General features: G+C 41.6%; 1 protein-coding gene, 1 long non-coding RNA gene, 1 other non-coding gene and 1 pseudogene across 6 annotated transcripts; 2 read left to right on the forward strand and 2 right to left on the reverse strand.

The window, feature by feature from the left end:
* The first annotated feature begins 11,128 nt into the window (after positions 1–11,128).
* SPTBN1 (spectrin beta, non-erythrocytic 1) lies at positions 11,129–211,090 on the forward strand. Of its 4 annotated transcripts, none has more exons than XM_043603387.1 (36): positions 11,129–11,619; positions 66,226–66,420; positions 137,380–137,531; positions 148,478–148,651; positions 152,444–152,535; positions 153,752–153,832; positions 154,225–154,340; positions 157,615–157,727; positions 158,482–158,669; positions 159,664–159,781; positions 161,171–161,329; positions 161,995–162,297; positions 164,044–164,197; positions 164,876–165,746; positions 165,846–165,983; positions 166,788–167,544; positions 168,392–168,594; positions 173,576–173,666; positions 178,868–179,014; positions 179,860–180,123; positions 181,490–181,714; positions 182,187–182,276; positions 182,444–182,725; positions 183,374–183,504; positions 184,776–184,980; positions 185,363–185,737; positions 189,739–189,983; positions 191,379–191,517; positions 192,315–192,399; positions 193,950–194,146; positions 195,476–195,588; positions 196,274–196,337; positions 200,718–200,956; positions 202,176–202,349; positions 208,859–208,901; positions 209,765–211,090. In XM_043603387.1, the coding sequence occupies exons 2-36, from the start codon at positions 66,273–66,275 to the stop codon at positions 209,981–209,983; spliced, it is 7,095 nt and encodes a 2,364-aa protein (XP_043459322.1). In that variant the 5' UTR covers positions 11,129–11,619; positions 66,226–66,272; the 3' UTR covers positions 209,984–211,090. The 4 variants fall into 4 exon arrangements, with proteins under 4 accessions (XP_043459322.1, XP_043459323.1, XP_043459324.1 ...); XM_043603388.1 differs by lacking the exon at positions 11,129–11,619 and adding an exon at positions 11,680–12,330; XM_043603389.1 differs by lacking the exons at positions 11,129–11,619; positions 66,226–66,420 and adding an exon at positions 97,655–98,221.
* LOC122467468 lies at positions 42,405–42,511 on the reverse strand. Its single transcript, XR_006292977.1, has one exon. It is a non-coding gene; the product is annotated as a U6 spliceosomal RNA (small nuclear RNA).
* A 38,980-nt stretch (positions 211,091–250,070) lies between the features above and the next one.
* On the reverse strand, positions 250,071–250,176 carry LOC122467424 (annotated as a pseudogene).
* Positions 250,177–255,038: 4,862 nt separating this feature from the next.
* LOC122496851 lies at positions 255,039–257,918 on the forward strand. Its single transcript, XR_006300965.1, has 2 exons — positions 255,039–255,287; positions 256,080–257,918. It is a non-coding gene; the product is annotated as an uncharacterized LOC122496851 (long non-coding RNA).
* Positions 257,919–288,358: the final 30,440 nt, after the last annotated feature.

Genomic DNA, 288,358 nt, shown 5'->3' on the forward strand with positions numbered 1-288,358 from the left:
TTACCATAAGGAAAGCTACTAAGGAAAGATCTCTAGGACGCATGAAGTGAAAAAAAAAAAAAAAAAGCAAGGTGCAAACAGTGTTTGTAGAATGCTCCTTGTTTTACGGAAAAGGGAGAGAAGTTATAAGAATATATATTTGATTTTGGTTATGTATGCCTAAACGGACACTGGGCAGGTGCCCTGGAAGAGTACATAGAAAAAATTTTTAAATGGTTACCTATAGGGGCACCTGGGTGGGTCAGTCGTTTGAGCGTCCGACTTTAGCTCAGGTCATGATCTCACGGGTCAGAGCTCAAGCCTTGTGTTGGGCTCTGTGCTGACAGCTCAGAGCCTGGAGCCTGCTTTGGATTCTGTGTCTCCCTCTCTCTGTCTCTCCCCCCACTCATGCTCTGTCTCTGTCTCTCTCTCTCTTTCTCAAAAATAAATAAAAACATTTAAAAAAATAAAATGGTTACCTATAGGAAATGGGCTGGGGTTTGGGACTGGTGGGAACAGGGTGAGAATGAGAATTTCAATGCATTCCTTTTAAAACCATTTGATCATTTATTTATTTATTTATTTATTTATTTATTTATAATCTCTACACCAATGTGGGGTTTGAACTCATGACCCCCAAATCAAGAGTCACATACTTTTCTGATTGAGCCAACCAGGAGCCCCTACCATTTTTATTTTTTAATTATGCAAATGCATTGCCTATTTGAAGAAAAAGTTAAGAGAAACCTCTGATTGTGACAATGTTTAACAAAAACAGATGTTTATCCTATTTGCTTATCTTCAGTTTTCAGTGAGGCTAGGGTCGAACTAAGGAATTATGTACTAATTTATTGCTGTACCTTTGTACTGAGATATGAATCCCTGTGGCATACTTGCCATTTGAAAGGTGAAATTTTGCCCATTTGGATATTCTTGAAGGTTTCTTCTCAAGCCAGCCACCTTGATTCCCCAGTTCATGCCACCTGATGCAGATAGATGCTCCGCAGCCAGAGGCCTCCACCCACCTGGGAGGTAGCTGGTAGTTAAAGGAAAGGCCTTGGGCTGCAATATCAGCACCCCTATTCTTCCTGGAGGATCTGGGAGAATTCAATTGAGGAGGAAGGGAGGGGGCAACCTATCAAATTCTCAAATCCTCATGGAGGGCAAATGAACAGAGGATCAGAGGACTCAGAGAAGGCTTTGATTCTCCTTTTAGGAATGGTTAAAGATGGGGTGCCTGGTGGGCTCAGTCAGTGAAACATGCAACTCTTAATCTCAGGGTTGCAGGGTTCAAGCCCCATGTTGGGTGTAGAGATTACTTTAAACGATTAGACAAGTCCTTTAAAAAAAATTTTTTTTTAATGTTTATTTATTTTTGAGAGAGAGACAGAGACAGAGCATGAGCAGGGGAGAGGTAGAGAGAGAGGGAGACACAGAATCCAAAGCAGGCCCTATGCAGCACAGACCCTGATGCAGGACTTGAACTCACAAGCTGTGAGAGCATGACCTTAGCCAAAGTCAGATGCTTAACCGACTGAGCTACCCAGGCACCCCAAGATGAGATAAATTCTTTTAAAAAAGTGGGGGGAATGGTTAAAGTGATCACATCTACACTCCAACAGCTATGACACAGTTCAGGGAATGTTTTCAGATAACTTTTCCAGCTTTCCCAAAAAATCTATCTATCAGATGGTGCAAACCGTCCTCCCCAATGGGTGAAATCCCACGTTCTTCTCAAATTTAGGTAACCCACCACCTTAAGAAACTTAGACCTATAAATATTTTTGTTTCTACCACAGAGTCCTGCAGCAATTAGAAATCCAATGTACGACATTCTCAGATTGCTGTGGTCCAGGGTCCCATTTGGAGAGAATCCTGAGATTAAATTACTTGCAGCTGAGGCAGGCCCACGTTTAGCCAGTATATATTGCATCAAACCCCAGCACTCCTGCTTGGTTACTCCTGGGAAGGCTTCAGAAGAGCTTTTCAAAGCAGACCTCATAAAAACAAACACCCCCACTACGACCCCCATCTTCTGTCCCCTTAAAAAAACAAACAACAATACCGCTCTGTTCACCAAACACAGGGGGATTTTCTGTTTAAAGTATCTTTTCTTATTTCATATTGGCAGGACTTGTTAAGGAACCGATGGCTTTCAAGTTGCATGAACTCTGAAACAAAAACATATAAGAATCCAGGTGCTTAAAACTTCCTCAAACTTAGATACCTCCTTACAACCTTCATCTAAAAAAAGTCTTTTTAAAGTTTTATTAAAGCAATTTCAGTTAAAAAAAAAAAAGGTGCTTTTGGCCCCATATTTTGACTCATTATGTTTGAGTGTAAAGCTAGTAAGTAAAATGTCATAAGATCCTATTTCCCTTTTCAGACTTAGAAACAAACTTAGAAACTTGGTGTCAGATCTGAGTTTGAATTCTGTTTTCATCACTTACTAGCTGTAAGACCTCAGACAAGTAACCCAACCTCTTTGTGCCTCAATTTCCTCATTGGTAAGATAGAGTAATAAAAGTACAAATACATGTAATAAACGAACAAGTAATAAATAAAATGAGTATGTGTACTTAGCGGAGTGCCTAGAGATATATGTGAGTGACAAAAATAACAGTGTTAAAACAATAACAAAAAATTATTATACTTCATATCTCATGTAGGGGAAATACTAACTGAAATCGAGCAAATACAGTATTTCTTCATTTTTGTGATTCTTTACAGGCTCCAGTTTCAGTCTTAAATAAATGCTTACCATTAAAATTGAACTCTTGTTTACTCTAGCCTGCGTATAAAAGAAAAAACCCAAGAGAAGAAAACAGCCTGCCAACCATGAGAAGCGAGCAAGGAAGGAATTTCATTGCCTCCACAGCAAATGTTCAGATAGTCTGAGTGTTTTATTGTCATGCCCTGAGACACGGCATTTATGCTGCGGCTGGGCATCCCCACCTACTGAGAATCTGAGGGCCCAGGATGGGAAATGAGGACACTCCAACATCAAAAGTATGATTGGGGGGCAAAGTGGATAAGATCTAATCACTCAATCCAGACAGAAGAACTTCTCCTCAAACCAGTGGCATGTTAAACTTTTCTGACCTCTGTGGGGAAGTGATTTTTCTTCTCTTTGTTCCTCACCCATCAGCCTATGAATTTCTGCAATTTCTCAAATGAATTCTAGGCATGAATCTAGCCCACTTCTGGAATCCTTTACATAGGCTGGCAAACTATGTCACGTTGGGGGGTGGGGTTATCTTGAGGCAATGCCTCTCTGTCATTGCCAAGGTCATCTTTGGACTTCTGAAAGAATGACACCAGTCATGAAAATATTAGCCATGCCTGCCTTCTGCTCACAAGGGAGCACCAAGGCTTGCCACCCACACATACCAAGGCCATTGTGATGGAGGCACTATGGAAAGCCTGGAAGTTGGAGATTAGGCCTCACTTTGGATTCTCACTTGGTAGCATATTCCAAACTCTAGTTGCTTTTCTTCAGTTTTTCTCAGCCTAAATAGGGAGGATGCCAATAACTGGAGTCCCCATTGACAATACCTAGAACAAAGTTATCCAATAGAAACATAATGTGAACCACATATGCAATTTAAAAATTTTGGGGGGATGCCTGGGTAGCTCAGTTGGTTGAGCATCCGACTTCAGCTCAGGTCATGATCTCACGGTTCCTAGGTTCGAGCCTTACATTGGACTCTGTGCTGACAGCTCAAAGCCTGGAGCCTGCTTCAGATTCTGTGTCTCCATCTCTCTGTGCCCCTCCCCGGTTCATGTTCTCTCTCTCTCTCAAAAATAAATGAACATTAAAAATATTTTTAAATAGCCATATTTGAACAAATAAAAATAAATGGTAAAATTAATTTTAAAAATAGGTTTTAATGGGGCGCCTGGGTGGCGCAGTCGGTTGAGCGTCCGACTTCAGCCAGGTCACGATCTTGCGGTGCGTGAGTTCGAGCCCCGCGTCAGGCTCTGGGCTGATGGCTCGGAGCCTGGAGCCTGTTTCTGATTCTGTGTCTCCCTCTCTCTCTGCCCCTCCCCCGTTCATGCTCTGTCTCTCTCTGTCCCAAAAATAAATAAACGTTGAAAAAAAATTAAAAAAAAATAGGTTTTATTTAATCCTTCATAGCCAAGATAATTTCATAGCAACATAAAACAGATATTTAAAAAATTGAGATATTTTATATCCTTTTTTTTTTAACTAAGCCTGAACCTGGTGTGTATGTAGACGTCACAAAATTTACAGTTAAAGCAAGTACATTCGAATATCCAAGTTGTTCCAAATACAGTTAACATTTTTCTGATAACTCAAACCAAGAACTGATTTTTAAATTTAAATCTCAATTCATTAAAATTAGGTAAAATTGATGAGCACTGGATATTGTATGTAAGTGACAAATCACTAGATTCTACTTTTGAAACTAATATTACACTGTATATCAACTAACTAAACTTGAAATTAAAACTTCAAATATTAAAAATTAAGTAAGTAAGTAAGTAAGTAAAATTAGAAATTCAGTTCTCTGTCACTCCAGCTACATTTCTTTTTTTTTTTTTTTTTTTAATTTTTTTTTCAATGTTTATTTATTTTTGGGACAGAGAGAGACAGAGCATGAACGGGGGAGGGGCAGAGAGAGAGGGAGACACAGAATCGGAAGCAGGCTCCAGGCTCCGAGCCATCAGCCCAGAGCCTGACGCGGGGCTCGAACTCACGCACCACGAGATCGTGACCTGGCTGAAGTCGGACGCCCAACCGACTGCGCCACCCAGCCGCCCCACTCCAGCTACATTTCTAGCGGCTATTATTGTATGAGACACTGCAGGCTGAGAAAATAAAGAAAAAGTGCATGATGTTTTATGGAGAGGTCTTCTGCTGCTACATCCTCAAGTGCTATATGCCAAAGGGAGGGTCCGATAACTTTTTCTAGTTTGTTCCCAAAACAATACGGACTCAGAATCCCTTTAACATTTCTGTGGTGGGATAATTAGAATCAAGCTGTCTGAAAATAAGCAAGTGGAATAATCAACTTACATATATGAGAGATACATGGTGACAAACCCTTTCTCAAGTCATGCATTGTAGGAAAGTTTTAAAGAATATGCAGAAGCCTATTCACCAGATGGGACAAGTGGTTGGTTGGTTATTGAAAAATAATGTTAAATGAGAAATAAAAAAGATTTTCACTTTTGAATTATATTTTTTTTAATTGGGGTGAAATCCAGATAACCTAAAACTAACCATTTTAAAGCAGACATTTCAGTAGCATTTACTATAGTCATTATGTTGTGTAACTACCACCTCTACATAATTCTAAAACACTTTCATCGCCCAAAATAAAATTTCATACCAATTAGGTATGAAATTAAGTATACCCCATTCACTCCCCTGCTCCTCTCCCAGTCCCTGGCAACCACCAATCTGTGTTCTATCTCTGTGGATTTACCTATTCTGGATATTTCATATAAATGGAATCATATAATATTGACTTTTTGTGTCTTTTTTTCCCACATTATAGCATGTATCAGTGCTTTATTCCTTTTATGGCCAAATACTCTTCCATTGTATGTATATACCATATTTTGATTCATCCATTGTTGGACATTTGGGTTGTTTCTACCTTTTGACTATTGTGAATAGTGCTATTATGAACATCTGTGTACAAGTGTTTGCGTGATACCTGTTTTCTGGACTTTGGGGCATATAGTTGGGAATGGAACCGCTGGATCATGTGGTGATCCTGTTTAACTATTTGAGGAACTGCCAAACTCTTTTCCACAACATCTGCACCATTTTACATTCCCACCAGCAATATATGAGGCTTCCATTCCTCTACATCTTGCTGAATTTTCTTTTCATTCATACTTGTTATTTTCTTTTTCTTTTTCTTTTTTTTTTTTTAAAGTAAAGCTATGGCCTAAATGGGTGATGAGCATTAAAGACGGCACTTGTTGGGATGAGCACTGGGTGTTATATGTAAGTGATGAATCACCAAATTCTACTCCTGAAATTATTATTACACAACATGTTATCTAACTGGGACTTAAATAAAATAAAAAAAAATTAAAGCTATCCTTGTGGGTGTAAAATACTGTTTCATAGTGGTTTTGATTTGCATTTCTCTAATGACTAATGATGTTGAACATATTTTCATGTGCTCATAGGCAATTTGTATTATCTTCTTTGGAGAAAATTCTGTTTGAGTCCTTTGCCCATTTTTTAATTGAGTTGTCTTTTTGTTGTTGAGTTGTAAGAGTTCTCTATGTATTTTGGATACTAGACCCTTATTAGATGTGTAATTTGCAAATCTTTTCTCTTATTTTCTAGATTGCTTTTTCATTTTCTTGGTAATACCCTTCGATGCACAAAAGTTTACAATTTCGATAAGTCCAACTTGTCTGTATTTATTGTTGTTTGTCATGCTTTTGGTGTCACATCTAACAATTCATTGCCTAATCCATGAGGCACATTTTGAAAAAATAACAATAGATTTATATCTGGAAAAAGACATAAAATTTTACTTTACTTGAAACATGAATTTAAATTTACCTGCTAATCAGTTGATAGTCAAAAGGTTTCTTCCAACATGTTTACTGAGTGAAAGACCACTTATTTTTGCATAAGCCACAACTATCTGATAGTTTGATTTAAGTTGACTAAGAATTTAGAGACGCTTGCAAAGCAACCTGACTCCAGACATTTCAAAGTTTTTATGATTTCCATTCTTCCCTAAATTTTAGTGTTATCTTGCCCACATATAATTTGATGCAGTATTTTTAGCCTTTAACAGACATTTAAATAATATGCAACTTAGGGGCACATGGGTGGCTCATTTGGTTAAGTGTCTGACTTTTGATTTCAGCTTAGGTCATGATCTCAGGCTTCATGAGATCAAGCCCTGCACTGGGCTCTGAGTTAATAACATGGAGTCTGCTTGGTATTCTCGCTCTCCCTTTCTCTCTGCCCTCCCTTCATGTGCATGTGCACACTCTCTTCTCCCCCATCCCTCTGCTCAAAATAAGTAAATAAACTTTAAAATATGCAAATTAGTTATCGCTGAAATAAGTCTCTTTGCACACTCATATTTATTTGGCTTATGTGATGCTTAATTACAATAAGAATAATTACTAAATAAAATAGGTATAACTATAACAAGTATAACTGGCATAAATAAATTTGGGAATAAACCCAACTGACTTGGTAAGTACATAGCACGATGGCAGGAACTGAAAAATACAGTTGTAGCAGAATACAGCCCACTGTCAAAGTGTGCTTGGTGTGCTATGGACATCAATCTGCCCACAATACAGAGGGAATGAATTGTGTAATCCAAATGTGTTAACTGAAGAAGAGTTAAGAGAGCAGTTATTCTATTATTCTAGAGGTCTCAATTTAAAATTATTTAAAACATTTTTTAAACATTTTTAAACCTTGTGGTAACAAATACATAAAATTTACCATTTTAACCCTTTCAAGTGTACAGTTCAATGGCATAAAGTACATTCACATTGTTGTGCAAACATTACAACCATCAATCTCAAGAAGTTTTTCATCTTGCAAAACAAAACTGCTTCTTAATAATAATGCAATGTCAAGCACACAGCTCTGCTATGCTATCTTCTAAGCAGATACCAGTGGCTCTTCATAGCAGTGTGACCTTGGGCAACTTATTTAACCTACTGTTGTCTTCAGTTTTCTAATCTATAAGATGGGATTAATATCTACCCCACAGGACTAACAAAAAGGACAAAAAATATATTTTTTAAAGCATTTTAAAAACTGAAAGCATTTTACAATTGCTACTTACATTTATTTTTATTAATAGAAAATTTGAGGAGACTTTCATAGAAAGCTAGGCTTCTTATTCTCATCACTTTATAAATATTATTTCTACATATTTAGATTATTCAGATTTATTATCCCACATATATCTTACTTGTTTATTGATTGATTGTATCCCCTACTAGAAAGGAAAATCCATGAAGGCAGTGATTTTTTTCTATTTTGCCCATTGCTCTATTTCATGGTCTAGAACAGATCAAAGTATATATATTTCCTGAATAAATGAGAGAATGAATTATTTCATACATCAGTAAATGTGTTATTAGTGCTTTAATATTAGTGCTTTAATATTAAAAACTATTAATTCATGATATTGATAGTTCAAACATGTAAGTCTTTACATCTTCCCAGTGCTAAATTAATATGTCTGAAGAAGCCCCAAATAGAACATTTCTACTATGAGGAAACTTCCAGACTAGTTCAGAGTTGAAAGGAAGTCAAGTAGTAGGAGTAAATAGAAATGTAGGAGTAAATAGGAGTAATAGGAGTAAATAGAAATGAAAAACATTTATTCAAATGTTCAAAATGTGTTCTCAATTTCAAATTTTAGGGTATTATCAATAGAATAAAAGATGGGTTTTAATTGGGTTGATTTAATGTAACCAAGGAAATACTTTAAGCACCAGTCTCTCTTTTCTAAATAAAACAGGCAGACAATACTATTGTTTGTCAATATCCGGTTTCAAGTGTAGCTATGGGACTTGCTTTGGCAAATGAAATGTGAGTGGAGGTAACCTTACGTCATTTCTGGGTGGAAGTATTTAGTTGCTGGTACTTAACCCTCCATCATAGTCTTTCCTTACAATGGAGATTGTGCAAGTACCCACTGACATGGAGGTACCATAATATTAACATATTCTATAATGCTGAGCTGACACATAGAAGACAGCTTCGCCCAAGAGACAGTCTCTTGGAACCACAGTTGATTTGATATCAGCAATAAATTAACTCGTTGATTTGGAACTCGTGTGCTATACTGAGATTTGGGAACTGTGTATTATAACATCATAATTTAGTCTGTAGTGACATATATATATAGACAATCTTTTCGTCTACATTTTGAATGGGAAGTTAAAATAACAATTTGTATCTGCAAAAGTTTTGTAATAAAGTACTATTTCTATGGGAGACAAAGACATATATAATCACGTGGCTTCAAAAATGGAGAGTAATAGTATAGTATGTTACAGACATGATTATCAATGAGTTCTAGGTTCCTTTAAATCATCTTGATTTCTATTGTGAGGAAGAACTCAACAAAGCAGCTTCTGACATATTTGAGAATAATCCTTTTGAGTTACCATCATTACTAAGGCTTTTTATCCTTTTCTAGATTATTGCCTTTCACAGAGATATAGGTCTTCACCAATAATCTCTCCATATTTAGACTCTTTTATTTGTCCTGTTACTTTTTTTTGGTCAGTGGTACACTGGGCTCTTCTAGATGATTTTTTTTCCACCAAAAAAATTCAAAATTGTGAGGTATTTATAGTGAAAGTCTGATGAAAACTCAGGTATTTGTAGTGAAACTTTGAATCCTTGCCTTTCACATTTTTGAAATACTTATTGGCACTTTACTAGAGTACCTTGCTAGGGTTGTGTGTGGCCTCCCTTTTTGAAAGAAATTTTTAAAAATTAAGTGGGAGTGGAATGGGGTAGGGGAGGTGACTCATCCATTAAATGGAGATTTATTCAAGTACTGTTATCTGTGATAAAGGAAGCTGTTAAGAGTCACCATTTCAGAGTAACACTGCAAGAATTTAAACAGGCATTTTCCACAATTGCCATTGTTTTCTTTGGTATTTCATTAACATTGTGGGTAGGGACTGCTGAGGGCTATGGAGCAAAATAAGTGAAAGGGAAACAACTTTCATTCCTGGTGGATTTCCTGTATTACCTAATGAGGGCAGCCACTTACGTGTTGATTCTGTACAATTCAATTCAACAAATATTTTTGAGCACCTCCTAAGCGCCTGCTATGTGCAAAACAGTGAACAAACAGCCAAAAGAACCCCGTCTTTGGAGAGTTCACCTTCTGGCGGTGTTGATCAACCCTCTGGGAAAAATATTAAATTACTTGCCTTTCTCAATTTTTTTTTCATATATATCAAAAGTAAACATTGATCCAAACATCCAAACTGATGGTGAAGCGCTAAAAGGAAGAATCATCTTCACTCTGCTGGAACAATTTCATTTACATTTACTTAAAAATATATTCATTTAAAAAATACATGCAAAAATATAAACCCACCAGGCCTCGGGTCTATTGATTTGAGATAGAAGCATGATCTAAATTGTCTTTTTTTTTTGTCTTTATTCAGCGGTTGAGGTCAGATCTTTAGGGAGAGAAGCCTTTGGGCGTAGTCAAAGGAGAAGGGCCCTCTTGAAAGCTTGCAGTGCAGCCGTTGGCTACCTACAAGGCAGGCAGAACGTCAGTTTCCCCCGACTCTGCTCTCTAAAGAGCGTTTCTATTCGTGGACATGGTGATGACACCATCCTTTCTCCCCAACAGTGGCGGTTCCATAATTTCTACATAGCCTGGGGACTGACTGGGTGGGCAAGCTGGTTGGGAAGAGGCGTTAGCACTTGACAAAAACTCGAGTTAACGGCCGGTATCCGTCTCAGGGTTTTTGGGTAGGGGAAGAAAACAAATCCTAAAACCATCGCGGGGCTTGCCCTGCTGCCTGAACGACCCCACTCCGCACGGGTGGCTCGGGAAAAGAACTCGGTTTTAGGTTGAAGTGAGCCAGAACGCCCAGAGGCAGGAGTTGGACAAACCACTTGTAGGGACTGTCCGCCCTGAGGGACACGGTGAAGAAGCACTCACAAATCGGGGGAAGATCGTGATTTCACCGAGGAACAACCCTCTGCCCCCACCGCCCAACGTTTCCCACGGAGAGGTCACTGTGGCTCTTCATGAGGCTGGGCGGAACCTATAAAGCATCACCAACTATATCTAAAACCAAAACAGCCAAAGGACGCTCTAAAACCTCTCTCAACAATCTCCAGCGCGTTCCAAACGCCAACATCGCGGGCGAAAAGAGGCTGCACAAATCACGTAGAAAATTAGGCTGCCCCTTTCTAAAGCGATAATCAAATTAGCCTCAAATTAAACGTGAAATTGGCCCTCGCCGGCTGTGGGGGACAAAGCCCCCATTGTCCCTTCGCCCGGGTAACGGCGGCGGCGGCGGTGCCCACCCAGGCCAGGCCAGCCTGGCGGGTCCCCGCGGCATATGACGAGGTAGGCGCCAGCCCGGAGGAGAGCCTCAGCTGGGGAGTGCGTGGACGCGCCGGAGGTTCGGCTGGCGCGCGCTGCAGGCGCTGGGTGGGCGGCTGCGGGGCTCCCGACAGGCGCCGAGGGTAGGAGAGGGAGGAACTGAAGGAGGGAGGAGCGGTGAGCGGAGAGGAGTGTGGAGGGTGTGCGGGAGAGATCGTGTGCGCGCGCGTGTGTGTGCGCGCTCCCGGCGCCCGCGCGCTCTCTCTCCCCGCCCCTAGCCCCCTCCCGGCCTGCTCCCTCCCCTCCTCCCCCCGCCCCGCGCTCCCGCCCAGCCCCCGGAATCAGTGCAGCTGTTGCCGTGCAGGCTGCGGATTCCTCCAGTCCCTCCCTCGGCCGCCTCTCCGCCCGGAGCGAGCGCGCAGCCCCGCGCAGCAGCGCCCACCGGTCCCGTCCTGTGAGCCCCGGCCCCAGCCGCGGACAGCCCCGCGGAGTCGCCTCCCGGCCCACCCGCCCGGCCGCCGAGGAGCGGGAGGAGGACGGGACCCCGGCGCCCCCACCCCCTTATCCTCGGGAGGTAGGTGGGGGGCCTAGGCTGGAAGATGCCAACTCACTGGGGCTGCCTCCCGGGCGGGCTCCTGGGCGGCGGGAGGACAGGGGGAGGGGCGCGGGCCCAGGTCCGGAGGACGCCGCTGCCCCGCCAATGCCCTGCGCCTGGGGAGCGGCGTGGGGGCAGGGAGGCTGCGGAGCAGGGGCGGGGGCGGCGCGAGGAGCCTTGATCTCCAGTGCTTATTAGTACGCGGGCTATGCGGACAGGGGCGGCAGGCTCCGCAGTGAGGCGAACGCAGCTCCCCCGTGCGCACCGCGGCCGCCCAGCCCCATCTTCGGACGCAGCGGCGCGGATTCCTCCCTGCCTCCGCCGCCTACTCCCTCCAGCGGGGCGCAGCGGCCCCTGGTGCGGGGGTGGGTGCGGAGTGGGCAGCACGCTGGGCGTATTTTCGGGTGCCCTCCCTGCGGCCGGGGCTGGTGGGGAGCGGGGGCGGCGTTGACAGGGCCGGGCTGTGCGCGTAACGGTACGGGGGATGCGGCCAGGCGTGGTCCCCGCTGCGCTGCGCTGCAGCTGAACCGGAGGCGGCGGCCGGGCGCCCCCCCCCCCCCCCGCCCTTCCCGGCGCCCGCCCCCCGCCCTCCCTGCCGTCCCCACTCTCCCAGGGCTGGGCGTGAGCCGCCTCGGGCGCGGAGCGGCGGTGGCGCCCGCCCTTCAGCTCCAGCCACCGGCTCTTCAACAGGTTTGTATCAGCGCGGTGACCCTCCGGGCTGGCCTTTGGGGTGGTGGGCTGGAAGCCCCTCTCGTCTTCATCTCTCACACCACGCCCGCGGCCCTCCTTTTTGGGGGGAGCCTTCTCTTTGTTTTTGTGAGAGGAGAGATGCCAAGTGTCTGCCGTCAGATGGGGAGGGGAGTGTTGTGGATGTCAGTATACGAAACCAAGTCCATTATTTTTCAAGTCAAAAGCAGGGCCACAGAGCGAGGAGAGGGCGAGTGTGACGGTGCTTCAGCAGAGGAGAAAAATGGATTCGGTGGGGTTTATTTGGGCGGGGATGTGCTTTTTTGGCAAGATGGATGGCTCCCAGTGCCCTCGCCGTGATGCAGCACAATGCAGCAGTATCGCAGCCTCCCCTGGTTCTCGCTGCCGGGGCTTGGCACGGCCACTCGGCGCCTGCGGCCCCCGCCCGGCCCCACCCAGGCCCGGGGCTGCCCTTGGCCGAGGCTGGGAGCTGCTTCTACCTTGTCATGCTGCTTCAGCTGGATGTGGCGTCAGGAGGACCAGGTCACCTAGCAGTGAGGGGGGGAGTCTGCTGTTTGGGGTGAGACCTCCCGCCCCGCCTGTCGGGCTGTGCTGGGAAGAAGGGGCGTCCTGCAGCGCCAATGCAGGCTGAGGGAGCCGGCCTGCGGTTGCGGACGGGAATCTGATCTTCGACCTAGGGACCTGAGCCGTAGGGAGGGGCTGCAGGGAGGACAGGCCCGGGGGTGTGCAGAGGCAGTGGTGCAGTCAGTATTGGGAGTCGCAGTGTTTTCTGTGCATTACCCATAATCTGTGACTGCAACCCAGCTATCCATCGATTTCTTCATATGTGAAAAGTTGATTAATTGTAGCTTCACAGCGATGACATTACAGTACCTCTGTCTTTGGTTAATACTAAGAATATGAATCTTTCCTATAGGAAACCATTTTTTTGAAATGAAATGATTGGTGTGTTTTAGTTCTTATGTCTCTGAGACATTTCTAAAAATACTAACATTCAGTAAGTTGTTTTAAAAAGGAACGTATTTTTTGATGGATTAAAAATTGTTTCTTTAACCTGTATTTGCTGTACTAACATCATTTGCTTTTTTCTGTAAATCAAGTACAGTTGCATATTTGGATTCTTTACTGAGGATTATTAGGTAAGTTAGTGTCATGATTGTCGGTCAGTTGGTATTCAGATTGATTTAGATAGCCAAGTGTCCAGTCATGACTAATGGAATTATCATGGTAACTGACTGCACTTGTGTTTGTTTATATGTATTTTTTGCATACATATTTTTTGCAGATGTGGCTGGGGAGGGAGACCAAGAGAAAGGGGAGACCACCAAGGCCTCGGTGTCTGGTATTTGGTCAGAGGAGATGATTCCCAGTGTCCTCATCTGTTTAGTCTGGGAACATTGGGAATTTCTCTTCTAAATGCTGCTTCCACAATTCATTTATTCAGTGTGCGATGGCAAATAGGATACATCTAAATGTCACCTCAGGCTCTTCTAAAATGTTTAAGTGAAAAAGAGAATTTCCGTATGCTAACTGGAAGGGAAGGTCAGTGTTTCAATGCAAGGGCGTATCTACTTTTATTTTTAAAAACTCTCTAATGAATCCAGCTTAGTCGCATTTGATTTTATGGGGCTCTTCAGAGGAGAACTGAATTTAAATTGTGTGGTTTATGTGCATTATTTTGAATTTCTCTAATAGATGGCCATTAAGATACAGAATTGTTTTTAAATTTGGATTTCATCGTTGCTCTGGTTGTATAAAATTGTGATGCCTACGGATGGTTGGGAGTATTGTTTCCATGGATTATCCAGACATTTTGGATTTATTATGTTGTAAAAAAATATCCTGTGTTGATGGTACAGGGGGTTTAGCTGTTCTGACGTACACACCAGGTGCAGAATTCTGTTAGGTTATGCTGTTTGTAACTCTGTCATCTCTGGACTAACCAAACCCTTCATCTGAGAGTAGCATTGGGGCCATGAGGAAACTGCTGTCATTTGGCCGTCTCCTTCTGTGCAGGCTTTCTGTGCAGAGCATCTCTGGGGTGAGACTAGTAACAACAGTCTGTGATGTTGTAGGAGCAAGTGAGAAGACTTCACTCTCTACTTGTGACACATCCTTAGCAGAGACTTGGCACTGGCGTTTCCTTGGAAGAGTCTGTTTGAGTGGTTATTGAGTGCTGTATGAAAGCATGACTCTACATGTAGAAGTACTATTTTGAGATGGAAGGATTTTACTACTACTAAACAAACAGACATGATGAGTGAATATTATTTGATGTGGTTTTTGTTAAAAAAATAAGCTTTTCATTTTAAGAGTATATTCTTAGGAGTCTAAAGCTATACACACACATGTATATATACAGTGATGTGATGCTCCTTTAATTATTCTGGGCCCTGACCAATATCTGCATTATAATCAGTCTTTAACTAATGTTCTGTGGCTTTCCTTAGGGTAGTCCTGGTTTCCTCAATACTATTGGGAAACCATTTTTCCATTAGGAAGGGACTAATATGTCTTCTGGAAAGACTACTTCTGTTGGTTTGTGGAAGTGAGTAAAACCCCTCATGGTTTCTCTTTTAAATTTTCAGTCCTTGCTGTCTCCCAAAGCACCTTTTCTTTGCAAAAGACCTAGTTTAGTATTCTTGATTTTTCTTTTTTTTTTTTTTAATGTTTTGTTTTATGGGGGGGGCGGGGCAGAAAGAGAGGGAAACAGATCATCCCAAAAAGGCTCCCTGCTGTCAGTGCAGAGCCCATGTGAGGCTCAAACTCACAAACTGTGAGTTCATGACCTGAGCCGCAATCAAGAGTCAGATGCTTAACCCACTGAGCCACCCAGGCACCCCTTCTTGATTTTTCTGATAACAGTAATCCTGTACCCAAGTTTATATAGTGTAGGAGTAGTATCGTCAATTTCTGTATCTTAGTGGGTAAAATGAAACTATCCCAGTTAGAGGCACCCATACTTCTGTTTTTAGACATTACCCCAAAATGCGTTTTCATAATGTATTGATATGGTATGGTAGTAAGGTTTGTGGAACAGTAACATCAGGAGTTATAAATACAGATTCTTAGAGGTCTCATTCCAGATCCACCCCATCAGAATTTGCATTTTAACTAGACCCCTAAGTGACTTATATGCATGTTAAATGGAGAAACTGCTCTACTTCTTCAGCTAAGGGATCTCTGTATCAGAAGGTTCCTTCTGGTATCTTTCTTTTGTCTTTTGCTAAAGTATCAGCACGTTTTTCCCTTTTTGTTATTAAGTGGTATTGAGGAAAGGGATGCACTGACTGTAAATCACTTAATACAGGAGTACATTGTAAAGTTCTTTAATCTTTAGGTGGAAGACCCTTACTTTTTGTAGTTTATTTAGATTAGTCAAGTTTTTTAGTTCTTTTCTAGAACACTTCTAAAGCTGGTAAACAATATGCCCTCCCTGCCTAGAGAAAAAGGCCTTGGCTTTGAGACAGCAGAACTGGAGTCTGGAAAGCTTGCCTGACTGAGTGCAAGGTGTCCCCTCTGGTCCCTTTGCTCTCCTCTGACTGACATCTTGTTCTCTGTTGTCAGTTACTTCTGGTATGTTCGGTGTCCTGCCCCTCTGGTCCATTGCTTTCTTGAAGTTTTTTATTAAATGATTTGTACATACAAAATAATGCTCATAAAAGATATGTTACAGAATCATAAACCAGTGGACACTCAGACAAGCACCACCTAGTAGAGGAAAAACCTTATCATTGTACATTCATAATCCCTTGAGTGATTCTCTGTCATCCCATCTGAAGCAACCACTGTCCTGAGTTTTAGGCTTATCCTTCCCTTGTTCTTCTTTATGGGTTACCCTTTAAAGTTTTTTAATTTAGTATGTTTTTGAAGTTTATGTAAAAGGAATGATACTTCATGTATTTTTCTGTGTCTGGTGAACTTTTATTTATTTATTTATTTTTAATTTTTTTAATGTTTATTTATTTCTGAGACAGAGAGAGACAGAGCATGAGCGGGGGAGGGGCAGAGAGAGAGGTAGACACAGAATCTGAAGCAGGCTCCAGGCTCTGAGCTGTTAGCACAGAGCCTGATGCGGGTCTCGAACTCACAGACTGTGAGATCATGACCTGAGCCGAAGTGGGACGCTTAACTGACTGAGCCACCCAGGTGCCCCTCTGTGTCTTGAACTTTTAGATTAACATTTTATTCCTGGGATTCATTCATTTTGTGGCTGTGGTTCATTCATTTTTACTGCTGTATAGTATTCCACTACAGTTTATTTATTCCTTTTACTGTAGATAGAGATTTGGATTGATCCCAGTTTTTTGCTCTTACAAAAAGGCTGCTGTGAATGGGTCTTCTACATGTCTCTTAATACATATGAGGAGATAGATTTAAACATACATACACATATTATCTGCCTCTCTGAGGAGTGAAATTTGCTGGATGATAGAGTATGTGGATTGTCAACCTTACTAGATATGCCAAACTATTTTTCCCAAGTGGTTGTACTGTTTGTGTTCCTACTAGTAATGTATGTGTTATGATTAGTCCACAACTTTGCAACTACTTCATTTAACAGACTTTAAACTGTTGTCTAGTTGATATTTATGAAATGTCTCGTAGCGCTTTTTATTTGCCATTTCCCTGATTACTGAGGTTAAGTATCTATTTATATTATTGGCCATTTGGGTTCCTTCTTTTGTGAAGTCCCTGTTAAGTCTTTTGCCTGTTTATCTTTTAAATTTGTTTCTTACTGTTTTGTAGGAGTTCTTTATGTAGATTGCTTCCTAATCCCTGTGGATTATATGTGTTGCAAAAATTGCCTCCCAGTTTGTGTTTGTTTTTAAAAACTCTTCTTAGTTTCTTTTGATGAACAGTCGTTCATAATTTCAGTAGCGTCATAATCAGTTTTTGTCCTTTAAGGTTTATGAGGATAATTTTGTTATTGCAGAAAAATTTTTTTCAGTTGGGAAAGAGCATGAGTTTTGGAGTCAAACAGATCTGGGCTCAGATCCTAATGCTATTCTGTATTGTTCATGTGGCCATAGCTAGGTTCTAGCCTTGGGCTAGTTCGTTACTCTTGAAACCAGTTTCCTCATCAGTAAAATTGAAATGTTAATACTTCCTTATACAGTCGTGAGACCACAGTGTATGGTGCTAGGCACTTAGTAGGTGTTCAGTTAATAACAGTTCCTTTACTTTCTCTTCAAACTGCCTAAGCCATATGAGCCACTAACTTCTTTTAAATGCTTTCCCCAAACTACCTTAATATTTTTATGTCAAAAGAGGTATTAAAGCTTATTCTTTTATTTTTTAAAAGGCTGTTTTACCAATGGAATTTATATATTGATAAGCACAGGTTGTACGAGACCACTTGCTAGAAACTCTTTGTCAGCTCAGGTTCCCGTTCTTGAAAGTAGTATGATAGTTCTTTTTACCAAGAAGCATTTATACTACACTTCTCCCTTTGCTGCATCTCTAAGATTACTCTTCAGTATTAGTTTTTGATACACTTATTGGATACTGGATAATAATTACTGGATACCTTCTCTTGCTAGGGCTTGAAATTGGGTTGCAGTGATGGTGGTATGGGCTGGTTTAATGTTAAATAAGATTTAGTTCCTGAATCTAAGGACTGTATACTCTACTGAATAGAATATACTCTCTGTACATCCACAGAAGATAAAAAACCTCTTAATGATCTGGTGTGTGACTTTGGCAAGCCATTTACCCTTCTGTTCTGAGTTCTAAATTTGTAAAATGAAAAACTTAGATGAAATTATAGTGGGGGATAAAACCTGGCACATGAGTATCATTCCCTCTGTCCCTGGCAGATGTAGAAAATCAGCCCTGATACTTTTTCTGCGAAGTTGAGATAGAGCCTCAGTAACTTTCTCAATGCAGTGCTTCAGGCAGTGACTACCGGTTGATCAGATCTAATGCTTAATTTTTAAGATCCCATATACCCCTAATATTCTGTGATGGTAAGATATTGGAGTGACACAGCACTCTGGAAGAGTTGAGAATAGAGTGGAACAGGAAGAAACCAAAAGCAGGGAGACAAGAAATAGGTGATTGTGGGGGTCTGAAGGTTAAGGGAGCAGGTTATGGTGATAGCCAAGGATATGAGAAGGAGGGGAGAAAAGGGAGAAAGGCTGTGAAGGCCCAGTCCTGTGCCAGCTGTTTGTAGGGTACATGGATGGGAAGTGGAGCTAAGTGGATGAGGAGCTCAGGTGATAAAAGATTTCAAATTTGGATGATGACAAAGAGCATGGTTGGTGATGATGAGAGAAATAGACCCAGGAAAGAGTGGAAATCTGGTTGGTAAGAGAATCAGTTTTGTCTTTAAACATGTTGAATTTGAGATTCCAGTAGAACCCTGAGTGGAGATAATGGAGAAGTTGAGACACATCAGGGCTAGTGTGGCTCATGGGAGGCTGTTGGATGCAAGGGTCCCAAGTTTCAGGCTCTGGAGTTACACAACCTAGTGACTCCTTCTACAGGCTAAGTGACCTTGGACAAACTGCCTTAACCTGTCTGTGTGCCTCAGTATCTCCATCTGCATGGTGGTGGTATTGACAGTACTTGTCACAAAGGATCGTTAAAGTTAAGTGAGATAATCCACTGCCCATTACAGTACCTTTGATTAGCATGAGACGTGGACATTTTGTCTCAATTTTATGCTTTCTTTCAAATAAATATTTTGATTTATTCAAAAAAGATATATCCCGGTAAACAATACCATCATTCAGATAAATAATGCTAAGTTCAGTCTACATTAAACTTGTCCTTATGTCTGAATTATAGGTAAGGCAAACCTAACTAATACTTACTTTTAACAAACAAGGAAACACTAAAATCCTACTACCCAGGGGAAAGGATATGAACAGATAGTTCAATAACTATAACTATATTGAATTATTCAAACTCACCAATAACACAAAACACAAAACAATCAGATTAATTTTTCCACTTTAATTAGTAGATAGATAATACTCTCTGGGATGCCATGAATTAGAAGCTCTGCATTACCTGTCAGGAGAATGTTTGGGTTAATACAAACTTAGTAGAAAACACTGGGTTATATATATAACAGAAACCTTAAATGTTTATAACTTTTTGGAGTGAAATCCCACTTGCAGTTCTGTAACCTAAAGAAAGAAATAAAAATAAGGACAGAGTTTTTTTTTTTTAAGTTCTTTAAAAGAATTTTTTTTAATGTTTATTTTTTGAGAGAGAGAGACAGAGTGTGAGAGGGGGCGAGGGAGGGCAGAGAGAGAGAGAGAGAGAGAGAGGGACACCGAATCCAAACCAGGCTCCAGGCTTTGAGCTGTCAGCACAGAGCCTGACATGCGTGGGACTGGAACTCACGAACCATGAGATCATGACCTGAGCCAGACTCTTAACCACCTGAGCCACCCAGGCACCCCAAGCACAGAGGGTTGGTTTTTTTTTAAAATTTTTTTTAATGTTTATTTATTTTTGAGGGTGGGGAGGGGCAGGGAGAGGAGACAACAGAATCTGAAGCAGGCTCCAGGCTCTGAGTTGTCAGCACAGAGCCGGACATGGGGCTGGAACCCATGAACCAAGAGATCAAGTCTCAAGTCAGACTCTTAACCTACTGACTTTTAACCCAGGCACTCCCACCCAAGGACAGAGGTTTCTAAACAAGGATTTTCTTATCAGTATTTATAGTGAAAAAGCAAATGGGACATACTCAAATAAATTATGGCACAGGATTGGCTGGAATTCAATATAGTACTGGTTTGTTAAAATATTACTGAAATGGGAAAATGCTAACAATATCATATCCAGTGGAAATATCTTTATGCAAGGGTATATAATAGGGCTTGACTCCAGTTTTGTTTTATTAAATAAAAGACTGGAAGGAAATACATTAAAATATTAATGGTTTGCTTTGGATGGTAGGTTGATGGGTGATTTCCTTTCTTACAAGAAAGGAAATTCCAATGATGTAATGTTTCTCATTTTGAGTTTTGAAATATTTTATAAATAGAGAAGAGTACAGTAAATATAATAGACTATCATGAGGGCTGTTTTTAAATGATCAAAAAAGCAAGCAGCTTTTCATTTTAAGAAAGGAAAGAAAAAAAGCAAATGTGGCCACCTATAGATCATTATTAAAGAATCGTTTAAACTTCCAAAGGATTGCCTCATCTGTCCTTCTGTACACTTTCCTGAGGGCAGAGGAAAAATGCGTAAATCGGTATCTTCAGGGTATAGAGCTGAGAGGAAGTAGAGCATTCAGATGTGATGGCATGCTAATGTGACTCTATACTAACCTGGGTCAGGTAGAAAGGTGGGGAAGACCAGGATTCTTTAGTGTTTCCAAAATGCACACTTGGGAAGAGAGGGCCCTGGAATTCTGTGACATACTTTCCTCACTTGTAGAAACCCAGCTACTGCTGGGATGTAACCATTAGGCCATCATGTTTCCTTGGAATTGGTCAGAAATATGGATAAAATTCCAAGTGAAAATTTTAAAATAAAAATAACTCCAGATGTATATTACTTCCAATTAATGGTTTCTCACCATTTGGGCGTAGTGTAGGCTAAGAGTGAGAGGAATGAATTTTAGTAATATCCTTCCTTCTTTGTATGAAAGGAAGTTCTTAGGTATGCATATGATTTATTGCATCTGTCTGTCACATAGGTGAAAAAGAGATGTATGTGTGATTGAGTAATCTCCACCATGAACGGAAGCAGAAGGCTATTTTAAGGCTTTGAAAGTGGGGAATTTTGTGGGGATAACATTTTGAAGGTGAATCTTAGGTATGAATCACATTGCCCTTCATCTTTGGTGGAAATGTTTGGAAGGAAATAGTACTTTTTGTTTCATGGCGCAAATCCCAACAGTATTGGTACTTTGTAAAATGTAGCTTGTAGAAATGAACTGATTCACTTCCACGAGTTTTGTGTTTTTTTCCGCCATCGATTTTAAGTGGTTGATTGGGGAGGGTTTCAGATTAAATGTGCTTTGAGATGTGAAAGTAAGATGTTATAATTTCAAGATTGCTTAGAAATTGACCCTTGTTTATAGGTGTCATAATTCCATTCTTAATAAACTCTAAACTATGAAAGTAAACACCTGAGCGATTTTTAAAGCCATTTGACATCTCTGATGTGGAATATGGAGCATCCTTGTTTTTGATGTTAACATATAAACTTGAAGCCATTGGCTACGCAGTAAAGTCTGTATTAGAACATTATTACAAATTTTTATCCAACAGATGAACTAGGATGAAATGCAGAATGCTATATGTTAGCAGAATTTATTCTTTGGAGGTATATATGTATAATTAAATATATCTGTGCTTAGAACGTGGTTATCGCTGGTGATGGGATTGTGGAAGAGTTCTGATGTCATCTCCACATTTCCCAAATTTTTAGAAGTACCTAACGATAAACTCTTGCTCTTTATCAAAAGTATCCTAACACCACCAATAAGCCTCATTTTAGATGGATAACAACTAATAAGTAAAATGACTGATCAGCCAAATATACCCTTTGCTATTCAACTTTTTTCTGCCAGAACTTACAGGAAAGCAGTATTAATACTAAAGATGTAAAGAGCACTGAAATTTTGAAAAGATTTTTCCATTCCATATTTAAATATGCAGTTTATTAGAGCCTTGGCGTTTTAGTACTTCTGTAGAGTGTGGGAAAAATGTAGGAACTGGGCCACAAGGGAGCGGGTAAAAAACATCCTCCAGGAGATCAGCGTCTATGGCTACTGTCTCTGGCTCTGAGTTTCTTGTTGTTTCCTTACCCTCTTGGGTAGCAGTTTCAGGGACAACTTTTGTTCTAGTGTGTTTGCTTCAAGGCTAAATCTAAACATTCAAGGGCTGTTCATTTTTCTGAAATGTTTTTCACCAGCTTACAGTCTTTGGGGTGGGTTAATGCATGTTCTTATCATGGTTTACTCCCCCGCCCCCTTTTAGCCTTTTTATCTTACTTATTTAAAGGGGAAGGAAAACTTGGGTTCTTCCCTAAAACAACGCTTATTTATTTTGTTCTCTGACGTTTAAACATTTTCTATTGTATTTTTAAATCTGTGGCATGGGAGTGTTTTTAAAGTGAGTAGAATAGTCAGTAAGAGTTAAAATATTCACTTTTTTTTACCTTCTTGGAATCCCTGAATATTTGACAGTGTCTGCCACTATATATATAGTATGTGTAATTTTTTTTCTGAGTGGCTTCTGAGGAATATATACTTTCATAAGGTTATAAATTAGCATAAAATCACCTAACATAAAGATTTTTTAACATTTTATTACCAAAATAATAAATGTTTATTGTAGATCATGGAAAATAAAAGTGAATGCAGAGAAGAAAAAGTCACTAGATATTCAGTGACTCTAGCAACACGCAGTTAACATTTAGGTGTTTATCCTTTAAACCTCTTTTCCCTGTGTATATATTTGTTCATCTCACAAATAAGGGCCAAATTCTCAGATCTCAGGCTAAAGATGTCAAGTTTTGACAGTTTAAATAATCACTTGATACATGTAGCATGGCAAAACATAAAATCCTATTACTGGTCGTATTTAAAGCTGTGGCATGGACACTGTCTGTTGCCTAAGCTGTTTTTAATGGTGGGGGTAGTAAAGAAAAATGGTGAAGAAACAGAAAATCCAAATTTTATTATACTTTTCTTCTTTCAAGAAAAAAATACAGTGAAAAAAAAAGAAAAAGAAAAAAAATATAGTGGAAAAATACCAGAAATTAAGTTCTCATTAGATAATGTGTGTTTTCTGTTTTGTTTTGGAAAGAATTCTCATCAGAGTTGCATTAATTCCCTCAAGGGACATCTCTATATGCTTTGGACAACATCTGATTTTACTTTTATCTTCAGATTTCAGAGAATCTTTAAAACAGCTACCCCATAACATGTTACAAATGGAATGGATATAGTTATTAGCATCTTGGTTTTAGAGGTAATAAATTTTACTGGGCTGGGTTTGGCTGTAACTGTTGAAAGCGTATACTAGAGCTCGACCTTCTTAGGGTCTTTGTATTGGCTGAATTCTTTAAAGTACTGTCTCTGGCTCTAAGATCTGTTTCAACGAGAAAAAGCAACGTGCTTACTGGATTGTGCAAGCCAGTTATTTAAGCCCTGGGACATTGGATGGATGGAGGTGACTTGTTAGTGCTTCTTTGTTACTGTAATTCTGGTATTGGCCTTTTCCTTAAAAAGGTACTAAAAGAGTTTTTTTCATGTGCTTAGGGAAATGAGTGGAATACCCTTTCATTGGAAAAGAAAGTCCTTTCTAGCAGTTTCCATGAGGTACTTTGTGGTTGTTACTGGTCTTGTTTGGAGTGGTGGGCCCTGAGGAAAAGTGGCAATTGTCCTTCTTCCTGGGTTTAAATACTGAAGGCCAGTGGTAGTTCCTTTTACAGTGTAGAGGAAAACTCAGCTGGGCTTGGTGATGGATGGACCGAGATTGGGGTTTGGAACTTAACTGTGCTACATGGACTTCTTCTCTCCAAATAAGGGATTCTTCAGAAACTCCCAACCTGATAGGAATCATTCTTTTTGAGGGTGGCCACAACTCATCAGGGGAAATGCTTGATGGTTATAGTGCCTGGGCTGTCCGAAACCTGTAGTAGGTACTTCAGCTTAACCTCCAGACACCTGCACATGTTGGGTCTAGCACTTGGGGAGACACTGAGATGAGACAGTGCTCAACGTGGTCCCTGCACCCCAGGTTACGGGGAGATGGGGGACTAGGATGTGGCCTTATGCGGACCTCTGAATGGATAAGTACACCTGTCACTTTTTAAGGAAGCGAGTGGTGGTCAGAGGTATCAGTTGGGTAATTTTTCTGAGAGGGGCCTGGTCCTTCTCACAGCAAGGTTGACAGCTCTGTGTTGCCAGCTGTCCTTAAATACCCAACTTATCTCCTGGGACGGAGTCAAGGATGTACTATGATCCTTGGAGCAAAGACATTCGTGTGCTGTGCTATTGAGCAGGAAAGAAGCCAGTGCACACCTAGTGGTTTATTCTTTGTTTTAAAGGTAAGTTTTGTTTTGGTTTGTTTTTGTCTGTTTTTAAATCAACACCCACTGCTAAAGGAATTTCTGAGTTTCCCTGATAATCAGGATGATTTCTCATTTTGAAAAGCTTATTTTGCTTTTGAAATGTGTGTTCCTGACTTTAAGAATACCAGCTTTCATTTAGTTCTAAGAATCTTGTTCAATTCATAAAGGGTGAAAGTTTAATTAGAGAGCAGGTTAATTTGGGGCACCCGGGTGGCTCAGTCGGTTAAGTGTCCGACTTCGGCTCTGGTCATGATCTCGCGGTTTGTGAGTTTGAGCCCTGTGTGGGGTTCTGCACTGACAGCTCAGAGCCTGGAGCCTGCCTTGGATTCTGTGTCTCCCTCTCTCTCTGTCCTCCCCTGCTCACGCTCTGTATTTCTCTCTCTGAAAAGTAAATAAACATTTAAAAAAAAAATTAGAGAGCAGGTTAATTTATTGTTTTATTCCTGCGTAAGACTATTCTTATCTGTCAGTTTAGTATTTATTTATATATATATTTCCAGCTCTGAGGAATTATTTTGTTAGTGTATATTTACATGAATATTTTATTCCTAATTATAGTGTGCATTTTTGTTGGGCTACGCTCTTGTTAAAGAAAACTTTTGTCCAGGTGCAATAAATATATCTTTAGTGGGTCATATTTGAAAACTGGTTCTCAGTCTTCTCAACTTTTAAAGTAAGTAGATATTTAATGTAAAGAGTACCTTGATGGCTGGTCTATCTCTGGAATGTTGTGCAGCTGTGCAGAGTATGAGGCTCAAATGTGTTAATTAAATATATTTTTTTTAAGCAAGAATGGAATGTAGCAGCATGTGGTTAACCATTCCGGTTTGTTTTTGAAGAGGACTTTTTTTTTTTTTTTTTTTTTTGGCCAAATATTAACAATTAGAGAGTATGTTGACTGAGAGGATGTATTACTAGGTTACACTGTTTTTTTTAAAGGAAGTAATGGGACTTATTAAATACTGATATCATCCTTTAAAATATATCCTGATTAATAATCTGCTTCAAAATGTAGACAGTGAGAACATTACTAGGGTTTTAGCATCTGTAATTAAGGTGTTTGTTTTTTAAGATTTAATCTTGCTTTTCCCTCTCTATATCTGTTCTCCTTCGTTAGTTGAGGAGTACTCAGCCTTCTTTTGGGCAGTGAAGTACAGCATTTCCCCTCCCCCCCCCCCAGTTTGATCAGTATTCTAATATTTATTTTGGGAACCAACTGTACATTGGATCATTTGGACTAAATGGTGTCCACACAGATGGTGGTCTGATTTTTTTTTTTTTTTTTTTTTTTTTTTAGTCAGACATTGTGCAAAGTGATCTGATGGGAATAAATGGCAGGTTGGTTGTGTAATGTGGCCACATCTTACTTAGTGTATCTTTAGAGATAAGTGGGATGTGATTCCAGCAAGGCTGTGCATCAGAAGTTGGAATGTGTTGGAGAACTGCCAGGAGATTGGGAGCAAGTTGTATGACAAGCACTAATGCGGCCTTGGCCTGCCTTAAAATAGCGACCGTTCACAAAATATCTTGAAACTTGTCATTTCACTTGAGCAAAATCACTCCTGTAAACATATTCCCAAGAAATAGAAATGGTTGCTATCCTCTTTAGTAAGGTTTACTATTATTTATCTTTTTGTTCCAACAGTCTTAAAAAAATCTTGTGCCTGTATATAGGAAAATTCTTCTGTGTAACATATTATCTTGGGTAGTTTTATCTGGACTAATTAGTAATGCCTTATCCCAAACTTCACATTGAGGTTCCTCTGCCCCACTCATCCCTCTCACTGCAAAATATGTAGTTTCCATGGTTTGAATAGAAATTTGGGCCCTAAAGGATAAAAACTAAAGCCCTATATTTTATGTCATAAAATATATGTGGATATGAATTGTTGATGTGTGAACACTAAAACATTGTAGAAGGATAGTAAAGGGCATTGGTTACTGTCCTGCAGAATGTTTTTTTCTTTGTTTATTGCTTTTTTGGGTTTGTATTAAGTTTTTGCCATTTATCTGCAGCTCTTGATTCTTGTTTGTAATTGATTTACTTTCTAATTCTGGTCTCTCAATTTAAAAAAAAAATAGGCTTGTTTTTCAAAGTCAGGATGGTAAACTAAGGAGGACTGGGGTGTGCAGTCTTTCGGAGGAGTCCTGTACAGGTTTGAGCCCGATGGTGACATGATCATCACCTGCAGAGGATGAGGCTTGGTGGAGGTGGGGGCTGCCTGTGGGGATAATACGGTCAACTTACTTACTAGCTTGGGTACTGTGAAGATGACATTTTAAAAAAAGGAACATTTAGATTATTGAGAGGAAATAAAATAAGAACAGAGAGGACTTGGATGTTAAATATAATATGAAAACAGTGAGGGGCACCTGAGTGGCTCAGTCGGGTAAGCGTCCCACTCTGAATTTCGGCTCAGGTCATGATCCCAGGGTCATGAAATCAAACCCCATGTCGAGCTCAAGCTGGCTTGGGATTTTTCTCTCTTCCTCTGTTTTTGCCCCTCCCCTGCTTGTGCTCTCTCTCCCTCAAAATAAACAAACATTAAAAACAAACAAACAGACAAAAAAACAGTGAACTTCATCTTGAAGGGCTTAAATACAAACCAAATTTCTGTTAAGAATTTCTTGAAAGATGTTACTAACAGATATTTTAATTATCCTCTAAAGTCCATTAGAAATTTGGACTTAGACTAATTGCAGTAATTTTAGAGCTTTTTAGAGTACTTTGCACCATGGCTTTGTTTCTTATGTATTGCTGTGGTTAGATTTAGAAGTCATGAATTTTGCTTTGTCATTTTCAGTATCGTACACATATTTCAGAGGGCCTCTTCTCGTATAGAAGCATTATTTCTGGCTCTTATGTAAGTGCCTTTATACAGAGATTTTTATTTTATACTTACCAGGGCTTTGGTCAATAGAATTGAGGTTATCTTTCTATGTATGTTTTTAGAATATGTAAAAAAAAAAAAAACATTTTGCGTTTTTACCACATGGAAAAATGTTCTGTGGAAAATGCATGGATACATCTTCTTTAGCTGTGCTGATCTTTTCATTTTTAGATGGCAAATGAGTTCTCTGTATGTTATTGTTGATATGTTGGAAAATGTATTTATTGAGCCTGTGATTTCTAAGTTGTTTTATGTTTTTGTCTTTCCTTTTACACATTCCTTGTTTTTTAAACATACTCTTGGATAAGCAGATTGGTAAATCGAGTTCAGAAGATGTGAACTATGAGCTAGAGCCACCAGTTTTCTTTTTACTTAACACACCATTATCTGATCTGCTTGCAAAACTATTTTGGATAGTTTTCAACTCAGATCATTTAATCTTGCAAGAGCCTTCAATCATTCACTATAAGAAGACAAAAAGTAAAATATTTGATATCCTTTTCCTAGGTTATTGTCTCAATTAGAAAATTCTTCATTTTAATTTTACACTTGCGTACTGGATGTCATCTCTCTGGGTTTCTATTCCTTGTATTGGCACAAGCTCATAAGACTGGGAACAAATATTTAGCATTCAGAATATTCCAGGCAAAAATTTACGGAATTTGCTTATAAATGTTAGGGGATGCACAGAACAGACACAGGGTTTTAGCTGGCTCTTTGTGCAGTGTGAAGGCAGATGGAAACATTACAGAAATCTGCTGCAGATGGCAGTGGAGTGGACAGGTGAGGACCACATGGAAGTTCATACCAGGCGTAGATGGAGTAGTGAGTTGGTTTATGAAATGCTAGCCATCTTAGATGTTTCTACAGCTGTTGTCAGCTAGCTGAAAATAAATTCAGCTTGCTGGAATGGTAAGAGTTGCTGTCTGAATAGGCTTAGATAAAATAGTGCTTTAAATGCCCATGACAATGTCTGTTGTAACATTATTATTATAGGGAAAAAATGGTAATAAACCAAATACTCATCATTGGTAAGTTAGTGGAAGAAGTATTATGAAGGCACTACAATGTAGTGGTTAAAAGTGCCAACCCAGGGGCTGCCTGGGTCTGAATCCCAGATCTACCATGGACTCACTTTGTGACGTTGGGCATGTCATTAACCCTACTGTACTTGTGTTTCCTCATCTGTAAGATGGGGGCAATGATGATACAGACCTTGAGGGTTCTTGTGAGGATTAAGTAAGTGGATATAAATAATGAGATTAGTCTAATAGTGGCAAATATATAATTATTAGTTATTATTATATTGATAAAAATATTATTGAAGACATTCTAATAACAAAGCTTTTTAATATAAAGGAATAAAAGCAAAACACAAGTTTATATAAATGATATGACCTCTTGCCATTTGCAACTACGTGGATGGAACCGGAGGGTATTATGCTAAGTGAAATTAGAGAAAGACAAAAATCGTATGATTTCACTCATATGAGGACTTTAGGAGACAAAACAGATGAACATAAGAGAAAGGAAAAAAAATAATATAAAAACAGGGAGGGGGACAAAACAGAAGAGACTCATAAATATGGAGAACAAACTGAGGGTTGCTGGAGGGGTTGTGGGAAGGGGGATGGGCTAAATGGGTAAGGGGCATTAAGGAATCTACTGAAATCATTGCTTCACTATATACTAACTAATTTGGATGTAAATTTTAAAAAATAAAAAATAAAGTTAAATAAAAAAACAAAAAAATGATATGATCTCAACTATGTAGAACAACACACACACACACACACACACACACACACATACACACACACAAAGAAGAAGGAAATACTCCACATTTTAAGTTTTTGTAAAGTGTGGTGGGATTGTGACTTTTGTTTTCATTTCAGTGCTTTTCTGTATTTTCCAATGTTCACCAACAAGCATGTCTTACTTTTATAATTTGAAAAAATAAACTTTTTTTCAAAAGTGCATGTCATGCCTTGTAAACAGTTAGTATGTTAATTATAAGAACATCCTGTTTATTCTTTGAAAGCTCAGGACATACCATTTGGCCAGAGTTTGATTCTACAGTACTTTCACATTCTTATAAAGTGCCTCGGCAATAAAACTCCAAACTTTTTTTTTTTTAATCTCATGACTTACATTTTTCTGCTTATTCAGATGAATGGTATAGTAAAAAGAATGGAACATGTAGTTACATGAGTTCCATTTGTTAGCAATATGATCTTAGACAAATTATGTAATAGAGTTTTGGTTGTATCATGTGAAGGGGAGATGATGCCAAGGATGATGCCAGATGATGGTAGTTATCATCTACCAACTACCACTGTGTCAGTCTGTACACATTTCTGGCATTCAGTAAGTGATTCTGTGTCCACCTTACTGCCCACCTTCACTCCCCACCCTTGTCAACAAACAAACTAAATTTGGTCACTTCAAATTCGTCCGTACCATGTTGTTTAGTTTTAACTCCCTCATCTTCATTGCTTAATGTAAGATTCAGTAGACCAAAGTGGCTTTCATAAAGATTCATTTTTATAAGCTTATTCTGCTGTCTATCCGCCCGTTCTTCTCATACATCTGTGTATTTATTTTGTCACTTCTAGTCAATTTATATAGCTCTATTTAAGACATTTCCCTTCCATAGTGTATCAAGCAGTTCAGGCGTGGTGTGTAGTAACAAACATCTCCAAAATCTCAGTGGCTCAAAGCCATAAAAGTGTATTTCTGATTCATGTTACATGTCCATCATAAGATGGCAGGGGGCTCTGCCTCACATTTTTTAGCTCAAGAACCCTGGCTGATAGGTCATAGAAAAGCCCTTGGCCAGAACTAGTCACATGACCTTGCCCAACTGCAAGGGGAGCAGGCAAATGTAATCCATCCATATGACCAGAAAGAGAAGAGACTGGGTATGTGTGATCATTAGAAGTTTTTGACCAAACCTAGATAACGGTGTAGGTCCTTTACATTGTCCATCAAGTTCTTTGAAGCACTAGCTTTGCAGTATGTTAACATGTATTATTTATGAAGAGAATGCTAGGCTAAGTAAAATGTAATAGGTTAGAACTTTTATAAGCTAATAGGTATTCTGAGGGAGAGGGAGAGAAATAAATATATGGTGTTTCCCAAATTTACCTGACCTTGGAATTCTTTTTTTTTTTTATAGTCTCTCTTAGGCTTAAGGTTTCATAAAATGTACTTGGGGTACACTAGTCTAGTATGAAACACAGAACAAAAACTAGAGTTTCATTTTAATTATTACATAGACTAGGAAGAAGCTTTCTTTTTATTGTTAGAAGAGTTGCTTACTTGAAGAGTCTGATTTCTATTATGAATCAAATTGCAGGCCCTCAGTTTTTTAAAACAGTCTTTTTAAAAATTTCATCATTATTGGTTATATGCCTGTGTTGAATCCATATGATTTTTTCTTCATTTAGTTGCTGTTGTGTTCCAAGCCTACCATTGGAAAGAGAAAGGTAAACAAACCGTGACCACACATCTTAGTTGTTAGAAAAGATTAAGTTGGTTTGAACAAATGACCCAAACGCATAGAATTTTTTTTATTGGCTTCAACATTTTTTGTGGGTTCCCTCTGAATTTCCATAATAAATTTTCTAGAAGTTTTGACACTACTGAAATGAGAGCTCTGGTAAACAGAGAGACAACTTTTTTTGAGAGGTATTCCATATTTCTCTACCAAAAGGCTTTGGATTTAAACACGATATTTGTTGCCAGGGATTTTATGCCTGCATATGTAACAAATCTCAGTACATGGAAGCTTTCACTTAAATGTGGCTGTAAACTTCATGTAATAAAACTTTAGGTAAGGAGGTGCTCTTCCTGTTTCATGACTATGCATGAGTAAAACTTAATAATGACCAACTCTCCAGACCTTTGAGTTTATGGCTTTTTTGTTTTCTTTCTGTCTTTTTTTTTAATTGATGAATTCAGTTTTTATTAGAAATTGTATGAAATCCAGGCTGAGAATTGAGTTTTCATTTTGTCTTTTCTTTGTTTTTTTCCTTTGTGAGTGAAAAATTGCCCAGGGCAATTGTTTCCTGATGGGAAACATGCTTCTAAATCTTTCAGCTAACTCGGTAGCACCCTGCTGCCCGTCCAGCCCCTTTACCACTGCCATTATAATCAGGACCTGGCCAGTAGTAAACCTGCCTTTTGAAGGTGACTGGGGACGATTTGAGGCAGGGAAAATCTTTAGAGCCATGGTTCCATTATCCTTTTTGTTGATTTTAGTATCACTGTCGAAAAAGCATTCATGACCCATCACAAAAACATTAAAAAGCATTTTTCACATGGCCTAGGGCTGACAGAAGTCAAACTTAATATATCCGAGGAGTGTCACAAACATGAGAGCCATCCCTCTTTACCACAGGGCTGCTCCCAAGCCTACTCACGGGACCCTTGCCTGTGGCAGGTCTTCCCTGTGTTTGAAGACCTCAGATCTTATGTTAAATTTCAGTAAAGGTAGCCTTGGTGTAGGTCTGCTTTGGAGGGAGGATTGTTCATTTCCTTCAGGGAATAGTAATGTGGCCCCATCGTGGATCTTGTGGACCTGCTAGGAAGCCAGCTGTTAGGAAATTTTGTGGTAGAGTAATGTTTTCCCATTGCAGGCTGCAGCTCATGGTCAGAAAGATTGTAGAGAATACATAGAATTAGAAGCTTTAGAGCTGGGCAGGACCCTATGGATCTTAGTAGTCCATGCCTTTTGGGGAAAGAAGGAGACCAGCTCAGAGAGGCCAGGTAAAGCCACACAACCTGTTGGTAAGGGCTGAAATTGCCACCACTGCTTACTTGGGCCATTTTAAAACTATACATACATGGTGAGGCTACAAGTTAATGCTCATGTTTGCTGTTTTCACTCTGTCAAACTAGCATTAATGTTTAATGGGAAATATTTATTGGGAAAATAGATAGTGTTTTACCATAGATTAAAAAAAAAAAATGAGAGAGTTGTTTGCTTTTGAATTAGGGAAAAAAAGCCCATTGTGTCTGAAACTAAAAGTCGGCACATACAGCATACCCACCTTTGTCTTAATAGAAATAGCAAACACCTGTGTCCTGGCAGCTCAGGCTAGTCTGGAAGAAGGTGAAGGTCATTGTAAAGTAGAAAAGGATTTGGTTAAATATTGCTCGGATAAGCTGAATACGCTTAAAAATTTTCAGACCCAGGGATGTTAATAGAGGCTGACAGGAATTCTCTGTGCCCACAGTGGGTTTGTGTTGTATTTTATCAATGATTTAAAGGGGGATAAAGGACAGTTCTGAAAAACATGGTCTTACCAGTTCTACCCACATGGATTTGTCAGCATGCAGGAAATCTGGGGTATGATGGGGTGAAAGTAAAAAGAATAAATCCCATCATCCCAGTCTTCTGTGGAAGGTAAGACTTGGGAGGGTATCTTACAGTAGTTGAGTTCTGTTTCTGGAGCTACACTACCTGATGGAAGCCTGCCTCTGCTGGTTATTGAGTGTGGGTCTTTGGTAAGTGACCAGGTAATTTATTGTCTAAAGTGGGTAGTTTATGAGAGTGAAAGGGGGCCCTCTTAACAACTGTGTCAGGACAGCATGCATAAACTCGGATTGTCTGAGGCAAACCAGGTAATATGGTCATCCTAGGCTTATCAAATTATTCCATCTTTGTGTCTCAGTTTCTTCATGCTGTAAAATGGGAGTGATGATAGTTCTCACTTCTTGGGGGAATCAGATTAAGTCCAATAGAACATGTGAAGTGTTTTGAATGTTGCTTGGCACATAATAACTGTTCACTAAAGTCATCTATTAAAAAAACTATTATTTGGGATACTTAATTCACATGACAACCACTTACATATTCAGTTTACTTTCTGATATCTTCATATTATTTCTCCATAGAAAATTTTGCTTTTAATTTTATTGATGGAATAATAACATTTACTAATGACTACTTCTATTTATGGCACCATCTCAAACTTAATTTACTTGATTTATCTGAGGCCTTTCTTCAGATAAAGGCCCTGAAACTAAAATTTACTGTTACTGTGCCAAATACCCAGGTATATGCACTTAGTTATATAATTAGCATCTGTGGTCCAGAGAAGGAAAGGCATTGGGACAAATGTTTATCAGGTGGTGGCAAATTAGTGTTCACACTAGGGACACAGTTTTTATAGTTGGCCCTGAGAAATAGGAATGGTTGGATAGTTGATGGGGGGGCGGGGATGCCAAAACTAGGTCTCTTCCTTGACTCTCTCAAGCTGGATTTTCCCAGCACAGTGATATGTCGGGTTGATAGATTTGGGAAAAACAAAGAAACCAGAATGCCCAGTTAAGTTTGAATTCCGGATAAACAGCACATCTTTTTTAGTATAAATACGCCTTATGCAATATTTGGGGGTTACTTATACCAAAAATTAATTTTTTATCTGAAATTCATCTTCAGTTTGTCTTTCTTTGTTTATCTGGCCATCTAGTTATATAAAGAGCCTTTTTACCCTATTCAGTCTACCTCACATTCAGATATATATACAAAAGTATAGTCCAGTTGCTACTGTAAACTTTGTGTGAACTATAATATAAAAACGCCCATGTGTTTTACTCTCCATTGGAATGGACAGTTGAGAAGTTGTTATAAGGAGCTGCTGCTGGGTACCCACCAACGCTAAGATGAAAAGGAATATCATCTGGTTTGCCACAGCAGCAGGGATTACATTTGCTCTGTGAGAACTTCTTGGCTGTGAATGTGGATGGACTTAAGCCAGCCCTTTCTCCTTGGAGGGGAGGCCGTTGGTTAAGGTGAATTGTTGAAGCCTTGGTCAACTCAAGTTCTCAGTTTTATGACTGAATTATGTTAGTAGTAATCACGGAAAGTGGTGGAAGATGTAATTTTGGATCATTTATATTTCACCTCTCAGTAGAGGGAACAACTTACTGTCATTAAGAGTGACCTTCAAATATTCTTCCCATTAAAATCGCCTCTTCCTGTTTTTGACTTTCAGTACTGCTGCCTAGAAAATGCTGGTGAATTTTTTGCATCAGCCTTGGAACTCTGCCAGCATTCCACCTGAAGGGCACTGTGTGCCTTTGGGAAATGCTGATTGGAAGATTAGAGGCTGTGGGAACTTGAGTGACTGTTTGCATTTTTTTATACTCTGGGTATAATGCCTCTGTTAAGTCAAGCCTCAGAAACAGAGCTGTACCAGGTTAATGATACTTGATGAAATTAGTAATGGCAGGTGAAGGTTGACATTGTGCCCACCCGAGAAGAGCGAGCCAGAAGACATGGGTTTTGGAGTGATACTGGCTTTTTAATTACTGCCATTTAAAAAGTTTCATGTGCTCCATGAAAAGGCACAAGTGTCAGGTTACTCTTTGAAGAAAAACCAACAGTGGCAAGAGCTTGCTGTCAGACGCAGATAGTATGTGGGTGAGTTAGCCAAGGAAAAATAATCCACTTAGAGCTGTTTATTCAAAGTGCTAGATTTGGAGGTGCATTTTGTTGCTAATTGGTGCCTTTCCAGAAAACAAATTACTTGTATGTAAAGACACAGGCTAGCCAGGCTCTGGATGCTGATAGTTATTTTGAAAAACTCTTTTCCTTCCTTGTTTTACTTTCCTTTTTGAGCTCTTTCCTTTTCTACTCCTTGCTTTCTTTAGCGGCCCATTCCTTTTGGACATGGTTTTGCTCTTGAAGGAATTCTTCTAAATTTGTCCTCGTGTCTTGGGATTGATTTGCATGATGGGGAGAATATTTGACCCAATTGTTTACATAGCTTAGTGTTTGTCAGTGTTTTGTTGGATGAGGATTGGCTATTAATGGTAGAAATTTTCGCATTTTAGAGCAGTGATACTCCTTCTTGTCAGCACATTGACATCACCTGAGGAGTCTTTAAAAATGCAGATGTCTGGGTCCCACCCCAACAAAATTTGCTTTAATCATCTGGTGGTAAAATGAGCACTGGGACTTTTAAGAGCTCTCCAGGTGATTGAAACATACAGCCCAGTTTGCATATTACTCTTTGCTCTCAAAATTACGACTCTAGTGTATGCTGTCCAGCAGGGTAGCCATGAGCCTTATGTGGCAACTTACATTTACGTTAATTAAAGGTAACTAAAACTAAAAATTCAGTTCCTCAGTCACACTGGCCACATTTCAAGTGCTCAATAGCCACATAAGTCTCATGGCTACTGTTTTGGACAGTGAAGATATAGAATGTTTCCAACATGGCAGAAAGTTTAGATTCAGGCTCTCTCTGTAGGATGTCAGCAAAACAGGGAGAAGCCATGAACATTGGAGAGTTCTGACACAGGAAAGACAGACTTGGAATAGAGCTAATCCAGCAGGACCTGCCAGTACCGAATTACCACATACGTTTTTAGCAGCCTTTTTCTCAATGGCCTTTTGGCACCAGAAGTCTTGCAGCAGTTGGTGAGATGGATTATGTGTCGCATCTTGCTGAAAGGCCCTGTTTAAAGGCTGGCCTGCCGGGGTGTGGTAAGGGTGAAGGGCAGGAAAAGTGAACTCTGAGGAGTCCAGGGCCAGGAAGGAGAGAATTAAGCTTTATTTTCTGCAGAGCTGAAGAATGCCCTTTAAGGGACTAAAGCCTGAGAATTTGGGGTAAAACTAGGTGAGAGGCAAAAAATCCCTTCTGTTGAAGAAATACCTTCCCCAGTTGTTTGCCGTCTCAGCTGAACTCTCAGATGTGGGAGAGAAGGGTGGTGCTAGCTCATATTTCCAGTGAAATTTCCATTGTGGATTCCCATGTTCTGGAGGGAGGGCAGATGGAGGTTAAGAGAATGGGATCAGACTAGATCATTTTTATTCAGACATGTCACATAAAATCCAAGTACGGTAGGGTTAAGGAAAAGAGAAAACGGTAGAGGCAAAATGTAGTATGCCGAAGGATGTAGATTTTCTAAATGATGCTTTCTTCAGGCAAACCCTCTTTCTAGAGTCTGCCTTCTTTCCGAAATCTACTTCTTTTCATTTTATTGTTTATTTTTGGCAATGTGTTGAATTCTGTTCCTCTTCTCATCCCAGAGTGCTGTTTCTTGCTTCATTATAAAAGGTGGCATGTCACATGTCCTGCATGGTTACACAAGCTGAGTGTGAGTGTGTGGATGATCTCTTGGGACCCTCTTCCTCAGATTTCAGTGTTGTGCATTATCTCATCCTAGCGGCTTCTTTGTGATTTATAGTTTCCTCCTTCCCCTCACCATTAAAAAAAAAAGTCCTATCTCTTGTTATATTTTTGGCTACAGAATAACTCCAGATGGTACATTTTGTATAGGGGGAAAATAACAGAATTTTTCACACTTTCTGTGAATTATTTTCCTACTTTCAATTTTAATGAAGTTATTAATCTTACAAAGGACTCATTTGTAAAGACACTAATCATGAACAAACACACTTGTGTACAGTATTTAATTCCACTGGCAAAAATTAAGAATATTATTACCCTTACGCCTTTGTATTATTTGTTACCGTCTTACATCTTTAGCATCAGATGCTAAGGTAATAATCCATTTTTCTAGAAATGGAATGAGTGCCAAAAGTGCGATCAAATAAAATGATGTAATCGAAAGTACTTGGAAAAATACATGGCAATATAGAGATGTAAGTTACTGATTTTTACAGTTATAATTCTGAGTTGAGAGCTGATAAGTTTCAAATGATGAAGAGCTTTTGCAAAGAGCATGCATACAGAAATCCCTAAGTGGGCATGTTTTGCAAAATATTACTGAGTATGTGGATTATTTATAGAAAATGTTCTTTACTTTGAAATGATCTTTTCTCTGTGGTTTTGAATCAGTTGGATTTTTCTGGATCAAAGAGAGGACCTATGATCTATTCTTTGAGCCTGAAATAGTTTTAATCCTCACTGTGTTTCTATATGAATACAAGGAACGCTTTAGCATTCATCATCCATTCTGATCTCACAGAGCCATCCCAAGAATCTGTTTAACTTTTCTGGTTGATGATGCAGAGAACAGAAAACAACTTTCAGACATTTTCTAAACAGATCTTTTAATTCCCAAAATATTTAAAGGGTCTTCTCTGGTCGTGCTCTTAATTCAGGTAGCGCCACGTAAAAGGGAAACTAGGTAGGACATCTGAACAATCTTGAAATTACTGAAGTGGTGGCAAGAAACTTCTTTCAAAAGTCAGTTTTCCAGAAATTTCTGATTGGGAATAAGCACTTTAAAATAACTGAATTCTCTCATTAATCTGCTACATCTTAGTTTTCCCTCAGTAGTGGATATGTTTATAAGGTTGCTTCCGCAGCCTAGATGGGCGTGGAGGTTCAGTTGGAATGTTGAATACTTCCCATTGCTGGGCTCTGTGCTGGCACCAGTTCTGCTCTCATGGGACAAGTGTTCAGAGGAGGAAATAGGGAACCAGCGACGAGTCCTTGTCCTTGGTGTAACTGTGGACATAGAATTGACATATCTTATTTAGGTAGGTGACAGATATGAGGGGATAGGGACAGCTTTCTGAAGGATGATGACCTGAGATGATTCTGGAAGAATGAATGGTGTTAGCTGGAAATATTAGGGGGTGGAGAAGTCCCACCTGAGGGAACAGCATGCACACAGCCATGGAGAAAGAAGATAGTGTGCTTTGGGGAAGTGTTCTGCTATGGCTGGCGTGGAGGGACTGTGTTGAATGTGGTTGAAGCAAGATGAAAGAGGTCTTACATACATTGAAATGAGGTTTTACCTCAAAGATGAAGCGGGAGGCTTTGAAAGATTTTAGGCAAGTCTGTGTATTTTTCAAAGCTCACTTGAATTCCAGGATGGAAGAGAATAAATTTTTGTAGGGCACAATGGCAGAGTAGGCCATAATTCTGTCAAGAAACACTGAGGGACTTTACCAAAGTCAGGGTGATAGCTCATAATATTTAGGGGGGTCCAGAGAAACTGTTAATAATAAACCTGACTGACAGCAAAAACTGAATCCCCAAGGCATCGTGTCTGTCACTGTGAGGTTTTACCTTCACGTAGTCATACATTATGAAGAGTCTCCAAATCTATATTCAGTGGTTAAAGATTGTCCACATTATTAACAATTCTTTATAGTTTTCAAATATTTTCTGATGACAATTAGAAAATTGTAGATATTATGATTTGAACTATTGTGGTGGTCAACATTCTTTTTTTTTTTAATTGTTTTTTTTTAATGTTTATTTATTTTTGAGACAGAGAGAGACAGAGCATAGTGGGGGAGGAGCAGAGAGAGAGAGGGAGACACAGAATCCGAAGCAGGCTCCAGGCTCTGAGCTGTCAGCACAGAGCCCAACGTGGGGCTCAAACTCACAAACCGTGAGATCATGACCCGAGCCAAAGTCAGACGCTTATCCAACTGAGCCACCCAGGCGCTCCTGTGGTGGTTAACATTCTTGATGAAGAACTGATCGGAAATTGTTGATCATATTATGTAAGAATAATTTTTAACTTTTTAATTTTTTAAAATTTACTGAGAGAGTAAAAGAGCATGTTAGTGGGGGAGGAGCAAAAGGAGAGAATCTTAAGGAGGTTCCATGCTTAGTGCTGAGACCAACTCTGAGCTCAGTCTCAAAGTCGTGAGATCATGACCTGAACCAAAATCAGCAGACACTTAACTGACCGAGTCACCCATGTGCCCCTGTGAGAATAGTCTTTTAGAGTAAATATGTACCTGAGGAATCTCATGGAAAGTAAAATTTTAAACATCATATTTTAAGTGTCTTATAGCCATGTACCATTTAAAGTAATTTTCTTGAAACTTCTCTGGTTTGAAGAATCATTTTTAAGTAGCTGACTTCTGATTTTTCTCTTTTCTAAATCCAAATTGTCTTATTAGAGTCTTTGCTTATAGACCCTTAAAGAAACAGGCATTACATATTGCTGGTGACCATAGTTAAGTTCTTAGATTCTGTTTCCAGAGAAATAATGTGGTACTTTAAGGGCTTAAAAAAAAACCCAACAACCCTGTAAAATATTTGTTTTGAGAAATACATAATTAAAGAAAAAATTTATGATTAGGAAAGTAATACATTTAAGAATTTTCCTGTGATCCTGATGCTATTCTATCCCCTGTTAACATTTTGATAAATGTCCTTCTTCCTGGTCTTGTTTATTCATACTTGCTCACATACATACAACCACATAATTATACTTTTGTTTTTATATAATTATGTTCCCTTTGTTATGTCATGAGTTGTGTCCATTTAAAAAATTTTTTTTGAACATTTTTTTTCATGGCTATGTAAAGTACCCATGGCTATGTAAAGTACTCTTATTACTGGGCATTTAGGTTGTCTTCACCTTTTTTGCTGCTATAAAAAGCCCTGTGATGAGCATTACTGAATTCAAACTTTTATCTGAATTCTCGTTTTTCTGAAGATTTCTAAGAGGGGAATACCTAGATCTAAGGAGTTTTATTTAACACCTGTTCTAAGGTTATGTGTTCCCAGGACCTCCTTGCAGGTGTCTGTTTGACTTCCTCCTTCCTATGACAGATAGCTTCAAGCTTAAGCAAGCTTGATTTGGGTTTTGTTACTTGAACGGTTTGTTTCCCTAACATTAAAAAAAATGTTCATTTATTTATTTTGAGAGGGAGGGAGGGAGGGAGAGAAAGAGAAAATCCCAAGCAGTGCAGACCCTGACACAGGGCTTGAGAGAGAGAGAGAAAGAGAGAGAGAAAATCCCAAGCAGCACAGAGCCTGACACAGGGCTTGATCTCACCAACCACAAGATCATGACCTGAGCGAAATCAAGAGTAGGATGCTTAACTGACTGAGCCACCCAGGCTCTCCCCTGCTTCTGTAACATTTATGTAAAATCATAGTGGTCTTTGTGCTGAGGAATCATGGGCATGCGTGTTAGGTCTCAAGCAAAGATACTCCCAGCCTGCAATAGAAATGTACTTGACTGCTGTGTAGAATTTCCTTTCTTTTCATCTGGAATGAGAATGAGATTTATTGGTTTGTATAAACTAGAGCAGAAGGGTTAATAGAAATAATAAAAGTTGTCAGACTATTTAGCTCTATTATGCTTTTATACTTAGAGTCCTTTAAATCTGTTTAGAAAATTGTTGTGTAGTGTAAAACATCCACAGAATATTGAATACAGTGTTTACCAGTGAAAACCCAATCTTTTGAAGTTTGGATAGAACCAAGGAGCAGTTTTCTTACAATTTCCTCTGTGTTCCAGATTACTCTTATTTTTGTATTCTACAAATGTATGCTTCTATCTGTTCTGAATTTAAATAGGTTTAAGTTGGGGGAGGGTCCTAGACTAAGAATGTTTCCATGTAGAATTGCTTTTTCTATTTTTAGCTCAAGTTGTATTTACTGCAGAATAGTCGTTTAAACAAGAGGCCCTTAACTCTCACATCTAATTTTGAATGCCAGTAGAATAGGGTGACTATCAAAGGCACAGAAAGTTAGCATAACTTCCCCAAAGTCACATGAGTGGGTTACTGTCTTTTCTCGGAACATATAAAAAGAAAGGGTCCTTCTTCAAGACTGATAGAATCACAGTGTCATGCTCTTTCTCGCAACACCACTGTAGAGAATTACAGAGAAAGAAGCAATTAAATGGTGCCATCCAGATCCTGAAAAGAATGAGGCTCAATGTAGGGGAATTGGGCAGTGGATAGAGTGTGAATTTTTGTATAACTGTAATTGATATAGGCATGACTCATTTGAAGTTAAAAAAAATACTTCAAATGTGAAGACTGAATTTTAAAAGCTACAGAGAATGATTATTCACATTATAAAATGACTCATCCCTTATAAAAGGGATTTATTATCTTTCTTTTAAAAGGATATTCCCCTAGTGCATTTGGGTACTTGTCTGCTCATTGTCTTTTGTTTTATTTTTTTAATTAAATTAGAATACTCCATGATTCAGTTTCTTAAAAAACTTACACTATGACCTATGATATGACCCAGGTGTTCCACTCCTAAGACATTTACCCAAGAGACATGAAAGCACGTATCGACACAAAAACTTGTATACAAATGTTCGTAGCAGCTTTATTTGTAGTAGCCCCAAACCAGAAACAGCTCAAATATCCATCACAGGTGAATGTGTAAATGAACTGTGTTGTATCTGTACAATGGAATACTACCCAGCTATAAAAAAAAAAAAAAAAAAAAGTATTGCTGTGTATAACAACAGGGCTGAATCTCAAAGTAATTATGAAGAAGACAGATAGAAAAATTTCATACTGTGTGATCCCATTATTAGAGAATATGTAAACTAATCTGTAGTGACAGAAAGCAGATGTGTGGTTGTCTGGGGGGTGGGGGGGTGTGAATACATGGAGGTGGGACAAGAGGATGGACTACAGCGGGATATGAGGAAACTTTTTGGAGCGATGGATGTGCTCATTGATTGTGGTGATGGCTTCACAGGTGTATACATATGCCAAAACTTCTCAAACTGTGTAATTTATATATGTGCCATTCATTGTATTTCTTTTTTTTTTCAATATATGAAATTTATTGTCAAATTGGTTTCCATACAACACCCAGTGCTCATCCCAAAAGGTGCCCTCCTCAATACCCATCACCCACCCTCCCCTCCCTCCCACCCCCCATCAACCCTCAGTTTGTTCTCAGTTTTTAAGAGTCTCTTATGCTTTGGCTCTCTCCCACTCTAACCTCTTTTTTTTTTCCTTCCCCTCCCCCATGGGTTTCTGTTAAGTTTCTCAGGATCCACATAAGAGTGAAACTATATGGTATCTGTCTTTCTCTGTATGGCTTATTTCACTTAGCATCACATTCTCCAGTTCCATCCACGTTGCTACAAAAGGCCATATTTCGTTCTTTCTCATTGCCCTGTAGTACTCCATTGTGTATATAAACTACAATTTCTTTATCCATTCATCAGTTGATGGACATTTAGGCTCTTTCCACAATTTGGCTATTGTTGAGAGTGCTGCTATAAACATTGGGGTACAAGTGCCCCTATGCATCAGTACTCCTGTATCCCTTGGGTAAATTCCTAGCAGTGCTATTGCTGGGTCATAGGGTAGGTCTATTTTTAATTTTCTGAGGAACCTCCACACTGTTTTCCAGAGTGGCTACACCAGTTTGCATTCCCACCAACAGTGTAAGAGGGAAAAATATGGAACGCTTCACGAATTTGCATGTCATCCTTGCGCAGGGGCCATGCTAATCTTCTCTGTATCGTTCTAATTTTAGTATATGTGCTGCCGAAGCGAGCACTCATTGTATTTCTTATATGTCAACTATACCTCAGTAAGTCCCCTCTCCTCCTGCCTACTGGTTCTACCACTCTTTTGCATCCCTCCCAACCCACTCAAAGTCAAGAACGTGGGCAAGAATGGGCCAGCATTGTAGTCTGGGGTACAGAATGCTGTGCTAGATATGGGCATAGGGGTACAATGAAGACACCTGCAGGAGGTGATCTTGAGCTGATTAGGAGAGAGGGGTGTTACATCTGAATCTGGGAATGTCTGGAATGAAGGTATATGTGGTCATTCCAGGGGATGAGACTGGGGGAAAGCAGGGGCCTTGTGTGCTTATCGGAGAGTTTGACCAATGTTGAAAGCCCTGGAGCATCACTGATGGCTGGTAAGTAGGGGGAAAGACAAAATCAGCTCAAAGCCCTTGCCCATACCTGGGAAAATGAGGCAAGAATATCAGGTTCAGAGCTCAAGGAACCCATAGGAGATGCTACTCCCCAGTCCAAAAAATGTTCCTGCCAGAGAACCTTGTTATCCAAGAGGGGACTATCTTGCCAGGCTCTGCTCTGTCCAAGAAACTGCATACCACATTGGAATCCCACCTGTACAAATACTTAAAATTTTTCATTTCAAAAATCAAAGTGTTCTTTGTAGGAACTAAGAAAAATAGGGGTTTTTTTTAAAAGAAAAATGAGAAAAATTAAATTGCTTTTCATACCACCAGCCAGTGCTAACTTTTAACATTTTGGTGTATACTCTTCCAGCTAAAGGTATGTTTTCAAAAAAAAAAAAAAAAAAGAATCATAACATACTCATTTTGTTACCTGCTATTTCATCTGATAATTGTCCCATATTTTACATATATCTATAAAATATCATTGTTTTTATTTTAGGCTTGAAAGTCTACATATTTTTTTGTATGTGAGTGTGTGTGTATATATGTGTATGTGTGTGTCTGTGTATATATATGTGTGTGTGTGTTTGTGTGTGTGTGTGTATCATTATTTATTTAACCAAGCTCTTTTTGGGAATTTTGTTGTTGTTGTTAAAACATTTTTTAAATTCTGAGAACATGAGGATTTTATTTAAAAAGGAAAATAAAGAATCCGTAGTTTATTAAAATTTTATTCAAACATGTATTTTTTTTTTAACGTTACAGAGAAATAGCCTTGATCTACTGGATGTTAAAACCAAATGAAGGGGAGGGAGGTCCATTTCTAGAATTACACATGGGTACATACAGTGGTTCTTTGTTATCCAGTGATAATTATTTCATCTGTGCTGTTCGCAAAAAGCAGCCACTGATGTGAATTCTGTTGTTTCAAAGGAAGATTTCTTCCTTATCAGAAATAAGTTAAAAAGTAATAAATACCATAAATAAAGTTAAAAAGTATAAATAACAGTAATAGTTAACTTTTTTTAATGTTCCATGTATTATAAATATTTTATGTGCATTATTTCCTTTGATTCTCAAAACAGTTCTATGGAATATAGGTTCAATGATTATTTCTGTTTTACAGATAAATTAACTGAAGCACAGAGAGGCTAGTAGCTTACCCAAATAAGTGATTCATTTAGATTATGAAAACATACTCAGTGTCACGTCATTCGTGCGCACAGACATGCGAATTAAAATAATACTGCAATACTAATTTATAGACCTGGAGTGATCTTAACCATAACACTTGAGGAGGCTGATCAGGGGAGAGGGGAAACAGGCCCTCTTGTATAATAATCCTGGTGGGAAAGTGCCTTTCTGTAGGGCAATAGATTGCTCTTCTAGAAATTTATCCTAAGAAAATAATGGGCAAGGTTACAATGATATTACCACATTTATATAAAAAAAAAAAATACTGAACATAGTTGTCCCCTAAGTTGTGTCTTATAGGGACTTGGTTAAATAGATTATAGCATATCCATACTGTAGAAAATTGCTCAGCTATTGGAGATGATGATTTGGGCATGTGTTTACAGAAATAGGTGCTGAGGAAATAAATAGGGGTAAACATATAGTGTGGAACATGAGGATCCAACATCTGTGTCCACTTTGAGCTCTTGGTTGTGGGTATTTGGCTGTCCATGAGGAGCCAGCATACCTGGCTTCCTCTGTTTTCTGTAGTGCCGGAGAAACTAGTCCTCTTTTGACCCAGAGAATGCATGTCCTTTCAAGGAACCCCTGAAGTTTCTGTGGGGAACCCTCTAGGGTTTTCTGAAAATAAGTAGGAGAAGAAGGAAGAGGAATGATGAATATCTTTCATTTAACAGATGCAGAAGCAGAATTTTACAACTGGGAAGTCCAGCCATAGCAGAGCTATGAATTTGTTTGGTTTCTGCAGCCCGCGTGTAAGCCCACTTGAGTACCTTTCCTCTTCCCGTGAGACTCGCTCCACCCTATAAGTTTTCCTCTTTACCTCTTTATTGTTATGGCTGTTGGTGCTAGGACTTGACTTTTGTCCTACCGGAATTTACCTCTCCAGGGTTTCATCTTCCCTCAAGTCCTTGTGGATTCGGATGTTGTATTGAACAAGGATTCAGTGTGTTACTGTTCTTAGGGTGATTGAACTTTCACAACTGCCTTTTTCTTAAAAGTGTAACTATTTCGGGAATTGGCAGAAATCGTAACACCTCCCCACCCAACCCCATCACCTTTATGGCAGCTCACCATGAATCCTTCTCCAAGACATAGAACTGCCTTGATATCAAGAACTTTCTTATGTTACAGAAAGAACCTTCTGTGGTTCATTTTGAAAAATATCTGTAAATATTTTGAGAACTGAATTTTGGGAATGGCTACCCTCTGGCTGAACTCTGCTTACAAAATCCATAAATACAGGGTTTCAGTCTTTCACAGCAGGACAGGTGCAAGTGTGTGCCAGTGAGTTTACAGCCAGAGACCATTCTGCAAACATCCTGCCAAGAGAAGAGTTGAGAATAACAAGGGGAAAAAAAAAGAGTTTCTGGTTGGCTTTCTTGTTGAAGACATTCGTCAAGAGTCATGCTGCTGTCAACTTGCTTTTATGTATTTTTGCTTAAAGAGAAGGTGTTAGAGTCCCTATTGGAAAAACCCTTTGTGTTGTTTTATTAGGTTAGGTTAGGCCTGGAGATGGGACCTTAGGTCTGGAGGTAAACCCAAATCAAGGAGGCAGCAATAGAATTTTGCTTAAGAGCATAGATTGGTGCCTCCATTGGGGCTTTCTGTAGTGATGAAAGTATTCTCTGTTTGTGCTGTTCAATACTGTAGCCATGACCCACATGTGCATATGGCTAGGACTGAGGAGTTGAATTTTAAATTTTATTTAATTTTATTTAAATTTAAATAGCCACATGTGGCTTGTTGCAACCATACTGGATGGCATAGGATAGTAGACTCACAATCTGGACTACTTGGGTTCAAATCCCAACTCCACTAGCTTTGACCTTTGACCTGTGCCATAATTTTCTCATCCATAAAATACAAAAATAGTCCCTACCTCATAAAGGCTATTTGAGGCTTAGGTGGCACACAGAGCTATGTATGTGTTAAATGATGCAAATATACATACCTCTATAAAGTTAAAAATTAAAGCCCGATCCACATTGTATTTTCTTTCAAGAAGCTCCCAAGCATCAATGATCAGTGCAATTTTCTTAAAACCCTTTAAATACTATGGAGATGAGTGCTTACTTTTTGCCAAGTGCTATGCTGGGTTCTGGAGATAAACATTGTGGGACAAAAGAGACCTTGTTTTTATTCCTCATCCTAATGAAATAGGTAATGTTCTAGCAGAGTATTCTCATCTGATGGGTATGGAACTTTAGATCGGGATAGGACTATAGAAGTGTAGGTAGGGTGAGTAAATGTTTCCGTGTAGACTCAGAAACTTGCAGCGGCTGTGCCTGCTCCTGGCTGGCGAGTTGGGCTTTCAGCTCTCATCTTCTTACTGCTGACTCATGCTTCCCATTGCACCTGTGGGGCCAGGTGTGACTTGAGCCGCTCATTTCCTGCTTCATGAACCTGGATGTGAGGTTACTGTGTGTTCTCTTATGTAAAGGATTGATGTCTCAATTCTCAGATGATGATCCTTCTCCTATTTGGGATCTTATTTATAAGATAGTGGCAATATGATTTGGTAGTTTGGGGTTTGTTTTAATTTTTATCCTTAACGAAATAAAAGCCAAAACCCTTGTTGGTTGCTCCATTTTTTTTGGTTGGTTGTTTAACTTAACCGGTTCACGAGATTGAAAAGTCTCTGCTGGACCATGTCCTTGTCACTACATTGGTTTGTATAAACTTAAAAAAATAATAATATAAAGTCCCAACATTTATAAACTACTAAAAGTGAGAGGCTTTTGAACCATAATTGATTTGACAAGTGGACATATGAAGGCAGGTTGACTGTTGGTTTGCCTCTCGATTCGCTTTCAGCACTTGCTAAAAAGTGGAAGGAGGGGAAGAGAATGGACCGGTTTGCTTTACATACGAAAAGTATTAAAATGTCAGCCACTGACAGAAGAAAAATTGTTTAAAGTTAAGTCTCTAAATGATGTCCTAAAAACACAACATTTGTAATTATCTAATTAAACTAATAAAGGCTACAGGTAATAGAAGTAATATGGGGCATTTTCTGGCAGATAAACCTTCGGGAACATTCACATCTGCACATGATTATGAAGCCCTGTTGTTCCTTCACCTTCTCTTTTCCTTAGCCCACATTTCTCACTATGAACTAATAGTACATAACAATAAAACCCTGGACAGCAGCCAACACAGAGTTTGGCTAACTTTGAGAGTGTTTGTGAAAGTTGAAAAAGCAATGCAGCTGTTATACTGGGTACTTTCCAATGGAGAATATGTTTTCCAGATGAAAGAGCAAATAGTAATTTAAATGTAATCAGTATTTTTGGCATCTTGGTATTATAATTCTTTTCACTTTTTATGTTAATTGTTCATTTCTTAGAATTTGTTTTGTACTTTTCTGTGGTCTATAATAGACTAAAAATGAGGGAATGAACGAATGTTTTAGCCAGTTCTTTGTTTTAAAAGAAAACAAATGACAAGGAGTCTCATTTGTTAGCTAAAGACTTAAATAACCACAAAATTTTCGTTAAAGATACTTTATTGTGAGACTCATGTTTCAGGCAGCAAGAGGGAAGAACATCTAAATCCCAAATACAGTGTCCAAATTTTAGAACTGACTGGAAATTTCCTAGAACATTCAAGCAGGCTGCAACATCAGTGTTTATCAGGTGTTCTCAGGATGGGGCTGGCTGGAGATGCCCCTTTCTCTGACAGACTTGCCTAATGCTGTGATGAGCTCACCTTTTTCCTCTCCATCCACCACCCTAAGTGGGGAGGAGTGCAGATGATTTCCCTTGCGTTTGAGGCTTAGGAAGGCTTTTGTTTCCTTTAGGCGGGAAGGGCCTCTATTTGATCAGTAAATCTCAGCCCTTAGTTTTAAAGGTCCCGATGCCCACCCACATCTGAGCCTAATTAAGTCACAGAATTACCGCGAGGGATTGTGATGTGTGGCTGGAAACTGCTGTTCCAGTCTGGACCTCTCTCTTTACAGATGGGGAAACTGAGGCCCTGAACCTTGAGGTGACTTGTCCTAAGGCCCCTTCTGGGACTGACATAAACATGGGATAATTGGCTTCCGGAAGGGATGTCACAGTCTCTGATTCTGGATCTCTGGTGATCTCCTGGGCGTCTGGCCCCTATGGAGAGCCCGGCCAAGCTGCTACAGAGGGTAGGACCCCATTAAGGAGGATGAAGCATTGATCAGCCTGTCCCTTTCATCCAAGTAGAAACTGCCCTCTATTTCCCCACTGGAGCTACCACATTCCTCAGTGAGAGGCATGATAAACTGCCTCAGGTTCTCTGTTTTGTTTTGTTTTGTTCTGTTTTTTCCAGAAACAAATAGGTTTGCAATTAGCTAAAATGAGATGGCAGCTTCCAGACCAGTTGCTGTTTATCACGAAAGAGTCTTTGGTATAGCTGGTCATGTTTGCATATCTTAGAAGCCTCTTTCTCTATTACTATTCTCTAGGGAATAGTAGAGATTATTTAGGCAGTGTTCTGGATAACTGACAATTTCTAATGCTACCTGTATCCATTAAGGGTAGTTTAAAGCAATTAAGTGCTAACCTGGCTGGACAGTAAGGTACAGGTCTGCAGCATCAAAGAGAGGGATTGGACCCCTGGACTCTGAATTGGTCCGTGACTTTTTGTGTTGGAGGCTTTGTCTAAAATGCTCTCTTTACCTGCCTACTTCTGCTCGCCACTTGGTCAGGTCTGTGCACAGTGGAGGGTGGTAACCTGGCTTGCCCCCTGGCCCAACACAGAGCACATGTGGCGCAGCCTACTTGGGAGATGAAGCTTCTGAGGAGAGGAGAGTACAACGGAGGGGCTGGGGAGTTGTGAGACAAGAGGAAGCTGAGATATGGAGTGACTTTTGTGCATAGAGACTTTTGAGAAAAATTTGATCACATTTTTGGTTAAGTGTTTACAGCTCCCTGAAAATTTGTGTTGCAGGTGATCATTAGCATATTTTGGAATGTTTGATTGAAAACCACTTGCATTTTAAAGCAAGACTGGATTAAAGGGCTTTGGTTCATTTCCAGACCTGCTGTTGATTCTTGTAACATGACAGCATCCATTTCCAAATGTAAAACTTGGAGAAATGAAGAAAATAAAAATGCATTTTTCTTTCAGGACATGAATCAGAAAATTCATTCATCTCTTATCTAAAAGACACTCACCGGCCTCTGAAATACCCCCCTCCTTTCCATGAGAGACAGTAGCTGTGATGGGGAAGCTGGTGGTTTTCTGCTTTTTAGCCCTGAAGGCCTCACCTCTGCTATCATCTGGAAGCTGATGGTGAAGGTTTGTTATTCTTGTCAGGAGCAGGTTCCAGAGACCTAAGGAATGTAGACAGTAATGGACAGCTGGCATCAATTTAGCACTGTGGGATGGTCAGGCTGATAGAATGGTCTAGCTGTACCTGCTCGCCCCTCCTCCTCCATGAGGAGTTGGTTTACATCAGAGAGGGCTGCTCCTGACATTGCTATTTCTGGCAACAGAGGCATGGTAGAGATGCAAGATCCCTCCTGCTATTTAGAGGAAATGAAATAAATATTCACTTCAGAGAATACCTTTTGGGGCTGGGACGTGTATGCATGCAGGCTCCCAGCCTGCTTTTTCTGCAGAGTTCTGTACATAAAGATTAATGGACTTAGTCTGAAGTCAGACAGAGATGTGTTAATGAAAAATCTATCTCATTGCAAAACCAAAGGTAAACTCTGGCTTTGCTGTGTGTGTGTGTGTGTGTGTGTGTGTGTGTGTGTTTTCTTCTTGGAATGTACACTGAAAGCAAGGGGGAGGGTCTCCTCCTTCATTTGTAAAGCCTGTGGAGCTGGCTAGCAGGAACTTTCTGGAACTTCTTGAGGGAGGTTCCTAGAGTGTGTGGGAGTGGTGAGCAGTCTCATTGAAGAGGACCAATGCTGATTGGCTTTGTCCTCATTAGGAATGAAGAGAGACCTCTGCACAGACTCCTGAGTTAGTACATCAGCCAGCTCATCTCAAGGAGAATGCACTTGATGTCACTGCCGTGTTCCCTCTGTGGTCATGAGGCAAGAGGAACACTGATACTCCCTGGCTGTGTAGCTGGCATATTTCCTGGCACAGTAGTCACTCTAGATTTTACACGGAGAGGGGTTTTAACAGTGGGGTATGTTTTAGTCTTCTGGTCAGCGATTGCTAAGTTAAAAAAATCTTCTTGCCCTGTAGAGCATACTTTACTGAGCTGATTAATAAAAAAAAAAAAAAAAAAAGGCATTTTTGGATCCTGGTCAACAAGTCCCACCTGCCCCCAAGACTGGAGTCTCCATTTTGATGTCTTATACTCCATTTCTTTGCATGCTCCATTTGAAGATAGAAGGATCTCATGGGAACTTGGCCAGTTTTTAGTAGACTGTGTAAACCATTGGCTGCCTTCCATAATGTGAGGGGTCTCTGCCCACCTGCTTAGTGCCTTTGCAGTCAGAGCAAACTAAGCAGATCAATACCCTCCCTGTTGTCTTCCAGTGAGGCAAGATGTGTTTTAAACAAATCTCTGACACTGGCTGCCTACTCCTTCCCCCTGGAGGGTCTGAGGGATTTAGCAGAATTTAAAAGTATCCAAGGCTTACAGGCAAGAAATCTCCGTAAGTATGGCAATGACCATTCTTGTAAGTCACCATTTTGATCCTTGCTCTCACAAACAGGTGTCTCATTCCTAGTCTTTGAACATATCAACCCTTTTTGAGCAAAATGGCAGTATCAAAAACACATGTACATCATCAGAAAGCAAAACCAGCCAACTTCTGGCAGAAAAGCTGCTAAATGACTAATTCTTCATCATCCCATAGCTGAGTATGATTACAGTGAAGTTTTCCCACACTTTCTTAATGCTTCCAAATGTATTCACTTTTTTCAGAAATGTTATGGTGCAGTCGTGATCTGCCTCTAGAAAACGGGTGAGAAAAGGACACATCTAGGAACTGCATTTAAAACAGCCATAGCAAAACCAGTTCTCTAGCTGATTTGGTACCTTGGTTATTTGATCTGGTTTGTCACTCTCGTTATGTCAGGACTTAGCTGGAAATGACCAATTCTGGATACTGGATATGTGTCCATTGACTTTTAAGTACAGTAGGTGGGACTGATGAATTTAAAATCTGATCGGGGGGATCACAGAGTAATTTTCTTAAGGAATCTATTTGAAATGCAGCACCCTTCTCCCAAAACTGAAGAAGTAAAGAGAGGTTTTCATTTAAGCAGTGTAAACAGAGGGTTTATGAATCACAAGCTGTTTTATATTCTGACATTCTGACTTTATTAAATAAAAACTTTTATACATACATTTAAGTATCAGGAATGTCTCTACATTTTGCAAAGAACCGTCCCAGACTCAATAATATGCTTTGGGTCACAGAGATGTTATGCCAGCATAGGCAGTATTTTCTAATTAAATAAAGGTTTTTTTTAATGAACATAGGTTTTACTTGGTACATTATGGTATTAATAAAAGTATAAAGTTGCCTAATAAAATAATTGTTTTGATAAATATTTTCAGTGGTGCACTTTAATGTTTTCATCAAAATGACTAAACCTGGGTGGCTTAGTCAATTGAGCATCCAACTCTTGATTTCAGCCCAGGTCATGAACCCAGGGTCATGGGATCTAGCCCCTCATCAGGCTCTGCATTGACTATGGAGCCTGCTTGGTATTCTCTGTTGCTCGCTCTCTCTCTCTCTCTCTCTCTTCCCCACTGCCTCTCTTCCCTTCTCACACTCTCTCTTAAAAAAAAAAAAAAAAGTAAAAACCAGTTTCAAAACTGTTTGCCAATTTTTTTTTCTACTGGGGTTGTGCAACTCAATGAAAATATTTATAAATGTTTGCAGAAGAATACTTTTGTTTTAAAGACAATGCAAATACTTTCCTTATATGGAAACACAAAGAATGGCTATAATTAAGGTAACAGAGATCATGTTAAAAATAGGAATGGCAAAGTCATTCTCTTGAAATATCCTTTAAGGCCCATCCAAGAGAGAGTATCGTGCATACCTTGGGAACTAAGTTCTGAGTACTGTACTATTACTACAGTGTACTGGTTGTAAGAATGGTAAATACTTTGTGGTTAACCAAATCCTAGGGGCCTGCTGGTTGGAAGGGATCTTAGCATTCATGTAGCCCAGCTTCCCACACAGTACTTGGTTTCCTCTGTAGCTTCCCTGTCATATGGTACTTCCCCCACCCTGTGTGAACTGCTGGTGATAAGGTGAGCTCCCTGCTCTCTGGCCAACCCTCTGCATTTTTTGGAGAGCTCTAGTTGTTAGAAAGTGCCTTCTAACCCTGAGTCACTATGAATTTGTTGCTCCCTGTCTGCCAAGGAGTTTGTGCCAGTGCCCACATGAGAGCTCCTGAAGCTCTTCTTAAGGGTAGATGCCGACTGTCCCTCTAAGACTTGTTCCCCTGTGAGGTCCTGGCTCCTGGGCCTGGACTTCCAGGTGTCTTCCAACCTGGCTACCCGCTTCTCAGCACTCTAGAGTTGGTCAGTGCTCTGGGGTGATGACTTCATTTCTAACAACCAAGCCACCCATGTTTGTACTGTCTTTTGCTGGCACTTCATGTTGAGCTTACCACATTTTCTAAAAATCTTTTTTTTTAAGTTTAATTATTTATTTGAGAGAGAGAGAGAGCGCGTGTGCCTGAGTGCACAAGTGGGGGAGGGCAGAGAGAAGGAGAGACAGAATCTGAATCACAAAAGAATCCACACCATCAATGCAGAGCCTGATGTGGGGCTGGAACTCATGAACTGTGAGATTATGACCTGAGCCGAAACCAAGAGTCGGACCCTCAACCGACTGCACCACCCAGGTGCCCCTGAGCTTACCACATTTTCTTTGGAATGCTTTCAGTTTTCACCTCTTCCAACTTTGGGTACTTAAAATGGAGTACCGATTGTGTTTTTGAACAGTTTTGAGTCTCTTCTTTGTCTGATGTCCTTCACTGTGCTAAATATACTTTCTGAGGTTTCTAGGTATACTTTCTGTCTGGGCCCTGGGTTATGGACCTGACCCACCACACTTTTCATCTTTGACTTGGCACCCTTTGACTATGGCTCTTCAGCCGACAGTGCAGTTTTTACTGAGGAAATTAACCTCTGTAATTTGAAGTTGAAGTTGTCATTTGAAGTTTTTCTTCTTGGTCAGTCAGGGAAGTTAAAAGTTTTAATGTAAATATAGTAAAATTATGCAGATAATTCTTGATCACTTAGGAGTTTATTCAGATTTTGTTTGAGTTTTGCTTTCATTTGAAAAAATTTACCATTCAATACACTGGACATTTTTTTTTTCTTTGATACAGCAGATTTCATAGGGAAAGTGCTTATAATACTCGTGGAAGGTGAAAATTTTTTTTAAGTTTATTTATTAAATGTTTATTATCTGCTATGTGCTAGGTATTATATCTACGCATACATTGATAAAAAAGAGAGATGCCCTACTCATGGAGAGTATAGTATAGAAGGTGAGATAGTTATTTAACAAATAATTACACATATAATTCTTAAATGCTATAGGTATGTGCCATGAGGAAAAGATACCAACAAGAGCATATAATAGGAGGCCATGGGTTGGGACTGGGAGCTTCAGAAGAGCTTCCTAGAGAAAGTAATGTTTAGGCTGACCTGGTTCTGTTGTCCCAGTCTTTAAAATCACGAGTTACTGAGAGATAGTAGCTCTGTTGCTAATGAGATTAGTAAACTTCCCTTAATTACAGGAATCTTTTCGAATCGGCATTAGCGTTTGATGGCAGGAAAGACAGCGTCAGAGTTCACTCAGACATCCCTAAATATCCAGTCACCCCCTGATTTTCTGCCCCCTGATTTTCTCTCTGCACAGGATCATAGAATGCTAACAGGATTTATTGCCTCCAGTTCTCTAATTTACCCTACCATCCTGTTCATTCTTCACTCTGTTGCTGAGTTTGGCAGAAGAAGTAACTAACTTATTTGAAAGCATTTGGAAGCAGGAAAAACAAAGTGCATGTTATGTTGTAGGTATTTTGGGAAGTAGAAAACTGGTTTATTAATAACATATTTCAAAGAGATAAAAGTCTAGGCTTGATTTTGTTCAGGCGAGGAGTTCAAAAATGCAGTTTCCAAAATCATATCAATAGGGAGCTTTTAAAGGGAATGCTCTGGATGCTCTAGTTCTTGTTCTTTTAAGCCTATTTTCTGCTGTTGGGGGGAACAAGGAAAGTTGCTGGTTTCCTTTGCTCTTGAACCTGATTAAGGACTTCACCAGCTGAGACCTTATTTTCATTTTGAAGTGATTTGAGCAATAGCAAATTTGAATTGCAGGCCCATGCCCCTGTAGCTTTGGGTAGGCCATGCTTTAATCTTGGCCTTTGTGAGAAGTTTGGTGTGGGGTGCTGAGCTGACTCAGTCGGTCAGGTTAGGGTCTGGCCCTGTGGTAGATGTACTTGTGTTTGGTCTCCTATGATGAAATGCATGCTCTTAGTTATATATCAGAGAGTTTCTCTGTCATTCTGAACTTGAGGAAACAGTTCAAACACTGTGACTCCTTTTTCTCATATATCAACGTTTAAATATCCTAGAAATCCAAAATGGATCTCCACATTTACTTTAACTGACCTTTGTTACCAAAGTTGATACTGAGCTCCTTTGGAATCAAGCTTTTGAAAGTAACGTGCAGAATTCTAATGGAGTTCAGCCTGTATTAATTGTTAAACGTTGTTATTTTTTTTTAAGTTTTTCAAATTGATCAGTTCTAAACAAATTTTAGTAATAGAGGTTTGATCATATTAAAACGGCAATTATTTGAATGTTATTTTCTGAAATTAATGTCAATTCTCCTTTTCAAGTATCATAGCCCAACCTTTACTCATTTTGTTCATATGAAAGGTTACAGATTTCTAAGTAGCTTTGGGAAACATTCACCAGGCATACATAGGGAAAGGCTTGTTGCCAAAGTATTAACCTGAGCAACGAAAATTGTTTGAACTTCTCTCTGAGAAAACTTAACTAGAGATATTTAAACCTTTGGAAATTTGGGTATTAGACAAGCCTAGGGTTTTGGTCATTTTGCAAAGGGAAATGATTCTTAAAACATTACGTATTAAGATACATGTATTTATTTATCCCAGATGAGATTGTGAAATTAGTGATTGCTCCATTCCTATTCAAATATGATCTGTCTTATTTTGTAACATTTGAAAGCAAACTTCTCGTAAAAACTGATCCTTTTCTAAATGAAACTGAGTGAAGAGAAGGTTCCCACGTATGTAACAATGAGAATTTTATTGGGGTCCAAGATACATTTGATTTAGGCAGAAAAAAGCATTGTGTTTCAGAATTGCTCTGGAGTTAACACTGCTCCTGGCACCTGCCATTTTAATTCATAATTGTTTTTGAGCACCTGCTGTGGCTTAAGTCTGATGCTGGTGTTGGCGGTATAAAAATAAGCAGAACAGAGAGGATCCTGGCCCTCGTGGAGCTTAGGGTATGTGTGCCTCATTCATCATTTCCCATAGTGTTGTTTTTCATTGCCATTTTATATATTTCCTTCATTTGATCACTATTCCAGGAAATAGAGGTACTCATTTTCGCTTGATAGATTTGCAGAGGATTTTGGCAATGGGCTACTCTAGAAGGAAAACTCTGCTTTCCAAATAGAAAGCACATTATTGCTCCTCTATTGTTCCGGTTAGGCGCACATGATACTGACTTAGGAAATTTCTCAAATAAGGCAGTGAAATGCCAAACTTACTGAAATTCAGGATCAGCACTTTGGCAGCAGTGCCATTAGGCCTATATTCTAATGTAATTTAAAACTGTCTGGGAATAAGGGTAAGACCAAAATAGTTACTTCTAATGGCTCAGAAATCCCACACTGGCTATCATATCAGATCGTGGTGTTAGGTCTGTATTGAGTTAATGATTTCAGTTTTAATTGCTTCTCTCTGTAAGGAGACAAAAAGAAGTTTGGTCTTTAGCTGCCGATAAAGATAGCCATATGTTTAGTAGAAATTATTGTATTATTTTTTTTGTTTGTTTGATTCAAGTTAAGTGATTTTGAGGCATATTAGGTAGACATGGCAAAAGCTTTCTTTCTAAATAAAAAATCTTTTGTTTTCAAAATAAAAAATCTTAGTCTAGATCTGTTTTCAAAATAAAGCTAGTCTAAAAAACCTTCAGGGCTTGCAGATTTATATTTAGAATTGGGTGATATCATAGGTAGGCAGAGAAAATAAATTAGGTACTTTGTTTAAAAATTTCATTTACAAATAGTAAAAGAGGATAAATTTCTATTCAGTGTATTAAGAATTTTTCTTTCATTTAAAATGGTCAAATAATAATTCTGTTTATAATTCCACTGGTTTTTGTGCAGCTTACCCTAAAAAATAGAGGAAGGTCACAGCAATGCCTTGTTTCCCCCCCTACATTATACTCCTCCTTGTTGTAGAAATCTGTTGTTGGTCATTGTGTAATATAAATTGTTAAGCCATAGTGATGGACTTTTTAAATAGATTGCTTTAAGATAAAATGAATTATGGTCAATGTATTGCTTGCTAGTGAAATGTTTTAAAATAATTAATTTCCTTTACAATAAGGAAAGGAAATTTCCTCCTCCAAATAGTAGAGCCTGGCTTCACGTGCCCATGTTAGAAAATAAAATTTGAGGGGCGCCTGGGTGGCGCAGTCGGTTAAACGTCCAACTTCAGCCAGGTCACGATCTCGCAGTCCGTGAGTTCGAGCCCCGTGTCAGGCTCTGGGCTGATGGCTCGGAGCCTGGAGCCTGTTTCCGATTCTGTGTCTCCCTCTCTCTCTGCCCCTCCCCCGTTCATGCTCTGTCTCTCTCTGTCCCAAAAATAAATAAACCTTGAAAAAAATAAAATAAAATAAAATAAAATTTGTTCCTAGGACTTTGTTCATAAAACTAAGTATCAGCCTTTTTGGGGCATCTTTTACTTGTGTAGGAAAGAGGTTATTTCTAAATATTGGGAATGAAGTCCCTTTGAGCTGCGATAAAAAAAATACCACAGATAAACAGCAGACATTTATTTCTCATGGTTGTGGAGCCTGGAAGGTCCAAGATCAGGGTGCTGGCAGATTTGGTGTCTGATGAGGACCCGCTTCCTAGTTCATAGATGGCTATCACATTTCTGTAACCTCTCCTGGAAGAATGAGTGAGGTTATACTCTGTGTCTGTTCTATAAGGACACTAATCACCTCCCTCAAACCCCACCTCCCAGTACCACCATATTGGGCATTACAATTTAACGTGAATTGTTGGGGGGACACATTCAGTCTATAGCAGAAGGTTTGTGATAGGTGCTTTTTACTCTTAGAATGTTGTAGGGAGAAGGTGGCTTAACCATCATCATTTCTCTAAAGCACATACATTAGTGTTTGGGAAGAGTAGCCCACTGTGAATTTTTACATCAGAAACATGATGAATAGGACCTTTGGTATATGAAATTCTAATCCTTTCTACAAAAAAAAAAATTGTTCTTCGTCTTCCTGTCTTCTGTGGCTGCCTTCAGGTCTTCATTTACTTAAAAGTGATTCATGTTTTCTCTTAGCTTGGATGGTGCTTTTTAACCTTTTTTTCATTATTCCTTTTCTCTACCAGGAGTCTTTTAGACATTTTTCCCCCAATCTTCCATCCATGAAATTTTAATACTACAAATACTCCATATCTCTGTACTTAACATTGGAAAGAGTATTTTCCCCCCATTCCCAAAATGAATTTTCACTCTTTGGGAGGAATATCACCTCCATTGAGAATGCACAATTTTGGAGGCCCATTTAGGTCACTTGCTGCCTTAAGTAGTTAATTAGACTTTGAAGAGGGCTAATCTATTTCCTAATTTATTTAAGAACCTTGAGTCCATTAGATATTTTTTGATATAGACCACTATTAAAGGTTTGTGCTTCAAAATGTAGGCTAAGTCATTCATTTAAAACATGGGCTAGGGAGTCCTATATACTGGGTTCAGATCCCCTTGGCTTCTTCTTTTCCTTGCTCTGCTACCTGGAGTAAAGCCTTAGTTTATTCATAGGGCTCATAGGGGTGCCTGGCTGGCTCAATCAGTAGAGTGTGCAACTCTTGATCTTGGGGTTATGAGTTCAAGCCCCATGTTGGGTGTAGAGATTACTTTAAAAAAAATAAATAAATAATAAAGTAGGACTAATAATGATATCTTCCTCAAAGGTTTCCTGGGAAGGACTGAATGAAAAAGTTAAGTAAAGCACTATGCTCACATAAAGTAAGCCAGCATGAAAATTAAGCTATTTTAAGTATTATTAGCATTTTCTTTGGTTGTTAAACTCGTCAGCTCTCTGCATTTTAAAAATTAGATTGAGTTATGGCTCAGGATTCAGAGGTGACAAAGATACTATGGATGTTGGGCTCACAGCTGTGACATGGTCCAGTTGTTTAACTCTTTGGGCCCCAGGTCCCCCATTTCTTTAATTAAGATAGAAAACAAGTTGGTTGAAATGTCATATATGGCTGTAATCCTAATAAACATAAATGGATTATATTTGTCCACAAAGTGACAGAAACTCTTGGATTAGATTTTAAAAATAAGAGGCATAACTAAAACCTAAAACAAAATGACTATAGAAGGTAAGAGTGGAATGGAAAAAATATACCAGGTAAATATTACTATCAAAGAAGTAGAGTTAATGTGTGACTAGGGAGAAAATGGACTATTTCCATGTTATTAGCCCACCAAGAAGACAAAATAGATATGATTTGTATTTGTATGTATCCAGGGAATTACAAGGAAAATCTGATAAATCCACAGTCACAGTGGGAGATTTTAACCTATTCTGTCACTGATAAATAAAACAGACAGAAGTTAGTATAAAGTATTTGAAGACCACCTTTGTTAATGATGGGTAGTTATTAAACATGTATCTGAGCATACCTCCCTCTCAAAATGGCCTGATTCTATGAATTGTTTGTTTGTATAACTGAATCATGCTTTTTGTATAGTTGGTGTATGCCTGTAAAGCAGCAAGTAAACTGGTGATTTTATTTATTTTTATTTTTTTAATTTTATATTTTATTTTTAAAAATTTACATCCAAATTAGCATATAGTGCAACAATGATTTCAGGAGTAGATTCCTTAGTGCCCCTTACCCATTTAGCCCATCCCCCCTCCCACAACTCCTCCAGTAACCCTCAGTTTGTTCTCCATGTTTATGAGTCTCTTCTGTTTTGTCCTTCTCCCTGTTTTTATATTATTTTTATTTCCCTTCCCTTATGTTTGTCTGTTTTGTCTCTTAGGGTCCCCATATGAGTGAAGTCATATGATTTTTGTCTTTCTCTGACTAATTTCACTTAGCATAATACCCTCCAGTTCCATCCACATATTTGCAAATGGCAAGATTTCATTCTTTTTGATTGCTGAGTAATACTCCATTGTGTGTGTGTGTGTGTGTGTGTGTGTACACACACACACAATGGAGTATGTATGTGTGTATATATATATACACATACATATATATATATACACATACATATATATATACACATATATATATACACATATATATATACACACATATATACACACACACACACACACATATATATATATATATATATATATATATGTGTTGATAGTGCTGCTATAAACATGGGGGTGCATGTGTCTCTTCAAAACAGCACACCTGTATCCTGTGGATAAATGCCTAATAGTGCAATTGCTGGGTCTTAGGGTAGTTCTATTTTTAGTTTTTTGAGGAACCTCCATACTGTTTTCCAGAGTGGCTGCACCAGCTTGCATTCCCAAAACTGGTCATTTTAAAAGTGAATGATACTGGGGTGGCTGGCTGGCTCAGTTGGTAGAGCATGACTCTGGATCTCAAGGTTATGAGTTCAAGCCCAATGTTGGGCATAGAGCTTATTTAAAAAAAAAAAAAGGAAGTGAATGATACTTCTATAAAGGACTGGAACTGGGTATGTGACTTTGTTAGCTATCACACTAGAACTTATCATTTATGTCTTGGTTTTGTGAGCAGAGAACTCTGAATACTTAAGATGATGTCTTGGGACTTATTGTGAAACTAACTCCATGAACCTGAATAACAATAGGTTAGCTGGGTTTATCCTTCACTTTGGTTCTAGATGTGGTTTCTTGCAGATATGCCTTTTTGTTGGCTGTTTTATTCATGCTGCAGAATGACTCAATGGGCACATTGCAAACAGGGTGTGACTGCCTTACTTTCTGTGGATATTTTATAGTTGAGAGGATGGAGGCAGAACTCTCCTGGGTCTCTTCCTGGAAATTGTCAGACACACAGTTTTGTCTCTTCAAAGTACCTGAGGAGAATTGTTTTTAAAGATAGCATACCAGAAATCCATTGTATGCTTTGTCAACTCTTTTAGGAGTAAGTGGGAGGGTTTTTAGTGTTTGCAGAACATTTGAGTCTATGGATTCTGCCAAAATAATTGTTAGCATATGGTTTTCATCTTCAAAAAGAATTGGCAACTGTTAGTTACCTTTTTTTCATTTTCATTTAATTTATTAGAGCATTTAATATAAAATTGGGCATTAAAGGGGCACCTGGGTTGTTCATTCCCCTGATCATTCAACTCTTGATTTCGGCTCAGGTCATGATCCCAGGGTCGTGGGATCAAGCCCCACATTGAAGCTCAGCATGGAGCCTACTTAAGATTCTCTTTCCTCTCCCTCTGCCCTTCTCTCTCTCTCTCTCTCTCTCTCAAATAAAATTTTAAAAATTGAGTATTAAGGAGGGGTGTGTGTGTGTGTGTGTGTATGTGTGTGTTACCAGTGAAAATCCCATTTATTCTCTACTTGTTACTTTGTAAAATCTGAATAGTTCAGACAAAAAATAAATTCTTTTAGTGGATAAAAACTAAATTAAAAAGGGAAACATAAATTTCAAAATGTACATGGGGACGTACCTTATTAAATCTGTTCATGTTTATTAACAGCCTAGTCTAAAATTGTGACCTCCTTAAAAGCAGAATGCCTAGAAGATCTGTATAGCTCAGAATAGTATGTATTTTGGCCTTTGTGACTGATGAGATGGTACCAGCATGGCAGCTTGAATTGACATTGCCTCTGTCAAGAAGGTAACATCTGCCTCACCTTCCAGACCTCCATCTACCGGTCTCCCACCCACCTAGCCAGCCACAAATAAATAATTAGCAAGCACTTAATGTTTCCACGCACTCCACTAAGAGTTGAGAAGATACAAGGACAGTAAGATGGGAACGTGACCTTGAGAGCCTATGGCCTATTAACAGTAAGTAACTAGAAGTTTTGTAATTTTGAAACAGTCTTATAATGGTATGGTAAGTGATACGTCAGTGGTGTATAAGTTGTCTGGGAGCTCCCTCCCAGGCTTGTGCAGGCTTATCTAAGGTGGTCTTAATTCAGACCAGGAGCTAATGGTGGTAACTGATAAGAGATAGCTTCCTGGATGAAGTGATACCTAAGCTAGGATTTGTGGGAAGAGGAGAAAGCTGTTTCCAGGTAGCCTGTTGGTAAGTCAAGAGCTTGACTTTTTTTTTCAGGAGCTACAAGAGCTTAGAAGAGTAATATTGAAACCAGGCTGGAGAGCTGGTCAGAGCTCCCTCATGAAGAGTCACATTTCTCTTCAAAGGTTTCTGGGCATATTTGAAGGGGTGGACATTGGTGGGTTTAGTCACAGGAATGAAATGATTGGACTTACATTTGAGAAAGTTCCCTCTGTTGGCAATGTAGGGGAAAGGGTTAGGGGTTAAAATTGGAGGTGAGTTGCTGGAAAAAGAAGAAACTGTTGCTTAAGCTAACTCTTGGGATTTTCAGGGGGTACCAGCAGCCTTGGGGGCTGAAGATGGGAGGAGAGGGGGAGATGGGGACTGCAGGGTGAGGTAACTGGAAAAAAGGAAGGTGGCATTTAGTGAGGGAGTGATGGAAGGGAAACAGGGTCTGCAGGGAGGAACTAGGGGTTTAGTTTTAGACACTGACCTGGTGATCTTTAGCACTTAGCTGTCCAGGGAGCAGCAGTCAACATAGGGAAGGAGCCAAAGCTTGGGGAGTGGGTAACATCACCAAGGGAGATTTTGTACAGTAACAGAAGAGGGCAGTGGAAGGAAACTTGGAGATAACCATAAGAAACAAAAACCTGTACATTTATCTAATACCTGTGTCACATGGAAAACAGATTTGGCATCTCGGAAAATTAACAGATATGGTATTTTCCTTCTGGGCTTTGAGAGATACTGACTTACAGAAGTTTAATCAATAAAGAGGTGAACTAATGGAATACTACTAAAACTTGGAATGGTAATGTTCTGGATTTTTTCTTGATGGTTGTGACCTTATAGTGGTACATGTAAGAGCTGTAGGAACCTCTTTGCCTTCTAGATCTAGATCTAGATCTAGATCTAAACTGGTCTGCCAATTTAAAGAAATAAAATTATTGTCTTCTTATTGAAGCAGAAAATGATGAGCTTTTGGAATTTTTTTTGTATCTTTTGGAAAATTCCAGTTCATAGGATGTAGGGTTACAGAAGAGTAACGTTGTTGAGAAGTCTTGGCATTTTCTTATATATTCCTTGTTCGTTCTCTCTCTCTCTCTCTCTCTCTCTCTCTCTCTCTCTCTCTCTCTCTCTCTCGGCTGGGAAAGTGGGTATGTACTTTTACCCATCTTCCCAAACCTAGCCACAAAAACATGGGTATTACTTACTGCACCCAGTATATTATTGATTTTTATTCATTTGGGGATTATTTAATGAGCTCCTGCTGTGGTGATCAAGTGAGAATCCAGGCCCTTACTTGAGCCCATAGAGACAGGGAGGAACCTTCTCTGGGAGGGGAGAGTGTCTTGTTTCATGCCAACCTTATATAGCCATCTCAGGCTTTCCAAATGGTGGACCCACTAGGCAGAGTTCCAAGATGGCCAGCTCTCCTTTCTTCTCTCCTCCTAATCTCCCCACAGCCATTTAAGAAATACAGATTACTTCACTGGCTGTGGGGTCACATGGCTGATAGCACCTTAGGAAAATCTAGCTCTTTATAGATAACCTACTAGAGACACCTCCAATGGCACTTGTTGAAATAGGCTGGGGGATAATAATGTTTATAGTGTGCTGAGCTTTCTGGAATCCACATGTCATGGGCATACTCATCCACATCTTTCCTTGACTCTGACTTTCCCTTTATCCTCAGGTTACTCTGTTGTTGTTTTTGAAAACCTAGAAACACCCTTTCACTGTGGCCCTTTGGGGTTTGGGATGTTTCATTTTAACATTGCCCTGGTATGGCGGGGGGCGCGGGGAGCTTCCATCTTCCATCATTATGAAAAATCAGCTGTTTGATAAAGATATTATCTTAGGACAGATGGAAAATGTTAAAGAAGAAAGTGACCCCGATGTCCAAGTTCTTAGACACTCAAGTGAACCAATTGAAAAAAAAAAGAATTAAGTGATAGCATCAATATTTCTTTTGTACACAAACTAGTAGGAGCTTTTGCTTCCCACGTTGCTCTTTGTCTTAAGGGAAAATTACGTTATTAAAGAACACCATTAAAGAAGAATTTTTAGGACAAGACGTACTTATGTGCTTTGAATGACTTATTTAAAGCTTAGAGGAGGATTAACGCTTGTTGAGAAATTTCTGGAAAGCAGTCGCTGAATTTGGGATAAGTCATTGGTAGGAAGAGGGTTGCGTAGGGGAAAGGATTGCAGTTAGTTGGGCTTACTCAGGAGTCCGATGTGGTGGGATGGAGCACAGTTTGTTAGCTGCCCTAGAGGCCGTGGTGTGGCTTGTTCTCATTGGTCAGCAGGTGGCACCAAATAGCCAGCACGAATCTGGAGAGGTATGTACTGTTTAGATTTCACCATGGGTTGGGTTGAATTGCACTTTCTCTGCTTTCACAAATTTGTAATTCATAGCACTTTCACATTTTTCCCCCATAGAGATGGCATCCTCCAAGGCTGAATTTTACTAAAGTCTTTGGTATTAACATAGTTATGAAAATTAACCATCTCCCAAGGTCAAATGGTACATGACATTATTGATTTTTTTTTGAAGGGGTTTATGACTCAATGTGAAAAGCAACAAACAGTAAGATCAATAGAATATACTTATTGGCTTAATTTTCTATAATTTTTTTATGTTTTTATAAAATGTGGTTAAATACGTTGCTAATGTAAGTCTTAAAATTACTGATAAGTTTATATTGTTGGAATTGATTATGTCTACCTGATGGGAATCCAGGATTTTACTCCCATACAAATGTTTGTGTTTGAGCGAAGATGGGTCATTATTTGGGTCATTGAGCTCTTCATTTCCTCCCAACAAGCTATCCTGCTTCTCAACATAAAGTCTCTCCTTTGCCTGGGATGCTGTTGCTCCTGATCTGGGCATGACTCGTTCCTCTTTGACACTGAGATCTCATTTTAAATACTGACTCAGAGAGGACTTTCCTGACCACCAAATCTCAAATAGTCTCAAAATTTTCTCTCTCTCTCTTTTTAAGGTTTATTCATTCATTTTTGAGGGGAGGGGGCAGGGGGCATTGTGCAGAGAGAGAGGGAGAGAGAGAATCCCAAGCAGACATGGGGCTTGAACTCACAAACCTTGAGTTCATGACCTGAGCCAAAATCAAGAGTCAGACTGTTAACTGACTGAGCCACACAGGCACCCCTCTCTTTCTTTTTTAAATTGAGATATAATTGATGTATAATATTATATAAGTTGAAGGTGTACAACATGTTGACTTGATATATATGTGTATTGCAACATGATCACCACTGTAGCATTAGCTAACATCTCTGTCACGTGATACAGTTACCGTGCGTGTGTGTGTGTATGTGTGTGTGTGTGTGTGGTGTGAACAATAAGATCTAGTCTCTTAGCAACTTTGAGGTTTATAATACAGTGTGGTTGATCATTGACTGTGTTGTATCACTCCACTTTTCATTTTTTTTTCAACTATTTTGCCTTTTCTTGTGTGCTTTTTGTTCAGCTCCTCCTCCTATGCCATATGCTTCACTAGAGCTGAGTCCTTATCTTTTTTTTTAATTATTTTTTATTATTTTTTTAATGTTTATTTATTTTTGAGACAGAGAGAGATAGAGCATGAGTGGGGAGAGACAGAGAGAGGGGGAGGGAGACACAGAATCTGAAGCAGGCTCCAGGCTCTGAGCCGTCAGCACAGAACCCAATGTGGGGCTTGAACTCACGCACCGCAAGATCATGACCTGAGCTGAAGTCAGAGGCTCAACTGACTGAGCCACCCAGGTGCCCCGAACTGAGTCTTTATCTTATTTACTGTTATCCCTAGCATCTGAAACAGTGCTGAGCACGTAGTGAGTCCTAAGTACATTCTAGTTCAGTGGATGAATCATAGTTGTATTGAAGAGAGAAGAAGCTATATAAGCTGAATGTATTTCTCATTATTCTCTGAGGGTATTTTGATAAAGTGAAGACAGCAGTGGACCAAAAGTTGAGGCCTAGGTTCTTGTTTATTATTTGTTCTTGTAAAATACTGTGACCTGGGTGGGTCCCTGAGAAATGGGTATTGGTCATAGAATTTGTAAATAACAATAATGTAAATAATTGCAGTCATTATTGTTTGAACCTCTCCTATGCACCAGAACAGTCCTTGGTGCCTTACATTTACTATTTCATTTGATCTTAGGCATCTGTTAGTTCTGATATGAAAATGAGATATTTAGGTGAAATGATCTGTTCTCTTATATAACATTTTATGAATTTCTAGGAGAAGCTAAGAGATTATAGTTTATGGTGGTACACAGTAGAAGTAAATGAGTTCATTCAGAAGCCCTAGGTGTTCATCTTAGTTCTTAAATAAAACTTTAAAACTGCAAAACTTAAACATTACAAAGAGGGAAGAAACTCACCCTGTGTTGGGTGTGTGTCATCTCATTCAGTCCTGTGAACAACGTGGAGAGTATCTTTCCTCTTTAATGGTTGGGGAAACTGAGACGCAGAGATGTTAAATAACCTAGCCAAGGTCACACACGTGTTATGAGGCAGTGCTCAAGTTCAAAACCAGCATTGATTTACCCCAGAAACTTGTTCTTGACATGTAGGAATTGTTCTACAATTCTACTTTACCTTTATCCCAGTAGGTTTCATGGGAGCACAGAGCATTTTTGACCTCTAAATAGGATTTTCTTGCTCTTTCTCACAGAACTGTAAGAAGGAGCTGATGTGGAGGAGCAGCTGAGACAGTTCAAGATGACGACCACAGTAGCCACAGACTATGACAACATTGAGATCCAACAGCAGTACAGCGATGTCAACAACCGCTGGGATGTGGATGACTGGGACAATGAGAACAGCTCCGCAAGGCTCTTTGAGCGGTCCCGAATCAAGGCTCTGGCAGGTAGGTCTTCTCATGCCCTGTGACAGAAGCCCAGGGGCCTGATAGTTCCCTTTAAAATCACCCACCCTTTCTCTTCTACAGGAAGGTCAGCTCACCTCTACTTAAACATGTCCTAGGAGTTGACCGTTGCATAAAGTAGCCAGGTCCATATTTGGGGAACTGTTGATCCTAAGGCCAAAATGATTGAGTGATTTTTTTTCAAGCTACCCTAGGTTATTAAGAATTCTTTTATTTTTGACTCCTCTTACATTTCAAAATAATGCAGCATATTGTACCGTATTCAGACAAATGTACAAATCATCCTGTGTGCTTAGTTGCTGTGATATTTTAGTTGACCTGACTTGTTACAGTAGAGTTCTTACTTTGACTGACCAAGAGTAGTTAGCATCACATGCAAGGGTTTTAGATGTAAAGAGCAATAACTTAATGTGGTGAGGGCATATTTAATGCTACAACAGGTAAGTTTGCCATTAATTCACTAAAATTAGCAGGAACACATCCTTCCTTTGTGATTTCTAACTCTCTTGGTGCTGTTGAATACTTAGAACACACTTTTACCCTAACCCTAGTTGGGGTGGGTAGTGGTCTTGCCCTGAATTGCCCTGGAAATCAGGAAAGGGTTTCATCAGGGTTTCATCAGGATTCAGCAGTACTGAATATATGTAAACCAAGGGTCAAAGTGGAGTCTATTTAAGGTCTTGCATCTGTACTTTGAGATTTTAAATAAAATGGTTTCTAAATGAGAGAAGTACGTTTATGACTTTTTTTCTGAATGTCTTTAATCATGACACATAAATTATAGCCATGATTTAACAGGTAAGTTTACTGTTAATTGTTCATATAGCTCACATTTTTTACCTTTATAGTATAATTTGCTTATGATGCATGTGTCATTTAGAGTTCTCTTGATTGTAAGCAAAAGGAAACCTAACCCAAAGTGGTTTAAATGGTAAAGAAAATGTATTGATCACATAGAAGACAAATTTGGCCTTTAAGCAAGACTTATTCCTGGGTTTAAATGGTGTGCACAGGACCCAGTTTCCTTCTCTATATTTTTTGGCCTCATAGTTCCCAGATGGCTGCCCCAGGTCCCAGATCCGTCTGTAAGGATACCCAGGAGAAAAGAGCACCTCCGCTGCCCCAGTACTTCTACCATGTCCTAGGATCAGTCTCACTGACCTGATCGATCATGACTTGGGCCATGGGCCTTCCTTAGAATCTCTCTTCCAGTGGAGTCAGAGAAAAGGGTACGCTGATTGACATTAGCTAATGAGGATGTACTTCTGGCGTGGGGGTTGTGGGGTGAGGCAGAGAGGGGTCAGTTCCATCTGAGCTCCTTGGCTAGAAAATTTGGTATATAACAGGAAGGAGGAGGAGGGAAATGGATGCTGGGAATATAGCTAACTAAATGCTATAGGAAGGTTATTCAGTTGCCTTAGAATAATTTGTCTCTTGAGTGGTGGTGATTTAATGATCTTTCTTGAGCTTGCCTGATTGAGTGCATAAATGAATGATTAACCAGATAGTCACTCTAGAATTGAAGCTTTATTTCTAGCTTATTCATTAACATGGAAGCCTATGGAAACCTTGCTGCTGGCTTGTGCTAGTGGATTGATTTGTACTTTAATCCCTTACCTGTTTTTCTTGAATCTTCATTTAAGCCTTTAGACTAGTATGATTTGGGTAGCCAGTTACCTTTGATCATGAATCATTTACTTTCTGGTTCTAGGCTACTATGTATTATCTCCCTTTTAAGAAGAATAATATGGGGTGCCTGGGTACCTCAGTCTTTTAAGTATCCGACTTTGGCTCAGGTCATGCTCTCACAGCTCATGAATTTGAGCCCCGGGTGGGGCTCTGTGCTGACAGCTTGGAGCCTGGAGCCTGCTTCAGATTCTGTATCTCCCTCTCTCTTTCTGCCCCTCCCCTGCTCACACTCTGTCTCCCTCTCTCTCATAAACATTAAAAAAAATTAAAAAAGAAGAAGATGTATTTACAACTGTAGAGCAGTTCTTGCTTTTTGTATCTGGTCTTTCCTGCAGTTCTGGAGGATATCTCCAGCTGTACTTAGTATTGGTCAGTTTTCTTAAACTTCCTAGGGTGGCTTTTCTTCCATGCTATCTGGGTCCCTGAACTACTATAGTTAATGATAGTAAGCACTTAACATGGTGTTTACTGTGTGCAGGCACTGTTCTAAATGCATTGTATATATTAACAGCTAATCCTATAACAACCATATATGAGGGGCATTATTATTATCTATAGTGTATAGATGAGGAAATTGAGGCATGGAGAGATTAACTAGCTTGCCCAAGGTCACACTGCTGATAAATGGCTAAGGCAGACTGCCTCCAAAGTGTATACCTATTTTTCTATATTCAGTAAAATACAAAATGATTCAAAGCATATTGGTATATAGTATTGATAATGAGTAATTGAAACATGTTTTTAAAAAGATCTTTAAAAGGCTCAGGAATGCATCTTGTGGTCTAGAAGAAGCCATGAGTAACCATGACAAGTTATTGAAAAGAAAACGTGTTGCCTCCAAGTTAAATAGAAAAAAAAATTGCTTTCAGTGAATCCAGAAAATAACAGGAAAACCATCTGTGTATTGGAGGAGATTTTCTTGTTATCTGACTTCCCACTTCTGTGGGACAGAAAGATCTCTGAACTCTCTAAGAAATCTTATACGTTGAAAACAAGAGTAACAGAACAGTCCGGCAGTGTCTGGAACAGTGGTTCTAGAATGTGAGCATGCATCAGAATCACCTGGTCGTCTTGTTCATTGCTGGGCCAACCCCCAAGTTTCTGATTCATTAAGTCCAGGATAGGGCTTGATAATTTGCATTTCTAACAGGTGATACTGATGTGGCTGGTCTGGGGAATCACATTTCCAGACTGGTGTGGAGTATTGATGTTTGGTCTATTTCCTTGGGCGTCTGAGACTATTTCATCTAGACCCAGCTGAAGTCTAGTAAGAATTCAAGTATCAAACTCAACAGAGCTATCTGAAAGACACACTTTAATGTGGGAGTGGTGTGGAAGGCTGGCACCTCATTTTGAGAGGAGAGAAATATCTTCCTGTTCCTTACAGGGAAGTAGTATAGTGATAGGCCCAGCGTGAGACAGTGCTGTTGTAGGATTTCTGTTATAAATGCACATTCTAAAGTGGGAAATCTTGGTTAGAGCACTAGAAATGTGAGTAGAAATGTGCATACCAAGTTTCCTGTCCTTCTTAAGTGTTCTGCATATTGAGTCTTCTCTAGATTTCAGTCTGAAACTCCGAGGTGATATACAAAGGACATTACTGCAGGAATTCATCTTTTTATAGTGTGCTGTATTGATAGTGTGTCTTATATTGATAATGTAACAACCACCTTGGGCTGTGTCCTTTACTAAGTGGCTTTTCTCTGAGAAAATAAGGTGAGGTAAACTACTTGCTACTAGTTTTTACCCAGTTCGCAGATCCTTTCTATTATTAAGCTGCTATATATGTAATATATATTACATATTTTACATATAGGTAATATATATTATGTATATGATATATATTTTTTTTCCTCTGAGTTGTAAAAACCATTCTTAATTTCAGTTTTATTTGCTTTCATCCTCTTCTTGCTTTTAACTTTGTGGTATAATAAGAAATAAATTTTATCTTTGCACTCAGATCCTGGCACAGAACTCCTAAAACCCTTGGAATTTGCTGTCTTTTGTTATTCATAAAAAGCCTTCTTCCTCACACCTGGATTTATGCTAGTGGAGGTGACTTAGGGTGAAACCTTTAGATAGTGTTAGGATGGGACTGGTCACTGGAATGACCAAATAATGAGACGGTGGGAACTTTCAGCCCCATCCACCAACCTCCAGGAAAGAGGGGGAGCTGGAGATTGAGTTTAATCTCAGTGGATGATGATTTAATCAATCATGTCTACATATTGAGACTTTCATAAAAACTCCTAAATGACTGGATTTGGAGAACTTCTGCATTGGGAAACACACCAATGTGTTGGAAGTGTGGTGTGTCCTGTGAGGCCATGGAAGTTCTGCCCCCGCAATACCTTGGCTACATACCTCTTCCATTTGGCTGTTTCTGAGTTGTGTCCTTCATAATAAACCAGCAAAATAAGTATTTTCTGGAGTTCTATGAGTCCTCCTAGTAAATTTTTGAACCTGAGGGTTGTGTTCATGGACCTGATGAACTTCTGCTGTTCAGTCAGAAATATGGTGGTCTCGGGCCTGTGACTGGCATCTGAAGTGGAGGCAGTCTTGTGGGACAGATCCCTTAAGCTGGGGGGTCAGCGCTAACTCCAAGCACTTAGTGTCAGAGTTGAATCATAGTCTGGGACACCCAGTTGGTGTCAGAGTTGTATCAGACTCAGTAAGATATTTCATAGGGGAGATGGCTTCCCTGGTATGGTGTGGAACGTGGCCATGTTTTAAAAATGTAGGAATCAGGCCTGCAGTCACTTGTCAAGTGCCAGTTTATCATTGCAAAGATGAAAGAGTCTGGAGTTGGGTCACTTCCATTGCCCAGGGAGCTTTGAATCTTTCCATTCTCTTTAGACTTTTTTTGCTTGAAAATTAGTCTGATTCATCTCTCAGTCACTCAGCACCCCCCTCCCGTTCTTTAGTATCTGAAACATCAGAGGAAAACACTAGTGAAAGCATCAGGAGCTGAGCACTGCTGTCTTCATAATCCACCTAGAGAATCTCCTGGTGGGGTTGAAAACAGCAGCTCTTTCTTTTTAAATTTTTTTTTTCTTTTTCAACGTTTTATTTATTTTTGGGACAGAGAGAGACAGAGCATGAATGGGGGAGGGGCAGAGAGAGAGAGAGGGAGACACAGAATCGGAAACAGGCTCCAGGCTCTGAGCCATCAGCCCAGAGCCCGATGCGGGGCTCGAACTCACGGACCGCGAGATCGTGACCTGGCTGAAGTCGGACGCTTAACCGACTGCGCCACCCAGGTGCCCCAGCTCTCTCTTACAGTAGAGAAAACCTTCATCTGAAAGTTTCCCCCTCACACAAGTTAGGTGGAGAGAGGGTCTCTTGAATTGTTAGCTTATAAAATGTGAAGACTGGGCACCTGGGTGGCTCAGTCAGTTATGCAGCCGATTTTGGCTCAAGTTATGATCTCAGGGTTTGTGTGTTTGAGCCCTATATCGGGCTCTATGCTGACAGCTCAGAACCTGGAGCCTGCTTCAGATTCTGTGTCTCCGGCTCTCTCTGCGCTCCCCCCTCCCCCCACCACCTCACTCTCTGTCTCTGTCTCTGTCTCTGTCTCTGTCTCTCTCTCTCTCGAAAATAAATACTAAACAATAAAAAAATTAAAAGGTCAAGACTTAGGAATGTTTTAGAAAGTAAATAGAATTAATATTGACTCTTGCCACATGTTCACAAATTTTATATATACGAGGCTGGGGAGATTTATACTTGTGCCTAAATTGTGCGCTCCCATTTATAATTTAGAAGGAAGATGAGAAGAGCATTGGTGCATTGTGTTGTGTAGCAGAGATCATGCCATGCCGATTCAGCCTTAAGGCAGAGTGCTGTGAAGTGACTTTTTTTTATGCATTCTGTAAATGATTTCCTGCATCCCATGATGGTGTACCCACATTCCTGACCTCTGACCAAATTGCCCCAGTAGTGTGGAACATGTGGTAATGAAAGTGGTTTAGAAAAAGCTGGACTTTTTGCAAAGCAACGTTTTATTTGAAATAAAAACAAAAAAACTTAGATCTTTTAAAGAAATGTAAAAGGTAAATGGTTTCTTTTTACAAGTGATAAGTGTTTATGGTTACAGGTTATATTTTGTAGAATCAACATAAAGTAGGAAAGGAAAAGTAGTCCATTAAAAAGTACATTTTGCTTGAAAATATTGATAAAGTAATTAGAATTAATATTTTTGTATCAACACTCATCAGCAGTAATTTTAAAAATTGGGAGGATGTACACCAAAATAGTGTTTATTTCTGAATGACTTCCCTTTTTTCTTACCTGTATTTGAATTTTTTCCTGACATAAAATCTGAACTAATTTGTAATAAGGAAAACAAAACATAAATTCCTAATATCACATTCAGAAGTTTTAATTATTTCCACAAAAAAAATCATGTCATAGAAAAGTTATAGGAAAAAGCCTATACATAAATGAGTAGTTAACAAAGACAGAAATTAAAAATGAAATTCCTTTGGGAGTTGTCACTCATCAACATTTATGAGCTAAAATTATTCATAAGAGCCTTTCTGCTAAGCTATGGACTTGGAAGAAGAAATTGACCTTGAGTTTACATGGTTAGTGGGGAATCAAGGACACCTGATAGCCATAGGAAAATGAGCTGAAGGCCACCACTAATTGTATCTTTTACATTATATCCATAGAGCATATAAGTTATTGGCGGCTATATGTATAGGCCAGACTCCCTTTAAATACAAGCATTTGAATGAACAATAATTTTGGTGGAGCATTTAATCAGCTAAAGCACTGATTTGCTTTAAATGTTTAAAGCAGTATTGTCCAAAAGAAATGTAAAACTAGCCACATGTGATTTTTTTTTTTTTTAATGGTTTTGTTTTTTGAGAGAGAAAGAGAGAGCAAGCACACATGTGCATGCAGGGGATGGGCAGAGTGAGAAGGGGACAGAGGATCTGAAGCAGGCTCTGTGCTGTGCACAGAGCCTGATGCAGGGCTCAAATTCAACAAACCCTGAGATCATGACCTGAGCCGAAGTCAGATACTTAACCAACTGAGCCACCTACCCACATGTGATTTTTAACTTTCATCTTCTAGTTAATCAAATCATCTCAGATATTATCGTATCAATGTGCAATCAGTATAAGAAGTTAGCAAGATACTTTACATTTTTTCTACTAAGTCTTTGAAATCCAATATGTATTTTACCACCCACATTTCTTACGGTCATTAGTCACGTGTGGCCAGTGGCTACCAATTTGGACAGAGCAACTTGAATGCCTTCACATAGACACTTACTGGTTAAAACTTTATAGATCCAGCCACACAAATGTGAGCTTAAAATACCCATCAGGTATTTGGTCTTGAGTATATTTATAAAGCAGTAAGTAGTTGGCCACTTGGCTAAGTGTAAATTTAAATTCTGATTGGGAATAATGCATCAGTCAAATTGTTGTTGTAAAAATGAATCTCCTTTTTGTGCTTTCTGGTACTAAGACACAGGTAGCAACAACGCAGATCTTGTACCACATCTTTGTTCTGTTGTTTCAGCTGAAAATTTGGCACTGCTCTCAAGCACTGTTTTTGGATGCAGAGGACTCAATAGCACACTTACTTAAAAATGCACATTTAAGGTTCCCCCATAAGTTGAGATTCACCACTGGAGGAGGGAACCCAGTGATCTGCATTTTTAATGCATCTGATACACTTTTTGAGAAACATTTTCCTGGGACATGGCCTGAGTGTTCTCACTTAATATTCATATCCTGTTCTGTCTGAGTCTTCCCCTCAAAGTGAAAATCAGCTTTTTATCTTTTCTTCAAAATATCAGTCTGCCCTTTCCCCCAGTAAGCAGGTCACAGTTTATGTTTTGATATCTTGACACCTAAGAAGCCTTAATGTTGTGCCCAAACTGAGTACAGTGCTTTCTCCTGGCAGGGGGAGCACATTCTTCCTCTAATCCCAGGCCTCATTCTAGCCCCTCTCTGGGTGGATCCTCTTGGTCCCAGAGATGATAAAGCGCCCCCCCGCCGCCCGTCCCCAACCTCTATCACTGTTGAGGCCTTTTAGTTTGTAATCTCCAGGAGGGTAGACAGTTTCTCGGGGCCTAAATTAGCTTTCTAGTGCTAATCAAAATTAGTAAGGAAACTTGAAAGGTATATCCTAAAAAAAATCTGCAGTTATAGATAAAAATAAAAATTCAGGGACAGGGTTTTTCTCAGGAGGAAAAGAGCTGGATTCTGTACACTGAAAATTGGAGCAAAACTTGTCATAGTTTCTCCCATGTGAGGACAAATTTCAAGCTGTGGTTAAAGTTATGTACTTAAGTTGTTTACATAATTCCAGAATAGATAGACCTGCACATAGATGGAGGAAAGCCTATTTTAAAACCTTAAAAGATTTTTAAGTTTACCTTTTTTGAGAGATGTCTTAATGTCTTTTCTACCTACAGTCATGAGTTTTTAATGAGATAGTTTAGATATTGGCTTTATATTTTTTACGATCTATAATATGATGGTTTTACTTAGAGACTTTCCAGAATTAGACTGTTAATTCATAATCACCTACCCCTGCCAGAATGAATAAACATAACAAAAATTTATACATGTATCTATGTATGTATGCATATATAAAATATTCACCTTCTTTCTAGTGAGAGTGCAAAGCTAGCCTCCTATTGGATATATAAATAAATCTTTAAAACATGGTCTAGAATTGTCTCAATAGGAAGACAAGACCTATTTCCATGAAACATTAACCAAACATGGATGCAAGTGCCAGGAAGGTAGTATAAGCAATTAGTGCTCTAGTAACTGAGAGGCAAAGGGTGAACACAAGAGGAAGAAAGCTAGTCATTTTGAGAGGATGGACGAAGTAGTGTGAAGAACATTGGAACTTGGAGAGGAACTGAGGCTTGAACCTTGGCATGGCTCTTTCTGTTTCTACTGCAGCAAAACTGTAGAGGCCAGGCTGCAGATCTCTGAGGACCCCTCTCATTAAAGCAGAAAGTCAGCTTTTGGCTTCTAAAGCTTGGACTCATTCCTCTAAAATTAATTGAGAGCTTTTCTTATGTGCATACCCACCCGCCCGTTCGGATGAAACACTTTTATGTCCCCAGGGAAAGTCTTCTTGCATGATGGAATTGACATTTATAGTCAGGATTAACAGGGATTTAATAGCTATCATTATTTTCCTCATCCACTCTTGAAGCTGTTTCCCTAAATTTTGTATTATTTGGTATTATTTGAGAGAGAGGTATGGTGCCTAGAGTACAGTAAATATACCACCCATTATTTGTAAATCGGAATCTGCAGGAGCCGTTTCATATGAAAGAGGTTCGTGAAAAGTAATGAGAAGAAAGTCTGTTCAGGTCATTACGTGTATGTAGTTCTGGGTTATACTCTCCATTTATTTTCTGTATACGTATCGCTTCAGTAGTTTCCTGACCATAGGATTGCAGGAATAGTTTCTTTCTTGTTTAGGTACAGTTCCCTAGGTTTTTCTTTCCCTCCCTTTTTTTCCTCTTGACCGCTGGGGATGACCCCTCCCCACTTTGGAAATCAGCTTGGCTTCCTGCTGCTGTTTCTTATACTCTTCCCATTCCGTTATCAGCTTAGTTGTGCTGACATCCCCTAGTAGCTGAGGTGAATGATCCTGGTGGGGAGCACCAGCCTGCCACTCCTCTCCTTCACTACACTGCTTCACCACCCACCATTCCCTCTTCCTACCCCAGCCCCGTTCCTGCCCCTGTCTTCTAGAGCCCATGTTCTCCTTTCTCAGCCACCTCAGTGGACTTCCCTTGGTTCTCATTCTTTTATTGCTCTCTTACTGCACACTTAGCCTTTGCCTTAACTCCTTTTCCCCGCCCAGCAACATGATTTCCTTAAGTCAGTCTCTTTTAAAGAACTCCATAGTCACCATTTCTATGAGAAAATTCCCATAAGTTAACTTGTGAATGAACTTGGGGAATATAACCTGTCTTTTGAGGACTGCCTGGATAAGCAGAAGAGGAAAACTTAAGCTTTTTCTCTTTTCCTAGCCTTTTCCTGGCTCTCTCTGCAAATGTGCCCCTGACCCCATCTGTCTCTTAAATATCAGCTTTATCGAGATATAATTTACATATCATAAAATTTGTCCCTGTAAAGGGTACACTTTAGTGGTTTTTAATATACTCACAGAGCTGTCCAACAGCCACCACTAATTCCAGAACATTTTTCTCACCCAGAAAGAAATCCCATACACATTAGCAGTCACTTCTCATTTTCACCTCCCTCTAGCCCCAGGCAACCACTACTGTACTTTCTGGCTGTGGATTTGCCTGTTCTGGGAATTTCATATAGGTGGAATCAGGCAATATGTGGCCTTTTGTGACTGGGTTTCTTTTCCTTAGCAAAACATTTTCAAGGTTCATTTATGCTATAGCATACATTGGTACCTCATTTCTTCCTCTGCTCTCTTATGTAAGTAATTGAGGTAGATTAGTGAGAAAGGACAGAAAAATTCTGTAAAAGCTACCAACATCATAATACTTCTTTATCTGGCAGTTACTGGGAACAGATGGAAGATCTATTGTAGGTATCTGAAAGTCCTGTACACTTAGGACCTTCTTCATTTCATTGTTTGGTGTCTCATGTGGTCATACCTGTTGCCTTTATTAAGTTCATTTACACGGTCTAACTCCTTTGCCAGTTTCTACCAAAGTAGACCTGTGAGTAAGTACCCTCATAGGAAGATAAAAAGAGAAAATATAATTTATATATAGGACATTTGTAAAGTCCTGTACACTTTAAAAATAAACATGTTACATGATAAGAAAAAATTGGAAGTGTCAAAAAGTAGGTTTTACGTTAACACTGCAGTTCAGATAGCTAAAGTTTTATGTAACCACCATCTTCAGTGATACCATTCAATTTAATGTATTAGTTTTTTGATTTGTAGAGAGATTGATGCTGGGTAGGTGTTAATAGTCTCTTAAATTACATTTTGATTTTTGACACCAAGTTGATTAAAGAAGATGGTCTTGAGTATTTGTGTATTTGTTAATTTTGACATGATCCCGTTACATAGTAATCTACTGGGACGGATCTGGGTAGCAAGGTAACAAGCATTTGGTCTGTGTTTACTGTTTGTTTGGCTTCTCTGAAAAGAATCCTGCATTCAAAATTATTTTTGGTTAGTTCTTTTCGGTTGTCCAGAACAGAAATTCACTTGAATTATCTTAATACAAAGGATATGGGCCTGTGGTGGAGTGAGGGAGGAGTGGGAGAGGGTTACTGCAAAATTTCAGGCTTACCCAGACCTAGAAATCCATTAGTGACTGAGGCCGCTGTGGGGCTGGAGGCATTCTTCATCTTTCACATGGGCTGTGTGCCTCATTCGTTGGAGCCCTGTGCATAGTAATAGTATCTGCCCCCTCCTAATTCAGCCTGCACATGGCTTTGGCGTACTGTAGTTACAGCTCTACATCTTGCCAATCTTTTCTCTTTTGACCTCTTTGAAATGACTCAATATCCTGGTTTTCTCTAGTTCAGATCCCTATGAGGTTGAATATGAGGATAGGGCTCCAATTGGCCCACGTAATCTTTTTATATCTGGCCACGACCAATGGGGTACTTATAAATGATTATCTTTAGAAGAGGTATCCACAGCACTGGTAAAGAGCAGGAAGCCAAATGTATAAAACATACCAGCCCTGTCCCTCCACAGCTCAGAGGATATTTGGCTGGCAGTTAGAGGCTATGGTTGGCATTTCTAATGCAGAATGGTGTAGTGGAGGAAGGTACTTTATGTTGGGACTTTTGGGGAAAGATACCGGGGCATTCTGCATGATCAAGGGAAGAGTTAAACAGCCAATATGAGGGAAAGGCAGGGTATAGACAGGCACTGGAACCACAGAAATTAAGGCTTTCCATCTCTCTCTCTTGTTTTTACCTTCTGTTTCTTGCCTCAGAGGTGGTCTTTCAGGTGACTTAAATATGATTGCCATCTGTCCCTGGACTTTGCTATCTACCACTTTCTCTATTTTTCTAGTTCTAGTTGGAAACATGGGGTGGGGGTGTTTGATAGGGAGGCTTTAATTTACTAGGCTTTGGTCAGGAGGCCAGTCCTGAACCAGTGAACTGTGGTGTGAGGTATGGAGGAATGTGAGAGCATGGCAGCTTTCCCTGGAATCATACGGAGATGTTCCTGGAAAGGGAGGTGGGTGCTGGGCACATGACAGTAAGTAACAATAAATGTTCACACATTTTCAGATATTTCAGTGATCTTTTTTTTGTTTTTGTTTTAACATTTTTTTTGTTTATTTTTGAGAGAAAGGCGGAAGTGGGGGGACAGAGGATCCAAAGCGTGTTCTGCACTGACAGCAGTGAGCCCGATGTGGGGCTCAAACTCATGAACAGTGAGATCATGACCTGAGCTGAAGTCGGCTGCCCAACTGACTGAGCCATCTAGGCACCCCTAACTATTATAAAGTGACAGGGTGACATTTGCTGTTGTCTGATTGCTTCCTTAAAAAAATAAAAAGCAACTAATAATGTACAGCTTCCTTTAAGATCTTTGAAAAAAGAGAAATGTACACCAGCGTTTCAGTCTTTAGAATATGCCTCTAATAAGATGCTTAGTTTGCACCTAAGTTGTTAACTCGTGAATTTGACAATTTTGTTACTTGGAAATACTCTAACCCATTCTGTCTTCTTGAGGCCTCAAAGACTAACACCATTCTTAGAGTATGACAGATGCCCAATAATAGTGCATCATTCCAGACTTTTTAGCAGTACAACAATGTAAGCACCATATTAGCATGTTCCTTACCCACATTTAATCTATTTTGGGGAAGTAGATCATGTGTATAAAACAAGCAGTGAATGTGACAGGATTACATAAAAGTGCTGTGATGCTTCCCCAAATCCTAGATCTTACCTCTTCATTCTCCAGTTGATAAACATGCCCCTTTTCCACAATTCTTCTTCCTTATTCTCATTGGGTTAATCCTCAAGGGAATTTGCTGAGCTTGAGTTTTGATGTCTTTCCTACAAGCCTGTGAATTTTCAGAACTCTAAGGTAGTGACATAATTGGGTGATTGACACATGTTATTGGGTGAGGCTGATAAAAATTTTGCCATACAGGTTTAAATTTCTGCAGACTCCTTAGATTTCTTGAGCATCTATGTGAAATTGCCTTACTAGCCACGTGATTGCTTCTTAACAGCATCAGAAAGATGCTGGCCCATTTGCCAGGTTCCAGACCCTGCCTGCATCATATGTTACCTTTTGGATCACCCTGTAAATCTTCAGGAAACCCAACCCTTTCCAGTGTTCACCCTGACTCCAAGCCCCTCCATGGAGCCATCTCCTGCATGGTTCACACCTTTTCAAAAAACTTCTTTGGCCTTTGTATTTCTGTACCCTATCCCCTGAGTCTTATTAGTTTCATGTGTGTGCTTAAAGTGGGTGTATCTTTATTTTTCCTCCAGCTAATCACTTAACTCCTTGAAGACAGTGACTGAATAATACTTCTTTCCACATTTCCTACAGTGCCTCGTGTAAATGAAAACGCAGTTAGGTGTTTTTACTTGTCAGACTGAAGAGCCCACTTTATTTGGGGAAAATTTGCCCCTAATTTCCGTGATACCCATTGGAAAGTTAGTTCTATGTGTTTAAGAATTTTACATTAAAATGTAAGAGATAGGGACTTCTGGGTAACTCAGTCTGTTAAGTGTCTGACTCTTGATTTAGGCTCAGGCCGTGATACTCATGGTCATGAGACGGGTGGCTCAGTCATTTAAGCGTCCGAATCTCAGTTTCAGCTCAGGTCACAATCTTGAGGTTGGTGGGACCAAGCCCTGCATTGGGCTTTGCACTGACAGCATGGAGCCTACTTGAAATTCTCTCTGTCCCCCACCCTCTGTCCCTCCCCTGCTCGTGCATGTGCGCGCTCTCTCTCTCTCTCTCTGTCTCTCTCTCTCTCTCGATAAAGAAATAATTTTTTAAAAAAAGATTCTCTTCCTCCCTTTTCCTCTGCTCCTCCCCCACATGCGCACACTTTCTCCCTCTCTTAAACAAAAATGTAAGAGATAATTCCTTTTAAAATTTGACACATATCTTTTGAGATAGTTTCCATGCACATTATTGAAACACCTTTTTTTTTTTTAATTTTTTTAAGGTTTATTCATTTCTCAGAGACAGAGCGTGAGTGGGGGAGGGGCAGAGAGAGAGGGGGAGACACAGAATCAGAAACAGGCTCCAGGCTCCGAGCTATCAGCACAGAGCCAGATGCAGAGCTTGAACTCATGGACTGCGAGATCATGACCTGAGCCAAAGTTGGACACTTAACCAACTGAGCCACCCAGGTGTCCCGAAACACCTTTTTTTTTTTTTTTTTTTTTTTTTTTTAAGTAATAAGCAGAAGCAGGACAGGTTGATTATAAGAATCTGGAGTATTCTCTCAGCAAAGAGGATTTGTCTTAGATTTTCATTCTTGCAGGATTTGATCTCACTACTACAGTGTTAACTTATGGAGATGCTTTTGAAAGTTTGGGGCATTATTTTTAAGCTGATACAAACCATTACACAGAGTATGGGACATCTTTTAATGATGCTTTCAGTTCGGCCCCTGCTTCTTTTTGTGCTGCAAGAATCTGCCCTTAGGGTTTTATACTTTTTGGCCAAAAGAGCTACAGCTAAAGATGTACTTGTCCACTCCTTCCTCAGATCATTGCAGTGTTTCTGGACCTCTTTCGAAAGCTCCTTGTCTCTTTACTTTCCATGTTTTGAGATACTAAAGGCACTTGATGGGAGCATCTCTAAAGAGGCTCTCACTCCCAGGTTGGCCCACAGTTTGCCTGTGTTTTTCCCATGTGTCACTTAGCTTCCAGTGGGTGCCAGCAGCTGGAGTTAGATAATTTAATGGCTCGTTACAAATTTATAAATGCTGGCCACAGTTGGCCATCTGGAATAATGTATTGTGACTTTAAGGACATAGGGAATTTGGTGAATATAGTGGCTAAGCATGACAGGGAATGGAATGCTCTAATTATAGTTTATGGTTCCTAGAATACTTTATTTCACTATGACAGCCAAAGGCCATTCGTCTGTCCCTCAGACTAGGCTACAAGTGGACTAGAACACTGTTGTCGTTGTTGTTTTAACCGGTATATAATTTAAACCTTTTCTTCTGTGGTTAGCAACAACAAAAACCATTCAGCAACTTTCTAAGTCCATGGGACTGGCAGTATGTCATTTAGCCAGCTCGGCCCTTGGTCAGTTTTTACCTCTTTTGAGATGGGTTTGACAGTTCCATGTGTTGACAGTCCTGAAACTGATTTTGGAGAAACGGGTTTACAGACCAAATCAGTTAGCCCTTTATATGTCTCTGTTGTGAGAACACAGAGTTTTATACCTGGAACTGGTTGCTCTGCAGAGGATTAGTGTGAGCTTCCAGCTTCTTCCCTGAGCCCCTATACACGCCATCCATGGAGTTGTCTCCCAGCATTTGAGGGAAGGCCAGAGTTAGTAGGGATGTTGTAAATAATGTAGAGGTATTCAAGACTGCCTTAAGAAATACAGGATGGAGAAGAGGCCAGGCTAGAGGATGCACTTGATACTAATTCGAAACCCAAAACCCACAGCACTGAATTAACAGGTGTGCTGGTGCAGCTTTCTTTGTGCATTTAATCAGGCATATTCTTCAGGTGTATTCGCATGAAGATCTTTTTTTTTTTTTTTTTTTTTTTAGACTCCCTCACATTCAGGGAACCATTTTAACTGGCATGCTTAACACCATTATTGTCTGAACTGGATTTTGTCATGAAGGATGAAGTATCTATGTGGGTTTTTTTAACTTTTTTTTAAGCTTATGTATTTTGAGAGAGAGTGAGACAGCACAAGTGGGGGAGGGGCAGAAGGGGAGAGAGAGAGAGAGAGAGAGAGAGAGAGAGAGAGAGAGAGAATCGCAAGCAGGCTCCGCACTGTCAGTACAGAGCCTGATGTGGGGCTGGAACTTACTAACCATGAGATCATGACCTGAGCTGAAATCAAGAATCAGACACTTAACCAACTGAGCCACCCAGGTACCCCCTCCCCCCAATGGCATTCTCTCTCTGTTTTTTAAACTAAACTGAAGACTTTACGCATCATGTTAATCTAATCTGTAATTGACTTAAGATTTTGACAGAAAAAAAATTGAGCACAATATGAGTAGGAAATATATTTTACATAGTATTCTAGTATACACAGAAATTTATGTATATGGGTATGTTTATGTATTTACTCATTTAAATTTCACAATGTGATGCTGAACTTGAATTCATGAGATGCTATGATATTTTCTATTCTATCCCATATTTTTAAATGCTAGTATTGATCTACTAATTAGATTTTTTTTTTAATTTTAGAGAGAACACACAGGCAGGGGAGAGGGGCAAAGGGGGAGAGAGACAGAGAGAGAGAGAGAGAGAGAGAGAATCTTGAGAAGGCTCCATGCTCAGCACAGACCCTGATGGTGGGGCTTGATCCCACCACCTTGGGATCATGACCTGAGTCAAAATCAAGAGTCGGATGCTCAACTGACTGAGCCACCCAGGCAACCGTACCAATTAGAATTTTTAACTAATGGTTAGGAAACCCTGTGGTAGCAGGTGCAATTAAAGGACATCAAAGTGGCCTCTTTATTTTTAAGTTTTGTGAATCATGATTGTGAAATGGGTAAGGTAGTATTTGATTTTTTTTGTTTTATTCATTTATTAGCGAATGACTAAGTGAAATTTTATTGAGTGCCTACCAGATACTGTGATTACTATTAGAAATACAGAGATAGGTAATTAAGTGAACATAGGTGTATGGTCAGCAGAGGTTTTCTCTTCTCACAGGGCAGGCAGTGTCAGTAGATGGAGGCGAATTTTAGGCTAAGCACGTGATCTGTTGAATGGTGTGCTGGTGCCTGGCTCTCTCTCAGGAACTGTGTGCAGAATTGTAGAAGGAGCTCAAGGTAGGAGCAGGCAGGAGAGCCTTGAATGCCATGCCAGGAGGTTTAGCTTTTATCCGTCCTTTTGTCCAGCAGCTTTCAACATTTAGCTCAGGATAATTTTATTTTCAAATAGAATTTAATTTGTTACCTCACTATGTAAAATGGCAAACTTGGAGCCAAGCTGAATGAAACAGAGTAGTCTTCTCTAGATTTCTACCCCGAGGGGTTCTAAAGCCCCTGGTGACTTTACCTGAGAGCCACTGGTAGCACTGGACTTATGTCTCAGGAGGAACCCCCCTGGGGACACCATGGAGGGTGACTTGGGAGAATGGCTGGAGGGAGAAGAGCCATTTTAGGAGAATGTCATGTTTGGGGGAGAGATAAGGAGGAGGCCCTGAAACAGGGCAGTGGCAAAGGGCTTGAGAGAGCAGGGACTTAAGCTGTTGTGGTTGCCTCCTGAGGACTTGCTCTATAGTGGGCTGTGGAGCATAGGAGGTGGGGTGGGGAATATCAGTTTGGTTTAGGTTATATGAAATCTCATGCCAAGTTTTTCTTTTGGGTGCCAGATATTTGGGATAGATGAGGGTTGTTTGAGTATGTTGGTCACATATCTGCAAAGCGGGCCACTGTTTGTTGTGGTGTTTTTTGTTTTTTTGTTCTTTATTCTCCATTACATGGCCTCCAATTTTCAGGATTATGTCATGTTTTCCTTAGCTCATATTAGTCTATATTCTTTCTAGCTACACCTTAAAATGATCACAACCCCAAACATTTACTGAGAGAATGATTTCAGGGAAAGTACAGTAAAAATATTTTAAAACTTTTCTTGGAGTAGAGGTTGAGAAGTTATTACCCCTACCTCCCACCCTCAGAAATAGCCAAGATGGGAGGGGGAGAGAGAGAGAGAGAGAGATAGGGGAGAGAGAGAGAGAGAGAGAGAGAGAGAGAGAGAGAGACCTGTGTTCCTTGGAGAAAGAGAGATGTGTTCAGTGCAGAAAATCCCAGTCGAACAGGCTGGCTCTGACTGGAAGAGAGCTGGTCCTTCCTGGGGTGTTTTTGGCTTGAGTGCACTGTTCCTCTTTGTTGAGACAGCTGTAGTTTGGTATCAGGGGATAATAACGAAGAAATATTACTAGATTTTCATTGGTATTATCTAGAACACTTAAAATTTGTGTATCACTTTCATCTTGGAGAACATTATGAAAATATTACTTTAGTATTAAGAGCAGTCTTTAGTGTAGGGGGGCATTACCCCCCATTTTACAGATTCCAATCTGAGCTTCTCTGAACTGGGCTGTTACTTGCCCCAGCCTGCCTGCTTTAGTGCTAATATAAATCAGAGGCTCCTATGGTCTGGGATGGTGATTGAAAGCCTCTGATGCCTATCTTTGGCTTGCCTTTTCTAACTCTACTGGAAATTGCTCTCCTTCGAATAAGTATTTGTAGGTCTCTGAATGGAGAGAAATCTTGCGGCTCTCTCTATGATGACTCCATATTAGAGAATCAAGACTGAGATCCCTTGAATAAACTTAGAAGATGAGAATTGCTGGAGGAACAGAAATTAGAGTGTAGTTTTTTTGGGTTTTTTTGTTTGTTTTAAGTAGTGAATACTCATTTGTGACATCAGTGCTGATTGAGCTTATTTTAAAACCTTTCCCAATAGGACACACATTACCTATATTTAACAGGAAAGCAGAAGTAAGAATCTGATATTGTACAGGGTTGTTTCTTTGTATTTGGACAAGCATAAGGGAAATGTGGCCAGTTGAAAAAGGAAGGCCTAAATGACTTATATATTTAAAAAACAATCAAACATTTATGTGTTAAATAGTATACTAAAAAAAATATAGCAGAATGATTTGTCTTATATGGTGTGGAAATATACATTTTCTCCTAGATATGACTATTGGTGGGTTGCACAACTTGAGAACAACAAGTTATTTTCATTTTCAGGGAGGATAAAATTAAGTAAGTGAGGCTATCCTAAGACCCTACCAAGTAACAGATGCTAGCTAGACACTTTATGTAACATGCCTACTTTTCTGTTGCTATTCTACTGTCTGCAGGTGGTAATTAAAATCTAAGGAAAACTTTTTTTTAGGTCACAAAGCTTTTTAAAAATTTATTTATGTTTTAAAAGCAAGCTCTGTGCCCAATGTGGGGCTTGGACTCACAACCCTAATAAGATCAGGAATTGTGTGCTCTACCAACTGAGCCAGCCAGGTGCCCCTGGGTCACAAAGCGTTTTTCTGGTATTTACAAAGTCGCTTCAGATAGGAGGCCATTGTCAGTACTTTTATCGCATCCAGGACATCTGGGGGCCACTGGGCCTGGCTAGTTGATACATGAGAGAAGTCACCCAGCCTCTCAGCCTCAGTTTCCTTACTTGCAAAATGAGGGGGTTGGCTGGTTAGATACTTAGGTCACTTAGGCCTCTGAGATTGCGTATGAGCTCCAGGGGAGTTAGCAGGCTAACATCCTTTCGTTACCCAGGTATGTTGTGGCCTCTTTTCCTGATGTTTTCTGTTTATACAGTGAGAAGCTAACTGTGTGGGAGTATAGGGTTGATAGCAACCTTTGTCCTTCTCCAGGAAATAATAAATGTCGTGTGACTCAGACTCCAGTCTGAGGCTCTTGTTAATTTTTTAACTTTCTGTGTTTGATGAGTCAGAAATGCAGGTTCTTATAGAGTGTTAACAAATCTTTGATTATAATGACTGCAAATTACAGTCCCCTTTCCTGTGTAATGATTTTTGCCATTTGCCTTCTTCAATCTAATAGGCAAGATAGAAGGACATTTTGATCAGTAAGAACCTTGGTCTGTTGCTTCATGAGTCCTTATTACACTAAAATAATAATTCTTCCTCTTCTTTTTATTTTTTTTAATTAAAAAAAATTGTTTTAACGTTATTATTGAGAGACAGACACAGAGCATGAGCAGGGGAGGGGCTGAGAGATGGAAAGACACAGAATCTAAAGCCGGCTCCAGGCTCTGAGCTGTCAGCACAGAGCCCGATGTGGGGCTCGAATTCACAAAGCATGAGATCGTGACCTGAGCCGAAGTCGGATGCTCAACCGACTGAGCCACCCAGGTGCCCCTTTTAACTTTTATTAAGTAACCTTTACCCACAGCATGGGGCTCAAACTCACAACCCCAAGATTAAGAGTCACGTGCTCCACCCACTGAGCCAGCCAGGCACCTCTACACTAAAATATTCTTGACAGAAAACTATGTGTGTGCCCACACTGACAGGATATGGGTATTCTTTAGCTAGGTGGGCACTTGTAAGTATTGCAGGACAGTTGATGCTGGAGTAGCACAAAACCTTAGGAGTAAGGAAAACTTGTTTATTTAATATCTGCGAAGGTGATCCTGTGCACATGTGGGCCTGTGCCCACGCGCGCGCGCGCACACACACACACACACACACACACCTACATCCAAAGTGTGTCAGTGTGCACATGCCTGCTCAACTAGGATGTGTCACTACTGACTATTCCTTAACTGCCAGTTGATTACTTTTGTGTTTGAGGCACTCAATCTCAGACAACATCATTTTTAAACAATTTCATGGAATTTGGACTTGTGGAGATTCTGAGGCCTGGCCCTGGTGGTAACTGGTAAATGGAGGTTGCTCTACAGTGCTGTGCAGGATGTGAGTGAGGCAGTTTGGAACCAATAACTCGTTTATTAAGCCTTTTTTTTTTTTTCCAGTTTTAACAAAACTGAAGAGTTGGCAAGATTCCCATAAAGTTTTCTTAAGGGTTGAAGAACGGGCTTGGAGGGATCAGAGTGTTAGTCAATAGTTTTTGAGAATGTTTGTTAGAGCTTGGGACTCACACATGCATACCGCATAGCTTTAGATTTGCTGTTTGTCCCCACACTCAGTACTGCATTCCCCCTGACTCGTTTTTTTTTTTTTAATTTTTCTTAATTGTAAAAAACATATAAAATTGACCATCTTAAGCATTTTTAAGTGTACAGTTCAGTAGTGTTGACTGTATCCACTATATTATGTAGCAGATCTCTAGAACTTCTTCATCTTGGAAAACTGAAACTCTGTACCCACCGAAAAACTACCCCCTCCACCCTCTCCTCAGCTCCTGGCAGCCTCTGTTTTACTTTCTGTTTCCATCAGTTTGATTACTCTAGATGCCACATGTAAGTGGAATCATACAGTACTTGTCTTTCTGTGATTGGCTTCTTTCATGATGTCCTCATAATGACTTACCATGACATCCTTAAGGTTCATCTGTGTTGCGGCATGTCACATGATTGCTTTCTTTTTTAAGGCTGAATAATAGTCTGTTGTGTGTAAATGCCACATTTTCTTTACCCATTCATTCATCAGTGGACATTTACATTGTTTCCACATCTTGGCTCTTATGAATAATGCTGCACTGAACATGGGTGTGCAAATCATCTCTTTTTGAGATCCTGCTTTCAGGTTTTGGTTTTGTTTTGTTTTGGGATAGATACCCAGAAGTGGGATTGCTGCATCATATGTAATTCTATTTTGAATTTTTTGAGGAAACCTCCATGCTGTTTTCCATAACACCTCTACCATTTTAAATTCCTGTCCACAGTGCACAAGTGTTCCAATTTCTCTGCATCCTTTACTGAAGTTTTTATTATGTTATAAAAATAAGGTGGAGTGGAGAAATGCGCCATCGTGGTCACAATTTATGTGTTGTTTTTTTTTTTTTCTGGTAGGTAGTAATTAAGAAAGAGGGCAGTAGAAATGGTAATAAAAGATGAGTGGAGAGGTGGTTATAGATGAGCATGTCAGGTTTTAGAAAAGAGCTTAGTCTCTCTCTTAGCCCACTTCATTCCTTCCCTGTCATTAAAATTCTACTTTTGATCAATAGTCCATTTTTCAGATGTTTTTAAAAAACGCCTCCCGAGTAAATTCTTCTCTCAGAATATCATAAGAAAAATAAAGAAAAGTTCAGTGCAGAAAAATGAGAAAGGGTCTTTGGACAAGAGAGTTTATTGGGGCTGACAGTGTATTTGATTCTGTGTTAGTCTGTAAAGGTAAGATTGAAGCTGTCAGTACCATCATCTGGGTCTTTATTCTGTCTGTGCTGGGACACACCGGGCATCAGAGAACATGGAAAATAAGGGTCATCTGCCACTTAGTACGAGCCTCTTGGCTTCACCATGGTGTTGGATGCTGGGTGGTGAAGTGGGAGAGTGGACGAAGGTGAGCCTTTTCTAATTTTGAGTCCTGGGCCTACTTCCCGGACAAAGAGGCATGAGAAATGCCTGCTACTTCCTCTGTCCACAGCTCTTGGTTTGCCCTAGAAATGAAAGGCAGCAGGATTTCAGAAGGTGTACTTTAACTTCCTCGTATCTCTGGGCATACCTTTCTGTGCCTCATTTTCCTTATCTATTAATGAGATGGTTGGCTTAGGTAGGTACATTTTGAAAAGGACCTTCTTGATACCTGTTAGGAGTTTGGCTCTCATGTTCTCCTCATGAAGGATTGACATGTAAACCAAGGGGTGTTCCATAAGGTGGAGAAGGCTCTCCAGTTCTCCATATAGTGCCACCTCCCTCACAGAGCCCTTGCTCTGTTCAGGCTTCTGTTTGGTGTCCAGGCTTCTGAAATGACTGAATGGTATTTAACAGCTGCCTCTTAGGGGAAACTGGGCTTAGCGATATAGAGTGAAGGTATTCTAAGACTTGAATCTGCCCTAAGACAGGTGGTAATGTATTTCCAAGAGCATTGCATCCAGAGGACCGTAGAGCTTTTCGATTTCACATCTTGTGGTTTTGGGGGAGAAAATTGGAGAAGCCAAGGGACCAGCTCAGGGTCACAAGGCCAGCCAGTGACAAAAGCTGAGTCTAGAGTCCATTTTTCACTTCTCTCGGGTCTGTAACGGATGCACTTGCCATTATTTTAATTAGGTTGATAAGACTGGTACACAAGAAAAGCAATACTCTAAGGTAGTGCATGATAGGTGCCAGACAAGGGGGTGCTGACGGTACTGGTATAGGGTTTCTGAGAGCGGGAGCAATCATCTCAGCAGGGATAATCTGGGAAATCTTCCTGGAGGAGGGAAGTTTTGAACTTGGCTTGAAGAAGGATAGATAGACTGACTTCAGAGGAGAGGGGAGCACCCAGAACAGAGGCATGGAGATGGGAGAGCCCAAAACAGGGTGCAGTGTGAATCAAGCTTGGCTGGAGCAGAAAGACAAGTAGGAGAAAGGGACGAGGATTGGCATTTATTGAGCATCTGTCTTGTGTGAGGCACAGTGTCTGGTCCTTTACCCGTGTCATCTCAGTGTCCCAAGTGGAGAAATGACACCCTGACCATGCATTTGTTTCAGAGCATCACTGTCTTCCCACCCCCATCTGTCTTCTTTCGAGTAAAAGTTACACTTTTATCTAGTGGGAAAGTGCCTAGTTAAAAATGGGGAGAAGAAAAGTGGGACGAGTTGTTTGCTTCTGTAAAGAGGGTCTCAGAGGTAGTTGATAGGTAATTCTGCAGTAAGCCTGGAGCCTGCCTCCTAGCTAATGGCAGCTGGCGGGCCTTGCACTCCTGAGTGACTGGGCTGACCATGAATTATTTAGGGCCTGTACCTAGCAAAGTTCTGTGGGAAGGAGGCTGTGTTATCTCATTGAGAGATTGGCAGAAGCTCGGGTGCTGAGGAGGAAGAAATGACTGCACCCTTAAAATATTTCACATTTTAACATGCCAGGGCCGCACACAGTGTTCCATAGACCTGCAACGAGGTAATCAGGACCTGTTTTTCAAAGAAGAAGAAATAGTATCTCCGACCCCTAATTAACAAATACAATAACCTACACTCCTGTGTGACTCTGGCACTTGTTGGCAGGGATTTGGCTAGGAGCCACATTAAAATCGCAGATAAGACAGTATAGCCACAGAGAGTGTTCATGTGGGAGAAACCCCACTCTGCTCTGTTTTTATCTCAGCCAAATAGAGAGATGCTATTGTTGATCCATTCAGAATGGTACTTGCAGTAACTATAACTGTTACTGTCACTGACTTCATTTGTTACATGCCCTGTGTGTGTGTGTGTGTCTATGTGTGTCTGTTGCCATCCGTCTGTCCTATTTCCTCAGCTAGGATGAAAGTGTCTGCAGAGGATGAAAGTGTCTGCAGAGAAGAAATCACATCTTAGAACTTTGTGGGTCCCTCCAGTGGCCTGTGTTCCTGGATGGGACTAAACATGTGTTAGATGGGTTGACTTTTACTTTCTGTGGACCAGGAGGTATGGGGCCTCTGCCTTGATGATGAGGTTTGCCTCCCTCCACTCCTTCCTCCTTCCCTCTTTGGGTGCCTGTTCAGCCTGCTCTTTTCACCTTTTCTCATTGCAGCCAGTCTATGGTAAGCTTCTGGAGAATGTAACATGGGTATAAAGATCTGAGGGCAGGGTCCATTGGCCTGTTTTCACAAAGAATAGATTTGTATCTCCTCTCTTCCAATTTTTTCCTTTGAGCTGTGCTACCAGGAAACAGCATTTTCTCACTGTCCCAGCTGCTTCCTTGTAAAACTCTGGCCCAGTGGTTCTGAACACCTGTGTGTGTCAGCCTTTTCCTTCCATGTTGGAAGTGGGAAACAGAACCCAAAATTCTGGGCAAGAGCAGGCCTGGCCCCAGCTGCATTCCTCAGATGTTCTTTCCCTTTGAACCACTCTGCCTGTAGCAGAGGAGCCCAGTCTTGGCTCTGGCTGGTGTTATATTCACAGGCATAGCAACACCTGTTTGCCAAAGGTGGGGCCTCTGGACTGGGGCATTCTTTTGCCCATACAGGGAAGCTTTGCATGTGCAGATAACAGACATGATAAGAATGCAGGGATAAGGTTTGGCCGGGGTAGAAGATTCAATAAACTGCATTCCTTCCCCAGAACCTTGGGTGCTTGTTACTGAGTGTCACTTGCCATTTTTCTCCTTCTCAGCAGAGATGTCGGGTACTTTGTATTCTGCTGTGACCAGCCGAACAAGAAACAGGAAAAGGATATAAATGGGAATTAGATTTGCCCTGGTATTTCAAATGCAGCCGTGTAACTAGTTTTGCAGGAGGTGTGTGTGTGTGTGTGTGTGTGTGTGTGTGTGTGTGTGTGTAGAGAGAGAGAAAAAAAAAACACGCATATCTTCCATGGAACAGAGATAGCACTTGGTGTAGATGAAAAATACCTTTAGCCTTCCCTTTAATTTTTCTTCTAGGTATTCTGAGTCCTGAAGGATCAAATCTGATAGCCCCACCTCAAATAAACATTGGCCTTTCTAAAAACAGAGGCCCTTTGTAACTTGTTTCATAGTGAATATTGTAAAACACATTTGAATATGCCTTTCCCCATGCAAAATGGGGTGAAAGAGAAGGGAATGAGGTTTGTGAGCACCACCCCAGTTGAGGACTAGTCTTACCATCCTGAATTGTCCTTGTCCAGAAATCCAGAGGGGTGCCCACTGTGGTCCCTGGCCTTGAGGTCGGTGACTCCATAGGAAACCTGTAACACCCTCCAGACAACAGCCCCCTTGGCGAACAGGTGGCCAAAGGTGGGGTAGAATTACTTTTTGAAATTTCCTCCACGAAGAATTTAAAGACTAGTGATCATAGCTGCTCAGACAGTGTGGCTGCCTTCCTGGCATTTCTCTTTTGCAGACATTTATCTCAGTTATAGGACAACTCTCTGAAGTTGGCCCCCTTATTGTGCTGACTTTTCAGGCTCAGGGAATCACACGCTTAGAAAGTAGCAGAGCCAGATTCCTAGATTCCAAGTCTCTTTTTAAGTACCTTTCCTCCTCTAAACCCTGACCCAAATGCCCCGTGGGTGGTGCTCTGGGAATAAACTGAGGAGTGGTGTAGGCCCTGATCTTCAGGAGCCATGTGGTCATGAGGAAGTGCTGCTGACTGCTTCCAGCAACCCAGGCTGTGGGCCTGTATGTGAGGTGCCACTGGGGAGAAAGGAGAAGCTTCTGGAAGCATGGCAGGCTGCTTGCTAGCAGTGGCACAGAAATGTTAGAGATATGTGTTGTTATAGTGGGACTTACTGAAAATTGTTCTTTTCGGGAGGGCAGGGGAAGAAGGTCTCAGGTAATTCTGTTTTCTGTTTTTGACTGGATTTCGTGGTGGTATGCTTTTGTTAGTTGATGAGCTTTCTGGTACATGGTGCAGTTCCCTTTGAAAAAGGACTGGGCTTTTGAGAATACACATACTGAGGCAGGCTTTGGGAGAAAGGACAGTGGTAACTCAGTCATTGGGGGGCGGAAGGCTCTCTGGGCATTGTACAGTAGAGAGGAGGCAGAGAAAGAATGCCCACAGTTAAGGATTCAAGATTAGGAGTGGGCAGGAGGCTGGTTGGAGAAGGGGGTGGGTGGGCCAGAGAGGTGAGACAGATCATGTAAGCTTCAGCTCCTGGGAACATAAATGCACTGGCATGATTTGGAGCCTGCTTCTCTATCTGGCCACACCAGTGGAGGAGGATTATTTTAGTAGTAGTATTTTGATTTCCTATAAAGAAACGTTCAGGAGAAATTGTCTGTGGTCGTCCAGCTGTTATCCAGATGAAGGAAAGGCAGATCGGGAAACGGCAGAGAACTTGGCAAAACAGTTTATATGTGAAACCTTCTTGTATTCTGACCTCCCTGTTCCCACCACTTCTTTCCTAGCTCTTGGGTAGGTTTTTCAAGTCCTTGAATGTGTACAAATCCCATCACAGCTTGTTGGCCATCCTCTCCCAGGCACTGCAATCCTGCTAATGTTTAGATGTTCAGGAAATGAACACTCCATAGTTTACCCTTTTGAGATTGTTGTGATGCAGGGAAAGCGGTCATCTTTTTTTCTTTCTTTCTTTTTTAACCTCTCAGACTTCATAACCTCTCAGACCTCTTGCAACAGAGGCTTAATCTCCTCTCTTAGTGTTCCCATTCACATGCTTCATGCTAAGTCATACAGAATCTTAGTGTATAGGTCTACCAAGTATGAGAAAAGAAACAAAACCCATTCACAACAAGAGAACCCTCAAAGTAGCAACTTCCACATGAACTAGCAGGGAATGTGCCTATTCCTGGCCTGGGCAAAGCACAGTGTCTCTGAATCTTAGTTGCCTTGTCTGCAAAGTGGACACAATACCTACTTCATAGGTTTAGTCACTTGAGAAAATGTATGTGAAAGCATTTTGTAAATTACAGAGTGCTGTAGTAATGTGATACTGTTGTTATTATGGCCAATCGTTTATATGGAGATAGATGATAATTACTACTACAACAATAGTCTCTAAGAGAGAGGAGATTATTTATCACCAATAAATGGAGAACTAGAAGGAATTTTTTATGACCATAGACTCCAACCTATTTGATCTCTAGGTGAGGTCCAGGGAAGGTTAGACACACATGCAATTATTTGGCTTTTCCGTGGCACTCAGGAGATGGGGTGAGCCTGAGTACTGTGGACCTGGGTCTTTGAGTACACCACAGCACTTCTAATTTGTGCTGTCCACAGATAACCATAGGGACTTGGTTATACTATTCTGGCACCACAAGGATGGCAGGTACATGTTGCTTAGGTTTCATTTGCTTTGACCCCATAGCTAACTGTGCCTGTCAGTTGTGGCCACCTTTCATTGCGCCCTGGAATCTTGGTGCAACTTGAAGGCAGGTACAGCTCTTATCAGAGTTGGCTGCATGTGTTGATATCCCTGGCCCGGCTGAGGGACACTAGTTTTTTGGATTAGAAAAGATTGAGGGGATAGCCCCAAATCACAGGGTCTGTTTCTGCAGAAAGCTTGGTTGACTGCTGAGCACTCTGAAAACTATCTTGCCTCCCTTCGTGTTCCCTTTCACATGCTGTGTGTTTCTGCGGTAAGTGTCTTCAGGATTCTTCTTAGAGCACCATAAAATGTGGGTAAGACCCCTGGCCTCTTGCTTTATTAAGTTAGAATTGGGTAAACGCCTTTACATTTCTTCTTTTCTTCCTCAGAATGTCCTCATCCTTTCCCTTCTGCCTCAGAAGCTAAGGGTATCTCTCCTCTTGGCTACGGCTGACTGCCCCAGCCATAACTTCAAGCCATTTTCCCACTGGCCTTTTCCTACCTGTGCCAACTCAGGGCTGAAACCTGTGCACAGAGGATGTGTTCAGCTGGACCCTGACCGAGAGCCCCTTCCCCTGGTTCTGTCGCTCCTGTTTACCACCTCTACCTTCTTGTTGTTCTTCCCTTTGCTCCTCATTCTCTAACTCCCTGTAACCTTGCTTCAGCTTTTAATACCCCAGTGACCTCCTCATTCCCATACTGGATTAATCCACATCTCCTCTGACTTCTAGTTCCTTCTGTTTGCAGTGTGATGCCATCCTACCCCCTTTCCTCCTTGAGTATCTCTTTCTTCTCTTGGATTTTCATTCCATAGCTCTTTTGGTATCTCCACTGTTTTTTCTTCTTGCTTACAGCCCCTGGCTTTCCCCAGGGCTCTCTGCCCAGCCACTTTCCTCTTACATTCCTTCCCAGGTGTAAGCCTACTACAGTATCTCTCCCTGTGCCCGGCCTCTTTCCTCAGCCTTGAGCTTTCCCTCGTTCCACATCCTTGACCATTTCCGGACATGTCACCTCTAGGTTTTGCAGGTAACTCAGATTGAGCATAACCAGAAGGAAATGGTCAGCCCTCCCCTACACCTGGCCACCAGCTCTAAAAACCCCGGAGTCTTGTGCAACCCTAGCCTTTGAACCTCCCACGTATGTATAGTTGGTTGCGAGAGTCCTATGGATTAACTCTTGCATCAGTCCATTCCTTTTTGTGTCTGTTGCCTCACACTGACTAGTCCTTTGACTTGGAGAACTCCAGTAACCACCTGAATGACCTTGCTGCTTTTAGTCTCTCTCCTTTCTACCCATTCTAACTGACCACTGCCAGAATAATCTTCCCGAGAGCCCAACCCAGACCCAGTCTTCCTCTGGCTGAAATGTCTCCAACTGTTCCCAGCTCAGGCTTAGTTCCCTCAGGGCTTCCCTCCTGTCTGACAGTCCCTTATGCTCCAGTCAGATGGTAACACTCGCTGGTGCTATTCCTGGAACAGCCCAGTTGGTGTCTTTATGTTGCTTCCCATCCCACCTTCCACACTAGGAGAGGAGGCTCCCCTCATCCCACCCATCGACAGTCTTACCTGTGTTTCAGGTTCTGATCACAATGCCAATCCCTCCTAGAGTTGTTTCTACCTGTCTTCCTAGGCAGTTGTGTCTCCCTTGTCCTCTGAACTCTTGTAGCTCCCCTTCTTTAGCCCCTGTCTGTTCTTCTGCTATCAGACTGTTTGTGTATCTGTCCCATCCTCTTGGCCAGAAACTCTCCCATCTCCCAGTCATCTCTGAAACCTCCACTGGGCATTGTTCCTTGCACAAGGTTGGCAGTCCAGTAAATGCTGAATGGAATAAAGAACGAGTGACTCTGGCCTTCCTTTACCTCCACCCCACTGCTGAGTTGGAGGTGGCCAGATGAATCATCAGGGTTGTGTCCTCTTCTTCTCCTGCCCCATCATACCAGATAGATTCCCACTTCTCACCTCTTGCCCCTGCAGGGCTATTAAACCCTTCACCAGCCTCAAAACCTTCCTTACTTGGCATGTATTCACTCTGCCTGGCTTGTTTGGAGTCTGCTCTTTACTACTGAGTGTGGCTACATTAGTCCCAGCCTCTACCCCCATCACCTAGTATGTAACCTGGCTGATTAGAAAGCTCATTTCACCTACTTCCCCATACCAGAGGGAGCTGAAAGGGAGTCTCGAAGAGTGGTGACTCATACTCTATTCACTAAGTGGCTTAAAGATTAAAAATAAAGCATTGTTAATTGGCAAGCACTTTGCAGTCTCCTTGTCTCTGCCCACAGCTGGACACTTAAGAGACTTAAAATTTCATATTTAATAGTGAAGTATATTTAATGTTAATATATAATGTATGAAATAGTGAAGAAGGACCTGTTAAAATTGTAATTGAGAAAATTCTCCATTCAACTTTCTGTAGCTTTGATGTGATACGTGGGCAAAATATGCAAAAGGTGTATTTTGAAAAATACACTTCTATTTGAATGGTATCATCATTGTCAGGGTATTTTTACATCATTCCCTCATTGACCTTGTAAAGGTAGGCATTAATTATCTCTGTCTGACAGGGGAGGTTTAGAAAGAATCCAGGTTTCTTCTAAGGTCATAGGCGATTAAGAGGCTTGGCCAGGACTAGAAGCTCAGGTCTTGGAATCCTAGTCCAGTGCTTCTTCCAGTAACCCCACATTCCTGTCAGCATCCTGCATGATGAGAAATGCTTTCAAATCCTGGACCTGGCTTTAGAAAGCTAAAGGTTGACACTGGATGTATTAAAAACCTTGTGCTGTAGATACCAGCAATGGGGGTTGCTCATTTGAGCACTTAGCTGAACTTTAGGTTTGTTTTAACTCTAGCCCTGGACAGGATGCAGTTGCTTGAATTACCAGTGCCCTGGGGACTGTAAACCTGGGGACAGTAAACCTGGAGTGGAGGCCCACCTCTTTAGTGCAGATTGGAATCCCTTAGGAAGAAATTACCTTCTTCAGTGAGTATTGCTGCAGCATTCCATGTGGAAAAGCCAAATTTGTGATTTGTTTTCTGTCTGTAGTTAGGGGAGAGGGGGTTGGGGTGGGGGGAAGAAAAAACTAGGGTCAGTTATTTACCCAAAATATATTTTGACCACTGTTACTGTCTCTGTATGAGATTTTTTTTTTTTTTTTTTTGGTTGAGATCGGTGGGAGAAGTTAAGGAGGCGAGTTTTAGTATCTTGAAGAACCCAAAAGTTCAGGAGTCTCATTTTACAAATCAAAGTAGGATTTGAAGATAATTTCTGGTCTCTTAATCTCCCCATCGGTTGGTAAACTCCTCAGGTCAGGGATCCTTGAGGTATATACCTGTGTACCTTTCTCCCACAATGCTTTGCAAATCAGTGCTCCCGTAAATCCTGCATCGACTTAGTATTACGGAGCCAGTGTTATACCAGAAAACCTCCCGCTAAACATCTTGTGATGGCCGCAGAAGTCTATTGAGGAGATTCTTCGGTGCGATGAACTCACACTTCCCCTCGCTGTGGCCCTGACCTTGTCTCACTTGTACGCAGTGGCCGGCCGGGCCGCCCCCGAGTGGTTGGCGCCCGCGCAGTAGGGACGCTGCGCGCACCTAGGTGCGCGGCCCTGGTGGCCGCGTTATCTCCACTGACGCTGAGGAGTGGATGAACCGCCCCGGCCAGCGACCTGCGGGGCTCCTCACCCTCCCGGGCTGCCTCCTTTTCATGTGATAGTAATCGGAGACTTTTCCGTTACACGAGGCTCTCAACAAAAGATTGTAATTCCAGCAGCTTTGTTTGGGAAGGTACCACTGCGACGGGCGCGTCCTGGGCCCGGCCCGAGGGTCCGCGGCTCCGGGGCTTTAGAGGCGGCGTGGGCCGTCCCGGGCCGCCTGTAGGTGGGGGGACGCCGGCCGGCCGGCGTCCCCCGCGCCCCTCCTCGTGGTACAGCCTGCGTTTCCTCTACAATGCTGTTATGCTAATCAGGTGACATCACCGCCCAGCGCACGGAGAGTGGCTCATGATTAAATTACAAACCGGCGGCCGCCGCGGGCAGCCAGGAGGAGGTGTGTGTACTGCTCCCGCGAGCTCCTGGGCTCAGCGATCGGGGCATGCTTAGGATTGGCCATATTTAAACAAATTTTTAAAGTAGGACTTGCACCTTCCTTCTCTTCCTCCCTCCGTCTTCCCGCCCCTCCTCGGTAATTTATTTCAAGCTTCTAGTCGAGAACCACAAAAGAAAGGAAAACAACAAGGAATTAGATGCGTGAGTGGTAACTCCTGGCCGGGCTAAGGTGGACTCTGCTGCAGCCAACTTCCTATCAGATCAGCCTGCTGGACTTTCAGACCGGAATGGGGCTTGCCTGAGGTCCAGCCCTTTTCACAGGGGCCGGGAGCCAAGCCGTGCGGAAGCTGCTGTGTGTTGGATGGGGGTAGGCGGGGGCCGGAGTGGGATTTCCACCGTGCAGCCCGCCGGGGCGTTACGCCGGGCATAATGGAATTGCAGAGGACGTCTAGCATCTCTGGGCCGCTGTCCCCAGCTTACACGGGGCAGGTGCCTTACAACTACAACCAGCTGGAAGGCAGATTCAAGCAGCTACAAGGTAAGCCCCCGTCCCAAAGGCCGGACCTGCCCTGGGGCTGTGCCTACAGGGGTTCCGAGGTTTTATTTGTGCCATATGGTATGTAACCCTAAAGAAGACGGGCCGCCGTTTGGCCCAGCCCCGAAGCCTCTGGTTGGCTGTGAGCACCCCATTCACTCCTTAAAGGAGACACTTTCTCACTCTCTAGAAACGCCTCCATTTGGAGTCCCATTCTCTCTCCCCCTCTCTCCCTTTCCCCCCCACCCTCTCTCTCCCCCTCCTCCCCTCTGCCCTCAACCCACTATCCTTTTGGCTTTCTAGGTTGTCAGTATCTGCTGCTCACTGCACACACCTTTTCGGTCCTTTTAGCTATCTTTGCAGCTCAGTAGATCAATGCTAATAGACCTATTAGTATGCAAGCATTAGATTCTGGGTCGCCTCTGTCTCCCAGCGCCCCCAGCCTCTTACCTCTGGGAATCCTAAAGGTGTAAAGTGCACTGCTCGACACCCAGTCCCGTAGAACAATAGCAAAAGGGAGGAGGGAGTGGTCTTTTTGTTCTTAAGCCTTGGGTAAATTACAGTTTTGATTCCGAAGCTTAATTTTAACTCTTTTGATGTATTGTGTTGGGGAGAACCTTCCCATCAATTTAGTAGGCTATGTAATTTATAATGAAAGCCAGTTATTGTCATTCCAGTGCTATGGGTTGGATTAGTTGGATCAATTATAGGTTTCTTGGCGTCTATATTAGTCTGAAATAATTGAATGAATCCAGTATTTTACCGCACATATTTTTATGGAGAGCAGGGACCTGTGTGCAGCAGTGTGTGGGATGATGGGCCTGCAGCCCGCTGCTGGGGTGGCCCCTCCAGCCCTTGGCTGTCCCTGCCCAACCAGCAGGCCTGGCTGGTGGTTTCTCAGAGCTTGTACATGAAAAAGGACTCATAACTGAAAACAGAACTCTTTCCGTTTGGGAGCCCCTGGAATCAGTAGTAGGCCAGGAATGGTTCTAATGCTGTGAAAAAAGTGGCCTTTACACACTGTGTGTTTCTTATTTTAACTCTTCTTAGTGCCACAAATGTGGTTCCTGTGAGGAGGAGGAAGGAAGGAAGCAGCTCAATCCTAAAATGTTTTCATTGGGAAGGGGAGGGAGGATATATTTCATTCAAAGGTTTATTTGTCTTGTGAAATAGTTGACAGTAATGACACTTTTCTGGAAAACAAGAGGCAGAACGGGACGTGATTTTAAACATTTGCTAGTCTGTGCTGCATTCCTGGGGCAGTTAGCTAAGAGGAAGCTCCATTCCCCCCAGGGAGTGGTTATGTGTCTTCGCTTCATTCCCCTTGAGCTCTTCGAAGGTAGAATTTGCTTTTGGGGAAAATTTGGGTTGGGGAAACAGGGCGGTAGGGGACATTTGCAAATGTTAAAGAGAGGAATGGTGGTGTGTCTGTTATCTTCTGGGTCTGTGCTGGAAGCCCCATGGTTTTAGGTTTTAAGAATTCAGAATGCACCTCCTGTAAGCATGACTAAGTCTCCCTGCTTCATTGTGTCACACCGCTAAGGAGAAAGCACCCAACGGGCAGATCCTTGATCAGAAAACCTATTACCAACATCCAATCAGCCCACTCCTGTAGTCTCAGGGAAAAAAAATGCAAAACCAAGGAGAAAATGTAAGAAGGTGTGGGGAGCAGTGTCCTCAAAGGCCCACCCATAACAAAAGGCCGTTATCTGAAAGGTTTGAGGATGGTTGTAAAACTGCTCACTGAGAAGGGTGGAGCTTACACACAGGAAATGTCTTAAACTGTCCTCCCAGGATACAGTAAAATTTAAATTTAAAAAAAAAAAAAAAAAAACAAAATCACCAGGTGCTCATTACTGTTTCTCAAGGAAATCTCTTCAAAAGGTGTAGGCTTCACATTTTGTTTGCTGGCTTTTTTTTTTTTTTAATGACTTTTGCTCCCTAATGTAGTACCAGATAACTTTCTTATTTCTGAATATTGTGGTTTAGGAGTTACACAAGTTGAGTGTTGGTATTTCTATAACAGAAAACTACCCATGTTGAGGAACTGAGAAAGGGTGAATTAACTTCCAAGTATGGTGGATCCCAGGAGAATTATAAACATCGCATCCTCCTTAGTAGGGGTGTGTGGAACTGATTGCATTGTGAGCAACTTTAGGAAAATTTTTGCTAAAACTTTTTCCCTTTCCTACCCCCAGTTTGTATTTGTAGTTCTTACAATCATCACATCTTTTATAGTATATAGATTATATCATCTGATTTAATTTTATGCATGCCTCCAAAGCTGCTCCTTGCCCCACAACCCCGTTTTTTATTCTTCTGAATATCATCCTTCCTAGCAGTTATAACCCAGTATTGGTAAACTGGTCTTTTGAATTGATTTTTTAAAATGCTTCTTACATGAATTTATTCATTTAGCATTTATGCCTGAGATGTTTATTTCTGAGGGTACTGTGATTTCGTAGGAGATATTTTTGCTGGCTTCGCATATTTTCAGTTGATCCTAAAAATTTCAGGAGGGACCAGGGGATGAGATTTGATGTTGTAGCTAAAGGAATATATTAAAATGTGTTTAGTCTACTTAGATAGTAAGCAAATAAGTGTGACTTATTTACACTCTGATTTAAGGGTCTGAGATGTAGAGTGATATCTGTCACACTGGTGTTCCTGGTATAAGTAAAACAAGAAACAGACTTTCAGCCTCTGATGGCTTCAGACGTTAACCACCAACACCCAGCACACCTAACAGACACACCCAAAGTGCATTCTCTCTCTTTTTGAAATTGTTCATCTGCAAAATTAAGTTACCACCTTCCTCAGAGCCTGATCATGTGTCTTTAAAGGTGGGTTAGTTTTTTTTCAAATAAGAAAGAAATGCTAAAACAAAAAACTCAACCTGACATGTTTAAAAAAATGTGTTTGTAGTAACAGATTCATAATACCTTTCCTTCAGTTTCAAATCAGCCAGCTGAATTCCCTATAGGAATTGCTACTCTTCTACTCAGGAACTGTTGCTTGTGCCTAGAAAGTAAATTAAATGCCAGGCTCTTTAACTTGGCATTGGACCCTCCCCAAATGGCCCAAACCCCAAATACTTCATATTCTGCCTCTTACATTCCAGTCAAATCTTCCAGGTAGGCAGGCTTGCAGCTCTTAATAAAACCAAGCCCCAGGTTTTGCCTTCATTGTCTGCCTTTTGCCTTAAATGCCCCACTCTTCATTTTACGTGCACAAATCATTCCTATAATTTTTTAAGACTCTGCTCACATTCCAGTTATTCCATAAAGCTTCTTGTCTCCTCTCTTGTGGTTGGTGGGAAAAAGATTTCATTGAGTGCTTACTGTGTCCCAGACATGTTAGTAGGAGCTTTATATATGGTATCTTGTCTTCGTAACACACCTAGGAGATTTTAAAGATGAGAAGACAATCAAATAGCTTGACGAGGGTTCCAGGCATTACTGAGCTCAGGCTGCATATTGTTGTTCTCTAGGTTTCTTTTCCTAGACTTTTAGATACTGATTTTATTTCTGCAACAATAATAATAATAGTAATGAGGTTACATTGTGAAATGGGGACCCTAACCAGATTGCTCTCTCCTGCCTACCTGCCTCCCAGAACACTGATTCTCTTGGCCCCGGCGGTGGGGTTGTAATGAAGACAGGATCTAGTTGAAAAGCATCAACATGAATTTCTTCTGCCTTCTTTGCAGCCTAACCCTGACATCTAGCACTTGGTATTTCTGGAAAAGGTGCTTTTTCTTAGCTGTTCTGGCTCAATGAACGTGTCCCAGTGTCCAGAAGGAGTTATGGAGTCATTTGTCTTCAGTGCGACACAGAGAAAACTACAGAGCAGTTTATTACTTGCTATCTCAGAGTTGTCTTATTGCATTTCTTCATATTTTTTTGTGGTCCTGGTTTCTTCTCTTAGTGAAAGAGCATTGCTAGTCTTAAGTTTTTAAGAACTTGCCAGTTTGTTAGGGTACCTAGATATTTGTCTTGCATAATACCTTAAACCTTAGAGAAAGAAGATTGCTGGGCTTCTACCTCCTCATCATGAAGAAAATTTAAAGTTCTTAGATACAGTGTTAGCCTTCATATATTTCCCATTGTGACAGTGAAAAGAGTTGGCGACGAATGAGAACTCTTTTTTGGGGGTGGGGGCCAGGATTTATAAGAGCATTTTTGGGTTTAATGAAAGCATGTCAAGATTGGCGTTTTGGTCTGGATACCTGCCAATACGATACGATAGCTTTTCTAAGCCCAGATAACTTTGTGGGACAAGTAACCAATTAAAAAAAAATCTTTTTAACAGTTTACCAGACTTTCAGCCTAAAATTTGGAAGTTCTTTTAAAAAAAAAATTTTTTTTTAATGTTTATTTATTTTTAAGAGAGAGAGACACAGCACAAACAGGAGAGGGACAGAGAGAGAGGGAGACACAGAATCCAAAGCAGGCTCCAGGCTCTGAGCTGTCAGCACAGAGCCTGACATGAAGCTCGAACTCTTGATGTGTGAGATCATGATCTGAGCCAAAGTTGGACACTTAACCGACTGAACCACCCAGGAGCACCTTAAAATTTGGAAGTTCTTAACAGATTTGTGAATTAGAATCCTTTTTGAATGGTGTAGTAATAATAACTACTAATGTGTACAGGACTTAACTTAATCATCTTGCATAATTAACTAAATGAGACTATTCAAAGTACCCAGCATGGGATGTAGTACTTAGTAAGTTCTAAGTAAGTGTGCATGTATTTAATAATAATATTTCTCTGGGCTAGATATTATTTTTTATAGGTAAATAAGCAGATCATTTGGTATGAGGCTACCGCTCCAGAATCCAGGTTTTTGGATTCCAAATTTGATCTCTTCTAGGACAACAAAGTGGGTTAGGTATGAGCAATAGCACCCGTTCCCCAGATATCATGAATCGCATTGTGGTGGCATGGAAAATTAATGGACTGGTCAGATTACTGGACATGTGGTGCTCTCTGGTTTTGGTGGGCTAGGAACTCTGATGGTCAAGGGAATGCCAATTCCTTTAGCTTAAATCTGGTGTTTGACTGGGATGTCCATTAAAAGGACTATGGGAGGCCAGCTAGCAAGAAGGAGGAGGTGACTGATAACTCCCTTTGAGGGAGAGAGACCACTTTTTTTAGGGTAGTGAAATAGGAGTAAATGACCTGACTGCTGAGGAAGCTTTCTGATGACTCTGTTCCTGTCACCTCTTCACATGCCTAGGGCCCAGAAAGGAATCTCTTCACCGCGCCCCACTGCCTCTACCTGTGTTTTAGTCTCTTTGGTCTCCTAAAGCCTCCTAAAACTGGGCCCTGATTAGAGCTCTGTGCAAAAAGTTTTGGGGTTTGACTCCATTGTGACTTGGCTCCAGCTGACCTTCCCATTTCCAGCTCCTGCTACTCCTTCCTCAACAGTACTCAGTATTCCCTAAACCTACCCTGCATTTTCCCTGCCCTTGAGACCCTGCTCTCCAGCTTTCTTGCACCGGGAATTCTTTCTTGAGTCAGGATTATTACTTTCGAGTTCCAGTTCAGATGGCACTTAATTCTAAGTATTCCCAGAGGGAGAGGAGGTCAGAATCTCTGCTTGGATTCCCTTCCTATAAGATTTAAAGTTTAAGCACTTGCTCATTTTGTGATTTTTACATACTGCTTTTGGTTACTATAGGGGCATAAAGACAAAAGTCTGGCATAACCTGTCTTACATGTAATAGTTACCAAGTCTGTTAAAGAGTAAATAAATGCAATTATTATTATGGGCTGCTTTATTGCAGTGGTTCTCAATAGGAGGCCCCCCAGCCCAGCAGCATCAGCATGATCTGGGAACTTGCTAGAAATATAAATTCTCAGGCCCTACTTCTGAAACTCTGGGGTGGGGCCCAGCAGTAGGTGTTTTTTATAGCCTGCCAGGTGGCTCTAACGCACACTCAACTTTGAGAATACTCCCTTGTTGGATCATTCATAGAATCTTTGTAATTTGGTGATGGGGAGGAACTGACTGCATGAATTGCTCCTAAATAGGAGCAGATAATATATGTGATTTATTGAAGAATGAAGAGTTGTGAAAAAGTATGTTCAGAACAAAATTGTTTAATAGTGGAAAAGGCATTTAGTCAGGAATGGCCTCTGTCCCACTAAATTAGAAAAGCCATTTAACATCTGCAGGCTTCAGCTACCTCATCTGCCAGATGGGTCAATTACCTGTCCTAGTTGCCCACCAAGTTGCTGTGAAGATCAATCCAGAAAGATCTAAGTTTAGAAAAAATAGAGGGAAAGACACTAGTATCTGCAGGTTGTGAGTACAGTTCTGTAAGGTATCTCGCTTAGTTCCATTTAGGTTCTTAAGAATCTACTGCATTTAACTGTAAAAACAGAAATCCCAACGACCTGGTGACTGGAAGGCAGGCATGCAGTACCTCGCCACAGCCCTGTCCTGGATCTCTGAAGATCTGGGCTGCTTTCCTTATACGAATACCTGTCAGGTTTACCTTCCAGGGTTGTGTTGAACAGTAGCTGCCATAATCTATATGAAGCTTCCTTGAAAACATCCATGTACTATTAAAAATGTAAAGTGTGGTTATTGTTTCCATCGTCATCTTTTCTTTTAAAGAAAAGTTCTACATGTGGATGAACTCTTAAGAAGTCTGGTATTGCACAGCAATTTAAATATGGATTTCAGGGTTTGTTTTCCTGTCTTCTGGAAAATGACGTGACTAGTGACAGAGCTTCAAGTTTTCAGTTAATGATAGCTTCATAGGCATACATCCATCAAAGTGGAATTACACCTGTGCACATTATCAAAGTAAGCCAGGTAGATCTCAGCCATTTTTAGATCTTGGTATCTTTTCTCCCCCTTGTCTGACAAGTTTCTATCAATTCTTAGGCCCCCAGCTATGAAAAACTAATGACAGGTGAAATAAACAATAAAGGTATTGTAAGCATTTTTCTAACTTCTGTGTTCTTAGCTGGCTAAGATTGCTGGCTATGTTCTTAGATTGGCTTAATTAAGACTTTGGCAGTTGTTAAACCAGTTCATGGGTGCGAAGGACTTGGCATTTAAAAGCTCAGTAGTCTGTCACTAATCTAGGCAACTTTATAGCAAGAAGAATCCCAAGAAATAATAAAACTGATTTTTAAAATAGAGGGTTTGCTTTCTTGCTTATCCTATCAGCTTATTAATAAAAATGTGTTGAGACCTGTCCCCTGATTAGGAAGTGTGTGAGGAAGTATATTTCAGCAATGCTGGAAATGCTGGTTGAGCTTATGGAGTAGAGACACAGGTGGAGAATAAACTTGTTCCAGGTTAGAGACCCAGGCTAGGGATGCAAGACCAGGGTAGCGGAAGTGGAGCAGGTTCAGGGTGGCCAGAGTTTGTAGAGTGCAGAATGAGGAAGGGTGGATAGGAGGGGTTCTAGAAGGATAATTGAAAAGTCAGAGGATGTGTGGTTCTGTGTATCAGGTTAAGGAGTTCGGAGGTAAGTTGAGCAGTGGAAAGCCACTGAAGGATTTTAGATAGGATAGTGACTTGTTCTGACTTTTTTTTCCTCCCAAGAAAGGTGTGTTTGACTGCTTAGTGTGTTGATTTCTTTAGAGGGTAGTGGTCAGGAAAAGAGGCTGGAAACCAGTTGGGAGACTGTTGTATTTGTGGGGTGAGAAACAGCATAGCCTCCTCGAATTTTAAATTGCAAGGTACTTAGAACCTGGTTACTTAGTGTGGTCTGCAGATGACCTGGGGGTTTGTTAGAAATGCAGAATCTCTGGGGCGCCTGGATGGCGCAGTCGGTTAAGCGTCCGACTTCAGCCAGGTCACGATCTCGCGGTCCGTGAGTTCGAGCCCCGCGTCAGGCTCTGGGCTGATGGCTCGGAGCCTGGAGCCTGTTTCCGATTCTGTGTCTCCCTCTCTCTCTGCCCCTCCCCCGTTCATGCTCTGTCTCTCTCTGTCCCCCCCAAAAAAAATAAATAAACGTTGAAAAAAAAATTAAAAAAAAAAAAAAAAAAAAAGAAATGCAGAATCTCAAGCCCACCCCAGATCAACTAAGTCAGAACTTCATTGTAACAAGATCCCCAGGTGGTTTGTAGGCATCTTCAAGTTTAAGAAGTGCCGCCTTGGGAGGCACTGGGTGGCTCAGGTCTTGATGTCACAGCTCAGATCGTGGGTTCGAGCCTCTAGTTAGTCTCTGTACTGAGTTCAGAGCCTGGAGCCTACTTAGGATTCTGTGTCTCTCTCTCTGCCCCTCCCCTGCTCATGCTCTGTCTCTCTCTCAAAAATAAATGAACATTTAAAAAAAAAAAAAAAGTGCTACCTTGAAAATAATCTCTACTTGCCTCTTTACCCCTGTGAGCAGACAGCAAAAAAGTTCCAGAAAGCTTATGACCTTCCTGAGGTTTAAAGTTTATGTGTTTTATGTGAGTCTACATTAAAGGTTTGCTGGTCTTTTTCTCTTTCAGGTAATCTAGAGCATTTTAAAGTAACTATAAAAGTAATCTTATATCCAAATGTATAATAGTTAATTAAAGAAAGTTTAGTATTACCTTAGGAGATTACAGGGCTTTAAAAGCATGGTTGGTTAATTCCTAGCTTTGTAAATCTTTGTAGAATTTGGCTGGGATTTTTGTATTTGCTAATCCTGCATTTCTCAAAATTGGTGAGGTTAAAAAAGCACAGTTTCTTTTCATTTACCCATTTGGTATATGTATTTTTTAAGTTTGTTTTTTTAATTTGAGAGAGAGAGTGTGAGTGGGGGTGGGGGGAGGGGAGAGAGAGAATTCCAAGCAGGATCCCTGCTGCTAGCACAGAGCCTGACACAGGGCTTGAACTCAGGAACCTGTGAGATCGTGACCAAGGCCAAAACCAAGAGAACACTTTCAACTGAGCCACCCAACCATCCCTACCCATTTGGTATTAATGGAGCATTAAAACAATTCTCTCGGCCAGTTTCTTTAAGTTCTTTTAGAATTTTAGCGTGTTATCCTGGGAAGTAGAGGCTTGGTAAATTCATACCTGCTTTATGACTTCAACCTTTTACATACTTTTAAACTTTTTTTTAAAGCAAAAAAATTCCTTTCCCCATGCTCCGTTTTAGTAAAAGCATCCTATATGAAATCAATGATGCCCTTGTTGCACTTGCACTTAGACTTTAGTCCACTTTCATGTATATCAGACTTCCCTAGCAGTGCCTTCAGGTGTGGCTGTTAAAAGTGGATTTAACATACATTAAATATCTGTTACTTGATAAGTGATCATTTCCTGTGAGTCTGCAGGTGAAGCTTTAAAATTAGTGGGTATTGATTAGGTGGAGGAGAAAAAACATCTGCTGAAACTTGATGGCTGGAAGTTTTTGCCCCTTAAAGAAGAAAGAAAAGGGATGGGGGAGAGAAGTTATTTCTGTTCTCAACTAGCACCAGTCCAAAGCCTTCCTGATGAAAAGGGCACAGGTAATGAAAGCAGTATGAGTCAAGAGGCCACTCAGGTGATATTCTTACCACAGTAGGATTGAAGGTCACTTATGGGCAAAAAAAGTTTAATTTCTAACTGTTCTTTATATTACTCCAAAATTCACTTATACAGTAATTATTTCATAGCCAAATTATGACATGTTCAAAAAGAAAGAATAGTTTAAGATCCAGCAATCCCAGCAGATTTTAACTTTTCGATAGTTCTTATCTATATGCATGTACAGTTTAACGTTATTATAATCATTATATAGATTCAGTTTTTTGGTGTCTTGTTTCTGTTTTTCATTTAACATTTTATCATAAACTTTCATATGTGAGTATTTCTGTGCCTATTGCCAAATTGCTTTGTAGATCAGGGCAGTCTTTTTACTAATCTGAGCCTGTTCACTCATCTCTGGGATGAAGGTAAATACAGATTTTATGAAATAAAATTATTGTAAGAAAAAGTCAGATTCTCCATGGAAATGGTCACAGTACCTGGTACATAGTAGACCCTCAGTAATCAATGACAGCCATTATTATTACACGTTCTGGTTAAATGGTAAAGTGGGGCCCAACAGTGGCTGGTCTCTTAAGTTGGGTATCTTACCCCACCTCCACCCCTGAAACCTGTTCTGGGTGTGGTTTCCTTCAGCATGTCAGAAGAGTGTTTGGTTTGCTTGAAAATGCACCCAACTGAAACACCCCTTTTATGTTCCCCTTTAGAACATATTACAAGGTTGACTGCAGTCACTTGAGTCTGAGTCTGATGACTTTTGATGTAGGTTGAAGGTCACAATGGTGCTGGCTTTCCCAAGTTCATAAAAAGCATCTAGAGCAGTTATTGCTGGAGCCAGAGCTTCCAGCACTTTGTCAGAGAGAACTACTATAGCCAAACTAATATTACCCGCCCTGTGCAGATTGGTGAATGCCTCTACTGTGTGTGCTTTTGAAAGGCCTTTCTTAGCTTTTCTCTCTCTGCCCCAACCTTGTTTTCAAGAGGCATAGGGTCTTTAAGTGGCAAATCCAGTAATCACAGTAGCATGGAGACACAGGCCAGCCTATATTTGGTTTTCACAAAGGCCTTGTGAAAGATCCGGCCTTAAAGTCTCTTTTAATACTGAAATGATGCAAGTGGAAAGTTAATTTGAGGATCACTGAGGCACGCTTTATTCATGAAGAATGTGAGCAAAACATAAAAAGTCTGCAGGCTCTGTTCTTCTTTGGTGGCAAGGAAATTACATAGGCTGTGTCATTATTTGGGTGAATTTTACCCCCTACGGAGTGTAATTGTGCTGGAATTTTGGAGTGAGAGCTGCCGTTTAAGTACAGACTAGTTGGAGTGTGTGTGTGTTTTGCCTGAAATACTTATACAAACCATAGACCTTATTTTGGTGACACTGAAGATGTGAAATGGTGGTTATCTCTTGGAATGTGGCCTTGGCATTTTGAATTAGGTTTTTTTTCTTTTTTTAAGAGAAACTTTGAAGGTCTGTTTTAATACATTTTTTAATGTATATGAAATCTTTGAAAGTCCGTGTATTCTGTTTGAACTATTAAATGCCAATGAGTTTCTGTTTATCACTAGTTTGAGTGTGTAGTAGTTGAGAGGTGAGTACAAGTCTAGTGCAAAGTGTGTTTCTGATGCTTGAAAATGGTGCCCTGATTTCTATTGAAGGAGACGTTTACCTGCAGAGGTTTAAACAACTTGCTATAAAAAGTTGACTCTTGTAGTGGTAGAGGGAGATTATGCATTATCTGTGAACAACTGCCAAGCAGATGAAATCACAGCTGCACAGTCTGTGGTGGAGACTGGGTGGGAGTGGCTGGGGGAGCAGAGGAGGAGAATGATCAGAACCTAGCTGTGGTGGTGTGGTGCAGAAGACTCAAGGGCTGTGGTCGGCAGTGTTCAGCGTTCGGACATTTCATCTCTCAGAAACACAGCATCGCGTAAAGCACATGGGCCGTGGAGTCACGTAAACCAGTATCAAATCCTGGCTTCACCAGTGACCTCCCTGGACCCCGTTTTCTTGATCTGTTAAAAACTGGGAAAAATAAATAGCCCTTGGGGTGGCTGTAAAACTTAAATTAGTACATCGTATTGATTGGGTGACAAACTCATCCTAGTATGTCAGAGACTTTCCCAGTGTCAGCCGTGGCTATTCCTTCTGGGCAATCTCCCCAAGTCCCAGGCAAGCTGGGCAGTGGGTCACTATAGTTACATATGAAAATACTTACCATGTACAGAAGACAAGGTCTGTGTGTGTTTGCTCATCCCTATATGCCTTCCTACTGTTTGACACATAAATGAGTAAAGTAAGGAAGACAGTAATGCATACAAAGTTCTTTAAAGTGAGTTAGCTGATCTTCCTCCCTGTGGCCTCTCCTCTCCTGAGAAAAGAGGTGGCCTTACCAGCCACATAATAAATAATGTGTTGAAAGAGTGAATCATATAATAATGGTTTTGGCTCTATGATGTAGCTAAGCTATAACTTCAGGAAGGGCTCATCTGGATCTATTTACTTTTTTGATAAAATGAAATTTCGATAGGACCCTAGGGACCTCTCTCATAACAGTCCCTGTAGTCTGCAGGGTGCTGGGGGATTTAACTTTGGCGAGGAGAGAAGGAAGCCCATGGTAATGAAGTACTTAGAGAGGTAGTAACAGTTCCCCAGAAGTTAATTAGACTTATTGTTGTGGTTGTTTTTCCTTTTTTCCCTTTGAGTAAGATGGGGCAAGAGTAGTTGGACCAGAGAAGGTTAGGATCACCCTAATGTAATCTAGTTTCATAGCCAGAGAGGTGAAAAGTACCCTGTGAAATTGAAATCCATTGTTCTAGGTGTGGTAGCCATTCGTTCAGATTTTTATACTGTGTGACTGTGAAATGAAGGCAGTTTTTCTAACTGCAAATATGTCTTTGCTCACAGTGATACAGCATGAGTAATGTTTTTCTGGAAGCCAAGCAGTTAATGATACTCTGAGCAAATAGAGGCAGGGCCTCAGAAATGTAGATATCAGATTATGATGCAAGCTTGGCTTTTTAAACTGAAGAGATAGCCACGAGAAAACTAGCTGTGGCCAAAAACTGTTTCTCAGCTCACAGTGATTTCCAGTCCCCTGCCCCCTCCTTAAAAAAAAAAAAAAAAAAAAAAAAAAAATGTTGGTTTTCCTCTGCAAATATATATGATTTCTATTTTGAGACAGGAGGTTATTTTTTCATTTGAAACACAAGGAAGCAATTTTTAAAAGTCCTAGTCATTCAGCAGTGGGCCTGACTATAGCCAAGCTTGACTAGGAGTTCTTGGCCACAGAACCACATACTGCAGCCTTTATTAGGGTAGTAAATTCAGTTGGCTTTTTGGGAAAGGAGGGGCCTGGAATTGAGGGAGAGGCACTAGGGCACTGGCCTGCTGGTCTAGGGCTCTGCATCTGGCCGGCTTTGGGACTGTTTGCCTACCTGTGTGCTGAGTCAGATGGGAGGGTGAGTCCAGATATCATCTCAGCCAGTGTTGTCATCCAGTGATTCTGTAGTGACCTTTCTTACCTCATTTTACTTGAGCTCATAGTTGTCTGCAAAGGTAAGTTATGCTGTGGATCACTTTTTCTGTGATAAGGAGCAGCTCTTTTGCTCATCAGTGTTTTTTGGAAGAGGAAACTGAGGCACAGGGCACTCAGTGATTTAGCAGTTGGCTTTGGGATCTCCTCTATTTCCCCTTCCCTAGTGGGAATTTACAATGTAAGTCCTTTGCTAAGGTCCCCTGCATTAAAAACCGACAAATAAAACTACTGCAGTGGGAGACGTGATTGTTAGAATAATAGTTGGTGTTACTCAATTCCTGTTTAATATTCTGCCTTATGGAGGGCATCTCTGTAGCTCGTTGCTAGGCACCTAGGGTACAACTTCCCTCTAGAGGCTCACAAACAAGTCAAGAGACAGCAAAACAGATATGCTTTTCGTAATAGGATTTAAATGGGTGAATATAAAGATGGGGTGGGTGCTTCATATACCTGCAAAATGGAGAACACCTGCCCTCCTTGCTCATCCAGGAGTTGCTTTGAGAATCAGTTACAATAATGTGTGTGAGCACCCTATGAAAAATACAAATCCGTAATCAAATCCAAGAAATTTTTGTGTGGGGAAACGAATGGCAAGACTCTGTTCTCAGTTTCACTCAACTGGTCTGAAGAAGGAAACAGACCTTTTCAATAACAATTGCCTGTATTTACTGAATACTTAAATACCTGACTCTGTGCCATTTATTATATGCATTACCTCATTGCAGGCTCAGAGGAATGCTAGAGATAGGCATAGATGTTATCTCTGTTTACAGATGAGGAAACCAAGGCTTGGAGAGATGAAGACACTTGCTCAGTGTCACAGGGCCAGTAAACGGCGGGGCCATGATCACACCCAGCTGTGTGTTCACAGACCCCACTCCATGCTGCCTCTCTGGAGATAGTTATCTTCCTGGGAAGATCTAGGCGTGCCGAGGTGTGGAGAGAGCGGTTGGACCTCGTCTAGCAGCAGCCTACACAGTTTCTTGAGTGTGCTTTGAAGCAGCTTCCTCAGCGCTTGCTCCTCAGAAAGCGTCCTCCCCTGTGGGTGTGGGATTTATGATGTGGTTTCCTTCCTCCTGCCTCTGGCCCTTCTCCCCCAGGGTCAGAAAGCCCACGGGTGGCTGATAATGTGCTGTGCTGAAGTCACTGGTCCCCGCCCTGTGTTCAGGATGGGTCATGTTTGTGTCACCGTGTGGTGGTGCTGTGGGGCCTGGCCAGTGCAGGCTGGCTTAGAATCAGAGGTCACAGCCTTGGCCACCACATTGCTCATGAGTCCCCTGATGCCTGTGATGTAAGAGTTCAACCACAAGCTTCTTTCTCCTGCACTGAATGTAACCTTAAAAAAAAAATGCTTTTGTGGGTGAAATTTCCAGCACGAACCAGGTATGAACCAGGTGCTTTGATGTCTACTGTATATTATTCTTTCAGTAGCCTTGTGAGGTAGGTGGCGTCCTATCTGCCCTGAGAATTGAGGAACCTGAAGATCACAAAGGTGAAATAAGGTGGCATGATCACTTAGCCAGCAAGTGACAAATGGGTGATTTTGCAAAATTTTGCAGCAAGAGGGGGCTGTTTTCAACATTTCTTTGAACTTAAAGTATGTATTTTTTTTGTTTGTTTTTACATAGGGTAGAGGCAGATAGCAAGGCATAGTGTACATATTTATCAGCACTGGGTAGATTTTACTGATTTTAATTTCATTTACATTTTGTTGAAAACACATGTGTTCAATTATTTTTATTAGGGATTCAACCAAATTCATAGGTGTTTTAAAGTGTCACACTTAACCTAGCAAAAGATTGAATACATAGATTAAAAATGATAGGCTTGTCAGTCAGGTTTCTCAAGGATGAATTTCTGATCAAATTGCTTGCTACTGATGAGTATATCCTTCCATTAAAAACAGTGTCATCTGCTAAACTGCTTATAGATATTGCAAGGGGCATAACATTGCCAGGAGGGGTGCTGTATCTGCATATCTTGAAGGTCAGAGCTGACATCCATTTGGATACATTGGATAAATGGTAAATGCATTTAGGGTATTTGGGAGGATGTTGAGCCATGTGATAGCTCAAATTCAGGTGATATTAAGCCTTGGTCTATCAGGATCTTTTTGAAGATAGCTATAAACACGCATGTAGATAAGGACCCAGTGCCAGTACTTTGAGGACTCTGGATTTTGAGTTGTTAGACATGAGATACCTGCAGCCAGACATCTCTTGTGATTTAAATGATGTGGTGACTCAGTGACAGCCAAACTGTAGGACAGCTCAACTTTAAAGTATGAAGGACTCATTTGAATCTGTCCACAAACCTCTGAACCAAAAGGGGAGGGGAAATGTGTTTACCTACATTTGGAAAGCTGGGTCGCAACATGCCTCTGCTTAGGCAGTCATGAAAACCATGTCTTTCTTCCTTTCTCCTGTGTGAGACAGGAGTTGACCTGTAGCCTGAAAGAAATGTGTTTGGGTGGGTACTTAGGGCAGCTTCCAGAACCCGGCTCAGTTTTTAGGTTATCGTGGTGGAGTTAGAGGGAAAGCTGGGTAACGATGTTGGTCTTTTATTTTGATATCACCTGATGTCACTGGGGTCTGCTTCACCTTTTGCTGCGGTGGCTCAGTTTGTGACTGAAATCTAGAACATCGCTGAGGGGGGAGATGCATGTAGGTATAGGAAGATAGCTGTTGGCTCTAGTTGTTGCTTCCATTTCTTTCTGTTGGTGATAAGTATTGTTATCTAGAACTTGTCCTCAACTCAACTGGCATAACCTGGAAGCCACTTGCTTATAATGGGCTCTAGTTGATGCACTATTGCAGACTGCCTGTTGGGATGGAGTAGCATGTGCCTACTAAGTAACGAAGAATAAGTGCTGTGGATGAAAGCAAGATCAAGTTTTAGAACATGTTTATAGCTCTAACACTGCCGAAGGAGCCATCAAATCCATCCACCTGTTTAATCAACAATTCAGCAAGTGAGTGAGTGTCATGGTGAGCAAGTTAAGGTGCTAAACACTCTAGAAAACAGGTGTAAGAGACAGTCACTCCCTTGAATAACATTCTAAAAGGGAATACTAGGGGCGCCTGGGTGGCGCAGTCGGTTGGGCGTCCGACTTCAGCCAGGTCACGATCTCGCGGTCTGGGAGTTCGAGCCCCGCGTCAGGCTCTGGGCTGATGGCTCAGAGCCTGGAGCCTGTTTCCGATTCTGTGTCTCCCTCTCTCTCTGCCCCTCCCCCCGTTCACGCTCTGTCTCTCTCTGTCCCAAAAATAAATAAACGTTGAAAAAAAAAAATTTAAAGGGAATACTAGGTAGAAAGTGGCAGGTGTTCTAAGATGTGCACATAACACCCCTAGGTTGTGGTCGGATGGGAGAGAGACTTTTTGGAGTTGACATTTCAGCTACAACTTTAGGACCAGGATTAGGTAATGAGGTGGTGGGTGCTGGGGGGGTAGGGATGGTCTTTGACCAGAGGGAGCCACAAAAACAGTGAGGCATGTTGGGGGAATGGCTAGACACCTGCCTAGGATGTCAGATGTATATTTTCCCTTCCATTTCCATTGTTAATGCTTTATTACTAGTTGGGGGTTTGGCCTTTTTGTTAGCCAACATGCAGCTAATGTTGGCACAGGTACAGAGAATCAGGTGCTTAGCAGCCGATTTTGGTAAAGTGACCTTGCACAAGTGATATGCATCTCATTTCTCTCGCCTATTAGAAGGGACTGTGAGATCATCATTTGGCGCAGACGTGAAGGTTCCTGCAAATAAACGTATGAAAGGTATTATTGGTAGTACCAGTAACCAGTGGTAACTTTGATTTTACTGAAGGCATCTGTTAAGACTTTGCTGGGTAGATGCCCACTGCTAAGAAAAAAACAAAAACAAAACAACAACAACAAAAAAACCAAAAACAAAGCAAAACACACACAAGCATCTGGCTTCTGTGTCCTCTGGACTCACGGAATCAGTCCCGTTGGAAACTAACAGGCTCCTGAGGAGAAGGAAAGCAAAAGAAAAGCTATATCCTCATGCAGAGAGAAGGAAAAGTAGGTCCCTACCTAAACTCCAGCCTGGTGGTGGTGGTAATAGTAATACAGCTAAAGTTTCTTGATACTTATCCTCATGCACTTGTCTAATACTTTGCATGTATTGATTCATATGCTCCCACAGCCTCCCTGTTAGAAAAGAGTTATCTCCATTTTGGAAATGAGAAAACTGAGGTACAAAGGATGCTTTGTCCAAGGACACATAGGTAGTAAGTGGTGGAGTTGGGATTCCAGCCCAGGCCACCTGAACTGGAGTCTGAATCCTTAACCATTTTGCCATTCTGCCTCTCCAGAGCATTTCTCTTATGGCAATTAAGGCCTATGCTTTTGTAGATCGCAGGTTAGCATTTTGCTAGGACTTCTCAAAACCTTGATTGGTGAAAGCATTTGCTGGGAAGTGGAAATTCCTGAGCATACTCCAACTGTAAAGGATCTGTTGAGACTTTCATTCTGAATTGGTGGGGGTAGTGAAGGGCAGCATGGTAAATGCAACGTAAAATTTAAGCCTTGCCTAGTCTAGGAAGACTTCATTCCCTTTTCTTTGGTGGTTTGCTTCGGTAATTCTGGTAGAGTAAGAGGCATTCATCTGACAGTGCAGGCTCCTCGATCTGTCCCCTCTCCTTCTAGAGTGTCACAAGTTATTTGTCACTGTGTTACATGCTTTCCACCTCCATTTTAGCGGGATTGGTTTTTTGTTGTTTAGATGTGTTTTTTGTTTGTTTGTTTTTGTTAGTGGTGTTTTGTTTTGTTTTGCCTGGTATTTTGCCAGTGTACAACATTATTTGTAAAGAGACTTGGAGAGCCTGGAATGAAGGGTCATAGTGCTGGAGTAGAATTTTGGAGTTAAAAGGGTGATATTTACTCCTGTGGTAGCCTCCACAGAAGGTAACCCTGGAGCAGTTTTCAGTGGTGATGGTCTTACCCTGGAACATGGAGCTGGGCCAGAACCCACGTTTTAAGTTTACATTCATGGAGTTTGCTGATTTTTCTTGACTTTAAACATTTTCAGCTGTTGGTGTATTTAGGCCAAGTTGCCTTTTATTCTGTGATGTCCATGTGTGAATAAAGTAGATAATCCCAATTTCTGGCTCGACTGTTGCTGCCAAGTATAGGCAAAGACTTCCAGCTGCTATTTATATTTTGTTTTCGGGCCACCTTTTGAGTTTTCCCACAGCAGATACACACATAGTTTTTAAGAGAAGCACCAGTTCATCCTTGCTCATTGCTATTCTAAAACTGCATGCTTGATTTTGTTCATCATACATTGTGTTGTAAATTTGGCATAAGAGGAGCAAGTGATTTGTATTTATTGTATATAGTTCCCTCCACCGCCCACCCAGTTCCAGAAATGATTTAATTTGACCGAGGCAAGTGTCTTCTCATGACCTTTTTTTTTTTTTTAAATGTTTATTTATTTTGGGGACAGAGAGAGACAGAGCATGAATGGGGGAGGGGCAGAGAGAGAGGGAGACACAGAATCGGAAGCAGGCTCCAGGGTCTGAGCCATCAGCCCAGAGCCTGACGCCCGGCTCGAACTCACGGACCACGAGATCGTGACTCGAGCTGAAGTCAGACGCTTAACCGACTGAGCCACCCAGGCGCCCCGACCTTTTTTTAAAAAAATATATGTGTGATGGTAATTCTGCTGCCTGCACTGTCTGGAATCACAAAACTCATGATGGGTCTGTTGGGTTGGTGAACACTGAGTTTGTTCTCTTCTTTGGCCCCTATCTAGAAAATTGTGAACATTTTAGGAAGGCCTGACAATTGCAGTACTGAGAGGTGCCATGTCACTGCTGCATGTCTTTCCCCACCCCTCCCCCCCAGCAAATTTTCTTTTGATGGTGCTATAGAGAAGCCTTCTTATATATATGATGTATGTGTTATGAACTCACATTTTGATCTCTTTGGAAAGTAAGCTTTATATTTTGGATTTATGTAGTTCAAGTGATCTCATTCACCTTTTCTCTGAGATGCAGTATACTCAAGGTGTAGAAGGAGGTATGACAAGCATGTAGTCAAGATGAATTATAACAGTTTCCATTCATCGTGTGGTACACCACAGCTGTAAAGAGTGACATCCAAAGAGAGTCAGTACCAGATTATCAGCTGCTATTTTTTTAGGATTGATTCTGTGGAGATGACAGCTGGTGTGGAGCCATTTATGGGTGAACCATGTAATAACCATAAACCAGAACATTTCTGAAAACACCTGAACTCCCCGTCTTTCACATTTACGGGGAGAGACCATAGCACCCAGTGAGGGGTGCTTCATCTCTGTGCAGTAGGAATGCAGGGAAATCTTTAGTCCCCTCAATATCAGAACTTGTGGGCAGACCAGATCTCACCTAGCTGGAGCACATGGCTGAAGATTAGGCATATCAGGGAGTAAGATCATTGCAGTTCAGTCCTGCTTTTGAATTGGGAAGATCTGCTGTGTGGAGTTCTGAAAGGTATCTTTATGTGTTCCAGTAACTCCTGACTATTGACCCTGGGGTTTAGGTAGAATGTAAGTCTTAAAGAGTCTTAAATAGAATGTAGGAACCAGTTCTAGCCAAATGCATTGACTAAAATGACTGTCAGGTCTTGTGAGAAAGTACGGTGTGACAGCAAGATCCTAAAACTGTAAAAGTAAATAGTCGACAGGAGTTAACTATATTTACTTGGGGGGCAGGTTATAAACCCAAATCTCTATGCTGAACTTGAGTGTTTATTTTCTCCTCTCCTAAAGGCTCCTAATGAGGACTGCTCTCCCGTGTTGCTAGGACAAATCTGTATGACCTTCTTCATGTAAATGACTAAGAGGGGAATATTTTCATTTACTTTAAAGCCATGTATTTAAGAAGTTTGCAGACTGGTCCTGACATGATAGCCTTTGGCCCCTGTCTTGGGGAGGGAAGCTAATGCTGAACAAATTGAAGCTTCCAAGTGGTCAGGTAGAACCCTAACAAATCCTCTACATGACAGTGATGGCTGAAAAGCTGTTTATCTTTGAAGTAGTATCTCTGTGAGAGTTACTCTGGGGTGACTTTTCTGGTCCATAAAGAGTAGATTTTGTTTCTTGCTGCTGTGTAGAGTTGTGGTTAACTATGTGCGAAGCTGAAAACTATCTGAAACTTTCAGGAAACCACCATTTAGAAGCTTCTGGCCCACTTTGGCTGGGCACCTTTCATTTTAAATGCCCACCGTGGCTCTTCACAGTGCATGTCTTGAATACACAAAAGACAAATTCATCCCCATTACTGGGAATGCAATTTGAAGCACAGGACTTGTTAATTAGTATGATCAATAGTATTGCCATCCTCTGCTTATTTGTGTGTCTGGGGCAGTGGGGTGGGTGTGGTAATTCCAGTATGTTCTCATTCTTTCAGCAAAAGAATCTTCCCTCCCTCCCTCATTGTTTCTTGACAGAATAAGAAGTTTATTGTGAGGAGCGAGTTAATTCTGACAGGATTTGGGTTCTTACCATGCCTGGAGGTGATGAAGATGAGATGCACACATAACAAAGATAATGAGAGTACAAGTGGAGGGTGGAGAGTAGAGGAGTTGTCTGTAGTCACTAAGTGCTCCTCCTTTGTGCCTTATAACCTTTCAGTATTCTAAATTGAAAATTCTCAGTAAGGGCTTCAGTGAGACACAAGCCGGTGTCTGACCAGCTTGCCCAGGACATGGGCTTCCTTCGGGGTTGACCAGTTGGTGTTGCTCTCCAGAGGATCATGGCCGGCACTGAGCTGCCCCTGCATCTGGGCTCCCGCGGTTACTCCTCAGCCGGCGAGCCAACCCTTGGGTGGCACAGCATTCATGCCATTTTGTTGTTGTTGTTCTGGGACCACTTTGAGGCCTTTCATGGATTTTCCTGGGGGTATAGCCCCATGGTTTAAAAAAAAAAAAAAAAAAAAAAAACTGTTCAAGGCCTGAGCTTCATAACAAGAATACAACCCTTTTCCCCTTGTCATTACTGCTTCTTCCTTACTAATTAGCCAGCTGCTGCAGGTCTCATTAAAGTTCATTAATCCTGAGCATCTATCTGTCCATAGGAACTGCCTCAAGATAAAAAGAGGAAATTCAGCTAAACATTTTTGTTGCTGCTAATTACTCTCAGCTATACTTTTTATTAATTAATTACTCTGCTCATTTTCCAAACCTGAATGAGGACCTTTGCCTGTGCCAGACAACAGGCATTTCACTCTCCCCTGGCTGCAGATATGCTACCTTGTGGTTTGGGGTATGGGATACCTGTGATTATCAGGGTCAAGAATAGGGTGCCTCTGGAAGCCTGGTTTTGTGTAACCTCAACTGTTGAAAGCTTTCAGTTGATAATGGATTTATTTTTTATTTTATTTAGTTTATTTTTTGATAGAGAAAGAGCAGGGGAGTGGCAGAGAGAGTGAGGAAGAGAGAGAATCCCAAGCAGGCTCTGCACCATCAGCGCAGAGCCCAGTGCAGGACTTGAACCCACAATCCGTGAGATCATGACCTGAGCTGAATCGAGTTGGATGCTTAACTGACTGAGCCACCCAGGTACCCCTCAATAATTGATTTTTTTTAAAACAGATGCATTCTTTAAATTATCTCATATGTTTATTAAAATACATGATGGCAGAACGGTCACAAAGCTAGTTGTTCCAGAGTCTAACAAAGAATTTTAATGGGGGTTGGGATGGGAGTGTAATGGATGGTTCTGTGTTGTAGCTACAGGTGACATGAAAAGCAAAGTGTTGATCTTGGGGGTTGGACTGGTGGTGACTGAAAGCAAGGAGTCCTTGATAGTACATGGTGACTTGTACAGGCAGGGCAGAGGAGCATGCTTCCATTGTTGAGACTTAACGGGAGATCCCAGTGGAACTGAAAGAACTGTTGAAAGGAGGATTCTTTTTGGTGAGGGCTTCTGCACTGAATTTTAAGTAAAACTCCTGGTGTTCAAATTGTCAGGAAGTAAGTTTACAGGATACTGTAAGATATTTAGTTCCATGTGCTCCCTTTAGATGGGGGAAAAAATGTATTCACCAGTCAGGCTTGACTCCTCTATTTCATCTCAGATGCAGCATAGTGTAGAATTCTGTTTGGAGCAGTGGGGGCTGGCAAGGCAGATCTTGGTTCCAATCCATGGGACTGTGCTTTGTGACTTTGGTTTGCTGTTACGCAAAACATGTTTGATAAGAGTACCTCCTTTACTTGGCAGTTGTAAGAAGTAAATGAGTTTAGGGGCGCCTGGGTGGCTCAATTGGTTGAGCGTCCGGCTTCAGCTCAGGTCATGATCTCATGGTTCGTGAGTTCAAGCCCCACATCGGGCTCCATGCTGACAGCTCAGAGCCTGGAGCCTGCTTCAGATTCTGTGTTCCCCTCTCTCTGTGCCCCACCCCTGCTTGTGCTCTGTCTCTGTCTTTCAAAAATGAATACACACACACACACACACACACACACACACACACACACAAAGTTAAAAAAAAAAAAAAAAAGAAGTAAATGAGTTTCAGTGAAGTGCTTAGAAGGGTGCCTGGCCCTTTTACAGTAAGTGCTCCATAAACCCTAAGTACGCTGGTTAATATAGAAGACAGTAATTGAATTTCTCTATCATTTAGAATTGTTAGTGGATGAACCCCGTTGGGCTCTGATCTTATCCCTGTGGCTGTGTAGTGATGTCACCTGGACTTAAACCTCATTGGTGACACTTTGACCCCTTGAATCACCTCTGGTCAGATGATCCTACAGTGCTTTGCTCCTTCCTCTCTTTTGCCACTTCTTACATGCTCTGTAATTAACTGTCGTGTGTTATCAAACTGAAAACCCCTCCAGCATGCATCCTAATTTCCTATTTCTTTGTATAGTGATTTATGAACGCTTTTTAAAAATGGAATTATTTTCCCGGCAGATGAAATCAGAGGTGGAACCTAGGTAAATAAAAGGTATAATGGAGCTTTTCTGACCCGAGTGCAAATAAATAGGTACTTGGAGCCTGACCTCTGGGAGCCTGGTTTGCAAACTACTTCCCAAGCATCCTGTAGACCTCAGTGTTTCTTTAGTGAATTTCACTTATTTTTATATTAATAGGCTCAATTCCCTATTAATTAGGGAATTTCTTCCCTCAATTAAAGGGAAGAAATAGTATCTGTTTGCCTTATTTTGCTTATAAATGTTGTTTTAAGTTAAATACTGATTTGGCATTCTCCAGATGATAGGCATGAAAATTTAGGGTGACATTTTATTTATTTTAGAGTACTCACTGGAAACAGCATTCACATATGACCTTTTGTTGTGCCCTGGGAGAATGATTTCCTCCAGCAAATGCCCTTTCTATTCCTGCTCATCAATCTCGCACCCATTTGTGAGGCTCGGTTCTCCTACCCAAATTAAGATGAATTGTATGTTTTTCCCTCAAATAGAAATGCCCTTTGAATATTTAGAAGTGGTATATGCTGTTTTTGTTTTATTTGTTTTTACGAAACAACTAACAAACAGTGCAGAAATACAGAAGCATAAGTCCTCCAGGTTCTGGTTGTCTCCCTTGAGACCATTACAGTTAATAGTTTGGGAAGTGTCCTTCCATACCTCTTTATTTGGTTGCTTACATTTAAATACATATCTTTCTCTATAGGATCATACTAAGTATATACAGTGTTCTGTAAGTGACTTCATTCATGGCTGTCTCCCTAAACCTGTATGCTGCAGATTTCCCTTACTCTTTTTAATGCGTACAGACTATTCTTTTACATGAATGCATCATATTTTACTTTATCAACCTGTTAATGTATATTTAGTTGTTTCTGTCTTTACTCTTTTGTTGTTACTGATAAATATTTTGTTTGTTTTTTAGGTTTTTTTTAAAAGTCTGCAATCTGTGTCTCATACATCTTTGTGTGCTTGCACAAGCATTTCTAGAAAGTGACTCTACAGGTGTGATTGGTAGATGGAGGAAATGCGTATTTTAAGTTTTGATATTGCCCATTTATTTTCCCACCAACCACATACTAGTATGCCCTTTTCTTCATGTTTTCAGTAAGTGACAGGATTTGTTTTTCAAGTCCAAGGAGTAGAATTAGTTTATTTTTGCCTACTTCCACCTAGTCCTGTAGGTGGAACTTTTTGCCCCCTTAGTGGAACATCATCTATGGGCTGTGAGCCCTTCCCACCCAGTTTCCAAGATTACTATCTTTATATAGGCTATTGAGGAGAAACAGCTAAAGTCTTCATTAAGCAATAAAATGTCCCTCAAGAACGAATCAGCCATGGCAGTTGGCTTCCCAGGCATATCTAGGTAACTAGCAGAAATACTTCTCCTGTGACAGGGTTGCCTTACCCTTCACCATCATGTCACAAACCTGCAAAACTACAAACAGCAAGGTCCCCACACCTGTTACAAGTACCCAAAGCTGTGGGATGGGAGGTAAAGACTTGCCTCATAGAGACAGGAACAGACCCGGAACAACCGAGGTGGTGCTCCTGTGTGTGGGGGCGCACTCTGGGGTATTGTAAAGATATGCATTCCGTGTTGTGGGAAGAGATTGGCATTTGGGTTAAGTAATACTATATAATTACACCTTGTGCATTGTCTTATACAAAATTGTGCTTAAAGCTTTGATTAGTATTCCTATTAATGAAAAATAGGTTTTAATTAAAGAAAAAAAAACTAGTATAAACGCAACTGTCTTGTCCTCTTTTGATTAGGGTGAGGGATTCTTTGGTGCCACCCACCCTGTTGACTAGGTCACCATAGGGGCTAAATCTGAGGTCATTTACACCTCCAAGTTTTCTGTCCTCCTTTATTAAAACAAGGTAGTGTACGTGTGTACTTAAAAGATCTGCGCACCAAAACTCTGTATTATTTGGCTTTGTAAGAAATCTTGTGTAACCATTCTATGTGTGAGGTTGAGTAAAGCCACAAAGGAAGTTACCGGAATTGTTTTTCAGTGTTTGGTCTTGTGAGTGATAACTTTCTCTTTTTCATTTTAACATATCCTAAAAATAACTAAATGGTGGTTGAATATGGGTATCAATTATCTAATGTTGTGAATTCTCAAGGAATTGAAAATTTCTCATTAACTATTTTAAGAGAGGACTTTTAATGCTTTTAGGTACCCTTCCCAGTGCCTTCACACTTGTTACTCAATAAATGGTTGCTTACTGGTTAACAGATTAACTCAAGAAGAAAAAAAACGAAGAGGCCCATATGGCTGAATGTCAGGTACTAATGTGTAAAACATGTGCTGTTTGAGGTGCCTGGGTGGCTCAGTTGGTTAAGCGTCTGACTTCGACTCAGGTCATGATCTCACAGTTTGTGGGTTCAAGCCCTGCGTTGGGCTCTGTGCTGACAGCTAGGAGCCTGGAGCCTACTTCAGATTCTGTCTCTCTCCCTCTCTCTGCCCCTCCCCCACTCACTCTCTGTCTCTTTCTCTCAAAAATAAATAAACATTAAAATAAAATAAAACATATGCTGTTCTACAAGGAATAATTTTTTAGGCAGTGAAATTGTTGGCTGAGTTTAAATCTATAACCAAGGATTGGGTCAGAGCTTATCATTCAGTAAATTACTTACTGAATGAAGAATACTCCATGAAAAGTGAAAATTTTGGTTTGATGCACTGACATATCACTTTACAAAATAGTGTTAAACTCGGAAATTTTTTAGTTCAGTTCAGGAAACAGCTTATCTTTACAACATTATGCATTAAAAAAAAAATCTTGTCGCAACTGTTGGTTCTTTCTGATATGCAACTGTAATTTGAACATTTCTCCCCCATCCCCAGTACATGAAACCTTGGGCTTACTTGCATATACAACTGCAATTTTGGAGTTTGGCCTTGAAGTTGAAACAGTTTTATTTAACGTCCCAATCTGCCATTTCAACTCTGAGTTTCTACAGCGGGTCATATTCTCTGTCAGAGTGGTTTGGGTAACTAATTTGTAATGATCTTTAGGACGGAAGTCAGTTTCTAAATTTTTTTTTAATGTTTTTAATGTTTATTTTTAAGAGAGACAGAGAGAGACAGAGTATGAGTGGGGGAGGGACAGAGAGAGAGGGAGACACAGAATCCGAAGCAGGCTCCAGGCTCTGAGCTGTCAGCACAGAGCCCGATGTGGGGCTCGAACTCATGAACTGTGAGATCATGACCTGAGCTGAAGTTGGATGCTTAACCGACTGAGCCACCCAGGCGCCCCCATTTCTAAGTTCTTTTGTGTTTACATTCATTTGTTTTTAAATATAATTTCCCATTAATTAGAAAATTGTCCTAATTCTGTAGTTCCAAGTGATACCTTGGCATCCCTGTAACATTCTTTGTTCCAAAATAGTAATACTTTGCAGATTAAATTTACACATAGAACCATAGTTGGAGGACTTCCATGGTAGGTTATCTTAGAAGGGCACTTCCGCAACTGATTTCGGAAATGATCATTGTACTAAATGCTATACCATCCGTGAAAAGGAGATGGCTTTGTGATGACATGTAGGTTTTTGACTGTCCCCTCCTTCTTGTTTCTGTGTTTCTGGCTTAAAAAGTTTCTTGGACTTTCGCTCTTTGGAATAATAAATTAGAGGTGAGTTGGACATCCTCTTTAAATAGAACTGTCAGAAACTGTCCTGAGTGGCTAGAACTGGTGCAGTAGCCTGCTGGCAGCATCAGCTCTTCTGAAAGCCTTGAGGATGGGCTGTATCCTCTCAAGAAATCTTGAATTTCTTACAATAATGTGACTCTAGTGTGTGGAAGAGAGTTCTGTTTTTCTCCTTGCACTGTTGACCCTGAGAATTCTGGGAAACTGGAGAAGAGAGAAAATCCTAAGCAGGGGCCAGGGTACATGCTACTTGATCTTTAATATACTGGCTTAGACCAGCTGCATGATCCACAGAACAGTGTGGCTACTTTTTTTGTGCATTGCATGAAAAAAACATAATAAATTTTAATTCTCTCTCACCACCTCCACTTAATCTAATCCCAAGGCTACTATAATAAAAAACTACCTTTAGCTCTTGAAGTAAAGGATTTTATTTTTACAAGTAAATTTGTGTGCCATATGATATCCTGGTTAGGATACATTATTTACTGCTTCTTTAGTTGTTGCTAAGAAAAGATACAGATAATATCCCCCCTCATATATTGCAATGGAATTAACCTTTATAAATTCTTTAGTGTACCCATTATAGTTGTTGCCCTTTAAAAAATTCTCTCCTAGTGAGTCTGTATTAATGTTAGCATTCTCCCATATAAGCTGAATACTTAAAGTGGTGTCTCTTTAGTTCCAAGGTTTTCCACCTTTTGAGGATATTACAAATTACCCTAATCTACCTGGGACTTCATGTTTTTTAGTTTTCTTCCAGGGAGGATTGGAGGAGGAGAGGTGATGGCAAATAAAGTGTACCTGAAGCTTGTGCATAGAGGAAGTGGGAAGTTGGGAAATCTGGCCTGAAGCCTCCTGGCTTTTCCTCATCCTTCGAAATGAAGGTACAGCCTCAAGTTCTGGCCTGTGTGCCCACTGTGTTGTGTCCCTCCTGACTGCTGGGTTAGCACTGTTAATCCTTTTTTTCAAGGTGGCCAGAAGAATACCTCAGCTAGGGAGGGAAGTGGGCCCAGAGTTCACACCCTGGCTGATTTGACATGTGGACAGAGTCCTAGTAATTCAAATTAAAAAGGAAAAAAATGTGGCACATCAACCTGTCTGCCCGTTTAATAGTAGAAATTCAAATGGTCCCCAGTGTGGTATCTTCTTTATAGCAAGCACTCAGTGTGTATTTGCTAAGCTAATTTTGATTGGAAAATGGAAGCTAACAAAGGGGATACAGGACTAATGACAGTATAAAAATGTTTAAGCCAGGAATGGATGAAGCTTTTTCTGTAAAGGGCCAGACAGTAACTATATTAGGCTTTGAGGGCCGCATAGGGTCTCTGTCATATCTCCTCATTCTCCTTTGATGTTGCCCCTAAAATGCCCCCCCCAACCCTAATATAAAAACATGCTAGCCCCTTGACTGTACAAAAACAGGCTGTAGGTCAAAGTTTGCTTGTCCCTATTTTAAATTGATCTTTTCAGTCATCAAGGAGCTGACCTGAGTGGATGGGTGTTGTTTGGGGGAGGTAAGATGTTATTTTCCTCAAGCAATGTGGGATGATCATGTGAGTAGGAGCTTTAGGATTCTTCAGGGTTCACAGAGATGAGCGTTCTGATCCTGGTTGTGCCTTTGCTAGCCACATGCCCTCAGGCAAATCACCAAAATCTTTCTGTGCCTCATCTAGTTAGAACTAATATGTTAATGAGCAAGGTGAAGCTAACACTGGCCCTAACACAGCATCTACCAGTGCGTAGGAGCCGAGTAGGACTTCATCCTTGGTCCTGCTGACTCTCCCTGGCTGCAGTTGCAGACGGTTTGTGCCAGAATGTCCCTTAAAGATAGAGAGTAGCGGTTAGTAGGCTCACACTTTTGAAGTGTGCCATCCATTTTCAGGCATATTTAGTGAATGGTTTCTTGAGTATTTCTTTATCAGGTCCTGTTTCTTGTTTTTTTTTTAATCTTTATCATATTTTATTAACATAAACATATTTTATTAAGACATGCAACAAATTTCAGAGACATTTTCACCAAAACACATTTACAGCACCAAACTTCCAAAGATTAAGTTGCACTTATGTTTTGTGTTTTTTTTTAATTTTTTAAGTTTATTTTGAGAGTGCGCATGAACATGGGAGCAGTGGAGGGCAGAGGGAGAGGGAGAGAGAAAGAATCCCAAACAGGCTCTGCATTGTCAGTGCAGAGCCCGAGGTGGGGCTCGAACTTGCTTACCGCGAGATCATGACCTGAGCTGAAATCAAGAGTTGTACGCTTAACCAGCTGAGCCTTCCAGGTGCCCCACGCTGCATTTATGTTAAATATTAAGTGGAGGAAAAGTGTATTTTCGGTGTCAAATATATGAGGTGTTGTTACTCAACATGCATCATAATCCCATTGCCGGAAGCTTAAGAAACCTGTTGATTATAATCACTTAATGACTGTATAACCTTTGGCACCTGATGCCTCCATTTCTTCACCTGTAAACTGGGAATAATAATTAATATATCTAATAACAATGGGTCTAAATAAATGGATAGATTTAAAACGGAAGAGATTCTGGCAAATGGGCTCAATAAATTTAATATGTTATTGTTGCTACGATGGGAGCTACAGTAATTCTTTTAGAATCACCAATATGAATCAGGGTACTGACCAAATAATTTTTTAAACAGTATAATGAAATATGATATTATTTAATAGTTGTGTTCCTGGAAAATTATGTGCAATTTAAATTTTTAGTAAAATAACATTCTTTCTTAAAATAAGCTTCATTGATAGATTATTTTGCACTGGAACCAATCATTTCCTTTTATCATTTACTGATATTTTTTCTGTGAAACATTTTTGGTATTTTAAAATAAATATTAAAAAATTAACAAACATTCCCAAGTTCATGTGAATGAACTCTCTCGAGGTGAATTTCCCCACAAATCAGTGATTTGATAAATTTGGTGTGTGCGTGTGTGTATCCTTTTGAGTATAGTTGACACAGCAATTCAACAACTCCGTAGGTTATGCTGTGTTCACTGCAAGTGTAGCTGCCATCTGTCACCATACAAAGCTCTTACAATACCATTGACTATGTCCCCTGCGCCAAACCTCCCTTCTCCCCTTCTCCCGTTTTACCCATTCCACCCTCCTCTGGCAGCCATCACTTTGTTCTCTGTATTTATGGGTGTGTGTCTGCGTTTTGTTTCATTCGTTTGTTTTGGTTTTTAGTTTGTACATATAAGGTAAATTTTTCTATTTTTTTTAAGGCATTTAATTTTCCCTCCTGGTTTTGGCATTTTACACTATTTAATTCACCCTAGTTCTCAGCTTTGCTCTCATTGAAACGAATTAGTGGTGTTGCTTTGGCCATTTGCTTTCGCAGATCATCCCTACCTTAGCCTCATCCGCAGTCTTAACTTTTTGTGCATTGTGACTTTAAGGGGCTCCCCTTGAAGTGATGACCACGACAGGGAGGCAGGACCACTGGGAATTGGCCTGTCTATTCAGTTCATTATTGTGAGTCTCCCCCCGCAGTGCCTTAGTTTCCCCATTGGCAAAACTGGGCTGGGCTATTCAAAAGAAAGGCCTGCTGAAAGCTCCAGGCAGGGCCTGCCTGAGGGATGTAAACCCTAGGTGCAGGGTTATATAGAGTTCACAGTTGTTCTGTAGTCTGTGTATCAGGCTGTTAAGTGTTAGCAGAGAATTGCATATTTGCTGTACATGCATTTAGAACAGATGTTTACGTGTGTTTTGTCCACAAAGCAGGTTAAACTGTTAGGAAAAATATTTTAACTCAAGTTCTATTTATATATAAATCAGCAAACATAAATTAAAGGCCCGCACGCAGACTAACCCGTCACAGGGAGGCCTTTAGTCAGAAGATTAGTTTCCTTCCTTTTGCTGCTTCAAGATAACAGCTCGATTCTCTATTATCAATACAGCCAGTTGCCTGTTTCCGGTTTCCGGCTGTGTGTATTTTGCATGTTGCTCATGGGAAATGATTTATTTATTTTTTCAAGCCAAGACACGCATGGGAACTCCACCCTTCTGTAGTCTTTTGTTTTGAATTAAAAGATGCTTTTTTTAAAAATAACTCCAGAATTGAGCTTTAATGGATAAATTGTTAAAATTATTATAAATTGAGTCTTGTGACTATTGGCCTACTTGGTCATGTTAAAATAATGTTGTAATTACACCCTTATGTATTTTGCTGCCTTGTTCTGTACAGGTATGTGATGGCAGTTGTCACAAAACAAATAGGAAAGAAGTAAAAACTTCAAACTTTTTAGGTTAGCTTTGGACCCCTTTTATTCTGAAAGGCTGTACCACAAAATTACATTTTTATCATTTATCAGACATTGAGGAACAGTTGCAAGAAGCAATTCAGTTGTAAAAGATTTTTAGTTGCTGTACAATGATAACATTTAACTTCTTAAGGCCTGTCTATGTGATTTCAAATTTCTTTCTTGAACAGTTTAAGTAGGATCACCAGTAGCAGCGGGATTTATCAGTGTGCCTGTTTGTTGGGCACTGGAAATCTGCTGGTTCATTCAACAAATGTTTGTTGTGTGCTCTATCAGGCATATGGCACTAAACAGATGTAGAATTGAGTCCTTGCCCTGGGCACAATTACAGGCAGGTTGAGGAAATAAAGGACACAGGATATATGATAAAAAGATAAGACATAAGGGGCGCCTGGGTGGCTCAGTCGGTTAAGCGTCCGGCTTCGGCCCAGGTCATGATCTCACAGTTTGTGAGTTCGAGCCCCGAGTAGCGCTCTGTGTTGACAACTCAGAGCCTGGAGCCTGCTTCAGATTCTGTGTGTGTCTCTGTCTCTCTGCCCCTCCCCCACTTGTGCTCTGTCTCTCTCCGTCTCTCAAAAATAAATAAATGTACAAAGGAAAAAAAGATAAGACCTCACATCCCATCAAATGAATGGCCCCTCAAAGAGCTTATCTTGGTCTGGGTCTTAAAGGAGAAGGGTAAGAGATGAGTAAGTGCCCTCTAGGTTAGGAGAATGGTGTAAGCAAAGGTAGGACAAAGGGATATGCAAGGTGTGAGTTCAGAGTGTAACAGAAGAAGCTCTGTCAGATTGGAACACAGAGCTCATGTGTCAGGGAGGATCCCAGAGGAAGCATGTGCCTCCTCAAGAGAGGCTGTTCCAGACTCTTGAACTCCCAGCTCAGTGATTTGGACCCTCTTGTGGATGGCTGGGAGCCATTGAAGGTTTTGGTACAGTGGTATAACTTTGAGAAACTGCTATTTGGGGGAGATGACCACAGCAGTGATATTTAAGGTGGGTAAGAATGAGAAAAGCATGAGGCAGGAGACTTCAGGAATTGTTGAAGGGGGTGGGCCTGAAGCCATCCTAATTGTAGTAAACTTTTTCTTCCAAACACCCAGAAATACATCTTGAAGTCATTCTCCTGGCAACTGATCCTGTACTACTTTTGTTATTTTTTGACTTTCGATTTTGACTGAGACACAGAATTCTGCATACAGTAGGTGCCTCATAAAGACTGGAACTTGTTAATAATCTGACCTTCTGATTGATTAGTCATTACTCAGATAGATACAATAATGTCCATTCAAATAGCCAGCCATGGAGCAGTGTTCAAGGCATGATTGCTTCATCGCCTCCTTTTGATTTCTTCTCAACTTCTGTCCTTGTTTCTCCATTCCTACTGTGAACCCACATCTACATTTAACGTAGCTGAGTCTGTACAAAGAAAAATTGTACATGATTGCCACCTCTTCCTTAAGATAGGCCACTATCTTAGCACACTTGAAGAAGATCCTGGGAAGAAAATATTCTTGTGTTATACCAGCAGGTTCAGACTATTTGAAAAGTAGAAGAAAGATCTATTCTCTGCAGCCAGGTATAAATCTAGTCTTTGGGGGAATACTGCATGGGTCATTTGCTAGTTCCTGTTTCTGTGTTTCCCTTATTTTCCATCCAGAAATGTTCCATGCCTTGAGGCCTTTCTTCATCCCTGGCTCCCATCCCTTTTCATAGCCAGAATTGTGGCATATGGTGAATATGATCGTGTTTAGCACTCCATGCACAGGGTGTTGCTGAAAGATGCTATACAATCATTTCCATAACACAATGCCCTTCTGTTCATCAAAGCTATTTCTATATCTTCTAGCTTAACTTATGCTAACACAGTGTTCATTTTTCTAGTTGTAGCAAATCCTCCAGAGTAAATAAATGTTGAAGCATTACAGTCTTATGGTATTGGTAGTAGCCATTCCCCAAAAAGCATGGAAGTCAGTTATGTGCTTCAAAGGGGCTGATGATGGAAAGGATAGTCACAGCCTTTTGGTTAAAATTAAGCAAGTATGGGGGCACCTGGGTGGTTCAGTTGATTAAACATCTGACTCTTGATTTCAGCTCCAGTCATGTTCTCAGCGGTCATGAGTTCAAGCCTGGCGTTTTGGAATATTCTCTCTGCCCTCCCCTGCTCGCACTTGCTTGCACGATCTTTCTCTCTCCTGCTCTCAAATTAATTAAATAATTAATTCATTAAAAATAAGCAAGTATGTTTCTCTGTTATAAATATCCCATCCCTTTTCAGTAAGCCATCTTCTGAAAATTTCAAGTTATTTATCAAAACCAAAAGACAGTGAATCTAGATACTTCAAGAAGGTATAGCCATGCATAATAATTGGTCTTAACTTGACTAAACAATGGAAGAGACTGAGCAACGCCCAGAGACACCCAGCATATGTCAGCTGTGCCTCTACTGGCTGGCATTGCAGAGCAGCCCTTGTCCTCACCAGGCCTTGAGCTTTGGTGGAGATACCTCTTGTGTCCCACCTCCCTGATAGAGTTGCTGTGCAGACAAAGTGCAAATTGCTGTTGGGATGCATGATGGTGTTACTGCAGACACACCATCTTGTCAAATTCTGTTTTCAAGAAAGGTCACCATAGTAGAATTTCACCTACAGTTCACTGCTTCTAGGGATTGCCTCTCACTCAAGGTTGGGTTTTCTCTTCTGCTTCTCCAATAGTCCTCATTTTCTAGGTGGTTGGCTAATTTTTCTCTTTGTCTGTGCGGACAAAGACTTAGCTGGCTAGATCTCACCCGGAACCACTTCTGGTTCTGGGGGTCTGTTCTGAGGACATTTTGGTAGAATTGGTAGTTCTGGGAGACTTATTTTGGGAGTCACTTTAGCCCTTTCCGACTCCTACTCCTGCACTGACATGTAGACTCACCACACCCCCTCCTGTGAGGGGCTGCTGGTTCTCTCTGCCCTTTCTTCACTTGGTTCACCACATTCCTGGTCTCTGGGCTGCTGACACTGCAGGTTGACTTCCACTGGTCGGTATGAGTTGATGCCAGGCTGCCAGAGGTGGTAGCGTCCTCGTGTACCACCTTGGTTTCCACTCTGCCTACCACATCATGATGCTCATTGCAAAGAGGCATCAATGAGGATTGCTTAACATGAAGGCCCTTATGTGAAGGAGTGAGGAGACCTATATTCTCTGTAGCTTTGTGGGTAGAGTGAGCCTTGCTGGGCCATAGAGACATATCTAGACTTGCTAGAGACACAGTTGGAGTTACCCAGTAATGGAGCAGACCCTTTGGCAAAATAAGGACTTAAGTTAGGATGGTGAGATGGTGGGTGATTCTACATCTTGTATCGTGGACACGTTTGTTTTTGTTTTAATGTTGTGCTAGAGGCATTATTACATGATTGAGAACCCAGGCTTTAGAGCCAGCCCATCTGGAAAGTTACTAATTCTACCTCATAGAGTGATTACAAGGATTGTAAAGCATGTAGATAGGTACCTGGGACACAGGAAGTCACATTAATGCTATTATTTTTTTAATAAAAAGGAAAGAAGCTGTTTTCTTCTGTATGACTGTTAACAACCTCTTGCCATGTACACATACAAAGTTCCCCCGCCCTTCCCGAGATTTTTAAAAAGCTGGCCCAGGTGTGGTAGAAGGGAATTTTTTGCTTTTAAAAAAGAGTGTTGTTTTAGATAACTTTCAAAGCCTTGTTCTACCCTGAGAGCATATGGCTCCATGATACTGGATCTCAGATGGTTTGAACTAATGAGAGTGCTGCTGTACTGGGGCAGTGCAGAAGAAGCTGATAGTTACAAGCCTGGCACTTTGCTGTGCACTTGACCTCCTCTCATCTAATGCTGGAGCGACCTTAGGTCAGTCCCTCTAAATAAATAAATGGTGGGGGTGGGAGGGGGATGAACAAATACCTGAGAGACACTCACTGGGAACAGAGCTATGGAAGTGCCTGTTCCTTGGAGGCAGCACTTACCAGGTTATGGGCAGGGCTAGGGTGGGTGGGGGGCACTGAACCTGCCCCAGTGTCAGGCTCAGACATCAGCAGATGCAGGCATGATTTGGCTTGGTTAACAGCACTACAAGGTCCTAAAAAGGTACAAGGAGAACAGAAATGGCTTGGGGTACAGAAATGCCCAGTGTCACACTGGGCCCTACCCTTTGGTTGTCCTGGAGGCAGACACAGCTGCTGCTGCTGCTGCTGCTCTTTCTTACAAGGAAGCAGTAAGCAAGAGCTTTGTGGAATGAGTGGGGTTGAGGGTAGAGAATTTCTCCTGCTGCGGCCAACATGCAGACCATCGGGCTCATAAAACCTTGGGTGTAGGCTAAGAGAATAGTGAAATGAACAGCACCCCAAGTCAGGTGTCTCTCTGGGGAGTGCAGTCTGAGACACTACAAATGCCAACTCCTTTTGGCAGAAGACCAGAATGTGTACACCAGGATTTCCCAACCTGGATACTACTGACATTTTGAGTTGGATGATTCCTGTTGTGGGTGCTGTCCTGTGCACTGTAGGATGCTTACCAGGATCCCTGGCCTCTACTCACTAGTTGCCAGTGTAGCACCCACCCCCGGGCGGGACAGTGTCTTCAGACATTGCTAAATGTCCCTTGGGGAATTGAGAACTACTGCTCTAAATAACCAAATCAATATGGAGTTTGCAAGGGCTCCCTTTTCATGGTACCAGATTCGCCTCATACCCGTAGAGCTGAAATGGTCTCTCATTTCTCAGCTATTCCCACCACTTTCTCACACAGTTCTGGCACAGTGACAGCAGCTTGAGCTTGGAAACACGCCTCTGGACTGTCTTCCATCATCTGTGCCAAGGGCCTCCTGCTCCTCCTCAAGCAGGCATCTGGCTTAATCTGCCCCTGTCTCGTTGGGTTGTGAGTGCAGGGGTGATGTCATTGTGCCTTACCAGGAAGGGTGGAACAAAGGACGGGGTCCCCAAGGACACACAGCCTCATCCTCAGCTAGGCTGCTGGGTAGATTTCTTTCCTTCCCTTTCCCTCCTTCCGGCCTCAGAAGTGTTTGTTGTTCACCAGGCCCTCCATTGTCAGAGGACACACTAAGCTGACTGGACTTTGTGTCTCACTGCTGAGCCCGTTTCCTGCCCCTCGTGTGTCATAAGAGTGTTGGTTGTGGTCCAGTCCTTGGATGGAATCTTCCATGTCTTTTCCAGAGCAGTGGCGCAAGCCAGAGGAACTTAGGCTTTATGTGACTCTTCTAGCACACTTATGTGATCTGGGGCCTGCTCTTTAGCTGTGTGGGGAGAGTAGAAAGAGGAAACAGGAGCGAGGACAAGAAAGCAAGGGCTTGTTCTTTTCCTTTTGTTTTGTTTAAGTTCTCTTCATCTTCTTTTCCCCCTCCTTCCTGGAGTTTCTGGGGATGGAAGTAGCCCTCCTCACACAGATCCTCAGCCTGTTTTATTTCCATTCAGTTCTCTGCCCCACCTATGACCTCTCTGCCCACTTCAGGGGGAGGAGGGTCTGGGTTCGACTATAACTCCCAGAACTGGGTAGTGTGGGAGTGTACTTACTGTCTTGAGAAGCAAATCCTTCGAATCTCCTTGTTTGTAAGGGAACCTTTGAATTCAGAACCTGAAGGAAGCCAGGAGTGTTTTTGTAATGTGAGATTTATCTAAAAGAGTGACAGTTGGCTGAGGAACACCTTTGTGCTTGTTTATTTAGAAATACCATAATATAAGCAGGTTTTCATTTTGATCTTGTTCCCTTGATAGGTTGGGTGTGGTAGTGACTTTGAGCCCAAACCCTTGAATAACAGCTTCGAAACCCACCAAGGGCTTTATTAAAGACATTTTTAACTCCAGTGTAGCACATAAAATGTATTAGAATTTTTTTAAAAATTAGCTGTCCCTAAATACGTCTGAACCAGGAGTTACTTGCCATCTCTGAAATGTACTTAATGTCTATGTATTCTGCTTTGGACTTCCTCTTCAAAACAGCCAACCTTTGGGAAAAAATACAGCTCCCTGTGTCAGTGTCTTGAAGTTGCCATCCATCATGATGATTGTGTGATTAATAATGCATGTGATCTTCTCTGTGTGACCCATCATGATGTTATTGGTACAACTCCTTTTTCATCTGCAACTGTGCCCCTTACTACCATTTTCTTGTTCCCCCAATCCTGCCCTTTCTGATCCTTTCTTTTGGGTTGGCTTTTGTCCCTTAAAAAGGCCCTCTTTTCTGCTGGATGGACTGTTCCTTTAGGGAAAGGCTGGGCAGGGAGGAGCTGCTCATTGCAGCAGGTGGCCAGCCGCCTCACCTGCCAGGCTGACAGCAATACAGGCTTGTCCTGTGTTGTCTCTGCCTGGCCCCCTTCCTGTGGAGGGATGGCTGGAGGCCTCAGCACAGCCTTCCAGGCAGACTCCCGGGATATTCCGGCCAGGCCGGGAACCCAGTATCTCCAGGCCACCAGATACATGCCCTTGTCCACAAGGGTGGCTTTTTAGTTGTCACCAGGTGGTGGCGAAATACATAAAAATTATTGGGGTCTGCTCCCTTTTTTGTAGATTAATGCATAGACATCTTGGTGGGTTAGGGCTTACACTGGAAGGAGTAGATCTTGGGTCCTTTTGACGCAAATTTATGCTACAGAACCAGAAGTGGGGTGAGTAACTGGCAAAAGGGTATCTCTGTAGAAAACAGTCAGTGAATATGAATGTGTACAGGGCATGTTATGTGGATCTCTGCTGAAGGTTTCAACAGCCTGTTGGGCTGATATGTCTAGTTTTAGGCTTTGAATTGGACAAAACTTGATCACTGAGGCTTGAAAAACTTAGCGTTGCTTCCTAGATGACTTGGATGTACTACTACTACACTTTAGACCATAAACTAGCAGTTGCCTTTTTTTTTTTTAACGTTTATTATTTTCAGAGAGAGAGAATGTATGTGTACTCATGAGTAGGGGGAGGAGCAGAGAGGGAGAGACAGAATCCCAAGAGAGGGAGAATCCCAAGCAGGCCCTGTGTCATAAACACAGAACCCGTTGTGGGGCTCCATCCCAGGAACCATGAGGTCATAACCTGAGCGGAAATCAAGAATTGGATACTCAACTGACTGAGCCACTCAGGTGCCCCTAGCAGTTGCCTTTTCAACTAATGGTTGTAGTTTGGAAATTACAGCTGTCCACTCCTCTTATAGAAGGGGACACTGAACACAGTATCTCAGCACATTTTTGGTGAAACCTTCGGCCCAGGCCCTGCTCTCCCAGTACCTGGCCAGATCTCTTTGTACCTTACCACATTGACTGCCATTTTCTCTGTTGTTCATGGGTGTGTGATTTAGCAGGTGAGAGGGTCATTGCAGATCAAGGTCATGAGTGAATTTCTTTTTTTTTTTTTTTTAAGTTTATTTTAATTTTAAGAGTGAGAGAGCATTTGAGGCACCTGGGTGGCTCAGTCGGTTGAGTATCCTACTTCGGCTCAGGTCATGATCTCACAGCTCGTGAGTTTGAGCCCCTTGTCAGACTCTGTGCTGACAGCTCGGAGCCTGGAGCCTGCTTCAGATTCTGTGCCTCCCTCTCTCTCTGCCCCAGCCCACTCACATTCTGTCTCTGTCTCTCTCAAAAATAAATAAACATTAAAAAAAATTTTAAAAAAAGTGAGAGAGCATGAGTGGGGAAGGGGCAGAGAGAGAGGAAGAGAATGGATCCCCAGGAAGCTCCACGCTGTCAGCCTGGAGCCCAATGCAGGGCTCTATCCCGTGAACCGTGAGATCATGGCCTGAGCCGAAACCAAGATTCGGATGCTTAACCGACTAAGCCACCCAGGCACCCCATATCTTCTGATCCTTTGTATATGAGAGAAGCAATTTCTTGCTTTAGCTTTTTTACTCCATGTCCCTCCCTGTACTGTGTGCTTCCCTAATACTCACCTTTTGAAGGAACAATAGTAGTTGTAACATACACATTAGAAACTTTACCAAATGTTATGCTACGGGGCAGGGCTGCACAGGACCCCACTGTGATCTGCTGTATCCTCTTGACTCTTCAACAGAGATGAGAGAAAATGAAATGAATGAGAGCAAGAATATTCTGCTGGTGGTACACGTAGGGGCTCAGATGTTCAAGGATTGTATGATTATTACATTCCTCAAGCGTTTATCATGCTTCAGAGAAGCTAAGTAGCAGTTTCAGTTAGAGTTGAGTTTTCCTGTTCTTCCTTTGGCTGGGCTCTTGTGACCCTGCTAGCACAAAGCTGCTGTTGCCATGCTGTGATTGATGGTAAAACGAGCTCTCTTCTGCTTGCAGATGAGCGTGAAGCTGTGCAGAAGAAGACCTTCACCAAGTGGGTCAATTCCCACCTCGCCCGGGTGTCCTGCCGGATCACAGACCTGTACACTGACCTTCGAGATGGACGGATGCTCATCAAGCTACTGGAAGTTCTCTCTGGAGAGAGGCTGGTAAGTGGGAATGTTATTAAGTGACTTGGCATCGTAGGCCGGAAAATGTTTTTTTTTTTTTTTTAAATTTTTTTTTTTTTTTTAACGTTTATTTATTTTTGAGACAGAGAGAGACCGAGCATGAACGGGGGAGGGGCAGAGAGAGAGGGAGACACAGAATCGGAAACAGGCTCCAGGCTCTGAGCCATCAGCCCAGAGCCCGACGCGGGGCTCGAACTCATGGACCACGAGATCGTGACCTGGCTGAAGTCGGACGCTTAACCGACTGCGCCACCCAGGCGCCCCCGGAAAATGTTTTTGAAAAATCAAGTGTGGACTTGTGTTTTCTGATGAATTTTGCAGTTAATGACTAATATTTTTGAGAACGAGAATCTGGATAGGTGAGATGAGTATGTTGGGAAAAGCTCCTGTGTACCATTGTGAGTCTGGGTGATATTCTTGAACTGTAATAAAGCAGCCTCCTTCTGGTAATTTGTGAGGTTACTACCCTTGGTCTGAAAGATCTTGGCTGGTGTCCCCTGTTAAACTGGGCACAGCACTGGAAATGGAAGGGCCAGACGTAGGCACTGGCTCCAGGATGAATCTGTATCCCACAAGATCATGGAATAATTTTAAATCTGTTTCTTACTGATTCTCTGGAAAATCTGAGCTGCTGTTACAAGGTGACAGGAATTGAATTCAGTAGTCTTTGATGTTTTTTGCTTTCTTCCCTGCATACTTCATATTTTGGGGGTGGAAGGAGAGGCTGGTGTTTTGTCATCTTGGAAACTCAGCTTCTGATGAATTCACTGTGCCTTTTTGGGCAGGGGAATTGTCAGCCTACAGTGAAAATTCTTTTCCCATTTTGTTTCTCAGAGCTACTCTGTTTCTGTGATGTGACTTTCGTTTATGAACCATAAACCAGTCACTGTAACTGACCCAACAGGTTTTGTCTCGCCTTGGTTTGAAAATAGATGCTATATTGTACCAGAACACATGTAGTTCCATAGGTGGTGGTGGGACAGAGCCAAAAACTGACGCCCAGGGATAGAGTCCCACATCTGTAGTGACATCACCAGGAAAATATGATGCTGGTGGTTGGCAGGGCTGCCAGAAAGCCTTATTTTTAACTTGAGCTCCACCCTGTAACTTGACAGCCGCATGGGTCTGTATGCAGACCGACCCACACACCTCTGACCACAGGCAAGGGGCTAAGGTTGTACCTTGCTCTATTATTAGCCTGCCAACAGAATTGCCTCTTGAGCCTGGGTGAAGACACAGTTTTCTCTCTCGCATTCCTACGTTCAAGAACAGAGCCCTTTAAAAGATAGTGAGGCAAGCCCTATCTCATCTGTAGTGAGTTTTGTCTGTGTGCTTTGTTCCCCAAGCATGCAGGTCTTGTTACCTCATCTTTGAGAGTTTGTGGGTCAAGCTAAACTAGAGAACTAAACTCAAGCTAAACTTGAGCTTCTGTTCCAGCCCATGATGGCTGCCTCACAAGTGGTATATAGGGTAGGAGTTGGGGCAGTTGGGCTCGTGTGGAGGGGATGTAAGACCCCTCATTTATTGCATTTTGATTTTTTTTATTATTTTTTTTAATGTTTATTTTTGAGAGAGAGAGAGTGAGCCAGGGAGGGGCAGAGAGAGGGAGACACTGAATCTGAAGCAGGCTCCAGGTTTTGAGCTGTCAGCACAGAGCCTGATGTGGGGCTTGAACTCACTAACTGTGAGATCATGACCTGAGTGGAAATTGGATGCTTAACTGAGCCTCCCAGGCGCCCCTTGACTTGTTTTTTGAAGTGAGCCTGTGTGAGAACCTAGGATAGGATTACCTATGATATGGGTATTACCATGATATGCACCTTTAAATATAGTTTTTGGTTTTGGTTTTGTTTTTCCAGTTTATTTTTTTGTTCATTTTTTGAATTTATTTTTTTAAGTAGGCTCCACGCCCTATGTGGGGCTTGAACTCACAACCCTGAGATCAAGAATTGAGTGCTCTACTGATTGAACCAGCCAGGCACTCCCTCCCCTTTTTTAAAATTTTATTTTTAAGTGATCTCTACACTCAACATGGGGCTTAAAGTCACGACCCCAAGATCAAGAGTTGCATGTTCTGACTGAGCCAGCCAGACACTCCTAAATTTCACTTTTGTAACCAGACATTTCCCCCTACTTCTCAGACTTTTTTCCCCCCTTCTTCAATGTTTAACTTAGTATGATTATTTTATTTTATTTCATTTCATTTTTTATTTTTTATTTTTTGGAATGTTGTTTGGAAAGTAGCTAAAAAATCATTAAAGGTCATATGGATGAAAATTAACTTGAACTTTTATTTTGGTTCCAGTAGGGTCGAGTCTTCCAGGCTCTAGGGAGCAAAGTATTCACCTTTGAAGGTCCATGGTTCTTTAATACCAAGAAGATCGTGTCCTTGATAATGTCCACATAATAAATGGGATCAGTCCCATTGCCATTTATTCTGAACAGGGCAACAAAAACTTTACTAGGGAAAAAGAAAGCAACCAGCAAAGCATAATTCTTAGTTATGTGTGGGTCCCACTCCTCTCTTGATTTGCTGTTAGCAATACTTTTTTTCTTCTTCTTTTTCTTTTTCTTCTTCCATTATTCTTTTTCTTTTTCTTGCAGTCATCCAGAGGCCTAGGAGAGTAGGAATGGGGAAAAACAGAAAATGGGAGCCATTTCCAACCTCTTAGGCAGTCAGTGCTAGAAATGGTGTTTAGCAATGACATACCCCTTTGTGAAGCCCCAAGTGCCTCGAGTTCTTTCATTATCTGTTCCTCACAGCCAACCCTGATTATAGGTTGGGCAGTCTGATTAATCTTTTTACTCCAAAAATAAGGGTACCATAGATAGAGTGAGCTAAGACTCTTGTTCATTCGAACTGAGACTTTTTAGCCTGTTTGGCCCCATGGTTTATTTGTTTCATGGAACTTTCTGGACGGGACGCAAACTACTCTCTGCTCTTGGCCGCGGAGGCTGCCAGGGACTCAAGTTAGAGACCCTCCCTGCAGCAGATGACCTCTCTGAGGTCTGCCCCCAAAGAATCCTTGCATATTCAGAGTACAGAACTAATGAGTTGTGGTTAGAGCTTCCAGGCTTGGGTAAATTCTTGTCCACAGCTAAATGTGTATGGTCAGATAGCATTTAGTGAGCTCTGGGCTTTCTGCGCCAGTGGTCCCAAACCCTGGGTAACATTTTTGTCCTCTGTCTGGGCCTATATCTCAGTCAGCATTTTAGCCCCAGCCTTACCATCAGATTGACGGTGGGTAACAGATGAATATAGGAGGAACTAGAGTATTTAAATGTAATAGGTCTATGGAGCCAGTTCATCCTTCTTTACAAAGGAGAAAGTTTGATTTTTATTGAGTAAAGTTCAGAGAAACAACAGCTCCAGATAATTCTTACCCTAACCCCATCCTGCATTTTGACTCAATAAAATTTGAGTTACATTTGAGCAAGTATCACTCAGACATTTGGGTTATCAAGGCACTTGACTCTGCTGTATTGGGAGTGTCAAGAGAGCAGAAATCCCTTTCTTTGGTTAAGGCTTGGACAGAATCCATGTCTGGAAATGTCCCTTTGTTTGCCTTAAATATGTCAGCCTGTGGAGCATTGAGGAAACTTTGAGACTGAACTAGGAAGCTTCTCTTACTTGGGTGGGATTGGGTTGATGACAAAGAAAACCATTTTTTTCCTCAGTATCTTACTCTGAAATGACAGTGGCTTATAGCTCTTCATAAAGGCATTGCTTTAAAATTCCCTTAAAAATACAGACCCACCCTTAACTTTAACATCACCTGAGCAGATAAATGCTGTGAGCACAGAAGCTGTGCCAGTCATTCTGTCAGTGGTCCCAGATCTTAGGGCCTCGGGAGTAATGCTGTCAGGCTTGGACTTTGGTGAAGTGGGGCCCACGGGTCATAACCCAGGGTTGAAGCTTGCCTGTGCCTGCCCCCTTTCCTCCATGGGCCTCAGCAGTGAGGGATGGTTCTAAGTAAGACTGCCAGCTTTCTGCCCGGTTCCTGCCACACAGGGCACTCACCTCTGACCCAGAGAGGACAAGGTTTTCTGAACACCTCTGCCTGCCATTTCCAATAGCAGATATCACTGGTTTTTGCTTGCCTGTTGTTTTCCTGATATTCGGTCTTCTTACTCTGTTAATCAGTGTCAAAGAAGAGAAAGCAACTACAACAAAAAGGATTTTTTTTTTTCTTTGCCACCGTTAACTCCAGAACAGGCTGAGCTAGGTGAGGAAGATAGATTTACCACGAGATTTGTTAAGCCTTAAATCCCACATTGAACTGCTCTGAGTGAGTTTTGCATAAAGCCTTTGTTAGGAGAGCCATACTGGCATGTATTGTTGAAATGGGATTTTGTGGACTGGCCACAGAACCTACCTGTTGTTTGTAATATTGTTTGTTTGGGAGTATTTGCTTTTGTTCTAAATATGGCCACAGAAGAAAGCACCATTAAGTTGCAGTCTAAAAAAAATTTTTTTTTAACGTTTATTTATTTTTGAGACAGAGAGAGACAGAGCATGAACGGGGGAGGGGCAGAGAGAGAGGGAGACACAGAATCGGAATCAGGCTCCAGGCTCTGAGCCGTCAGCCCAGAGCCCGACGCAGGGCTCGAACTCGCGGACCGCGAGATCGTGACCTGAGCCGAAGTCGGATGCTTAACCGACTGCGCCACCCAGGCGCCCCTAAGTTGCAGTCTAAATTGCACAAATGCAAAGAGCGAATTAATAGTAATAGGTACATATGATCAAGTACCAAGTGAATGGTCCCAGAGTCCTAGAGTTCAGAAGGGGAAACCAGCCTTTTGGATGGCTTATCAAGAAGCCATAGCAAGTGGGTGGGGTTTCATCGGGATCCAGGAGGAGGGGTTTAGGTTTAGATGGCCCGAGGAGATAAGGGTCAGTCAGATGTCTGCTGTGAGGGAGAGTGAAGGAGCAAGTTTGGCAGTAGGCATTAGGAAGGAACTGGTGTAGGAAAGTATCCTGGCTAAATTGGGGATTGTTTTTGGAAAGAGTGATGGTGGTAACTTGAGGGTCTGTTGCTTTTAGTTTGTACTGTCACATGCATGATCTCACTGAGTTCTCACAGTCTAATGAAGTGGACAGTTAGGCTTTATAAAAGAAATAGGCAGAGGTGACCAGGATCTTGCCCAAGGCCAGTATCACTAGTAAGTAACAGAACGTGGACTCCAGTCCATTCTCCTGTTTATATTGGTGCCTTCCTTTCCCTCTGAGCCCTGCTAAAGGGAAATGTTCACTGGGAGAGGGCCCAGCCAGTGAGGAGCCAGGCAGGACCTAATGGAACACAGTGTGTTGTTTCTTGATTGATTTTAATTGGACGAGAATCATCTATACTCTTATTAAAGCTAAAACTTGACTGGGGACTTAGGGTGAAGTGAGTTGGGCTGTGTATTGTATTAGAGGAGACTGGAATAAATGCTTCCCATCCCACCATCTATATTAAGTAGAGCCTTTTGCGTGTGATGGAACCATTTGTGATTAAAAGAAAGACAGGGGCACCTGGGTAGCTCAGTCGGTTGGACGTCCGACTCTGGATTTTGGCTCAGGTCATGATCTCACAGTCATAGGATCGAACCCGCATCAAGGCCCTGTGCTGAGCATGGAACCTGCTTGGGAGGATTCTCTCTCCCTCTCTTTCTTCGCCTCTCCCCCACTTAGACTCTCTCTCTCAAAGAAATAAACATTAAAAAAAAAAAAAAAAGGCAAAGACATAAGTGTCAGTCACAGTGGTAGGTGGAGACCAGTTAGTGTGTTTTCTCCATTTCCTCTTCAACTGAACAAGAGACCAGAAGGCATGTTAGTAAGCCTTGCAACCTCTAACATATACATTGTGTTTTATAGCTGGAAGTTCATCCCTTCATACTAAGAAAAAGCAACCGGCCAGGCCATCCAGCTAGTGTGTGGCAGATAGAGGCCTAGAGTCTGCTTCTTCCACTTCCCAGGGCTGGTTCTCTGGTCACACTGCAACCCTTGGAGAGCTGTTGCCCCAGGTGGCTTCAAGGTGACTTTGGAAACCCATGGAAAGTATCTGAGGAAGTAGGGGTTACCAGGGTGGAACAGCATGGCCCAGCTCCCAGGGGGCCTCCCAAACACCCTGCCAGAAACCCTCCCTTATGTTTTCCTCTTTTATTCAAGGAGGCGAAATTAGCTCTAGGAAACATTTGTTTTCTCTTTTCTATCTCTAGACTCTGACAAAAACGCTGCCATTGTGATTATTTGTAGTTCTGCAAATCCTGATGCCCTGCAGGGTATAATAGATTCAAACTCAAGGACGGCAGACAGTGGAGGCAGAGTGATGGCCTGGACACCATCCAGCTCCTTTGTTCTTTAAAGGCATTAGGTCCACTCAGGCAGATTTGCCCAAGGCCATACCGCTTCTCAGAGGCAGAGCTTAGATAAGTTGCTCTAATAAGCAATTAGAATTGTGTTGTCAGATGCTAGAGGTGGTTCTTTAGCCCTGTAATTTCTACTCCTTACTTGGAGTCTGAAAAAAGATGGGTCTGGGGTGAAATGTAGGATGGAGCTGTGGTTGAAGATTTGGGACTAGAAGGGACCTTGGGAAGGGAAACAGGAAAAGTGCCTGCAAAATACAGGAACATGGGCCTTGTTGTGGGAGGAGCAGGAAAGCTTATTTTTTAAAGTTTACTTATTTTTGAGAGAGTGGGAGGGAGGGAGGGGGGGAGAGAGAGAGAGAAAGAGAAAGAGAGTAAGAATGAGTGGGGGAGGGGCAGAGAGAGAGGAGACCAGAGAATCCCAAGCATGCTCCACACTGCCAGCGCAGAGCCTGATGCGGGACTCGAAATCATGAACAACGAGATCTTGACCTGAGCTGAAATCAAGAGTTGGATGCTTAACCGGCTAAGCCACCCAGGCGCCCACCTTGTTAAAATGATTTCCAGGAGGATCCATAAAAATAGGCATTTCCTCAGAGGAACCTTCTCCCCACCCCCCCACCCCCCACCCCCGCTGCCACCACCACCACCACCACCACTTGTTTCTGAGTCACATATGGGTCTGGTATTGATCCTTGTCTCCACATTAATGGCATTTCAGACTTCCCCATCAGAAATGACCTACAGAACAGAAATGCACATGTTGTTGTGGGAACACACCAATGCCACACTAGAAGTTTGACAATAATTAATGGAGGCAAGAGAGGGAGCACTCCATTTCTTGGCACAATCAGCCGCTCTTGGGGCGTGGCTTTAAGAAAGTGTTTATAACTGAGAAATGCACCCTTCCCCCTAGTTCCATTGTGTTCAGTTTTCTCCATTGTTATCTCTTTTTTCCTTTTAAGAGGATGGAAGTTTAGTGATATAAAAATAGCTCTTAAAAAAATGAAAACTATCTGCTAGATGGGAACTGAGTCTATTTCCTTTCGTGTGGAAATGTGCACTGCTCTTGGTTCTTGGTGTAGCATGAAGACCGTGAGCTTTGGAATCCTTACCAGCCACAAAGGGACTAGCCACATGGATTACTCCATCTCTCTAAACCAGCATGTTCTCATCCATAAGATGGTAATTATTATTCAGTGTTACTGTGAGGATTAAATGCAATAACAGTTATTAACCACCTAACAGAGGTTAACATAGTAGGTCTATCAGTGGCCACCAAGAATTTTTAAATCTTGGGGGCTTTGCAGTTGTTTTGTTTTGTTTTGTTTTGTTTTGTTTGTTTTTGTGTGTGTTTTTTTTTTTTTTTTTTTTTATATTTGAGAGAGAGACAGAGAGCGAGGAGGGGAGGGACAGAGAGATGGAGACAAAATCTGAAGCAGGCTGTAGGCTATGAGCTGTCAGCACAGAGCCTGACTCAGGGCTTGAACTCATAAACCTCGAGATCATGACCTGAGCCAAAGTCAGACACTAAACCAACTGAGCCACCTAGGTGACCCTAAGGGGGCTTTGCAGTTTTAATGACCAGTGTGTTTCACTGTATAGCTCTGTGAGGTCATTAATATTTCTTAAAATTAGTTTCCTGTAGTCATTTCTAAACGTGCCCAAGTATTATGCCTGAAAATATTTTATAGCCCCTCTGTGAAGCACACAGAACACGAGACTTGAAAACCGGGATACTTGAGTTTTAGTCTTGATCCTTACTCTCCCTTGTATTGTGCAACCATCCTTTAACCTCACCATGTCTTGTTTATTACTCTTTTGGTTGAGAAGGAGTTTAACAAGTGCCACCAAAGATGAGTGAGCTTCCACTGAGATGAAATGTGGGAAAGCGTTGGAGAAACGGAAAGGTGGTAGAGTGATAATTTTTACTATATGGTAGTTAGCTGAGTTTGAATTAGCAGCTATAGAGCAGTAATAATATTTATTTAGTTTTCTTTTTTTAATGTTTATTTTTGAGAGTGGGGGAAGAAGGGGGTGGGACAGAGGACTGGAAGCAGGTCTGTGCTGACAGCAGTGAGCCTGATGTGGGGTTTGAACTTACAAACCAAGAGATCATGACCTGAGCCAAAGTCGGACGCTCAATTGACTGAGCCACCCAGGCGCCCCTACATTAATAATATTTAAAATGTCTCTGTAAATCATGTTTCTTAGACTTGTTTTCTAATAAACTTTGAACTTTGAACTATTGCAGAAGCCCCAAGTGTTGAGATTTGGGTATTTTCATGTCCTTTCCCCTTTGTCAAGACACCAACCAGTCACAGTTTTTCCTAGCACTTTTTCTTTTCATTCCAGTCCAGAATTTAATTTTGGGTGTCAAGATTAGAAGAGTGGTATTATCATCACTGTTTGGAGGCACATTTTCTTCCGGTTTTAAACCAGCCTTTCAAAAATTGAAGTATGTTAACTTTTCAACTTTTCAGGCTCTTAGTGGGCAAGTTCTGTCTAGACCCTAAAAATTTGCTGCTGTCTCCAGAGAGGTGTGTTGTACCTAAACACAGAGAGAGGGGAGAGTCTTCCCCCTTTTGTTTTAAGTAGAATTGTTGGGAGGAAGATACTTGAGGTGCCCTTTGCTGGTAACGAGACATTTTGTGTGTTTGAGAACGCTATAGTGATTAGATTACCATTTCATTTATGTAGCGGCCCTTTGAGATAATTATTGGTATTCTGATCAATTTATGGGTAAACAGTTGAGAAGTGAGGCTCTTATTTGCCATAAAATGGGGAAATTGTAGCTTGAACATAGGTATTTCAACATTACAGTTGTTATCTTCTATACTCAACTGTCCAACAAAAACTTACCGCAGAGGGCTGGTTTGCTCGTGTCTGATGATTTAAAAGAGAAGAGGCCATGAGCAGTAGGGAAATTTTAGGGAAAGGGAAACTCCACCCCCGCCTTGGTTTGATTTGGGGAGAATTGCAAAAAAGAGGGTTGGTTCCTAAAGTTTTCCCTCTTTTTTTTTCTTTTTCCTGGGTTTTGGAAGTTCATGAGGTTTGTTTATTTTTTAACCATTTGAAGGAGTCTGACCATTTTACCTGAAGAGGTTTGTCTGAATTTTTTCTTCTAGTTCCTTCCTTTGTCTCATGCCCTGGTGTTTCCAATGGCTGGTGCTTTTCAGGGACTTAAGTTGCATCTGGGTCTCCAGTGAACCATCCATAGCTCATCTGGCATGGCCAGTCACAAACACATGGGGTCCCTGCGAGGTGGCATTAGACTTGATCAACCTGTTGGGAAGTGGACCTTTATCACCATTCTCCCCCACTCACACTTTGTATATACATTCATGTGGAAAGGAGCACAGGTTCCACTGAGATTTTATAGAGAGAGAATAGAGGCTTGGAAGGCCTTGTGTGTTTGCGATTGAGTTTTTTAAAATAAAGTCTGAAAGAACAGTGGTTATACCTGATGGAGCCTGGGAAGATACCAACAGCCCCCCAGTCTACTCCTTCCCCATCTCTTTAGCTCCTTCTGATTCCATCCACACTGTTTCTCTCACCCTCAGTTAGGAAATGACCTCTTCTGTCCCCTTTGAGGCACACTTGGGAGACTGTACTGCACTTAGTAGAATGGTCCTGTCCTTATTGCTCTGCAGGCCACTTTGGGACTGAAACAGCATGCATCAGCGGACCCAGGTCTTACTAGTCAGGTGCACAGTCATTGAAAAGAGATGAGAGGGAGAGGCCTCAGGACGTGAAAGGAAGTGTCAGTCTGAGGTGCTGCCTGTGCTAGAGGGGGCTGTGCTGGGAAATAGAAAGGAGGGGAGGGACAGAGCCAGGCGGTGGAGGCATGAGCTTGCTCTAGACCCCATAGAGGACAGAGGCGCACAGAGAATTTCCTGTATGTGTGCCTTTGTCTTTTGTTTTACTTATTTAAAATGTTCACCTCCCCAGGGCCTCTTGGATTAGATATAACTGAGTAAAAAAAGAGACATTGAGGTATTCACATTAAACTACTCTCTCGTTTTCTTTTCCTTTATCCTCAGGGGGTCACACCCTTTTTCTCAGCCCTTTGCGTCACTCTCACAAAACTGCCACTTGGAAATTCTCATTTGGTGGTGTATCCCCTTTTCATTTTGAGCCAGCCTTAGGAAACAGCCCAAACCTGCAGGTAGCAAACCTACTTTTACATTTAAAGCAGTCAGAAAAATCATCGAGTGCTTTGCCCTGCATCTGCAGAAAACTGTGTGGGTGGCAGCAGTAGCTCTGAAATCCTTGATGGAAATGGGGTTCCTTTCTCTCTAACCTTCCAGCTTCTTTGCTCATTTGTAAATTGTGTCACTTGCATAATTAAACAAACCTCTGAAGAGTGATCACCATCCGTTAAGTAAACTTCTCTCTCATAAGGATGTTAGGTAGATACTGTCCTTGTACTGAGTATACATGTTTTTAATGTTTTGGTTTGGGTAGAAGAGTGCTACATGAGCAGGCATGTGTGAACTCTGGGCAGTAGCTCTGAGCTGAGCCTGTCTCTGCCCCATTACATGATTTGTTTCTATTTTCTGCTCTCCTGTTTCTAGCCTAAACCCACCAAGGGACGAATGCGTATCCACTGTCTGGAGAATGTGGACAAGGCCCTTCAGTTCCTGAAGGAGCAGAGAGTCCATCTTGAGAACATGGGGTCCCATGACATCGTGGATGGGAACCACCGGCTGACCCTCGGCCTCATCTGGACCATCATCCTGCGCTTCCAGGTAAGGGCTTGGCCCCCAAGGTTCTGCCTTCTCCCTGGCTAGGAGCATCCTTGTGGAAATGGCATCCCCAAGTCAGGTGTGTGGAGCGCTGGGTCCCATTCAGCCACCCATAGGCACATTGCAGCTACCACATCCTCCCTCAGTCTTGCTAGCCCCTGAAAGTCTTGGTTCTCTTGTCAGATAAGGGAGTTTCTGGGCTACATCCCCACCCGTCGTTTCACTGGTACCTCCTCTAAATGTCTGGTGTCTGCCACTAGTCTTTCAGGAGCAATGATAAGAAGGATGTGGTTGATGCTGGGATACTGGTAGTAGACTATCTGAACTTCACCAGATTGTAGCACGTGTCATGGAATATATTCAGGAGAAGTTGTTTAGGATTATGATATGTGTGTGCACTCTGTTTTCACTTTCTCATTCTCCGTTGGATGTGAGGAAGCCATTTTCAGGGGGAATATGCAAAAACCTTATGCTTGTTTGAATCGATGACAATTCTTTGGGTTTGATATACTTGAGGGGAAGGCTCTAAGTATAGATGTCTAAACCAAAAGGAACTCTCAAGGTCGTTCTGTCCAGTTTCTTTGTGAGGAAAGGGAGGAGCTTTATCCAGGATTACAAGGCCAGTCAGGGCTGCAATGCATACTTCTGACCCTTTAGGAGAGAGCTCAGAATTTCAGCACTGTGGAGCACCTCTGGCCTGATTACTGGTTCTTTCTCCAGGCAATGCTTCATGCTCTTGCTTTTCAATTAGAATTTGAAATGCAGGAAACACTTCTTAACCAAAGCGTCAGGTTACTCTGCAAACAAATGTCCTAACAATCCTGTCTCCTGGGTGGCTGTGTTCTCTGTGCCTTTCCTTCCTGTTCCACCCCTTTGATATAAAGTCTGATTGATTTTTCTAGCTAAATAAAAATCTCACCAAAAAAGGGCAAAGCCAGAAATCAAATTATAGCTCTCTTTGTATTCTTCCTAAAATTCTGAAGTCAGCGGGTAACCAGTTGTTTTCTTTCTCATTTCCACTGGGAGTGGGTTTGAGTTAGCAGTGTTTTGGGTGTGTATGTGGGAGGAGGAGGTGGGAGCAAAAAGAGCTATCCAAAGAAACTCCCTGAATGGTGGTTCCCTAGTCTGGCTGATCATCTGACTCCTTGGGAAAGCTTTTTACTAATTCAGATTCCCCTGTCCACACTCCCAACTATTCTATTTAGGTGGGTTTAAGGAGGGACCACTGTTGAAGAAGACATCATGAATGGAGTTAATTACAACAACCAAAGACTATTTTGCAAACAATTCTTATGTAGGTTTCTGTCATTTAGTTCCTGAATGACTTGAAAATGAATACCATTAAATTCACTAATAATAGCTCTCATTCTCAGGCCAACAGAGGTGATATTAACAGCACCCTCCTTGAACCTCACCTCAGTTTTGTAGAGTAAAATGTTCTATTTCTGTTGCCTTTGGCCTGTAGGAATCAGAGCGTGGAGGGGCATCCTGATGGTGGCCTCTCTTCACATCGGGTCATTGCCCACGTTGGTGAGCTGGCACACGCAGCCCTTTCCAGGATTCTCAGCATGAATGGGGTTAAGTCATCGATTAATTAGCTTCCTGACAGCTTGCCTTTTTCTGTAATTGAACTTGTAAATGCTGATACATACTTTCTCTCTTTTTTTGAGGCAAGAAATTTAGGCTGATGATGTCACTGCATGGCCTGCAGTGTTAGTGTCTTACATGACCTAGCTTCCTCCAACAGGCTTATTGAATCATCACCCATTTCACAAATATGTATTGATTCTGCGTCAGCCAAGGCCCAGCTTGCTTTCTGCCTCCTCTGTGAAGTTTCCCCACGCTCTACAGAAATCTCTTTCTCCCAGTTTCTGAATATACAGCCTCATCTTACATTCCCTCTTTGTGTGTCTGTGTGTGTGTGGCCCCAGAACTCCCAGGACATGGCCTGGCCTGTCTGTGCATAGTAGGTATCCATTAAATACTAATGATAACACACAGGTTTTATTCTGTCCCTTTAAAAGAGAGTAAAGGATATTGTGAGAAACTGGAGTGAAGGCCTCTGAGTTTGTCTTGTGTAGATAGGGAGCTGTCTTCATTGCGGAAGAGTAGACGGTTTCTAAATGAGCAAGTGTGGAAATAGACTCCCTTCTTCACCCTGAAGCATAAGGAGGTTGACAGGGGTTAGTGTGTGGGATTCCACCTGTCTGTCCTGATGAATCTGTGTCTTATCCCTTGAGTAAGGTTGTTCTTTCACATTTACTTTGTGCATAAGAACTCAGGATCCTAATGATAACGTTTGGAGCTTATGCAGACTCACCTCACATACTTACCACAGTTAAAAAAGGATATTTTTTTTAGAAGTATAATTATTTCAATTTGTAGGTGTTTTTCCTAGTTGAAACTTTCTGACTTTTTCATCTCTTATTTATATATTTTATCCTCCTCCTGTCTCTTTTCCAAAAAGAATGCTGGGGCACATCTCTAGATTAAATGGGAAGACCTTTAACAGGGACGAAGGCAGGGAAACTTGGAATGGTTAGAGCTAAAAGATGATGGAGGGCCTGCTAGGCCACCACCATTTACCCCCACCCACCGTCCCACATTGTAGTATCATAGGCAAGAACCTAAAGACAGAGGGTATATAGAGCATTTTTCTAAAATCACATAACTGGTAGATAGCCCCTAATCTAAAGAGCTATCATTTATGGATCTTTATTATGAAGTCAGCACTTAATATTCTTTCTTCATTTAAGTGCACAACAGTGCTATGAGACAGCCACTGTTGCTGTTGCCACTCCTCAGATGGGAAGCTAAGGAACTTGCCCAGTAACACACAGTTGGTGGTGGAACCTAGTTTTAGACCTAGGCTGTCTGATGTTGGTGCCAGTAGACCAAGCTCTGTGTATACTGTTGCGTTTATGATGCCAGTGAGCAGCTTATGAATGCAGACTGTCTTGGTCCATTTGGACTGCTATCACAAAATACCACAAACACGGTAGCTTACAAACAATAGAAATTCATTTCCCGCAGTTCTGGAGGTGAAGTCTGAGATCAAGCCAGCATGGTCTAGTGAGGGCCTTGTTCTGGATCACAAACTTCTCCCTGTGTCCTAACATTGTGGAAGATGCTAAGGACCTCTCTGGAGCCTCTCTTATAAGGCACTAATCCTGTTCATGAGGATCCCATCCTCATGACCTAGGCACCTCCCAAGGGCCCAATCTCCTAATACCATCACCTTTGGGAGTTAGGATTTCAGTGTAAGAATTTGCAGGAGTCATAGACATTCAGACCATAGCACACACTACAGAAGCACAGAGTGTAAATGTGTCCTTTCTCCAAGAATTTGGGTCACCTTTTAGGAAAAGGAATATAGACTATCCTCATCTATGAGTGACACACACCCTAGTGTGAAAAAATAGTTATAAAAAACTGAACCAGGTATTTTTCTGGGATCTGACAAGGTTCAAGTTATTTACAATGTGAACCACTGTGCTAGCTTGTAGTTGGAAAGATGGGCTACCTAGAGGTTAGAAGTGACTCCCAGTGGATAGTTCTGAGAAGTCATGCAGGTTAAGTAGTCTTCACTTCTTACCTCCATGCAAAGTAGAAAACCTAGTTGGTGTTTCTGTTAGGTGAAGTGTGAAGAAAGCAGTTTTCTTTGGCACAGTAAGTAAATCTGCAGGACTGGATTGTGATCTGAAGTTTACTCTTCATGTATGAGACCTGTTCTTCTCTGGCAGTCGTGGACAGCTTGACCCATCTATTTGACTAATACTTCTTTGTAAATCTTAGATCCAGGATATCAGTGTAGAAACTGAAGACAACAAAGAGAAGAAATCTGCCAAGGATGCATTGCTGTTGTGGTGCCAGATGAAGACAGCTGGGTGAGTGTGAACTCACAGGGGATCAGGGGCCACTGCGCCCAGGACAAGGTTCCGCTGCAGTCATCACTTCTGAGGTGTTGACAAGTATCTCTTCCACTGCTTCCATCGAGAAATCTTATTAACTCATAAGCAGTTGATAGCTGACATTTTAGCTAGCTCACAACATGGAAGGAGTTCTGATTTATATTCTGGACCTGTCATCTCTGTAGTCACTTTCCCTCTCTTTGTTAAAGACGCTCCAGAGAGCAGTATATCTTGAATTTTAAAATCAAGAAACCATGTTTAGGAAACACATCCATGATATTTTTAAAAAGCAACTGTGGGTTTTCTCCTCCCTTTAATTTTCGCTGCTGTTGGAGAGCTTTGTGTGATAAACTTAAGAGTAGTCCTTATACATTATCTCAGTTTTCCTTAGTGAAATTTTAGTGAAAATACTTTTAGAGCACTGCCCCTGTTGTGTTGCTCACTAAAATTGCTAGGATTCATGATACTTAGCACCGATTTTGGTTAACTGGAGTTTTTGTCAGAACTACTTTGAGGACAGTTATAACTCTAATGGACATGATCAATTAACAGTAAGCATGGAGCCCATCAAGAGTATATGTCTAATAAGGGCATCAACTTAGTTATAAACCTTTAGTCAACCACAGATACAAAGTTAGTAATGTGCAGTATGGTACAGAATAGCTCAGTGATGAGGGGTAGGTCTCAAACATAGGGAAGTTTTTCAGGGAGATACTTGGTTTATAAGACTTTATTCAAGTCAGTGATAATAATTAAGAAAGCCAAGTGTCATGTGAATCCCAGCTGCTTCCTCTCCCCAGGTAGCTTGTGAATTCAGATCTCAGTGACTGCAGACTCCTGATCTCTTTGCTGACAGAGTAGAAGGCCAGTGAAAGCAGAGAGGCCTCTAGGCATCTGGGTTGTGGTCATTTTTTCCTCTTTAAGTGTTGTTTTTAAATCTAGGACACAGTTCACAGTCTTTTGGCCAGTTTACTTACCAAGAAAGAAAAGCCATGTGGATGTGTATTTTTTTATTTTATAGCATGCTGAAGTTGAAACAGTGTTTGCTCTGACTTAATTGTCCTTTTGACATTTACTGCCTCAACATTTTTACAGTGCTTACAAACTTTTTCTTAAACACTGCATTTCACGAAATTGTAAATCTTTATTTAGTAATTCTGTTGATTTTTCTCTTGTGCTTGGTCTCTGCTAGGTACCCGAACGTCAACATTCACAATTTCACCACCAGCTGGAGGGACGGCATGGCCTTCAATGCCCTGATACACAAACACCGGTAAGTCAGATCCTTAGGAATCATTCTAATGATTTGGGGGTAGAATGTTGACACTCTTCTGTTAGCAGATCTGGGTGACTTTTGATCCTCATATCCATTGCCTTAGATGTTACACCACGGTGAGAATTCTGCATTCCATGTGAGGAAAATGTGAGAGAATATGTAAATTCTCCCAAACAGACAAGTTTGCCCATTATCTATCTTCAGCTGTCTTAATAAACTTTGAAGTGTTTATTCAAAAATCAGATTTCATTGTTTGATGATTAAATAATATTATAGAGTTTTACTCTAAGGGGTGATTTCTACGGCTTTTGGAGTAATGATCGCGTCTCATTGGTCACATGTGTTTTCAAGCCATAGTTTTTGTCATGTTCCACTGTTGTTCTGCATAGGCCTGACCTGATAGATTTCGACAAACTAAAGAAATCCAATGCACACTACAATCTGCAGAATGCGTTTAATCTGGCAGAGCAGCACCTTGGCCTCACTAAACTGTTGGATCCGGAAGGTAAGGACGTGAGGGATGAAAGGTGGGATGGTATTGGGGGGCTTATATAAAATCTGCTTTCTGTCAGTTTGTTTTATTTGTGTAGTGTGCTTTGGGAATTATTGAAGGAAGAGGAGCTTAATTTTGGGGTGGGAATTACTTGAGGATTTGTGCAAAGGATTCTGTTTAAAAAGGCCTTGAAAGATGAGTGTGGTTTAAACATGATGGGAAGGGAGGGCTTGCTAGGCAGAGGTGCTTGTGTGAGCAGAGGTGTGGAACCAGGAACTAGGAAGGTGTGTTTGGGGACTAACAGTTCATTGGGAATGGTGTTTAGAATAATAATAGGAACTACCACTGGAAAGGTGGGTCAGGGCTCTACAGGCTGAAATTTTTAGAGGTTATTCAGCAGTCACTGGAAGTTCTTAGAAGCTGTGCTCAAGGAAGAGAACCTGCCATAGACTCTCAGCAAATGTTTGTTGACTACTTTCATCCCAAGGTGGCAAGCAGCCATGGGGGATGAATGGGTGCAAGACTAGGGGTGGGGGGTGGGGAAGGTGCCTCCTAGGAGGCTGTTCAGTGTTTGCTGTGAGCAAGAACAACTTAGGTGAAGAAGGTGGATCAGGAAAGGGAACATGTGAATGGAAGAAGTGTTAAGACTTAGTCCCTTCTTATGGCTGACCGCTTCTGCCTGAAACCACTGTCTCCACTCTCAGTCTGCAGCAGGACCCCAGAGACTGACTGCAGGTGACTTGGAATCGACTGGTGTGGGGCATTCCCTCAGGCCATAACTCCCTTTAGTTCACACAGAATCCTAATTGTAGGATTTTAGCGTGAGCTGTCATAGGTACTTTTTCTTATTTTGAAAAGCATTTGAAACATAAGAGGATTTGTTTGTAGTGCTGGAGCTCTTTAGATCATGGCTCTCAGCTGCGAGCGGATATTACAGAGAAAGCTGTGAGTGAAAGTTTAAAGTTCTTATAAATATAGAACAGGAAGTTGAACTCCCCAAGGACAGATTGAGGTCATGAGGCTGCCAAGCAGGCTTGCTCTTTCCAATGCATCAGATTCACTGATAAATTCACTATACAGGAAGTGGAGATAAAATTATCTTTGTGCTAACCCATTAAATGATTTCTTAATATAAACAGAAAACTAAAATTCCTTGGGCTGTGATTAATCTTCCTTCTTAACCCCTACTTTAACTATGGGAAGACATTCTTCTTCAGCTGTAGCTCTTTGTGCTTTGCTAAATAACCTTTTTTTTCCTACCACTATGACAGATATTTTTTAAATAACTTGCTCATTAGTTAATCTTTCTAATCACTTCCCAGTATGGAAAAGGGGATTGATGTTTCCCAGATCACAAGACAAGGAGCTAAAAAAAGGCAGTTGATGTCACTTGTCCGGTTTGATCTTGATTATTAGTTGTTCTTAGCTATTGTTAGTTGTTGAGTGCCCCAGAGAGCATCAGCTAAGATAAGATTGCAGTTTAGTTACAAAACCACAAGGTTTTTGCCTGCTCACATCTTCCCAGTCATGTTGACATTTTGTGTTTATTGTATTGTGTACAGAACCAGCATTTTTTTTCTGGGCTTCATCCATTTCTCTCTCTTTGGGGCATACTTGAATGGGGCTGAGCCAGATGCAGAGTTGGCCACAGGGACTCGGGGGGGGGGGGGGGGAACAGTAGCTGCTCTGCTGGCCCCCATTGCCATCAGTTGCCTCGGTGACACTGGCAGGGAGCTTTCTTGCCCTGTGCCCTAGTATTCTCATCTTAAAAGTAAGAGAAACAATCCTGCCTCACACAGGGGTGCCAGGAAGATAGAAGGCACATGTGTGAATGCATTTTGAAAAGCAGCCTGATTATCCTATGTATTATTCATCCTATGTGTTCTCTTCTCCATCTGTCCTGAGTTTAATACTTCACTTGTATTGCCATACCTCAAACACTTGCCATCTTCATGCATTTATTCCCCCTCTTAGTGAATACTTTCTGACTACCCACTTTGTGCAAGACAACACACCAGGAATTTGAGAGGTGGAGCAGCACCAGGCTTACCAAGATACAGGGTTCCTACCCTTGGGGACTTAGTCTTGTAAAACAAAGAAAGTGTGTATGAGTACTGAATTATAATACCTGGCAGAGAATGGACTGTGTGTCCATGTAAACAGAGTCCTTAAGGGAACTTAGGGGAGAGACACTAATGCTGACTGTAGGGATCAGAAATAACTGTGTTGAGGTGGTATCTTCAGGTGGAGCTGAAGGTTAGGAAGAAGGTGATGGCATGGAGAAGGATGTCTTAGGCAAAGGGATATTGTGAGTAAAGGGAAGGAGTATTAGGAATTGTGGAATGTGTGTGTGTGGGGGGGGTGTTGAATAGCCCCCTTATGCCTGAGTCTCCTTATGCCTGAGAATAAATAATAGGCTATAGAATTAGAAATGTCTAGAACAGTGGTTGGGTCTTATAGGGAGCCTGATAAATACTCGATGGATGTATGGAATGAAGGGAAGGAAAGTTATGGCAGAGGGTTAAGGGGCTTAGACTTTATTTCTGTAAATTGTAGGGCACTTTTGAGTAATTTTGAGCTAGGAGAAAGAGTGTTCACAGCTATGCTTCTGGAAGATCAACCAGGTACAGTGTGTAAAGTGACTTGGGTGGTAGGGAAACCCAATGAGGAAGCTATTGCTTCATATCTAGTTACGTGACCATGAGAGTCTGAACCATAAATGGCAGTAAAGATTCCATAAGTAGAATCATCTGGACTCAGATTTGGTGACTAACTGGATAACAGGTAACAACAAGGTAAAGATGTCCAAAGACTGAATGGAAGAAATTCAGGTGGCATTGGCATAAATGAGGATTCAAGCAGCACAAACCCAGTTTGGGAGTAGAATTGGGCAGGGAGATGAACGTGGTGTGCCTAGATAGTAGCCACATTGCTAAGAATTCTGACATAATTCTTACTGTATTCTTCATTTTTCTCTAGTTGTTTTGTGTACATGTTGTTTTCTTCATGGCTTGGGATCCTGAAGAGAAAGGATCATGTCTCTTAAGACTTTTATGTCCTTATTGCAATAGTAGAAGGCATTCGTGAATATTCATATCATAAAAGAGTCAGTGAGATGGTTTCATCCTCATTAGCCTTGTAATTACTGCACTGATGGCAGAACTCTAAGTATAAAAATTGGAGACACTGACCTGTGTCAGTATTAGACGGTCATTCTGGGTTGTTGCTGCTGCCTGGGTGGTAGCACTCTGAGCAGAGTACTGAGGAAATCTTCTCCGGGTTACAGATATCAGTGTGGACCACCCTGATGAGAAGTCCATTATCACTTATGTGGTGACTTATTACCACTACTTCTCTAAGATGAAGGCTTTGGCTGTTGAAGGAAAACGAATTGGAAAGGTGAGTTCACACCAATTTTATAAGTTGTGAGACATGATTAAAGCTCGTGTCTTAATGTACTGCCACTGAGCACCTTGTTCTCCCGGGCACTCATCAGTCCAGCCAGCAGCAGCTTGTGGTGGACACTTCTGGTGGCAGAGAAGTAGGCAGGAAGCCTCTTTGTCCCTAAGAGTAACAGGAGGTAGGAGTAGCTACAATGTTTAGGGAGGGATTTCAGGGGCATCTCAGACCCAGAGACAGCCCTCCCCTACACCCTATCAGAAGATTGGGTGTTGGAAATCTGAGTCGGTTGATGTCATGGGTAGGAAATCCTATTTATTCAGTTGAAAAGGCCTCACTGTTATGCTTCTTAATTCTCATTTGGCTGATGTTCACCACCATATATTTCAGAACACCTCAGAAAATTCAAGGGCATTCATGGGACAGGACCAAGCAAAATAGAGCCCTTTTCGTTTTTTCTAGGAATTTTGGAGCTTAGGCAACAGGAGTCATTCAGAATCTGAAACCCTTTGCCTGGGGGTTGGGAGGTTACAGAACCAATTACACTTGAGTTAAGCTGTCATTGCTCACAAATAATGGCTGCAGTCTGAGTGTCTATTAAATAGTTCCTCTAGTTTGAAATGCTTGGGCCAGAGTAGCAGAGAACTGTTTCAAAGCCAGTCCATTAAGTGTGCATGTGCTCATGTAGGGTTATAATCACGTTTTTCTTACTTGGCAACACGATCTTTCCCGTTTTTCTAACTCTTGTTTACAGGTGCTTGACAATGCTATTGAAACAGAAAAAATGATTGAAAAGTATGAGTCACTTGCCTCTGATCTTCTGGAGTGGATTGAACAAACCATCATTATATTGAACAATCGCAAATTTGCCAATTCTCTGGTTGGGGTTCAACAACAGCTTCAGGCTTTTAACACTTACCGCACTGTGGAGAAACCACCCAAGTAAGATGCAGATTGGAATGTGTTATAATTAGTGTGGAAAGAGAGATGATTGCAGCATGGACCCCTGCTTTCTGACTTGTGTGATCTCCTCACTTAATGAATGCCTGTCACCAGTGGCCTATCTTACTCCTTTTCATCTGACCCTGAGTGGCTGAACTTTATTACAAACCATGCCCTCTGTGAGCCCTTCCAGTGGATTGTGTCCCTGATCTGATACATGTGATACATGAGAATCCTAAGAAATAGTACAGGTCCCTTATACCAAACCCTCATGCTTGATGTGGATTTTAGAGAAGCAGCTGAGTGCATGGATATTGTTTATTATATGACTCCCAGTAGACCTGAGGCAGTAACCCATTGTCAGGCTTACTGAGAAGTGTGTAGCAAAATGTGTAAATACTCACATTGTGTTGAGTAAAGACAAATAATATATAGTTTTATATCTATCTGTTCAGATCAGTTTTCACTTCCCCTAAATTTGATTTTTCACTTCTTTTTGAAAATTCTAATTGTCAGATAAGGATTATGGACCTTATCCCTTCTTACAGTTGGAAAGTCATTCCTTTTTCTGTAAACGTGCTCTGTTGAGAATTCCTTGCTGCGGTCTCTGAAACCCATTGAAAGTTATAGTAAGTAGTCATTTGAAGTAATTCTTGCTGAATGTTTTCAGCTGTGCCCGTCATCTGGGATGTATATAATCTAAACCTTGAATGAAGTAATTAATAAAGGACTGGTATTGTATGCCCCCAAATATAAATCTCAGTAACAACAGTCAACCAACCCCACCAAAATTCCGCAGTTAGGTGCATTTTTTGAGGTCTATAATACCCAAAAACTAATGTACTGCGTTTTCTCTAACCTGAGTTGCACATAAATCTGACCAGAGATAAATGGCTTTTAAGATTGTGTGGCTGTGGGAAATGTTTTTTTCTCCAAAAGCAAATTAATTTTTCCCCTTGAAGGAACAGCATATTTATTTTTTTTCTGTGCTTAGGTTTACTGAGAAGGGGAACTTGGAAGTGCTGCTTTTTACTATTCAGAGCAAGATGAGGGCCAACAATCAGAAGGTCTACATGCCCCGGGAGGGCAAGCTCATCTCTGACATTAACAAGGTAAAGCCAATCAATCCATCTGGTCCTGTTAGGGCCTTGACCTTCTTTATTGCTTCAGGTTCTAGGTCTTGATTGCTAAGAGGGCAGTTTGAAAGGGTCTGTCCCAGCCTGCTGAGTTGAAGAGTAACAGTGGTGGCTGGGGTTTTGCAGGGGGTCAAGCAAATACTTGAGGTGGGCTAGTCTGTTGGAGTTTGGTGAGGGAATGTTAGATATTATCAAACTGTCTTGGTTCATTCTCTTTACCTTGTTACTCTCATTTGTTCAAGGCCATCGACTCCATCTTTATTTATTTATATATATTTTTAATGTTTGTTTGTTTGTTGAGAGAGTGGGGGAGGGGCAGAGAGAGGGGGCAACCCAGAATCTGAAGCAGGCTCCAGGCTCTACACTGTTAGCACAGAGCCTGACACAGGGCTCAGACTCATGAACTGCGAGATCATGACCTGAGGCCAAAGTTGGACACAACTGACTGAGCCACCTAGGCACCCCAACTACAGCATCTTTAAATTGCAGAAGGGAGAATTTGAAACCTTATTTCATATATCTGGAATATATATGAACCTCTGGAGGTTTGAGCTTAGGATTTGGGCTGTTTCTATCAGAGAAGCTGTCCAAAAGTTTCCATTATTGGCCTGTTTTGTCTGTAATGATAGAATTTCATGGTGGGTATTATTTCCAAGTAGAAATTTGAAAAATGTAGAACTGTGGTCAGTGGTACACATTTAGATTATTTTATTTTACATTTTTTTAATGTAAGATATATTTCATAGAAATGAATTTAATGTGGACATTTGGTGAGGATTTTGAAAAAAATGCTAGGTGTGTGAATTAAAAACAAAGTGGCACACAAAGAAGGGGGAGGGCATGGGAGGTGCCTGGCTGGTTCAGTGGGTGGAGTGTGCCACTCTTGATCTTGGGGTTGAGTTTGAGCCCCACGTTGGGCATAAAGATTAGTTAAATAAATAAAATGTTGAACCAAAAAAACAAAGCAAAAAAATAACAAATGGCCCAGTGTGGGGTGAATAAGAGATTCATAATATGATTTCTTTCTGAGAAAAAGGATTTGTCTTTTTTATGTGATCAGAGCTGTTGAAGATACTTTGATTCCTCTCAAAGTGAGAGATTTATAATTTAGTTATATTTCTCCATATCTGCCCTGTTTTGTTTTCCAAATATAGCAGACCTTTAAATAAAGATTGGAGAGAGTGTTCCCATGTGGCTCAACTGAGAGAAAACGATTTCTTTTCTCCGGGCTTAAGGGTCAGGGAGGCTGGAAACAGGATGTCCCTTTTTAAGTTCTCAGGTCTTATTGAGAAGTACTAGCCATTGACTGTAGCCAAGGAAAGTTCCTTGAACATTGCAGGAAGCTGTTCTTTTTCGCCCCTGTAGGCCTGGGAAAGACTGGAAAAAGCGGAACACGAGCGAGAACTGGCTCTGCGGAACGAGCTCATCAGACAGGAGAAACTGGAACAGCTCGCCCGCAGATTCGATCGCAAGGCAGCTATGAGGGAGACCTGGCTGAGCGAAAACCAGCGTCTGGTGTCTCAGGTTCTGCTCTAGACCTTCTTCAGGGAACCACTCCTGGGGTCATCTAGAAATGTAGACCATACCCAAGGACTGCAGGACAGCCACTTATCAACACCCACTATTCTGAAGTAACTCGAGTCCTCTTGCTCACTTCCTATGAAGAGGATGTTTATCATTTCTAATATACTTTGTCTTCTGTTTATCTAACTTTTCATAGATTTGAAAACAGCTCAAGCAGTTTGTTTAGAGCCAGTGAGTGAGTGTGAACTGCTCACATTTATATAATTTTTAGAAATTTCTCTTACCTTCTGTCTCTGACCATCTGACGTTCAAGGCAGTTAGACTAGTCATGAAATAAATAAAAGTGGCTTTCTTTTTCTACTTAGTGTAACGCAAACCGTCACCTGCTCCAGTCACATAAGTATAAAGGTCTAGATATGAGCTTGGACTCCAGTGTAAAATGAGAAGTTGCTGATTGGCTTTGGAGAGGGCATCCTAGCTCGACTAAGGTGTTGTAAGTATTCTAAGGAAGGCGGAGACAGACCAGCATCTGGCAGGGCTCAAGTCAGTGTGGCCTTAGAACCACCAGAGGTGGTGTTCAGGATTCATCCTCCGTCTCGGTTTCTTTGTTCCAGCTGGATGGCTTTTTTATTTTGTGGGGTTTTTTTCCTCCCATTTCTCTATAGGACAACTTTGGTTTTGACCTTCCTGCTGTTGAGGCCGCCACAAAAAAGCACGAGGCCATTGAGACAGACATCGCCGCATACGAGGAACGTGTGCAGGCGGTGGTAGCAGTGGCCAGGGAGCTTGAGGCGGAGAACTACCACGACATCAAGCGCATCACAGCAAGGAAAGACAATGTCATCCGGCTCTGGGAGTACCTGCTGGAACTGCTCAGGGCCCGGAGGCAGCGTCTTGAGATGAACCTGGGGCTGCAAAAGATATTCCAGGAAATGCTCTACATTATGGACTGGATGGACGAAATGAAGGTAGAACTTGAGTGAAAGGAGGCCAGAGCTGATGAAATGGGGCCTCCCTTTTCTGGAACCCACGCTGTACAGTGTGCCACTGGTCTAACTGCCCTCTCTGTGAAGCCACAGAGGGGCCACATTACCCGTGGGAAGATTGTTAGTTTAAGAGTTAAATGGCGTGTGGAGTGTAAAGACGAGTTCTGTAGCTAGAGGTCAGCTGCAGTGATTTAGACTTCATTTAGATCTGTTCCACAGTAGCGAGTCAATCAAATGTTGTTGATTTTTGAGAGTTGAACTAGCTTTCCATCTCATTGATCTGTGTGTGAGTGGCTCTAGTTTGGGGAGGGGCCTGGGAAGATAATGTGGGCACATGGGAGAGTGGTAGGCAGTGTGTTTGGGAACCAGTTGAGATTGTCGGTGCTGGAGCTGTGTAGTCTTCTTGAGCCTCCTTTCTTTGTTTTTAAGTGGAGATCGCACTGACCACCTACCTCAATCCGTTGTAGCAAGGACTAAGTGTGGTAATATGTGTACACATCATAGGACAGAGTGGATTCAGAGTGGCTGGCAGTGCCAGTTTGTGCTTCCCCTTCCTCACTGGACAGCCCTGAGCATAGAGTTCCAAGCTTGCCTCCCGCCCGGGAGGAGACCTGCCATTGTGCCAAATCCCCACACCCGTTTGTGTTCTCTGCTGCAAGTGGTAGAAGGCTCGTCCATGTCACGCGCAGTCCCCCAGCTGGAACGCGCTTGGCTTCATAGCTCGAACAGAACAGGGCAGTTTGTAGACAGTCCCGTGAAACCTCCTTTATCTCAGCACACTGTGTTCCCAAGCTTGACCTTATGCAGGGGATTTCCTTCCTGGGATATAAGCCTTCGTCTTTTGCCTCACCTCTTGAACTGTCCCTGGCGGCGAGGCAGAGTCACCTCATAACATCAGTTTGCCTTCTTATCGTCCAAGATTTATTATGTTCTCAAGTGTGGTCTGCATTGACTTTTTAACGTAGAAATGTTCATAAAATCTAACAGGGATATGCTTTTCATTTTATAAATCGTGTTGTACATTATAGTTCAGATTTGGGGCCAGAGATTTCCCTCAGAAGTAGGAGTTAAGTGGAAGTTCCATCTGGAGGGGAGGTCTCATGAGGCCCCAAATTGAGCTGATGGAAGAAAAGAAGAAAATGGTAATGGATTCGAACTTAAACCAGAGAAATTGCTCAGGCCCTTCTAAGCATGAAGCTGCCTGACCCTGTGTTTGTTTGGTTAAAGGTGTGGTTTGTAAGCTTTCAACTAGATTGTTCTCCCATTGATGATAGAAGTATCTCAGAGGCATAACAGTAAGCTTTTAACTGAGGCAAACATCCATTTGAGAGGTCCACAACTTCTGGGAGATTTCTTTAAACTTTGAAGTGAAATAACTCTGTGACCTTTATCTCTTATCTTTTTGGATAGAGTCTTCCAGCCCCAGGTTACCTGCCATACCGCTTTCCACCGCTCCCTTTTTTTCTATTCTGTTCTTAGTGTAGTTGTGACCTGCTTATTCCAGGGTAAATCACCTTTAGTTTATCATGTCTGTCCTGATGAAAGCTTCTGGGTTAGTTTGATTTTTGCTCCGAATTGCTTGTCCTTCTCCCCTTGAGATGCAGGAAGGGAGGGTGGCTGGAGAGAGGGTGTAGCATGGTTGCTGGCTCTTGGCATGTCCGAAGATTATAAGACACTGAGGTCAAGGTTGTGTGCATAGATGTCCTCTCTGTTTTCTCTGGTGCGCAGGTGCTATTACTGTCTCAAGACTATGGCAAGCACTTGCTTGGTGTGGAAGACCTGTTACAGAAGCACGCCCTGGTTGAAGCGGACATTGGCATCCAGGCAGAGCGAGTGAGAGGCGTCAATGCCTCTGCCCAGAAGTTCGCAACAGACGGGGAAGGTGAGGATGGACTGTTGCAGACATTACTTCTTCATCACCGGAGATCCATTTTTATAGAAGTAGATAAGTGGTGTGTGCCAGCAGGGACACTGTCCCTCCAGTAACTGGAGTTACTGTGCCATTGTAGGTTCCCAGTGGGTTTGTCTGCTATCACGTCATGGGTACACAAGATGCAGTGGGGTAGCCTAATGGACACTTTATTTAACTCTGTCTGGCTTTTCTGAAACGGACAGGTGTTTTCCTTAAATACCCAAGTGCTCCTTGGTTTTTAATGGTGATATTTGGCAATCAGACTTGACCTAGACCACACTTGATTCATACCAACACCCTGGTGTGGCTGTTTAAGCATCTCATGGCTTTTTCACATCTGGTTGTACATATCCTTGTTGAGAGGATGTTTGGAAGGATTTGGTTGTGTTCCTTGTATTTGCAAAACAATTAAATGTAGCTGCCCTTTTTCTTATAATTTATGTGCCTTTTTTGGTTCATAAGTAATGACTTTGCACTTGGGCCAAAAAATGACACTTCTCATTGCCCCTGCCTCATAATCTGGCTCTGCAGTGAGAATGGAACTGGTAATCTCATGGTGAGAAAATGGGTATAGCTCACTGCCTGCGAACGAACAGGGACCTCTGCTAAACTGTCATACTCCCACATTCCTTCCTTGACATTAAACAGGTTACAAGCCCTGTGACCCTCAGGTGATCCGAGACCGCGTGGCCCACATGGAGTTCTGTTACCAAGAACTCTGCCAGCTGGCAGCCGAACGCCGGGCTCGACTGGAAGAGTCCCGTCGCCTCTGGAAGTTCTTCTGGGAGATGGCAGAAGAGGAGGGCTGGATACGAGAGAAGGAGAAGATCCTGTCCTCCGACGATTATGGGAAGGACCTGACTAGCGTCATGCGCTTGCTCAGCAAGCACCGGGCATTCGAGGATGAGATGAGCGGCCGCAGTGGCCATTTCGAGCAGGCCATCAAAGAAGGTGAAGACATGATCGCGGAGGAGCACTTTGGGTCAGAGAAGATCCGAGAGCGGATCCTTTACATCCGGGAGCAGTGGGCCAACCTGGAGCAGCTCTCGGCCATCCGGAAGAAGCGCCTGGAGGAGGCCTCGCTGCTACACCAGTTCCAGGCAGACGCCGACGACATTGACGCGTGGATGCTGGACATCCTCAAGATTGTCTCCAGCAATGACGTGGGCCATGACGAGTACTCCACGCAGTCTCTGGTCAAGAAACACAAGGACGTGGCAGAGGAGATCGCCAACTATAGGCCCACCATCGACACGCTGCACGAGCAGGCCAGCGCCCTCCCCCAGGAGCATGCCGAGTCTCCAGATGTGAGGGGCCGGCTGTCAGGCATTGAGGAACGGTACAAGGAGGTGGCAGAGCTGACGCGGCTGAGGAAGCAGGCACTGCAGGACACCCTGGCCTTGTACAAGATGTTCAGTGAGGCTGATGCCTGTGAGCTCTGGATCGACGAGAAGGAGCAGTGGCTCAACAACATGCAGATCCCAGAAAAACTGGAGGACCTGGAAGTCATCCAGCACAGGTGAGTGCAAGAGCTGCCAGCAGTGCTGAGGCCACCACCCGCCCCCCATCACCACTTGTGACCAAGAGGGTGACCTACCCTGTTCAATTGCTTTTCCAGATTTGAGAGCCTTGAGCCTGAAATGAACAACCAGGCTTCCCGGGTCGCAGTGGTGAACCAGATTGCACGACAGCTCATGCACAGTGGCCACCCAAGTGAGAAGGAGATCAAAGCCCAGCAGGACAAACTCAACACAAGGTGAGCGTGCAGCCAGCAGTGTGTGGGGCCAGGGAGGGCAAGGTCACTTGCTGAGACTTGCTGTCAGGAATTTCCTACAAAGGTTCACTGATACTGTGGCACTGATGTCACAGCATTGGCATGTGCCTTACAACATCCCCTAGTTTTGCAAGAAGTATCTTTTGGGGTGGTGTCATACAAGGCAGCCTAGCCCCTAGCATCAGAAGTCAAGATGTTAAGGTGAGGCCTGTGCCCAGAGTAGAGCGCCACAGCGTCAAGGTGGCACCTCTACTGTCCCTTTTAATTTTAATCTTTCTGGGACAGGGTTTTAGCATATTTTAGACCTAATTGGTCAGTGAAAGTCCTGATTATCAAGTTAGACCTTTGTCCCCTTGTCATCTTTCTGTTGCATAAACACATTTGACTAGGTTGTGGTGGCCTTGGCTCTGAAGGTATCTGTCAGGTTTTGGGTTTGGAAAATGTTCATTAGCTGCAGTTCAGAGGTGAGTAAAATGCACATGGCAGAAATGCAGTTACAGAAAAGTAACTGACTCTTTGGGGGACAGATGTGCTGCTGTCACAGCTCCATTGGAGCTCTTTGAACAAGTGCCTCTCATGACTGGCTTTTTTCAGATTATATTGTGTCCCTGAGCTGTTTTGATAATATTTGGTATCCATATACAGAGTGAGATGATTTTCCAAAAAGCATGTATTCCTAGAAGAGATTGAGAGAGGAAATGACCACTGCAGTTAATGTGACTGTCCAGCCGTGGGCTGTCAGCCTGTCTCTTACACGACTCTCTCTCCATGGCCTTGCACTCACAGGTGGAGTCAGTTCCGAGAGCTGGTCGACAGGAAGAAGGACGCTCTTCTCTCTGCCCTGAGCATACAGAACTACCACCTTGAGTGCAATGAAACCAAATCCTGGATTCGAGAAAAGACAAAGGTCATCGAGTCCACCCAGGACCTGGGCAACGACCTGGCCGGCGTCATGGCCCTGCAGCGCAAGCTGACCGGCATGGAGCGGGACCTGGTGGCCATCGAGGCAAAGCTGAGCGACCTGCAGAAAGAGGCGGAGAAGCTCGAGTCTGAGCACCCCGACCAGGCTCAGGCCATCCTGTCTCGGCTGGCCGAGATCAGCGACGTGTGGGAGGAGATGAAGACAACCCTGAAAAACCGCGAGGCCTCCCTGGGAGAGGCCAGCAAGCTGCAGCAGTTCCTGCGGGATCTGGACGACTTCCAGTCCTGGCTCTCCCGGACCCAGACGGCCATCGCCTCTGAGGACATGCCCAACACCCTGACTGAGGCAGAGAAGCTCCTCACGCAGCATGAGAACATCAAAAACGAGATCGACAACTACGAGGAGGACTACCAGAAGATGAGGGACATGGGCGAGATGGTCACCCAGGGACAGACCGACGCCCAGTACATGTTTCTGCGGCAGCGGCTGCAGGCCCTGGACACCGGGTGGAACGAGCTGCACAAAATGTGGGAGAACAGGCAGAATCTCCTGTCCCAGTCACATGCCTACCAGCAGTTCCTTAGGGACACGAAGCAGGCCGAGGCCTTCCTTAACAACCAGGTACCTCTCCTCACTGCCTTTGCTTCCTTCCTCGTAGAGCAGGCCGCTGCTTCAAAGCATCCCTGTGTGGAGGCAGAAAGGTATCTGAGAGGCTCTTTTCCCCGACTTCTAAGGTGTTGAAAGCCATCACAGTGTAGGGGATGGGAGCTGCGGGTCCCTGCGGGAGCTCCTCATCTGCAGAGTCCTCTTCTGTTTCAGCTGCTTCTGAGGGTCTGTTACATTCATAGTATGTCCTCATGGTATCACGTCAATTGGCGATATTCTGTGAGAGAGCAATCCAGTTTGACAGTTTGAAAGGTGCGGTGAGGGATTTTTTTGTTTGGTTTTTTTATTTGCTTGAGTTTTTTGTTTTTTGTTTTTTTTTCATGGAGGAGTAAATGGTTCTGTCTTCCTTGCTCTAGTATAAGAGGGACTTTGAGTCAGAAACTCAGGAAAGAAAACAGCTGAAGATGGTGGCCAACATCAGGGTTATTAAGCTCTCTTTTAAGAGAGCGTTTGAAGAGTATGTCACTATTGCCTTCATGAGCATATGAGAGGACCCTGGTGGCTGATGCACAAAGCTTTGGTTACTGTCCTCACTCACTTTAGAGAAAAATTTAGCACATGGGACCACTTAAGGAAATTTCCTTATGTGTTCCTTATGGTGTCCCACTAGGTATTTTCCCCTCCCAACTTCTGTTTTTTTCTGATTCAGTAGATTATTTTATTTAAGACTAATGAAGCAAGTGTAATGAAGTATGTTACACAAAAACCCAGGATATGGGAAACAGTGCTCTCATTATTCTGAAAATGAGTTGTATTTCATATTTCATCCTGCTGTGATTTTGGTTTTCTCTCTTTGAAAAAGGAGTATGTTTTGGCTCATACTGAAATGCCTACCACCTTGGAAGGAGCTGAAGCAGCTATTAAAAAACAAGAGGACTTCATGACCACCATGGATGCCAATGAGGAGAAGATCAATGCTGTCGTGGAGACAGGCCGGAGGCTGGTGAGCGATGGAAACATCAACTCAGATCGCATCCAGGAGAAGGTGGACTCCATTGATGACAGGTACAGTGTTCCGAGGTTCCTGAGGGAGTCTGGCACCCTGGGACTCTCTAGCCTCTGAATCACTGGCCAGACATCCTTGGGACTGTGGGTATAAATTTCCCAGTGAGTGAAGTATGGGCAGCTGGCAAAATTTAATCTATCAGAAAATCTCCCTACCTCACAGAAAATCAGTGAGCAGTTGCATGGCTACCTGGCACTGTGGTTCTTACAGTCAAGCATGTGCAGGTGTCCACAAAAGAAAAGAAGCTGTGAGAAGCCAAACTAATACTAAATCAAAGGGTTGTAAGAGCCCTCATGATGCCGAGTAGCAGTTGGATATGAGCCATGCCCTTGGAGAGTTGATGTATAGCCTGTCACCTGGTGGGACTCTGAGAGCCACATTTCCCCAGCTAAGCCCATGTTCACCTTCATCCACACAGGACTCCTCTGAAGCCTTTCGGAGGGAGTAGCGAGGGAGGGTGAGGTTTCCTTGTCCTACGTACCTGGCACAGCCGCAAAGGAATGTTATCAGGCCCTTCTCAGAAAATTGGCTTGGATAATACCTTGATAGGATTTTTTTTTTCTGATGAGAGAAAAGCCCCTTTCCTCTTCTGCCAAGACATCTCCAAGATTGGATGCTCTTCTTTAATTTTTATTTGTTTACTCATTTATTTGGAGTTCTGTAAGATTTTTCTCCCTGACTGAGGGCCAATGCGCTCTGTTTGTAACTTAATTCTTACCCTGCCTTGGTGGTTACTAAAGTGCGAGGTCAGGGCAGATCAAGATCTGGATGTACCAGCACAGGCCGGTTCTGGTCTGGCCCATCTGCTGCCTAGCCTCTGTTCCAGTCAATCTTCCGTGGTCCCGGTTTAGGTTGGATTTTTAAGGGCTCATCGTGAAACCGATGTCATCAAGAAGCAAGTTCTTCCTCAAGGCTTCTTTTCTGACTTTCAAGTGCAGTGAAAAGGAAGAACTTCTTGCTGAGAGCGTTTCCTTGCTTACCATGTCCAAGAGCATCTCCTGAGACCCTGGGCCAGATTAATGTTTTATCATATGGGTTGAAAGGGGAAATTACTCCCTCCCCATGACGATTCAGCTTTTGGCTTTAGCACTTCCAGTCTGTCTCTTTCACTGATTCAGAGCCTGAACCATATATTCTGAGGGTGCTACTGTTGAATAAGGTATGACATACATTAATTATAATTTTGTGTCTGTTGCTTTTTAAGTAGCTACAAAAAAAAGGGAAAAATCCCTCCACCAAACCCTTGAGTGAGTGTGAAAAATAAAAATTAGGCCAGGTATTCTTAACTTAGAGAAAAAGAATGTATTTCCTTTCTTCCTAATGTTAAGTCTCCAGTTATTTTGTAAATATAATACCTCATGTTCATCTGTATCAGATGCACACAGCTGGTTTCCTGAAGGCGGGCTTGGCCGTTAGAGACACGTGCTTCGAGGCAGACGTGTAGCCGCCTTGTAGTTTCCTGCATGTATTTATACGTCCCCTGGTGCTGCAGCTGTGAGGGGGTTGTTGGAAGCAGGTGACGTTGTCAATGGAGAATCCTGTGTATGACAGAACTTTTCAGCAGCAGTCGGTTTAACCTTCCTTTTGCCCTTGATTTGGAACCTGAGCTCCAGGGGTTCCAAAGCCTTCTTAGGATTTCTGTCTTGAGGATGAATGGAGGGATGTGGGTGGCTCAGTTGGTTAAGCATCTGACTCTTGAGCTCAGTTCAGGGTCATGAGTTCAAGTCCTCTGTTGGGGTCCACATGGAGCAAGGAGCCTACTTAAAAAAAAAAACACACAAGAAATGGGAAATACTGTCCATAAACATAAGAAAGATGGATGCGGGAAGGGTCTTTCCATTGATCTGCCCTCAGGAGGTCTACGCTGTCCTCAGCTGATGTTAAATGAATTCTGGTTTCACTTTAATATCCCCAGAGGCCTCAAGATCAGAAACTGACCTCAGAGGATACTTGTCTGTTACCAAAATACACAAATATGTGAATTCCAGGTGCTATGGGGACACAAGCTAAGTATAAATATCTAAATCTTCAGATCTCATCCCCTGTCCAGAAACTTTCTGATGCTGTTGTGAAGCTATTTTCATAAAATGTGAAAGTCATTATAATGTGCTTATGTTCCGGAAATCTTGTCGATTACCACTGAGTTTGTTGAAATGAAAAAGTACCAGAACAAAGACACTGGCTCCTAACAGATGTGGGTGGGGTACAAGTGACCTTTAAAGTGCTCATGCCTGGGTGGAAAGTAGCCTGCTGTCCAAGCCCGCCCCAGGGGTGTGACTGGGTGAGCTTCCTGGCTCCAAGGAAGTTCCAGACACATTGCAGTACTGGGTGAGCAAGAAAATGGGATCTAGCTTCATAAAGCCAGACCCTATCTCAATGGGAAAAGAAGCTTACATATTACCCGTCTCTTGTACTCAGGCACCTGTGGTTCTTTACTTTTTATAAGAACCAGAGTTAGACCCAGCATCCGTCTCAGAGGATGAAGGAGCTTCTGAGTCCTATTATAGGGATAGGAGGTGAGAGATGGAAACAAAGCAAGAGATTTAACCTTGCCCCAAACAAAAAGTACCCTTAGGACTATGGGAAACTATAGCCAAGTTTTAGATGGTCCTTTCCTATAGTTAAATTGATGATCCAGCCTTGAAAGGCCTTCTCTGAACGCCTTTGGTTACCACTGGTGAGCAGTGAAGCCGCACTGACTTCTCTCAAGGGTTCTCTGAGTCAGCAACCATGTCCACTGCCCGTGTAACTGTTTTTTACAATGAGAAGCATATCCCTCCGAAGCCATCATCCTGTCCTCTCGTAGATTTGTGTCATTTGGACACGGGGCTCTAAGTCACCATTTGGCTTTTCTCTTCTCCCTGGTCCCACTAGAAGAGAAAGACTGGCCGGACAGAAGTCTGCTGTATGTGTGTGACTTGAATATGTAAGATACATTCAGGATTCTGTCTGGTTGTTTCTGTCTCGGTGAGTCTTCTCAGTGTTTGAAGTTATTTTTATTTCCACTATTGCCTTGAGCTTCAAGGATGCATGTCCTGCTATAGCTGCCAGTTTCTGGTTCCTCCTTGCTTTCTGAGCACTTGGGTGTGACACTGTGGAAAGAACTAGGATCCTTATTCAAGGCCTCTGAGTAAAGGCTGGACCTCCTGGGTTTTGTGCCTGACTCCAACTCAAATTAACCTTCCTCCTGAAGGATTGACTTTATATTCTTAAAACTCCCTACAAATAGTGCCTGAAATTTGAGGTTTGGGAATTTAAAAAACTTTTTTTGGACATTCCTTCCCTACCCATTTTTAAACACGTAATTCCTTTAGCCCAAATACACTAACAGTCTTTAAATGATTTTTTTTTTTTTAATTTTTGGTATCCGAGAAAGGATATCACTGCAGTTAAGAGGATTTGGCCTTTATTTTTTGTTATGAAAACAACAGAATGTTAAAAATGTTGGGAGAGAAGCTACAGCCATGAATCTCACCTCTAGCACCTGCCATTTCAGTTTCTGCTTTCTAATTGTGCCACTGAACATGCATACACTTTCCATTTAGCATTATTTAAGAAGTATTTTTCTATTTTTGCACTTTACCTAAGTGATTAAACATACTAAGACCCCTATTTCTGAAGCTATAAAACCCCTTTCAACTAAAAATAAAAAATTAGAAAGTCATTTTATGTAACTAGCATATACCTGGCAGCATTACTTCGGCTCATATCATTCCAGTTGTTCTGTAGTCACTGGCGCCTGTAGGAGCTGAGAGCCCTTCCTTCCGTTCCCCAGGCACGTGGTAGCGGCAGTGTTGCCACGGTTCCTTGTTCCACCAGCACTCACTGAGAGCTTGTGTGACTCACGGCATGGCTGTATGATCTTTCTTGCTCCCAAGGAGGGTTCTTGAAAGTCAGTCAGCAGCTAGTGCTCCCTGAGCTGCTCTTTCTGGGCATCATAGAGAATCAGGTCGTGGTCTTCCTCCTCCTTCCATGGGGGCCGAACTAGAGAGACCTTACCCAGGCAAATGCAGCAGGAGATGACTTTGAGAATCAGAATGGAAACCCAGCGTCCTCATCTCCCCCAGTTAATGTCCTTCACTGGCTGGCTGGCTGGCTGGCTGGGCTTAGGTTCCTCGGGAATATCAGGGAAGCCGTATTAGAATGACACTGCTTGATTCTTGGTGTGCTGTGGCTCTCCCCTGTTGCCGCAGAACTGTGTCAAGGCCATCCTTCTCCTGGCACTCCCAGTATTCACATGGCTGTTCTTCACCGTCTCTGGTGAGCCTAAGCCACCGGGCACATGAGGGAAGTCTGCTGCTAAGTTCTGGAGCCTCATCGGTGTGTGTGAAGTGTGGGCATTCAGGGTGGGGAGTGAGCACACCATTTCCCTTGCTGTTCACCAAGTTCAGCAGCTCCTACCAATTTTGCTTAAGGTTTTGTGCTTTAGCTGCATTAAACCTTGGTTACCCTTACCTGTTAATAAAGTGGGATTTAGTAGATAAATAATCTTACAGGTCTCAAAATTTTCATTCTTGGTTAATTGTCATTTGGAGGGAGTTTTTCTCAGGATGACAGAATATTTATTTAGGAGACATTAATTTAAAGCCAGTTGTATGGTTGTCTATAATTTCTTAGTCCAGTGTCTTAAAGGTAAGTTTCAAATTTTCCTTCAGTGCCCCAAATGGAGATTTGTACACAGTACATGATCAGATTTTCCCCCCAGCACCAGATTAGGAAGCATTGGACTTATATGGCTCATTTGACAGCCTCTTCTGCCTGTTTTGTGGCTTGGACAGTATTTTGGTCTCTCGTACCGTGGCTTGAGTTTGGAGAATGCTAAATTCTCTCGTTTATCTTGCCTTTTTGACATAATTAAAACCATACAGGCATACCGCTGTCATCATATATAGAAACCCAGGAAAGACACTGAGTTGTAAAATCAGTATTTCAAGATTCTCTGTCTCCTTTTTTAAAAGTTATTTTTGTTATTATAAACAGACATAGGAAGAATCGCGAGGCAGCCAGCGAGCTTCTGATGCGTTTGAAGGACAACCGGGATCTTCAGAAATTCCTGCAAGATTGTCAGGAGGTATGCCTCCCTTCCTTGCTTCTGAGGAGATCCAGAGCACTTAACAGAAGAGCCCTTGAATTATAAAATTAATCAAGGCCCAGAAATTCATTGTTTCCTGCTGGGGCAGTGTGGCAGTTCTCATCAGTTCTCCAGCCTGCAAGCTACCACTTAGAATAACTAGATTCTTCTAATCTAGAATAGTCCAGAACTCTGCTATCCATGACAGTGGACCCTAGCCACACATGGGGCTATTTCTTTTGTACATATCAAGGTGTAGCTCTTCTGTCTTCTATCACATCTATTAGCCAACTGTGATTAGCAGCTGCCACGTTGGACAGTGCAGATCTAGAACATTTCAGTTGTTGAAGGCAGTGACACCCTAGGATATTCTGTATTGTAAATGCATTTACTGCCGTGTTTTAACTATTTAATACACGCTTACTGGTATGGAAGGAAAGAACTAAGGGGTACTGGAACTGGCTATCTAGGTAAAAAGCAAATATTTAAAAAATATAGACTGAGTTTCTTACTCACTGAAGACTTTGAAATAACCATCTTTCAAGCTCCTTGAATACATGTCTAACATGCCAAGAGCAGCACTCCTGATTTCAAACTTGTGAGTTTTAACATGTGGTATTAATCTGATGATTCTCATACTATTTCATGCTCCCCTGATATGTGCACAAACAAACTTGGAAAGCTAAAGTTAGCCAGAAAAATGCAGTCTCTCTCCAAGCTAGTTGGAGAAAAGCATCTGGCTGCCTTCACATGTGTGAGTTCAGGAGCACATTGCATTTTTTCTCTCTGCCGGAGAATAACAGTGAGACTCTATTCTCTCTGGTTTATTAGGTTAAATCCACTCGGAGGCAGAAATGGGATGAAGAATATCCAAGAGAAGCTGCAGGGGCCTTGGGGGAAGGGTATCGGAGGGTGTGGGGACGGGATCGGGTCGTGTGCAAAGAATGTGACTGAAATCATCACAACACCTTGCATGCAAATGTGTGGCTGTGTGTTAGAAGTAATACAGCCCTAATAGCAGTCGCGTTAGATCGCGTGTGACAGAAGCGATCCTTCATATCCATTCAGCTGCTGTCTTACTCTGAATCTTGCAATATGCTCCAGCAGCTAAACCTTCAGAAGGAAAGCCCCTAAACTGTGTAGCTTAGGGTCTGTCAGTTTTCTGTGCCACTCTGATGAATCTAGGTCTCTGGGGGATTTGCCTGGAGCCAGACAAGCAGAAAACAGGAATGCCTCTTCAAGTGGCACCCAAGCATTAATAACCCATTTGGATAGGATGCTTATTTAAAGAGGTATTTGTGTCCCCGGACAGGACATAGAGGAGAGTAATGGGATCTGAAGTTAGCTGTATTGGGCCACATGTTGTGCCATAGTGAATACCAAGTGACTCTTACTCATTGGAGGGGTCAGGAGATGTCCGTAGCCTGGGCTGTGCCTTCCACACATTGGAGGTCCCTGTATTATCCCTTGATGTTTCCCTTGTAGTATCATCGATGACTCATTTTAACCTCAGCCCATATAGGGGGAAGCGGGGAGCCAGTAGGATTCCATACTCTTGCTTAAAAGGCAAGTTTAATGAGATGAAAGTTATGAACCTCAGCATGGTGAAGCCTAGGTTAAATTTGGGAACAAGAATGCTGGAAAATGAGCAGGAGGTGAGACGAGAGGAACCCTTGAAAGAAATCCATTTGGAATTTCCCTATTTTCCATTTACACATGTGTGGATTCATAAGTAGAAACATGGGAAAAGTAAGTGGGTAAAATAATAGTCCTTCCCAGTAGAATCACAGGAAATGGTCTTACTAGGTCATTAGAGCTTTGTTAGCACTTGTTCTAAATTAGCACCCTTGGTTACAAGTAGTTCACTCCTTAACATGCACCAGTGACTGCTGGGCATGCCTCAAGGGCTCAGTCCTAGTGGGATTTCCCCTATGTGCAGAAAGGTTTTGGCTGCATTCTTACATCCTGGGAATGATGTGCAGGTCTCTTTGTGACTGCTCTGGTGAGTCTTCCTGTTTTAGCCTTTCTTGCTAGCCTCATTAAGTTACTACAACTCAGGGCGCTTGGGTGGCTTGGTAGGTTAGGTGTCCAACTCTTGATTTTGGCTCAGGTCATGATGGTTCATGATATTGAGCCTCTCATTGGGCTGTGTGCTGACAGCAGGGAGCCTGCTTGGGATTTTTTGTCTCCCTCTCTTTGCCTCTTCCCCACTCACATGCACGCTCTCATCCACACTCACTTTCTCTCTCTCTCTCTCTCTCTCTCTCTCTCTCTCAAAATAAATAAACATTAAAAAAAAAAAAGTACATCTAGGGGTGTCTGGGTGGCTCAGTTGGTTGATCATCTGACTCAATTTCGATTCAGGTCATGATCCCAGGGTCGTGGGATTGAGCCCTACATTGGGCTCTGAGCTAAGCATAGAGCTTGCTTAAGATTCTGTCTCACTGTCCCCCCCTCTCCTCCCCTTTGGGCTCTCTCTCTCTAAAAATAAATAATAAAAAGTTAGTATAACCATAGATGCTGGGGGTGGGGGGTGCAATCCCTCCCACATCAGCATGTACAGTTTCTGTGTAGTGACAGAATTTAGGGCAGGTTTGGGGGCTCCAAAACCCTGGTGTAGAAGTGCAAGCAAAGCATTGGTATGTAGTTTTCTTTGGCCGTGAGCTCTGCATCATTCAGCATCATTAAAGTATGTACGTTTTAAGCCAGGATCTCTGAGAATGGAGTTTGTGTATGGACTAGCTTTGCATTTGAAAATCTACCTTCTATGCTTCTAGAAACTTAGAGAGCACCCAGAGGTCAGAATTAGTACCATTGCTGGCTACTGGTATCGTCCAAGTCTAGGGAATCCAAGTTGTCCCTGTCGTAGTCCCTTCCTTGTAGTGCCTTGGCTGGAGCAGGCAGGAGTTGTGAGATCTGCCTTGGTTGCCACTCCCATTAACCACTGCCTAGATGGGGAAATTTATTGCAGGGGCTCCTCTATCCCCAGCTGTAGATGGGGATATAAAGAACATCATAATTTTTGTAGCATTATTTGATGTGTATTCCTGGAAAATGATTTAGAAGTTACTGCTTTTCTGTTTTATTCTCTCATACCATAACTCCTGTTTTCAGAAATTGATGTGTTTTTTTTAAGAGGGCAGTAAAGCTAGACTCATGTGGCACCAGGGATAGCAAGTTCCATTGCTTTGCTTTGAAAAGCTTGATTCAGTGATCAAAGCATTTTTCCTATCCTTTTCCAATCTGCACAGTGTTCTTTTCTGCAGAGAATGAGTATATTCTTAAATGACCTTTGTAAATGCCCACAAATAATAACTGCAGTTCTGATTCCAGAGTGCTGATGAAGGGTTGATGAACTAGCAAGTTCCATAGATCCATTTCATTGTGCTGTATCGCATGATGCTTTATCTGTAGGATGATGTTCAGCAAAGAGCAGATTTGTTTATAAGCCTCTGATTTTTATGTAGCTCTTTTTTTTTTTTTTTAATCTCTCTGGGTAGGTGGTTATGAATAGCGAAAATATGTGAATGTCCTTTGCACTTTGGATAAATGCCTTCTATTGTGTATAATCTGTGTGTATGTGGAACACGGGGAAAATTTTACCATTTGGTTTCCTTTTAACCTCTTTCCCCCTTGGACCGAATGAATGGCCATAGTATTTCAGGTTTTGCCTACTCAGGTAACTGGAAAATAGATAATTCTTTTAAAGTAGGAAGTTTACTGTCTCTGTTGTGTAACCAATCTGTGGTCCTAGCTTACAAAGGGCTTTATGAGATTTACTGGTTTTTCACCTCAATAAAGAATAACAACTAAGATCTCACTACCTTTTGCTTTCTACCTCCACCCCCTTCTGTACAGTGGGTGAATATGCTGAGAAAGTAGAGATGGTGACTGGGAGTTCACCCACCTTCAGATCCAAGGGTGCTCCTGTGACCTGTGTCAGCCTCCTTGACATTGTTTTTAAAGAACAGACTTGCTATTTAAACACATTTGCAGGGAAGCCTTTCCCAGCAGTAGCCCCGAGTGTGAGTGAATGGTCTTAGAAATGTTGATCCTTTAAGTGTTCTTTTGGTTTTCTATGCCTTGGAGATTGGCACAGAAATCTCTAAACCTTGAAGATTGGACCATGAGGGTGCAAATTTGTTTTGGCAGCGACTGGTGTAAGAAGTGGGCTTCTTGTGGTCACACAGGAGGAGGGACATGGTCTCTGAAGACCTTTGCTTCTGATTCTGGCCTGATCCTACATTCCTTTGTGTATATTTCTCTTGGGCAAACAAAAAGCTCTTCCCGGGTTAGTGCTGTGTATGGGGTAGGAATTAGGACCTGGCATGGCCAACTACAGGCAGGCAGTAAGGAGCCGAGCAAATTGGGATGAAAGCCAGCAAGAGAAGTGTGTCCAGGGCCTCGCGTTGGGCTGCCTCCCACCCCAAGTCTCGTGAGAGAACTCCCTTCTTAGATCTGTCAGCAGCTGGCAGGCTTTGTGATGCTTTGCAGAGTTCAGATCCAAGTAGACATGTTGGGTCTCAAAATCAAATCCTGTGGAGTGTTCTCGGTCTGAATGGAAGGCTCTTTGGAGAAATAGAGGCTATAGAAAAAAAGGGTGAAGGTGACTCAAACTTGAAGGAAACTTTAAGAGGGCATCATTGTTGCCTTGCTCCTACAGTGAGCAAGTTATTTATGCTTTTTTGGCATTCCCATAGATACGCTGTGAAGGGAGGGGAGGGATCAAAGAGTGGGGTTTTGTGTTTGGTCTTTTTAATATGTAATAGAAAGAACTAAAAGGATAAAAAGATTACCGAATAAAGTAAAAGACAGTTAATCACGATTAACATGGTATAGCTGGCACAAGTATTTGGAAGAAAAAAAAGTGACTTGGACTGGTTAGGGCAGAATTTTAAACATGAGCCTTTAGGGGAAAGGCTGGTTGTGCGTGCCAAACCCTTCGAAGGCTGGCTCAGAGAGCTTTTTGTACCTATGGATTTAACATTAGATACTTTGGAGCAAGGCTCAGGTACATCTCCCGTACAATGGAGATAACCTGTCATGACGGGTCAGAGTTGTAAAGTAAATATTTGGTTGTCAGTTGACATGGAAACATGCAGTATGTGTAGTACAACATAACACAACTCTTTCCAGGCAGAAAAAAGGCTGATGTCTGTGATTACAATCTCTGACATTTTTCTGATTTTTGTTTTTCCTAGTTATCTCTTTGGATCAATGAAAAGATGCTTACTGCCCAGGACATGTCTTACGATGAAGCCAGAAATCTGCATAGTAAATGGTTAAAACATCAAGCATTTATGGCAGAACTTGCATCCAACAAAGAATGGCTTGACAAAATTGAGAAGGTGAGTTAAAATGTTGGATGAGACTCCCATTTGGGTGGTGTGGCCATGGCAAGAAAATGAACCAGGTGGGAAACGAGCTCTTCTCTTCACATTCTCCTGCATTTTTAAGTCCCATCTGATCCCATACAGAAGTTACCCTGCCAGAAGCGGGGCCTCTCCCACTAAACCAAATGCCAGCTTTAACCTGCTAGAAGGGAGAACAGCAGAAACCCAACCAGTTGTGGTTCAAAATGCTTGATTTGTCTTTTAGTAAGTACTAGTTGTTTGATTTGTTTCTCACCTGCTGCAGATGATGGGCTGTGAGCCTCCTGGGCAGAGTCCCACTTTCTTGATCACAGCATGTGTCCTGGACTGTGACAGAGACTGATGATTTACACAGAATTTAGAAATATTACGTATTTTCAGTTTCCTCGATTTTTCTTGTGTGACCAGGCACTATGGTAACTTAGTATGTATCATCTTGGCACAGGGAGATTCTCTGCAGCATAACTGAACATGAAGGTGAAGTTCCCCACCCTTCCTTCTTTTCCTCAGACTTTTTATATTGTTTCAGATTCTTAATGGTTAAAGTGATGTGTTACCATCTTCGGGAGCCAAGTGCAGTGGAAGTCATAAGTCATTAGCATTTTCCCGTTGCCCCTGTTGAAAGTATTTCATCATGCAACAATCATTTCTTGCTGCACTCTTTGGAAAGCCGTGTAGTGTACATAGACTAGGCCCTTGTCCATTTTATTAAGCCATAACCTTATGTGAATGAATAGGTGAATCACAGATTAAATATCGTAGGGTTGTTTCTCACATTGCCCTTTGTTCTCTAGCAAACTGTATTTATTGATGTTTTCCAGGAAGGAATGCAGCTCATTTCAGAAAAGCCTGAGACGGAAGCTGTGGTAAAGGAAAAACTCACTGGTTTACATAACATGTGGGAAGTCCTCGAGTCCACCACCCAGACCAAGGCCCAGCGGCTCTTTGATGCAAACAAGGCTGAACTTTTCACCCAGAGCTGTGCAGATCTGGACAAATGGCTGCACGGCCTGGAGAGTCAGATTCAGTCTGATGACTATGGCAAAGACCTTACCAGCGTCAACATCCTGCTTAAAAAGCAACAGGCAAGTGGGCGAGGCAGCCACATACTCAGGCCTCTTTCTGTTTCATTGCCATCATCCTTATAGCCCTAACTCACCACTGTGTTCTCAACCACCTGCCTTCTCTGTGAGGGGTTTTAACCCAGCATTGTGTTTGTCTTGACAGCGTCATGGGACATTTCCAGAATCAACTGGAAAGATACATATTAGTAGAAATATTGGGTGTCTGTGCATGGCAGTGCTTTTCTTTTTATTGTCATCATCTTAGTTGACGGATAGTATCACCATTTAATAGTTGAGTAAATATGCATTTCATTCAGTTCTGAGGTTTACACAGGGAAATCCTTTTCACATACTTCGCTCTATAACATCTAGTGGGTATGTATCAGTTATCTGAGTTGGTCAGCGTACTTTTTGGATCATAAATTTTATTTATGTACTTGTTTTTTGGACGTCATGGTAGAGCATTCTAAAGGCGAATGAATTTACTTCACACTGGCAAGAAAACAGCTTCAGTGAGGTTGAGGAAAAGCAGGTTGGTGGCAGAAGCTTCCAGTGGCTTCCCTGGCTTGCTTTGCCTTGTGCAGCCGAGTCCCCAGCCCAACGGTTCTGCTTTGAACCAGTCAATGTGGAAGTGTCTTTGCCGAGTGCTGAAGCCTGTTTCTTCAGAGTGATCCCCACCCTTCCCTTTGCTAACTGATGCAGTTATTTGGCTACACTATTATGCATTAAGAGTTTTGCTACAGGTAGTTTTTATTCATGGCTGTTTACTTCCTTACCTAAGAAAGGAGCCCATTTGTTCCCAGAGGGGACCCCCCTGTTTCTCAACCGTTAGCGTATGGTATTCCCAGTGTGTCGTTCCCTGACTGAGACTCCTCTGCTTTCACTTTGGCTCATTCTTCTCATGTAGATAAGCAGTTAGTATGTTTTCACCTGCTGATCCAATATTTAAGAAAAAGAATAATCAGCCTCCTGATTGAAGAAATTGAGAGATGATGATGACATTAGCTATTCCTTTTGCCTAGAAGAACTGGAACCTTAAGTTCCATTACCTTTTCCTGATGGTTAAATGGGTTTCCAGCATCGTTATGGCATCTGAACAAGCAGATGAAGACTGTCCTTTCCCCATAATTAATTCTTGTTTCTCTTGTCATTTGCCTTCTGAATTCCTGGATAAACTCGAGTGTTGTTCCTGAGTTTAAAAATCCTGGGAAGGGATTAATGATTGTTTCATAGATGTTAAGAATCCTTTCTTGGGCTCTCCATTATATAAATTAATATTCGGTCTTCCATTTTGGCCAGTGCTCAAAACAAACATTTTATAGGACTGTGGACTGTGTGTGTTTTCCCTTGTCTCCAGTGTGACAGTTGGTCTGTTTTCTGTTCTCAGATGCTGGAGAACCAGATGGAGGTGCGGAAGAAGGAGATCGAGGAGCTCCAGAGCCAGGCTCAGGCCCTGAGTCAGGAGGGGAAGAGCACTGACGAGGTGGACAGCAAGCGCCTCACTGTGCAGACCAAGTTCATGGAACTGCTGGAGCCCTTGAATGAAAGAAAGCATAATCTGCTGGCCTCTAAAGAGATCCATCAGTTCAACAGGGATGTGGAGGATGAGATTGTAAGTAGACCATCACTATGCAAGGGGCTTTTCCATAAACTTCCTTACCTGTCCTGCCTTAATTAGGACATTCTTGCTTCTTTGTTAGACTCACTTTGGGCTGCATTGGTGAGTTAGGCTGTGAAAGCCCATGCTTTTATATATTCATACAAAATGCAACTCTACTGTTCTCTTTGACATTCTAAAGATGTTCTAGGCTTTTACTGCCCCTAGAATAGTAGTTTTAAAAATAAATTAAGGGTGAGGACTCGAGGGGATCCAGCAGCAAGGATGAAGTAAGCTTTGAAAGACTAGCCCTCACCTTGTACTGGGCAAGAAGGGCAGGCTCCTCGGGCAGCCCTTCCCAGTGGGATCGAATACGCCTTCTCTCTCAAGCTGGCCTCCCTGCTAATCTTCTATTGCACTTTTGTTTGCATCAAGTATTTGTTCTTTTTGAGTGGTCCTGACCATCTAAATTTGTAATTTTTTCCAGTTGTGGGTTGGAGAGAGGATGCCTTTGGCAACTTCCACAGATCATGGCCACAACCTCCAGACTGTGCAGCTGTTAATAAAGAAAAATCAGGTAAGCATTTCTGCTTGGGCTAGCTCAGTCTGATAAATAATTGCTCCAAATTACAGAGCAGAGAATGTGTGAGAGCTTTGAAGGTTCACTATTTCCCCTTGGCCCTCATGAAACAGCCTGCCATTGCGGCTCAGCAAGCCTTTTTTGTGTGTTCCCCGTTCCCACAGACCCTCCAGAAAGAAATCCAGGGGCACCAGCCTCGCATTGATGACATCTTTGAGAGGAGCCAAAACATTGTCACTGACAGCAGCAGCCTCAACGCCGAAGCCATTCGACGGAGGCTCGCTGACCTCAAGGAGCTATGGGGTCTCCTCATTGAGGAGACCGAGAAGCGCCACAGGCGGCTTGAGGAGGCGCACAGGGCCCAGCAGTACTACTTCGATGCTGCTGAGGCTGAGGCGTGGATGAGCGAGCAAGAGCTGTACATGATGTCTGAGGAGAAGGCCAAGGTGAGAGACGTTTCCAGCTTTTCCCTAAGAGCCTCCAACTCAGACCCCGAGCTTGTTTTCTGCCGGTGGCTGTGTCTTTGTGAAACATTTCATTGTTGCCTTCAAGTGTCACAGGTGGGAGGGCACCACATGCATTAAGGTGGCTGGAATCTGGCTATTTCCCCTTGACACAGAATCTTCTTGTGTGAGTCCTGAGATGTCATTAAGACTGAGTTTCTCTTCTCGTTTTTTCCTTCTTCTTTTTTTTTTTAAAATAGATATTTGCTAGAGTCCTTTTTGCTCTCTTTAATTAATAGAATCACCTAAACTTTACAAGATGCTTTTGAGACAATTTGAAAGTTTTTAGAGTTCCAAGATGCAGTCATCTACACAGGTGTTAGACTGTGAGGAGTCTCAGCCAGCCAGGATACACTTGGTTTCCTGGGCTTTACCCTGTACCTCAGAGGGGTCTCACTCATTCTGTATGATCCTCGTGTTCGTCTTTCACAGAGGCCTCCCACGTGCATACAGTCCAGTTCATATTGATGCTCCTTATGGTTTTGTTCTTTCTGATGATTCTTCCTTCCACCCGTGATGCAGTCAGCTAGTCTTGCCTTAAGGTGGTGTCAGTCAGAGGGGGCGACTGTGGTTGTGACCCCATCTTTGCAGGATGAGCAGAGCGCCGTCTCCATGTTGAAGAAGCACCAGATTCTGGAACAAGCCGTGGAGGACTATGCAGAGACCGTGCATCAGCTCTCTAAGACCAGCCGGGCCCTGGTGGCTGACAGCCATCCGGAAAGGTGAGTACTATTTTATCAAGAGACTGGCCTATTGGTTCTTCCCAGTGAGGGTCTCTTATTCTGTCCCAATGCCAAAGGAAATGGATGACAGCATTGAGTAACTGGTGATGTAGGTCTTTGGGAAGCATTTTTAAAATAGACCCAACAGGTCTGTGCTGAATGGGAAGGGTGAACTATTACATTAGGAAATTTCTCTTGTGGTTTAAATATCTCTTGTGAGCCTAGGCCCTCTTGAAAAATTATTGGTGTCATGAGGCAAAACTACAAATTGATTTGCATAGATACAAGTTATCAAAACCTACCCTTGGGTTGAAAGTCATCCAGTTTAGGAAAATGATGATGAGTTTGAGCAGGAGCGGTGAACAAGAATGCACAGACCTGTAAAATAATTGAGCTCCCACAAAGAGCAGGATGATACTGCTTCCTCACTCTTGCATGTCAGGTCCTTCAAGCACGTTGGGAATTACAGAAGATATGTGTGTGGTACTTGCCAATTTTATACCATGTTCACAGGTTGACTTCAATGGCAGTTATCTTAGGCTTGCTATGTAACTGCCTTCGTAACTCAGGAAGAGAATCGGCTTTGTGTGGTAACTAAGGCAGGTTGAAGATACAGTCAGTGGTGGCTGTGTTGGTGTAGGGGGTCCTTCATGTATTCATGATAGAAGTCCCAGGAAAGTGGCCTTCCTAGTCTCTAGGGACCGGCATCAAGAAGTCCTTGTCTCCTTGATTTCCTGTTACAAGACAGTCATGGGGGGGGGGGGCAGGGGGGCAGGGAGCTGGAGGGAGGGGGGTGCAGTACTCCCAGGACCCACTTGACAGGAGTGGCAGGGGAGAGCATACACCCCAGAGAAGGTGGAGGTGTGTGCCAGACAGGGTTATCTTTTGTCCCTTAAGTAGCATGGTTCTTGAGAGAGGAAGATAGCTCCTGGATTTTTCATTAACTTGTAAGGTCAAAGGAAATCCTGACTTAACAGAGCCAGCAGTGCAGAGAGTTAGGGTTTCTCCTCCTCGCCACCTCCCCCCATCATCACAGGATGGCCATCAGCCTTAATTACTGTTTTTTTTTTTTTTTTTTTATGTGTTGGCTCTTCATTACTCGTCAAATTTCACGGTTTAATTTTTTAGGCCAAATAGGTGAATCGGAAGTTTCCTTTGAGAAATTTTATGTAAGATGTTTTCTTGGCATTTTCCCTTCACTTGTTTTCTCCCTGAAGAAAATTTGACATTTAAGGTCCTTTACCTGTTGCCCCTCCCACCCCCGTTTCCAGTGAGCGCATCAGCATGCGGCAGTCCAAAGTGGACAAGCTGTACGCGGGTCTGAAAGACCTGGCCGAAGAGCGGAGGGGCAAGCTGGACGAGAGGCACAGGCTCTTCCAGCTCAACCGGGAGGTGGACGACCTGGAGCAGTGGATCGCTGAGAGGGAGGTGGTCGCAGGGTCGCATGAGTTGGGGCAGGACTACGAGCATGTCACGGCAAGTACCCTGGGCAGAGCAGGGGTGGCCATGCAGGGTGCACTGGGCAGGGGTGCTTGCTTGACTCCTTATCTGTGAGCACATTGGACACCCTGGACTCAGATCAGAGGTCACGGGGTTTAGTTCCAGCTCAGCTTTTTATTGCCAGGCAAACTCTGACTTAGCTTGTCTGACCTCTCCATGCCTTTCTCCAGTAGTGAAAGGAGATGGAGCCAGGGCCTTGCTCTGCGACAGAGGGCAGGAAGGAAGCCTGATTTGAGTTTTAGAGCTAAGACCTGTGACATCACGCATATTGTTTCTTTCCAAAGGACATTCATGTGATCAAGAAATAAAATGTTCATAGTAGTCTTACCGATTTTCTTCATGCTTATTCGTGTTTCAGATGTTACAAGAACGATTCCGGGAATTTGCCAGAGACACAGGGAACATTGGACAGGAGCGTGTGGACACAGTCAATCACATGGCAGATGAGCTCATCAACTCTGGTCATTCGGATGCCGCCACCATCGCCGAGTGGAAGGATGGGCTCAACGAAGCCTGGGCTGACCTCCTGGAGCTCATCGACACGAGAACACAGATTCTCGCCGCCTCTTATGAACTGCACAAGTTTTACCATGATGCCAAGGAGATCTTTGGGCGCATACAGGACAAACACAAGAAACTCCCCGAGGAGCTTGGGAGAGATCAGAACACAGTGGAGACCTTACAGAGAATGCACACCACGTTTGAGCATGACATCCAGGCTCTGGGCACTCAGGTGGGTTAGGGAGATGCCCAAGGGTGGTGGGGAGCATCTTTGTGCATCACTGAGGATCTCTCTCCATTCCTTGGCTCCTCAAAACATGCGTCAAAGAATTGCCCAATTTAAACACACACACCTCTACACACACATTGTTATAATGCTCCATTTAGGAGAATTCAGTCCATAAAATTCTCAGTTTGACACATGTACAGACATTGTTAAGTGAATATCCCCACAATTAAAATAAACCAGATGCACTTGCAAACATTTGCAAGTTATAGACCTTCTCAGCAAGAATTAGTACTATGTTAGTGTATTCACCCAGAATAATTTCTAAAATAATATCATTATTTTCCATCCATCAGGGTCTGAGTTATATGTCTGGAAAGAGGGAAAACAAGAGTCTAATGCTTTAATATGCCTGGTCTCCCCACTGCCCCGGTCTGAAATGCCTAACACAAAGACTTTCTTTAAAAGATGTTTGACAAAGTGGTAACAGTATAGCAGTAAGAACTTATAGTATAATCATGCTTTAGTTCCCTCTCTAATCTCTGCACAGTGTCTTGTTCAGTCTTCTGACTTTTAGATGAAAAATAAATTGTATCTTTTTCTCCTAAACTTCATAGTTCTAAAAAAGAAGGCAGTTCTATTAAAGATACCAGCCCAGAGTAGATTAGGAGTTTTGTTCTTGTCTGTTAAGAGCACGTTGGTAATCCAGGGCATGGATCGGCTAACTTCTTCCATAGAAGTGCAGATGGTAAATATTTTCAGCTTTGTGGGATGCATGGTCCCTGTTGCAAATACTCAGCGTGGCTATTGTAGCATAGGCTGCTCTAGACAATACGAAAATGAAGGAGCATGACTGCGTACCAGTGAATCTTTATTTCTGAAAACACATGGTCAAGATTTGACTATGGGCTTGACCCCTATCCAGTGCCATTGTCCTTACCATTCTTTGGTCTGCTTTGGGGTTTTCTCTGGAGGAACCACCTTTACCACCATTGTCTTCTCACCTACTAGAAACAGATCACAGTTGGGGTTGTGCATGGGGCTCCATGTATATTAAGTGACTTCAGCTTTTCCACCAAGGAGATAGAACGTATTGAGGAAATATTTGAAAATAGGTACATGGAGTGGCCGAGGGTCTGTATGAAGCAGAATTTAGGAGGGTCTACCATGTACCTTAAGCATTTCCAATCTTTCCTTCAGAGCTGGAGGACTCCCCAGCTCTGTGACAACTTGTCAGCTTCACATTCAGAGGCTTTCATTGCACATGAGGTCCTGGAGCACCTCGTGAATGAATGAGGATCCATAACAATGCAGTCTCACCTGTGTTTGGAGTAAGGCCCCCCATAGAGGGGCAGATGCCAGTTTAAACCGGGCCTGCTGCTCTGTATCACTGCAAGTTTAATTTACCTCTCTAGGCTTCCATTCCCTAATGCTTTGAGGATTGAGATGTTGTTTGCAAAAGATACGTCCCTGTGAGAGCTCTGTAAGTGTTCTCTGACTGGGAGAACCTCTGAGATCCCTAGAGGCAGAGCTAGAACACATCTTACCAACAGGAGGTCTTTCCTCTGTTCCTGTAAAAATCACTTAGTTTTAGAACTTCAGCAGACCCCAGACATGATGGAGTTGCTCTCTTATTTTCTTCATTAAATCCCTTCACCTTGTGAGACTCAGACTGATGAGGGTGCCCATCTCATCTTGAGGGTGGACAGGAGTACACTCCCTTGAGTCTTGAGAGTCTCCACCTCACGATACCTGCTGGATGAGGCCATTTGCATTTCTAATAGTATGCATGCCCCTTCTGCAAATGTCGACCCAATCCAGTTTATTGTAACAGAATCAGAATAGAGGGAAGGCACTTGGTGCAGGCTCCCAGAAGCCATTGGTGTTTCTTTCCTGGCCCTTTAACCCTCACACTGGCCCACTCCATTCTGCACTGGAGCCTTAGGACATTTGCATGCAGTGGTGGTCTTCAGTATCTTCTTAAAGCAGTGGTTCATTTGTGTGGGAATTTTCACTTTTGCTATCCCTCCTCCACCTTGTTTTGTGTTCGCTTGGTTGGTTTTGGATTGTTTTGTTTTAAAACAACCAGAGGCACAGGAAAAGATTTTGGGTTTTTGTTTGGGCTTTTTTAACTGTAGGGAAAGATTTGGTTAGTCATATAGGAAATTAGCTCTTCAATAATTTCTTAGGAACTTGCTCATTGTAATTTGAATTATACCTGAGCCATAATTGTAGATTTGCAGAAGTCAGGATATGAAAATCAGATCATCGGGGAAAACAAACTTCACTGAATCTTTTGTAGAAATTTGTTTTCCTTAACCTCCCACCACCTAAAGTCCTTTTGTGTGGTCCGGGTCAGTATCTTCCTCCCTGAAAGCCCCAGTGTTGTCCATCCCTGCTCCTTTTCTCCCCACATACATCCCCAGGTGATACTTACCGGCATACTCCCCTCACAGACCTCTAAAGGCTCCTGCAGTCCTGGATGACAGTTGTCTGCGAACTTTGATTACATAGCCTCAGTAAATAAAGATTGAATGTCTATTCCCCCATATGTATGTATTTTTAAGTAGATGTTGTATGCAGTACAGCACTACTAATGTGTAAGAGAAAAATCTACTTTCTCTTGTAAAAGCCTATCTCCATTCCATTCCCTCCTCAAAAGAAGGTGAAAGCCGATCCTTGTTTTCCCCCTTTATCACATAGAAAGTAGATATTAGGTGCACTGTCTGCACTTTGCTTTTTTGATAGAGCCATCATTCTGGAACACTTTTCATGTGTATGTAGGGCCTTTACTCATTCTTTTTCATGACTCTGGAAGAGCCTTATTAATGCAACCGGATTCTCACTGATGAACATTTATTTTCAGTCTTAGGCTTTTGCAGACACTACTACAATGAATGATGTATATTTCATTTCCTAAATGTGCATAACTCTATCCAGGATAAATTCCCCAAAGTGTACTCATATATCAGAAGGCACCTATGTTTGTAATTTTGATACATACTGCCCATGCCTTCTGCAGGAGCTGTAGACCGTTGTCCTATCATTCGTGAATCAGCTCACTGGCAGAGACATCATCAGACTTGAATTTTTGCCAACTAATAGATGACAAATTCTAGTATCTCCATGGAGCATCTTTTCCTAATACCCATTTGCATTTCTTGTTCTGCAAAGTTTTTATTGAAATATGGCTGGTGAAAATTTCACCTTCTTAGACATCATCAGTCAGCTTTTTTTTTTTTTTTTAATTAATTTTGAGAGGGAGAGAGTGTGAGCAGGATAGAGGCAAAGAGAAAGGGAGAGATAGAATCCCAAGTAGGCTCCACTCTGTCAGTACAGAGCCCAGTGTGGGGCTTGATCTCACAAACTGTGAGATCATGGCCTGAGCCAAAATCAAGAGTCGGATTCTTAGCCCACTGAGCCAGGTGCCCCTGCATCAGTCAATTTTTTGAGCTATGTTAGATTCTGTATTTTTGTTTTTCAAGTTGAACTGTCACATGTGAGCACTCTTACAGATAATTCATACGTCGTTTTCATGAGCAACATCACATAATAATGGAAAACTTGTTTTCAAAGTGAATTCTTCATGGCAGTTCCTGTTTCATGATAAAAGTACCATCTGTATGCTGCAGGAACAGATTACATGCTAATTTTTTTTTTTACTATATTTGAGTATGTACCTTGTGCTTTCTGTACTGTCTTTACATCCCAGGCTACCTCCAGTAGACCTAACCAAGGTGTCCTGCCCAGAGACAGTCCTGTAGTATTTCACTGTCTCACCGTTTACGCTGAACTCAATAATCTAGTTCAGTACATTTATAGTGAACTTGACTTTTCCAATGTGGGTGAAATTGTGAGCCTGTTGGGATGCAGGGGCCCTATTTTGACTTGGTGGTCCCATTAGTGGGCAGGCAGAACAGCATGTGGTGTGCATGAAGGGAGCAGTGGGGCAATGGAGAGAAGGCCTACCTGTCTGATCTGGCTCATTCCCCACTGTGGCTTTGCAGGTCAGGCAGCTGCAGGAGGATGCGGCCCGTCTACAGGCAGCCTACGCGGGTGACAAGGCTGACGACATCCAGAAGCGGGAGAATGAGGTCCTGGAAGCCTGGAAGGCCCTGCTGGATGCCTGTGAGGGCCGCAGGGTGCGGCTGGTGGACACGGGGGACAAGTTCCGCTTCTTCAGCATGGTACGAGACCTCATGCTGTGGATGGAAGACGTCATCCGGCAGATTGAAGCCCAGGAGAAGCCAAGGTAACCTTCGTGGCGTCCTGGGTGGGAGGAGATCCGGCTTCCTGACCCCAGGTGATTTCGAGAGAGATCTTCTCGGGAGAACCAGGGACCTCTATGGAGAGCTTCAAGGCCAGAACAGGATTGGTGGCAGTTTGGGACAGCTTCCATTGCTTTAGCTGTCTCTAGCACACAGTTGCCAGGGAAACAGGGCACAGTATTTTCAAGCCCTCTATATGTCCCCATCCCTATGCTCCACACTCACTGCTGCCTTCCTGCTCTCTCTGGGCCTCATGCTTCAAGCAGCCATATGCCTTGGGCATGACTAGCTCTACTTCATCATTGGAATGAGATGGCTTTTTTTTGAGTTCTTTTTCTGTATCTGTTAGATTAAAAACCACTCTATCCCTTTTCATACATGTTACAAAAGATGTCTCTTATTCCTTACCATCTGCTTAAATGGCATCTTGAGATGATTATTTAATATTTGTTTGGGATCTTCTCTTTGGCCATGTTTGATGCAAAGCAGTGAAGAGAAGCTAATAGATGAACAGGCAGGTACATGCACAACTCCAGTTGACCCCTGCCAGCCCCACCCCCCAGTGTAATAGAGAAGAAATATTCTTATTACTATATATATATATATATATATATATACACAAAAGCAGCTGTATTTCCCAGATCAGGACTCTAGGTTTTGATCCATGAGAAGTTCTCACAGCTCTACAGTTGTTGATTTCTAAGCTGGTTCCAGCTCTGGGTGCCTCTTTATGTCTCTGAATTAGGAGAGGATATATCTGCTGCTCTGAACATGTCCTGAACCTTCGGCACTAACCCATTAGGGTACAAAAGTTTGAACAGAAATCCAGTGGTTTTCCTGGCACCTGCCTGGAAACCTTTTTGAATTACTCAGGTGCTCACACACACACAGATGAGAGAAACCTTATTCTAAATGTTAGGTTTTATCACTGGCCCTGAATTAGTCCATTATTATGCTTTAACTCAGTGACCCAGCCTAAGCTCAGACTGTAAATCAGACCTGAAAGTCATATTGTACCATTGTATATTGTGCTAGCGAACAGTTCCTTGAAATTGATGATGTGGGGCGCCTGGGTGGCGCAGTCGGTTAAGCCTCCGACTTCAGCCAGGTCACGATCTCACGGTCCGTGAGTTTGAGCCCCGCGTCGGGCTCTGGGCTGATGGCTCAGAGCCTGGAGCCTGTTTCCGATTCTGTCTCCCTCTCTCTCTGCCCCTCACCCATTCATGCTCTGTCTCTCTCTGTCCCAAAAATAAATAAACGTTGAAAAAAAAAATTTAAAAGAAAAAAAAAAAAAAAGAAATTGATGATGTATTTTGAAACCTGCACATTTATTTGGAAAACTTGATCTCCTAAAGGAGGTATTATTTGTCTAATTTTAGGGATGTATCATCTGTTGAACTATTAATGAATAATCATCAAGGTATCAAAGCTGAAATCGATGCTCGTAATGACAGCTTTACAACTTGCATTGAACTTGGGAAATCCCTATTGGCGAGGAAGCACTATGCATCTGAGGAGGTAGGATGGCTGTTTGCTTTAGGGGCCTGGGGTGAGTGCAGCTGGTGTTAAGACATGAGATAACTTTCTTTTGTGAGTGTGTATGTATGTGTATACGCATGTACACACACACAGAGAAATATATATGTGCATTCATACATAGATATGCTTACATGTATTTCAAACTTCCTTGCTGCTCTCTTGTGTGTGTGGTATAGTTACACAAGAAGACTCTAGGCCCAGAGCCAATGAGTCTGGCACAGAAGACAATTTCTGAGGGCCCCAGGTTGGAGTTCCATCCTCTGTCACCTCCTCCATCAGTACTCACCCTGGGTGCCACTCCTTATCTGTCACATGTCCTCTAGGTCAGCTTGCTGTTAGCGGAAGGTTGCTAATTCCAGTTAGAATGATGGTAATACAGGGGTAAATGATGAGTCAGCATGTGTGACCCACTTGATGAAAGGTTAGGTTGTTCTCTCAAAGAAGTCAGGGCTTTGCACCTCTCACTGTCCCCCTCTTCCTGAGTGTGTTTACCCTCCGGAGCTCCAGAATCTGGAGAGGGCTCAGTGCATTGTTGGCCTCCTCATGATAGCAGCTTTGGGTGGAGCCCAGCCTTCGTCTCAGTCCCTTCTGGAAGGCACATTGTCATGTTTTTCTCTCCAGTACACAAATTAACTGAGTAGTCCTTAGATACTCCCTGGCTTAGTAGTGGTCTCTACAGAAAATGTATTTTCTTCTTTGAAGTGGCCCATCAAGGGGAGGTTAGGAGGATGTGGTACAATCTGTTAAGCTGTCCCTGTTGTCCTTCTTTTCTCAAGATCAAGGAAAAGCTATTGCAGTTGACGGAAAAGAGAAAAGAAATGATTGACAAGTGGGAAGACCGATGGGAATGGTTAAGACTGAGTAAGGACATACTTAATTTTTCCATTCTTTTTGGGTGTCCGTTGAAAGCATGCAAGTTTAGTTTCCTGTTTTAATTGATTTAATGTGATGTTATCACTTAATGATTTCTGGAGTTCTAAATACTTCTTCTTTAATGCCTTATTTCACCATTTCATGCTAAATATTTTTAAGTAGTTCCCTGTTCCCTGGGGTGTATTTATTACTGTTTATCCCATGATTGATCTCAGTGTTGTAAATGGGATTTGGGTGTTCTTTAGGAACAGACTGGAAATGACAACTCAGTATCCCTCTAGAAGAGTGCAGATTGAAGTCCCTTCCTCCTCCAGTTATCTTTAAGAGGAATTATTACTGCAGTCAAGAAGGTAGAGAGTTGGCCAGATTACCTCTTATATCTGGTGTTCTTAGAAGAAGGTTGGTAACTTAATAAACGCAACCGACTATAAAGGTTTTGCAGTGAGCTAGGCATTATTTTAAGTGTTTTATATATTTTTCTGCATTTATTCAAGTGAACCTCTGAGGTAGATTGTAATTTTCATCTGATTTTATAAAGGGATATGTGAGCTACCACAGAGTTTATAACATAGAGTATTGGGAATAGCATTTAATAATAGGTATGAACACTGAAGGTAGCCCAGCTCAAGCATTATTTGCCATACTTTGCCATTCTGCATGTGTGGGGCTCTGGGCTCTGTTCATGTACTAGAACCCCATTCTCAGACACCAAGGGTGCTCACTAGAAACAGAACCCAGGAGGCCTTTTGTAAAATGTGTATAAAATACCAAATGAAGGCACGTTACCCTTTGGGCTAGAGCCCTCTTTTGGAAAAGAAGTCCTGCTCTTGAACATTCTTTGGATGAGAATTGGGTCTATATGTTTTGAGAATGAGGAAAGCAGAAGCCTTAGCCCATATTGTCCCCACTTTCCAGAGTACTCCCTATATCCTTTCCTCCCTCTCAGCCCCTCAAAATAAAACTTATAACTACCATCCCAGAAAGGGTGGTTGATGAATGCCTGCTTCATCAGCCTAGTCTTTGTGTGTAGACTGAATTCCTTCAGGGCTCTGAGGCTTGTCTCACTGGTGTAGGGCTGAGTGAGTAGAGCATACCTTCTAGGCCTGCACTATTCTCTGTCCAGTGTGGTAGCTACCATCCACAAGTGGCTCTTGAGAGCTTGAAATGGAGCTGGTCCAAATTGAGAGGTGCTATAGTATAAAATGTACATTGGATATCAAAGGCGTAAGGAAAAAACGTTCCATCTCTCAATTTTTTTATACTGCTTATATGTTGAAATGATACTAGTTTGATGTATTAGGCTGTCTAAAATATACTTCTTAATTTGACCCGCTTGTTATTAAATTTCATCAGTTTATTTTTTTATGTGGCTACTGGAAAAGTTAAAGTTGGATATGTCGGTCACGTTACATTTTTGCTGGACAGCGCAGATTTAGACTATAGACTGGTTGTGTGGGCAGCTGCCACCAGAGGGCAGTGCCCTCCCTGATTGCCAGGTCACCCTGCTGGCCAGCACTCACTCTTGGTACTCTGTGCAGTTTTGGAGGTCCACCAGTTCTCACGGGACGCCAGTGTGGCCGAGGCCTGGCTGCTCGGACAAGAGCCATACCTATCCAGCCGAGAAATAGGCCAGAGTGTGGATGAGGTGGAGAAGCTCATCAAGCGCCACGAGGCTTTTGAAAAGTCTGCAGCAACCTGGGACGAGAGGTTCTCTGCCCTGGAAAGGCTGACAACAGTAAGTGACTGCTGGATGCCGGGGGTGCTTTGCTTGTTGGTTTCCATTGGCAGCTGCTTCTGTCTGCTCACCACCTAGACCAGAGAATTCATGTTATTGTTCTGTTTTTAGAAACAGTGAGGACCTTCCTGAAATGGTTGTTCTCTTGATCCAGGACCTGGGAGACTATCCAGGACAACTACTCCCTAAGTTACTCCTGGATACCTAGATTTGTGATCACTTTTACGATAGCTACCTGCCGGGGAATTGATTGGGCTTTGCTTTTCTCTTTTGATCTGTTTTTCTTCTCAACGTTTATTTATTTTTGGGACAGAGAGAGACAGAGCATGAACAGGGGAGGGGCAGAGAGAGAGGGAGACACAGAATCGGAAACAGGCTCCAGGCTCTGAGCCATTAGCCCAGAGCCCGACGCGGGGCTCGAACTCACGGACCGCGAGATCGTGACCTGGCTGAAGTCGGACGCTTAGCCGACTGAGCCACCCAGGCACCCCTGTTTTTCTTCTTATATCTCATGAAAGCTTTGCTTTGTAGGTGAGTTTGTTAGTCTTGCAGTTTTCTTCAGGTTTTCAGAATTAGAATTTCTGTCAAGTAATAGCTGGATCCCAAACCATTGAAAATTCTCCCCATTCCTGATCATTTCTTCTGTCACCATTAAAATTAAAGCTTTACAATAGGGCTTACTCACTGGTATTTCCTCTCCTGTGACACTTGTACTCCTGGTAGAAAGCTGATCCTTTATGGTGTACAAAAATGGTGTTCTTCCTGGTTTCTACAGGTCTGGGGACTTAAAACATACCTGCATACTTTGTGTCAAACGGAATACTTTTAGTACATACATACTGCTTATGGAATGGCTTAGTTTCAATTAGACTACCCTGTGGCTTTTGTTTATGTGTTATTTGGGTTTGAGCTGAACACAAATGCCTACCACAGCACAAGAAGCCTCCTTGAGATTTATTGTAGCTCTGTGTCTGGTGTTTGAGCTCTGATGGGAAGTAAACATGGACGCTCACACTCAGGTACTTTCTTCCTAAACGAAGTTGAAAGCTGCATAGTTGGTTTAGAAATTAAACCCATGTCCCAGGGGACATGCAAACCCCATGGAGTAGGCCTGTGTGTCACGCAGATCTCTGTTTGCAGTAGTTTGGGGTTGTAGCTGCAGATCCTGTGATCCCAGTGCCATCTTGCTGGATGTTAGAGTTTCTGGTTGTCCAGCGTGATCCAGTGTGGAAAACTCAGACAGGAGGGCTTTCTGGGTTCCTCTAGAACGCTTTCCTTAATTGGAGCAAAGTTTGGGGCTCTGCTGAACATTATCGTGTTCTCTCTCAGTTGGAGTTACTGGAAGTGCGCAGACAGCAAGAGGAAGAGGAGAGGAAGAGGCGGCCGCCCTCTCCCGAGCCGAGCACGAAGGCTTCCGAGGAGATGGAGTCCCAGCAGCAGTGGTGAGTCATGGGCAGACTGCCCTCCTCAAGTCTTAGTTTCAGTGGCAAGTGAGGTTTGGAGAGCATCTTTTCTAAGCTTGTGCTATGCTAGGCCTTGCCACATGCCCTTCTTCTTAATTCTGTAGAGTACTTAGAATCCGTGCAGTCACCCCAGGATGACATTGGAGAACAGGGACTTATCCACAGTCACATTGCTACTGTGTAGGCGGCAAAAGTGGAGCGTGGACAGTGCTCACTCAACTGCCTGCACATGCATGCACAAACACACCCTCACTCAGAATTTCCATGTGACTAAATGGATGGAGTGAACCACCCAGATTCAGGCTAGTGATTATGTGGTGATACTTTTTGAATGTCCTTCACGTAAAGAACAGAAATTATTGTCTATTTCTGAAAAGCTAATTATTGTGTTGTGGTAAGAGCCCCATGCCAACCCTGAATGCTGCCTTTATTGGGGAGAAAAAGCATGCCTGTGGTCTTATTCTCTACCTAGAGTTGGTTTGGAACACTTGGGAAGTTCTTAAAAAGAAATTACGTTATGTAAAAGGGGGTTGCGTATGTTTTTCTAAGAGAAAATCTATAATAAAGTTGACTGATGTTCTTCTCTCTCATCCTCTGTTTTTCTCCCTCTCCTCCCTCTCCCTCCCTTCCCTCCTCTGTCCTCCTTCCCCACTTTACCTAACAGGGATACCTCAAAAGGAGAGCAAGTTTCCCAGAACGGTTTGCCGACTGAACAGGGATCTCCACGGGTTAGTTACCGCTCTCAAACCTACCAAAACTACAAAAACTTTAATAGCAGACGGACAGCCAGTGACCAGCCGTGGTCTGGACTGTGAAGTTCACTACCATTTGTCAAGAACCACTCTTTCCAAATCCTGTTGGTTTGACCTTTTGGCTTCCACTTCACCCACAGTGTTAAAATTTTCCTTAATTCGTAGGCTTCCTTGGTTTCATATTTGTTTGCATTTAATTCATGTTTATTTGGGTCTTTTAATGATGGATGCTCAGTTGCCTTAAAGCAACATTCTTAATTTTTTGTTTATTTATTGTGAGCTTTTTACTTTATTAAGATTTTACAGCGAAAGCCTTACATGAGTAATTGAAATTAAATGAGATTACAGCAAAATGAAGAAGAAAACTAGAATCCGACAGGTATGACACATCCAGTTATACTAACAGGGTGCAATACTGCACTACACAGAGCCCCCTTTACAGATGTTATTAACCTGCAATAGTTGAATAGGAACTAGGAAGACTGGGATAAGAGGAAGGAGACTCTTAGTACTAAGATTAAAACTGTAAGTCACCTGTGTCACATTCCATGAAGGATGCCTTTATTCATTGAAAATGAGCAAGGAAGAAAAGGGGGGTGTGGTTGGATCTACTTGGGAAGCGCTGTTAATTTTAGGTGCAGAATCTGAAATGATTTTGAGACCCTTGGGTTATTTATTTTTCCAAATGAATTCCTCTCATTTTTTTCTGCCAAGACCTGAATTGAGACTTCTAGGCTTACTTGCAGCAAATAACGCACCCAGCCTCAGGAGTGAAGTGCCTTTTGACCTCTGCCGCGCCCCCTACGTCTTGATCACTGTCGGCACCACCGTGACGCCCAATGTGGCGGGTGGCAGCGGCTCTCAGCATGTTTCGGAAGCCTGCCTCTCAGACTTCCAGGCCTCTTCATTCAGTTGATGACTTCAGGGTGTCAGACCGTTTAAGTTTTTCAAACAAACAGAACAGAAGCCTTTCTGGTTCACCCTGATTACTTGAACCATGAATGTGGTGGACCACCCCTAGGAGCCGTTGGACACCGCTTGGCTTCAGGAGTAATTTTAGTGTCTGTGTAGACAAATTTCGTTGTATGTCTCATATGTATCTTCTCATTTATTTTTCATTTTCTCACGACCTTTTGTGGAGTTCTCCAATAAGGAGTCTTTTAGGATGGCATTTATCAGACCACCAGCAGGGATTGAATACGTTTTAACATAAATTCTATTCCTTAGGAATAAAAGCTTATGAAAGAGGGGATTTCCTGATACTGATAAAGACAGAACAGAACCAAATCCATACTACATCAAAGCCTTGTGAGACAGTCACTTGCTCATTTGCCATATTTAGATGTTAGTGAAATCAGAAACCTGTTTTGATATGTGTTTTCCATGAGTTAAGTCTGATTTGTCTTTTCATTTCATGATGCATGTCTTTTTTTTTTTCTTTTGTCAGGATAACATCATATAGCATCTTGTTTGTTTTTCCTTATTTCTATGTACATATCTATCTACTTGTAACTGTAGATGGGTATATAGATAGATGCCAAGCTTCTTATGTTCTGGGGGTAGTGTGCACCATTATTGGGTCTCTGCCTTAAACACACCAAAATTCATTTTAGAAAAAACTACTGCTTTATCTTTTGGTCATTAGGGAGCCCTGATGTGTGTTTCTGGCTCCAAATTCTGTGTGTCATTGATCTATATGTATATATGTGATGTTTCATATATATATATATATGTTTAAATTTTATATCATCTGGAATAACACCCAATTTTATGCTTTTTTGTATTCAGAAGACAAAAAAAGGAAAAAAAAAGAAACCACGTAAGCACAGAGAAGGAGTGCTATGATGTTTTTGGCATTTGTTCTCATGCCTATTTTTATCTAGATTTTTAAATTTGTAGCTTGCCAGAACAAATTTTTTATTATAATTGAAAAAAGAAAAGCCTTTTCATTCTTTTGAGTTGTGGTGCAGAGACTCAAGTTAATGAACTTGAAAATAGTGTTGCTTCATGCACTTAGAAAACCAATCAGGTGTTTCTTGTGCTACTAGTTGTCACGTTGCATTTATGCTCATTCACCTCCTGATTTAAAGATCTCAGGTGTACCCAGCCACTAAAGCACTCTGGACTAATCGCTAAAGAGAAGCAATGTGGGGGGGTGGGGAGCGGGGGGGCGAGTCACATGTATGGTCATAGCGCTATGATTTGCTTTTGATGTTTGTCTCTAGTGATGTGTTGTCTGTTGGCATGCTTCAGCACATGTCCATTAAAATTCATTTTGTTCCTTTTATTTCCCTTGTTTTCTTGGTTTAGTGATTCATTTGCATAAACATTAATTATCTCTGCATACTGGTTTGGGGTTTTCTCTTTCCTTCTAACTCTAAAGAAAAAAATTTTTGCTGCAGAATTTCCCCCAGAAGAGGCTTCCCTGGCCTTCACCTACCTTGAAGTCTGACCAAATGCTATAAATGTTAGCCTTTTTTCAGCAAATGCTACTCCGTCCAGGTCACTGCTGTCACTAGCAGTTTTTAAGTCACAGCTGCAGCACTAATTTTTTTTAACCTGGTTTCTATACACACTAACCTTATGTTTCCCTGGACTCACCTGGCACAGGCCTTTCAGACCAAACTCACACTTCCTTCCCATCAGAAGTCTCCTGAAATTCCACACTAGAACAGATTTGTCAACTTCAAAATCCATTCACTTTCTTTGGACTCAGGGTTTTGTTTTTTGGTTGTTATTTCTCTTCCTGCATCTCTCCTTTAAAAGTGAAAGAAAAGAGAAATATTTAAATAGCCTGTCGCTCATAAGCACGCGTCTACAGGGTGTCACGAGACCAGGATAATCACACGTACACCCCCTCTCCCCGTGTCTTCCTGCCCTAAGACTCCATTTTCCACATTGCTTTGTCGGTAAAGGGTTCCGGTCACAAACACCCTTAAATTGCAAAGCCTCTCGTCTCACCCTAAACCCTGATGGTGGCAGTGATAGTTTGTGTATGTGGAATAGAAACTCCTGACTCCCACCCAGCCACATAGATAGAAGACCTGAATGAGCGATCCAGTTCCTGAGAGTTGACATATCTGAGTGTTGAAGGCAGTGGTGGTCGTTCTACCATTTATCCTGCTGAGGTTGTTGCTGCTAACTTGTCATTTTGGTTCTGGGCAGCAGTGGTGGGGGACGTATCTAATGAACGTTGCCATTGACACCTCCATGTTTGTCCGTGTACAAGGGGTGCAGGTTGTCTGTAATCCACTAAAGCGTCAGCCACACCCAGCTTTAGTAACTTGCTAATCCCATGCCCTGGGTGTACCCGCCGGGGGCCGCGACAGTTAATGGTACACAGTTGATGGTACACAGGCTGAAAGCGATAATGAACCGAGACCCTACTGCATTTCCAAAGCCGAAAAGCCCTGAGGGTTACAATATAAATGAGCTTGGGAAGGAACAGCTCCCGAAGACGTCTCCAGCCTGCCGGTCAGAGCCGCGGGAAGCCTGGCTGTGTCTGGGCTTTCTCGTCTCAGTGCAGCAAGGCACCGTGATCAACCAACACGTGATGGGGAAGGCCCTGGTTCTGTCTGTGTTTGGGGGTAAATAGCCGTGTGGTGTTGAGTGACTGTGATTGGCTTTTCCAGCTCCTTTAACACAAACTACAACCCACTCACGATACAACTCCGGCAGATGTGGTTAAATTGATGTTTGTTGACTTGCCTCATTTCCTTCCAGCTCTTAAGTTCCAAAATCTAACTGGGATGGTAGATGTGAAATGCATGATTGTCATCCTAATTTCTGCATGTGTTTATGATGATGTGTTGAGGGGTGGGGGAGGAGAGCCAGAGAGCATTTTCAGAAACTGGAGGTCTTTCCTTGTCTTACTCTGGGGGAATGCTGTGTAGTTCTGATAGAGTTGTCTGTCGACCTGTTTGTGAATGCCCTTTCGCTTCAACTTCCAGCTCTTCTGGTGACGTCCTTGGTTGTAAGGTGGCTGCTGTATAACGTCCACTCTCTCATATTTAATATGTGTGATTGTTCCTGTTGTCCTTTTGTTTTAAAGTAACCACAAGAGGAAATGATCTGAGTTCCATTAGAGAAAATGGATTGATCAGAGGAGCAGAGTGCAGTAAAACTCATCCTGGCATTTCGCTTTTCTCATCTTCCCATAAGCGGGCAGGCATTAATCCCTTCCCACCTTCTAATGTCCTTGGTGTCCAGCTGGCTTTGTGGGATGTTGCAATGGTTTTACTGTACTGCCTCGATCTGTGCCAGGCATTTATACACAGCCACGTGTGCGAGTCAGAGCGTATGTGGTCGCCCCTATGGCTCACGGGGTTAGCTGAATGGCCTCTCCGCTGTCCCTAGATGGCAGAAGCGGTGGACACAAGCGAAATGGTCAACGGCGCCGCAGAGCAAAGAACAAGCTCAAAGGAGTCTAGCCCCATCCCCTCCCCCACGTCCGACCGCAAAGCCAAGACTGCCCTCCCGGCCCAGAGTGCCGCCACCTTGCCGGCCAGAACCCAGGAGACGCCTTCGGCCCAGATGGAAGGCTTCCTGAATCGGAAGCACGAGTGGGAGGCTCACAATAAGAAAGCCTCAAGCAGGTAACAGCAGCAAAGGCTAAAGCAGTAAGATGGGAAATCAGCCCATTAAAGAAAGAGGCATCCGCTTGCGTGTTGAATTGGGGGGACAGGGGGTTGCTTGTGAAGTCCATTTGTTCTTGGCTTCCTGGGCGTCACGTTTTTCTTAGGGCTGACATTGGAAGTTGGGAGGAGAGTGCTTATTACTCAATAATAATAAGTGCTTCTTATTCACAGAAAGAAGGTTAGTTAAGTGTGCATAAGAATTGCAAAAAAGGGGCCTTCCTAGTACTTCCTGAGAAGGAATGTGCTACATGGAGGCTGGGGAATCTTCCTTAAAGTGAAGTGTTCTTTCTTGTGAGATTTTTCTTAAGACATTCATTTCCCCAGATATATCTCCCTGTCGGTGTTTATATTCACTAGCTCCCAATAAACCCTACTTTCATTATTTTACGGATAAGGAAATGGAGGTTCTGTGTGTTTAAAAAAGCCCACTCTTTAGAAACCTGGTAAATGGCATTAGCTGGGGTGAAATTCCTATCTGACTCCAAAGCCAGTGTGCTTAACCAGTAAACCATTCTGCCTGAGACCACCTTTTACAGTTGTACAGGTCAAACATTAGACCAGGAAATCCCGTCTAAGCTGCCATCCACATTGAGTACAACATAAATTTATATGTTAATATAGGTAGGTGGCAGTAAAGTAACTTCTGATAAAATCAGTAAATCGTGACATTTTGCCATATCGTGGCGGGAAAGGCCATCCTTTTCTGATTCATCCCGAGTTTCCACATGTGCTAATGGCTCTGGATTTGCCTCCCTGTCACATCGCCAGGCCACATCAGGATTAAAGCTGAGGTCCTGGAGGAGCTGCTTAAGGACAGGCATGTTTCAAATGAGAAGCCTTCCCTGTACAGCATCACCACAAGAGGATAGTACAGCAGAGAGTATCCACACCAGCAAAAAATCTTTCCCATCAGAGCCAAGAGTATTTTTTTAATAGAAGAGGGTACCATGTTTTTCCCCAGACTCTGAGAAACACCTACCGCTGTACCAACGTGTACACTGTCCCAGTGGCCCACGGAGGAATTTTGTTCCATGGTTCAGTTTTAGCAGAATTTAGGAAAGGCTTTTAACAGTGGGTCACATCACATTGTGTGTGGATTGTTTTCCTGTTAATCAAATTCTTAATTCTTTAAGGAAGTGTGGTCTAGAACCTTGACGTTTCTTTCTTTACTGCTCAGGTCCTGGCACAATGTTTATTGTGTCATAAATAACCAAGAAATGGGTTTCTACAAAGATGCAAAGACCGCTGCCTCTGGAATTCCCTACCACAGCGAGGTCCCTGTGAGTTTGAAAGAAGCCATCTGTGAAGTGGCCCTTGATTACAAGAAGAAGAAACACGTGTTCAAGCTAAGGTGAGAGGTGCTGCATTCCTTGGTTCCCAAGAGTAATGTCCCTGTTCATTTTCACTCTGGGGGTTGGTTTTACTAGGCAGATACTGCGATCAGTCAGTTCCTTCTCTCTGCCATTAGAAGAAAATAAAAAAACACCAATGTGGAATACTACATGGCAATGAGAAAGAATGAAATATGGCCTTTTGTAGCAACATGGATGGAACTGGAGAGTGTTATGCTAAGTGAAATAAGTCATACAGAGAAAGACAGATACGATATGTTTTCACTCCTGTGTGGATCCTGAGAAACTGAACAGAAGACCATGGGGGAGGGGAAGGGAAAAAAAAAAGGTTAGGGAGGGGACCAAAACATAAGAGACTGTTAAAAACTGAGAATAAACTGAGAGTTGATGGGGGGTGGGAGGGAGGGAGGGTAGGTGAGGGATATTGAGGAGGGCACCTGTTGGGATGAACAAATTGGTTTGGTTGGAAACCAATTTGACAATAAATTTCATAATAAAAAAAAAAAGAAAAAACACCACTGAACCTAGTGCCAATTTGGCACATGTCTCAGTTTGGATCTTTAGGGACTGTGGCCAGTCACCGGCCTCCCTGTGGTTAATGGCACAGCTCGACCTTGAAGAAAACAGCTTTGTTTTGATAAGCTGGAACTTACTGTCTCCTAAGACAGGGTGAACTGTTCACATCTCACAATTTAAGGGAAGCTTAGAAAAATAGTTTACCCATCTTTGCAGCTTATCCAGACCCAGGAGATGCTATTCTTTGCTCAAGAGCTAGCTAGAGGTGGGTCAATTGAGTCATCCTCGAGCCAGATGGAGACAAGTAGGAAGCATATGTTTAGAATTGGGTGTCCGTGCTCCCCTGACTTGCCCAGCAGATGTTCTAGCTGATTCTGGTAACATCTAGTTCCAAGTGTCTTTAGCTTGTAGAACACACACCTGTACTCCCCAGAGTGGATCCAAGCTTAGAAGTTTTTCTTATACTGGGAAATGGACAGAAAAATCATTTTATCCGCTAGAAAGTAAACATGGTAGTGGTTACAATTTTAATTAGTTTAATACTAATATGATCTATTGCCTTGGGACCTGAAAAGCTTTGGTCTTCAGTTCTGCATTTCTGTCCTGTCAGTTGGAATAGGCTGAAGACTGCAAATGAGAGTCTCAAAGGGTGTGACTTCTTCAGCTCTTTCAAGGAGCACTGGAGGCAGGCTTTTCAGAACTTGGAACGTTTACACTCTGTAAGACAAGGCGCAGACAGCCTGGCTCCCTGGTTGCCTCCCTCCCCCTTTGTTCTCCCTTGATGCAGGTTCAGAGGGTTAGCATATTGGCAAAGGGTACTTACCCTCCCCACCCCACCCCACCCCCCAGGATCACTCCTGTACCTCAGTGAAGTGAATGAGTGAGCCCTCTAAACTAGTGACTTTTCAGTATCAGGGATGGCCTTGTAAGGACAGTTTCTTTTACTATGTACCATAGAACAAGAGAAATCTAGATCTTTTATTTATGTCTATTTAAAAACTCTGGTATTTATAAATTGGGGGATGCCAGCTCTATAGCAGAATTTCAAAAAAGAATCATAATTTTTTTAATCCCAGTATAATTAACAATAGTGTTTTATTAGTTCCAGGTGTACAGTGCAGTGATTCAGCAATTCTATATACATATATTGCTCACTGCTCCTCACGATAAGTGTCCTCTTTGTCTCCTTCACCTCTTTCATGTGTCCCCCCACCTACCTCCCCTCTGATAACTATCGTTTTGTGGTCTATAGTTAAAAATGTGTTTCTTGGTTTTCCTCTCTATTGTTTCCATTTGTTCCATTGTTTTGTTTGTTAAATTCCACATATGAGTGAAATCATATAGTATTTGTTTTTGATGTATTTCACTTAACTTTATATTTTGTAGGCCTATATATGTTGTTGCAGATACCAAGATTTCATTCTTTTTTATGGCTGAGTATTACTCCATTGTGTGTGTGTGTGTATAAATACATATAGATCACATCTTTATACATTCATCTATCGATGGGCACTTGGGTTGCTTCCATACTGTGGGTATTGTAAATAATGCTACAGTAAACCATAGGGGTGCATATATCTTTTTGAATTAATGTTTTCTTTTTCTTTGATTAAATACTCAATAGTGGAATTACTGAATCATGTGGTAATTCTATTTTTAATTTTTTGAGAAACCTCCATACAGTTTATCACAGTGGCTGTACCAGTTTGTATTCCTGCCAACAGTGTGTGAGGATTCCTTTTTCTTCACATCCCCATCAACACTTGTTGTTTCTTGTGCTTTTGATTTTAGCCATTCTGACAGGTGTGAGGTGATATCTCACTGTAATTTTGATTTGTATTTCCCTGATGACTAGTGATGTTGAGCGTCTTTTCATGTGTCTGTCCATCTGTATGTTTTCTTTGGAAAAATACTCGTGTCTTCTTGCCATTCTTAATTGGATTATTTTGGGGTTTTTTGGTGTTCAGTTGTATAAGTTCTTGCTGTGTTTTGGATTACTAACCTTTTATCGGATATGTCCTTTGCAAATATCTTCTCCCATTCCATAGGTTCCCTCTTAGTTTTGCTTATTGTTTGCTTCCTGTTCAGGAGCTTTTTATTTTGATGAAGTCCCAATAGTTTACTTTTGCTTTTGTTTTCTATTACCTCAGAAGACATCTCTATAAAAATGTGGCTATGGCTAATATCAGAGAAATTAGTGCCTATGCTCTCTTCTAGAGTTTTTATGGTTTTAGGTCTCATAGTTAGGCCCTTAATCCATTTTGAGTTTATTTTTGTGTATGGTATAAGAAAGTGGTCCAGTTTCATTCTTTTGCACATTACTGTACAGTTTTCCCAACACCATTTGTTGAATGAACTTTTTCCCATTGCATATTCTTGCCTCCTTTATCAAAGATAAATTGACCATATAATTGCGGGTTTATTTCTTGGTTTTCTATTCTGTTCCATTGATTTTGTGCCGGTATTTTTGTGTCATACTGTTTTGATTACTACAGCTTTGTAATGTATCTTGAAATTTGGGATTGCGATATCTCCAGTTTTTTTGTTTGTTTGTTTGTTTGACTTTTTTTGCTTTCCAAGATTTCTTTGGCTACTCAGGGTCTTTAATGGTTCCACACAGATTTCAGGATTATTTGTTCTAGTTCTGTGAAAAAATACTGTTGGTATTTTGATAGAGATTGCATTAAATCTGTAGGTTGGTTTGTGCAGTATGGACATTTTAACAGTGTTTTCCCCAGTCCATGAGCCTGGAACATCTTTCCATTTGTTTATGTCATCTTTAGTTTCTTTCATCACGGTTTTATAGTTTTTGGAGTCTTACACCTCCTCGGTTAAGTTTATTCCTAGCTATTTTAATTATTTTTGGTGGAATTGTAAATGGGACCTTTTTCTTAAGATTTTATTTTTAGGGGCACCTGGGTGGCACAGTTAAGCATCCAACTCTTGAGAGCTCAGGTCATGATTTCACAGGTTCGTGAGTTTGAGCCTCGTATCAAGTTGTGCATTGATGGCACAGAGCCTGTCTCTTCTCTCTGCCCCTCCCCTGCTTACATGCACACTTGTGTTCTCTCTCTCTTTCTCTCTCTCTCAAAATAAGTAAACTTAAAAAATTTTTTAAAGATTAGATTTTATTTTTAAGTAATCACCACACCCAACGTGGGGTTGGAACCCACAACCCTGAGATCAAGAGTCACATGCTCCACCGACTGAGCCATCGAGGCACCTCAGGACTGTTCTCTTAATTTTTCTTTCTGCTACTTCTGTTCATGTATAGAAATGCAATATATTTTTGTATATTGATTTTTATATCTTGCAACCTTAGTGAATTTGTTTATCAGATCTAGTAGTTTTTTGGTGGCGACTTTAGTGTTTTCTATATATAAAGTTGTCATTTGCAAATAGTGACTGTTTTACTTTTTCCTTATCAATTTGGATGCCGTTTATTTCTTTTTGTTGTCTGATTGCTGTGGCTGGGGCTTCTAGTACCATGTTGAATAATAAAAACAGTAAGAGTAAACACCCTTGTCTTGTTCCTGACCTTAGGGGGGAAACTCAGTTTTTCCCCCTTGAGGATGTTGTTGGCTGTGGGGTTTTCATAGATGGCCTTTATTATGTTGAGGTATATTCCCTCTCACTTTGTTTGTTTTGGTTTTGTTTTTGTTAAGTAGGTCTCATACCTAGCTTGGGGCTTGAACTCATGACCCTGAGTAAAGAATTGTATGCTCTACTACGAACTGAGCCAGCCAGGCGTCCCTAAACCTACTTTTGAGGGCTTTTGCTGCATCTATTGAAATAATCATGTTTTTCATCCTTTTTCTTGTTGATGTGATGTATCACCGTTGATTGATTTGCAAGTACTGAACCACCCTTGTAACCCAGGAATAAATCCCACTTGATTGCAGTGATTTTTTTTAATGCATTGTAGATTTGGTTTGCTAATATTTTTTTAAAGTTTTTTATTTAAGTAATCTCTACACCCAACATGGGACTCAGACTCACGACCCCAAGGTCAAGAGTCCAGTGCTCTTCTGACTGAGCCAGCCAGGTACCCCAACGGTTTGCTAATATTTTATTGAGGATTTTGCATCTATGTTCATCAGAGGTACGGTCCCATAGTTTCTTTTTTTGTAGTATCTTGATCTGGTATTGCTATCAGGGTCATGCTGGCCTCATAGAATGAATTTGGAAACTATCTTTCCTCTTTTATTTTTTGCAATAGTTTGAGAAGAATAGGTATTAACTCTTCTTTAAACGTTTGGTCGTTTGGTTGAGGAGCAGCTGGGTGGCTCAGTCACTTAGACTTCTGATTTCGGCTCAGGTCATGATCTCATGTTTCATGAGTTTCAGCCCCACTTCGGGCTCTGTGCTGGCAGTGTGGAATTCTCTTTCCCTCTCTCTGCCCCTCCCTGCTCACTTGCTCGCTTTCTCTCCCTTTCTCTCTCCTTATCTCCCTCTCTCTCTCAAAATAAATAAATAAACTTTTAAAAAGTTTTTAAAAATAGTAAGCGCTTGGTCGAATTCACTTGTAAAGCCATCTAGTTCTGGACTTACGTTTTGGGGAGTTTTTTGATTACTGATTCAGTTTCATTGGTGGTAATCAGTCTATTCAAATCTTCTGTTTCTTCCCGATTCAATTTTTGGACGTTATATGTTTCTAGGAACTAACCCATTTCTTCTAGGTTGCCCAGTTTTGTTGGCATGTGAGTTTTCATAATATGCTTTTATAATCCTTTGTGCTTCTGTAGTGTCAGTTATTTCTCATGTTTTATTTCTGATTTTGTTAATTGAGTCCTTTGTTTTTAATGAATCTGGCTAAGGATTTATCAATTTTGTTGATCTTTCCAATGAACCAACTCCTGGTTTCATTGATCTCTCATATTGTTTTTTTAGTTTCTTTTTTTTTTTTCCTGCTCTTTTATTTCCTTCCTTCTACTGGTTTAGGGTTTTGTTCTTTTTCTAGCTCCTTTAGGTGTAAGATTAGGTTGTTTAAGATTTTTCTTCCTTGTTTAGTGAATTCTGTATTGCTGTAAACTTCCCTCTTAGAACAGCTTTTGCTGCATCCCAAAGATTTTGGACCATTGTGTTTTCATTTTCATTTGTCTCCCCCATTTCCTCTTTGATTTCTTGTTTGACACATTAATTGTTGAATAGCATGTTATTTAATCTCCATGTATCTGTGTTCCTTCTAGATTTTTTTTTTCTTGTGATTGATTTCTAGTTTCATAGCATTGTGATCGGAAATGATGTATGATATGACTTTGATGATCTTTAATTTGTTGAGACTTGTTTTGTGGCCTAATATGTGATCTTTTCTGGATAATGTTCCATGTGTACTTGAAAAGAATGTGTATTCTACTGTTTTAAGATGGAATGTTGTGAATATGTTAGATCCATCTGGTCTAATGTGTCATCCAAGCCAGTTTTTCTTGTTGATTTCCTGTTTGGATGATCTGTCCATTGATGTAAGTGGTGTGTTAAAGTCCCCTACTGTTATTATATTACTATTGATTACTTCCTTTATGTTTATTATTAACTGCTTTATGTATTTGGGTGCTTTCATGTTGGGTGCATAAATATTTATAATTGTTACATCTTCTTGTTGGATTGTTCCCTTTATGGTTATGTAATGAAAGGACTTAGAATTTTTAAAGCATTTTCTCTTAAATTCAGTGTAGAGCAATGATTCAGGTGCTCCTTTGTCACGGCAAAGCCAGATGTTGATTGTTTTGGGGGCATTTTTTATCCTTCCAGTGGATTGAAACATTAAGTTTTGTGTATATTATATTGGCCCAATTATATAGCTTCTTGATGTTGAAGGTGCTGTTGCTTGGCCTTTGTGGGTCCTGGGCACAGCTGGTGATGTATGCAGAGCTCTGATGGGCAGTTCTGGTAGGATTCCAGTGGCCTGCTTATATCCACATAGGTTTTGGGAATTGAGGGTTTTGTTTCTGCCTAAGTCAAATTGTGACTGACTTCTTCCTTCAATTTACAGACTAAATGATGGCAATGAGTACCTCTTCCAAGCCAAAGATGATGTAAGTTTTTAAGATTCATTTCTCTCTGTAGTTAGGTATTTGCAAGTGTTTATTGGCATGATAAGCTTTATCTACAGTGTTCCATATAGAAGTAATGATCAACCATGGCTTCTGTCATCTGGTCTCCACAGTCACTAACAACAGGAAGCTGTTTGGTTCCCCTTATATCTCTAGGGGGCAGTGAATGGCATCTCACTGTGTCTTTGCCCGTCAGGAGAGCTAGTACCAGGACCCTGAAGTTGACAGTGGAAAATCTCCCCCCACCTCACCCCCCAACTCCCCTTGCAGTGGATGAGGCACAGTGAAGTGTTTCCAGGACCGGATGTGGATCCTGAAGTCCAGTCACAGGGCCTCCCTGATGCACTCCAGCACCTCTACCTGACCATTCCATGGTTGTACCCCTCCTTGCAGGGAGAGAAGGTCTGCTGACGGAACCACAACATGGGCAGTGCTTTAGATTTGAAAAACCAACTTCTGTTAAATTTATGCAGGCTTGTATATCAAATATATTTCATTTTTTTTTAAAAAAAGTAAAAGAAGAAGGAATTTATAGAGGTGGGAGCTGACACCCCCACCAGTGGAGACCCATCTTCTCATTCCTCCACGTTTGTAGGTCCACATACTAGAATGGTGACTTCTGAAGGATACTGTAAACCGAGTTCTCGGGAGAGCTGAACCGTGTTCACTCTGCGCAGGCCTCTTTGGGAACTGCTTGCCTCTCAGTTAGCTAGGAGCCCCTGTTGGCCAGATGCACTGTTCCCAAGCTTTCCTACCAACGGAGGCACACTGGTGGGGCAGGTGGAACAAGAGCATTTCGAGCCCACCTCTCTTACTTGAGTCTCACCTGTGCCTCCTTTGTCCAGGAGGAAATGAACACATGGATCCAGGCCATCTCCTCCGCCATCTCCTCTGATAAACACGAGGTGTCCGCCAGCACCCAGAGCACGCCAGCATCCAGCCGGGCACAGACCTTGCCCACCAGCGTCGTCACCATCACCAGCGAGTCTAGCCCTGGCAAGCGGGAGAAGGACAAAGAGAAAGACAAGGAGAAGAGGTTCAGCATTTTTGGCAAAAAGAAGTGAACTCCTTTCCTTCACCTCCTGCCCTTCTCTTACCTTTTCAGTGAAACTCCAGCATGCAAGCTCAGAACCAACACATTACTCTCTGTGCCTAATGTTCTTCAATGTGGTTGATTTTTTTTTTTTTATTTATAGAGCATTTCTTGGGGGGTGGGGGAAATATACCTAAACACTTTATCTCCAAGTTACAAAAGTTTGAGGTGCAGAGGGAAGACCAGATTTTTTTTAATGAAATTCTATAGATTAGATCTCAATATTTAAACTGTTCCTCAATTTTGTGAGGCTGCGTTGGAAATAACCCGCCTCTAGTGCTGTTGGTATGCAAGGCAGCGGTGCTTAAACAATATTTCCTGTGCTCACCAGAGACAAAATGTACCAATTTCCTGACAACCATTCTCTTCCATTTATTTCCAGTGGTTACCTTGAGTCTTGACTTATTAGAAGTGCCCACGACGGGTCTAACCTTGAGTAAACAGATCGTGTATTATGATCTCGCTGCAGCCACAGTGCAGCTCCGTGTTAAATCTACAGACCAAACCGTTTGTATCTGGCATCACTTACTAACACATGACATGCGGCTTTTCTGCATCAACTGCAAGGACAGTTAAGAATGTCGGTATACCGGTATACGAGAAGGAATAGAAAACTGATACTGTTTTAAATAATCTGTAATTTCAATTTTTTTTTTTTTTTTGCTGAAATACATTATATTGTATGTTTGAGATAATTCTAGTACAAAGTATAATAAAACTAGATGTATAATAAACCCTTTAAATCATTGGTAAGTGTACAAGTGGAACTGAAGCATTTACTGGACAAAGTAATGTTACTCTAATGGTTACTTGCTCGTGTGTTGCCACACTGTGTTATAATTTGCTTCATTACCTTGCTATTTGATACATAGTGTGCATTTCTTTGTCACTGTAACGATTGTAATGACAAATTTTCATCTTACTGCACAATCAAAATGGCATTGATAGGAATGAACTCCAGAGGCTGGGCCAGAGCAGGGAGGTGGTCGCTCAGGCCTGGCACTCAGTCGTATGACCTGTACCTCTCAACTTTTGCCCTGTTAAATATATGCTATGTCATTAAATGCTTTTAAATCTAGCACGGTGGGTAATTGTTGTTTTTTCTCCCCTGCGTGCATGCCATGTAGGAAAATTGCAAAGACAGAAATAGCAAACGGGAAACATTAGACCATCCGTCTGGGTTCCTGTTTTGCATTCTTGTGCGTGTATGGTGCACCAGCTTTGGAAACTACGGCAAACAGAATAATAAATATGGAATGTTTTGCAGCTACACATCCAGATTTTATCTTTTATTTATGACAAAGTTAACAGAGAACTTGTTAAACCTGAGTTCTGAGGAGGGTGTTGGCGAACTTTTTCTGTAACAGGCCAGAGGTAGCAAATATTTTAGGCTTTGTGGGCCAGACTGTCTCTGTGGAAGCTCTGCTCATTGTGTAATATAGAGGCAGCCATCGATGGCGTGTGAAGGAATGGGTCTGGTTGTGTTCCAGTAAAACTTTATTTATGGACACGGATGTGAATTTTAAGTCCTCTTCATGTGCCACATAATATTCTAATTTTTTTAAAATATTTGAAGTGTAAAATATATCTTATATAGATCATACAAAAAAGGACAACAGGCCAGATTTGGCCCATGGGCCAGTTCAGTGATGCCAGCATAGATCCATAGATCATGGATTAGATATGCATGTTACTTGCCTTTTTTTAATCTGGGTATATTGGCTGCATAGCACTTGTATATTTTCCTACATAAAGCAGCAAGGGATGCTAGTATTATGGGTTTTCAGTGAGCTGTGCCCATGCCTAATGTGATGTTAGTCCTGCACTCCACAGTTGACTGGCATTGGAGCTTTCTGGTTACTCCAGAGACTTTGCCATCCCTTACTCCTTCCTCTCTCATGCACTCAGGGCCATTTATCTCAGTGTGACACTCCCTTGTCCTTGCCTTACATAAGATTGGAATCATGTCTCAACAGATGATCCTCTCACCAAAATGTTTCGTTAAGAAAAAGCATCTTGAAAAATAATCAGGATTGATTACAGCCTACTCTTTTTTATTTTTATTTTTTTCAACGTGTATTTATTTTTGGGACAGAGAGAGACAGAGCATGAACGGGGGAGAGGCAGAGAGAGAGGGAGACACAGAATCGGAAACAGGCTCCAGGCTCTGAGCCATCAGCCCAGAGCCCGACGCGGGGCTCGAACTCCCGGACTGGGAGATCGTGACCTGGCTGAAGTCGGATGCTTAACCGACTGCGCCACCCAGGCGCCCCGATTACAGCCTACTCTTGACAAAGCCAGCCAGATGGCAGGCAAGACTCACTCAAATGGAAAATAGCCAGCAATTTCAGAATCCCATAAAAAATGTGTATGCATGGGATATTTTGTACATAATTGCAGAGGTTGACCAATCCCTGATTACGAAACTTCACTTTGGTGGTACTGTCTCTCCTTACTGTTCTTGCTGAGGATCTGCTGAGACCCACAGTGGGGAAGACGATGGGCAGTGGAAGGAAAAGCAGCTGCAGCAGAAGACTGGCTTCTGTGGGTCATCAGGGGCTAATGTCAACAGGTGTGATCAGGGAACCCCAACAAGACATGGTGGATGAAGCTACAGGCCATAGAGGATCACGAGTGTCAATCGTATCATGGTAAATATGGGTTTAAAAAAAACGCTGCACACTAGTATTTTGAGGGTTGTACACATTTACCTTTATTGCTATAATGTGCTATTTTGCTTTAATTTTTAGTGATGTGGGTGGGTGATAATACTGGCCTCTGTATATCTGAAAAGTGAGAAGCAAGCAGTAACAAAACTGTCAGGATATGCGATGGGTATTGACTGATCAAAGGTCACTTTTGTCTCGACCATTTCTGAAGTTGGAATGCATCTTCAGTTGATGGCACCTCAGGGTTGTGTTTTCTTGGGGGTACTTGGAGTGATGATGCTTTTTATAATTCCAGTCGTCTTCAGTGGATGAAATAGAGTGTATCAGACTGGGTGGTGGACACATTGTTATCACCAGGTGTTTGGCACTGTTAGGATTGGTTGTGTATGGAGGATCCCATGCTATTTCCCTCTGGATACATTATTTTCATTTCTTAGTTGGACTAAAGTATTTTCTTCGGTTTAGTGGTAAAATTCATATAGGAAAAGTAGGATTAAAAGCTTGAGTATCTTCCATTATTTAAACTGATTTTTTCAAGCATGACCCATAACCCAAAAAGCCATAAGAAAAAAAAAAAAGGAAAAATTATACTTCAAAGCTCAAGATTTCTGTCACCATTGAGAGTCAGTGAAACCTTTCACTTTCCACTTCCCAACACTAACAATGACATTATCCTTTTTGAAACTTAAAGATGTCCCGTCTTTGGCTGGTAGAAGCCCCTTCCAGTTGGCTTCTGAGTCCTATCGATATAACCCTAGTAATCTTTGATCCTTTCTTCCCTCTCTGGCCTGACAAGCTGTCCCAGGCCCAATCCGGTACATTTCTTGCCTCAGACCTGCAATCAGAAGTCCCTCTAAGAAACCCTGGTTTCTTTTAGTGGAAAATGATATATCAGAACCACAATTTATGTGCTAGAAATGCTCATTACTATTGGGTTAATCCTTTTTTCTGTGTGTATCAGTAGATAAAAATAATTCATGAGTTCATACTGCAACTCAGGCTTGCAGTTTTTGACTTAACATATTCTGTATTATGTCATAATCTTTTCCACCCAGAATCAGCACTCAACGATCAGGGGGCAAAGAATCAGAATATCCTATAACAACTCATTTGCTTTATCACCTATTACACACATATACTCCTCCGAGTAGCAATACTAATACCGCCACCAATACAATTACTGAGAGCAGTTGGTTGTGGGGGTTTTTTGGTTAAACCTTTTTATGTTGTGATAATTGTGCATTGATTCACATGTGGTTGTAAGATAGAATTCAGTGCACTTTAGCTTTGTCCCCCAATGGTGACATCTGTAATGTAACTGTAATACAGAATCACATCCAGAATAGGACACTGATGCAGCCAGGACTCAACATTTCCATCCCTGCAGGATCCCCTCCTGCTGCTCTGTTACAGCCATACCTTCCAAGCAACCACCAGTCTGTTCTCCATTGTTAAACATTTGTCCTTTCACAAATGTATCAATGTTATCACACCGATGTAACATTTTAGGACTGGTTTCTTTTCCCACCCAGCATGATTCTCTGGAGATTGTTCCAGGTTATTGTGTATCAGTAGTCACTTACATTTTGTTGAGGAGCAGAGGTACGACTGTACCACAGTTCGTGGATTCACTTACTGAAGGACATCTGGGTCGTTTCCAGTTTGGGACTATTATGAACAGAACTGCTATAACCATTCATGTGGGGCTTTTGGTGTGGACATAAATCTTCATCTCTCTGGAATAAAAAAAAAAAAAAAAAAAAAAAAAAGATGCCCAGGAATGTCAAGAACACTTTTTAAAAATATTTTGTATGTGCTCTCTTCATTCCCCGCCACACCCCTACGCTAGGTGGTTTGTAGCTACCGTCTGGGCAAATAATTATTCCGCCCTCTCTCTCTTAATCCTTAGTTCTACGACTGACTATTTAACGCTGGCTTCATTTGGTTGTTTGGAGTGTGTTTCTAAGTGTCCCCCTCCTGCCACCCTCACCTCCCCTTATTTTCCGCCAGTTCTGAGTCAAGCACTTAAAGTGAAATGCCCTTTTGATGCTTTGAGGACTGAATAAAGATTTCCCAAGGGAGAAATCACTGCGCGTTCAGAGTTTTTCAAGATTTAGACCCACCTTAACTCAGGCTACCCTAAAAAAATGAGTTTTTTAAGTTAAAAAAAAAATTCCAACAGGGTTGGCTGCGAGAAAGAATGTTACATCCTGTTTGGGGCTTTGAATGCTTCTTTTGTAAAAGGTCAGCCTTCTTCTGAAAGAAGGGATTCAGGAAGTGGAACTGGAGGGGCCTCCTCTCGCCCTTTCGTTTACATTAGGGATCAAGCCGTGTGAGGTGCTAAGCTTCTCTTCCCTGCTGTGGAGGGTGTATGTTCACTGCAGCGGAGGGAGGAAGCGCCAGCCGGGAGCCTCCTGTGGGCTGGGCTGACGTGGGAGAGGCCTTGAGAGGGGGCAGAATTATGTGGCACAATTCCAGAGCCTCGCTTGAGCTCTTTTCTCCGCAGGGGGCGCATAGAGGACACCACTCAGGAATGCCCGGGTTTCCCGGGGCACGTGGGGTTCGTTGTCCGGGGCTGTCAGCCTTCCTTTCAGACCTGCGGTCATCTCTCGGGGCGTGCTTGTCCTTGTGTAGCTCAGCAGCGCCGCAGCCAGAGGACACCTGTGCTCCCCTGGCCGCCCTGCCCCCACAGGCCTGCGCCCGCCCCGGTGCGCGCACACGGTGATGGCGGGGGAGGGGCGGGGAGGGGGGATTACGTCATGGCTACGAGAGTTGTGTGGGCTTGCGCAAGTTTCCACTCGGCCTTCCCTTCGCCCTCCGGATATTTATCACTCGTTGGGGACCGATTGTGTCTGGGAGTGGGGATGCAGGAGGAGGCCCGGCAACGGGATTTCCAGAAACAGATTCTTTCTCTTGCACAAGCCCGCCAGCCCCGCCCAGCCGGGACTTTCTCCGCCGGGCGCGGCATCCTGCATTCCGGAGTCTGGGCGTTGGGTGCTCCCTGGGCGCTTTCTCCCCCGGAGCTGAAGCAAGCCTTGGCTCACAGCATTTCCTCGGAGAATCCACTCCGTTTTCAGTCGCAGTGAATTGTTTCCAACGTCGCAGGCCGTCGATGTTTTCATCTCCTGTCCAGGGCCTCCCTCTCAGGGAGAGGTCTGTCACAGTCTTCATTAAAATGGCCGTGAAGAGCGTGCATCTGAACCAGTGCTGCAGATGGTGTACAGGCCCACCCCTTTCCTGCTGCCACCGTTACACGTCTGTCCCATCGCTCCCCCTGTCTTTCCTGGGTGCATGTGATTTGATTCCTTCATGCGGCTTGCTTGGCCTCTGCTCTTCTGGGGAAAGGGCGTGGGCTCTGAGCCCAGACTGGTTGGGGTCGTGGCTCCTTCACCAGCCAGCCAAATGACAAGTGTTCCTCCCTGGCCGCCTTTGCAAAGCTCCTACTAAGTGCCATACACGTTGGGGAGCAGCTCCTGCGGACCTTACAGTATGCTACCCTCCTCACCATCTGCTTCATCTGAGCTGGCTCATATATACATATACATATACATATACATATACATATACATATACATATACATATACATATACATATATCCCGAGATTCACTGTTTACGTACAACACCCAGTGCTCATCCCCACAAGTGCCCTCCTCAATGCCCATCACCCATTTTCCCCTCTCCCCCCCCCCCCACCCCTCCCATCAACCCTCAGTTTTTTCTCTGTATTTAAGAGTCTCTTAATGGTTTGCTTCCCTCTCTGTTTGAAACTGTTTTGTCCCCTTCCCTTCCCCCATGGTCTACTGTTAAGTTTCCCACGTTCCACATATGAGTGAAAACGTATGATATCTGTCTTTCTCTGACTGACTTATTTCACTTAGCATAATACCCTCCAGTTCCAGCCACGTTGTTGCAAATCGCAAGATTTCATTCTTTCTCATTGCCAAGTAGTTATTCCACTGTATATATAAACTACATCTTCTTTATCCATTCATCAGTTGATGGGCATTTAGGCTCTTTCCATACTTTGGGTATTGTTGAAAGTGCTGTTATAAACATTGGGGTACATGTGCCCCTATCAATCAGCACTCCTCTATCTTTTGGATAAATACCTACTAGTACTATTACTGGGTCATAGCGAGCCTGGCTCTTTTTACCTTTACAAGGGGATAGAAGGAATGGGGCAAAGGCCATTGCACTCCAAAACTCAGTTCCCCCTCTCACGTGAGGTATGCTGCCAACAAGAGGCTTCTTTGGATTTTTTTTCCTAAAGATAATTTTATTACAGTGTTTCACAGTTCCGTGACAGAAAATCCACATCCAAGTGGTGCAAATACCAGGGAATTTGTCAGCACACCCAACTAAAACATCCCAAAGTAGGGCTGGTTGAAAGGTTGATTTGCTACCAAAGTTCTCTATCTTACTGGGACTCGATTGGATACATCTTTACTCTCTCAGCCCCATACCCTGCCGTCATCAGTTTTGGCCTCAGGCTGTTTTCCCTCCTGATGATGGCAGCTGCCAAGGTAAGGTTCCTAAGAGGAGGGAAAAGGCTCCTCTTGTCCCAAACAGAACAAAGTCTGTGTTTCACTCTGAATAGATTAACGTATGTTTTGCGTCCATCCTTGAACCACATCTCCTACTGGAGAAATCACCTCAGGCAACCAGGGTGCCCTCCTGGTCTATCCAAACCGCAGGTCATTACAGAAGGAACATGGATGGTTGGGCCCTCAGTGTCCCTCACAACATCTGATTAAGAAAAATATGCCAAAGATTAACAATATCAAAGGGTGGCTTAGGTGAGGTAGAGTGGGGGGTTTGATGGAGGATGAGTTTGGGGGTGCTAAAGCCCCCACCTTCTTTCCAGCCCCCAAATACTGCCTATTCTCCACAAGAAAGTGTTGGCTCCCGAAGGGGTGGGATCAGAGAAACAGCCACTTATTCTTTGGAAAGGAGAAATGCTGTCTCTAGAAGGACCTCCTCTTGAAGTTAGATTTGAAGCTGTTCGTATCTTAAAGCACCATTGCTAATGTGTTCAAGGTTGCCCCTGACTTTGCACTTGTTAATACTGCTACTGGGTCTTCCCTCTTAGGTGCTTGTTTGGGGTGCACCTGGTTTCGGAGAACAGATGCCAGTTAATGAATAGGAAGGGCCTGTAAGAGTCTGGTCCCACTTGCTACTATCTGGGAAGGAACCCTCTCCAGCAGTCACTGGGGAGTTACTTCAGACACTGGTAAGCTCAGGAGCAAAAGAAGCTAATAGGGTGCTATAAATTCATGAATTAACAAATGCTTGCTTATTATAAGGAAATGAATTTTTTTTCTTTTGAAATACAGTTCTCCAAAAGGTGCTTGGTATTTATGTGAGGAGTCCTGAGTGCCCGAGTCAATGGTTGGAACACCATTTGGCCAAGATACAATCCGCCATGGCTGAACAATGTCCCTGGGCGCCCCGCCTCTCCATGGAATAGTGCCTTTTTACTCAGCACTCTGTTTCTTACAGAGTCCTCATCATCGACAGGAGGTAAAGTTCCCCAGAGTATTAATGACTTAAAAGGCCAAGAGTCTGTCGTGTGACTGAGTTGGTGCTGAGGCAGCGACCAGGGGAAGACATTGGCTGGGATAAGAGAGCTTGGCAGAAGTGGGTTCCACTTCCCTGGGTCTCTGGAAAGGAGAGAAGCTGGAGTGTCTGACATTCCTCAGTTAGGAGGGGAAAGGGTTTAAATTCCATAGGAAAGCAGTTTGCAAAGATGAACCGGTCTTTACGTTATCTTTTTAATTTCAACACTTGGCATTTTTGTCATCTCTCTATCACTTGCCTCTTGGGGAGGTGCCCCACCGTGGGAACATAACCAGATGGCTCCCATTTGTGTCTCAGATCCTTGGGAGCTGAGACCAATGAAGGGCCTGTGTTCCACCCCATGGCTATCTTGACAGCACCTGGGGCCCAACAAAGAGGAGTGCCATTTCTGCACTGGCTGTGACTGACAGCCAGCATTTGCTGAGCTCTTCCTGTAAGTATCAGACCCTACCCTTAGCAATTCACATATGATGACTCATGTGACCTCACAATGACCCTGGGAGGTAGACAGTTGTTACCAGGCGAGGTATTGTTACAGCTCAGAACACAACTGTCGCTGCAGGGAACTAAAGACAGTGAGCCAAGCCAGAGCTGGTAGAGAGCCGAGACCACAGCATCTCAGAGTGCTCTGGAGCTCTGACAAGGTCTGGCTGACCCCATGACTGACATGTCCCCCTGCCACATCCCCATGTGGCTGTGTTATAATCTTCAGCTTATAAAAAGGCTGTTTGCCTGGGATATCACCAGCATCCCGCATGGCCAGCCCAGGGCTATGTGAGTGGATGTGTGCCTGTGAACATATGTGTTTCAGCCTTTGTTCTTCTCCAGACGGAATGACTTTGTCTTGCTAGTGACAACAGCTAGCATTAGCTTCATGCCAGATAGTGTGCTAAGCACTTGAGCTATTTCTTGGAATTCTCACGGCAACTCTGTGGGGCAATGTTTATTGTCTTAGTTATACAGTGGAGGAAAGGAAGATTTAGAGAGTTAAGTGCTTGTGTAAACAGCAGCTGGAGACTCGGATTCTGACACGCCTTTTCAGAGGCCATACTCACTCTTGGACTGATCGCCTTCCTGATGTCCCTCACCTAGGTTGTAGACTGAGAAACAACTCTCGTGGAACCAGCACTAGCCAGTGGGGGACAGGGGGCGTCTCATGCATGTAAACCTTCCCCCTAAAGGTGGGCTTTTAGTGTCAGTCCACTTAACTGCTGCACAAGCCTGGATCCTCAAAGTCTCAGCCCTTCTCTGGCTCCTCAGCACCCATGTTCCTCTAGAGTTAGATGTGCAAGTGGCAAGGTTGTTCTCAAAGGCATGTGCTACATATCTGGCGGGTGGTTGATGCTTGGCTCAGCCTTACAAATCTACAGCTGCCCAGATTTGGGCTGTCCCTGTGCTGAAGTCCTTTCTGGGTCAAATTTAAGGTCAGAAAAAGGACAGGGGGACATTATAAATATTTGGAAGGAAAGAAGAGAAGAGCGAAGAAAGGGTGGAAGGAACCTCCGACCAGCTGAAGTGCCACCTCAGAAAGGTGGCAAAATAAATGATAGCTCAGCATCAAACCCATGCCCATGTTTCGTACTTAAAACAAGAAAAGAGAAAAGACTAGCTCAGTCTCTGTGGACAGGTTTCTTTCCAGACCAGAGAGGTGGAGACAAGCTGTGGGAACTGATGGGCTCCAGCTGACATGGGGCCCCATCCTCATTCCAGCTCCCTGACTGGCCACAGGGCCCCTTTGTTCTCTGACATTCTGTCTTTTCTTGTTGCTCTGATTCTGACTCTCCCCACTGTCCACCTTACTCCTCTGCTGTCCTCCCCATGTGTGTAAAATCCTCCACAGTTAAACATCACACGTACTTATTCCATATAGTATTTTCATTTAAATTTGTGTCACATTTTGTTATATTGCTACACTTTGTGATGCTTATTTCAAGGGTGATATATAATTTTCCGCTGGTCAATGCACCAGTAGTTATTAACACGTTCCTCAAATTCTAGGTTTTTAGCAATAAGATCACTCCCTGCCAAAGAGATTTGTATTCCTAAAATTATGGCTCTGACTTGATTCTTTTCAAGGACAGTTCTCTGGGGCCATTAACTCCCTCCAGGTAGGGCCACTTCACAGACCATATTCTCCTATAGCTACTTCCCTCAGTGCAGGGTACACACCTCCGACGCCAGCCTCTTTCCACCTTGTGGAAGCATTCTCTCAGGGGATTTGTTGCCCTTTCCAGCTTGGGACCTTGATCTCAGCCATACTGACAGCATTAGTAACTTTATATTTCAAGAAATTGGGACTGGGTCTCGCTCCCTAAAATCTTCCAGGGTCCTCATGCAATTGTTATCCACAACCCAACAGATTTTAAGACTGCATCAATAATTCCTCTCATACAAACACAGAAACAGTTAGGCTTCATCCTGACACACATCTTGCCATGTTTTCTTGGGAATCACTTGGAACATATTTACAGATTTTGCTTCATTTTCCTATTGCCTCTTTCTAAACTGTCTGTACACTTAGTTAGTAGCTGTAAACAAGGATAACACTCTTGCTACGAATGGGATTGTTTTTATTTGCAGGAAGTGTAATATGCCATCTCAAGCTTGCTGTGAGGGTCTTTGACTACCAGCTAGGGTAAACTTGCTGTGCTGTGTTTGACATTTCTTTTTCATTTTGAGTAAATTTTCTGTTCATACCTGGATCACGAGGCTTCTGAGTCACGAGCCACAAAACCAACTCTGGCTAGTTTAGCAGAAAAGAAACTTATTAACACCTTCAAAATCTCTAAGGGGCCAGAGCCCCAGGCTGAGGGTTTTATAGCCAGGAGTGATGCCCAAAGCCCTGCTTGCGGGCAGGCTCCTTGAACTTGCCACTGGGCAAGGACCCACAAGTGCCCAGTCACACTGCCTCGGGAACTCCTGTCCTGCTGTCTTTGGTGACAACATTTCCTGCATGGGCTCTCCTTCATATCGCCACTTCCGATTCACAGCTGCGCCACCTGCATTTCATTCCTGACTGGGGCTCTAACGCCAGGGAGGGTAGGGAAAGGCATCCTACTTCTCTCTAAAGGCAACCCAGTTCTGTCTAATTCTGCCTCAAGAGGTGCTGCATTCTGGGACACCTGGGTGGCTCAGTTGGTTAAGCATCCGACTTTGGCTCAGGTCATGATCTCGTGGCTTGTGAGTTTGAGCCCCACATTGGGCTCTCTGCTGTCAGCGCAGAGCCTAGGGTCTGCTTTGGATTCTGTGTCTCCCTCTCTCTCTGCCTCTCCCCTGCTCGCTCGCTCTCTCTCTCTCTCTCTCTCTCTCTCTCTCAAAAATAAACATAAAAAAAAGAGGGGGTGCTTGGGTGGCTCAGTCAGTTAAGCTGCAGACTTTGGCTCGGGTCATGATCTCATGGTTCGTGATTTTGAGCCCTGCATCGGGCTCTGTGCTGACAGCTCAGAGCTTGGAGCCTGCTTTGGATTCTGTGTCTCCCTTACTCTCTGCCTCTCCCCTGCTCACACTCTGTCTCTCTGTCACTCTGTCTCTCTGTCTCTCTCAGTGTCTCCCCTGCTCACACTCTGTCACTCTCTTTCTCTCTAAAAAATAAATAAACAAAAAAAAAAAAAAAACAAAAAAAAAGAGGTGGTAGATTCTGTAAATATAGGAACATGGTTAAAAAACTAGGTGGCTGTATTAGTTTCCTTTTGCTGCTGCAACAAGTTGCTATAGGCTTATGGCTGAAAGCAATTCAATTTTATTATCTTACAGTTCTGTGCATTAGAAGTCAGACACAAGTCTCAGTGGCTGAAATCTAGGTGTTTGTTGGGGGGGTGCATTCCTTTCTGAAGGCTCTAGGGGAGAATCTGTTTCCTTCTCTTTCCCTGCCTGCATTCCTCGGCTTGTGGCTCTCTTCTTTCGTCTTCAAAACCAGCAGTAATGGATACAAGTCCTTCTCAAACACAGCACTCTGAATGTCTACATCTCTCTTCTACTTTTAAGGACTCATGTGATAATATTGTGCCTGCCTATATAATCCAGGACAATCTCCTTATTTTAAGGTCAGTTATTTAGCAAACTTTATTCCTCTGTCATGTAATGTAACATATTCCTAGGTTCTGGGATTAGGATATGGATATCTTTGGAGGGTCATTATTCTGCCTATCACAGTTGTCAAAAAAAAAAAAAGGCAAATATCTACCACAACATCCGTAGCCTATTTATTTATTGAAGTCATCATGATTTTGTTATACATTGAAATACTTTCTCTAGATTTGTAACCTTTATCAGTCATAGAGAATCAAACTATTTTCCCCAGTCTGCTGTTTGGTTTTGGTATGGAATTGAAAATGTTTAAATATTAAGATCCATCCTTTTTTTTTTTCTTTGTGACTTTATTACTTCAACACTGATGACGTTCATCTTTCATAGATCCAATAACCTGGTTATTTCCTGCTTTTTCTTTAGTGCTTACACTTTCATAAATTCTTCTGAAGTTTATTTTGCTGTCTTTTATAAGGAGTACCTCTAACTTAGTTGTTTTTCCCAATTTCTAGCCAGTTATCACAATACTATGAGTAAACAGACTTCACTTCTCCTCTTTGCAACGTTAGAACTGTAATGTTTGATTTTTTGACATCTAATTTTTTTTTTAATTTTTTTAAAAGTTTATTTATTTTGAGAGACAGAGAGAGTAGAGGAGGGGCAGAGAGAGAGAAGGAGAGAGAGAATCCCAGGCAGGGGATGGGGATCAAACTCATGAACTGTGAGATTATGACCTGAGCCAAAACCAAGAACCAGATGCTTAACCAACTGAGCCACCCAGGCAACCCCGAGCCTCTAACATTTATTAAACACCAAGTACAGTTAACATTATCTAACTTTTGTCTCATTGCAGAAACACAAGGTGAACCAAGGCCCCATGTGTTTAGTTCAGTGCCTAAACTTAACATATAGCAAGCACTCAGTAAGTATTTGTTGAAGGAAGGAAGGGGTATTAATAATAAATTTAAATTTCAGTCAGTTCTTATTGATTTTACAAATATACCCTATGATCCTCTTTTCTGTATTTGGGGGCCTATTTCTAGTTTCTTAACTATAGATGTTTTTCCACCAGCACCACACATTCTATTGTCATTTTCTAATCCCAAGGGTTTAATACTGTTGTTTTCTTACCATTTTATTTTGTTGACATAGTATTTGATCAGGTTTGAATATCCATGTTCAGATTTGGAGCTAAGGAGGAATGAGAGAGGTGGTAGGCACATGCCTGGTGGGGTTTGGACAAAGCTTTCAATTCTGAAGACTGTGATGGTCACAACTGCAAAAGAATCTAATAAAAAAGTCCCCTGAGTGACACACCTGTTGATAACTTCACTCACTAGTATAGAATTTTTCTCTCACAATTGAGCTTTGCACAATCATGTGCAATTTGAGAGGCAGTGGGAGAATAAGCAGCCATTTAAAATGTAAGAACTTTTGGGGCACCTTGGTGGCTCGGTCGGTTAAGCATATGAGCTCAGGTGGTAATCTCATGATTTGTGAGTTTGAGCCGTGCCTTGGGTGCAGAGCCTGCTTCGGATCCCCCGTCTCCCTCTCTTTCTGCCCTTCCCCTGCTCGTGTTCTCTCTCGCTCTCAAAATAAATAAACTTTAATTAATTAATTAATTTAAAAAATGTAAGCCCTTTTTTCTTCCTTCCCAGAAGGGTTTCTATTTTGAAGTGAAATTGTTTCTAGTGCCCTTTTTTGTTCCTGTAGATCCCAGCACAGTTAGAATGTTTTTAGCAATCCATGACAATGTCTCATTTGAAAAATTCCAACTCAGTACTTGCATTGTTTTACCTACCTAGTTGTGAGTCAACAAGCATTCATGTATTCCATGTACCACTGGTATTCGTTTTTCATGAAAGTGAAGGAAGGGAGAATCTGAACAATCAAACGTGTGCCTCTGCTAGGTCAGCACAGATGTGGAACCTCAGACTGGTTAGTCCTTCATTTTGTATTTAATTAATAGCATCTAGCCCACAGATTGATAGTCCACAGGATGATGAAAACTAGGGAGGACAACCTGTGGCCTGCTCAACTTATTTGCAACTTCTATTCACAAATATATATGGGGCGCTGGGGTAGCTCGGTTGGTTAAGCGTTCGACTTCTGCTCAGGTCATGATCTCACAATTCACGGGTTCAAGTCCTGCATTGGGCTCTGCGCTGACAACTCAGAGCCTGGAGCCTGCTTCGGATTCTGTGTCTCCCTGTCTCTCTGCCCCTCTCCTGCTCTCTCTCTCTCAGGAAATAAATAAAACATTAAAAAAAAAATTTTTTTTTTTAATGAATGCTTTAGGGCACCTGGGTGGCTCAGTCGATTAAGCGTCTGACTTCTGCTCAGGTCTTGATCTTACAGTTAGTGGGTTCAAGCCCCGCGTCAGGCTCTGTGCTGACAGCTCAGATCCTGAAGCCTGCTTTGGATTCTGTGTCTCCCTCTCTCTCTGCTTCTCCCCCATTCATGCTCTGTCTGTCTCCCTCTCTCAAAAATAAGTAAACATTTAAAAAATACATTAATTATACTTTGGTCCCAGGTATAAATAAAATAGCTCTCTTAGAAAATGTAATAAGAATAATTTTATGTTTTAATTTTTGCATTTATCTTAATTTGCATTTTTGATAAAATATATTCAAATTTTATATGCTTTCAATACATTTATATTTTACGTTCAACTACTTAGATCATTACTATCAATAAATTATATGAAAATCTTGATGGTAACATCAAAATTAGTAATTTTTCTTTTTTTTTTTTAATGTGTATTTATTTTTTAGAGACAAAGTACAAGCAGGGGAGGAGCAGAGAGAGCAGAGAGAGACACGTACACAGAATCTGAAGCAGGCTCTAGGCTCTGAACTGTCAGCACAGACAGAGCCCGACACAGGGCTTGAACCCATGAACCATGAGATCATGACCTGAGCCGAAGTCAGATGCTTAACCAACTGAGCCACCCAGGTGCCCCAAAATTAGTAATTTTTCTAAAAAAAAAGATGAGAAAAATATATTTTATGGAAAAAATATATACCTTATCAATTACATATGTTTCAACGTTATTACTCATCTCAACATAGCCAGTCCATTAAAACACTATCCAGATATGTAGAATAACACTAACATTGAGTTATCTTGGATATTGTGGCATGCTTTTGATGGTATAGAATCCTAAGGCTTTGTGCATATTTAAAAAATGTTGTCCTTGTGGAGGTATATTTATCAAGGGAGTAGGATAAAGCATATTTTATCTATCAATATCTTAGACTGATTTATAACTTTAAAAAATCATTTCAATGATTTTTGGGCCTTCATTTGCACTCTTGCCCCAAGCCCTGAAGGAGTTGGGGGCAGAACTGTTTGGGTCTGTTGAGATAAGTATATTTTGCTTTCTCCTTTAAATTGTGGGAAAATGAGGGACACCTGGGTGGCTCAGTCGATTAAGTGTCTGACATTGGTCAGGTCATATCTCTCCCTTTCCAAGTTCAAGCCCCGTGTCAGGCTCTGTGCTGACGGCTCAGAGCCTGGAGCCTGCTTCAGATTCTGTCTCCCTCTCTCTCTCTCTGCCCCTCCCCCACTCATACTCTGTCTCTGTCTCTCTCTCGCTTAAAAATAAATAAACATTAAAATAAATAAATAAATTGTGGGAAAATGAATTGCATCTACAATATTATTGAACAAAATTTGTGTTCCTAAGATGAACTCAAATTAGTCATGATGTATGATTTTGTTTGCTTTTACATTACTACATATGGTGTACTAAATTTGATTTAGGATTTTTGCAGTCACATGGGAGTGAGACTGGCATAATTTTCCTGTCTTTATATGTTTGTGGTATGACGGTCTGATAGCTTTATAAATGGGTCAGAAAGTATTTTACCCATTGTGCTTTGTTTCAAACTTTAACATTAGGTCTATATAAGTTTAGAATTTTTATATATTCTTGATGAGTTGAAGTTTTTAAATAATATCTATTAACCTTCTGTCTAGTAATGATTTTGCCTTAAACTTTATTTTGTCTGATATTAGTTTTGTTCATTTGGCTAGTATAGAAATTTCATTTTGCTAATATTTGCCTACTGCGTATTTTTTAATTATTGTTTTCCCCTGGTCTATTATTTTATGTTTTAGGTATATCTCTTATATATACCATATACCTGGATTCTTAAAATTTTAAACCGGTGAACTCCGTGTTTTTTTAAAAATTAATCTCTACACCCCACATGGGGCTTGAACTCATGACCCCAAGATCAGAAGTCACATGCCCTACTGAGCCAGCCAGGCACCCCTGGTAAACTCTGTTTTTTTGTTTGTTTGTTTTAATTGGAGGGTTTAAACTCTTTGTTGTAACTACTCATGTATTGGATTTATTTCTACCATCATAATATGTGTCTTTGAAAAACAAAATCTCTCTAAGTGGCTGTATTAGTCTACTCAGGCTACTATAACAAAATACCACAGACTCAGTGGCTTAAACAATAGCAGTTAGTTTTCTCACAGCACTGGAGGCTAGAAGTCTCAGATCAAGATGCTCTCGATGAGAATTCGCTTCCTGGCGTGTAGACAGCCACCATCTTGCTGTGTGCTCACATGACTTTTTTTGTGCACACAGAGAGGTGTGGGGAGCTTTCTGGTGTCTCTTCCTGTAAGGACACTAATCCCATTGGATCCATCCTACCCTTAATTACTTGCTTAGAGGGCTCATCTCCAAATATAGCCATACTGAAGGGTAGGGCATAAACATATAAATGAGGGCTGGGGTGGTACATTAAGTACATACCAGTGGCATTCTATTACCTCTCTATATTCCAGAGTTCTACTTCTCTCTTTGGGTATATGCTCTATTCTGGAAGATCTTACATTCTAGTGGGGAGACATAGACAATTAACACAATATTAAATAGAATATATAGTTATATTAAATCCTGATACAGAGGCACCTGGTGGCTCAGTTGGTTAAGCATCCAACTTCAGCTCAGGTCATGATCTCACAGTTCGTGGGTTTGAGTCCCACATCGGGCTCTGTGCTGACAGCTCAGAGCCTGGAGCCTGCTTTGGATTCTGTGTCTCCCTCTTTCTCTGCCCCTCCCCTGCTTGTGCTCTCTGTCTCTCTCTCAAAAATAAATAAACATTAAGAACAAAAATTTTTTAAAAAGTCCTGATATATGCTGAAGAAACATTCGAGAGTTGTATGTATTTGAGAGGGGGTTGCAACTTAGGGGGTCCTGGAAATGGGGTCCTTCCGAAGAAGACGTTTGAGTAAATTTCAAAGAAGTTAAGGAAATGAGCAATGAAGATAAGTAGGGAATTGTTCCAGGAAGAGGGAACATCCAGGGCAGAGGTTTTGGGGATGAAATGCTCCTGATGTGTTTGAGCAACAAAGTAAGGCCAGAGTGGCTGGAAAGAAGTGAGCAAGGGGAAGGGAAGGAGGAGGAGGTAGACAGGTAAGAGAGGCTAGGCCACAGGCAAGATAAAATTAGTACAATCCACCCACTTTGCAATCCAAACCATGTTTTTATTTCAATAGGCCATGGTAAGAACTTGGACTTATATGCTGAAGAAGAGAGGGGATTATGAAGGATTTTGAACAGAGAAGTGGTTTGGTTTCGTAACACAGCTTAATTCTAGTTGCTGTAGGGAATATCAACTGGGAGGAGGTGAGGCTGAGCAGTGAGGTACATACGTAGACCCTGGAGAGCACCGCCATTCTAGTGAGGAGGATCAAAGCAGGCTTTGGGCTTTTTCTCTTAACCTAGAAGTTACTTCAGTGTGTTGGAAAGCTGAGAGAGTCATCAACACAGAGAGAGGCTGCTTGACTGCCTTGCTGCAGAAATGAAAGGGGTGGGTCTTGGAAGGTTGAAGTCTCCGATGGGTCCAGTAAATTTAGCCTCCTCCCAACCATGTTCCAAACCAATGGGAAGATAAGAGGTATGTGGAGAAAGGCCAAAATATCAGGTATGTTACAGGGTCAAGGGTAGGTTAGAATAAGTGGCTTTATGTTAGGGCACATGGGCTTTGTAACGGAATCTGAGCATTAGACAGATGTACCTACCGGTTACAGAAAGTGCTGGACTTTCTCAGGCCTCATCCTGTGAGGGCAAGGCATTGTTGTGTTTTGTTTTGTTTTAAAATGTTTATTTATTTTTGAGAGACAGAGTATGAGCTGGGGAGAGGCAGAGAGAGAAGGAGACACAGAATCTGAAGCAGGCTCTACGCTCCGAGCTGTCAGCACAGAGCCCTATGCAGGGCTCAAACTCACAAGCAGTGATATCATGACCTGAGCCGAAGTCAAACGCTTAACCACCTCCAAGCTCCACACAAGCAGACTGGGTTTCTAAGAACAAAATGGGTAGGGAGGGGCTGAGCTGAGCTTGAATTCAGACAGAGATCAAAAACCATACTAATTTAGCTCCAAGAAGAGGCGGGGCGGAGGGAGGGTACATTTCCTCTTAATATTGCCCAACTTTTCATTCTGTTGACCTCTCAGGTTTAATGACTGATGTACTGTGTAATTTAAGTTCTTCAGAATAGGCACTGTGATGTAAATATGTTCTTTAATCTACACTCTGTGAGTATTCAATTTTCCTAATTCAGAAATACACTCCATGGGTCATTTTGCTACTAAAAATGCTTCAGCTCTCTTAATCTCTGATTAGCAACAGAGGCTCTGTTAATTAGACAAATGTATGTCATCAATCAAATGAGAGGTATACAAGATGTGGGTTGGAAATTACAGACAATTCCACTATTACCTAAACAGGTTTTAAAATTTTAGTGATAGTGGATCATAACTCATTGTACAACCCAAATAAAAATTTCATGAGTTCATACTGAAACAAATAAAGTTCTCCATTTAATGGAAATTAAACAATAAAGATAAATGATTGAATTAGAAACTCATCAATGTTACCCAAAATAGTGGGTGAGTTTCATGACAAACTGTATTTTTACGTAGTCTCAAAGGTCTTTCCTGGACATTGTTTATTCATCCCGTGAGAGGAAAGTGGTGACTTCATAGTGAAGAATCTTGGAGTGCCCCATTGTAACCAAGCCATCAAAACTAATATCACCCAATATTGGGGAAAACCAATATCATGTGCTTCCTGATATGATGCATAGCATCATTTCTGTAGCCCCAAAAATATATAATCTTAATTTAATCACAAGGAGATATCAGACAAAGCCAAAATGAGGAATATTCTACAAATGAACTGGTCTTTACTCTTCAGAAATGTCAAGGTTGACAAAGGCAAAACAATAACTGAGAAACTGTTCCAGGCAGAGAGATTTCATGACCACATTCAATCTGTGATCCTGGAATGGGTCCTGGACCAAGACAAAAAAATAGGTATAAAAAACATTACCAGGGGCACCTGGGTGGCCCAGTCGGTTAAACATCCAACTCTGATCTCGGCTCAGGTCATGATCTTGTGGTTTGTGGGTTTTAGCCCCAAATTGGGCTCTGTGCTGATGGCATGGAGCCTACTTACGATTCTGTCTCTCCTCTCTGCCCCTCACCTGCTTGTGCTCTATCTCAAGATAAATAAATTAACTTAAAAAAAAAAAAGAACATTACTGACACAATGGCAAAATTTGAATATAGACTATGGATTAGCTAATAGGCAGGTGTAAATGTTAAATTTCCTGATTTTGATATTAGTACTGTTCTTGTGTAGGAGAATGTCCTTGTTCTTAGGGAGAAAAAGAAACCACTCTTGAAATCCTTGGTGGACAATAATTGTGCCTGAATCGACTATATCTTGTCACCATAATATTGTCATATTTGCATCTGGTTAACCTTCCATGCAGAGAACAGAGATGGGACTTCATAGATCCCAGAACAGGTTGTAGGACTGTGTTATGCCTGCTTGGTAATCAACTTCCATGAGTGGAAGAATTCTATCTAAGACTCACTTTCCTTATAACTTGGTAGTGAGGTTACAGTGGAGGCCACAATTATTGGTGAAAGGAGTCAGTTATGAATAACAGCATCACTTTATATGGGTTTTCCAAGGCTGTTGAGTCTGTGATCCACCAGGGGGTGCAGCTATCTGGGGAGAGGTCAGCAACTCTTCCAGGAGGCTCCTGCTCCTGTCCTTGTGGACTAAGCCAGTTTCTTTGGGTGTCCTCGAGACCACAGGTGGGCAGGGGGGTGGATTTAGCAAAACTAAGGGCACTGATGCTACAGGACCCTCACTGTTCAGCTCCCTTCCATGGCCCTATATCTAATTTTGTAGTCATCATTTTATGTTCCTTTTTCCTTAAACTGCTCCCTCCCTACAAATTGTATAAGATTCAGGTCCCCCTAACCCTGCTGGGTAGTTTAGGTGTTGTCTTCAGAAGGCTCTGAGATGGATCAGAACTGCACACGAAGCCCCAAGGTTACTCTACACAGAGCTGGAAATTCACATCTGTCCTGTTTCCAGCCCGCATTTAAGTCAGTCACATTGTCTATCACCAGAGGTTCTTTGATGAGGGCAAATGCTGACAGTAAGATATGCCATACATAAAATGCAAACATTATGAAGAGGCCCCAGATGTGAATATAAATTCTTCGTCTGTTACAAATTGTCAGGGAGAAATGAAAGTTTAAAGAATAGACCTAGGGATATGGTAAAGTCCAAAGACAGTAAAGTCCAAAGGAATTAAAATTCGAAATCAGATAACCCTCCCCTTGAGTCAAAGTCCAAATAAATGGAAGTCTAAAATTGAAAACAATACATCTCTGCACCCCACTCCCAATTCCTAACAGCTCCCTGACAGATGGAGGTGTCTCCAGGCCTGGGTGAGTTGAGGCCCTTGTGGAAACTCTAACTTGGGCCGTCTCTACCAGGAACGGAGGCAGTTCCACAGGGCACAGCCTTGGTTTCCAAATTGAGGAAATTAGTGACTCTCCAATCCTGGATCCATTTTCCCAGGAAAAATAAATAAATACATAAGTTCTTAGTGTTGACGGAGATCACAGCTGAGACAGTGGTATCTAAGGAAAGGAAGATAGAAGAAAATACTCCCTGCCTCTGTAGTGGACCCCAAGTTCTAAAACAACATTCTGAAGGATCAGAGGTCCTGTGGAGCTGCAGGAGAACAGATGAAAGGTTGGAAATATAGTTAGGCGTTGCCTTTATTCAACAATTTACTGTGACCCATGGTGCCATACACTGTGTCAGGGTCTGGGGTGCAGTTGTGAACGAGGTGGGACTGTGCATCCCCACATGCATGTGGGCAGATTTCGCTTCTGGCTTGGAGGAAGAACAGCTTTGCCAGAACAGGATATCATTGAACTCATCTCTCCCCCTGCCCCTGTAACCAGGAATGATAGTGCATCCTAATTTTATACCAGAATAATCCACAAAGAGAGCACCTATCTAGGAGGAAAAAGGGAGAGAGTCACTGGGTGAGAACATACAAATAAAGAAGAAAAGCAATTAAATATTTGTGTCTTCTGACCTTCCAAACACTAAGCTGTGGCACCTGAGGGGGCTTCTCCAAGATGAGGTGTGCCTCTGTCCATCCTGACACCGATTTTCAGGATAGGGGTTCTTTATTACAGATCTTATTAAAGAGATTGCCTGCTTTACTCTTAATTTACTATTGTAAAAAAATGACCTTTTTCCAGACGCCTGGGTGGTTCAGTTGGTTAAGCGTCTGACTTTGGCTCAGGTCATGATCTCACAGTTCATGAGTTCAAGCCCTGCATCAGGCTCTGTGCTGACAGCTCAGAGCCTGGAGCCCACTTTGGATTCTGTGTCTCCCCCTCTCTCTCTGCCCCTCCCCCTCTCACACCCTGCCTGAGTCTCTCTTTCAAAAATAAGTAAACATTAGGGGCGCCTGGGTGGCTCAGTTGGTTGGATGTCTGACTTCAGCTCAGGTCATGATCTCACGGTCTGTGAGTTCGAGCCCCGCGTCAGGCTCTGTGCTGACAGCCTGTTTCAGGTTCTGTGTCTCCCTCTCTCTCTGACCTTCCCCCATTCATGCTCTGTCTCTCTCTGTCTCAAAAATGAATAAACGTTAAAAAAATTTTTTTTAAAAAGTAAACATTAAACTTTTTTTTTTAAATGACCTTTTTCTATCATCTTCCTGCTGCTTCTCAGGGCACAAGTCATTTCTCTTAGCTCTTTGCCAGCCGTATTGCTTTGAAAGGCCTACCATGTTACTGGCACTGCTCAGTGAAAATACTCCTTCTAACGCATGTGTCTCACTTGAACATTTATCCTCTGCTACACTGCTGCTCCATCTTGACTTTCTGCTCACTGATCTTGACTGTGAAATGGAGTTATAAACAAATGCAGCTGTTTACATGTTAAATCCTTTCTCTTCACCTTTTTCTGGGCCTTGGAGATACACATTGTTAGGTAACTCATCAACCAGGTCTTTAACAGGAAGGAAGTTGCAACAATTATCTGAAGGAAAATTGGATGTTAGATGCTGGAGCATACACAGAACACAGAGAACATAAACAATTCTTAATTTACCCTTAAGACATCTGTTAGTTCATATCAGGCTTTCCATTTCCCTCCGTCCCAAGCCCCCTCCTAACTGCTCTCTCAGTGTTTGTATTCCCTGTCGTCCCTGTGGGTCTTCTTCACTGGGGTAGAATGCCCTGCTCCCATCCTTATAGTCAGGAGCTTGGGCAAGGTGGCTTTTTGCACCAGAACACTGTTGGCCACGTTGGTCAAAATGAACCAGCGCCCACTTCTATGTGTATCTACAGGAGGCTTGCAATGAAGAGAACACAGAATGACCTCATTTCTTGGCCAGGAGGAAAGGAAAGTAATATGGGTAATCTCTGTAGCAGCACCAAGGGATAAATCTCCACGTCTTTCCAGTTCTCTTAGGAATCTTTATCTGTACAAAGGTAGTATGATAGAACCAATTAAATATGGAAAGTACTCAGACATCTGGGCAGGTAATTAAAACCAGCCACTGATTCAGGCATTCTGCCGATTTCTTCAATTTCCTTTCTATTTTAGGATTCTCACCTTTCCTCACCTGCGATTGTCAAAACAGAGTGAGTTAGCTGGGTGCACTGCTCACATCTAAATCAAGGACTGTTCTTGTATTTGTAATTCATCAGCATACTTTCACATTTCTATTTTTACAAGGTCCCATTGTAACATCCCTAAAATAGGCTGTGTCCACAAAACAGTGAAACTGATGGGAAGTGAACATTTAGGTCACCTCATTAATTGGCCATTGTGACACCATTAATGATTCCCCCCCGACTTAACAGTTTCAGGCCAATTTAAGTGTTAAAACAACCTGTATCCCCAGAAAACCTCAACTGGAAATTGTTTTCCAGGATAATAAAGCCACCAAAAGAACCAGATGTGATATGTATATAGATAGATAGATAGTCACTACCATGCCTCTGGCTGAGGTATAATCAGCTAGAAAGATATAACAAAAAGAGACCCCATTCAGAAAACAAAGCACATCAAGTACTAAGGAGTGCTTTTAATGTGAAATACAGGTGACCTACAAGAAGAAACCTAACCAACCAATGAAATTAACAAACAAAAATGGTGGCAAGCTGCAGGAAGTGCTGACTAAATGGAAATGAGAAGCATGTTCCTTTTGGAAGCAAAATATTAACAACAAAAAACAAAAAACGAAACACCAATTTATATTCAAACTAGTTCATAAATTTGACAAATTTCCAACAAAAACCATGGAATATTTTTGAAAGATAAAATTATTTACCTGAGGAAGCTGATGAATAAACCTCCAATTAAGAGGTGGCATCAAAGAAATGACCATAATAATCATGATGGGTTGGAGCACTGCCATTTGTGAAAAGATATTCTCAAACTTTCATAGAGAGTGTGATACTGATGTAAATCAGTGGACATAGTATCTATTATAGAAATGGACACTATTATGCATAATAGAACCAAAATATTATAGAACGAAAATATTATAAAGAAGGCCACATGATCAATGGGAAAAGGAAAGATTATTCAATAAAGGTTTGTAAGGAATGTGAGTAGCCTTAAAATTACCTATTCAAATCTTCCAACATTGTACACAGCAATTAGTTCTAAATAAAGAAAAAGTTTTCTAAATAAAAATATATCAAATTAGAAGAAAATAGAAGTGAATTTTTATTAGACCTCTGATGGAAGGTGAGCAATGTCAAGGCATATAAAATAAATATGAATAGGGGCACCTGGGTGGCTCAGTTGGTTGAGGACCCGACTCTTGATTTTGGCTCAGGTCATGATCCCAGGGTCATGAGATTGAGCCTCGCGTCAGGCTGTGCACTGAGCATGGAGCCTGCTTCAGGCTCTCTCTCTCTCCCTCTCCCCCTTCTCTGCTCACCTGTGCTCACTCTCTCTCTCAAATAAATAAAATTTTAAAAATTAAAAAAAAAAGATATGAATAAAAACCTAATACTCTAAATGCAATAAAATAAAACAAAATGCAGATGACAGAGGAAAACTATTTCCAATGAAAAGGACACATAAGGTGGTTCACACTTGCTAATGACTAAAATATACTTAAAAACCTGTAAATAAAGAAAATTCTCTAAAATCTCCCTATGGGCAAAAGACTTGAAAATGAAATTTTAGGGAGGAATTGAACTTGTCAACACATAAGTAGAAAAATGTTCATCTTCATTAGTTGCAAAAGAAATAGAAAGACAAGTTATAAAGAGATTCAAATTTAGCCTATTAGCAAAGATTCTTAAAATGTTAATCAATGCTAGTGATACCTTAATGAACCTGGAGTTCTCATAAATTTCTATGGGCAGCAATCCCTTTGGAAAACATTTAGACAGTACATATCACATGTCTGAAAATGTTTATACTGTTTGAAGCAGAATTTCATTTTTGAGGATCTAATGCACAGATAGAAGACTTTTTATATAAACAGATGTATTGCATCATCATTTACGAAAGGATACAATAAAAAAATATTGAAGTGTTGGTGCGCCTGGGTGGCTCAGTTGGTTAAGTGGCTCTTGATTTCTGTTCAGGTCATGATCTCTCAGTTTGTGGGTTTGAGCCCCACTTTGGGCTCTGTAGTGATAGCACAGAGCCTGCTGGGGATCTACTCTCTTTCCCTCTCTCTCTGCCCCTCCACTGCTTGCAATCTCTCTCTCTCAAAATAAATAAATAAACTTAAAAAAAAAAAAGACAATTATCTCTTTTAAAAAATGTCAGAGTGTTCACCTCCAGGGAAATGGTTAAGTAAACCTTGGTATATTCAGATAAGGGATACATATACTTTGTGATTACAAAGTTTATGCATAGAAAAATAATAGTTATGGGGCATCTGGCTGGCTCAGTTGGAAGAGCATGCGATTCTTGATCTCAGGGTTGTGACTTCAAGCCCCATGTTGGGTATAGAGATTACTTAAAAATAAAGTCTTTAAAAAAAATTTTAAAAATAGTTGTATCAGGATTGAATGGTGAGACTATCAGTGGATTTTGGTTTTATTTGGTAACTTTTAGATAATGCTTTCTAAATTACATGGATGGTTTTTCTTTTTGCAGAAAAAATAAGATATACAAATAAACAAAAAGAAAAACATATGTGAAATCTTATCACCCAGAGGCAATCACTGTTAACATTTTAGTTCATGTCTTCCCAAACTTAAACAACTTACTTTATATTTTGAATAGGTGGCACATTAATATGGTTTAAAAACCAGAAAGTATAAAAAGGTATACAGTGAAGTTTCCTTCTTGTGCTTATTCCTTCCAACCCCAGGGTCAGTTTCCTACTCCTGTTCTTAGATTTTTAAATCCATTACACATACACGCAAATACAAATATAGATTTTTTCCCTTTTAACCCAAAGAGTAACATACCTTACTCGCTGTTCTGAAATTGCTTTTTTTTTAAATTTAATATTGTATCAGGGAGCACTTTCGATATCAATATTATAGAACTTACTCATTTTTGTATAGGTACATAGCACTCCATTGTGTGGACATACTGGAGTTTATTAAACTAGTCCACTGTTAATGTCCATACTCTTTTTGTAGGTAAACTTTTTTTCTTTTTTTTAGTTTTCTACAGTTTCATAATTACCTTTTGTAAATTTACATTTTAAGAAAAAGGAAACTTTGGAGTCATAGGAATCTAAAAAGATAAGCCCAAACCCTGCAGAAACCTGCTACCATGAAGGCAACTCAATGATCAGTGACATGGTATTATGACAATGTTCTGTGGAATAATCTGTCAGCATTTTCCGAAATAGGATTTGCAATGCCTAGAGCACCAGCCAGCCAGGCTTCCTGGTGGAGATGTCATTGAGGACAGGGCTGCACTGGGTGACATGTTTTTAAATAGCTCAAAGGCCAAAGCACAATGCAGGGTGTCAGGCATCATTCTGACATTTCAGCTGGATATAAATTTAGACCTGAATCTTCATTAAAATGAAATGTGTACACAGTGATGCTGCCCTTAGAGGAAACCTAGAGTAAATGCCATGTGTAATTAAGAAGGTACTTTGTTACCATGTGTCCAAGCTATCTATTGCTGTGTAACAAGCCAGCCCCAAACATAGCAGCTCAACAACAGCTTGTTACTTGTCATAATTCTGTGGGTTGACCTCCACTCCATTGGGAGGAATTTCTGCTCCATGTTGTCTGGCTGAGGTCACTCATGCTCTTTTAATCCATTGACAGCTTGGTTGGAGCTGGAAAGTCCAAATGGCTCCCATGGTTTCCCTCCATTTGGCCTTTCAAGGGCTCTAAATGAAGCATTCCAAGAGGACAAGACCCCATGTGCAAGTACTTATTAAGCCTCTGGTTGTGTCACACTTGTTAATGTCCCATCAGCCAAAGCCAGTCACATGGCCAAGGCCAGAGTCAAGGGCTTGAATACACAAGGGTGCAAATACCAGGAAATATTTCACTGGGGGCACCAAAGTAACAGACTGCCATACCATGTTTTTCTCTAATATTTTGTTTGAAAGGATGGGGTTATTTTCTTTCCCCTCTCTAATAAAGTTGCAAGTAGGAAGCAAGTAGGAAACAGTACCAGAGATCACACAAGTCAAGTTTCTCTGACTTTAAAAACCATTTGTCAAAAATCTTAGTGTGCAGCCAAGTAATGTTGATTACAAAGTAAAATGTGTAAACTGCAGCATAATTTTAGAAAGTGTCAGTTTATCCAGTTAATGGGAGACAAGCTTTACTATATAGATGGGTTCTTTTGTCTCTCCTTGCCCAAGGTTCTTAGGAGGATCTCTGCCTGTGGTTCCATGTTTCTCTGCAATTTCTGCCATCAGGCTGAAGCAGGGAGACATGAATATGGATGGATGACACAGTGCCAACTGTCATGCTATGAAAGGGCTTCAGTCTCACTGATAGTAAGTAGAAAAAAAATGAGAAATGATTCTATCAAAAGCAAAGCATTTTCAAAAGCAAACTCAAAAAACAATGCTGTGTAGAAGATAAACAACTAATTAGCTGAGGGAAGCTAGCAAGAAACTTGGGATTTTGTAGATAAATTGAACTGTTTAGAAGGAAAAACAAAACAGATCAACCAGATCAACAGACTAACTGAATCTTGACCAGCTGGGAGCAGGCATGTTGATATGGAAAGTTATTTTGACGATTAAAAAAATTAATGACAGTGGAAAGAATGAATGTTGAAAGAACTGCTTAAACCCTGAGAAAGTTAGCAGTATCGAGAAGGAAAGACAAAAGGAGGATAGTAATAAATTAAAACCAAGCATCTCCTACAAATATGAGAAGATTAAACTTGTTCATGAAGGCTGTGTAATTTGGAATGATAATTTGTTAAGACAAAAATAAAAAGATTCTAAATGACAGTTAAACAAAATGAAGTGATTCATTGATCAAATTATTTGATTGCAACAGAATGAAAAACTGAGCAATCTGAGTTTTTCAAAATGTTTTTTCGTTTATTTTGAGAGAGAGAGTGAGAGTGTGTGTGCACTTGGGGTGGGGGTACAGATAAAGAGGGAGAGAGAGAGAATCCCAAGCAGCCTTCATGCTATCAGTGCAGAGCCAGAAGTGGGCCCAATCTCATGAATCATGAGATCATGACCTGAGCTGAAATCAAGAGCCAGATGCTTAGCCGACTAAGTCACCCAGGTGCCCCAACAATTTGACATTTTAAGCAATAAGCCAGATATTCAAATTATACTGCTTAGCCCCAAAGTATTCCTCCTTGTCTGGGGTTGGCCAATACCAAGTACCATGCTTCTGCCTAAAAAAAGGTGAAACAAATGTTTCGATGAGTCTTTAGCTCATGTAGTTGTTGCCATGATGGTGGTTTGGTGGTGAGTGCTGATTTATTGAATGCACGATATGTGCCAGGTACTGTGCTAAGTGTTTTACATGCTTATTCTCAGTTTATCATCATCCTCATTTTACAAATAAAGAAACCGAGACACAGGGATAGATGTTAACTCCCTTGTTGAGAGTCACATGTTTAGTAAATGGTGGCGATAAGATCTGACCCAGGCAGTCTGACTGCATCCCCAACATTCTACTGATTTCAGAGCCCTATTAAAACAAAGACTGAGTAAATGAACCTGGGGTTACCATAGCAACCAAAGAAAGGAATCTGAAGAGTTGTTGACATACCCATCTCAATACATAATCTGCAACTCTGATTTTCTTCTTTCTACTCCCAACCTTTTTTTTCCTTCCCTTGGTGCTACTTTTACAAAGCACACGAGCTATCCAAATAATTCACCCTTTAAACCAACAGGATACTAGAGAAATGTAGTCCTGTAGATGTCATTTATTTACACTTTTTTTTTTTCATGTAGATTTGGTAAAGAAATAAACTCTGAATGTTCCATTTATTTAAATAGCACAGAGTTAGGACACAAGCTAGAGCTCTGTTTTAAAGACACGGTCCTATGTCGCCATCTGGAGGAAGATGTATGAAAACCTCCTTTATCTGTATTTGGGCGGTCAGTCTTTAGCACCTTCATGACTCAACCGCAGATTATTATTTATTATGTACAGAGAGATAAAAGCAGAATTAAAAAATAAATTCTGTAGTGTACTTCATTGCATCCCAGTATGTCAAGAGGTCTAAAAACTAGACTATAGTTTAGAGAAAGAAGAGTGTTATGAAAAGTTGATTCTCACACTTTTAAGGAAAATGTGTGGTTTTCATCAAGTTCTAATGTATTGAGCTACTTTTTCATAAAATACTCCTGTAAGCACAGTCCTTGCTTTCTAAAGGTTTATGTTCAAGGAGGAGATAAAAAACCGCATCTCTTTCCAAGGCTATTTCTGTTGGCATGAGGCCCCCTCTGTTCCTTTAGAACACACTTAGCTCTTTGCTGGCAGGACCCTGTCCATCTGGCTCACTCTATCCCTAGCAACCAGCAAGGTTTCTGGCCTGTCTTAGGCACTCAGTAAACACTTGTCAAGTGAATGTTTTCTTTTCTGTGTTCTCTTAATTAGCCTTTTCTGTATAACTGTGCAGATAACCTAGAATATACCAAAACTCTTGGTCAGGCCCTGCCTGCTTGTTTTTTATCAGTGAACAAAATGAGATTTCTCCAAGGCAAGTCAGCCTCCAGGATTAAAAAAGTAAATGCCCCTTGATTTTCACAGGGCCTAAAATTCCATTATGAGCAACTCACCTTTTTGAGTGTTACCCTTTAAGAATATCTTATGAAAATGTCACACTTCCTAGGAAAATTAACATCTTGAGTACTGTTAACTCTAATTTTGTCTGGGTCAAGGACAGCCTTAACCCCTGAGTACTCTAGGGATTGTGAAAGACGATTGATTGAGGTATGCGAAGAAAATACTACAATAGTATATGTATATAATTTATCTTTCTGTGTTTCCACATACATTGGCGTATTCACTCAAAAATTTTTACTAGTAAGTTTGAAGACCAACTGGTGAAGACGTGACTTTGGAATTAGGCCTCAGTGTGAAGTTCTTTAACCTCTTGAAGCCTTTATTTCCTCTCTCATAAAATAGGGATAATAATTTTACTTTTGCAAAGTTGTGGTGAAAACGGAAAGAACTGCCTGTGAAGTGTTCTGCCCTGGGCCTAGAAAATCTTAACAATTCAGTAAATACAGTTGGCTCATAGGCCTGTGACCCGTGTGGTCACAAAGGGTCCCATGACCAGAAGGGGCACGAGCTTGTTTAACACTGTGCTGTCACTATGTGGAAATTATTCACAATTTTTGACCAAGGGCCTTGTATTTTCATTTTGTCCTGGGCCATGCAAATTTTGTAGCCGGTCGTGGTAAAGGGTGATTTTCACTGTTGGTCTAGCTAAGTTGCTGCCCTGGTTTTCTTGGTTATGGTATGAAGGTTCATACTCTGGTTCACATCACTATTTAAGCTTCTTTGGGCCACCTAAGATGCTCGTGGAAGATGAGCTGTCTTTTTTTTTCTTCTTCTTCAGATGTAATTCACATACCATAAAACTTAACATTTGAAAATATACAATTCCACTGTTTTAAGTCCCCCCCCCCCCAGTTTTATTGACCTATAATTGACAACACAATTTTAAGTATATTCACAAGGTTAATCCAGTCTTTTTTTTTTTTTTTTCAACGTTTATTTTATTTTTGGGACAGAGAGAGACAGAGCATGAACGGGGGAGGGGCAGAGAGAGAGGGAGACACAGAATCGGAAACAGGCTCCAGGCTCTGAGCCATCAGCCCAGAGCCTGACGCGGGGCTCGAACTCATGGACCGTGAGATCGTGACCTGGCTGAAGTCGGACGCTTAACCGACTGCGCCACCCAGGCGCCCCAACCCAGTCTTTTTAAAGAGCCCACAGTGGGAGTGAATAGTTCAACTCTGCCTTGTTTTCACCACTCTCTGAAGTAGGATGTCAATCAGTGATGTCAAATGACACGACTTCCCTGAAATACATATTGCCAAGAACAAACTAATGCTTTGAATTGGCCATAACGTTTTAGCGGTGGAAGAGGTCCTACAGGTCAGTCTGGCTCCTTCACTTTACAGTTGAGCAAACCAAGACCTGAAGAGACTGAGTGCCTTGTCCAAAGGCACGCAGAAAGTGATTAGGGCAGGGCCCCAGGTCTTGTTTCATTCCGTGTGCCCCTGGCTCAGTAATTCTGCCCCCCTCCCCATTCAGATTGTTCACCTTTTGTCCAAGGAATAAAAACTCCTCACTAAAATGGAAGATCAGGTTGGTATTTGTAGGCACCAGAAGGGCCCTTCACAAAAGTAAGTTTTTTAGTTTCCTTTCCATTAGTAAAGTGTTTTCAGAAATCCAGGGTTTCAGGGGCCAAGCCATTTGATTTTAAATGTGTCTGTGGTTTCCTCACTCCAGGGCACAACTTCTTGGTTCTGAGGACTCTGCTGCTGCTAATTTGATGACATAGTATGGTGCCGTCTGTGTACAATTTAAAAACTTTTGGGCTACATTCAATAACGGTAGCAACTTAATGAATTTGTGGCATATTATTCAGCTCATTGAAGTCTTTGCATATAAGTAATGTTGATGCTTTTAAGGCCGTGGAGAATTTTTACATTGATGCAGCATCAGTTCCAACATATTCTACAGCTTTATCTGAAAACTTTGGTTCCATGAACAGATGCCAAATTCATGGCCAGGCAGCATATAAACACAGCAATAGTAACTCAGGCAATCACACAGGCTTGGGCATAACTAAGTTAAAATCTTATTTTAAATTCTTTGGTGGGAAACCTCTGTGGGCAGACATTTTAAATGTTGGTTATATTTACTATTATTGGCAGATATTTTAAATGTTGGTTATATTTACTATTATTAACAATAATAAATATTTTGGGTATTTACTATGCTCTGGGTATTCTCAACACTGCATGCATTATGTCAATCGCTGAATCCTCACATGTTTATGAAATGGTTATCAGTATTATCTCCACAACTTGCCCAGGGTCTCATATCCAGATGGCAGAGCTGGACATGAGTGCAGCCATCTGACTCCGGAGCCTGAGTCCTTAACCGTCATGCTGTATTTGCTGTTTCTCATTGGAGGAAATAATAACCCAAGATTTTACTTGACCCATTTTAATGGGACCATAATAACAAAACACTGTGCACAGGGAATGGATAAACGCCTTCAGATGGAAATAAATCCAAAAGAAGATTCTGTAGAGGATGCTGTTTTTCTGATGTTCCACTTAGAATCTTGGCTGTGACAATCAGAGAGGAGGGGTCTTGTCCAGAATCCTGGCTCTAACAGTATTCAAAGTAGTTTTTTAATTGGAAATATGAAACATATGGAACATTTCAAACATTAAAAAAGCAGAATAGGGGGCGCCTGGGTGGCTCAGTCGGTTGAGCATCCGACTTTCACTCAGGTCATGATCTCGCGGTCTGTGAATTTGAGCCCCGCGAGGGGCTCTGTGCTGACAGCCCAGAGCCTGGAGCCTGCTTCAGATTCTGTGTCTCCCTCTCTCTCTGCCACTCCTCCGCTCATGCTCTGTTTCTCTCTCTGTGTCAAAAATAAATAAACATTAAAAAAATTTTAAAAAACAGAATAGTATCGTGAACCAACTTGTAGCCATAACCCAGCTTCAGTAATAGCCAACTTAGGGCCAATCTGATTTTACCTATAGCCCCACCCACTTCTCCCTATCCTCTCCAGATTATTTTTAGCAAATTAAGCAAATTCAGACCTCAAAACTTTTCCCACATAAATCTTTCAGCATGTATCTCTAAAAGATAAGATTCCTTTTAAAAAGCATATCATACTGCCATTATGACACTTAAAAATTAATACCTTTAAAACCATCAAATATTAAGTCACTGCTAACATTTCTATGGTATCTCATAGAGTTGTTTTTTTTTTTTTTTTTAAGTTTGTTCAAATCAGAATCCAAATAAGCTCCATGAGACTGGTATGTCTTTTAAGTATCCTTCTAATATACAGTTTCCCCTTCACCTCTCTCTCTCTTTTTTTAATGCTTATTTATTTTTGAGAGAGAGAGAGAGAGAGAGAGAGAGAGAGAGAGAGAAAGGGAGGCACAGACAAAGGGGGAGACAGAGAATCCCAAGCAGGCTCAGCACTGTGAGCCCAGAGGCTAAGGCAAGGATCGAACTCAGGAATTGTGACATCATGACCTGATTGGAAATCAAGAGTTGGTTGCTTAACCAACTGAGCCCCCCAGGGACCCCTCCACCTCTCATTTTTATTTCTTGTAATTGATTTTTTAAAATACCAAAAACAGGTTTTCCTTGGGAAATGCCAAAAGTCTGGAATTTGCTGACTGTATTCTGGCATATTATTTATTATGCTCCAATATGACATATTATTTATGTCATAAAAATGACATATTATTTATGTCATAAATATGACATAATATGAGCATATTATTTATTATGCTCCAATATGACAACTGAAAACATTTTAATTTTTTTTTTTTTAACTTTAGACTCTATCCTCCAGGACGTGTCCATTTTATTCTTTTCATCCTTAGGTATCCTTGAGACTGTACAGTTTATCTTCCATGTTTTGAAATCTGTGTAGTTTTTAAATTTGCATTTCTCTTATTTTGACCATTCCTTCTTTCACATGATTAAGGGCTATTTTGATTTCTTATGTGAAGTGCCTACTCACTTTTTTCCATAGAGTGAGGGTTCTTATTTTTGTCAAAATATTTTATCAAAATTTTTATCAAAAGAAGCTCATATATTAGAGATATTTCCCCTTTCTTTGTGATATTGATTACAAATATTTTTCCTAGTTAATAATTTTTCTTTTCACTGTCATATGGTATTCCCTGCCATGCAAAAAGTCTTCATTTTTTTGGTAATTGAATGCATCAATTTTTGCCTTTTTTAGTTCTGGAGTTTGCATCATGATCAGAAATGTTGCTCCAAGTTGTAGATGAATTAACTCATGTTTTTGTTTTATACTTCCACGGTATTATTTTTCCATTTATATATATATATTTTTTAAGTTTATTTTTATTTATTTTGAGAGAGGAGAGAGAGAGTGAGAGAGCACAAGCTGGGGAGAAGCAGAGAGAGAGAATCCCAAAACGTCTCAGTTCTGAGTCGGTTCTGCTCAATTCTGTCAGCGCAGATCCCAATGCAGGTCTTGATCTCATGAACCATGAAATCATGACCAGCAGGTGTGAGGTGTAAGGATTGGATCAAATTCTATCTTTTTCAGAACACATTGTAAAATTCAGGACTTTATAAAAATAACAAAGGGATCTATTCGGAATGCCCGGAAGCACATTCTCTGCTATATTCAAAGTAGATAGTGAAAGACAACAGTAGGGTTCTGTTCCACTTCCAGCTCATCCTTACTGAGGAAATGGTGCTAAGGCCTAGCCTAGCCCTGGAGGCTGGGAGAATAATCCATGCTCTGCTCTCCTCGGGTCTAGCTTCCTCTTCTGTCAGATCTGACAGAATTTGTCACTGTCTTGTCCTCTCTAGGATCACTCTCTTGTCCTAAGGACGGTTACCCTGTGCAGCTCTGTGCTGGGAGTGTGGTTTCGTTGTTGCACAGGCCTTCCCTGGAAGCTATTCTTCACATTTGCAAATGCTGATGCTCAGTTCATGTTTAGTATGGAATTTCTATCAGTTGATCTTTGCAAAGGGCTTTGCTTACCTCCCTGTTGTACTTGCTAACCTGAAAAGTGGTTTTGCCTCTCTGTTTGGGCCTTAAGAAATCTCTAACCTGAGAGTGCTTGTACATCAGCATTCTCTTGGCAGGCTGTATTCTCTCTGGTGAGTGAGGGAAAGGAAAGATTTTATTTTGCTACCTTTTGTGATAACAACAGCAATAATAATGATTAAAATGTATCGAATGCTTACTATGGGTAAGGCACCAGGCTTACCCCTAACACCAGTTGGGACAAGGCAAGAATACTAAAGGGGTCCATGCTATATGTCTATACACTTAAAAGTTAGATATTGAGTAGACTATCACATAGGTTCTTTCCTTTTACCTTGTCAAATGTGCCTTCATAATAACCTGGAAGGACAGATTTAAATGCAGAATTCTTAGAATTCCTTGAGTTCCATGCCAGAAGGTGACAGTGTGAGAAGAATTCGTCCCCTGCCTCTAGGCTGCCTCTCTTCTCATCCTACCTCCTCCTGTGTCCACGATGGGCCTTGCATACAAGTTTGTGGACATTCAGCCCATGTACCCAAGTTTCAGATACATGCCTTTCACTCCACAAATAGCTGTCCCTTCGGGTCATCCTCTGACCCAGGAGAGTACACTCCAGCGGAGCAGTCCAAGGTAACCCTATAAGTGGGCTCAGGGCCATTTGTGTTGATAATTCCAGTGTGTTGGATACCTGGAGTATGGTCTAGAAGAGATGGGGGAGGTGATGGGTTCTGGGTGGGCATATCTCCGTATTCCTGCAAAATCTGCTCCACAAGGAAAAGGAGAGTCCCTATGGGACTCCAGGTTGCTTTATATGTATTTAACTCATTCAATCCTTAACAACAATCCTATGAGGTAGGTGCTATTATGTCCATTTTACCAATGAGGAAACTGAGGCTTAGAGAGATTAGGTAAACTGCCCAAGGCCAAGAGACTACTAAATGGAAGAGTAAGGATTACCATTTGGGCAATCTGGCTCCAGAGCCTTGTCTTCTGAACTGAAAGGATTTCCCCCTCACACTGTTCCATGATACTTTCTGTGTAGCATTATTAATCCCTCCCCATAGCAGTACTAAGGAGTTATCTGCTTGACTATACAAGTACTCAACAAAGTTGTTAGGGATCTTCATTCTTGACCATCACTTGAACCTCCTTTACTAGTAAAATTAAGGTATCTCTAAGATATTTTTCAGCTCTAGAATCCTGTGATTCTAGACATGATTACAAATTCCCCTTCAGTGTAAGCTTGAACAATGCTCCAGAAAGTGTACCTGAAGGCATTACAAAACTACTAATAATTAATAACAATAATTAGTAATAATAATTATTAAATTATAATTATAGGATCCTACCTACCATTGAGATTACCACATATTTAAAACTTTGAAGCACAAATTAACATCTTCTATAGGAACTTCTCATTGCTCTTAATAGGAAACACTGCAAAAATTTTACAGAAGACATACTAATTAGCCTATAGAGTCCACTTAGGAAGAATATATAATGATGTCAGATACAGTGATCCACATTTAACAACTAGATGTTACCCCTATTATAACTGACCTAAAACATTTCAAGTGTACTGAAAGTATGGCATATATTATTAGTTGTATGACTAATTTTTCACAGTCTCTCTTTGAGATTAGAGATCTCATGCAAAAGTTTCAGTGGAGGCTTTAGTAGGAAGGAACACTGCAACTGAATTATTACCAGGAATAGAAAAAAAGAATTATACCAGGACCCATGTTTGGAGTACAAAATATCAAATGTGCTCATGTTGGATGTCTGTACATTGCAAGTTGGTCTTGCGGTAAACTAGACTTTACATAGAATCATAGCTAATTACAATTTGAAAGACAGACTCTCTCTGGGTATCTGGGAATGCTTTTTAGAATAGTTCCTTTTCAAACATGGATTAGAGAGGCCTTTTCCTACTTGTCTGATCTAGTTCTTTCATGTTATCCTTATTGAATAGAGAATATAGAGAAATTCTACCTTTAATGAAAAATCCTGGAAACTTTTTATTGATTTGATCTTAGACTGTAGTGTCTATTACAGCTCAATAGAGCTTCTTTATCCTTTGTTAGAAGTGTTTGAAAAGAGGTGGGGAAAAAGCTTAAGAAGTTCTTTTCTCCACAAATGACTGATAAATTCCCATTTCTTTAGCCTTAGAATTTGTTCCTTCTGATGTGACTTCTATAGTTTACCCAAAATGTTTGATATTCCTATAAAAATATTTAACATAGGATACATTCTGGATGATAGTCTAAAATGATAAACTTAAATTTTAAAATCAATCTTTTCCTCTATAAATAATAATATCTTCTCTAAAAATGAATGACATTTAAGGAGTTACATGGAAATGGTTATTATGTACAATACACAGGGAATCAACATGCAACAACCAAATAAAATAAGTGAAACACTGATTTTATTTTTATTAGTCCTATTGAAATTTACATACTATAAATTCACCCATTAAAAATATACAATTCAATGGTTTTTAGTATATTCAGAGTTGTGCAACCATCATCACAATGTAATTTTAGAACATTTTTATCATCCACCCCCAAATCCCATACCTATTAATAGTCACACACATTTCCCCCACCTACCCATTCTTTCTTGTAGAAAGCCAGTACTCTACTTTATGTTTATATAGATTTGCCTCTTCTGAACATTCCATCTGTAAATAGAATCATCCATCATGTGATCTCTTGTGATTGGCTTCTTTTGTTGAGAATATTTTTAAGGTTCCATGTTGTAGCTTGTATTAGTACTTCATTCCTTTTCATTGAGGAATAATATCTCATATGGTTATACATATCTTATTTGTCAGTCAGTTGATGGACATTTGGATTACTTCCACTTTTTGGCTAGTTATGAGTAATTTTGCCATGAACATTCATGTACAAATTTTCATGTGGATGGATGTTACATTGCTTGGTATATGTCTAGAAGTGGAATTGCTGGGTCACATGGTGACCCTATGTTTAACTTTTTTGAGGAATTGCCCAAATGTTTTCTAAAGCAGCTGCACCATCTTATAGCCTCACTAGCAACATATAACAGTTCCAATTTTTCCACATCCTCTCTGATGCTTGTAATTTTTTTGATTATAGCCATTCCAATGGGCGTGAAGTGGTATCTCATTGTGGTTTTGACTTGCAGTTTTGTGGTGCTTAATGATGTTGAGCATCTTTTAATGGTCTGTTTTTAAATCTTTTACTCAGTTAAAAATGTGGACTCTCTGGGGCACCTGGGTGGCTCAGTCGGTTAAGTGTCCAACTTCGGCTCAGGTCATGATCTCACCGTTTGTGAGTTAGAGCCCTGCACTGGGCTCTGTGCTGACCACTTGGAGCCTGGTTCGGATTCTTTGTCTCCCTCTCTCTATGCCCCTCTCCCACTCCTTCTCTGTTTCTCAAAAATAAATGAATGTTAAAAAATTTTTTTAAATGTGGACTTTAACCCCATTAGTTGATAGCTGGTAAAATATCATTGTCAATTTTTAGTAGTTCATTTATGATGAGATCAAGACTGCAAAGTCTAGCTCTAATAAATTGGTTAGCTTTTACAAAGAAAATGGTAGTTAAATAGCTACACTCATTGGTCCTAACTCTGTTGTGATCTGATAGGACTTTGATCTTGCCAGTTAAGAGCATGTGCGTGTATCAACCAAAGGGTATGTCCTAATGACTCCAAATATTATTCCAATAAAAATGTAATTTATTATCAACACATATTTTCAAGAGCAATGTCCTATTGTTTTATTGAAAATGGTACATGCTCATTTCAAACATTTTTGAACCATCAAAAAGATATAAAGAAGAAAGCAATAAATTGTTATAAACCTCACTTTTCCAGAAATAACCAGTTAGGTTTTGGGGAAGTATAATACTTCCAAACAGATACAGTTAGATTCAGGGTCAGATGGTTGAATGGGTAGAAATAATTTCATGAGAATGGGATCATATTATATCCGCTTTTTAAAAATAAAAAGGTTTTAATTTTACTTGAGTTAACAATAAAAAAAGAAAAAAAAAACACTTGAGTGAAACTGAGGAATGAACAGAGAAAACTCTTTCTCTATAAAATTGATTCAAAGCTCACCTCCCATCTTTTTATCATGACTTCTCTAGTTCTGACCCTCTTGTTCACTTCTCGAGTTGCTGAATATAATCAACAGAGTTTTTTCATAAAGGACCCATGAGTGTGATAGTAGAAACTACTGAACAGCAACATTACTTTTCCATTGTTCAGTATAATAGTCCTGATTTTATTTTTTTTTTAAGTATTTATCTTGAGAGAGAGAGAGAAAGCGAGTGCTCACATGTGCACATGGGGTAGGGGCAGAGAGAGAGGGAGAGAAAGAATCCCAAGCAGACTCTGTGCTGTCAGTACAGAGACCAACTTGGGGCTCAAACTCATGAACCATGAGATCATGACCTGAGCCAAGATCAAGAGTGAGATGCTCAACCAACTGAGCCACTCAGGTGCCCTTAATACTCCTGATTTTAAATGTACACATTGCCCCCAAGAATACAGTGTTTAAGCATAGCCTCCCTTGCAGCTAGATGCTAAGTAAGTTCTGGCCAATGAGATGTAAGCAGAAGTGTTGTATGAAAATTACAGAAAATATCCTTAGAGAGGATATGCCCATCTTCGCTCTTCTTCCTGCTAGCTGTTACGCAAATGTAAACACTGAAGTTTGATTTGTCATCTTCAACCATGAGGTGGAAGATCTGTACTGAATGTAGTATAACAACAAGATAAAAGGATTCTGAGCAGCCGACCATTTCCTTAAGCTGCTATACCTCCAGACTTTTTATGAGAGAAACTTTTTATTTTTGTTATTTTTAAAGTCAATTTTTAAGGAATTTCACATGTGATTCCTTCTACTGCCAATCACTTTGGTTCCTCCAAAGTCAGAATCATAATCTTCAAAACAGCCCCTTTAAAAAGAACTTTTGTTCCATCCGCAATTGTCACTGTCAGTCAGTCCACAATTGTTTGTTTTGGGCTTCTTTTGATCTCCACTTGAAAATGGACATACTTCAAAAATTCCCCCCTGTAATCTTTGGAATCCAATTTCTTCAAGCAAATTACTTTAGGGCCCTAGAAGTCAAACTGTAGGAAGCACATTGATTGCTATTTTGGCAAATGACCTAAAATATAAGTATTCTTTAATTGTTTTTAATGTTGAAAAGTCTTGTTACTTCCACTCTACCCCATGGGCCTAGCAGAAAATGTTACAGGTCTCATTGTCACCACTGCAATAAACTTACTGTGATGGAAGAAGCATAACTTGTATTTCAATGTAGCCACAAAATCTCTACCTTTTTAAATGGCTTATTTGGGGTCCTTAGTCATTTGCCATTAAAATTCATTATAATTGTCACAAGTGCTAAACAATGCCATTAGGTTCTTTAATGCTAAGAATGTCTGTTGCCTTTACACTTACACAATTTAGCTGTGTATAATTCCGATGTTATACTTTGCTTCTCTATCAGTATATATAGATACTATTTCATTTTTTCTGGCATTGGAGGTTGCAGGGCAGATAGCTGAAGCCAGCCTAATTTCTTTCCGTACCCATCCTCCATTTTTGTTTCTGGCTAGATCAAAAAACATTCTTTTCCAATCTTCTATTAAAAAAAATTCAAACATGTAGAAAAAGTTTAAAAATAGCTAGATTTAGCAATTGCTAATATTTGCCTTATTTGCTTTATTTCTCCTTATGCATATGTGCATGTGTGTGTTTGTATGTATACAGATAACACTTCTTTCTGAATCTTTTGAAAGTAAGTTGCCGACATAACATTTTACTCCTAAATACTTCAGGATATATTTCCAAAGAATAAGATTTTCTAAAAAATAACGAATTCCCTAATATCCTCTAGTGTCCACTTTGTGTTCAGATGTCCCCTATTATTCCTTCTACCCACACTATCTTTTGTAGCCTTAAAAAATACCAAAAGGACCCAAGATCTAATCACATTGTATTTAGTTTTTGTGTCTCTTTAGTTTCTTTTAAACAAGAATAATTCCGCACTTTGTTTTGTATTTTTTGTTGTCTCATACATTTACTTTTTTTGATGAGGCCAGACCAGTTGTGTTGTATCCTCTCCTATCTTCTGGCTTTACCTGATTGTTTCCTTGTGGTTTCAATTAACTTGTTTGTTCACCTATCCCATATTTTCTGTAAACTGAGTTAGGTGTTAAGACATGATTAGACTTGGGTTCGATATTATTTGGCCAAAAATATTTTATGCAGTATTTCATATTGCATGATATCAAGAGGTAGAAGATGCAGTTTGTTCTGGTATTGGTGATACTAAACTGTTTTTTGTATGTATGAAAAATAACTATATTTTCCAAAACAAAACAAAAACTTAGTAAGAAAAGTGACCCTGTTTTACAGTTTTGCAAATCTCTGAATATCTGGTTTAACAGAAGATGGAAGGAAACTTACATCTGCCTTGGCAGTCAGTCCACTGAAATATCACATATCATGCAGCCTCTGGAAAACATCACTACACTCTCCTGCAAGAATGAGATTTCAAAGACCCAATAGTGTCTTAATATTAGTGTGGAAATAGTTTTGACCTTGCGGACCCCTTAAAAGCCCCTCAAGTACTCTTGGGTTCCTGGACCACACTTTGAGAACCTCTGCTTTACATTCAACAGACTGAGAAAAAAAATTTTTATACTAAACTGTTTTTTTTAAGATTTTATTTTTAATTAATCTTTACACCCAATATTGGGCTCAAACCCACAACCCTGAGATTAAGAGTTGTATGCTCCACTGACTGAGCCAGCCAGGCACCCCACTGATACTATAATTTGTTTGAGATTTTGACCTCCAGATCTTTCCATTTAAATGTACATAATCTGTGAGTGATTCTTTAGCATTACTCTTTCATCTAATCATTTTAGTATACATTTACGACCTTTGTCTGCATCAATTACATCATTGAATAATTTTCTAAATCTACCATTTTTCTTACATTTATTAGCTGGTATCCTTAGGTAAATAGCTTTCCTTTATCAACTGAGGATAAACCTCAGTTCCCCCAAAAACACACAATAAATGCTTAAACGTTTCCCTTTAATTACTAATTGGCAGAGATGGTGCAGTAGTTCTCTCTAAAGTTCATGAATGATTTTGAAGTATTATTCTTGAAGTTAAATAATTTTGCCTCCATGGAGACTTTATCATCTTTTTTTTCCTGGTATACACTGTATGCCTTTAAAGTGCAGATTCAGTTAATATAGTACTTTATTTCTGAATACTTTTTCTGTTCCATTTGTTGACTTTTCTAATTTAGGAATACCAATGATCTATATGCTGGATTAGCTTTGCTCTCTTAAGCATCATCTATTTCATTTTTTTAATGTTAATTTATTTTTGAGAGAAAGAGAGACAATAGCGAGTAGGGGAGGGGTAGAGATAGAGAGGGAGACAGTGAATCCCAACCAGGCTCCACACTGTCAGCACAGAGCCTGATGTGGGGCTTGAACCCACAAACCATATCATGACCTGAGCTGAAATCAGGAGTCAGACATTTAACCGACTGACCCACCCAGGTGCCCCTCATTTCTCTTGAATCTCCTTTTTCTCTCTGCATTTCTTGTGATAATTTCCAGTGTTTTTTCCATACTGGTAATTTGATTTCCTTTTTTTTTGTTGTTCTGTTGTTTCAAAGCTATTCACTAGATCTGAAACTGTGTTTATTTTTTTAGCTTGGCTTTTATTTTTAGTATCCATCTTTAAGCTCTTGGTATTTTGTTATTGTGTTACTTTTATTATTTAAAATAAATCAAAGTTTATTTATTTACCTTGAGAGAGAGAGAGAGAGCGAGAGAGCACATGAGTGGGAGGGGCAGTGAAAGAGGGCAAGAGAAATCCCAAACAGTCTCTGTGCTGTTAGCATGGAGCCCAACTCAGGAATATCTCAGTAACCAGGAAATCATGACCTGATCTGAAATCAAGAGTTGGATGCCACCCAGGCACCTCAAGCTCTTGATATTTTGAGTTCATACTATAACTAAATTCTTCTTTGGTAGACAATCTGCTTTTTTGACATAAATTTTCTTCCAGATGGGGTTCTACATAATGTAACTTTCAGGATCTTGGTTTGGATTGGTTATGCCCTGTTTTGCTGCTTGTTTGATGGGACAGCTCTTTCCAGAATCATTTATTCTGATACGCTGTGCATGAATTTTTGACATACTTCCTACTTTATCTAGGAATAAGTTGATTTTCTTAGAGTCATAGTTTGGTGGCTGGGCATTGTTTTGTCTACCTTTCTATAGTCTAATATTGGAAAAGGATGGAGTAGGGACAAGGGTGAGATCTATTGGGATTCAGTATAGCCTCTGCTAGGGGACAGGCCTTTGCTCTTTCTTGAGAGCCTATGAAACATCCTGTTCCACAGTCCTTTCCATGCAGCCAATTATGTATCTTAGTTCCGTATATTTTGGCTTATTCCCCTGGCTCTGCAGTCCCCTGATAATGGGCAGGTCCTGATGAAACTTTTTATTCCTATTGAAGACTACTGTTTTTATTGTTTTTCTCCTTGTCAAGGAAAAAAAAAATCAACAAATCAACGGCTCTCCATTATTTTAAGGATATAGTGGAAACCTCTAGGTTCAGTTCCATCCACAATCTAACCTTTCAGGTTTATGTCCCCTTTTCATCTTACATGAATTCTCTCACTCGGATTCTATTCACTGTTTCTAAATCTATGTTTTCCTACATCTATCTTTTCATTCCATAGACCCGCGTAGAGTGTTGTTTATGTTGATAGATCTCAATTCTACCCGTACTTCCTATTTCCTCCATGAAGTCTTTCCTGACTTATTATAACTGGAAACGCTCTTCATCTTTTGAATTCCTGTATAGAATCTATTGTCTCTACATAATTCATTGGCAGTGTTTTATGGTAAGGCATTACTGGTCATTTATATTTTTGCTTATGTCTCAAATCTTCTTCAGGAATTTTGTTTTTGTTCTTGGTAGTGCCCTTATCTGCACAATGCCACCTCACATATTTGCAGATTCCTGTTCCCTTAAAAATAACATTGAAACCAATTCCCATCTTCATTGTTGCAGGCAGCAACTGCTCTTCCAAACTCTGGCACTTCTAATCTTCTGGAGGCTTTCCTACCGCTCAGAGGGCTGTATTAAAACTTGAGGTAGTTGGGGGCGCCTGGGTGGCTCAGTCGGTTAAGCGGCCTACTTCGGCTCAGGTCATGATCTCACGGTCCGTGAGTTCGAGCCCTGCGTCGGGCTCTGTGCTGACAGCTCAGAGCCTGGAGCCTGTTTCAGATTCTGTGTCTCCCTCTCTCTGTCTCAAAAAATAAATAAACGTTAAAAAAAAAAAACAAAACCTAAGGTAGTTGAAGAACTAGTTAAGTGGTTGCAGGAGAGCTCAGAGAGGAAAATAAACGATATGCTCCCAATATCCCTTCCATCATCCTTTGAGTCTTTAGTCACTGAAATTTTGAAATCTCTTTCCACAGGTCTGCTGTGGTCCCAATACGAAAATGGGCTACTCCGGAATTCATAGTTCACTTTGGGCAGTGGCATTCACAGACATCCGTGTTTGAAGGCCAAGCCTGGTTCTCACCTTCCCATTTTCAAAATCTGGTTGTCCTTCAATTCCCGAATCCCGTCGTAATTTAGGAGGTAGCTCACGGAAGGCTCTGGTTAAGGCAGAGTGAGCCCACATCCCCCAGCATTTTTCTTAAATGTGGCAGCACCGCACTTTAACAGATTAGAACCCATCTGAACAAAAAGGAAAACTGAAGTAGGAAACAAACTTGGGCTCCAGTCGGCTAGCTAGAGTAACCCTCAGGCACTGGTGCAGAACAAATTCTCGAGGCGGGCCATAGAGATTATCTCTACTCCAACTCCACTGCTCTTCTCCATAGATACACACGCACGCACGCCACCGCCTCAGTCACTTAGGGATCGCAGGGCGGTTGACAAGCGTTCGCCCTTGATGCGTCTTCCTCTGCTCAGCGGGAGAACAGGAGGCACCACCGACGCCGGTAATGGCCTCTGCACGGCCCCCTCTGGGCGTGCGGAATCCTGGGACTTGTGGTCCAGCTCCGAGGGCTCCCTAACCGAGTCGGCATTGAAAGGACTACAATTCCCAGAATGCATCGAGGAAGGGAGAAACCTGGGCGGGGAGAGAGAGGGGCGGCCCCAGGCTCTGGGGCGTCGCGGTTTCCAAGCGCCGTGATCTCGCCTAGTAACCGGCCGCCGCGGTTCCCGAAAGCTGCGCTGTGGCCCCGCCCCCGGAGCGCCCGCTGGAGGAAGAACCCGTCTCCCGCTGCGCCCCAGTGACGAAGCCCATCCTCGGGTGCGGGAGGTGGGGAAGGGAGGGCAGGCAGAGGATTTCGCTCGCCCGTGCGAGATCCGGGACGTGCTGGCGGCGCCCGCTCCGAGCAGAGGTTAGAGGCGGAGAGAGCGGGGATGCTCTGCAGACTAGGCTGGATCCGGTGTGGGAGGAGTGCAGGACGTTGACAGGGAGGCAGTGCGCGCGGGTCGGGCTGTCCCTGGGGGCTGGCATTCCCTCGGACCTGCGGCAGCGGAAGCTAGGGTAGTGTGGGCGCACGTTGTTGGGGGGTGGGGGGCGCGGAGTGCGTCCCGGCCCCCACCCCCGCCTGGCTAGAGGCTGACCTTTGAGCCCACGGGTCCTCGTAGCTAGTTCAGACCTTCGTGAAGCGGGGCACTTGATTTTTGCCACTTGTTAATTATTTAATTTCTTCGGGACCAGGAGCGTTAGTAGGTAGCGCTTTCCTGCCTCCAACTGCACTAGTGTCTCGTTTCCTCCAATTCAGAAAAATCTTTCATGACGCTTGCACTTGGAGTTGCTGATTAGTGAGAACTGCTAAGTTCTTCATGATTTTTTTTCGGTCAAGAGAGGTTTCACGGAGGATGTGATTTTTAAAATACTTACATGACAACTAATTGAAGCATCTAAAAAAAATGACCGTTGCATATTCACCCTGGCTTAATGGGGAAACAGCAAGTATTCTCTTCAATCATATCAGCAACCAGAAGCATTTTGGGCATATTTCATATCATTAAGGAAATGGATCTGGAGGGAGAAGGAGAATAGTTGACAATTAAAAAAACAAAAAACCAAAAACCTTGGTTTAGTCTGGGGATCATTTTCTTGGACTGGTGACTTATACAAAAACTCTGTTTCTTTCTTCCTTTCTCCTGCATCCTGGGTATAGACTGTCATTTTCGGATCCAAGGATGGTGATGGCAAAGCTTACCCGGGTTCTCTGTCAAATCAAAGCTGTTACAGAATAAATCCCGTTGCCTGCTGTGAAGCCCCCACGCACTGCAAACTTCAGTGAGCGAACTGGGTAATCAGTGTTTGGATATGCAGATCCCTGATTTAAAAGGCGGGGTGACCCCCCCAAGAACCTCTCCTGGGGGACGAAGCCCGCAGGTGCAGTGAGGCGTGTGCGTGCGGGTGTTGGCGCCCGCGAAGACGCCTTGCCCGGGGAGAGGGAGCCGGGGCGCCCGGCGGGGTCTGGCGGCCGCGCACTGGCGGCTCATCTCCGGCGGCGGCGGCGGATGATGGTGGCGGCCGGCGCACTGGGCTGTGTCTGTGCGTCGCCGCGGAAATCAGCGCCCAGCGCTGCACACTGAGCCCTTGCAGGTCCTCCGCAGCCCGAGTCTTGGCGAGGACAGACCCGGAGCGCAGGGGCCGCGGACCCGCGCGCGGGGGGGGCCGGGGGACGAGTGGGGTCGGCTTATCATGGCGGATCGGACAGCTCCCAGCTGCCAGCTCCGGCTGGAGTGGGTGTACGGGTACCGGGGTCACCAGTGCCGCAACAACCTGTACTACACGGCCGGCAAGGAGGTGGTCTACTTTGTGGCTGGGGTCGGGGTGGTTTACAACACCCGAGAGCACAGCCAAAAATTCTTCTTGGGACACAACGACGACATTATCAGGTAAGGAGGTGGCCCGAGGTGGTGGGGAGGGGTTGGTATGGAGATTGGAAGCGTGGGGAGAAGGATGACCAACCTGGCTTTGCTGGGGTCAGATCTAGGAGCCCTGTGGAGTAAAGGATTCTCTCTGGAACTGCATGGAATTACATGGCTAGGGCACACACGGGGTCGGGGGAGAAGGTGGGGAGGGAGAGATTTCTTTCCTCTTTATTCCTCTTGGAAGTCTTTTAAATCTCTAAGGAGTTGAGTGTCCTGATGTTTTGTTTTTTTTTTTTTTTTTTTGGTGTTCATTCCTGCTACAAGTGGAAGGATCCTGGGTAACCATCAAACACTTCTTCCTGCCCTAACTAGGTAAATGTAGGACCAATAATCTGAACTGTGGGTGTCATCTTTGGCAGGCTCCTCAGTAGGTTCCTCAACAAGCAAGAGGATTTTAAAAAATCTAGAAGAAATTTTTGCTACAGGTAATTTGGAATCTTCATCCCAGATGCTTTGAAACTGGAAAATTTCTGCACTGGGTGGGGAGTTTGTTCTCTAATATTTCACTTGGCAGTGTTTTAATGCAAAAAAAAAAAAGCATATTTATACACTAAATGGATGCTTCCACAACATCACTGAGGTTATGAAAGGCTGGCAGCTGCAGGACCACAAAATCCTACCAGTTAGTCCCCAGAATGACCAACATCTGCTGGTGAATGGCCAAGACTGATTAGAAAAACATGACTGGATAAATAGCCTTTTTAAGGGGCCCTCCCCATCAAATTTTAGAGGGGCATATTTGATTCTTGGCCCTGTCCTCTCATCTCTGGACCAGACGCATTTTCCTCCAGCTCTTGTCAGCTGCTTGTGTGACCAAACAAGGTGTGGTCCAGATGCTGTTCACAGGGAATCCCATGCAGCCTTGGGCAGTCAAGGAAGATTTCCATATGGGAGCCTCACCCACAGGGCTATTGACTTGCAGGGGGCAGACTACAACTGACAGCGATCATATTTGTCCCTTCCAAACTTGTATGTTCACTGATGTAGAACTTCTATCACGTTTTCAGAATATTACCACTGTGCTTTAAGTTTGCCTTGCAGAGTGAAATAAATGGTTATGTGGTATAATGTAATGGTTTTGATTTCTCCTTGGGGAGAATGGTTCAAACATCTCACTGCCTCCCCCAATGTTCTGCTTATTCTAGAGCCTTTTTTTTCTGAGCCCTAAAGTTGAAAAATTGTTACAAAATGTAAAAACTTAATATTTACAAATACAGTAAGGTATATATTTTAAGAAAATCTTTTGACTTTTAGAAAATGAAGATTTTAAGTACTAGGAGCTCTATTCTTCCCAAGATTGGGTGTTACTGACATGTAAAACTTTCTTCGTGTCACATGTGAGAAAATCGCTTTCTTCTTTGCTCCTTAATACAATAATGGTTGTGATTGGGGCATCTCTCCTAGATCTGTCCTCTGATTGCCAGGCTGATGATTAAAGTCACAGGTGCAAATGATTAAAAGTGACTGGTGAAAAGGTTAGATGTTTAAAAATTTAAACCGATTATGTTTTCTCTCTGTCTTTCTTAATGCGGTGCTTTCCATTACACCATTGAAAGAAGATGTAGCCCTTTGGGGGAAGGGAGAGAGTGGCAATTAAACAGAAAATTCCCTGGGGTTAAATGATATTATTGTGACAGTTCACTGAACTACTTTGAGGATTGGAACTCTTCATCTTAATTTTTTTCTCTGATAGGAAAAAAAAATGAAATGCACTGTTGAAGCTGAAGGTGGGAAAAGGGTGGAGTTGCAGTAAACCTCTGTTCTGACAGACAGCTGGACTAGAGGGGTTGCGATGATATATGGCTTAATTAAACACTCAGATTTGAAGAAAAGGTGAAGGAAGTTGTTTATATGACTGGGTTTGCAGGAAGCCTCAAGTGATGCAAAGAAAAAAAATGATTTAGCTTCTGTCTATTATGAAGGCAGTTGTATCTTTACACTGAATAGTGGCGTAGTGGTAAGCCTGCCTTCAGAGACTGGATTTTACTGCTAAATGTTTCATGATATTTGGGTCTGAATATGCACAGGTGAGCAGAATTCTTTAATATCCACGTATGTGTTTGCACATAGAAATAAAATTAAGTCCAACAGATTAAAAAACACAAACCACAGATCATTATGTAATTAAGAGCTGTAAAATTAGACTGTTTATGCTGTTACTTTGCTTTATCATAAATATATATATATGATGTATAGACATATATATGTATGATATATAGACATATATATAGACATATATATGTATATACATGTGTCTATATATACATCTTTTTTTTGGTGAATGCAGTACACAAACCATGTTTGTTTTTATCCTTAGTAAGTGAGACTCTAAGGTGCCATTTCTTTCATAATTTTATTCTCAGAAACACATTTGATATTTCAAATTAATATTGTAAATTGTTGGGAATATTCATGTATTAACTTGTGGATTTGGACAGGAAAATTATACTCTTTTATCTTTATGAATTTCAACTCTGCGTGTTCTTGTTCTACTACTGATTTCCCACTGAACATATTGCAGTTAGCTATTGAATGAGGAGCACTATAGCTAAGGTTTTAGTGCAAAAGTGTTTTGGGTTTTTGGAAAAATTACATGAATGTCCAAGCTCCTAACTCTTAATTCCGAAAAATGACATAATGTTAAGTAATTGTCTATTTAGCTTTTGCCTTAGCTTGAAAGATATATTCATAATGCATGTATTTCCTGCTGCTTTATTATGCAACTTTCTCTAGAATATTAACTAGAAAGCAGCCCAACAAATATTGATACCACATTCCATTTTATAAAAATGTGTGACCTCTGAGCTCACGATGAACTTTAATAATAACGTAGGGTTTGGCAGAGCTCATTAGAGCTTAAGCGTATGTGTCCTCCTGTTTTGACAGACTATGTGTTTAGGTCAGATTTTTTAAAGCGTTGATATGTGAAGCATAATGTGATTTATTGGATGTGGAGGCTTAGTTTTATTCTTTTGAATGATTACCCTTCAATACAGATAACAGATTAGAGGATGATGCCATATTTTAGCCCTGATAACACTGTGACAGGACAGGTAAATACTGTGTTCGCTCTCAGGCTAACAACAGGGCTCAAATCAGGCTTACAGGCAAGGCTGGTAATAGAAACTGGAATAATTACTAACTTGGTTTCTACTTCAGGGAGCAGATCATGACACAGAAATGGAGTAAATGAAAGAAAAGGTCATGAACACATTTGCTCTCTGTCACCTCCCTTCCATTTTCAGTGACTCCATTTAAGACATTTGTCTCCTTACTCTGGATTGGTATATTGTTTCAGACTAGTTCCCTCTGTTTTTCTTTTTCTTTTTTTCCCCCACTCTCTTTTGCAAGGGAGGTTTTTCTGCAGTACTCTTTTAGAGGGAAGTGTATTGACTTTGACTTTGCTCACACTCACTTATGAACCCCACCATGCTGGAGTCATCCCAGTGAGGGGCTTGACCACTCAGGGCTTTGTTTATTTGTGAAATGGAGGTAATAATACCTAAATTGCAAATTGTAACTTTTGGAAGTAATGTATGCAAATGGTTTAGCCTGGGACCCGGCCCTTAGTTGGTATTCCATAAATGCTCTTGGTAGTGGTGGTGGTGGTAGTATTTGATCAAAAGCACACACTTAAACCACAAACAAAACAGATTCTTCATTGTCCACAGGCTGAAGCTCAAACTCCATAGCTTTCCATTCCCTGTGGCTCTAACCCACCTTTCTACCCTTATTTTCTCTTTTTAAATTACATATTGTTTGCTTCCCACTTGCCATTTAATAAGATTACTTTGTCCCTTCCTGCCTCACAATGGAATGATTTATCTTCCCGTCAACCCTTCTTCCCAACAATGGCACAGTGATGGGTTGTCAGACGGGCATGATTTTAAACTTCGATCTGCCACCCGTTGGGTGACTTGGGGAAATGACTAAACCTGTGTGAGCTTCAGCCATTATCCGTAAAACAGCTTCTCATCTATAAATTGGGGATTTGAAAGTATCTACCTTGTAGCTTGTGGCGATTACATACAAGGTGCCCCACTGTGTTTGGCAAACAGTAAGTGCCCGCTGCAGGGGGCCTGTAGTCCTGCACAGCCCCATCTGCTTTGGTTTTACCACTCCCAGGAGACCTTCTACCCTCCCTAGATGAAGGGGTGCCTTGCATTCCTAAAGTTTTGCATCTTTCGTGACCAGTACTGCTCACTTAATGTGTATCATTTAGTATCATTCTTTCCTTCTGAATATTTTCATTGATAAGTGTATATAAGATCTTTGAGGATGAGAATCAATTTAATAACCAGAGCCAACATTTTTTGAGTGCAGACTCAGCACTAAATGTGTGTACAGATTTACCTTAACCATCTTCTCAACAACTTCCTGACATCAATACTGTTGTTAGCCCCAGTGTACTGATGAGGAAACCAGGGCACAGAGATGTTGAGGATCTTGCCCATGGTCACTATTTAGCAGGCTATCAAATGGGAATTGGAACCCAAATCTGATTCCAAAATTGCTTCACTGTTTTACAAACTCTTTATTTTTCTCAGTTGCTGTGGTCACTACCACTGTGCCTTGTTTCTAACGAGTACTTAGGGAGCTTTTTGGTTCTTGTAACTCTGTTTATCAGTCCGGTGCTTTATTCAGGAGCATTTGAAGCAGATTGCTACAACTCAGTCTAGAAATGGAACCATGTTCAAGTTCACCTCAGGAACATTACCAACTTTGAGACAATGACCTGAAATAATGATCTACTGGAGGTATTCTTTAGAAATTAAATTAAGTCTCAATTGTGATGTGGCTGAAATAATTGGTGCTGCAAACACAGTTGAACTTGCTGAATTTAAAAAGAGGGTTCTAACAGCTATGGCTGGGTCTAGAGTGTTGAGTAAACAGGTTCACATGAAGGCCTGGAGATGTGATTTCATATTCATTGACCAGTTTGAATAAGGGAAGCATGGGGGTAACTATAAAGGATCAAGCCCATATTGAGTTGAGTGCCTGTTTTGCATCAGAATATATATATATATATATATATATATATATATATATATATATATTTCATCTTGCATTTCCCTCTCTCCCAATTCTGAGATATAGTCTTCTCGTTTCACTCTGAAAGGGAATGGCTCTGAGAGGGAAGAGGCTCTGAGAAGGAAAAAGATTTAAGCAAAGTTATCTTGGTAGTACTATCAACTATTTGTTGGATCCTGTTCATTTGCAAGAGCATGAAGTGAAAGGTTCTGATGGAAGTTTATGATCTGTTCACAAATGATCTTATTATTGTTATTCTTATTAAGAAGCTATAGTATATTTGGTGATTTTTATTAATATTTATTTATTCTCTAAATTGGGTACATTTTACTTGTTTATTCATCAAAAACTCATTTAATTTCTAGAAGGTACCAGATGCAGGGAGTGCGTCAGTGAACAAGACCACATTCTTGCCTCCATTCTGGTGGGGGAGGCCAACAGTGAAAGAACAAGAAGACATGGCGAATAGAGATTGTAAAAAGTGCTGAGAAGGGAATGATCATAGAGAGGGGCTGGGATGGTGGGTGCTACTTGTCATAGAATTCCAGAGCTGGAATTCTCTGCTCTCTAGGGAGATGGCATTGGAGCGGAGACCTGAAGGATGAGATGGGGCAGACAAGTGAAGATGGCATGGCAGAGGAGAGGTTACATGCAAAAGCACCAGGGTGGGGAGCAAATTGATGTACCCAGAATTCTGGTGTAGATACCCAGAGAAGGATCAAGGTCGTTGTAATTCTCATCCAGGTCATTAATGCCTCAGGGGTCTTGGTACCATATGTCCTAGATTTCCCTGGACAGTCACAAATATTCCATTCAATTATTGTGATAGATATCTTTGTTCTTATCATATCATGGGTGTCTATTTTTAATTCAGAATATATGACTATGTTTTTATTTAGAAAATATGGTTACTCCATAAAGGGTCATTGTTTGAAAAACGTAATAGCAGAATATACTCTCTTACAAAGAATGATATTGGTCCCACAGGCAATGGCCAATTGGGATGTGGATTATACTGTGGTAATTGAAAAACTGTCCCGTGGCAGCATCTCTAAGCAGAGTTGTCCTAGGGCCTCTCCTACCCACCAGGATTTGGATCTGAGCACTCTTGCAATGTAGGTGACATTTTTGCCACCAAAAGAAAGAAGCTGCTGGGAAAGCTGACTTGCTGGCTTTGCTTCTGGGACTTCCTCTTCCTGAAGCCATATGGAAAACCATCCGTAAGCCACCAGACTCTGTACAACTTCAGCAGTCAGGCTCCTCTTGTAGGTTTAACGCAAGTTTGTCGTATGTGGATTGGTCTTAAGTGTAATTAAAATGTTTGAGAGCAAACATTTCTTCTCAAATATCCTTGTTCATAGGAGTCACCTGAGCACTTGCTAAAATCTAGATTCTGAGTCAGTGAATCTTATATGAGGGCTGACAGTCTGCATTTCCAACCATCTCCCAAGTGATGCCATTGTTTCTGGTCCACAGGCCACAGCAAGATTTTAGGGACCTCACTGGTGTGTTTCAGAACTCAGTTGACCAGTGTTTTTTTCAACCCACGTGATATTTTCAGCTGGTGAAATAGACTTTTTAAAAAAAGTTTATTTATTTATTTTGAGAAAGGGGAGAGAGAGCACTCACACGTGCACAGGGGAGAGGCAGAGAGAGAGAGAGAGAGAGAGAGAGAGAGAGAGAGAGAGAATCTCAAGCAGGCTTCTCACTGTGAGCGCAGAGCCCAACACGGGGCTTGAACCCATGAACAGTGAGATCATGACCTGAGCTGAAATCAAGAGTTGGACATTTAACCAATTTAGCCACCCAGGTAGTCCATGAAATAGACTTTTAATAATATATGTAAGCTATACATTTATTAAATTCTTAAATTAAGAGAATTGATGTTTTCATTAAGGTGATTCCTAGCCCCGTGTTGTAAATTCTCCAGAAAGAGCCAAGCAGGCACTTGTTGGCTCAAGTTAAGGAAATGGTGAGCTTGTCCCTGCAGGCAGTGGAAGAGTGTGTCCACTGCCTTCGTGTAGACATACGTTTTTCTAGTCTCTTGAGTATATACCTAGGAGTGGACTTGCTGAATCATACGGTAACTGTGTGTTTAACTTATTGAAGTCCTGCCAGATTGTTTTCCAAAGCGATGTGTAATCCCACCAACAATGTCTGAGAGTGCCAGCTCTTCTGTGGCCTTGCCCACAATTATGTTCTTTTTTGATAATAGTTATCTTCCTGGGTGTGAAGTGGTATCTCTCTGTGATTTTGGTTTTCATTTCCCTGATGACTAATAGCACTGACCATCAATTCATAAATGTATTGATGATTTGTATATTTTCTTTGGAGAAAATGTCTACTCAAATCCTTTGCCCATTTTAATTGTTTTTTATTGTTGGGTTGTAAAAGTTCTTTATGTATTCTGAATATGAGTCCTTTATCTGCTACGTTATTTGCAAATATTTTCTCCCATTCAGTGAATTGTCTTTTCACTTTCTTAATGGTGTCCTTTGAGGCACAAAGTTTTAAATTTTGATGATGTCCAATTTCTTTTTTTTCTTTTGTCCCTTGTACTTTTGGTGTTAAACTAATAAACCATTGCCTAATTTAGGGTCGTGAAGATTTAGGCCTGTGTTTTCTTCTAAGAGTTTTAGCTTTGACATTTAGACAGATGATACATTTTTAGTTAATTTTTATGTATTGTGTGAAGTAGGGGTGTCCAGCTTCATTCTTTTGCGAGTGGATATCTAGTTGTGCCAACACTATTTGTTGAAAAGCCTATTTTTTCCCCATTGAACTGCCTTGGATGGCTCTAACCTTTGAATTCCCCTGGTTGAGGGCCCATTGTTTTCATTTAGAAGATACTGAACATTTGGAGACCCAGAAACCGTGAAACAGTCATTAAAAAGATTAACCCAGAAGTAATAGAAATCTGAGGCTTTGGTTGCTATCCTGTTTGAAAAGATGGTGTTAGAAACTATAAGGATATTAAGATTTTTAAATATTTAAAGAATATAACTATATTTATACTTTGAGGAACCAGTGCAGTAGTTAGTAACTGCTGGTTTAGGGACCACCGACAGTCTATATATACAATTAGCTTTGTTTACTCCCAAAGATTCTTGCTTTTTAAAAATGAATTTCCAGCCTTCATCCTTGCTGCTCAAGACAGATCTTTTGAGGCAGCAGAAGGGAAAGCAGAGGGAATAGTCAGAGAATGTGAATGTGCCCCTTGACCTCTACTCCTTTTTCAGTTCATTCCTTTTTTCCCCCAGTGGGAGGCAGGCACCTGGATGACCTCAACACAGAAATTGAAGTATTCCACAGTTAACCCCTGGTGTGTTTGTTTGTTTGTTTGTTTTTTGCCACCTCTCTTCCCATTAGCATGAAGGAGGGGAGTGGCGGGCCAACAATACCTCCCTGAGATGAAAGAATCTTTCTCCTGACTGGCAGTACATAATACGTTGGTCAGATAATTTTTCTAAAGCTATTGAGAATTGTTTTAAGGCATGAGGATTCTTGTTAAGTTTAGCTGCTATTCAACAATGTCATTAAAACATTTTTCTGTGTTCATTGTGAATTGATTCTATGGGTAAGATGAAAACAACATCCACAAATGACAGGATGCCTTCTAAATAAGCGATCAGTTGCAAGACTGAAACTTTTTCAAAGAAATCCAATTAAGGAGAGGATCATAAGGTGACAAGAGAATCTTTTGGAATTCAATTAGAGGGAGTGTGGCTGACCTTTTAGGCATTGTGTGGTTATTAGGGAGCTAGTCTTTCCCTAGTTCTTTCTCTTGTAAGAATCACAGGGATTCATACCTCTGCCTCTCTCTGGATAATATATGCTTTGATTTTCTATGACTGCAGACTGTCTTCTTAACTCAATGATCCATTTTGCACATAGTCACCCCTCTCCAAAATTCATCTCGGCCCCTCAGCACACATGACTATCCAGCTTGGGGTCCTATAATACCAGTTGAATCAATTGAACTTTTGAATCTTAATTCCAAATTCCCAGGAAAGAGAATCTAATTGACTTAGCATTGGTCACCATGTCCACCCAGTCCAATCAGCTGTAGCCTAGAGGGAGGGACCATGTTTCAAAGGGCTGCCCCTTTAATAAAGTTTGTCTAAGACAACATCATACTCAATGGGGAAGAACTGAGAGCTTTTCCCCTAAGGTCAGGAACAAGACAAGGATGTCCACTCTCATCACTTTTATTCAACATAGGACTTCAGCTGGAAGTCTTAGCCAGATTACAATCTAAGATTACAATCTTAGAATACAAAAAGGAATAAAAGGTATCCAAATTGATAAGGAATAAATAAAATTTTCACTACTTGCAGATGACATGACACTATATATAGAAAACCTTGAAGACTCCACTGAGGAACTATTAGAACTGATAAATTCAGTAAAGTTTCAGTATCAAAATTAATACACAGAAATAGGTTGTTTCTGAAATACACTAATAACAAAGTACCATAAAGAGAAATTAAGGAAATAATTCCATTTACAATTGCACCAAAAATAATAAAATACCTAGGAGTGAACTTACCAAACAAGTGAAAGACCTGTACTTTGAAAACTATAAAGCACTGGTGGAAGAAACAGAAGATGACAAAAACAAATGGAAAGACATTCCATGCCATTGGATTGGAAGAACAAATATTGTTAAACTGTCCCAGTAACAATACTGGTAGTATTGTTAAATACTACCCAAAGCAATCTACGTATTTAATGCAGTCCCTATCAAAATACCAACAGCATCTTTCGCAGAGCTAGAACAAACAATCCTAAAATTTGTATGGAACTACAAAAGACCCTGAATAGCCAAAGCAATCTTGAAAAAGAAAAAACTGGAGGTACCACAATTCCAGACTTCAAGTTATGTTACAAAGCTGTTGTAATGAAAACAGTATGGTACTGGCACAAAAATAGACACATAGATCAATGGAACAGAATAGCAAGCCCAGAAATAAACCCACAATTATATGGTCAATTAATCTTCGATAAAGGAGGCAAGAATAGGTAGTGAGGAAAGTACAGTCTCTTCAACAAATGGCGCTGGGAAAACTAGGCAGCAACATGCAAAAGAATGAAACTGGGCCACTTTATTACATCATACATGAAAGTAAACCCAAAATGGATAAAGAACCTAAATGTGAAACCTGATACCATAAAAATCCTAGAAGAGAGCATAGGCAGTAACTCTCTGACATTGACTGTAGTAACATTTTTCTAGTTATGTCTCCTGAGGCAAGGGATATCAAAACAAAAATAAAATATTAGGATTACATCAAAATAAAAAGCTGTACAACAAAGGAAACAACTAATGAAACTAAGAGACAACATACTGAATGGGAGAAGATATTTGCAAATGACATATCTGATAAAGGGTTAGTATCCAAAGTATATAAAGAACTTATACAACTCAACACCAAAACCCCTACTATAATCCAATTAAAAAATGGGCAGAAAACATGAATAGACATTTTCCAAAGAAGACCTACAGGTGGCCAGTAGACACATGAATAGATGCTCATCACTCATCATCAGGCAGATGCAAATCAAAACCATAGTGAGATGTCATCTCACACCTGTCAGGGTGGCTAAAATCAAAACACAAGATAATGAGACACCTGGGTAGCTCAGTCAGTTGAGCATCTGGCTCTTGATTTTGGCTCAGGTTATGATCTCACAGATTGTGAGTTTAAGCCTCACATCAGGCACTATGCTGACAACATTAAGCCTGCTTGGGAATCCCTCCCCGCCCCCCCCCCCGTCTCCCCCCCCCCCCATTCAAGGTCCCTCTCTCCCCCCCCCTCTCAAAATAAATAAACTTAAAAAAAATTCTCTCTCTCCCTCTGCCCCTCTCCCCTACTTATACTCACTCTCTCTCTAAAAAAGCCCAAAAAACAAAACAAAAAAGAATAAAAACAAACAAACAAAAAAACACAAGACAAAACAAGTGTTGGTGAGGATGTGGAGAAAAAGGAAGCCTCATGGACTGTTGGCAGGAATGCAAACTGGTACAGCCACTGTGGTAAACAGTATGGAGTGTCCTCAAAAAATTAAATATAGAACTATCCTATGATTGATCTAGTAATTGCACTACTGGTATTTACTCAAAGAATATGAAACAGTAATTCACCAGGATATTTGCACCCCTATGTTTATTGCAGCATTATTTACATTAACTAAACTGTAAGAGCAGCTCAAGTGTCCATCGACAGATGAATGGATAAAGAAGAGGTGGTACTGAGATACAATGGAATAGTATTCAGCCAAAAAAGTAATGAAACCTTGCCACTTGTAATGTCATGGGTGGATCTAGAGGGCATAATGCTAAGTGAAATAATCCTGTCAGAGAAAGGCAACTGCCATATGATTTCACTCATACATGGCATTGAAGGAAGAAAACAGCAAGCAAAGGGGGAAAAAGAGTAAAATTAAAAAAACAGACTCAACTATAGAGAACAAACTGATGGATACTAAAGGGGGCTGATTGGGGGGGATGGATAAAATAGGCAAAGGGAATTGGGATTATACTTAATCTTGATGAGGACTAAGTGACATGGAAGTGTTGAATCACTGTACTGTACACCTGAAACTAATACAACAGTATGTTAACTGTACTGGAATTAAAATTTAAAAAGAAAGATTATCTAAGAAGGGAGGTATGGGCTGAGAAGGAATAAATGGCAGCTCTCCTAGAGGAGGTAGATAAGAAAAGGAGGCAAATGATTCCTTGATAGAAAAAACAGGAGAGTGATGAGTCGAAGGTGAGAAAAGGCAAGGAAAGAGGATATGAAGAGGGCTTTAAATACAAAATATTGGTTATGAAGGGACACCTGGGTGGCTCAGTGGGTTGAGCTACCGACTCTTGATTTCAGCTCAGGTCGTGATCTCAAGGTTGGGGGATGAGCCCCGCATCGGCTCCATGTTGACTGTGGAGCCTGCTTGGGATTCCCTGTCTCCCAGTCTCTTTGCGCCTCCCCCACTTGTGTGTGCAGTTGCTTGCTCTCTTTCAAAATAAATAAAATTAAAAAAAACACCAAAATATTGGTGATATGATACATCATGGGATTTTCAATTCTCATCTGAGGCGATGCCAGGGTGTGCTTAGGGAATGCTGTCCGATGGCTGGCGACCACAGCCTCGGAGGGTAAAGTGGACATCAAACATTTTCCTCCTAGAGTGTCAGTACTACTATCAAGGGTGTTGTCTCCCTGCTGGGGTCTGGTGGTAGAAGGGAGAGGGAAGTATATGGGAATGGGGGCTGATGCCAGCAGGTACCAGCAAGGTGGCCAGATGGCACTTATAGGAGGGGCCGGTGCAGCCTGCAAGATGATGGAGATGCAGCTCTTTGCCAATTGGTGAAGAAATATTTTCATACTATTTACCTGACACACATACTGTTGCACATCTGCTGAACACCAGCCCTGGCCATGAGTGACCTGAGTGGATCCTTAGATGATTTTGTGAGGTTGGCCATCTAACAGCTACTGAAAACGAATCTTCCTAAAGCCAGACTTGGACTCTGCTTAAGGCTCCCGGTTGCACAGGACAGGGTTCAGACTTCTTTCGCAGAGTCTCCAAGGCTTATTACAATCTGGTTCCTTGCCCCTCCTCCAGGCTGATGTCTCTCCCTGTCCTAACATCCTCCAGCCACAACAAACTCCTTGCTGTTCCCTGAGCCTGGCTGCCTATTTTGTGTATCTTCATCTTTGCATGTGCCATGTTGGCTGCCTGAAATGACCCTCACTTCTCTGCTTGTACAGTCTCTTTCTTCCTTCAATCTCAGTGTAGTGTCCTCTCCCCCAAAGCCTTACCTGACACTACAGGGCCTATTTTTAGGCCCTTCTTTCTCTATACATCCAGGCAACAATGCAAGTACCTGCCTTCTGGAGTCATTGGATTGTGTTGTGTTTGTTGGCTTATTCATCTCTCTACCTTACAGATCTTGACTTATAGATCTACTCCGATCTGAGTTCTGAGTGTGTCCCCTTGTGTCACATGTGTTGTGGGCTTAGTAAATGCTTAACATATTTTTATTTGTGGTTCTTCATATCTCAAATTATTTGGAAGGAGCGAGGTGTAAAACAGAGATGATATTTCTATAGAACTCATTCCATACATACTTTGCAGAGAGAAAATCCTGAAAATATACTGTCAGCTGGCATGTATAGGCAGGATGCAGAATCTTGTTTTTAAAAAATATTTGGGTGACAATAGTAACCTTCACTATTCTTAAGTCAGACACCAAATCCTATTTATCTTCTTCCTCCTACTGTTTTCCTGGTCTAGATGGAAAATCTAGCCATTGAAGACATACGTGTTTTTCTATTGAAATATATCCATGGATCTTATAATGAATGAAACACTTTTTTTGAATGACTTAAGATTTTTGACTGTGTTATGAGGAAAATCTTGATTTATATCCCTTTAGCTTTAGGAAACATCGTGATCTTTTAAGCAACTTTTGAAAACATGATGGAATGCTTGTAAGAAACATGTTTGCAGAGATTGTAAAGTAACATCTGCTGGCTCTTCGTTCCCACTCCAGAAGAGATCCCCCTCCCCCCCAAAATACAGAAGTAGGTGTTCAAGGGCAGGCCTCCTGGGGCAAGTGACTTTTGAAGGATGAAGAGCAATTTGGCAAGCAGGTGGAACAGGAATAGGGAGGGAAGGAACACCAAGGAGGGCACAGCTTGTGCAGAGGCCCAGGGACTTGGGAACAAGGCCTCCTGAAGGGAGAGGCAGTGGTTCAGTATTGCTGGAGTGAGGAAGATGTCGTGGGAGATGAAGCCGGTTACGTGGCCTGGGACTAGATCACGAGAGCGTTTGCAGTTCCCCCCACGAATTATGGGGACCAGTGGGAGGATTTAAACAGGGTGAGACAAGGCCAATTTACATTTTAGGAAGATCACTGAAGGCAGAGAATTTCTACTTTATTTATATTAACCTTTTCTTTGAGATTCCTCCCCACTGAAGGCTTTTTTCCTTCAGTGCCAAACTTCTCAGAAGCGGGAACACGGCATCATACGGGGGATGGAGTCCTGGGGGATCTAACACAGCACTGGCCCTGTCTCTAGCCAGATGAGTGAGTTTAGGTATGATGCTTAATGTGGGCCTCATCTACAAATGATCTGGCAGACTGTGTGATCTCTAAGACCCTTCTAAAATCTTTTCTAATCAAAGTGCTGTGATTCGGAGTTGTCTCCATTTACTGCCTTCATATCCTTACTCACTCCTTAATGTAAAGAACTGGTTTCTCCTTCTACCAGCCACTGCAGTCATTTCTGAAGCAGCCCCAGTGACCTCCAGTGCTGAAGGAGGCCGCATCAAGCTTAACCTCTTCACACCATTGGGTACTGCTAGCCAGCCTCTACTCGACAGTCTCCCTTTTCTGTTCCAGAGGTTGTAGCCCCTGGTTTTCTCTTACCTCTCTGACTGACCTTGGTCTTCTCTTCCCTAAACCCACCTTTTATGTGTAAGGACCCTCAACATTGCTCACCAGGTGTTCCTGCCCCAAATGCATGATCTGAGGGTAATCATGAGGAATACAAAATAAGGGACTTTCTTCAACACGGCTGGCCTGTACTTTGCAAAAAAAAAAAAAAAAAATGTCATTCTCATAAAAGACAAGAGATTGTAGAGTGGTTCCAGATTAAGGGGGACTAAAAAGATCCACCGTAGTGCAGTGTAAGATCCTGGATTGGAGTGGGGAGGATGGTTACAAATGATGGTATTGGGATAATTGGTGAGATTTGAAGATGGGACCACATTTTAGGTACTAGCAGGATTCGACTCTAGCAATGCGGTTATGTAGGAGAAAGCAGCAAGATTCTACTCTAGCAATGTAGTTATGTAGGAAAAAGCTTTTGTCTTAGGAGATACATGCTGGACTATTAAGGAGTGAAGAGTCATGAAGGCTGCGAATTGCTCTCAACCATTTAAGTAACAGCAGCAGCAAATATGACAACAATAATGTGTCTGTGTGCGTTTGAATGTGTGTCTGTGTCTGTGTTCCTCATGGCATCTGTTCTTTCCTCTTCTTATTCTGTGCTCTTTCCCCAAGACCTCTTACATTGCCTCCTCCCTGCCTCCATTCTTGCCCTCACATTCTGTTCTCAACACGGCAGCCAGTTGATCTGGTTGCATTAGGAGTCAGGTCATGTCAATTCTCTGCTTGGAATCCTCAGACTACAAACCAAAGTCCTAATAATGGGCCTCTAAGCCTCTATGGGGGAATTTGGCCTACTGTTGTTACCTCTGTGGTCTAAACTATTTTTTCCCCATGCCTTGCTTCACTCCAGCCTCACTGATCTCTTGACTGCTGCTTGAAAACCCAGCTGCTTCTCTGCCACAAGGCCTTTGCACTAACTGTTCTTTCTGTCTGGTTCCTTCTTCCCCCAGACATCCATGTGACTTTACTCATCTCCCTTAGTTCCCTGCATCAATCAGTGAGGCCTTCCCTGATTACCCTATTTAACATTCAGACCCCTCTCCAACACATTCTTTATTATCCATCCCTGTTTTATTTTTCCCCTTAGTTCTTATTTATTTTGTTACTTGTTGTTCTCTTCACTAGAATCTAAGCTCTCTTTGGGCAGGACTGTTTTGTTCACTGCCCTGCCTGCAGTGCCCAGAATGGTGCCTGGTATGTAGAAGATACTTAATAAGTAATTTTTGAATGAATAAATGAACAAATTGTGTTTGCTCATTTAATATAACCCCTTTGGAATTTCTGCTTAGAATAGGACTTCTTTTTTGGATCCCCTTTGATAGATTGTGAAGCCTATGGATTCCATCTTAGAATAATGGGTTTGTTTGTTTTGTTCTATCCTTTGATCAAAGTGTAATATAGATACTGAAAAGTTCACATTTGGATCAGTCTTCACAAACTAATGCACCTATAAACCTCACCCACATCAAGAACCAGAACATTACCAGCACCACAGAGAACCTCTGGTGCCCTCTTCCAGCCGTAACCCCCATTGCAAAGGTAACTTCTATTCTGACTTTTAACAAGGTAGATTAGTTTTTCCTAATGTACTTTAAAAAGGAATAGTACAGGGGCGCCTGGGTGGCGCAGTCGGTTAAGCATCCGACTTCAGCCAGGTCACGATCTCGCGGTCTGTGAGTTCGAGCCCCGCGTCGGGCTCTGGGCTGATGGCTCAGAGCCTGGAGCCTGTTTCAGATTCTGTGCCTCCCTCTCTCTCTGCCCCTCCCCCGTTCATGCTCTGTTTCTCTCTGTCCCAAAAATAAATAAACGTTGAAAAAAAAATTAAAAAAAAGGAATAGTACAGTATGCATTCTTTTGTGTCTGGCTCCTTTCAACCAACATTACATTTATGAGACGCATCTGTGTTTCTACATGATTATTCTCAGTTCGATACTATAATTTATTGATCCATTCTACTGTATCTGGGCACTTGTGTGGATTTTTGTTTCTTTTGGCTACTTCACCATTCTAGTACAAGTAAACATATACATGTAATTCCACACAGGAGTGGTATTTCTGGGGGCACTGGGTGCACGATAGGTCAGTGTTGCTAGGCCCCCCATACAGTTTTCCAGAGTGCACATATCAATTTATACTCACACTATCACAGAATAATGTTTCTTAATGCATATAATATAATACATAAGGAGGATTATAAAGAAAATGAGCTGTTTTGAAATATAGTTATAAAACTATTTTTAATATGTCATGGTGTATTACATGTGCTTTATTAACTCACACAACTGAAAGGTCTAGCAGTCTTAATAATTATGGATTTCAAAGTACTGATGAATATACATGGTGTTTTAGGGATCTGCTACAGCTTTAATGTAATATGAAAATATCTGTGATGTTATTGGTCTCAGGGTGACAGGTACTGCTAATACTACTCTAATTTGTTGCCTATATTCTGAATGATAGGCAATACTAAAGTCTGTTACAAGCTGGTAAAAGTAAATATTTTTAGTAGTTTTTATTCGAAGTACATAAACCTTCCTGAATTCTATTAAGGGGTATTTGGACTCCAGGTTAAGACCCCCTAGCTTAGAGGAACGAAAGTGATTTACAGCAAAGATCTCTTGAGTGTTTACTATGTGCCATTCACTGTGCAAGGTCCTGAGGGCTCATCAGTGAAAAATATGCATCTCCTCTCAGGAAATTTATGATCACGAGGGCAATATTCATAAATGAATGAGCAGGTGGATATGGTGTGTTTAGTTCTATGATAGGTAGCTCAAAGTATATGAGAGCCTTAGGACATACACCTAACTTATTCATGAGAAGGGGTGGTGGTCAGAGAAGGCTCTCTGGAGGAAGGAGCATCACTATATTTAGGCTTTGGGCTGGTTACTATACAGTGTGGATAATGGATTAGTGCAGAGAAGAGGCACTTGAAGTTATTCAGGGGTGAGATCATTATGGTGGTATGCAAAAACGCAGTGAATATATTCTGGAGATTCTAGATTCCTGGTGATTGGAGATAGGCAGTGGGAGAGAAATAAGGTGTAAGGAAATGGTCTAGTTTCTGTCTTAGTCACCTAGTTGGAGGGTGGTTATTATTTACTGAAATAGATTGAGGAACAGATTCAAGGTCAGGTGGTGATGAGTTCAGCTTTGGACATAGTTAAATTGAGGTGTCTGTGGGACATCCAAGAGGTGATTATACATATGTATGGGTCGCTTGCTTAGGAGAGAGCCATGGGAGTTGCAGTGAGTATGTAGGGATGGTTGAGGTGTCTCAGAGGCCACAGGGAGGAAAGAGAAGAAGCCAGGGTCAGGATTTGAGGACGATCAACTTTTAGTAGATCAGCAGAGAAAGAAGTGCTTGTGACAGATGGGAACAGTCACAGGGGTAGGAGGAAAACCAGGTAGGAGGGGTGCCCTGGTGGCTAAGAGCAGAGAGGGTGTCAAGGAGACCTCAGCAGTCTGGAAAAGGGCCCCGTGTACTGGCTTTGAAAGATCAGTGTTGAGTTGCTTTTACTACACCAACAGTGGAAATGATTATTTTTCTCTGGGTTGTACTTTTATCTGTATTTTAAACTTTCTGTTATAGCAGTTAGAATTCAAGGGTCATTTGCTTTTAGCTCTGCTTTTCTTCTTACATCTTCTTTATGTATTTTGCTCATGCTCCAGTGAGTTTTATGCTGCAGTGATAGTAAGCAGTCATTTCTGCTTAATGACTTCTGTCCTATCTGGAGCAGACTCTAGCTCTCTCTCTCTCACTCCCCCCCCCCCCTTTTTTTTTTTTACTATAAGAGATACTGTTATATTGCTTCTTGGTAAAAAAGCCTTCCGGATCTATTCTGCATAATAGACATGAATGCAATCACTTGGGCCAGGCTATGTTTATCTGTCCAGAGACTGCCCTGCTGACAATGAATTCATGAGTCATCCTTCTTGCCTGGAGTAACACTCAGCTTTTAGTCCATACGATACAATGTAATGGAAGAGATATAAACTCCAGAATGTTTTATAATTATTTTCATCCTGAAATGTCACTTGGATTTTTATATAATCTATAGGACGAAAGTGAGAGGATGTTCAATTAAATAAACATGTGTTTAGTGCTCACTGTGTAAATGACAGTGTGTGGGCCTCAGCAGTGACATTTATCTAAGCAGGAAACATTGCGTGCCTCTCCCTCCCCGTCTCATCTCCATTATCCAGCCGGCCCCAAGTGAGGTTCCTCATGTCCTCTCTATCGTGCAGCTTCTGCCCTAGTTCATACCGCTGTTAACTTTTGTCTGGACAGTTGTAGTGGCCTCCTTGCAGGTCTACTTGCCTCTGCTGTCACTCCCCTACTCAATCCTCTGTTTGAAAACCTGGCTCAACTTTTAAAAAATACAGATTTATGAGCCCGCTTCTAAAAATTCTGATTTAGTAGGTCTGGCTAGGAGCCCTCCCAAGAAATTTTAAAGAATTTTCCCCTAGAAATACAGATGCAGATGTATACAGACGTGCACACATGCACACACCATTTCCTTGCTCTCTCCATTGGGAGGACTGGCAAGCAATGACACACCGATAGCAGGAACACATCTGGCACCCAGAACTTGTTTCTAAATACCATTCCCACTCCCCCCCTCCCCCCCCCCCCCCCACCAAAAGTGAGAGTTTTTTTTTCAAAAAGAAGCTGAGTCTAAGCCTAGGGCAGGGAAGATGAGTTTGGAATATCTTGTTGTGCCAGAAAGTACAGCAATGCTCAAAGAATAGGGGAGATATTAAAATGACATAGGATCCAGCTTAAAGGAACTTCTATTGGCCACATCTGGGAAAATTTGAGCATGAATTATAAACCATTGAATAAGATAAAAATGCCTGCATCTGTAATGTTATTTTAACTAATGAGGAGAAGAGAAAGCTCTTATTCTTTTTTTTTTTTAATTTATTTCTGAAAGAGCAGGGGAGGGGCAGAAAGAGAAAGACAGAGAATCTGAAGCAGGCTCCATGCTGTCAGCACAGAGCCCAATGTAGGGTTCAAACCCACAAACCATGAGATCATGACCTGAGCCAAAGTCGGACAGTCAATCTGCTGAATCACCCAAGCGCCCCAAGAGAAAGCTTTCTTTCTTTCTTTCTTCCTTTCTTCCTTTCTTCCTTTCTTTTTTTCTTTCTTTCTTTCTTTCTTTCTTTCTTTCTTTCTTTCTTTCTTTCTTTCTTTCTTTCTTTCTTTCTTTCTTTCTTTCTTTCTTTCTTAAATGTTTTTATTCATTTTTGAGAGAGAGAGACAGAGAGAGAGACAGAGAGACAGAGCATGAGTTGGGGAGGGGCAGACAGAGAGGGAGACACAGAATCCGAAGCAGGCTCCAGGCTCTGAGCCGTCAGCACAGAGCCCGATGCAGGGCTCGAACTCATGAACCTTGAGATCATGACCTGGGCCAAAGTTGGACGTTCAACCAACTGAGCCTCCCAGGCTCCCTGAAAGCTCTTTCTTGAGTAAAACATCAACTATTAAATATAGATGGAATGATGTATTTAGAAAATCAATAGATGTTATAACCAGTGATGAAAGTTTGTTGAAGAACATGATGTTTTTACATAGTACTTCACCACAAGATACTCAGTGTAGAAAAAACCTGGCAGACACCACCTTAACCAGATGATCAAAGTTAACATTAATTATCAAAGTTAAAGCAATAATTAATAATCAAAGTTAATATGATAATAATCAAAGTAGCTAACACAACAATGACACAAACCAAGTTATTTAAAAAAAAGAAAAGAAAAGAAAAGAAAAGAAGGCTTCCCAAACTGGTTCTGGGTTCCAGAATTCCTGCACAATACTAGCGCTGAGATTATCCTTCAAAAGCACTGATCTGATCTGTTCCTGCCCTGCTTCAAAATTCCCGCTGGCTCTGTTGATTCTGGAATGGGATTCAAACACTCGAGCATGCCCACCCCCTACCTTTTTGCCATCGTCTCCTACCACAACTCCATTACCGCCCCTTCCCCACCTTTACTGCCATCACATCATACTCTTTGCAGTGACTCAGATGGTTTGCTCTCTGTTACTGCTCATGGCATTGCTGCTTAGAATGCCCTTCCCAGTCTGTCTGTGGGGCAGATTCATGTTATCCAAGAGGCAACTCCAGCACACCATCTCTGGGAAGCTGGGGCTTCAGAGCTGGTCAGACCTAGGTTTGAATCTGTTTCTACCACTTATTGGTTGTCACCCAGCCAGTCTCAGCTTCTTCCTTGAGACCTACTGGTAGGTTACTGTGAGAATTCAGTGAGATAATGCATGTAAGGAACTTTGCAAAGTAAATTAAAGAGAAATAGAGAAAAAGAGAGCTCACTAGGTGCTGAGTAAGTTTTAGAAACCCATACATGTATTTTACATATAAACATTTTCCTGATAATCCTGCAAAAATTTAAAGGTATAGTCACATATCTCGTAATTAACAGACCCAGTTTGGAACTCATTTCTATTGGACTCCAAAGCCACACTCTTTCTGTTAGGTGGAGACAATAAACCAGGAAGGACAGGAGAGAGAGTCACAATCACCTTAGCTAAGTAGCCGAATGTGAAAATGTTAAGTAGAGTTGGAGTCTCTAAGTCACCCCTTCATGGGAGGGTGGACTGGTCAGAGCAGGTAGGCAGGTGGAGACCCAGAGTAGACAGTGTGTGGGTGGCTGGCAGAATGGATGAGGGTGAGAGTCCTGTCACAGACACTGACTGAGTGCCTGCCAGGAGACACTTGTGATTACCATATTTGTGACATCAAAGGGCAGCACGTGAAGTGAAAAGGACAAGGGCTTGAGATAGAACCTGTGAGACACCCTTACCTTCAAGTTAGGAGCAGAGGACAAGGGGCACAAAGGCACGTGCAAAAGAGTAGGCAGACAAGAAGAAGGCAGGGAATGCAGGGACTGGGGATCAGATGTGTTGTGGAAGGGCTCTTGCTGAGGGGATGGCAGAGGGGTCCGCTTTGAAGCTCAGCAAAGAAAGGGACCAGGATTAGTACTCAAAAGAGGTCAAGGGGAGAGCATTTTCACTCTAGTAGCGTGGGGGCAGGACCCAGATGGCTAGAGCAATGAGTAAGAATAAACATGTGGATGTTTTGGTGCCAATACCATGCTGTCTTGATGATGACAGCTTTGTAGTAGAGGCTAAAGTCTGGGATTGTGATGCCTCCTGCTTTGGTCTTCTTCTTCAAAATTCCTTTGGCTATTCGGGGCCTTTTGTGGTTCCATATGAATTTTAGGATTGCTTGTTCTAGTTTCGAGAAGAATGCTGGTGCAATTTTGATTGGGATTGCATTGAATGTGTAGATAGCTTTGGGTAGTATTGACATTTTGACAATATTTATTTTTCCAATCCATGAGCAGGGAATGTCTTTCCATTTCTTTAAATCTTCTTCAATTTCCTTCAGAAGCTTTCTATAGTTTTCAGCATACAGATCCTTTACATCTTTGGTTAGATTTATTCCTAGGTATTTTATGCTTCTTGGTGCAATTGTGAATGGGATCAGTTTCTTTATTTGTCTTTCTGTTGCTTCATCATCAAGACAGCATGGTATTGGCACCAAAACAGACACATAGACCAATGGAATAGAATAGAAACCCCAGAACTAGACCCACAAACGTATGGCCAACTCATCTTTGACAAAGCAGAAAAGAACATCCAATGGAAAAAAGACAGCCTCTTTAACAAATGGTGCTGGGAGAACTGGACAGCAACATGCAGAAGGTTGAAACTAGACCACTTTCTCACACCATTCACAAAAATAAACTCAAAATGGATAAAGGACCTGAATGTGAGACAGGAAACCATCAAAACCTTAGAGGAGAAAGCAGGAAAAGACCTCTCTGACCTCAGCCGTAGCAATCTCTTACTCGACACATCCCCAAAGGCAAGGGAATTAAAAGCAAAAGTGAATTACTGGGACCTTATGAAGATAAAAAGCTTCTGCACAGCAAAGGAAACAACCAACAAAACTAAAAGGCAACCAACGGAATGGGAAAAGATATTCGCAAATGACATATCGGACAAAGGGCTAGTATCCAAAATCTATAAAGAGCTCACCAAACTCCACACCCGAAAAACAAATAACCCAGTGAAGAAATGGGCAGAAAACATGAATAGACACTTCTCTAAAGAAGACATCCGGATGGCCAACAGACACATGAAAAGATGTTCAACGTCGCTCCTTATCAGGGAAATACAAATCAAAACCACACTCAGGTATCACCTCACGCCAGTCAGAGTGGCCAAAATGAACAAATCAGGAGACTATAGATGCTGGCGAGGATGTGGAGAAACGGGAACCCTCTTGCACTGTTGGTGGGAATGCAAATTGGTGCAGCCGCTCTGGAAAGCAGTGTGGAGGTTCCTCAGAAAATTAAAAATAGACCTACCCTATGACCCAGCAATAGCACTGCTAGGAATTTATCCAAGGGATACAGGAGCACTGATGCATAGGGCCACTTGTACCCCAATGTTCATAGCAGCACTCTCAACAATAGCCAAATTATGGAAAGAGCCTAAATGTCCATCAACTGATGAATGGATAAAGAAATTGTGGTTTATATACACAATGGAATATTACGTGGCAATGAGAAAAAATGAAATATGGCCTTTTGTAGCAACGTGGATGGAACTGGAGAGTGTGATGCTAAGTGAAATAAGCCATACAGAGAAAGACAGATACCATATGGTCTCACTCTTATGTGGATCCTGAGAAACTTAACAGGAACCCATGGGGGAGGGGAAGGAAAAAAAAAAAAAAGAGGTTAGAATGGGAGAGAGCCAAAGCATAAGAGACTGTTAAAAACTGAGAACAAACTGAGGGTTGATGGGGGGTGGGAGGGAGGAGAGGGTGGGTGATGGGTATTGAGGAGGGCACCTTTTGGGATGAGCACTGGGTGTTGTATGGAAACCAATTTGTCAATAAATTTCAGAAAAAAAAAAAAAAAAGGAAAGAAAAAAAAACCAAACAAACAAAAAAAAATAAACAACAAAAAATTTTTTAATAAAAAAAAAAAAAAAAAAAAAAAAACAAACATGTGGAGGCAACAGCAAAATGTAGCCTAATTAGGGTACATACTTGGGCAGACACTTCCTGGTACCTGGGAGATTAGAAGAGCCATCTTGCTCATAGGCACCTATTCTGGGAGATGAAACACCCCCAAGATGCTATCTGTTTCAGTAGGGAATACTGAATGAAGGTATGAGTGACCATCAACTGTGTCTCTTCCTCCCAAACTGTCCTTAACCAAGAGGCACATCTGCTTCAGTGGAGCAACAAATCAGAGACTTGAAAATCCATGTATCATTTTCTTTAGGACAGGCTTGTGATTTCATAGGCAAATATTATTTCAATTCAAGACTTGTACAATATTTGATTTAAGTGCTTTAGAGAAAAGGAGAAAAGAAAACAGTTTTTTGTTGTTGTTGCTTGTCCTTATAGTCTGTCAAAGTGCAAAGACTAAATTAAATTATAGGCTCAAATTTCACAAAATTCAGAGCTTATTAAAGAGAAAAGTAGCTTTTCTCTTTAAGTCATTGCTTTTTTTCTTGTTATTTTACAGATGGAAAATGATTATCTGCTTACAGGTATTTTGATTCCATACATGTCCTAGTTTCATCCAAATCTCAGAAGCTAATTCAGCAGCTTGGTTTTTCCTTCTGGGTGCCACAAAAAAGTGGAAATCATATTTCTAGCAATAAATCAATGAAAGTATCAAGCAGTAGCATGCCATGAGGGATCTCGCAGAGGAGCCATATCAAGGAGGCAATCACTCAGGAGATCTTCCAGAAGAGCTTACAGGTTGTCAGTTAGTGGAAGTCTGAGTTATGTTTCTCCTGCTCTATGTGCATTTCAGAGAGACTGCAATATAGCATTGTATATTTTCCAAAACCTGTGCTCATTTGAAATGAACACAAATCCTTGGTCTTTTCCCTTAAACATTTTTGGGAATTGTAATTACAGGATTTTGAAAAGTAATTTTATGAAGTATCAAGGAGATACACAATATTTTGATAAATATGTAATATATAAAGAGTAAGTAATAATAATTATAGAACTTCACCAAATGTCTCCATTATGTAAGTGAATAAAATGCTTCATTTGTTTTCATAATAAGGCCACCCTGTACAGTGACTTGAGAGTCTAAGGTCTTCACATGTTCAGAGCAGTCCTCTTTTTTTTAATTTTCTCTTAGAGAGCTAGAGAGAGAGAAAGAGAGCACGTGTAAGCTGGAGAGAGGGGCAAAGGGAGAGAGAATCTTAAGCAGGCTCCACACTCAGCATGTAGCCCGAAGTGTGGCTCAATCCCATGACACTGGGATCATGACCTGAGTGGAAATCAAGAGTCAGACACTCAACTGCCTGAGCCATTCAGGTGCCCTGCCACTTTACTTTTCTTTCCCACAAAAGAAGCACATCTACCAAAGGGCATCTTTCTTTTCATAACAAGTGTGCTTTCTGAATAATAAGGTAAAAGGTCTGCTAGATTGATATTTGGGTAGTGGCGGATGAAAGCCAGAAATTATACTACAAGACAGAATCCCAGAAATTCACAACAGTTCAAATTAATAATGAGATCAAAAACTCTATTTAAATAAAATTAAATTAGTTTTGCTCGGGGTTCCAAAAACCCTGATGTAGGAGCTAAACAAATATTTGTGAAATGACAGAAAACCAAACTGCTAACTCTTTATGTATTTCTGCTATAACCTTGCTTATTGCTATGTTATGAAAAAACTAGCATGTATGTCTAAAGCTCACACAATGAATGATCTTTTCTTTTTATGTTTGTTTTTGAGAGAGGGAGGGAGTACAAGCAGGAGAGGGGCAGAGAGAGGGACAGAGAATCCAAAGCGGGCTCCTAGCTGACAGCTGTGAGCTTGACATGGGGCTTGAACTCACTAACCAAACCATGAGATCATGACCTGAGCTGAAGTTGAACACCCAACCAACTGAGTCACCCAGGCGCCCCTAGTGTGATTGGTTTTATGGCATGTTATTTATCCTTGAGATGTGTGGGGGAAAAAAATCTTTGAGGCATATGTGGAAGAATGGTAAAGAGTTCTTGTTTTTATTCCTATACTTATTTTAATCTTATTTATTCATAACTACATTATACAAATTTATCCAGGATTACTACTTCATATTGTTACCTGGATTATAGAACTGAGCCACTATTACTCATCCTAATTTTGTGCCTGGTTATATTTTCTATAATTTATAGGTTAAGAATACTTCACTTTAATATATGCAAGGTGTTCCAGTAATTCTAGAGAAAACAGATTCCTTTCAGCACAGTTTATTACAAAAATTGTAAAGGGCAAATTGTTTATTGATTTTTGGCAAGCTACCAAAAAGAAATTACAGCTATTTGACAGAAACCTCAGGAGAAATAAACAGTAAGATGACATAAGATATGATCAAAACTGTGATTCTTATAGTGCGAAAGAAAGACTCAATAAAGATTTATTTCCTTTTCATTGTCCCCATGCTTTCAGTTGGCATCATTTTTAAATGAACCTTAGTTGAAATTACAAAATAAAAATCACAGGTGCTATTAGAAAGTCTTAATAAGAACTTACATGTATTAGGCAAATATGGAATCTGGTTTTGGGTTTTCTTCTTCTAGCTAAAGGGTCAGAATCTGTCTTATTCATCATTGTCCACACATGCCCAGCACAACATCTGGCACGGGGCAGACACTAAATATATTTTTTCGACTAGAATGGACTCAGAGGCCAGAATCTCCCTGAATATGGATATCAGAAGGACCCTTGGGCTTCTAGTTCATCAATTGAGTCTCTGTTTTGTATTTCTACATTCCTTTTTTTTTTTAATGTTTATTTACTTTTGAACGAGAGAGAGAGAGACAGAGCATGAGCAGGGGAGGGGCAGAGAGAGAGAGAGGGAGACATAGAATCCAAAGCAGGCTCCAGGCTCTGAGCTGTCAGCACAGAACCCAATGTGGAACCCACGAACCATGAGACCATGACCTGAGCCGAAGTTGGACGCATAACCGGCTGAGCCACCCAGGCGCCCCTCTGCATTCCTGTTGATGGGCACTTTTATTGTCCACTGTTGCAAGCAATGCTGTAGCACACATCCTTATATCTGCTCTCTAGAGTATTTCTGTAGCTGACATATATAGTAGAGTGGCTAGGGTCAGAGAATGTGTACTTTGTATATTGTGATAGATACTGGCAAATTACATTCCAAAAAGAGATGCACCGATATACATGTAGGAGAGTGACTTTCCTCTGCAGCTTCTACTGATCTGGCATGAGATTCACTTGAACTCCTCTGAAATCAGAACGAATGTAGACATTTTATAATTTAAGAAAGTGAGACATTTCTGGGTGAAGGTAAACATAAAGTTTCTTCTTTTCTGTTTGGTCCCTTTTTTTGAGAGACAGAGACAGAGCGCAAGCAGGGTAGGGGCAGAGAGAGAGGGAGACACAGAATCCGAAGCAGGCTCCAGACTCCCAGCTGTCAGCACAGAGCCCGACATGGGGCTTGAACTCACAAACCATGAGATCATGACCTGGGCCGAAGTCTGACGCTTAACCAACTGAGCCACCCAGGTGCCCCTGTTTGGCCCTTTTAATGGTGATGTCTACATCTATAATATGTGAAGACTCACAGAAATAGATTCAGTTAAAATATTTAATAATAAATATTCAAGTGTTTTTGGCTTGATTTAATATAATTTTATTGAGATCATAATATTATAATAAGGATTTATTTATGATATTGTCTGCAGAATGCTTCTACTAATATATATTGTTGATGGAGAGAGAAGATAAAAATCAAGTTTTTGTACATGTACTTCATTGGTTAATAATACATTATTATGTGCAAGCACATTGCTGGGCATTTTGTGTACATTATCTTATGTATTCTTCATAACAAGACTTGAAGATAGATGTTCCTATTCCCCTTTTACTGAAGGAGAACGTGAGGCCTAGAGAATTTAGTAATTTGCCTAAGAACAATAGCTAAAAACTGTCAAGTTGGGATTCAAACCCAGCCTCTCTTACCCCAGGCTCCAGTTGCCTAGTTTATCATTTACCTAATTGCCTGGCCTTTTCAAAAAAAAGTTTTTAAAGATTTTATTTTTAAGTAATCTCTATACCCAACATTGGATTTGCACCTACAACCCCGAGATCAAGAGTGCCATACTTTACTGACTGAGCCAGCCAGGTGCCCCAAGGATATTTTCCAAAGAAAAATACTGGCATGCATCTAATACGAATACCCATTAAGGATACTTCCTCATGGCAATCAGAGTGGTCCCAGTTGAGGAATCTAGGTCTCCTCTCCTAAGAACTTGCTGGGCTCTAGGTCCTGAACAACTTTTTTCCTTGATGGATCTGCTGAAAGCAAAGGTAACAATCCCCATCACCTATCCCTTGAACAGGGCGCCCATTTGCTTTACCCAAAAAAGACATTGGTGATGACAGAAACACCGTGCTTGGGCACAGAGCAGGGCCCTGCTGCAGTGAGCTCCAAGACTATTCAAAGGTGTCCCTGCACCCCACATTCCCTGGCCCTGCGGCCCAGCTGGAAAGCCTGGGTTCTGGCTTCTAGATGTGGCCTAGAGAAAACTCGGGTGACATGCAGATTGATAATCCTTGTCTTCTGGGACTGGATTCATTTTTTTAGACCCAGAATGGCTGACCTGGAAACCTACCATTCAGAGTGGTTCCATGGTCACTTATTCAGGCATCAGACCACACCCTGAAATACTCGCTCCTCTGGTAAGCCATAAGGAGTTGATGTGGGCAGCTAGTGGTTGGCATCACCACCACGACAAGTTTGTGATGTTTTCAGACTTTTGGGTCAGAGTAACAGGACCTAGTTTAAATTGGCCTGAGGAAATAAAGGATTTTAGTACCTTATGTCACTGGAAAGTTCCAGATTGGTGCTGACATCAGGGCCTACAGGGACTCAAATGACATTGTCAGTACTCTCTTAGACTCTTTGTCCAACTCTTGGCTGTTTCTCTCTGGCCATTGGCCTCCTTCTCCTTTCGATGACAAATTTCTTCCAAGCCAGGGGAGTGGGCAGAAGTGATGCCATGGCAATGGAGGGCTGCAGATTTTCAGCGTCTCAGCTCTGAGACCTCAGAGGAAACAGGGAGTTTTTCCCATATCAGATTATAACATTGCAGGGGACACTCTGTGATTTGCCTTGCAGGAGTCATGTGTCCATCCTTTGGATCTAGAATCTAGGTATCATGGTTGTTTAGCCAGTGTAAGGAATTGTGGTTGACAGTCCCTCCAGAGCTATGTGGGCCGGGGAAAGGTTAATACCTACAAAAAGGTAAAAGCGTTAGTACCAGAAGGAGAAAGAAATGTTGGGTTGCCTCTCCAACATCTTTCTAATTTGAGAATAAAAGCCATTTTTATTTTATTTTGTTTTGTTTTGTTTTGTTTTGTTTTGTTTTGTTTTGTTTTATTAAGCCATTCTTAGTCAAAGGGCAAACTGATATGGGCATGTGTAATAGGGAATATGAAACCTACTGCTGGTATGGAGGACAGGGCTCACTTGCTTGGTTTAATTCCTGAGAAACAGACCAAGGGATGAGGGAGTTTGGGCACAAGCTTATTCTTGTCAGGGCTCTAATGGAGTAAAATGGAAGCTGCTTAACAGAAAAGTACCTTTACATTACTGAGCAGAAGTGTCACAAGGAACTTTAGTTATTTTATGCAAATCACAAGGGAACAGAAAGGATTAAACTAGCAGTTCTACATCTAGGGAAAAAAGTAGGATTGGGTTTAAAGAAATTCACAAAACGTAGGACAGATGCTCTGCAACACACAGTATACCCACACCCTGTCCCCCACCTCCTTATTAAACTTTAGGTTCACTTTTAAAAATCGCTGAAGCTATTTTGTGGTGTCACATTTAAAATTTATTTTTCAGGGGCACCTAGGTGGCTCAGTTGGTTAAGCATCCAACTCTTGGTTTCGGCTCAGGTCATGATCTCATGATTCATGAGTTTGAGCCCCACATCGGGCTTTGTGCTGCCAGTGGGGAGCCTGCTTGGGATTCTCTCTCTCCCTCTCTATCTGTCCCTCCCCTGCTCTCTCTCTCCCTCTCTCTCTCTCTCTCTCTCTGTCTCAAAATAAATAAACTTTAAAAACAAAAACAAAATAAATAAAATTTATTTTTCAGTTCAGACAGAATGTTATTCCATGTTGGCACACAGTAGCCTAAATGTTTTCCTGGTTGATCATGCAAGGTTTGGGATGCAGAGTGTTCTGTGCCATTTATTGTTGCTTTTTAGCGAATAAGTACCTCCAGTTTGCTTTCTGAAAAGAAAGGCAACAAGAGAGTATCAAAAACAGGATGTGAATTTTGTAATCAAGTCCCAAGAAATAAAGGCAATGGACCTTTAGGGTCTCATAATGATGTCTGAAATGTTTTAAGTGTGTGTATCCCATGGTGAGCTGCTTTTAAGGAAAACTTTCACATCCTCTGTTTGTAACTTAAGCTTCCAAAACTTTTTTTCTGCTTCCCCACCTTAAGGATGAGTTCATTCTAGGGCATCATTTCACCATGTCTAGCAGCCCAGTTACACTGTGTTTTCAGTTACACTGTGTTTAAATTACACACTGTACTTAGATTTGTCAGGAACCTCACAGAATCTCAGGTCTTCTGTTTTCTAAGAGTTGCTCTCTTTCCCCATTATAATATCTATATATGCTCATTAGACACAAATTTGAAAATAAGACAAGAAAGAAAATATTGCCCATAGTTGGACTCCAATGTCTGTCTAGATTTTTGTAAATGTTACAGTTTAAGTATATATATATATAAAAGGCACACAAATTGTCAGTGGAACTTAGTAAAGTGAATACACCCATTTAACTACCCTAGAGATCAAGAAATACAACATTGCTATGCTCCAGAACCTCTCACCTGACCCTCCCATCTTTATCCCTTCTTGAAGATAACCGCTGCTCCCTCCCTTCAGGTGGAGATGTTTCACTTGACGCGGAACGTTATGTAAAGTGAACGCGGAATGTTATGTAAAGTGAATCATCATACAATATGTACTCTTTTGTGCAAGGCTTGGCTTGCCCAGCAGCTTGTCTAGGAGATCCATCCATGTTGCTGCATGTGGAAGTAGCTCACTCTTTTTCATTGTTGTATAGCATTCTATTACATGAATATAATTTCCTCTGTTCACTAGTGGACATCTGGGTTGTTTCCAGTTTGGGGCTACTATAAATACTACTCCCATGAACATTCTTTTTTTTTTTTTTAATTTTTATTTTTGAGAGAGACAGAGCATGAGAAGGGGAGGGGCACAGAGAGAGGGAAACACTGAATCTGAATCAGACTCCAGGCTCTGAGCGGTCAGTAGAGAGCCTGACACGGGGCTTGAACTCAGGAACTGCAGGATTATGATCTGAGCTGAAGTTGGACACTTAACTGACTGAGCCACCCAGGTGCCCCCCATGAATGTTCTTATATATGTCTTTTGGAGGATGAATGTATGCTTTTCTTTTGGTATGTACCTAGACTATAGAGAAAGCATGTGTTCAGCTTTATTTAATACATATGCTACTGAACAGGTTGCCCGAGCGAGTGTGTTAATTTATGAATCAGCCATATATAAGAGTTCTAGTTTCTACACATTCTAGCTAATGCTTTGTATCATCTGTCTTTTTCAGTTTTTCAGTTTTAACCATCTTTGTGGGTAGCAGCACATGGTACTTATGTTTTCTCTGGTAATCAATAAAGTGAGTACATTGTAGTCAGAATAATGTCGCTCGAAAGATGTCCATGTTCTAATACCTGGAACTTGTGAATCTGTGACCTTCCATCACAAAAGGGACTTTGCAGATGTTAATTAAATTAAGGAGCTTGTTAAAGCTCAATCTTAAATTGAGGAGCTTGTTCTGGATTATCCCAAGGGGCCCAATGCAATCATAAAGTCCTTACATGTGAAAGAGGGTGGCAGGAGAGTATGGGAAGGGAGTGTCATGGAGGAAGCAGCCATA

The sequence above is a fragment of the Prionailurus bengalensis genome, chromosome A3, assembly GCF_016509475.1.
Source record: "Prionailurus bengalensis isolate Pbe53 chromosome A3, Fcat_Pben_1.1_paternal_pri, whole genome shotgun sequence".
NCBI classification, from domain to species: Eukaryota; Metazoa; Chordata; class Mammalia; order Carnivora; family Felidae; genus Prionailurus; species Prionailurus bengalensis.

Excerpts from the sequence above, each read along its gene's own strand:
- SPTBN1 (XM_043603387.1), top strand. The coding sequence starts at position 66,273 with ATGACGACCACAGTAGCCACAGACTATGACAACATTGAGATCCAACAG. Across the intron at positions 153,833-154,224 it reads GCCCTGATACACAAACACCG|GCCTGACCTGATAGATTTCG; the intron begins GTAAGTCAGATC and ends TGTTCTGCATAG. Across the intron at positions 168,595-173,575 it reads GTGGACTCCATTGATGACAG|ACATAGGAAGAATCGCGAGG; the intron begins GTACAGTGTTCC and ends TATTATAAACAG.